This window comes from Chelonia mydas, chromosome 1 (assembly GCF_015237465.2).
Source record: "Chelonia mydas isolate rCheMyd1 chromosome 1, rCheMyd1.pri.v2, whole genome shotgun sequence".
Classification (NCBI taxonomy): domain Eukaryota; kingdom Metazoa; phylum Chordata; order Testudines; family Cheloniidae; genus Chelonia; species Chelonia mydas.
Window position 1 is genome coordinate 132,308,336 of NC_057849.1, and position 288,358 is coordinate 132,596,693.

Here is a 288,358-nt window from a genome sequence, read left to right on the forward strand (position 1 = left end):
AGAGCAGGTCCAGCCTGTGCAATGAATGAGACAGAAAAAAAACAGTATATGAACATGTAATTAAAGAATCTATCGTCATACCTCTTATCATCCTTAGGTTTACATGATTCAGTGTGAAGTAGCCAGAGGCCTCAACTGATGAGAGCACTGTTGGTCTTGGTTTGGGAGATGACTGATCTCCTTCGTACAGAGAAAACACATTGCTTAGAACAAAGTAATGCTTCATCCAAGGAGGTGCCTTTAATCACCCACATGGCATGCAGAGGTACGAAAGAAGTTGATGCCAGAGAACATTAATGGAGGATCATAGAATCATAGAATATCAGGGTTGGAAGGGACCTCAGGAGGTCATCTAGTCCAACCCCCTGCTCAAAGCAGGACCAATCCCCAACTAACTCATCCCAGCCAGGGCTTTGTCAAGCCAGACCTTAAAAACTTCTAAGGAAGGAGATTCCACCACCTCCCTAGGTAACGCATTCTAGTGTTTTACCAACCTCCTAGTGAAAAAGTTTTTCCTAATATCCAACCTAAACCTCCCCCACTGCAACTTGAGACCATTACTCTTTGTTCTGTCATCAACTACCACTGAGAACAGTCTAGATCCATCCTCTTTGGAACCCCCTTTCAGGTAGTTGAAAGCAGCTATCAAATCCCCCCTCATTCTTCTCTTCTGCAGACTAAACAATCCCAGTTCCCTCAGCCTCTCCTCATAAGTCATGTGTTCCAGTCCCCTAATCATTTTTGTTGCCCTCCACTGGATGTTTTACAATTTTTCCACATTCTTCCTGTAGTGTGGGGCCCAAAACTGGACACAGTACTCCAGATGAGGCCTCACCAATGTCGAATAAAGGGGAACGATCACGTCCCTCAATCTGCTGGCAGTGCCCCTGCTTATACAGCCCAAAATGCCATTGGCCTTCTTGGCAACAAGGGCACACTGTTGACTCATATCCAGCTTCTCATCCACTGTAACCCCTAGGTCCTTTTCTGCAGAACTGCTGCCGAGCCATTCGGTCCCTAGTCTGTAGCGGTGCATGGGATTCTTCCGTCCTAAGTGCAGGACTCTGCACTTGTACTTGTTGAACCTCAGCAGATTTCTTTTGGCCCAATCCTCTAATTTGTCTAGGTCCCTCTGGATCCTATCCCTACCCTCCAGCGTATCTACCTCTCCTCCCAGTTTAGTATCATCTGCAAACTTGCTGAGGGTGCAATCCACACTATCCTCCAGATCATTAATGAAGATATTGGACAAAACCGGCCCAAGGACCGACCCCTGGGGCACTCCACTTGATACCGGCTAGACATGGAGCCATTGATCACTACCCATTGAGCCTGACAATCTAGCCAACTTTCTATCCACCTTATAGTCCATTCATCCAGCCCATACTTCTTTAACTTGCTGGTAAGAATACTGTGGGAGACCATGTCAAAAGCTTTGCTAAAGTCAAGGAACAACACATCCACTGCTTTCCCCTCATCCACAGAGCCAGTTATCTCATCATAGAAGGCAATTAGATTAGTCAGGCATGACTTGCCCTTGGTGAATCCATGCTGACTGTTCCTGATCACTTTCCTCTCCTCTAAGTGCTTCAGAATTGATTCCTTGAGGACCTGCGCCATGATTTTTCCAGGGACTGAGGTGAGGCTGACTGGCCTGTAGTTCCCAGGATCCTCCTCCTTCCCTTTTTTAAAGATGGGCACTACATTAGCCTTTTTCCAGTCGTCAGGGACTTCCCCCAATTGCTATGAGTTTTCAAAGATAATGGCCAATGGCTCTGCAATCACCTCTGCCAACTCCTTTCGCACTCTCGGATGCAGCGCATCCGGCCCCATGGACTTGTGCTCGTCCAGCTTTTCTAAATAGTCCCGAACCACTTCTTTCTCCACAGAGGGCTGGTCACCTCCTCCCCATGCTGTGCTGCCCAGTGCAGTAGTCTGGGAGCTGACCTTGTTCGTGAAGACAGAGGCAAAAAAAGCATAGAGTACATTAGCTTTTTCCACATCCTCTGTCACTAGGTTGCCTCCCTCATTCAGTAAGGGGCCCACACTTTCCTTGACTTTCTCTTGACTTTTCTTGTTGCTAACATACCTGAAGAAATCCTTCTTGTTACTCTTAACATCTCTTGCTAGCTGCAACTCCAGGTGTGATTTGGCCTTCCTGATTTCACTCCTGCATGCCCAAGCAATATTTTTATACTCTTCCCTGGTTATTTGTCCAATCTTCCACTTCTTGTAAGCTTCTTTTTTGTATTTAAGATCAGCAAGGATTTCACTGTTAAGTCAAGCTGGTCACCTGCCATATTTACTATTCTTTCTACACATCGGGATGGTTTGTCCCTGTAACCTCAATAAGGATTCTTTAAAATACAGCCAGCTCTCCTGGACTTCTTTCCCCCTCATGTTATTCTCCCAGGGGATCCCGCCCATCAGTTCCCTGAGGGAGTCAAAGTTTGCTTTTCTCAAGTCCCAGGTCTGTATTCTGCTGCTCTCCTTTCTTCCCTGCGTCAGGATCCTGAACTCGACCATCTCATGGTCACTGCCTCCCAGGTTCCCATCCACTTTTGCTTCCCCTAATTCTTCCCGGTTTGTGAACAGCAGGTCAAGAAGAGCTCTGCCCCAGTTGGTTCCTCCAGCACTTGCACCAGGAAATTGTCCCCTACACTTTCCAAAAACTTCCTGGATTGTCTGTGCACTCCTGTATTGCTCTCCCAGCAGATATCAGGGTGATTGAAGTCTCCCATGAGAACCAGGGCCTGCGATCTAGTAACTTCCGTGAGTTCCCGGAAGAAAGCCTCGTCCACCTCATCCCCCTGGTCCGGTGGTCTATAGCAGACTCCCACCACGACATCACCCTTGTTCCTCACAATTCTAAACTTAATCCAGAGACTCTCAGGTTTTTCTGCAGTTTCATACTTGAGCTCTGAGCAGTCATACTGCTCCCTTACATACAATGCAACTCCCCCACCTTTTCTGCCCTGCCTGTCCTTCCTGAACAGTTTATATCCATCCATGACAGTACTCCAGTCATGTGAGTTATCCCACAAGTCTCTGTTGTTCCAGTCACATCATAATTCCTTGACTGTGCCAAGACTTCCAGTTCTCCCTGCTTGTTTCCCAGGCTTCTTGCATTTGTGTATAGGCACTTGAGATAACTCGCTGATTGTCCCTCTTTCTCAGTATGAGGCAGGAGCCCTCCCCTCTCGCGCGCTCCTGCTCGTGCTTCCTCCCAGTATCCCACGTCCCCACTTACCTCAGGGCTTTGGTCTCCTTCCCCCGGTGAACCTAATTTAAAGCCCTCCTCACTAGGTTAGCCAGCCTGCTTGCAAAGATGCTCTTCCCTCTCTTCGTTAGGTGGAGCTCGTCTCTGACTAGCACTCCTCCTTCTTGGAACACCATCCCATGGTCAAAGAATTCAAAGCCTTCTCTCCGACACCACCTGCATAGCCATTCGTTGACTTCCACGATTCTACGGTCTCTACCCAGGCCTTTTCCTTCCACGGGGAGGATGGATGAGAAGACCACTTGCACCTCAAACTCCTTTATCCTTCTTCCAAGAGCCACGTAGTCTGCAGTGATCCGCTCCAGGTCATTCTTGGCAGCATCATTGGTGCCCATGTGAAGAAGCAGGAAGGGGTAGCAATCCGAGGGCTTGATGAGTCTCGGCAGTCTCTCCATCACATCGTGAATCCTAGTTGCTGGCAAGCAGCAGACTTCTCGGTTTTCCCAGTCGGGGCAGCAGATAGATGACTCAGTCCCCCTGAGGAGAGAGTCCCCGACCACCACCACCCGCCTCCTTCTCTTGGGAGCGGTGGTCGTGGAACCGCCAACCCTAGGACAGTGCATCTCATGCCTTCCAATTGGCGGAGTCTCCGTCTGTTCCCTTCCCTCAGATGTATCATCTAGTCCACATGCGTCTGTATTGTCGATGTGAAAATATGGGGCCTATCCTTCTGTCGGATCCATTCCAGATCTGCAGTCCATGTGTCCAATATAGGATCTTGACTCTGATTTTTTCTTTGAAGTGCTCCAAGTTAACTGTGTTTCAGACTTGCTTAGTTTGCAGGAGATGTAAAGTGAGTCTTCCGGTGTTCAATCTGAGATCTTGCTGGTGTAAAGTGGAATCTTGGAACTAATGTTGCCCCCCAGCTAGCTATGATCCATGCTAAGACAAACGAAAAAGTAATGTGATTGTCAATCAAACACAGCATGCAATTACATTCCTGTGCTAATCACCCTTGAATAGCATCTAGTGCAGACAGAGCTAAGGCAAGAGTATGGCATGAATCCTGAAATGTCAAATGATGAGGCTTCAAGTTAAAAAATGGGTGCAGAGCTTGGCAGGGTTTAAGCAAGCCCTGAAGAAGTCATAATGAACTCTGTCTATGATCAAAACAAGTCAGTTGCCTTAATGAGCTGTCAAACAAGGAAAGACAAAGCCTGGGAATTGCTAGCAGGTACCTGAAGCCTCCGTAATGTACCTGGGCACCCAGCTGAAGAGGGGAAAAAAGGATTGTTTGCACCAGCAAAAGCACATGACCACCAACTTCCTCTTTCCCAAACTACCACAGGCTACATGGCCAAAGCCATGTTAAGAACTTGGTCAGTGTGCCAGCCCAAGTGAAGAGGCTGGATCAAACAAAGAGGTTATTTTTTCCCAAAACCAACATGTCAGAATGACTGACCTCTAAAAAGTGGGGGGAGGGGTCAAACAAGGCAATACAGCTGAAGTATTTGGTTGGGCAGGATAACCATGAGATGTCCTATGGTAACTCATTCCCCAACCACAGTCAGAAAAGATGTGACTAGAGTGCATCAAAAATTCAGGAAATCTCATTAAAAAATTGTTGTGAAAAATTCTTAGTATTTGTTACGAGTTCCATAATTCACCATTAAATCAAAGTGGGCTGGAGTGGAGGGACAACATAGGTACCAGTAGTTGGTGTCTTTAAGGTACACCTGCCCTAGCGACTCAGGGGTTCAAAAAACCATCAAGACATGGCTATTTCTCAACAAGGGAGCATAGAGTGGGAATCCTCCAAGCTTTGGAGAAAGGCATTCTTTTTGCACATTGTAAGGATTCTGATTCTACTAGTGAAAAGTCCATTTGTTTTATAGTCATAAGAATGGCCATACCAGGTCAGACCAAAGGTCCATGTAGCCCAATATCCTGTCTTCCAACAGTGGCCAATGCCAGGTGCCCTGGAGGGAATGAACAGAACAGGTAACCATCAAGTGATCCATCTCCTGTCACCCATTCCCAGCAAACAGAGGCTAAGGACACAATCCCTGCCCATCCTGGCTAATAGCCATGATGGACCTATCTTCCATGAATTTATCTAGTTATTTTTTGAATCCTGTTATAGTCAATATAGTCCTATTAAATCTTGTATTCTGTTTCCATGACCAAATTATAATGTGATTTAGACCCTTTATACAATAAACATCTGACCAGTAGAAAAGAAATATGGGAAGAGCAAATTTGTGCTTCAAAGACATTAAACATACTACTCAAACATTTTATAGAGAAACACTTATTTTAATTGCCTGTAATGGGCTTATTACATATTTTAATGCAAATTGAGATGTCATTTCCTATGTAAAGGTTAACCATCCCACTGAAAGAACATTCAATTATGTTACATCCATACATTTGTGCAAGTTAAATCACAGAGCAGTACAGCACACAAGGGCACAGTTCCTATTTGTGTCCAGGCTAGGTAAAGTAAAAGATAGCTAGATCCCTCTTGCAGCGTCTCTGCTATCATGAGCTATCAGTTGGCAAAACCATACTTGATGAAGATAAGAAACAATGCTTTTTAAAATGTATAAAGTAATTTCTAGTGAAACTAACTGCATGGAAATATTTTTAATATGACCTCCAGTTCTCTAGTGGCTAAATCGGCATTCTAAGTGAATTCAAGTTCAGAGGGTATGAGCCTGGCATTTTCTCTCTTCTACACTTCTATTTGGAATAAGAGAAACATAAAATGAAGAGAGGAATGATAGATGAAAGAAGTAAAAGTTAATATGAAGCATAAAATGATCAATAAAAAAAGTACACACTAAATTAACTTCAGTTCCAGCTGTTAGAATGTTCTGTGCACTTTAAGAGAAAAGTGAAAAGATTTTTTTTCAGAATTTTTTTTCATGAATATCTCCTTCGTCTTCTCCTAATCCCATCATCTGGGGTCAGGTTTTCATGCAAATATCTACCATCTTTTTCTGTCTGAGTCAGCAATAAGGTCCACATTCTTACCATCTTCTTTGATATAATCCATCCACTGCTTTTTTGGCTGTAATGTGTATATGAATACAAATAAAACAGAATTTAATTAATTAATTCAGGTGTCACAACCAATGGCCCCCTCCCTCAGGGGTTTCCCTAGGGAGGCAGATCAGCATTGTATGTTGCTAACGCTGTTGCAGGCATCAACCCTTTTGGGAAGAGTTAAAGGTGTGAGCATGGAGTGAAAGGTTCTTTTGCAGGTTACAAGAGGCCATAGAGGGAGGAAGGGAGAAGAGAATGGGTTAACCCGATGCCTCAGCTCAGTCCAAATATAAGACGCTGGGTCCAGTCCAAGGTCACTGCGCTTGAACCGACTTTATGCAGCCAAGAAGCCTGCTGCTGTATTCAGTGTTCCCTCTAATTTTTGACAGGCCATGTGTGCAAAAAATTTCTTCTGTGCAAATTGTTGTGCTTCTGTGCACGCAGTGTTTCGTCATGTGCGTGGGGTTTAGGATCTGTGTGCACACCCAGATGCACACAGCTTAGAGGGAACAGTGGCCATATCTGTATCTTACCCAGCCCCAGCCAACCGTGAGAAAAGAGAAGTAAGCTGAACAAGACTGCAGGGGAATGCAGAAAACTAGTGAGACGCCGAAGGTCAACAAGGGGGAAAACAACTGTGTCGCGTCCCTAAAGCCAATGTGTTTTGGGAAAGCTGAGAAAGCCATGGGAAGCCGGTTTGGACTGGTACAAAGAGCATGAGGGACAGAGGTCCCTGAATGAGATGCCCCCCAAAACCCCTAGGATTTAAAACCTTCCTGAGAGCTAAAGCAAATCAGAGATCAACAGTGGACCCTGGACAGCCTGTGCACAGGACAGAACTCTCGTCTACCCTTTCCCCTCTTCTTCTTACATTACACCTGGCTTGGCCAGCCTGGGGCTGTGCGTGTGTGAGTATGAAAGTGGGTTAGGGCACGGGCACTAACGCTTTCTTCTTTCCTTTGAGTGACATGGGGAATACCCCGCACTCACCACTGTTATTTTATAAATAAAGCTTTAAAACTTAGTCACTTGGTGTGCTCCTTCATCTCCTCCCCTAAAGATCCTGTGGCCTCAGCCTGATCACCTGATGCCCCAGGCAGATTGGTAACATAAATCTGTCACACAGGCTAATGAATTAATTAATTCAGGCTATAATTTAATTTCAACTTTGTGCCTTCTTCTCTCCTGCCAAAAACTGTACAGTGTTCCATCTAGCAAGATCTTGTAGGACTGATAGGCCGATGTCCAAAGAAAAGTACGAACAGGAAAAAAAAAAAAACCCAACCTTGTGCTATGAGTAACAAAGGGGAAATTAGTTTCCTTATCTGTAGCTTTTGTTTCTTAGAATGCAAACATCATCTGATCTGAACAGCTCTGCTGAATAGATTGCTAAGTTAATAAACTTCCCCATTTCACAGTAAGAGAGGCAGCTGAGGCAATGTTTTTGTTTGTTTTCCTTAAATTTACTCTCATGGTGCTGGACTGTTCTCAGCATTGTTCACAGACCTGCAAAGAACACTTCCAAACCACATACACTTGGTACTTGGTAGAAGCATTTCTAATTATGTTGTAGATGACAGGAACAATAGAGTTACAGGTGTAAAATGCACAAATTTAATGTGATAAAGAATATTTTGTTATATAAGGAAGATCAATACAGCCCAGTGAGTGTCCCCTTTATAGCTAAGTATTTCAGATCTCCTGCTTACACCACTAAGCAGTTCTTCCAACCAAAAGTATGCATAAGTGGTAAAAGGTTACATTTAAAAAAATCATTTTTAATAATCTAAAATATTAACAGTAACAGAGGGAATAGTTTTTTTAATGATTTACTCAACATTCTGATAGCTTACCGTTAAATGTCCCTTGATATGTCAATTCTCTGAAACCATTTTCCTTACTATTTTAATACATTTCATATTCTTCTTAACCTAGAAGCCCTTTTGTATTAGTGGGAGACAGAATTACGTCTCCAGAGTCCACAGCTAACCATCACGCTGGCTGCAGGACATAGTACACTGAATTCTAATTCCATATCTTTCTATTGCACTTTATTTCAAATACATTCAGTGTATAATTTGATAAAGATAAAATAGAATTCCTGGGGGAAAAAAACAACCTCAAAAACCTAAAATCATATTGATGCACAATTTTTAATCTGTCTTTCTCAACCCAAAATTATACAAGATATCTGATCAGCCTTAGTGACACCCAGGATGGAAGGGGTGTTAATGGGGAGGACACAACATTGATTCTTCTGGAATGGAAAATAATTCGTTTTTGGAAACAAATCTTAGTTTCTTCTGCCTAAGGTTATGGCTACACTAGAGAGCTTACAGCAGTGCAGCACCGATGCAGCTATAAGCTCTCTAGTGTAACCCCACTCTAAGCCAATGGAAGAGATCTCTCCTGTCAACTTAATTAATCCATCCCCCAATGAGTGGCAGCAGCTAGGTCATCAGAAGAAGTTCCTCCAGCGACATAGCACAGTCTACACTGCTGCTTATGTCAGTGTAACTTATGTCACTCAGGGGAGTAGCTTATTCACACCCCTGAGCTACATAAATTACACCGACATAAGTGGTAGTGTAGACACAGCTTCAGTGTCTATAGGAAAGCCTCACAGTCTGACATTCCTTAATCTGTGGTTGTGTTCCAGGTCATCAATCGGATTTCTTAATAGTTTGCAGTGTTATGTATTTTAAAGGAGAATACCCCTGTGTCAGTCAGTCAGCCCTCGCTTTTCCATTATCATCACAGCCTCAAGCAGTCTTGAATAAAAGATTTCAAACTTCTTGCCTATGCAACTATTAAAGACTGAATCACCATTATTTATTAAGATCTGTTGCGCGGGAATTCAAAGCTGTATCTTTTAATGGTGTTAACCAAAACCAAGTTGGGAATGTGCCCTGTTTATGAAAACCATGAAATGAAAATGCTGAATCTTTAGTAGACTCTTTTTAAGTTAAACAACAACAACAAAGCCCCGGTGGGGGTTCTCCATCTTCCTAATAACAAAAAACAAACCAATTGCTAAAGGCTCTAGGCACTAAAGCCTCTATAGAAAAAAACTAGATGCAATCAATTGGACCCAAGTCACTAAATTCAGATGTGGATCTAAATTTGCTCAAACTTCAGGACTGTCCAGATCCACCTTGTTGTTTCTGACTCATATCAGTGTGAAAAAAGCAAATTATTAAATCACCATCTCAACTATATATCACCATCTCAAAATGGAATAAAAACTTTATATAGTTTTGCCATATTTGTCCTTGAACAGGTGGTGAAGGCAGAGGCCATTCTACCTTTTACTGGTAATAAAAAAGATACTTTTGAGCCAAAGAACTTAATTCTTAAGGTATATATAATATATCTGTTGGCACAAAAAAGGGAACATTACAGTAGAATTGTGTGAAAATAAACACACACAACAAAAAAACAAAAGCAAGCTGCATATTCACCTCTGTTAATTTTTTGCATTGCCATGTGGCCCTCTGCTGGGGACTGCTTGCTACTTGTTTGTTGCTGAGCAGTGACAGTGGAAGAAGTGGCTGGCATAGTGGCTGGCATAGTGGAAGAACTGGCTGGCATCTGCCTATCTAAAAATATTTTCTGTGATCTGATTTTTAAAGAGTTCAAATCCATGAATACAGAAAAAAATTAAATTAGAGTTGAATTTTCCAGTGCTAGTCAATCATATGCACTTGAAGAAAGATGCTTCTCTGGGTCAAAGTCTTAGTATGATAATATACATGTTAGTCATACAACAGATATCACACTATACCTTCTACTTTATCCATTTATATTAAAATTGACCAAAGTAACTAATTGTTGATGCTGACAATGATTTTAAAATGGGGGAAATTACCAGTGCTAAACTCTGGTTGCTTGAGTAAAATTTTCCAGGTTGCTACAGACCAGGGCCATTATTAACAATAACATGAGTGTTACTTCATATTTTCAGATTACAGTAAAAGCTGTTTTATCTGGCATGTTACCAGCCGGAAAGCTCTATAAACCGGCATTTCTGATCTTCATAGAAAGTCCAGTAAATACTCTGGTTGGCACGGGGCTGGCAGGCTCCCTACCTGGGTCCGTGTGGCTCCCCAGAAGTGGCGACATGTCCCTGCTGCTCCTAGGCGATGGAATGGCCATGAGGGGTCTGGCATGCGGGAGGGGGGGTGGGGCATGGGAGCGGGTGCATGGTGCGTGCTCTGGGAGGGAGTTTGGGTGCGGGAGGGGGCTTGGGGCAGAGGGTTGGGGTGCAGGAGGGGTTTCAGGGTGCCAGATCCAGGCAGCACTCACCTTGGGCAGCTCCCCACAAGTGGTGACATGTCCCTGGTGCTCCTAGGCGGAGGCACAGCAAGCGGCTCAGCACGCAGCCCCCACCCCACCCCAAGCGCTGGCTCCGCAGCTCCCACTGGCCAGTAACTGCGGCCAATGGGAACTGTGGTGGCAGCGCCTACGGGTGGAGGCGGCGCACAGTAACATCAACCCACAATATATTCAGCACAGTAACTGTATTAAACAACATATTCAGCACAGTAACTGAACAGGAAGTAAATGGGGGTTACCTTGAACAGGGAAAGGCACAAGCTTAGGTGTCATGGTCCTATATCAGATATGGACTGGCTACAGAGCTTGCTTATATACACCAGATGTATTCATCATTTGATCCTTTAATGCTCCGCCAGCTATGACTGAGGTTCGTTTAAATAAGGTATTGTACACACAATGCCACCTAATAGCTGAACAGTATAATACAGTTTATCATTCCATTACATCTCACCCTTTAAATTCTACATTCCTACCATTTACAATATTATGCTGTCTTTGAAGTTCAGTATGTATCAGTCTGTTAAGTCTCTGAATCATTCTGGTTTTCTAATTACATGACCCGAATGCGTAACAACGTGGTCATCTGGCTGTCCATTAGTTGCAACAATTGACTGAGGCTGGTTTGAAATCCCTGAGTTATCCTTTTCTTGTTCGGCAACTGCCATCTCTACAGTTTGTTCGTGGATTGTTCTTTCTGGGGAACAAACTGTAGATGTCGACAGTTTCTGTTGAACTCTTCACTGTCGGTCTTGATCACATATGATCTGGTTGCTGAATTATTTTTCTTCATGACAGCTGGAGTTGTCTATCCTTTTTCTCCATCTAATTTGACATGAACGTGGTCACCAGTTTTTAGACCTGGTTGTTCTCTAACTGAGAGATGTCTGTTGAACAAGAGTTCATAAGCTCTTACAACCTTTTTTATCTGATTTGGTTACTCTCTTCAGGTCTCGCCACTTTGAAAATAGGTTATTTTCCAAAGTTGAAACAGTAGTCCTGCATTGTCTTTCTATCAGGGGTTAGGCTGGACTATATCCAATAGCTTCTGTTGGTGTTGATCTGTAACACATAAGAGCAATTAATGGATCTTCCTGCTGTAGGATTTTCTTGGCTGTCTGTACAGCTCTCTCGGCCTCTCTATTCACTTGTGAGTAATGTGGGCTGCTAGTAATATGATCAAAATCATATTTCGTTAGGAATTATTTAAATTCTGCTGCAGTGAATTGCAGTCCATTGTCCATCACTAGTTGTTCTGGAATACCAAAGTGAACACAAGCGCACTTCAGTTTCTCAATAAAACTGTAACATTATTTTTATATTCCTGGAAAAGCAGTCCATGGTGATCAGGTAATGATGTCCTCTGAATTTGCATAAATCTGCAGCTAGTCTCTGCCAAAGTCTGTCTGGTAGATGTCGTGTTAGTAAAGGTTCTTTGTGTTGTGTTGGTCTGTTAGTTCTGCAGTGTTCACATGCAGATACTTTGGTCTTTACGTCCTTGCTGATGCCTGGCCACCACACTGACTAGTTGGCTCGTTCATGGCCTTTAGTTAATTCTTGATCTCCTTCATGGATGTGGTTTAGTATTTTTTCCTCTCATTTTGTTTGCAATTATGATGCCATTAAGAACATTTAATCATTTGACTCAGTTAATTGTCCATTTGACTCACTTAATTGTCCATACACTGCAAAGTAGTTTCTTGTCACTTCCACAGTGTCCTTTGGATACTTGGGCCAGCCACCCCAAATGTAACTTAGAACTTTCTGAAGTTGTGTGTCTGTCAAGATTACTTTTTGTAGATGGAGTAGTCTTTCCTGACACAGGTCTGTATGTGTCCACAGCATCCACGTACACATTTATGCAGGGAGTGGAACCATTAAAAGTTTTGGTTCAGGTCTGGTTTGGGTTCATCAATATTTCCTAACTCTCTGATTTAGACACTAACTTAGAATGATGGTTTGGTAACCAGTTCAATCACTTTGAACCTATTTAAAATGGTTCATATACATTTCCTGAAGACTAATGTCACACACTCTTATGCTTGCATTATAACTCCTACCAAAAAATGTAGAAAAATATATTTTAAACAAGTTATTTGCACATACTAGTACAATATCTTCCAAAACTCTGTCAGTCATATTTGACCACTGAGGTGACAAAATGAATTTCAGCACAGAAAATGCCCTTTATACACTGAGGGCTTGTCTACAGTACCCCGCAGAGTCGATCTAAGATACTCAACTTCAGCTACATGAATAGTGTCGCTGAAGTCGACGTACTTAGATCTACTTACCATGGTGTCTTCACTGTGGTAAGTCGACAGCAGACACTCTCCTGTCAACTCCGCTTGCGCTTCTCATTCTGATGCAGTACCGGAGTCAACAGGAAAGCGCTTAGCAGTCAATTTATCACATCTATACTAGACGCGATAAATAGATCCCCGCTGGATCGATCGCTGCCTGCCAATCCAGCACGTAATGTAGACAAGCCCTGACTTACATAGCAGGAACAAGCACTCAGCAGGACATGGGGAGAGGGAGCAGATAGAGAGGGGAGGGAGGTGTTCTGGGAGTTGTAATTCCCTTCCATGGGCAGACCACTACCTGGACATAACAGACAGGAGACCTACCAATCCCAGAACTCCTCTCTCCCCCTCCTCCCTCTCTTCGCATCTCCTGCAAGAGCATCCTGAGAAGTATAGTCTCTGCCCCTCTCTCTCTAGGGTTGGAGCAGAGAGAGACCCTTCCTCAGCACCCTCTAAAGACCCTTCCTCAGGACCTGATTATTGAGCCGCGTTATTTTGAACCAGATACCAGGTTTTTCGGGGGCTTGGGGAGGAGTGTTGGCTCCAGCTTGGGTTCAATGTGACTGAGAAATTTTCAGTTCAGTTTCAGTTCTAGTTCACTCAAAAAACCTATCTGAACTGTTTTTTGGGTTCAGGTTCGAGTTCAGTTCAATTCCCTGCCTTTACGGCAGCTTTGAGCTCATGGGTAGTTGAGTACAATGCTGGGCTCCTTGACAGAGTGTCTGCTACTACCAGATTTTCCCCAGGAACATATTCAGCAATTGGGTTAAATCACATTAACCTTAGGAATGAGATGTTGGCATCTCATTAGTGCTTGATCCAGGTCTTTTCTGTTGATGAGGGTTACAAGCAATTTATGTTCCATTATCAGTGTAAATGAATCCAGTCCACACACATATCTATAAAAGTTCTTATATGCTCATACACTTGCCAGGCACTCCTTTTCAATTTGTGCATATCATTTTTCAGGCTCTGTAAGTGTGTGAGAACAAATTGCAACTGGCTTCCACTCAGAGCCATATTGTTGCAACAACATATGACATAGGCTATAGCTTGTGTTGTGAGATTGTGCACATCATAGTTCTTGAAAACTGGAGCTGTGGAGCTCATTTCTTTTACCTTTTAGAGGCCGTTTCTTGATTTGGCCCCAAAGTCAAATGAATCTTCACTATGAACAATTCGTTCAGTGTTTTTTTTCATTGTAGAAAGGGCTTGTAGGTATCGGCCAAAATAATTTACTATCTCTAGTATACCTCTCAGTTCTGGTACATTAATTGATGCATTCAGTTCTCAAATTGCTTTTACTTTCTCAGGGCTGGGGCTGATTCCATCTTTGTTTATTGTCTGTCCAAAAAACTTGATTTTGGGTAGACAGAAAATACATTTTTCCATGTTTAGCTTCGGTCCAGACTGAGTGATTTGGCTTAGGAATTCGTTTTGTGTTCTTCCATCAAAGATGCATATATCAGAATATCGCCCATGAAAACTATAACTCCATTGTGGTTTACAGTTCTGCCATCTTTCTTTAGAAAATTTCAATTCCACTGGTTGTCTCAAAAGGTCACATTTGAAAGCAAAATCTCCCAAAGTGTGTGATATATGTAGTCAGTTTAGCACTTTCTTTGGCTAAAAGAATGCCAGAATCCGCTTGAGGCACCCTCTTTGCAGAATACTGTAATTCCTTTCACTTTGGGGAGAAAGTCATCCCAGTGTTGGGAGGATATATTTTTCTCCCATAGCTGCTTCATTAAGTCTTTGAAGATCCACACAGATTAATATTTTTCCCTTTTGCTTTATAACTCGTACTCTTAGGCCACACCACGCTGTTGTCTGTGATTTTCTCGATTGTCAGTGCGCTCCATCCTATTTAATTTAGTGTCCACTTTATGAAGTAATGGGATAGGAATCTTGCAAGGTGTATGTACACTATATGGTTTAGCATTGTTTCTTAATGTCATTTGTACTGGATCTTGCTTCAAAAGTGCAATATCACCAAATATTCCATGAGTTCTTCTACCTTTCTCACTAGGTCCAGCATGGGCTGCAGCTGAGAAGGGTGTTGGTCTGTGGCCCTTTGATCACATATAATCTGAATGCATAGTATTTGTAAGTTGTTTCTGTGGTGAACTGGCCCATGCAGTTCAGAATGTCTTCAGGGCTACTAAGAGCTGTGTTAGGTGACTTCAGCTCTGAGATGGGCTGAAGGTGATTGTAAATCCCTTCTGAGATGACTATGACATCAGCCCCTGAGTAAATTTTAAAGTCAATAGGCTTGCCTTGAATATCAGTTTCAGTCTCCAGGCTAGCCCTATGTCATTATAAGTGATAGACTGTAGAAACAATGGCTCTTGATTGTCTGTAATATGAGTCAACTCCTTGACTGCTTTGGTGCAGCAACAGCTACAAAATGTCCATACTTCATACATTTATTACACTGTGTGCCCCTGGCTGGACATGCATCATTTCTTGGGATATGATTTTTTCCACACCTTGTGCAGGTAACCTGAAATTTGTCCCTCTTAGCCTGGGTGTTATCTCTTCTTGCCTCTGGGGTTTTATGATGATGACTTTTGACATTCAAGTGTCTGTTTATAGCTTCTAGGTTAGTTTCAGGTTTTTCAAATCGCTCTGGCCTTTTGTTCTGTTGTTTGACTAATTCTGACTGCTTTCCTCTGTGTATAGGTATAGCTAGGCCTAAATCTCTTTTCAGTTGAAGTTACTGTTGTGATGCTTTATAATTGAAAATGACCATTTGTACCATTACTGCTACAATTATAACAACTCTTATGTAAAATATATCATGTAAGGTGTCAATGGGAAAATGCAGTCTACCAAATATGATTATCCTAGTTAAATCCATGTATCATCTTTGTATCTAAAGTTATGAATATTGATTATGTATGTGTATCTTATACATGTGCTGTATTCCTGGGTAACAACCACCAGATAGATTTCTAGCCTTGATGTAAATCCTATGTGTTGATGGCCCATTAAGGACACTTCACTCTAACAATGGGCCACAGAAGAAACTCATTCCTCCCAGTAGGTCTTCCTGTTGATGCCTCAAACTCTGAGGGGCTCATGGCCACCCCCTGTGAGTCAGTAAACTATGTAAGAACATGTGATATGTTCATGTGACCCTGAACTCCATCGTGGGCCAGTAACTTTTCACAAACAGGGGCTGTGGACTTTGTTTGGGACAATAAATTTCTATGCAGATGGCAAAGGATGTAAAAAGCGCACCTGGGACACTTCCATTTTGTCTTCATTCCCCAATTCATTTCTCTGAACTAGATTTCTATCAAGGAAGCTCTGAAAAAGGACTGATGACTCCCAATTTGTTTGGGTAATTCCAGAGAGACTTTTGCAAGCTAGCAGTTTATTTAATCACTGCTACAAACCTGATATAAGAACTTTGCAATCACTTATATGTATATGACACATTAAACATTTATAACTCTTCTTTTTTATATTATTAAATCTTTAATTTTTAGTTATTAAAAGATTGGCATCAGCGTGATTATTGGGTAAAATCTGAATTATATGTTGACCTGGCTAAGTGGCTGATCCCTTAGGATTAGAAGGACCCTATATGTGATTAAATTGGTTTTCAGTAACTACTCATCATAATGTCCAGTGTCTGAGTGATAAGCCAAGGGCTGGAATGCCTAAGGAGACTACATTTTTGACTTCTTGTTAACCAGAAGTTCACTTTTGTTACTGGTGTGGTATAATCTAATGATAGAATAACCACCAGTTTGAGGTGAGTCTGCTCTGTTTCTCAGCAGTCTGTCCTGAATTTGGCATTCTCAGCTGGGACCCACTGAGGCATGGTGACAAGGTTTTTATCTGATATTTTCACGTTTTGCATTCCCAAAATCACATTTCTCAGCCAATGTATGCGGAGCTCTTATAAAACATTCAACATTTCCCCCTGGTTCTTGAATTCTCTTGTGAAAACATGCTCTCTCTCAAACCACATTTCTCTGAGATATAAAGCATGCATCAAATATAACCAGAGTCCTTACATGTCATCTTTGCGACTGTCTTCAGTAAATTCAAAGAATTAAAAGATATGCTCTGCTTGCTTCCCCATAGCATAAATTAAAGACGATACCTGTATATCATTAGTTTCTTTGTGGAGTTTGTTTGCAATTCAAAGTCTTGCAAAATACTGCTTCCTGTCTGTCTACCGTGAAGGTTTGTCAAAGCTGAAATTCTCTGGGACATTGAAGTATGGGATGTTCATGAAATCCTTCAACCTTTGTTGCTTTGTTCTTCTGTTTCTGTTCTTAGATTACTCCTGACATCATGTCATGTTTTCTGTACCAGACATGGACTGGCTGTAGAGCTTGCTTATACACACGAGATGTGTTCGTCATAAGATCCTTTAATGCTCTGCCAGGTATGGCTGAGGTTCACTTAAATAAGGTATTTTACAAACAATGCCACCTAGGGGCTGAACGGTATAATACAGTTTAGCATTAGAGATATTGCTTCCAGGTACCCAGAGGCCTGTACTCAGGGAGCCCTGCATGCAGGCCTGGGACTCCTGAGCTCACCGAACAGCAAGTCCTACCCTTTCAGTGGCTGGCTCCCGACCCTCTCTGAGTGGCTTCTCCCCTCTCATACTGTTCTCAAGGATGGGCATTTTACTGAAGACTTTCCTTATTGGTCAAGCTACCTCTACTTTCCTGGGCTTTTTTCTTGTCAATCATTTGAACTGTAACCTCCCAGCCCTTTTCTCTCAGGGTATGTCTGGCTTTCAGGAAAAATCCCATGGTACCAAGTCTCAGAGCCCAAGTCATCTGACTCAGACTAGGGCTAGGGGGCTAAACATTGCTGTGTAGCCATTCAGGCTCTGGCTGGAGCCTGGGCTCTGAGATCCTCCCCCTTGCTGGGTCTCAGAGCCCTGGGCTCCAACCCAAGCCAGAACATCTACACAGCAATTTTATAGCCCCACAGCCCAAGCCCTAGGAGCCTGAATCAACTGACTTGGGCCAGCTGTGGCCGTGCCATGAGTCTTTTATTGCAGTGTAGACATACTTTCAAATGCTGCTCCTCCTCTGAACAGGTGTGCTGGTGGCCATCCAGGCGCAGTGGCTATAACTCCCCTGAACCATCAGGGGCCCATATCGCTCAAAATAGTGTCTCTCCTCTCTCCATATTGGTTGCCTAGCAGACTCTGAGTCTACCCTGGCTCCCCCTACCATCCAGGGTCAGCACCTCCCCCTGAGTTACTAGCATAGAGACCTAGGAACCAAGGTAAGTGCCTCAGGGGTTACATTTGTATAAAGCACTCAAACCTGTTGGAGTGGCCTCCCAAATCCTCTACTGAGATATAACACTGGCATGCTATTCAGGAGTGGTCACATTAGTCCCATCCTTCCAAAATGTAATGTTTCCTATAAACAGCAGTCATAAGAAAAGGGCGCTTAGAAGACAAATGTATTCTTATTCTTTCCCCACTTAAACAACAACAAAAAACTGCAAAATTGTGAACAGGAACAGGGGTTCTGAAACTAGTGGCGCTATTATGAATACATAGTCTAAGGAATGAAAACTACTACTGATATATAAGAAATGCCATTCAAAATCATTCCTTTATAGTGACATTTATAGTACTAGTCCCTGTCTAAACCTTTGAACCAGTGCATTCAACTGCACTGACCCAAGAGGAACTCCAAAGGGGAAATTTGCCATCTTGGACCTACAAGACACACCTAAAGTGTGAACCCTGTGCTATATTGCTTCAGGAGCTGCAGGACAAACTCCCACCCCCAGAATGCTGTGCTGCGTAGGGTGACAGGGCCATGCCTTACCTTTCTGGAAGTGTCTTGTTATGCCCTAGCGAACACAGGAACTGAAGTTGTAATCTGCTGCTGCTCAAGAGTTCAGTGAGATGGGTGGTCCTTATTCCCTGCTTCCTCCTTCGAGGAACAACCAGACACAACCAATAATATTAGGGACGAGATGCCTTTTAAGGCTTAACTTTTTTCAACATATATTTACATAGTCTCAATTTGTCATAAACCAACCTTCTCCCATGTACAGAATTTTAATATGTCTTCTCCCAAATACAGAGGGCAACTGCACATCTTGGTGCCCACAATGAACTCTCAACTGACTTCCTGAGTCTTAGTTACACAGAAAAGAAAAAATATATTTGAATTTCAGTCTCTGACTCCCTAAGGTGGGCCTCTCAGGTTCTGCAGCAGCTCTTGAGTACCCATAGAGCACCAGTCACTACAGTATCAAGGTAGTGCCTACCACAGGCACAGGCTTCCTTTGGGTACTGGGGGTGCTCAACCCCCCGCTCCGTCCCAAGCCTTGCCCCACCCCCATCCCTTCTCCCAAGCGCCCGCCTTTTTTCACCCCACCCTGCCACTTCCCACCTAGTTCCGCCCCCACCCCCAAGTGCACCCTGTCCCCGCTCCTCCTCATTCACCCCCCCCCCCCCAGCACCTCCTGCATGTAGCTGAACAGCTGATCGCAATGGGCAGAAGGCTCTGTGGGGAGCCGGTTTCCAGTGGGTGCTAAGCATCCACTTATTCTTTTCCATGGTTGCGCCAGCCCTGGAGCACCCATGGAGTCAGCACCACATGACATGACAATGTGAACATTTTAGGTCCAAACATTACAATAAAGCTGTTACAATGCAATCAGAAAAAATCTTCAAGTTTGATTGTAATCTACAACTTCATGACAAAGAGATGCTAAAATATAAGTGTATGGCCACTAGTCTGGCAGAACTTCCTGCACATAAACAAAATGGGGCAAACTCTGGTTTTGGAAACAGGGATATAACTTATGCTGACTTCAGTGAGAGATGTAAGCAGAGGAAGGTAGAATTTGGCTCAATGTGCTGTACTTGTGCGCCCCCTTCTGGCTCTGTAACTGTTGTGCTGGCCTGAGTCGATGATGCTGATGCACAAACAAAAGTGCAGTGGCAAGATAAGGTAGGTTATGGACGTAGAAACTGTTTTGTTTTTTTTAACAAGAGCAATAATGTTATATTTCATCAATAAAGCTATATTTTAGTCACGGGTATTTTTAGTAAAAGTCATGAACAGGTCACGGGCACTAAACAAAAATTCACGGCCTGTGACCTGTCCGTGACTTGTACAATATACCCTTAACTAAATCTTGGGTGGGGACTGCTCGTGAGTGGGTGGTGCCTGAGAAGCATCGCAGGTGCTCGTGGGCAGGGGGGTCTGAGGGGCACCACGGGTGCTCAGGGCGGCGGGCCAGGACCTCTGCTGGTGCCCGGGGTGGGGGATTTGGCAGAGCTAGCAGGCTCCCCACCTGGCTCCTCACAGCTCCCCGGAAGTAGTGACATGTCCCTCCCTCAGCTCCTAGCTCCACGCTCTGCCCCCATCCCGAGCGCCGGCTCCGTAGCTCCCATTGACCAGGAACTGTGGCCAATAGGAGCTGCAGGGGTGGTGTCTACAGGCGGAGGCAGCGTGTGGAGCTAGGAGCTGAGGGAGGGACATGTTGCTGCTTCCAGGGAGCCCCCCCCCAGGGTAAGCACTGCCCAGAGCCCTCACCTCCTCCTGCGGCCCAACCCCCAGCCCTGAGCCCCCTCCCACACACACCCAAACTTCTGCTGCTGCTGGGGCGGGCATGGTGGCCTGAGACTGTCCCAGCAGCGGCTGCTGCGGTTGGCCCAGGGACTGCCCGAGCTGCTCAGGTGGCCCCCGGGCCAGCCGCACTGGCCACTGCAGAAGTCACGGAGGTCCCAGAAAGTCACAGAATCCATGACTTCCATGACAAACTCACAGCCTTACTCATCAACGATGGCAGGCATAGAATTCATTCTATACTAATATTTTACTTTTTGAAAATATATATCCAACACTGAAAAATCTCTCAGCCCCTCCAATCAAAGGGCTGCAATACTATTCAGAATCTAGCCCCTTGGGGTGACCAATCACCTCATCCAATACTCTACACTCTTTTTTTTTTTTTTTTTACATATGTTGAAGCATTCATGGAAACAATAACTTATTCTCATCTCCAGAGAAATAAAATAACCAACCAAAAATAAATTTGAAGGCCAAACAGTATCCCACCTACCTACAAATAATGGCCAACATCATGTTCCTCCTTCCCTGGAGACCCCAGGAAAAACAGATGGTATTTGTAACGTGACCTTAAAAAAACAAAACCAAAAAACAAAGACAGATTTTGGAACAACTGAAGTTGGGAGTGAATTCTGCAACAGAGGCCTCCTCTCTTTGGAATCCCCTCAGTTAAAGCTTGAAGCCCTCTGCTAATTGCAAAAGTGGCTGTGTGGAAAAATGACAGGGGTGGCTCTCATGTAGATTCATCCCAAGCTATAAATGGATACACAAGTCAAAAATCAAACATTTTAAATTTCATCTGGAAACAAATAGGCAGCCAGCGCAGATCATGGATCCTGCTAGTGGCATTTTCCCTAATTAATGCCAGGTGACTTCCCACCTTTCATTAAAAGGTTTTTTTTCTACACTCAGACTCTGTGCTTGCGAGACGGGAAGTATTGCCTCTTAGACGCAGCCAGGGATGGTGTGTAATTTTCCCATGTTATTGGATGGAGGCTCAAGCCAGTTCTGTGTTGTACTGTTGAAAAGAAATAACTAGATATTGAACCTGACCTTGGTTGCTGCCAACTCCACCTGGCAGAAGAGTTACATATAAAAGAAAAGTTGCAACTTCCCGGCCATGAAAGCAAATTGTCCTGGTCACTGCTGCTCACATGCTCATCTCACAGCAGCTAAGGTCACAAATTGAGAAATTAAGAAACAAACTAAAGAAATAACTTCCCATTGGCCCCATGTGACAGACCTATGGCATCACCTTTGGGGATAATGAGCAGAAATACTCAGCAAAAAACGGAGAGATCCAAAGTGCAGCCTCCCACCTCGCTACCCCCACTATGGGCCACAGGCAAGTCAGCAACATCTCATGACCAATGGTATCAAATGCAGATGATGGATCTTAGAATATCAACAGATGAAATCCTGGCCCCATTGAAGTCAATAGGAGCTTTGCCATTGACTTCAGTTGTGCCAGGATTTCACCCTTGATCTTTATCGGATCTTCAGATAAGATCATCTAACAACGCAGAAAATGCCATCTTTATGCCATTCCATCTCTGAAAAACTCTATGAATTCTCAATACATGATTTTCAAGTGTTCATTTCTTTTTAAAATAATTATTTTTTTCTAGACCGGCTATTCTGCAATACATTGTTCTGCTATGAGGATTTCAATTTACAAACTACAGCTGCTTTTGCTGCAGACCCAAAAAGAGTCAATATCTGATAATAGAACACATTCATTTTTTTCCACCACTATCTAACTCAGAAGTGTCAGGAGGGCTTTTGCTTAAAACTTTTTTTTAAAGGGGACGGAGTTGAGGGAGAGGGGGAGTCACATTTGAGCACAGAACAAACTTGGAAAATTTCAACCTCAGATTGCATGTTTCAGATAGTTATGGATTATATAGGACCAGGTTCTAACAAAACTGTTTTGCAACTTTAACAATAACATTCACTAGCTAGATCAAATGCTAATTATATTTATTCAGATACCTCGGGGAGAGAGTAAGCATCATCTAAAGTTATAGCAGGGGACTGGAAGTCAGAAGACCTGTATCTCTAATTTTGTCATTGACTGGTTGTATAATCTACCACCAGTCACACAACCAAATCAAATCCAGGGACCTAAAGTTAGTCTCCTATTGGTACTTAGACACCTAAATGAAAGTAGGCTAATCAAGGACTTCTGAAAATATATGCGTTTATCAGCAATGCTAGGTAAGGACTTTTGTGACATCAACATCTTTAGTGGTTTCGATTACTTCATGATTTTAAATAATAGCATTTATAAAGAGTTTGGGGATCTTTCATGACAAAAAGTACTGTAACTAATGTAACATTTTTATTTATTATAAAATTGATTTAAAATCTGAGATAAAGAAAATAATATCTACCAAATAGAAAGGAACATGGGAAACATATTTCTTGGACTCTACATTTCAAACAAAGGAAAGGGGACAAAAAAAAGTGGGGGGGACACCATGCACAAAAAATATTTATTTTCTTCTAGTCAAATTTCATTTTCCACTAAATATTGTTAGAAGAATGACTGAGCTCAGAAACCCTAATTGTTCAAAATTGATAAGCAAATTAATCTGTGAATTTATTTATAAGCACATGAGGTTCTCTCTTGGCACTACAGGCTTTCGAAACTGCACAATGGAGTTCACATGAGAGGCATAAGACTCAGTGCTGGCACTGAGTCTAGTTATCAGGGGGAAGAAAGGAACCAGAGGAGCACAGCAGCCATCTATACTGTGTAACCTAATTTAATCATATCCTTCAAGTCTGGGAGACAGAGTCAAATCACAGAGCCTTTTAATGTCAATGAGCTACTAGCTATTTGCCCTGAAGAATTACAAGGAAACATTAATGACGATAACACTTTATTAATGCCATTAGCTTAACACCTTTTTTTAAAAAAATCTTTAAGGTCAATAAGAATTACTGCCTGAATTGCCTGGAGGCAAATTAGATTGAAATTGTTTTCTGTGATTTATGTGTTTTTCATTAAAGATTTCAATCTTCTGTAAAATCTGTACAGAAGTAAAAGCTGTCCATGGTCATTTATTACAGTGACAAAGTGTGGGAGACTAAGAAGTAAAGCCATCGTCCTCTGCATTCATTCAGATATAGTGTCACTGAACCTAGGGAGTGCAAGCAGTTTCAGTACTCACACCACAATTTGCCTAATCATGGCAGAGGTAGCGGAGAAGGAAGCACAGCTAGGTCCCTTGTACTACGTTATTTCCTAGAATGTGATGTTAGTTTAATTCAAGCTAATTTTCTGCTGTCACTTCCAGAAGTACCATCTTCTGGAAGCCACTTTATTCTAAGGTTGGGAAATGACTCCCTCCCCCTGAGGTTCTGAGGTATTTTCCTGTATGGACTTTCTGTATTACTGCCAACCAGGCAAACGTACAAATCAGGAGACAGACATTAACAAAACACGAGGCTGGTATAAAACTCATGAGCTTTATTTTAAATCCCATGACTTTGGGAGGGAAGGTCTGTTTTCTAATTTTATAATTCAGGGAAATGTGCACCCTTTCTGTCTGCCTCTGGTACGTATATTTTCCAAGCTAAAGCACACACACATACTTATATCTCGGTCCCTCTCACTTCCTCATAGCTTAGTGAAGTAGAACTCTTCATGTATTTCTCCTCAAACTGTTTTTCCTGTCACTGAGAGAGCTGACAAAGCTGAAGAACTCATAAATCTTTGAGCTTAATGAATTTCAGATTCTTAGCCATCAAGCAGTGAAACTTGATTTAAACTACCCAGAACTTTAAAAGCTGCCACAGGCTTTAAAACCCTGTAAAGTGCAAAGCCCAGTGATATTTGTCACTGGTGTTATCAAAAATTTACCAGTTTGGGTTCAGAAGGGTTTAGATCAAAATATGTTATTCTGGTTTGTGTGTGTGTTTGTGCACCATTTAAGTTTCACTTTAAATGAAGTTCTACCTTAAAAAGTGAATAATGACACTGTAGGGTTCTATAGGCATTTATTTCCATTTCAAATTTGCTCACTTTGCAAGTTAAAATATTTTTTCCGCAGAAGTATGGCCCCCCACAAACTCACCTTGGGATTTGGCGGTCATCCTGGCCTCTTTCTGACTTCTGGATCTGCACACATAATAAAAGTTCTACAGGACAAATTAAAACTTTAGGACAGCTGTACACTGGCTTTAAGACAGGTTGCACAGGTGTCACTAATGATATACACCTGTACAGTTGTCAGATTATCTGAGTGTATAATTTGGCCTGCACAAATTGTGTTATAGGAGATGGAAAGAAACCAGTTTGACTGTCAGAGCCCAGGGGGAGTTTGTTGGACTAGAAATTAGAAATAAATCAAAATATCGAAATGAGTGAGACACTATCAATATGGAACCTCAAAATGCTCTTATTACTTAGAAATACATATCTGAATGGTGACTCTAAAAACAGCATTGTGGATTCCATGTTTGTGTCTCATTGGTTATGTATCAACTTGGAACAATTTTCAAGTAAAATTGTCTTTTCTTCACCCCTCCCCCACCCCACAGTTGGCCCTGCAAATTCAACATGGGAAGTAAAAATCAAAATGGGTTTTTTGTGTTTGTGCTTCATCTCAGTAATAAATCAGCCTGCAGATAAAATTTTGCCCTCAGTGATATCTCTCTCTGTAACCCCATAGAAAGCAGCAAGAAAAGGAGTACTTGTGGCACCTTAGAGACTAACCAATTTATTTGAGCATAAGCTTTCGCGAGCTACAGCTCACTTCATCGGATGCATACTGTGGAAAATACAGAAGATGTTTCTTTTTATACACACAAATCATGAAAAAATGGGTGTTTATCACTACAAAAGGTTTTCTCTCCCCCTACCCCACTCTCCTGCTGGTAATAGCTTATGTAAAGTGAGGGTGGCGGGAGAGAGAAAACCTTTTGTAGTGATAAACACCCATTTTTTCATTATTTGTGTGTATAAAAACAAACATCTTCTGTATTTTCCACAGTATGCATCCGATGAAGTGAGCTGTAGCTCGCGAAAGCTTATGCTCAGATAAATTGGTTAGTCTCTAAGGTGCCACAAGTACTTCTTTTCTTTTTGCGAATACAGACTAACACGGCTGTTACTCTGAAACCATAGAAAGCAGCATAATTTGACTTGCAAAATCTGTCACTGGGGATGGCACATGAGAAAGACTCTTCATTCAGTGGGTTGAGTTTTCAGGGCTTGAAGATAGAATTGTAATCTGAGTATGTAATCTGCAAGTCATTGCTGTGAATTAGAGATAAAAATTTTCCCTGAAAACTAAGGGTGGGAGGGTGGCTGGGTAGCCTATGGCAAATGTTTCAGTACAGTTTTTCTTTCCCTCTTTGCTTCACTCTGTCTCTCTCTCTCTCTTTAATACAATCTCTTTCTATCTGTTTTCCACCCTTTCCCACTGTCTGCTTTATTTTTCACTGTTTTAAATTGAATTTTTTTTCTTTTTGGTCTCTTTTGTCTAAACAGATTGTGAACCCCTAGTACTGCTTAAGTCTGAGCTGAACTTTCAAACCCATGATGTTCAAGAAAGTTTAGATTACATGGGTGTGACCTTCCCATCTGGTGTTATCTGAACTGGTGATCTGCTAGGTCACTCCAATTCTTGACTCTGGGAGCCAGCTAGAACAGCTGTGCTATGAGAACCCCCACTCCTAGGCTGTTCACACACAGCCTCTGGCATGTAAGCTGCTCTTTGGATTGTGCAACCAAATGACACTAGCCAATACCTGTGATCCCAGACACAACCCTAGGAACCTCCATCTTGCAGTGTCCAGTTATGCCCGCTGGACGCTGCAAGCTTACATGAGTTTGTCAATTTAACAAAGAAATTTATATGTACCAGGCTTGTTATTCCAAGGAGAGTCTCTGGCTTGCTTCAAACCAAATACACTGCTTCAGGTAGAATAAACAAACAAGTTTATTAACTATAAAGATAGATTTTAAGTGATTATAAGTCAAAGCATATCAAGTCAGATTTGGTCAAATGAAATAAAAGCAAAAAACTGATCTTACCACTTTCAAGGCCCTTACAAACTTAGATGCTTCTTACCACAGGCTGGCTGGTTGCTTTTCAGGCAGGCTCTCCCCTTTGATCGGCACTTCAGTCGCTTGGTGTGGTATCTATAGATGTAGGTGGAAGAGAGAGGAAGAGCATGGCAATCATCTCTTCCTTTTATCATGTCCTTTCCTCCCTCTTGGCTTCCTCCTCCTCCCCTTCAGAGTCAGGTGAGCATTACTGAGTCTCTCCAAGCAAGGTTGAGCAATTCCCCTGGAGTGGCCTCATGCAGGTGAGTCATTGCATTGTAGCTCCCCTACTGGACAAAGGCTGTTGATGGGTTGTTTGACACCCCGCCCAGGCATTGGTTACTTTCCTTGCTGTTGCCTCTGGGGAGCTAATTCCCCCAACTTATAGCATGGCTGATTCCCCCAATTTATAGCATGTTTTAGTGACAACCATACTACACAATTCTCATAACTTCATATGCATTAATGATATACATATATGGATAGAGAAATGACTTTCAGCAGATCATACCCTTTCCTCTGATACCTTACAAGGCATGCTTTAGATGTAAAATCACAATTATACGAAAATGAGGAATATGGGGGGTACAGCTCGCTCCCTCAAGGTATAGAATGTCACAATGGGCTCTCCCTTTATTAGAGATAGCCCAGGATTTTATCTTCCAGAGTCCCAAATCCACAGTTGTTTTAGACTACAGGGAGTTACAATGCCAGACCATAATATGACAGTGTGACACAAAGGAAATAATTGGACCACTTCATCTTGCTTGGAGATTAATTTTACAAATACTATATTGTATATAGATATTTTTTGCACAAAATAAAATAAAAAATAGTTGAGATAGAGACTGAATATAGTAACTCACACTATCATTAGTAAGTATGACAAGAAGCTTCTCTGGGCTTCCCAACAAACTAAATTAAGTTACTCCCAACATTAATGCTGCATTAAAATTTTGTATGTCTTAAATTAAACTGTGTTCTGTGCACAGACCAGAGGCCTGCCTAACACTAATATCAACAACAAATACTTTGTATATATAAAATGCCTTTCTTCAGAGGCTCTCAGGGGCTATATAAACCTTTATGCCAAGGGCAAAAGAGAAACAAAAGGTTCCCCTCCTTTTCCTGCTAGATTCTTTATCTACATAAAGATGGAGAGGAGATTGTATCCCCAGTTCATGCATGTGCCTCCATGCGTGGATCTCTCCCCTCATCTATATAACAGGCTGCTCAACCATCTCCCCAGCAGCATCCCCCACCTCCCTGGCAACCCTCAGTGGCCTCCCTGCTGGTCTAGGATCTGTGGACTGGTAAAAAAAGTAGACAGGCTTGCTGGAGGAATGTGGGGAGAAAAAGAGAAGGGAAGGGACACATCATCCCCTGCAGTGCCATGGAGATTGGACAAGCAAGGTAACACAGTCTGGGGTGCATTATCTGTTGTGCATTGTCCCAGGGCAGCCATGCCCAGGGGAGGCCAGGGAAGGTCAGAGATTGGGGCAGAGCTGCCAGGCACACAAAGCTGTAGAGAGGCCTTGGCCTCCCTATCCTCTCTCACAAAGTTTGGACATAGGTCCCACAGTCTATGCTATGTAGGGCTGGCAGGGGGGAGGGGGCTGTCAAATTCCACCCCCAACTAAACTATTAGGGAGGAGATGAGGAGATCCTCATGGAATTTTCTTCCCTGGAACCACTTGGCAAGAGATTTACTGCAGGGGAGCAAGATCTGGCCTATAATAATTCTGTGTGCTTCAGTTTCCAAAAATAGTACATTTGATATTATTTTGGGGAGGTTTTGGAATTATAGAGATCAGTTAAACAAAGCTGCTCACTGAGAGAGCAAATCATATGGCTGACCCTTGGGATTATGTGAGGTAGGCCCAGTCTCTCTCTCGCTCATGAATGTAGTAAGTCACGTAATATGCCACATGACATTTAGCAGGAAGTTTTACATGTACTCCAAAACAAAAGCATGAAATTGAGTTTTGAAATATGTGTCCAACTGTCCAGATATCACAAAGTGCTTTGCTTCCAGTTTCTGTGAAGGATTTATGGGCGTCAAAAGGTTTTGCATGAAGCCTAGCTAGTTTTTCTTTCCTTGTTCATATCAGAATCCAAGCAAATTAGTGTGGTTTTGTAATGAAATGTACACATAACTTTATTTAAGTAGTCCCTTTCAGTTTAAGAAATTAGTATTGATATTCTGGTAGTGCCCACAATGTGCAATTTATGGTCCAGGCATACAGGAAGACACTGTCCCTGTGCTGAAGGGCTCACAACCCAGAATTTAGCCATGACACAATGAGTGAGGGAGAGACAAATAAAGGGAGAGGCTTGGGGGTTGAACAGGATTACAAAAAATAAGATTGTGTGATGACTGGGTGAGTTCCAACCATTGCAGTTTTAATGTGATATTCACATAGCTGAGAGCAGGCCCTGACTAGGCTACTGAGCAACTGTGCTATTATACCATCAGAAACAGGCATTGCAACAATGGAGGAAAAGAGAAACGAGAAATACAAAATACGGAAAAGAGAAATACAATGGAGGTGAAGAATAACTGGAAAAGAAGATCTACACAGAGGCACAGATCTTCAAAGGTATGTAAGTGCCCAACTCCCATTGAAATCAATGGGAGTTAGGAACTTAAGTACTTTTGAGGGTCTTGGCCAAAACCTTTTGAGTGGCCTGTACATTTTTTCTATAACTCTTTTCAATTTACCAGAGTCATCGAGGGCCAGATTCTGATACCCTTACACATACCAAATAGTAACTTATTTCACAAGCAACCTTGTTGATTTCAACAGAACTCTTCATAGAGTAAGTACTATACAAGGTGAGTAGGGAGCTCACAACCTGGCCCTTAATGTATAATTTATTTCTGCATGTTTTTGTGCATATAGGTCTAGTAAATTGAGGGGACTTAGGCAAAGTTTTGTGAGCTGCACAAAATATACCACCTGGAATCCTACAACCACCCATTTGGCCTTGGAAGGAAGGGTACTAAAGGAGAAGGGGGTGAGTGGGGCTTGGAAGGGGGAATGGAGTGCCATGTTCAGGCACAATGAAGAGTCAGGACTACAAGCTGGAAGGAAACATCAATATGCTATGGACTGGTCAAAATATATTGCCCTGGTCATGCCACTGTGCACCCAGTATTCTGTTCCTTCTGTGAACCAATTTTATGAATAAGAAGAGTATATATATTATAGGACTGTAAAATGTGTTTGTTTCTTGAGCAACATTGCCATCTAGTTATCTAAAAGCATTCAGTGTAGTATCTAATTGATTATATTAAATCACAAAGGTATTGTGATGGGTTCAGTCACAGAGATTCCCTTGGGACTGTCACCTGAGGTGTTAGAATTACCTCTAAACCCATTTTCCTTGGCAGCTTGGGACTTCCAGAACCCTGCCTTGTTGAGCCAGACATGCTAGCCTGCTGCAACACAGACCCAGGTCTGGTCCATGCCCCCAAAGCTGCAGACTTCAACCAAAAACTGCTCAGCAGGTCACCTATCTCCAACACCCATAAACCCAGCTCTCAATGGGATCCAAACCCCCAATAAATCCATTTTACTCTGTATAAAGCTTTTACAGGGTAAACTCATAAATTGTCCACCCTCTGTAACACTGATAGAGATATGCACAGCTGTTTGCTCCCCCAGGTATTAATCACTTACTCTGTGTATTAAGTATAAAAAGTAGGATTTAAGGTTTCAAGTAATAAAAGACAGAAAAGTAAGTCACAAGCAAAATAAAGCAAAAACACGCAAGTCTAAGCATTAAGAAACTGATTACAGGTAAAATCTCACCCTCAAAGATGTTCCAATAAGCTTCTTTCACAGACTAGACTCCTTCCTAGTGTGGGCCCAATCCTTTCCCCTGGTACAGTCCTTGTTAGTTTCAGCAGACATCCTAGGTGGAAACTAGGGGTTTTCTCATGACTGGAGACTTTTCTCATGACTTTTATAGCTTTGGCACAAGGCGGGAATCTTTTGTCTCTCTGGGTCCCCACCCCTCCTTCTAAATGGAAAAATACCAGATTTAAGATGGATTCCAGTGTCATGTGACATGGTCACATGTCACTGTAAGACCTCATTCTTCATTATCCATGGGCTGGCCCACACATCCACAGGAAGGTTTGCAAGTAAACAGACCCATTTACAACCAATTGTCCTAGTCAATGGGAGCCATCAAGATTCTAAACCACCATTAATAGCCCACACTTTGCATAATTACAATAGGACCTCAGAGTTATACTTCATATTTCTAGCTTCAGATACAAGAATGATACATGCACACAAATAGGATGAACACACTCAGTAGATTATAAGATTTGTAATGATACCTTAGAAGAGACCTTTTGCATAAAGCATATTCCAGATACATCATATTCATATTAATAAGCATATGGAGTGCAACGTCACAAGTATAAAATTGTCTTGAATTAAGCTGTTTAAAGTTTTTTTAAGGCTAGAACATAAGATAAACACAATTGCTGAAAATAAAACAGGGATCTAATAAAAGATCACCTTGTTGGCCAGCAGCAAAGTCCTGCAGTACGACAACAACAAGCTGCAGGTCTATATAAGATGGAGTAATATTTGATATCTTTCTCTATGGAATTACTGTACACTTCCTCACTGGAAAGTTCAACGGCTTCATATCAGCAGAAAACAGATTGGACACAGCAACAGCATTTTTGTACCCTCACTAATACCAGTCAGTTTTACTGGAGCGTGTGAGGAGAGTCTTCTGATTTGGTACACTGTGAATATTTGTACAGAATAGATAAACATCTATGCATTTTTCTCAAATGTAGTTTATACAATACACATTCATCAGTTAGTTAAATACTTTTTATATTGCCTGTCACTCAAAAAGTACTTAGGTGTTGAACATAAATTAATTCAATAATGAGTCCTAAATTTGGATTAATAGACCAGTTCTAACTCTTCAGAGAAAAGACAGACAGACAGACACACCCACCCTCTCTCCACAGGGCAAATATTCAAAATTAATGGTAAAAACAGTGACAGAGAAACTCCAATGGACATTCTTAGGCCCAGAATCATCCCTTGTCTAGGGACGCAAGGACCAATGGGAGGCAGCTTGGGTCTGCCATATCTTGAACTTACTGAAGAGGTCTGTTTGGCCGCAGGTGGAGTTTAGGGCTGCCCTAAATTGCACCTTGGCTGCCATGACCCCTCTGTGGGGAATAGCCAGGATATTAAAATGCCCTAGCCATGCCATGATGCTTCTTGCCCCAGCACACCTTCCTCCCACCAGTTATCCTTCACCTCAGCTATGCCTCCAGCACCAGGAGCTCTTGTGAGGGTGAGGGCAAGGATGTAAAGCCAGCAGTGTCCTGTCAATACACCCTCTCTCTCCTACTTCAGCCACACCTGTGCTTCAGACAATGCCATATGCTTAGTAGTGAGCTGCTGCGCCATGTGCTTGCTTCCTGTTTAGTTGTTTGTAAGATGCAGTGGTGTCACAAGGGGGGCCTCAGCATACTTGCTAACACTGACAGACCAAAACAAATAGAATTTTTATTTGCATAAGTGTGCATAATTTAGAAATGCAGACCATTTAATTCTAAACACCACAATAATTCTGTCTCCCTGTAACAGGCTTCACGACCCACCCCTCTTCCAGGGGCCTGCTTGCTCTCCCCAATAAGGCTCAGAGAGGCTTCAGCGTTGTGCAACATCCACGTCTTTATTTACTTAAGGTTGTGCCACCACCAGTGCCCATCTATATACAAACTTTACAGAAAGAGTCAGCCTTTAGCTAAGAGGCCTCCGGTACTCTCCCTGACTGACTGACAGACTTCTCCCTTGCTGCCCCCCTACCTTCTGGCTCCCTCCCAGCCTTTACAGCCCTTGACTTGTCAGGCCAGCAGCATCCTCAGACCGGCATCAGGCCTTTTCCATCATCCCCAATCTGCTTCCCTTGATTGGAGCTGACCAGGCAGTGGCTAATTAGGTGCTTTTGTACCAGCACTCTGCTACACTCCCCAACACCAATTTATTCTGCCCCCTTCAAGAACACCCTCTATCTTCCACCACATCTCATTTTGCCTCTTCTCCCCAACATGTACAAACACCCCAGACATACACACACATTTAATTCTGCTTCTGTTTTTGTGTTGATTGTCTCACTGCAGCTTTTGCCCTGAGCTCAGTCACAGCTCTGCCTCTCCTACTGGGATCTGGTCTTTCCTCCCCCTCCTGTCCCATGAAAAGAGCAGTGCCTTCAGCTGCTGTGATGTAGGACTAAGGGTCTACTAACCTGGTTCTTCAGCTCCCCCTTCTGGCTTTCGGGAGGGACCCCAGCAGCAGCACCCCAGTCACAATTGCAAGTCTGTCCTCTCCCTATCGCCGCTGGCTGGTTGGCAGAACAGCAGAAAGCTGTTGTTCCCCAGTGTTTTCAGGGAAAGGGGAACAAAGCACTGGCTACTTCATATACCAGGGAACTAGGCTCTGTCCTCAGCAGCTTGTAGCAGCTGTGTTTGGCTGCTTTGCCCTAGAATGTACGTGGATAGGGAATAGGGTTGCCAACCCACCAGGATTTTCTGGGAGTTTCCACGAATTAAAGATTACTCTTTAATTAAAGATGATGGCATGTGATGAAATCTCCAGGAATTCGTCCAACCACAGTTGGCAACCCTAATAGGGAAAGGCAGCCAACCAGATGGGGTTTTCTCTAGAGACTAACGATTTTCTTTGTAGATCCACAGGAGAATTGGAAAGTCCATTTAGTTACAAGTCTGGACTCAGAGAGGTCACAAGCTTCAGCAAGTGAGCAACAAATTTCCCCAACTTCCAGCTCCCCAGCCTCAGCTCCATCCTGACTGCTTCCTGTAGTGGTTGTCTCATTGTCACCAGAGGCTGATATCTCCATGTCTGCAGTAGCAGGGATTCTTCTCGCCAGAAGGCTGCCTGCCTAGGCCGTGGCTATAGTTCTGTCCCTGATGCAGAGTAGAGCGAGTGGCTGGGCCAGGAGGACATTCAACGGCTAGACTCGTGAGCACAGAAAACTGAGTCCAATGCCTACCGCTCCCAACTGTGAGTCAGATCTACTGGGATGAGGAGAGGCAGGATGATAATTGAGGAAGGAATAAAAATATGTCTTCTGTTTGTTCTGAGAATTAGGTTGAGTTTTTCCCTCCAAGGTTGCATTCACACTGCTGCTCATTTTTGGGAATGTTCATACAGTCATGCATCTTAAACAGAAAATGTACTTTTTGCAATGCTAACCAGACTAGATAGTATTATGATTTACAAATAGGTTATAGCGGGAACTGATGGTGCAGAATATTGGATTATGGGAACAACTGCAACTCTCCTTTTCAAGGTGCTTGTATGCAAATGTACACATGGGTGATAGAGGCTAACATCATGGGCTGATCAGAGGTTGGAGTCAACATTTTGACAGTAATTGGGAGATGACAGGTAGGATGTGGATAGGCCATAAAGGGCCCTGAAAGTGAAGCCAAGCATCTTATGTTTGGTGCAATAGAACAGGGGAGCTAGTGGAGGGATTCAAAGAAAGGGGGGTTGTACACATACAATAGTCTGCAAAAATCTCATGGTAAAACAGTTCTCCCAATTCCCACAATGAAACATAAACAGGTACAGCGATTTTCCTTTCTCCTCCTCAGGGACATCACTGTCATGTCACCCAGCTATAAGTCCACTAGCACTCAGTTCCCAGTTCCTTTCTGTCCTTGTTCTCAGGCCCCTACCCCCACCCCGCCATCCACCTGAGAGTGACCAGCAGTCTCATGACTCTTTGGCCCAAAATATAGTCCAACAACTCGGCCCTTTTCAGCATCCTGGCGCTGGCTCTCCAGCTCAAGAAGGTCAGCAAACTATCCCCTCCACTGGGCTTGTAGACCTTCTTCCCCATTCCCAGAGAGGGACTGCATAGTTTTCATCTCCCCCAGGTTCCCTGTTTCTCCCAGGTAGCACTCTCCTTTCTTTGCTCTCAATCTATGCTTTCAGGCAGCTCTCTCCTGTCTTCCCTATATGTTGCCCAACTGACTTCTTTTCACCCCAACTGGGAGGCAGCTAATCAGTTATAGGTGCAATGGACCCTATTCCCTCTCAAAGGGGCCAGTCACCCTGTGACAGGGGTGACATGGTCAAAGTGACAGGATGCTCTTTGCAGCTGCATTGTGAATGGATATAAGCTTGCATCTGTCAAGACTAGAAAGGATGTCGCAGTAATTAAAATGTGAGGATGTAGGAGCAGGATTTTATATTTGTACTATAAGAAAAAACATATGATTTGATTTCATCCTGCCAGCCACCCTTTTTGAATAGCAGAAAAGAATGACCCTCTGGGACATTGGAAGAAATGCATCTGACAGACTGTCAGTGTTTGTACTGATGTTAAGGCAGGGAAAGACCAGAACAATCCTTATGACAGATTATGGTCACCCTTTTGTTTTAGGTTTCAGAGCAGCAGCCGTGTTAGTCTGTATCCACAAAAAGAAAAGGAGTACTTGTGGCACCTTAGAGAGTGACAAATTTATTTGAGCATAAGCTCACAAAAGCTTATGCTCAAATAAATTTGTTAGTTTCTAAGGTGCCACAAGTACTCCTTTTCCTTTTGTTTTAGGAAAAGTTATAATGTCTACTATGGTTTCATATATGTGTTACAAATTAGGCACTCCAGTTAAATATACATTTCTTTGTTTTAAAGTTTAGTAAGTAAGAGACAGGATCTTGTATTGTGTCTATGTTAAGGAGATTAGAGGAACGTTGATGGCCTGGGCCCCAGTGTGAATTGTTTTGATTATAAGATTTTAGGAAGGCTTAATTTACAATGTCTTTTGCTCAATATAAACTGACACTGTTCGTATTCTCAAAGGTCTCTGTAAAAGACTTTTTGTGTGAATGAGGAATGTATGCATCAGGAAAAGATAATGTGTGAAGGCCATTGTTATAGCCAGATGGTCAAGGAAGAAGGAGTGAAGACACTTAACGACACCAGAGAACCATCAACAAACATCCATAATGAAGGAAGGGCAGATTGACGACCCTGAGGTGGAGGCTGGCACCCCTAAAGACAGGACAATTGATTAAATCGAAACGAGGTCAGGATGACCCTCTCAGAGGTATATTGGACTGTTAACATCAAAAGATACATCAATTAAGAAGTAACCGGTCACAAACTGACACAGCAAAATCCATAGACTTCAACAGAGAAAAAAGACTATAAGAACAGGGTGCTTGGCCATTGGACTTTGGGTTCATCTTGCCACACTCCAGGAGCATCGGATCGCGACTGGCAGAGCCCTGGTCCCCTCTGTGACCAATCTGGCTGGCCACTAGATTGATCCAGACTCTGAACTGGTAACTATAAACATCAACTGGTGGGACTGTGTGCGTGTGTGTGTGTGTGTGATTGAAAAGCATATACTAACAGTTGTATTCTCAATAAATGTGACGTGCTGTCTTCTCCCCATGTGCTTCTTATAAGTACAACAAGGAGATGATGAAAGCCTGGATGAGATCTTTAGCTCTGGAGATGGATAGGAAAGACTGTATCTTAGAGAGATTATGTAGAAAGGATCCAGAAGCCTTAGACATGGCCTGGATGTGGGGCTCTACAGAGATAGAAGATAACACTCAGCTTATGGGCCTGCGTGACTGGCAGGATGGTAGTATGGTCCACAGTGATCGAGAAAGGAGGTCAGGGAAAGGGCTTAGGGGGAAAGAGTGAGAGCTTTGTTGTAGCCATGTTGTGCTTGAGTTAATAGCTAGATATCCATGAGGAGATGTCACAGTGACAGGCTGAGATTTTAGTTTGGACAAAAGGAGACAGCTCTGGAGTAGAGAGGTAGATTTATGAATCATCAGCATGGGGATAGTAGTTGCATTTGGTTTCCAGAGGGGATTACTCAGAGATAAACTGTAGAGGAAGAAGAAAAGGCAACCAAGGACAGAGTCCTGTGGAACCCCCGTAGAAAGTTGGAGGGGGAATGAAGAGCAGTTAGAGAGGTATGAGGAGAACTAGGAGAGGACAGAATCACAGAAAACAAGGGAGGACAAGATTTCAAGAAGATGAGCATGGTTGACTGTGTTGAAGGCAGCTGACAGATCAAGGAGGGAGTTCTTTGCCTAGGAAGATTTCATTAGAGACTTTAGCATGAATATATTCAGTGGAGTCCAAGAGCATAAACTCGAATGGAGACAGCCAGTGATTGCAGACAGTGCATTCAACAACCTTAGAGATGAAAGAGAGAATGGAGCTGGGACAGTAGTTGGAGAGGCCAGTGCGACTAAGGGTTGGGTTTTTTAAGATGGAAGAGCCTAAACCATGCTTGAATTGTGATGGGAAAGAGCCAGAGGAAAGTGACAGGTTAAAGAGAAGAGTAAAAGGGGATGAGAATGGGTGCCAGAGAGATCAAGAGATTCAACGGTTAGACTCATGAGCACAGAAAACTGAGTCCAAGTGAGGACTGAAGGAGCGAGGGCATGGCAGGCTCAGAGGAGAGGATGGGAAGGGGTGGAGTAGGAGCAGGGCCTGTGGCAGAGCCAGGGGTTGAGCAGTGAGAACCCCCCTGGTGCATTGGAAAGTTGACGCCTGTAGCTCCAGCCCCGGAGTCTGTGCCTATACTAGGAGCTGCATATTAACTTCTGAAGAGCTGCATGTGGCTCCAGAGCCACAGGTTGACCACCCCTCCTCTACTTGAATTGCTCAGAGAATTTCCCCTTATGTAGTCACTTTTTGTATGGAGTATTTTTTTTCAAATGAGCTTTTCTTTCACCACAGTGAATGTTTTATGTATTGCTTTTCCTTTGGGTACTGTACATCTGTGTGGTGGATGATTAGGAAATGATTCCACAGGGATGAATGAACAAGAAAAAAGAAAAGATGTTGATAAATCACAAACCAGATTACATTTTGAGGAAAGAGTGATGAAAAATATGTCTCTTTTCTGTATAAATAATAAATGAATCCTGGAGAGCATGTCTAGAGATTTCTATGAAGTGGGAATACAAGGCAATAACTTTATATATAAAAATTTTGAAGTCTTTATGAAAATAATAAAGCTCCTCACCTGATTTATTACTGTGTGTCTTATTTACAAGTTATTTTATATGCTAATATTCTTGACAGAGTATCTGTAGGTGTATTAGAGCAGTGTCTCATGAGTAATTTGGGATCAGACTACAATACCAGAAAGCAAACTTAGGTAGGTCTTTTCAAAGGGTCTGCAATGTGACAACCCATAGTAAAAACAAAGACCACTGAGTATGCTATAAAGTTCTTAACTAATTATGTAAAAGAGTACATGCTTTCTTATTCAACTTTTAAAAGGCTTCTTCCCTGAGCCTGCCATGCATCACACTAAAAGTGTGCATCACACTAAAAGTGAACATTATAGGCAACTGCTCAGCTTGTGCTGATGTAAAACAGGGGAAATTTTTTTCATTCATTTCTGAAAAATTCAACAAAATCACCACACTTTTTGGTAATCTGAAAAAAGAAAAGGAGTACTTGTGGCACCTTAGAGACTAACCAATTTATTTGAGCATGAGCTTTCGTGAGCTACAGCTCACTTCATCGGATGAAGTGATTGCATCCAATGAAGTGAGCTGTAGCTCACGAAAGCTCATGCTCAAATAAATTGGTTAGTCTCTAAGGTGCCACAAGTACTCCTTTTCTTTTTGCGAATACAGACTAACACGGCTGTTACTCTGAAACCTTTGGTAATCTGAGATGCATAAAAGAGCCTTGCAGAATTCCATTCATCCACTCACCTGAGCTAAATAGGACTCTTTCTTTGGTGATTATGACAAATGTATCAACTTTACTATCAACAAACCAAGCTTGTTTTAATTTATTTAAAAGTTTCTTGCCCTTCTGGTCATGGAGAATATCTTGATAGTGTAAAATGAGTATAACCAATGTTGCAGTTGGCTAACTTTCTCCAGTTTTTTCTTCCATTCCTTGTTGTAATAAATTGTATCAGAATGTAAACTGACTTGGAAACTTTACCTTTAGCAATATCAATTATTAACATCCCCTGATTTAATTCTGGTATCATTTCTGCATTTGTTCAAGCTTCGACTTGTTTTGTACTCACGTTGCATTCATTTATTTTTTATGTTTTTGTTTAGTGTTGTACTTATATGAGAATTGTTTCCCCATTACCTAAATCACTGGCAACATTTATAATAATTATACCAAAAATTTAACATACTGCTAACCAGAGGCACCGACTTTGTGATTTGCTGGGGGATGCTCGATCCCCCACTCTGCCCCAGGCTCTGCCCCCACTCCATCCCTTTCCCCAAGTCCCTACCCCCGTCCCCACTCCACCCCTGCCCCGTCTTTTCCCACACCGTTCTGCCCCCTCCCTCGAGCGCCCCACCCCTGTTCCTCCCCCTTCCCTCCAGCGCTTCCTGCACGCCGCTGAACAGCTGATCTATGGCGGAGGCAGACGCTGGAGGGGAGGGGGAAGAGCTGATCAGCAGGGCTGCCAGTGGGTGCTAAGCACCCACTATTTTTTTCCATGGGTGTTCCAGTGTTGGATCATATTAAAGAAATTCTGTACTAAAATCACAAATGAGTTTGATTCCCCATAGTTTAAATTCCAGACTATTACTAATTAAGAGGTCTCTTGGTTTTTGGTACTGTTTCGCTCCCTTTATGTGTGAAACTTGCAAGCTGCTAATTGTGTTAGTAAATCCTAAGACAGAGTCTGTTCTCAAAGCAATACTTTGTAACAACAGAAACAGCACACAGAGACTTCCCGCCCTTTTGTTGTATTTATCTCGCTTTGTTGACAATTGTGATTAAAATAGAGATAGAGGATGTATGTGGATGGATGCTTGGTGTGCATAATAACTGAATGATCAGGGAGGTGCCAGCCTAAGAATCTAGTGTCCATGGGCCGAAGAAGGCGTCAAGTGGAAACAACCAGAGGACCCCTGGAGAGCAGACTGGAATCCACCCAACAGCCTCAAGGATGGGAGAACCGAAGAACAACACGGAGCCGTCAGGAATGTGCCATCTGCTGATTGATTCAGCAACAGCATGATGAAGCAATTCCCATAGAGTGGCCTAGGAATAAATCCCTATAAAAATGGACTCTAGAAAGTGAGAACTTTGGGGTCTGATTCTGCAAACCAACTTCCAGGAGCGTCTGATGTGCATCTGACAACGCCCTGCTCCCTCCTCATGTCCAGGCCAGCTGGCCAGTGGCTTGGCATGAGCAACTCTAAGGCTGGTAACTATGATAATAACTTTGCAGAACCTCTATGTGTGTGTGTGTGTGTGTGTGTGTGTGTGTGTGTGTATGAATGAATGTGTGAATAAATATGAAATTGAATGGAATGTTAAAGCTATAACTAACTGCTTGCTATGATTCTTTCTGTATTCACAATAAATGTGGCATTTTGCCTTTTCCCCTTTAATAAGATCCTGCTGGTTTTTATTTTATTGGTATAACACCAGCCCCGGAGCACCCATGGACTTGGCGCCTATGCTGCTAACAACTATTTTCATCCAAGTTTTGCAACTGCTCCAGTAAAACAAAATTCAGAGTAAACATCTCCAACCAATAGCCAAAACCTGTAAAACATATAATACTCTTTCCCACCAACCTTCTTCAGAGAAGAGAATGAAGGCTTGATCACCTCCCGCCCAGGATAAAAATCAGACCCTTAGGGTATGTCTACACTTCAGTAAAAAACCTGCAACTAGCCCAGGTCAGCTAACTTGGGCTTATGGGGCTAAAAATTGCAGTGTAGACATTTGGGCACAGGCTGCAGCCTGGACTCTGAAAAGCCTGCAGAGATACTAATGGAAGGAAGAAAACCCTGTGGGTGGTTAGATTCTCTTCCTCAACTCCTGTGTTGGATCATATTAAAGAAGTTCTGTATTAAAATGAGTTTGATTCCCCATAGTTTAAATTCCAGGGTATTACTAATTAAGAGGTCTCTTGGTTTTTGGTACTGTTTCTCTCCCCCTGTGTGTGAAACTTGCAAACTGCTAATTGTGTTAGTACATTCTAAGACAGAGTCTGTTCTCAAAGCAATTCACAGAGAGAGAGACTCAAAGCAATACTCTAACAACAGAAATAGCACCCAGAGACTCCCCGCTCTTTTGTTGTATTAACAATTGTGATTAAAATAGAGATAGAGGATGTATGTGGATGGATGCTTGGTGTGGATAATAACTGAATGATCAGGGAGGTGCCAGCCTAAGAATCCAGTGTCCATCAGCTGAAGAAGGCGTCAAGTGGAAATAACCAGAGGACCCCCGGAGGGCAGACTGGAATCCACCCAACAGCCTCAAGAATGGGAGAACCAAAGAACAAGATAACATCTAGCAGCACGGAACCGTCAGGAATGTGCCATCTGCTGATTGATTCAGCAACAGCATGATGAAGCAATTCCCATAGACTGGCATAGGAAGAAATTCCTATAAAAATAGACTCTAAAAAGTGAGAACTTTGGGGTTTGATTCTGCAAACCAACTTCCAGGAGCATCAGATGAGTATCTGACAAGGCCCTGCTCCCTCCTCATGTCCAGGCCACCTGGCCAGTGGCTTGGCATGAGCAACTCTAAGGCTGTATGATAACAACCTTGCAGAACCTGTGTGTGTGTGTTTGTATGAATGAATGTGTGAATAAATATGAGATTGAATGGAATGTTATAGCTATAACTAACTGCTTACTATGATTCTTTCTGTATTCACAATGAATGTGGTATTTTGCCTTTTTCCCTTTAATAAGATCCTGCTGGTTTTTATTTTATTGGTATAACACCTGCACAATGGGTAGTATTTTACCAACACAGAGATCCTGAGATCCACAGGCAGCAGGGCCATCTACAATGAGACTTAATGCCTTCAGACAAGCTGTGGCCTTCTGCCTCTGCACATGCTTCCTGGCAACACTGAAAAGACTTTTCAACCATATAAAGCAAGATGTAGAAAAGTGAGTGCAGTCTCAGATTATTTTAACATGTTGGTGTCTTTCCTAGAGCTGGTCACAAATTTTCTGATGAAAGTTTTCCACTGGAAAATGGTGACTTGACAGAATCCTGTGGAATGTGTCAATTCTGTCAAAATTTCAACAGAAACCAGGCAGGCTGGTTTTCTGCCAGCCTGGGATCTCTGCGCAGCGGGGTCCTGGACTTCCCGAATCCAAAGGTACTTGCCTCCACGGCTACCCGACTCCCCAGGCAGCTGCCTCTCCAAGCTGCCCATTTGCCAGACTCCCAGAGCAGTCCAATTTCCTGGCTTCCAAGGCTCCTTACTCCCGAGGCAACTGCCTTCCTGGGTTCTGTGACTCCCCAGGTAGTCAAACAGCCCAGAGAGGTGGTTGCCTGGGGAGTTAGACTCTATGGGAATTTGGGGAAAAAGCTGAAAACTCCATTTTGGTTCCCCGAAATGAAATTTTTCATAATGATTTTGTTCCAATTAAGCCTATATCCAATTCAAGCAGGGTAAACTCCACCTGTGTAAATCCCTGTTCTCCTTGTCTACACTAAGAGTTTGCAGCCTGCAGCTATGCCAAAGGCCAAAATTGGGGCTAACTCCCAATGTAGTCAAGTCCTTAATGTATATCTGTGTGGTGGGGAAGAAGCAGCATTGCTGGACCTTGTTGTCCTCTGATCCAATGGAAAAGGGAAGGTTTTTTTAAAAAATATTTCCAATTTCCTTCTGCTGGTATTTGCAACCAAAACAATGCAGGATTGTGCCAGCATGTGGCAAACTGAAATGGACTAGAAACTGACTAAAAACAGAAGATGGCGCAATAAAATATATTATCTCACGCACCTCTTCTCTCTAAAAACAAGTGAAACGGGCTAGTTTATTTTCATTCTCCAGACCAAAAGAACTAAGCAATGTCACAAATGGTGGAAAGTAAATGAGATTTTTTTTCAGTTTTAATAATGTTATTTGCAAAAATAATGTTTTGAATGTTTTAAATATAACTTCTAAATTACTAATCACTTATAAAGCACCACAAATGGAGGCAGCAATTTACAAAACAAAAAATTCAAAAATCCTCAAAAGTCATCTTATTGCCAACTCTGAAGATTTTATTGCAAATCTGGTGATAACTGATGTGTTTTTTAAAGCCCAACTCTTAGAATCAAGAGATTGCATGAGAATATCATCTTCCATGAAAAAAGAAAAAAAAAGTAAGTTTACAGCCCTCCTAATTGCTGAGAAAGTTTTGAAAACATGAAAAGAAAAGGAGTACTAGCGGCACCTTAGAGAATGCAGCCGATGAAGTGAGCTGTAGCTCACGAAAGCTTATGCTCAAATAAATTGGTTAGTCTCTAAGGTGCCACTAGTACTCCTTTTCTTTTTGCGAATACAGACTAACACGGCTGCTACTCTGAAACTTGAAAACATGAAGTGAGTGTACCCTAAAGGCTCAGAAAGCTGAAGGCAAATAAAAAGAACCTAAAATGTATTATTTTTGTGTCATGAGACTGGAGGAGCCTGACATGTTTTTGAACATTTGCAGTTGGAAATATTGCTAAAATAACTCACAAGACAACATCTCCATTAAGGCAAGAAATTGAGAACAAGGTACTGAGAATTTGGTGAAACCTCCCTGAGGCTCTTATTCCTTTTAAAATTATTTTATTTTTATTATTTATTATTTTTAATTTGTACTTAAAAACCAGTACAGCTCTGGAACAATTGGATCATCATTTGAAAACAATGAAATTGCCATGCCAGAATATGAAGACAGTAGGGTTACACAGTTATAATTGTAGTGTTGCCAGTTCTTGATATTTTTCTCCACAAATCTCACAATATTTGATGTTTACCTTTAAAAGCCTCAGTTTCAAGAGAAAAGTGATTAGGTGAAAATCTCTGCTTTCATTAAAAAAAAAGAAGAAGAAGTAGTTTCTAGCTTCAAGGTTGGAGAGAAAAGACTGAAAATGTGACCCAAGTGTACCCTGGAAACTCAATGCAAATAAAAATGATCCTAATTGTTTTTTTATTTTAAATCTCACAAATTTTAAATCAATTTCATAACTCTGTCTGTGGCATGACTCATGATTTATGAACATTTGGGGCTGGCAATACTGTAAATGAGGACAGAATTTGGCCCACAGAATCTTTTACCAGAGATGATTGTGAAAGGCAGGAAAGAACCAGCTTGACATTTAGTTCCCAGGCCTTACTGAAAAGGCTGATATTGTAAATAACAATTTTTAATTTTTTTAAACTAAGAGCAAATTTTGACCAGAATTCATTGTAAGACAATAAATGTGGAAACCCACAGTAACATTTTGAGTCATTTCTCAGAGTATAACAGTTTTATTTTGAGGAAATTTGAAAGAGTGTCACTGCTGACTTACCAGGAAAGGTTTGCAAAATGTTGGTTTAAAACAAGTGGAGGTAAAACGGGTGAAAGGGGAAAAAAGCAATAATAGAAAAACAAAAATAGTTTACAGTTTCCTAGAAAAAAGATTACATCACGATTATGAGTTCAGCTCTTGAGTTCTTAGGAAAAACTTATCTTCACTATGCTAAATTACTAAAACACTGTCTTGAAGACAGTAACAGATTTCTCCAGCAATACCCTTCTGCAGCAGAATTACCTATATTGCCCCAGTTCTGCTAGTTGGTAATTGCTAGAACTGTGGTGCCTTAAATTAGCCACAACTGAACTGACTGGGGTCTACTACCAGCTAATGATCAGGAAATAGGAATCTCTCTTGATCAAGGAAAGAGAAAAATTCTTTTGTCCCACATCACGTAAGAATCTCTCTGCTTTCAGGGGTTGGGAGAAAGGAGGAACTAGCTAAAATAAAACTTTTTTCATTGAAAGATAGTTTTTTGTCCTATATCCATCTGATGGCTTCTCTACACTACAAAATTAAGTCGACTTAAGTTGACATAAAGCCATCACAGTAATTAAAGCAGTGGTTCACATCCACACTACACTCCTTCTGTTGGCGGTGTGTGTCCTCAACAGGAGTGCTTCCACTGACTGAAGTGGAGCATGTGAGGCACTGAAAGCTGGAGCCCCTCAGCCCTTGTGTTGATAGCCTGAGCTCTCAACCGGGCACAAGGCTCACAGCTGGCCCCTATCTGCTCCAAGGGCTAACCGCCTGAGCTGTGAGCCCAGCACTTAGCTCACACCTTGGGCTGTCAGCATGGGGACGAGGAGGGACAACAGCTGTCAGTGCAGGGATCCGGCGCCAGCTGTCAGCCCCTCATGGGTCCGACAGCCAACAGGCAATGTAAGTAATGCAGTGTCTACACAGACACTGCATTGCCCTCACTACATAGATCTAAGCACTATGTCTCTCACGGAGGTGGAGTTATTAAGTCAATGTAGTGAGCAATTTACATTGGTGGGCGCACCACCTTAGTATAGACACTTACATAGTTAGGTCAACGTAAGATGCCTTACATTGATCTAATTCTGTAGTGTCAACCAGGCCTGAGTGTACTTCTCATTTACATAATTAACCCTTTGAATAGGGAAAAGCAAAAAAGGCTCAATTTTGCTCTGAGGCAATGCAAAGCAAATGGTTAAATTAAAGCAGCCCTGACAATACCCTTAGAGTTCTGGTAGTTTTGTGTGGGTCTGTATAGGTGTGCAGTTAGTACATCCAGGGAACAGGATAGCCATAATTTGAGTGCAGGGCCAGGAACAGGCCCTTCAGTACTGCTCCTTGTGCATATCATCACCAACAGTAAGTTCCTTAGGCCAGTGGTTCTCAAACTAGGGCTACTGTTTGTTCAGGGAAAGCCCCTGGTGGGCCGGGCCGATCACAGCTCCCACTGGCAGCAATTTGCCGCTCCAGGCCAATGGGGGCTGCGAGAAGCGGTGCAGGCCGAGGGATGTGCTGGCCGTGCCTCCTGCAGCCCACATTGGCCTGGAGCGGTGAACTGCGGACAGTGGGAGCCGCGATCGGCCGAACCTGCAGACGCGGCAGGTAAACAAACCAGCCTGGCCCGCCAGGGGCTTTCCCTGAACAAACCGGGGCCCTAGTTTGAGAACCACTGCATTAGATAACAGACTATTATGTTTTTAAAACTACCCTTTTTAAACTACCAAAATAGATTTATAATTGAATAAAATTGTAGGTCATTCAAACTCGCAGATACCTGACACTACCAGGTTAAATTATACTATATCTGGAATTTTTTTTACATATTTTTGTTACAAGTAATGCTGTAACCAAAAGATAAGCAAACATACTTTTTTCTCTTGTTTACTTCCTGCATTTGAAAGCAATTTGTGTGTATAATCCCTCTGGCCGTTTGGGCATTTCACACAGCAGAAGGGGAAAGAGAAATAATTTTTAAAAAACAGGAAATCTGATTATAAACCTAGAAAAACTGGCAGAGTGGTCAGGGGCAGGTGCAGCACCTCAGACTACTTCAAACTTTTGTTATTTGTAATGACTAGCTTTTGAGTTGATGGCATCACCCAAAACACAAAGCTACAAGTGTGGGAGATGTCATTGCACAAGTGGATCCCTCTCATCTGAGTGGGAAGGAGATGCAGGTGGGTAAGGGAATGGTGGCCCTGTCCCCTTGTGTCACCAATGCAGATAAATAATAGCTCCTATGTTCAGGGATGGCAAGAAAGGGAACGATTGTACCATGGCCCCCAAACTGTCTGTGATTATAATGACCCCTAGGGCCCCAAATGCCTCTTGCCAGGCCTGTACATTGCTGGCATGAGGCTGCTACTCCCTAGAGCTCCTCATCTCATGGCCCAACCTTTGCATGGGATAATGGTGCACTTCACTGCCAGGGCAAAGGCTGGGCCATGTGGTGAGATGACCTGGGCTGGTGCTGAGATCCTGGGTTCACATCCTCCCAGCCCCCCTCTGCTGCCCCCAGGGGCCGCTCCTGGGCCCCAAATCTCCCTGACTGTCAGCCAACCTGGCCAGCCCCCCTCCCCAACCCGTCACTCTCATTCATAGAGAAGCCCTCTACACCTACATTCCACACAAAGATGGACTACAAGCCGTCAGGAACAGTATCCCCGGTAATGTCATGGCAAACCTGGTGGCTGACTTTGTGACTTTGTCCTCACCCATAACTATTTCACATTTGGGGAGAATGTATACCTTCAAATCAGCAGCACTGCCATGGGTACCCGCATGGCCCCACAGTATGCCAACATTTTTATGGCTGACTTAGAACAACGCTTCCTCAGCTCTCGTCCCCTGATGCCCCTACTCTACTTGCACTACACTGATGCCATCTTCATCGTTTGGACCCATGGAAAAGAAGCCCTTGAGGAATTCCACCATGATTTCAACAATTTCCATCCCACCATCAACCTCAGCCTAGACCAATCCACACAAGCGGTCCATTTCCTGGACACTACTGTGCTAATAAGCGATGGTCACATAAACACCACCCTATACCGGAAACTTACTGACCGCTATGCCTACCTACAAGCCTCCAGCTTTCATCCAGACTACACCACACAATCCATTGTCTACAGCCAAGCTCTACGATACAACCGCATTTGCTCCAACCCCTCAGACAGAGACAAACACCTACAGGATCTCTATCAAGCATTCTTACAACTACAATACCCACCTGCTGAAGTGAAAAAACAGATTGACAGAGCGAGAAGAGTACCCAGAAGTCACCTACTACAGTACAGGCCCAACAAAGAAAACAACAGAACGCCACTAGCCATCACCTTCAGCCCCCAACTAAAACCTCTCCAACGCATCATCAAGGATCTACGACCTATCCTGAAAAATGATCCCTCACTCTCACAGACCTTAAAAAGAAAAGGAATACTTGTGGCACCTTAGAGACTAACAAATTTATTTGAGCATAAGGTTTCGTGAGCTCACAGACCTTGGGAGACAGGCCAGTCCTTGCTTACAGACAGCCCCCCAACCTGAAACAAATACTCACCAGCAACCACACACTACACAACAGAACCACTAACCCAGGAACCTATTCTTGCAACAAAGCCCGATGCCAACTCTGTCTACATATTTATTCAAGTGACACCATCATAGGGCCCAATCACATCAGCCACACCATCGGAGGCTCATTCACCTGCATATCTACCAATGTGATATATGCCAGTGGTCTCCAAACTTTTCTGATAGCGCACCCCTAGGGAAAAAAAAATTTTGACGCAGGCGTGCCGCCGAAGAAAAGAAAAGGGAGGGGCCGCTGCAGGCGTGCCGCTGAAGACCGGAACAGTGGAAGGAGCTCCACCTGCCGCTGCAGAATCAAAGGTTGAAGAGCTGCCGCAGGCCAGCGGTGCTCCTCCTGGTGTGCACCCACAGGGATCGTCTTGCTCACCCCCTGGGGAGCGTGCACCCCACTTTGGAGACCACTGATATATGCCATCATGTGCCAGCAATGCCCCTCTGCCATGTACATTGGCCAAACTGGACAGTCTCTAGGTAAATAAATGGAATCATCAGGAATCATAACGTTCAAAAACCGGTAGGAGAACACTTCAACCTCTCTGGCCACTCAGTAACAGATTTAAAGGAGGACTTGTGGCAACTTGGAGACTAACACATTTATTTGAGCATAAGCTTTCGCGAGCTACAGCTCACTTCATTGAGCTATAGCTCACGAAAGCTTATGCTCAAATAAATTTGTTAGTCTCTAAGGTGCCACAAGTCCTCCTTTTCTTTTTGCGAATACAGACTAAGAGGGCTGCTACTCTGAAACCACCCCTCAACCCAACCGCCCCCATACCCAGCCTCCCCCTCACGTGCCCCCCACCCCGTTGCCCCGCTGGCCTCTCCCGCCCCGCCCCCTCCTCCTGCGGGCGCGCAGGCGAGGGCGGGCCGGGGCCGCCCTGTTATTTGACCCGCGCGCGCGCTCGCCGGCTCTCTCCACCGGGAGCCTCAGCCCGCGCTCTGCTCCCGCCGCTGCCTCCCTCCCTCCCTGCGGCGCGGCCATGCCCAACATCGTGCTCTTCAGCGGCAGCTCGCACCAGGACCTGTCCCAGCGGGTGGCCGAGCGGCTGGGGCTGGAGCTGGGCAAGGTGGTGACCAAGAAATTCAGCAACCAGGAAACCAGGTGACGCGGGCATCGGGGGGCTGGGGGGCTGTTAATGAAGCGGGGGGGGGGGCAGGGCCCGCGTTACCTGCTCTCCCCGCCTGCGTGCGTCCCTGGTCCCGCCCCCGCCTTCGGGTTCCGGGCCAGCGCCGTGTCCGGCCTGGTCCCGCCGCTCCCCCGTGCCGCCAGCCCGCAAACTGCCCCCCCCCCGCCCCGCTGAGCCTGCGCCCTGCCCTGGCGCCGCCACCTGAGCCGTGACAGTTGGCTGCCCCCCCGCCCCCCTTGCCGGGCTGCCCCTCCCCCACATAACGCGCGGAGCGGCCGCGGGGTGGGGGGGGGGGGGTCACCACCTGTGGGATTGAGGGTCCCTGTGTTTCTGTACCAACCCCACACGCTCCCTCCGTGGTGGGAAGCGCGTTATCCAGCCGCGCCCCCCCCCGTGTTAGGGGCACTTAAAATTGCCGGCAGGAAGGATGAACGGAAGCCTTATGGCACCGATGAGGCGGCTAAAAATCACCCCCTTGCTTAGATCTGTTACAGCGTCTTGATATTTGGGGGAGGGGAGGCAGGGAGGAGAAGAAATTGTATTTAAGAGTTGTGTGTCTTAAGCATTTAAGCTTAAGAGTTGTGTGTTACGCAGTGTTGAGGACCCCCTCCCCCTGTTGCTGCGGTGTGTAGGTGTCCCCTAAATGAACATCTGCTCCTCCCAAAAAGAGCCTAGTATTTTTCGTTATTGGCTGCTGCTTTCTTTTGCTCCGTTCCTTACTTTGTCTCTTGGAAGGATGCTGCTGGCCTTTCTCTAACCTCCCTTTTAGAGGGAAGGCATATGAATGATTCTGCTGTCAACTAGTAGGTAAATTATCTACAGCTGTTAAATTAACAGTTGAGAGTATGTGGCAGAGAATGCTCTCACTGGAGAACATCATCTTAGGCCTTGTCTACACTGCCACTTTACAGCTCTGCAACTTTCTCGCTCGGGGTGTGAAAAAACACCCCCCTGAGGGCTGCAAGTTTGAGTGCTGTAAAGTGGCAGTGTAGACAGTGAACTAGCACTGGTAGCTGAGCTCTCGGCGCTGGTAGCTACTCCGCTCATGGGGGTGGGTTTTTTATAGGGCTGGGAGAGCTGTCCCCCAGTGCTGGTGCCGTGACTACACTGCCACTTTAACGTTGCTCGTGAAGACATACCCTTAGACTCCTGCTGTAAAGTCCTGTTTGATTGTATCTATTATAGTGGATTGTGTGACTAAATAGCTATGAGTTTGCATAGTCTAGTATTCTCTGAGGTAGAGCCTGAAGGGACCTGGAAAGATCATTTAGTCTAGTCCCCTTCTCTGAGGCAGGACCAAGTAAACCTAGACAATCCCTGACAGATACTTGTCCAATCTGGTCTTAAAACCTTCAATTATGGGGATTCCACAACCTCCCTTGGAAGCCTATTCCAGATCTTAACTACCCATGTCGTTAGGTGGTTTTTTGGGTTGTTTTTTTGTTCTTTTATACCTAACCCAAACCTTCCTTGTGGCACATTAAGCATGTTTCTTTTTGTCCTATCTTCAGTGGGCACGGAGAACGATTGATCACTGTCCTTTGTACAAGAGCCCTTAATGTATTTGAAGACTGTGATCAGGTCCCCCCTCGTTGTCTTTTCTCAAGACTAAAAGTGGCCAGGTTTTTAACCTTTCGTCATAGATCAGGTTTTCTAAACCTTTAATCATTTTTGTTGCTCTCCTTTGGACTCTCCAATTTGTCCACATCTTTCCTAAAGTGTGGTGCCTGCAGTTGGACCTAGTACTCCAGCTGTGGCCTGACCAGTGCCAACTAGAGTGGGACAGTTCTCTCCCACCTCTTACATAACTATTCTGGGGTGTAATAAGTGTTCTGTCTCCTCTTCTCCCCCCCCCCCCGCCACAGTTGCATCATATTGTTGACTTTGTGATCCACCATAACCCCTAGATCCTTTTCATCCGTACATCTGCCTAGCCCAGTGGTCCCCAAAATGTGGGGCATGCTGTCCTAGGGGGGGCATGGAGGAACATTTGGGGGTGTAGTGAGGCCTGGGTCAGCCCCACTGGGGCGCAAGGAAAGACCACTACTGAGACCCGCTCTGCCCCCAGCCGCAAGTCCAGCCCCGGTCTCGGCCACCAGATCCTGGTCGTGATCCTAGCCGTGGCTCTGCTCTCGGCCACAGCTCCCAGTTTGTGGCCCCCGCTCCTGATCAGGAAAGGTGGGGGGGGGGAGGGGGGGGGAGCAGACAAAAAAAGTTAGCCGGTTCTTCCCCAGTTTATATTTGTGCGTTTGATTTTTTCCTTAAGTGTAGTACTTTACACTTGTTTCTATTGAATTTTTCATTTTGTTGATTTTGGACTAATTCTCCAATTTCTGAAGGTCACTTTGAATTCTAAACCCATCCTTGAAAGTGCTTGCAACCCCACCTATCTTAGTGTCATTCACAGATTTTATGAATATATTCTCCACTCCAGTATCCTAGTCAGTAATGAAAATATTGAATAGTACTGGACTCGGGGCTGACCCCTGTGGGGACCCCACTTGATACATCCTCCCAGTTTGACAGTGGACCATTGATAACTACTCTTTGAGTATGGTCTTTCAACCAGTTGTGAACCCGCTTTATAGTACAGTAGAACCTCCGTTACAAACACCGGAGTTAAAACTAGGGACTGATCAACCTCACAGCTCATTTGGAACCAGAAATACACAATCAGGTTGCAGCAGAGATGGGGGGTAGCAAATACAGTAGGTACTGTTTTAAATGTAAACTGCTAAAACAATAAAGGGAAAGGTTTTATTGTTTTAAAAAAAAAGATTTGACATGGTAAGGAAACTGTTTCTGTGCTTGTTTAATTTAAATTAAGATGTTTAAAAGCAGCATTTTTCTTCTGCATATTAAAGTTTCAAAGTCAATGTTCAGTTGTAAACTTTTGAAAAACCACCATAACGTCTTGTTCAGAGTTACGAACAACCTCCATTCCCGAGGTTCTACTAATTTAATCTAGACCATACTTCCCTACTTTGCTGATAATGTTGTGTGGGGCTGTGTCAAAAGCCTTACTAAAATCACATCTACTTCCACTGTGTGAGTAACCCTGTCAAAGAAGGAAATTAGGTTGGTTTGGCATGTTTAGTTCCTGACAAACCCAATCTGGCTGTTTCTTCTAAGTGCATCCCCATCATCATATCCGCTCATTATACTCCACACCTGAACATAGCCATTATATGGACAACATACCCCCATATCTCAACGTCTGTACTTTGACCGGTTAAACTTTCACCCCCAATCGGGGAGATTGCAGATTATGTATTCCTTACGCCACCCATTCCTAAACCAGATTTCGCACCCCTTGATAATCTGTACCTTATTCCCCGATAACCAGAAACTCCTATGCTTAATCTCTGTACTGTTTTCTTTTTACTTCAACATTATCTTAATAAAATTATTAAATCTTCTCGGTGCTTACAAGCTGATTGTTTGATTCCTTGTTCCAGTATCTTTTCCAGTGTTGAAGTTTGGCTAACTGGTCTATAATTCCCTTGGTCCTCTTTGTTCCCCTTTTTAAAGATAGGTAGTGTTTGCCCTTTTTCAGTGCTCTAGTACCTCACCTGTCTTCTGAGTTCTGGGAGATAATGGGTAACAGTTCCAAGATTGTTTTGTTAGGTACTCTAGGATGAATGTCATCAGGCCCTGCTGACTTGAATACATCTAACTTACCTAAATGTTCTTTAACCTGTTTAACTATTTTGGCTTGCATTCCTTCCCCTCTTATTGTTATAGTGTTGCGTATCTGGCCACTATTAACCTTTTCTAGTAAAGTTTGAAGCAAAATAGGCATTAAACTCGTCAGTTTTCTTGTTGTCATAAGTTAACTCTCCTCGTCTGCTAATTAGGGGGCCTACACTTTCCTTCATCTTTCTCTTGCTCCTAACTTATTAAATAACCTCTTCTTATTGCCCTTTGTGTCCCTTGCAGAGAGTAACTCATTTTGTGCCTTAGCCTTTCTGATTTTGCCCATACATGCTTGTGCTATTCTTTTGTACTCCTTGGCAGTTTGTCCATGTTTTCACTTTTTGTAGGATTCCTTTTTTGATTTTTCAGATCGTTAAAGAGCTCCTGTTGTAACAATATTGGCCTCTTACTATTATTCCTCTTTCCTTTGCAACAGGATAGTTTTCAATTGTGCCTTTAATATTGTCATCCTGAGAAACTGCCTGCTCTCTTGATCTCCTTCTTCGCTTAGATTTTCTTCCCATGAGACCTTACCTACCAGTTCTGAGTCTGCTTTGTAGGGAATCTTTGGGTTTATTTTCTAAAATGATCATGAGGAAAAGGGAACACTGCTTTCTCATTTTGTATAAACAAAACCTAAATTGTACCAGAAGCATATCTTCCTGAAACTTATTGCATATAACAGTAATCCTCTTTCTGTATTAATTTTTTTTAAGTTTTGCTAAAATGTGTAAGTAAGTAAATGTGCGTTATTACAGAACACATTACACAGAAGTCAATAATTAACCAATTGACTCAATATTAAAATACTCAATCTTATCCCATAAAAGAACCTCAGACTCTTTTCACACAACACTAAGGCAAAAACCTGTGTAAATAGATAAGCCTTGCCCTCAGGGTCAACTAACTCATGTTCAGCTATGGCAGGAAGTCTCACGGACGAAAGACCTTAACTATAAATTCATTGCTGCTGTTCAGTTAACAGTCTTTTCAAAAATATGTGCATACATGCTTTTGTGTGCAGGTCAGCTGATATGCTTATGTAACCCCTGACTTGCAAATGAAGCATATGAAAATCATATTGCCTATACAATCTGGAGGAAAAAAAATGTCCCCAAATCTTCCGTCTTCCTGAGAACCACAGTTAGAGCTCTGCTTGCAGGATAGAATATGGGTAAATGGGCACACTAAAGTTTTTTTGTTCTGTTTTTAACTATCTTAATAGAAAATACACATAGGGTAGCCAAAACCCAATCTTTAGTGTTTTGAATGTCAGTGCTAACAATTTGGATTGTATCCAGAAATTAATATTATCTGAGCCCTGAAAGGGACATTGTGTGGCAGTGACATTTTGTACGCCATGAAATTTCTGAAAGGTCTGAATGTGTAGCTCCCAAGTAGAGTACATTTGCAATATTTCAATACAGAGGTGACTAGAAAGAGGACCATTCAAGAGGTGGGTAGTAGGGAAGATGTATGGTAAAAATACTGTTTATAGTTGAAACATACACTTTCAACTTCTGTGGAGAACATCAGTGTGTTAAACTGAAATTTAATCTAAAACCAAAGGAAGCATTTTCATATACTAGAAAAAAGTGGGCACTCTTTCACAAGAAACTGCTGTGAATGTGAAAAGGGATCTTCAGCCTAATTTCTATGAAACAGTCAATTAAGGTTCAGAAGTGAATATAATTTAGAAGATAAATAACCTGAACTTGGTTAATATCTATGCTGTAGAAATAGGTGACACAAGCGCCTTTGAGGTTACCTATTCTGTTTAGGTGTAAGGATCAAACCTCTTTGAAGGTGAATGCTCTGTGGTTCTTGATCAGCTTGTTGTTAAATCTGAATTTCAGGTCAACAAGAAGTGTAAGAACAGTTCAGCAATTGTTGGTCAGCTCCTGATCTAAACAGAGCTTTGAGATTTTTGTAATGTTAAACTTTTACTTTCTACATGCACCTCTTACCCCCACATATGAAGAGACCGGATATTGATTTCTAATATTAAATGAAAGGGTTATTGAATGAGATCTGGATGAAAGACCTCTATGATGATGATCCTGTGTACTTAATTTGGGATTTTAGTGTTCGTTCTCCATTGCCAGGGTCATTATGAATTAACAACTTCATCTTCAAAAAATAACCATTCCCAGTATAGAAAATAACACACTGTAAAATGTATTATAATTGTTTCATCACACCACCTACCCTCTCAAAGACCAGTAAGGACTATATTAAAAATCACCACTGGAAAAAACCAGTACATCAATAATTGAATTTGATCAGGTGGTGATTGTGTCTGGGAGTTGAGTTGTGGGCCCTGTAAGAGTGGCAAGTGTGCTGTGGGCAGCCAAAATTTTAATATTGCATTCATAAAACTATTTAAAATGTAGACAATCATATTCCATATTAAAATAGTCTTATCAGCCATATCTAGTTTTGCAGGGCATATAGATACACACAGAATTATTTAAGAAGATTAAGATTTCAGAGTTAAGCATTCAGCAGTTAGTAAATGCCATAATTAAGGTTGCTTGGGTCATGCGATCATGTAATTAATGACTATCATAATGCACAAGGGGACAGATTTTTAAGGCTGTACAATCATGAAAGCAGGAGGAGGGCAACCCTGCCACTAAGTGTGGGGCTAGGCCACAGGAAGGTCCTGTGTCATAATGTGCTTAAAATCCTGATTGCCTTAATTTGGGCTGTAAATATATAAGAATACTTGGAGTGGTGGTGGAACAGAAGCCTTACATATGGAAAAGAGGAGTGTAGTGAAATATGAACGCCCCATTTTTGAAGGCTTTCTTTGCAGTCTTAATGGTTAGCGACTTTATTTATTTTTTTAAAAAGTAAAGAAGAGATGAGAGGTGTCTCTACTTTCCCCTTCCCCAAGCCAACTAATCTCCCATGAAGACATGTCCCATACTCTGGGACACACTGGATAGGAGCACAAGTCAAAAGGTTCTATTTCTGGATCTGCACCAAATCTCTGAACATTTGTGCCTGAAATTACTCAGCTGTAAAATTGAACTAAAATCTACTGTGCTTCTCATGGGTATGTCAAAATATTATCATTTGTAAAATGAGTAAGATTCTCAGAAGGGTACAAAAGGCCAGATTTTAAAGGTATTAGGTGCCTTTGAGATTTTTTTCAAAGGCACCTAAAGGGCCTAACTCCCATTAATTTAAATGGGAGTAAGGCACCTAGGTGCCTTAAGTGACTTTGGACTGAGCCATTTTCGAACGTGAACAAGGCACTTAAGAGCCGGAGTCTCATTGGGGATTTAGACTCCAAATTGCCTAAGTCACTCTTGAAATAGAACCTAAACACTCCTGAAAATGTTACCTTAGTTTTGTTTTTAATTGTGTGACTTAAGGTGGATCCTACAATCCTGTACTTTAATCCGTTTTCAAATACGTGCATCTCCTCCTCCTCCCTCCCCCCCGTTCTGCCACAGGATTTTTACACATTTTAACATTTTGATTAAATCCCCATCAATGCTAATTCTGCTTGGAACATACAATGTATCAAAATATTTCAATATCTCCCTGATTTTGAGTTCCCTTGAGTAATGATTGCATGCTTGAGCCCTTCGACTAATGCAAAAGGTATGTGTGTAAGGATGGTTCACAAGCCTTCGCTTGTAGTTCCATTGAAGTTATGGTGAAGTTTGCAGTGCGTAAAGTTAAACATGGCATAAGTCTTTGCAGTATTGTGGTCCAGGAGAACAGTGAAAATTTGTTCTTGTACCTTGTGCCTACTTGTTACAAGTAGTTGTAGAAAACTGCATACTCTGCTCCTGGGAGAATTCTGTGCAATGCATGCGCACAGAATTCATGTCCCCCAGAGATTTCTTTGCTTCCCCACAGAAAAATGGGGCACCTGGCGGAGATGTAAATCAGTGCGGGGGAGACATCAGATGTCCCTCTTGCTGTCTGTTGTGGCATGCTGGCTGTGGAGGGGTAGGGCTTCAGGTTGTTTGGAGGTAAGTGGATGCAGGCTTTGTCCCCTCATAGCAGAAAATATAGCAGCCTGCCTGCATAGTTGTTAATGTTTCTATTGTTAGTGAATTGTTCCCATTCTTAGTCAGTTCCTCCAGGAGCATAAAATACATGTAAAAATTTGTAAGGCTCCTTTACATTGCCAGAGCGGCGTAAAGGAGCCTTATTGTAAATGACAGTCCTCAGCTAAGAAGATCTGTGCTTTCTCACTTTTGACCTGTGCCACAGCGGGGCAATGGTGTTCGATTACAGCTCAGGATCTTTTACTTACCCATTTTTTAAAAAAAACAAAAAAAAACAGCTTTTTGAGGGCAAATAAAGTATTTATCAAGCAGTCAATAAAATGACAGGACAGTCCAAACCAAGCACTTCTCAAAGTAATCAGCCAGGTCCAGATGAAGTTACAAAAAGGGATATTCATTCTTTTGCACAACGTGAACAGCCATCACAACGTGCATCAAAAAATGGCTTTATCAGCTTCTCGTGCTCAAGAATTCCCCACAAAACTGCATGTGGATGGGGACAAATTATTTTGCACATCCTGCAATGTTCTCAGTTTGAATCTGGCATTTTGAGAGCAGTAAGCCTTGTACTATTCAAGCATTTAACCTTCAGGAAGAACTGCAGATACCTTTTTAGTTCTTATCTAGAGCTCCTTTCAGAAAGCACCTTCTAGTTCTTCAAATTTAGGGAGGCAGAAAACTTACCTCCTGTTGAAAGACTTGCCTGTCTAGATCTCTTTTTAAAGAGGTATTCCACAAAGCTTCTGAAAAGCTTAACAAATATTTGTCATTTGGACAACCAGGTCTGAATTATCTGAAGGCTTGTAAGTTATTTGATCCTCCTTATGTTTATATCCTGCCGGAATACTGAGTATTTTCAAGCAATATCTGGTTGTTTTTTTTTCTTCCTGAACAAGAGCGAGAAAAAAGATTGCCCCTGAAGCTATGTCAACCTGAAGCTATGTCTACCTATTTCCGTAGACCTCCAAGTGTTTTGGCTTTCAGTGAAGGAGAGAATTCTAAATATTGCCAAGCTGGCCTTGAATTGTGTAAATGCTGTCTCAAACTTTGCAGATGCAGGGAGAGGTTTTTCACTGTAGAACCTGATCCTTTCTGCCAGAAGGAAATTACTAAGTGAGAGAAACTTGAAAGCTTTGTTTTCTGTACTATAAATGAAAATACTGGATTGTACTGAAATGGAGGATAATGATTAGCAAAGACGTATGACTTTCATGTGCAAAAGCCTGAGCAATTTAAAAGGACATTCTACTTTATTTTAGGTATTGCTGTTTGGTGTTTTATAATGTAATTTAAATGAAAATACAGGATTATCACTGGAATGCAGGCTATTTGGTTACCAAGTATTTGTAACTTAACTTTCATGTATTTAGGAAATGGTGAATAGTTATTGTAACTTTTTTCTGTATTGTAGTCTAAATTACCAGAATAATTGAATCTGATTTGATTATATTGCATTATTTTGTCAAAGTACGCAGAATTTTTAATATTTTGGTGCAGAATTCGACCAGGGTAATGCCACAAGTGCTACAAATTCTAAGCAGATGGGTGAAGCATAAAGCTGCATCTAGGACTTTGGTTGGTTTGTTTGTTTGTAATCTACTGTGAAAGATATCACTAAGGTAAAATTACTCTGTGAGAGTCAACAATCTCTGTGTGAGAAGTTTAGGTAAACAGAGTGTTACCAAATGGTTGAATTTGATTAAACTACCCAAAACTAACATAGTTGTAATGTTAGTGCAAAGGCATGGATCTTGCCCCTTCTGTAATCCTCACTAAATTACATTGTGTAAACATAAACAATACAAAATGGATTAATTAGTAATTAGGCCCTGATACATCTACAAAAGTCACTTTATTCCAGTAATATATCTAGGCTTTTCAGAATTTAGCTATTTTTCATTTTGACTGGGTATCTATTTTTAAGCATTTTTTCTATTTTAATTTTAACAGTTGTGGGATGTTATGGGAGGCGATCAGACAATTTAATGTCAAATATTGATTCAAAGTTTTTAGAACTGCTAAAACAAACTGTCAGCGTCACATGTCAAAATACACACGGTGAATATCCCTAAGCTCTTGTTTTCAAGCAGCATTTCTCTTTGCTTGTCTATACATTTTGATTATTTATGGAAATATGTTTTTGTTTTGCGCATGTACAATGAAGTAGGTATTTGTTGATGATGTTTTACCAACTAAAAAGCTAATACTTTCAAGCCCAAGTATATCTAGGGTATCTGTTACAAAATCTCACTTGTGTTAGCTTAGTATTTTAAGGAAAAAAGTGTCTACTGATTTCATTCATGCTCTCCTATTTCTGTGCTTTTGTACTTCTCATTTGTCTTCACAATAGATGGTTTTATTGAATCTTTCTAGGAACTTTGTATACGCTTGCGTGTAAACTGAAGACTCCAAGAATTAAACAAACAACTGACAGAAGATCATACTTCTCTGAAGGAAAATTCTGACTAATTTATCCTTTTATTAAATTGCTGTATAGTGGCTAAGGAATGAGCTGCATATCCAATCTGATTAGTTGTTGCTGTCTCACACTTCAATACTGAACTTTGAGAAGGTAAACATTGAGGGTGCTAACATGTTGCATGACTGTCTTCAGCTAGCTGTGAGAAAACCCTCTTGTAGGCAATCATACTTTTTCACCTATAATTCTGTGGTACCTATAATTAGATCAGGGTGGCCAAACTTAATGGCCCTCCGAGCCACATATTTCAATCTTCAAAGTTCGAGGACTGGGGCACACCTGCTGGGGCTTCAGCCCCACTCCTGCTGAAGACCTGGGCCCTGGTAGGTGTGCCTCGCAGGGCAGAAGCTTCTATTGCACTACCCCACTCAAAGGCGGAGGTCCTGAGCGCTCCCCCTCCCCGTAGTCTGGTAGGTGGAGAATGGAGGGTCTTTAATGGTAAAAGAGCCGCATGTGGCTTGTGAGCCACAGTTTGGCCACCCCTGAATTAGATGATCACGAAGTGCTATGAAAACATTAATTTCAGCCTGATTTCAGTCCTTAAATCTTTGTGTGCACGTTGCTGCAGAGATTTGCGTACACATGGCCTAACAGCTCACACTTACGCCTACAAAATAAGTGTGTATTTCTGAGGTGAAAAACATGGCCTCAAATCTCTATACACTTTGAGTGAAGGGAAAGTTATTCTCATTTCCAAATGGGTCAGTAGGTTTAAAGGTTGTGGCTAGCTGAAGGACATTGGTAAGCAACAGTCATTAGCATACTGAGAGAGAGAACGGAGGCAACGTGGCTCCCAGTGCTATGTTCTTTTCAGGTGTTCTCAAACTTCATTGCACCACAACCACCGTCTGACCACAAAATTACTATATGACCCCCAGGCAGAGGGCCTGTAACCTTGGGCTTTGGCCCTGCATCGAGGGGCTCAGGCTTCAGCCCCAGCAAGTCTAAGCTAGCCCTGGTGACCCCATTAAAATGGGGTCGTGACCCACTTTGGGGTCCCAACCCACAGTTTGAGAACCGCTGCTCTAATCACTGGAATATACTTCTCCCAAAGATATATACGTACAGAATGCATGAGCTATGTTGTTGGACTCATATGAGCTGTTCTATCTTAATGAAGTATTTTAGTAATGGCCATAAAGAAAGTTAAAATGTTATAATACACTGTCTTCTACATGTAGTAAAAATGAATACACTTCATTTAAAAAATTTTCCCCAACTACATAACTATTTACAAATTATTGATTACTTGTAAGTGCTACAATCTTTCTTCCACTAAACCTTCTCTCTGTCATTCTGAGAATATTTCTCAAGTTTGGGAATATCTCGTTTTTACATTTCACTTATTCCTTCTCTTTCCCTTGTGTAATAGTTCTCCTGATAGGCATAAAAATAAGTCTTTAACTTTAAAGATGTTGTTCAGAAGAAATGTTACAGGGTTCTTGCACATGGTGATATTAGGAACCATTTTCCTAATCTCCTTCAGACCTATCCGAAAGTTCTCACATGCTAGGGCAACACGTGTTTGTTTTGCTTAAGCTGTTTTCAACAAGAGCACTGAGTCAAAGCTGTGGTGATTTCTTTATTCATCATTTACCATGTTCTTGGGGGGCGGGGAATATCCTTATTCAGCACTTACGAGTGGACCTTAGGTGGCCATTGCTGAAATTTGTTCATACATTTTTATTATATTTGTTTTGTCTTTTATTATTTTCTCAAGAGTATGAGAGAAGTCTACTTTAGAGCTAGATTAGTAGGGTGAGCACAAACACAATGTGGTTTTTTTAATGGCGCTTGGATATTTGGATACTTGATGTACATGTGTCACTGTTGTCCCTGCCTAAACTGATGCTCCCATCTGCTAACATGAAATTAATATTTATTATAGGTGTGGCCTTGTCATAAACATAAAGGGAAGGGTAAACCCCTTTAAAATCCCTCCTGGCTAGAGGAAAAACTCCTCTCACCTGTAAAGGGTTAAGAAGCTAAAGGTAACCTCGCTGGCACCTGACCAAAATGACCAATGAGGAGACAAGATACTTTCAAAAGCTGGGAGGAGGGAGAGAAACAAAGGGTCTGTGTGTCTTTCTTTATGCTGTCTTTGCCGGGGATAGACCAGGAATGGAGTCTTAGAACTTTTAGTAAGTAAGCTAGCTAGGTACGTGTTAGATTATGATTTCTTTAAATGGCTGAGAAAAGAATTGTGCTGAATAGAATAACTATTTCTGTCTGTTTCAGAGTAACAGCCGTGTTAGTCTGTATTCGCAAAAAGAAAAGGAGGACTTGTGGCACCTTAGAGACTAACCAATTTATTTGAGCATGAGCTTTCGTGAACTACAGCTCACTTCTTCTGTCTGTGTATCTTTTTTGTAACTTTAGGTTTTGCCTAGAGTGGTTCTCTATGTTTTGAATCTAATTACCCTGTAAGGTATCTACCATCCTGATTTTACAGGGGGGATTTCTTTATTTTTATTTACTTCTATTTCTATTAAAAGTCGTCTTGTAAGAAAACTGAATGCTTTTTTTCATTGTTCTCAGATCCAAGGGTTTGGGTCTGTGGTCACCTATGCAAATTGGTGAGGCTTTTTATCCAACATTTCCCTGGAAAGGGGGGGTGCAAGTGTTGGGAGGATTGTTCATTGTTCTTAAGATCCAAGGGTCTGGGTCTGTAGTCACCTAGGCAAATTGGTGAGGCTTTTTACCAAACCTTGTCCAGAAAGTAGGGTGCAAGGTTTTGGGAAGTATTGGGGGGAAAGACGTGTCCAAACAGCTCTTCCCCAGTAACCAGTATTTGTTTGATGGTGGTAGCGGCCAATCCAAGGACAAAGGGTGGAATATTTTGTACCTTGGGGAAGTTTTGACCTAAGCTGGTAAAGAGAAGCTTAGGAGGTTTTTCATGCAGGTCCCCACATCTGTACCCTAGCGTTCAGAGTGGGGGAGGAACCTTGACAGGCCTATATTATCATTCTAGTCTCTTCAGCCTATTTCTCCCCCCCGCTTGATTAGTTCCACCTATCCCTTCCATCTGTCGTCTCTTCTCCACCCCGGCATTATCATCACTATCATTTAAGGTTGCTTGACACTTCTCATTATAAGGCACTGTCTTCAGTTGTTTATAACTTTGTCAGACTTTAACCATTTAGGATGAAATGTTATATGCTGGGTGTCTGCTTTAGGGTGAATTTTTTTTTGTGTGGAAATTTCAGCCAAAATGGTTCTGAGAATGAGGCTAGGAAAAAATATTGTTTTGTCTGTTACAAAATTCTGGCAACCTTTCTTTTAAACAGTTCTAGTTTCCCCCATGCTTTGGAGCAGGGACTTGAAATTTGATAGAAGTGTGGCCTCTTTCAGGGATGTGCCTTTCCAATACCCATGAAAATTCTCCCAAATATTGGCCAAGTTATAAGCCTTTGAAAATTCTCGGTTTGCATATGACCAGTAGAGACTTGGTAGAGCTTACAAGCTAATCACCAAAGATTCCATCCATGCAGAGTGTGCTCAAGCTTCTCACAGCTATTAGTGTTGACCAGAGTTCATGTGCCATGCCTGCAGAGTGAAAATGCATGAACCTTCTTCCTCAGGGTTACGGGGTGAAGCCAGACCTTCCCTGTAATGACTGCTCTGGTTTGGGACTGGGCACTGGAATTGACAGGAGGAAGTGTCTGTCTCCTGTACTGTCATGATCCTCCCACCTTCTGGTGCCCGGATAGCATAGAGGAGGAAGCAGTCCATCAAATGCAGAGGGGAGGGAAAGAAGTAGATTAGGACAAGGAGTCTGGTGAGACTGGGACTGGAGGATGGTGGGGGAAGGTCCTGGGGCATGGGGGATCTTTAGGATTGGGTTGGGAAGCCTGAGGCGTGGAGACTGGGATTGGGTAGGCAAGGAGAATGGGACTGGGATGAGGAGCCGGGGTGGAGAAGAGACAAGAGACAGGGACAGATGGAGGGGATAGGTGGAACTAGTCAAGCTGGGGAAGGTGGGGGGGAAACAGGCTGAAGATGCTAGAATGGAACCCAAGATTCTGCAGTCTCACTGTTCCTCTGCTGTCACCACATATCTGTGAAACCCACTGACCCACCTGCCTCTAATGCTGGGCCGCATAGAAGATGAAACCTACTATTGCTGTCAGTTAGTGTGGTAGCTCAAGTGACTGAGGCCTATAGTGGATCTAAACATCAGTATGATGCCCCCAATGGGATTTCTGTTTTACCATTTTGCCTTTTTTAAAAACCTAGGAAATTGCACACCAAACAGTGATGTTAAAAGAACACTAAATTTGCATAGTCAAGCACACAAAAGTTAGAAAATTCCAGATTTAAGGTTGCCTGTGCATTCTTAATTCAGACCTGACGTGCATATGCATTATGCTGCAGTCTTTAATTACATGTTCGCTTCCTGTTTTTCCACAGGACCCCTGCTTTTAGTGCACAGAATGGGGCCACACATTGAACAGTGAGGAGAAAACAAAATATTGAATAGTGAGCACAGTCCATTCTGTTTGTAATGTTCATGTGTGTGTACATGCAATACAAGGTGTACCTATCCTTGTTGTAGGTGCTTTGACATATTTTAAAAAAACCCAAAAACTACAGTACACCCTCGCTATAATAAACCTGTTGGGATTCAAGCCTTTTGTCTGTTATAGCCAGGGGTTCGTTACAGCGAAAGGACAGTCAAAACACGAATGATAAACTGCTGAAGTAAGTTAATGAAATCACTTTGGATAAAGGTGTTAGCTAAATTAATTAATAACATAACTACTTGCGACATGCATCCTGTACTGTGTTAATTTATTGAGGAACACACAAACACAAATCCCAAATTGAAACGGAACATTCAAAACCAGTCGAACATTTTCAGTTTTGGTTCAATTAAAAAAATAAAAATTCTAAACATTAATTTTTTTTTTTTTTTAGATTTGAGACTTACCAGTTTTGCTTTGCCATGCTGGTTGCATGGAAGCTCTCTGAGCCAATATCCGCATTTGACAGAGTTGTAAGATATTTATTGCCTCAACCTGTATTTCCATCCATGCAATAGCAGTCTCTAACCCCTGTACTACCTCAGATGCAAATGGGGCAGGGGGCACTGATTCGTCTGCCTCCTTAATTTCATTTTTCTGGGTATTTGACATCTCTCTCCCCCCCGCCCCTCTCCCAACACTTCGGCAATGATGTCTTCATCCGTCAGCATGGTGATCACTGTACACTTATCTACATGAAGCCAGTCATTCACTACAGCTTCAGGATCCTCTACTCCGATGGTTCTCAACCAGGGGTATGCGTACCCCTGGGGGTACACAGAGGTCTTTCAGAGGGACAACTCTATATTTGCCTAGTTTTACAACAGGGTACATAAAAAGCACTAGCGAAGTCAGTACAAACTAAAATTTCATACAGTGACTTGTTGATAGTGCTCTGTACACAGAAATGTAAGTGCAATATTTATATTGATTTCTTACAATAAAGTAAGCAATTTTTCAGTTATAGTTAGCGGTGACAATTTTGTACTTTTATGTCTTATTTTGTAAGCAAGAAGTTTTTAAGTGAGGTGGAAACTTTGGGTATGCAAGACAAATCAATCCAGAAAGTCTGGAAAGGTTGAGAGCCACTGCTCTACTCCATCCAGCAAATGAAAGTATCCGGATATCCAGCAGAAGCTAGTCGTTGTCGTTTTCCAGTTGTGCATGCATGTTCAACATCCAGTACTGTACTGTAGATGGGATCTAGGTACAGGTTTGTTAGACTAAGATTTGTAATTATCAAGTATGATATAGTGAGGGTGTATACTTCTACAATCCTCATAATTATAATAAAGCATCTGAAAATATAGTTATGATTTTATGGTCTCCCACCAGAGTCATCCTTGTTTCTTGCAGTTACAGAAAACAAAGTCTGATGGGTGGTGAACTAGGACTAGGGTGAGTTCCCAGGCTATAGGGCCTCATGAAACTGACTTCTCCCTCTAGTCTCTTTTATGAGCAGGGCTTCAGCTCCTTGTGGTTGCATTTGTGGCAGTGTGGCTAGGACATTTGAAGCTTTATAAATCTGACTGGCTCACTGGGTTATGAACCCGAATATAGACATGGATTTAAATGGGCTGATAGAAAAAGTACTTCCTGCATGGTAATACTAAGACAAGAATACTATGTTGTGTATGCTTAAAGAAGAGAGAGACAAGGTGTTGAGGCTATATAGCTATAAACTTTTTTTTTCAATTGGACTGACTTCTGTAAGTGAGAGAGACAAGCCTTCGATCTTACAGAGAACTGCTCTTTAGGTCCAGGAAAATTATTCAGAGTGACACTGAGGAAGAGCTCTGTGTGAGCTCTACAGCTTCTCTCACTAACAGAAGTTGACCCAATAAAAAAATATTACCTCACCCACCTTTTCTCTCACATCCTGGGATTGACATGACTATATCAACACTGTTAAGTTAATGTCTGTGATTAGTACTGTACCATGTAGAAGGTCTCTGGTTCAAGAGTTTGATTTCTTGCCCTTTAGGCTTGTAGGGAGCAAAAGTATTGTAATGTTCCATGCTCAGCCTATCGTATTTTTTAAAAATTTGCTTTCCCCTCTTAAATCAGCTTTAGCTGTGGTAGAGGATGTCATACATTGCATGCTGCAGTTTCTTGGGAAGTATAAGGCATTAATTTTGTGTAAAAACTGAACGTTGTAAATCTGTGGAAGACGGGAGAGTAAAATAAAGAGAACCTCTTGTGTTCCAGTGTAGAGAAACAAAGAAAGCAAACCCAGTTTAAAAAAGAAAAAGCAGGCTGTTTTTAAACATTTTCAATTATGAGCTGAAGTAAAAGCTTCTTTTCACCTGCATTTGAGAACAGTATCCATTTCTTGATTTGAATAGTGTGTTTTAGTGTGGAGGAAAAAATTCATTGTTTTTTATAAAGCTGTCTAGAGGCAAATATTTTCTCTAGCTAAAGAAACAAATGGAGTGGAGTGATTAAAACATCTAACAAGATAGATTAGCATTATTTCGTGGGCATGATCTTTTAGTGCTCCAAACTTCCTTTGGAGACGGCAATGAGACCATGTAAAACAGGTTAAGATTTTCTTTTCACTGTTTACACTACCACTTATGTCAGCATAATTTATGTGACTTAGGTTGGTGTAACTTCTGTTGCTCAGGGGGGTGGCTTATTCATACCCCTAAGTGCCAATGTGAACAGTGCTATGTCAGATGAAGAGCTTCTACTGATATAGCTACTGCCACTCATTGGAGTTGGATTAATTAAGTCAATGGGGGAGCTCTATCCTGTTGTCTTAAAGTGGCCACACTAAAGAGCTTACAGTGGTGCTGCTGTAAACTTTCTACTGTAGCGATAGCCTCAGTGTTAGACTGAATGAGAGTGACTTCTGTTCTTTTTCAACAATAATTATTTTATGCAGCTTGGTATAAACCTTTTAGGTGGTGAATTTAGAGTAAAATAGCAAAGTTGAGATTTTTATTTATTTTTTTTTTTTTGCAGTAGACATAGTAAAATGTACTGTATGTGCTAAATGAACAATTATATAATCTACACATATTGGACTATTAGAACTACCGAGAGCTATTAGTAGTTTTCTTTTTAAAAATCCATTTCATGAACTCAGAATTGTTTGATCTTAGAATTCTTTCTTCTGTTTAAGTACTTTAAATAATTCATTGGCCCAACCTTACTCTTTTTCAGTGTAGAGATTGGTGAAAGTGTGAGAGGGGAAGATGTGTATATTATCCAGAGTGGCTGTGGAGAAATCAATGATAACTTGATGGAACTTCTCATAATGATCAATGCTTGCAAGATTGCATCATCGTCCAGAGTGACTGCAGTAATTCCATGTTTTCCGTATGCCAGGCAAGATAAGAAAGACAAGGTAGGTGAGGTGTGAAATTACTAAGCCAATATCAAACTACACTCTAATTTCTTTCCCATTTGTCCCAATCAAAATTTTTAAAGCTAATCAGGGAGGGGATAGCTCGGTGGTTTGAGCATTGGCCTGCTAAACCCAGGGTTGTGAGTTCAATCCTTGAGGGGGCCATTTAGGGATCTGGGGCAAAAAAAAAAAAATTGAGGATTGTGCCTGCTTTGAGCAGGGGTTGGACTAGATGATCTCCTGAGGTCCCTTCCAACTCTGATATTCTATGAATACTTCTGTAAATGCTTCTAGGAGACTGACCAGACTTCTTTACATTGCCAATATTTGCCTTTCTCAAAAATTATGTAATCCTTAAAGGACTGTTGGTAACCAAAATGAGTAAGACAAGCCATTACATTATTCTTATATTTTGATAGACAGTTTCAGCTAGCATTCTGTTCACAGGTGCAGGTATTGTGTTTTTTCAGTCTTCTAGTTTGGAAAACTCCTACAACAAGTTAACTTCAGTTTTGAGGGCTATATTGTTTTGGAGAGTGTCTGTCTGTAATTCAACACTTCTGTACATTAAAAGAGAAGAGTATATCCTTTCTAAACTAATTCAGTTGTTACATTTTAATAAATAAATACTTAAACGCATGATATATTTTATTAAACATAATAGAGGTCATAGAGATGTAGGAAAAGAGAAGTTAGTAGAAGTGAAGAACAACCACTAGAGTGGGAAAACTGAAATGCTCTAACCATTCTTCAGGTAGCTAGTGAAGGTGGGAATGGGAGCCTTGGATAGATAGCTATCCCTTTTTTCTGTGTAATCTAACAGTAAAACATTCCATTAACATTTCCTTGAAGGGGAAGGAACAGTCATTGTACTAATGAAACTGTTTGCCTGGAAAACTCTTCAGTCATGCTGCTAGATATTTAGTTGTTTGTTTTGAGTAGGACGTGGTATTAATGCTGTAAGATAATTTGTTAATAGAAAACTGATACTTTCAAGTTAAACACTTACTTGGCTGTTCTGGATCTGTGCTCCCTAATATCTAACTTAAGTCTTCCTTGTTGCAAATTAAGCCCATTACTAGTGCCCTACCTTCACTGGGCATGGAGAACAAGTGATCACCAAATTCTGTATAAAAGCCCTTAACTTTTTTGAAGACTGATCAGGTCCCTCCCTTATTCATCTTTTCTCAAGACTAAAAATGCCCAGTTTTTAACTTTTCCTCAGCAGTCAAGGTTTCTAAACCTGTTTTGCTCTCCTGTGGATTTTCTCTCCAGTTCGTCCACATCTTTACTGAAGTTAGCACCCAGAACTGTGCACAGTATTCCAGCTGAGACCTCACCAATGCCAAATAGAAAAGGACAGTTTTATGCCCTGGATCATACATACAGCACATCTTCCACCAGGAAGTAGGTTTGCTACCAGTGCTGAGAACCTGAAGGAACCGCTCAAGGATCATATCCCTTCCACTCCACCTCCTCTCTGGCAACTACCTCTTCTCCTTCTCTCCTCCCCCTCTCCTCTAAGGGCATGACTACACTTGTGAGTTAAAGCGCATTAAAGCAGCTCCGGGCATCCTAACTCATAATGCGTCCACACTGGCAAGGCACGTAGAGGGCCCAGACTCCACGACTAGAGCGCTCCTGGTAATCCACCTCCACTAGAAGCACGATACTTGCTGTGGCCCGGCTGGAGCACCAGAGTGCCAGTGTGGACGCCCTGGTCTATTAATGCGCTCTGATCAGCCTCCAGAAGTGTCCCACAGTGTTCTAGCCACTTGGGTCATCACTTCGAACTCTACTGCCCTGCCCTCAGGAGACCAGCTGTCAGACTCGCCCTTTAAATTCTCTGGGAATTTAGAAAATCCCCTTCCTGTTTGCTCAGCAAGGCATGGAGTGCTCTCAGCAAATCTTGCCAGGTGACCATGCCTCCACACGCCAGGCGATCCCCAGTATGGAGCAATGGCGAGGTGCTGGACCTCATCAGTGTTTGGGGGAAGGAAGCTGTCCAGTCCCAGCTGCACTCCAGCCGTAGGAATTACGATACCTTCGGGCAGATATCCAGGAACATGATGGAAAGAGGCCAAGACTGGGACGCCCTGCAGTGCAGGGTTAAAGTGAAGGAGCTGAGGAATGTGTACTGCAAAGCGCACGAGGCAAACAGCCACTCTGGTGCTGCCCCCACAACCTGCCGATTCTACATAGAGCTGGACGCAATACTTGGGGGCAACCCCACCTCCACTCCAAAGACCACCATGGACACTTCAGAGCCCAGTTCAACAAGGCAGGAGGAGTAAAGCGGGAGCAAGGGTGCTGTGGAGGAGGGAGACAGCCCGGCATCCATAGATGCATGCAGCCAGGAGATGTTTTCAAGCCAGGAGGAAGGTAGCCAGTTGCAGCAAACACCAGAGGAGGTTCCTGGTATGCAGCTTTTATTTTGGAAGGAAGTTGTTCGGTGCAGGCCCTTAGGGCAAGGAGGGTTAGGGCTGCATGCATGCCTATATGCGGAGTAGGGCATTGATGTACTCTCGCACATCGTGGTAATTGGCCTCAGTGATCTCTTCAAAGGTCTCATGCAGAAGCTGGGCAATCTGCTTGCTCAGGTTCCTTGGCAGAGCTACTGTGCTCCTTGTCCCAGTAAGGCTAACATATCCGCACCATTGTGCTGTGAGAGGCGGGAGGACCACTGCTGTACACAGGCAAGCTGCATATGGACCAGGGCGGAAGCCGCATTGTAGAAGAAGACTCTCCCTTGCTTCCCAAGTCACCCTCAGCAGCGACATCTTCCAGGACTAACTCCTGCGGAAAATGTGGGGACAGTGTTCAGTATAGGGGCCCCCTGCAGCTGTTGGCTCTCCCCAAGGCACAGAACCCCAGAGGACAGTACAGCTGTAAAACAATCAGTCCCCCTTGCCCCTGTGCTTACTCACCATTTTGGGGCTCCTGTGGGTTATGTGCAGTCCCTTCGGGATGGGCGATTTCTGCTATTGTGTACACTGTGCTTGTCAAATCATTGCTCTGTCTGGTGTGAACAATGCTGCCTCTGTTAAGTGTTGCACTTTGGCTTTACAGATGCAACCTCAAGATCCCAGCTGTCCTTGTTATCAGGCCAAAAGACTCCAAAGAATCAGGAAGCATACTCGAAAAAGTGAAGAGGACATGCTGCATGAAGTGATGTAGCAGTCCATTAATGAAAATCAAAAGCGCAGGAGTGGTGGGAGAGCGAAAGGAGGGTCCGCCAGCAGAATGCAGATCACCGGCATCAGAGCAAGGAGTGACTGCTAAGCATCATGGAGCACTAAGTGGACTCGATACAAGGAGCTCGTAGCCATGCAGGCAGAGCACTTCTGTGCTGCTCCCCCCACCCACCCCCGCAGCCCTTGTCCCAAAACTCTTTCCCTTGTGACCCCATGTCACCTCGAACCCACTTTCCCCAACATACGGGTAGTTATCACCACCAGGTGCCTCCAACACCTGTGGCTTCACCACCCAGCCACCATTAAGTAAAAGATACCGTAGCCCAGGAAAGCAACAGGCACGGCAACTCAGTGCATCATATGTAGCAAACACCGATTCCTACTAACATTGGAACCATTGTCCTTCACTCCCATGCAGGGCACTAAACATTAGTGGTGGCTTTCAGCCTCAAATTGCTCCCTCAGGGCATCCCTAATCCTTGCAGCCCTGCGCTGGGCTTCTCTAATAGTCCTAATCTCTGGCTGTTCAAATTCAGCCTTCCAGGTGTTGAACCTCCGAGGTCCATGCCTGAGTGAATCTTTCACCCTTTGCTTCACAAATGTTATGGAGGGTACAGCAGGCGGATATAACCGCGGGGATGCTGTCATCGGTCAGGTCCAGCTTCCCATACAGACAGCGCCAGCGGCCCTTTAAATGGCCAAAAACACACTACACAGTTATTCTGCACCAACTCAGCCTGTTTGAACTGCTCCTTGGTGCTGTCAAGGCTCCTTGTGTAGGGTTTCATGAGCCACGGCATTAAAGGGTAAGCGGGGTCTCCAAGGATCACAATGGGCATTTTGACTTCCCCACGGTGATCTTCTGGTCTGGGAAGAAAGTCCCGGCTTGCAGCTTCCTGAACAGGCCAGTGTTCCGAAAGATGCGTGCGTCCTGCACCTTTCCGGACCAGCCTGCATTAATGTCAATGAAAAGCCCACCGTGATCCACAAGCACCTGGAGAACCATAGAGAAATACCCCTTCCTATTAATGTACTCGGAGGCTAGGTGGGCTGGTGCCAGAATTGGAATATGCATCCCATCTGTCGCCCCTCTGCAGTTAGGGAAACCCATTTGTGCAAAGCCATCCGCAATGTCATGCACGTTACCGGGAGTCCTGGTTCTTCTGAGCAGGATCTGATTTAATGGCCCTGCAAACTTGCATCAACACGATTCCAACGGTCGACTTTCCCACTCCAAACTGAGCGACCAATCGGTAGCTGTCTGGAGTTACCAGCTTCCAGATTGCAATAGCCACCCGCTTCTCCACCATTAGGGCAGCTCTCAATCTCGTGTCCTTCCACCACAGGATGGGGGTGAGCTCAGCACACAGTCCCATGAAAGTGGCATTTCTCATCCAAAAGTTCTGCAGCCACTGCTCGTCATCCCAGACTTGCACGATGATGTGATTCCCACCCCTCAGTGCTTGTTTCCCAAGCCCAAAAGCCACATTCCACGGTGGTGAACGTCTGTGAATGCCACAAGCAATCTCGTGTTGTATGCGTTATGCAAGTCGACATCATTGACTCCTCACTGTCAGTTTGTAGTTTAAGGAGTAACTCGACTGCAATTCGTGACATGCTGGCAAGACTCGTCAGCATATTCTTCAGCAGTTCGGGCTCCATTCCTGCAGACCGAAAGGGAAGACAGAGTACGCAGTACAAAAACCATTGAAAGATGGCGCCAAATGTGGACGGAAGCACAGGGATTGCTGGCATGCAAACCAGTGCATCGCTGGCATTGGGACAGGACCCAGAATGCCCTGCACTCCCCTGCCCCCTCCCACAAGGCACAGCGCCAGAATGGGAAGAGGTGCTCTGTGGGATAGCTGCCCATAATGCACTGCTCCCAATGCCGCTACAAGTGCCGCAAATGTGGCCACACCAGCATGCTTGCTGCTGACAGTGTGAAGACACTGCAGCACTTTCCCAACTGCCGTCTCCGAGGGCTGGCTTAACTCAGTGCTCTACATCTGCAAGTGTAGCCATGCCCTAAGAATCAAATCCCACAAGGTATGAAATCATTGGTGTTGCAGGTGTTTACCAATCCTCAGAATTTAGTGCAATGTCACTTAAAAAAATCAAACCTGTATGACAGTGGTACTAGTATATACAAGAGAGAATAATCAGAGCTGATTAAAATTTAAAAAATTTAACAAACTTTGTAATTAAAACAGTTGGGAATTCTTGCTGTTTTGTCTCCTTTTCCTCTACTTGCTATAGAGCTAGACAAAGTTTTGAGGGTGGGAAGTTGTGGCTAAATTTTTTTTGGTGGGGGGGTGAATTTTTCTTTTCTAATATCACCTCTAAGTAGATATTCTTCTATATAGGTATGTAAAATAAATAATTGTATGTGTTGTGTTCATGTAACTAAAGAGTGTATTTAGGTTTGATTTAAGACTGTGTACCATCTTGAGTGCTTATTAATATTAGTGCAATGTTTCTGAAATTATTAAATGCCATGCTTAACATTTAAAAAAAAATAGCTTCTAAATTTTGCCAATAGTAATGTATGTGTAAACTTTTAAAATTTGAAATATTTTGACTATGTAAGGAGGAAATTGGGAAGTTAGGTAATGGCAAATGTATTAAATATTCAGCTGCTTAAAATAAAATTAGCGTTGTTTAGTGGTAATATTGGAAGGAAAGCCAACAATGACTTAAGATGCATTGAAACTTGAAATAGTGAGCAAGAAGTAGATTTCTCTTCAGATTAAAATAATGAATGCCTTACCTTGCTGATTTAGAGTTCTTTCCCCCATCCCCTTCCCTTTCCCTGATTTACCCAGGAAATAAGTAGAATGAGCAAACTAATTTAAACAACATTCAGAAGTAATAAGGTCTATCAGGGTCTCATGGCATTAATAGCAAGACTTGCCACTAAATGTCTAACTCGGATACATTTCTTGGACATGAGGAATTCTTCTTCTGTACCCATTTTGTCATTTGTCCCATTTCTTGATTCCATGTATCTACTTTATTGACTTTCCATAGCATCATTATGTTGATATTTTTGTTTTGTTCTATCTGAGATTAAGAAACAATATCAGGTTGGGATATTACAGAAGATGTAAAGCGAAATCTCTAAATGTGTAACTAATATAAGTCTCTTAAATTTAATTTGACTATCTTTTTACAATTTTGTGAAACATGGCTTGTTCCTCCAGAGTCGTGCTCCAATCTCTGCAAAACTTGTTGCCAATATGCTGTCTGTTGCTGGGGCTGACCACATCATCACCATGGATTTGCATGCTTCTCAGATACAGGTAATTACAAGCTCTTGTTGACTGCAGCTAGGAGTTAATCTATCACATTAACTCAATAGGGAAACTTGTTACCAGACCACATTCCTTTCTGCTTTTCTCACAGCTGTGAGAGAGAGGCTATTCTGATGCTCCAGGGAGAAGGGAAACTGTACCAAAGATTATTTAAATATACATAATTTTAAGGGAAAATTTAAGAGAAACAAACCTTGCTTCTGGATAGAGACCAGACCTGACCTAAGTAGCTGACTTGCTAATATTAACCTCATTCATATTTTTAATCTGAGTGTTTGATAGAATTGGGTAAAACTTCAAAGTGTACTAGAACCCCCAGCACATACCGTGCACAGGCAGGCTTCTATTTATTGTATTTTGTAAGTATTTAGTACAACTAAAGTATTTTGGTAATATAGTGGGGGTTTCTAATCTTGCATACTAATTGATTGTTAATTGAATGTAACAGTAAGCTATGACTCTTTCTTCACTTCTATTTTGTCAATTATGTGTTAATGAAAGTGAAGAGTTTATAGCTTTAGGTAGAACCATACATGCATGGTAGTCATTGTTCAGTGTCCCTGTACACAGCACTATCAAGCTTTCTTATTTCTTACTAGCGAACACCCGCTTTTTCCAGTCTTGAGGTTCTAGTTAACCAGAACTACCAGTCACAGTAGATGTTAGTGTGGACCAAAGTCCTTTTTACTTGTACTCTAACCTGTTTCTCAGAAGTGGGAGACTATTGCATTGCAATCTTGTACAAGAATTATAGGGGGGAAAAAAATATTTGTATCTTCTCAGTCTTGAAATATCAGTGTTCATTTCTAGCACTTATTATTTTAATATTAAGACTATTAATAGTAATTTAATATTAAAATAATAAGAAATTAATTTATAATAGACATTACTTTTAGCTTATGTTCCTTTTTAGATAAAATTTTTCATGAGAATAAATTTACTCAGCCATGTGCTTAAGGCTTCTTTCCCCCCAACAAAAAATTACCTTCTGGCTTTACAGTGTAAAGTCATTAGTGATGCTTTCCCCTCCCTTTATTGCTAATGAGTGGGATTTTACAAAGTGCTTGTGTTGGCCTAACTGTACTGACACTGAAGTAAGTGAGAATTTTACTATTGACTTCAGTGAGAGCAGAATTAGGCCAGTGTAGAACACAGTTTTGAAAATCCTACCCTACATGTTTAAGTTGACCAAGTGGTTGTTTTTTGTTTTCTAATTTTATTCTAAACAAAGCATAGCAGAAAGCTAATATATGTTAAGAACTGTGTTTCTGTTTGTTCTCAGGGTTTCTTTGATATTCCAGTGGACAATCTGTATGCAGAACCTGCAGTGTTGCAATGGATTAAAGAGAATATTTTGGAATGGAGAAACTGTATCATAGTCTCACCTGATGCAGGTGGAGCAAAAAGGTAGTGTGCAAACTACAAATTGTCCATCGAGTTCAACTATTTCTGTTTCACAGAAAGGAATACTTTGCTCATACTTCTTGGTTGATTTATTCGTTTTATTGCTGAAAATCGTATAAGGCAGTGGCTGTAAATGCTGATGGCTCCAGTTCCATTGTAATGAAACAATAGTCCTTCCAATGTAGATCATGCTTAGTTATATGTAGGAATTTTCTGTGCTCTAAAGGAAATATTTTCTCTCTCCCTGAATATGGCCTCATTAGCTGAGACCCTGTGTAGGAGGAAAGAGGCTTTTCCTGCTGCATGCTCCTTTAGCAGTTACTGCACCTCTTCCCGCTTCTCTCTGGAGCTACATACATTTCCCTTCTCTAGTCAAGCATGTGGCCTACTCTCACTGTACCTGCTGGAGTATAGGTAAGAGCGTACTTGAGTCATGTTTCTTTTTTAAAAAAAAAAAAAAAAAAGGAGTTGTTTTATTCCTGGCTGAAAATCTATTGACTCAAGTTTAGTAATGTGTAATCAAAAAAATAATCTGGTGGAAATATTAAACAAGCTTGGGGAGGCGGGGAGGAAATGTGGAGGTGTTAATTAATGGAATATTACGTCAATCATGGCATCCATTATTACTCATTTAGCAGATCATCTTTTGTTTGGTTCTGGTCAAGTACGAATTGATGTCAGAATTCTGAATCATACTATCTGTGAAGTGGCAAAGTACTCCATATAGATGGGACACTTCTCAAGCAGAGATTGTTGGTCATCCTGCTGATAAAAATCCCTGCCCATCAGCTGGAAACTTAGAGATTGTGGCAGGGAGGGGGAGAACAGTTAGGTCATCTAATCCCTCTCATTGCCAGTGAAGGACTGCCATAAAGTGGATTTGACCAAAGCCTCATGTTTGTCACAAGTTTTAGATGATTAACAGCCAAAAAAGAGAAGGGAAGGGGCTCACTTTGCTACTTAATGTACATAATCTATTTTGAAGAATGAAGTTATAGATTTGGAGGGAGACTGTAAGAAGCATTCCAGAGATAATCTAGTAAATTAGGCAGACTTCCTTTTTCAGTCCAATATGATGTATTTGTTCCTTCTCTCTTCTCCTCCCTCCCCCCCCCCCCCCCTCCACCGCTCCCCCCACCGCCTGAAACAATTCAGTCTTGTGGTAGAATTCACGGAGTGGCAGAGAGAAGCTGTCTGGCAAACTTCTTTATATATTTTATCAGATTAATTGCTTTTTTACAAGAAACATTTGTTTGTATTTAGCATATCTTCATGTTGTAAAGTAACCAGACACTGCCTCTTGAAGTGGGGGGAAATTATTCTTTAAGATGGAAAGACAGACATTTATGTGTGTTTCCCAGCTAATTACTATATTCTGTGTGAGAGAGAGGACTACCTATACAAGCTCCACAGTTAACTGTGGATTTCTAAAAATAACTAGCAGTAACACAAGTTTATTGGAAGAGCAGCATGCTGGGTTTTTTGTTGGGTTTTTTTTTTAAATGAATGATCTTGACCTAGATCTGGAAATATTGACGGGATAGAAGGACTTGCATACAGTGGAACCCCAATTATCAGACCCTCCCTTAACTGGCTCCTCACGTTTACTGAACAACCAGGACTCCAGGGCCAGACTCAGGTGATCTCTCCTGTGGCTGCTAGATGGCGCTGCAGTGTCTCATTTTTCACATTCTCTGGTTTATCCGCAATTCTGATTATCCAAGCTGGCCACAGTCCCAATTAGTCTGGATAAATGGGGTTTTGCTGTGTAGATATTAGATACAAGCTGGGTGAGGTAATATCAGTTATTGGACCAACTTTTGGTGCGATCTGAAAAAGAGCTCTGTGTAAGCTTGGAAGTTTGAGTCCCTCACCAACAAAAGTTGGTCCAATAACCGATATTACCTCACCCAGCTTGTGTCTCTCATATCCAGGGAAGGACCAACTCTTCTACAGCACTGCTTAAGTGTATATGATTGCCAAGGTTTAGAATATCTGGATTCTGTCACTTCCTCTTACAACTCCATCAATTGTCCTGTTAGCCAGCCTATTAAAGAGTGAAGTTAGGCATAAAACTACTGTTGATTATTTGTGCTCCTGCATTGTCAGGACCTGTTGTGAAAATATGTGCTCGAGTGTATGAAAATGTGAAAATACTTTGACTTATCCCATTGTAGTCAAAAGGAGGTCATTTTGAGATTTATTTAAAAGATGACACCCCTCTGGAAACTAAATTCTAATACTGGTTCAGCTGTGGTTTTGAGTGGTATTTAAGAATAATTCCTATTTCAGAAAGATTGAGATTGCCCTCTATATGCTCGCTGTCTTTATTAATACATGAGAGACCTGATTTTTTTATTTATTTTATTTAAGATTGATTGAATATTGGTGTAACTTTTAAAGGAAAGTACAGTTTAGTTTTTTACAATCTTAATATGAAAAGGTATCAATCTTGTCAAAAATTTGTTATGCAGTGGCTAGAATTTAATATTTTAGAAGAGACTAGTATGTCCACAAGAGGTCACTCTTAGCATCTTATGAAATCTTTAGTAATTAAAAGTAGCGTATAGATGAATCTTGTGAATTACTAACCAAGTGCTGAACATCAGAAAAGAGACATGGAGAATGAAATTAGTCAGATCCTCCTCATTTACTCCAATATACAAGTGACTATAAGGTTGTTAATTTAAAAAACCCACCTATGGTACTGTGCATTTCAGTTGAAATGTGACTTTTAAATATGAAGATCTTTTATATATTAAGGATTTTCTAATGTTATCAATAGAAAGCCTCAATTCTGAATTTACTTAACTCATCTAGTTGTGCTTAAATATTGCCACAATCTATTCGAACAGGGGTTCTCAACTTTTTCTTTCTGAGCCTCCCGCTGCCCCCCCCTCCCCCAAACATACTATAAAAACTCCATAGCCCACCTGTGCCACAACAACTGTTTTTCTGCATATCCAATAGATTAAAAGCCAGGACCAGCATTAGCAAGCAGGGCAGTTGCCTGGGGTACCACACCACAGGGGCTCACATGAAGCTAAGTTGCTCAGGCTTCAGCTTCAGCCCCAGCGAGTCTACTAGCCCTGTTCTCTGGTTTATTTTGGCAGACCCCCTGAAACCTGCTCACAGCCCCCCAGGGTGGCCCCAGACCTGTGGTTGAGAACCACTGTACTAGAAGCTTCTGAATAGTTGGCATGTATTGTGTATGCATAGCACTTGCCAACAAGATACTAACAAACCTAAACTTTTACTTGCGTGTATTTGTCTGATGTGCAATATTTGTTTCAAACTTAAATATTTTAGTTTTAAAAATCTCCTTTTTCTTGAAGTCAGCAGCCTATATAAATTTAGCCTTTAATATTAAGTTGGTGTTCAGCTGATGAGGTGGGTTTCTTAACTACATGTAGCTTTTCTAGTTTACTTCCTAATTAAAAAATAACCTGTTCTTTCCATCTTCTTGCAATAGGACAAGCCCAGATGTCCCCTAGAGAGTAGCCTTTCTTTTGGAAAGGCCGTCTAAATCTGTTTTCACTACCCCACAATGTCTTTGCTCTTTTTCAGCACTACAAGAAGAAATGCCTGTTGCCTTCATATTAGGGGGACATCAGGGCTTGATGTATTGCAAAGTCTGCTTGTAGCACTAGGCTTTAAACAGCTAGTTGCTTGGATTGTGCTCAAGGCCAGTTCTCTGATTTTACAATGCTTTGTAGTAAACCCTTAAACATATATCTTTATAATACAAATATGAGTAGACCATGTTAAATCGTAAACTTAATATATTATAACTGAACTACTGACTTAAATTCTGTTTGGGGTGTCTGAGTGGGGAGGAGGATGGGTAGTGAGAAGTAATAACTGATCTGTATTTTTTCCAGATCAAAATGTGTTTTGACATTGACTCTTTACACTGGGGAAGTGATGAATACTCTTCTCCATCCATATAAAAGCACTAGTGGATTATTAATTCTATGTGCCCCAAATGGCTAAACATTCTTGTTCTCATTAAATATATTTGAATAGTGACCTTCTGTAAGGAAGGAGTTCAGTGCCTGAAAATTAGTCAGTCCAAAAAAAAAAACAAAAAAAAAAACAAAAAAAACAAAACCCCTCATACGTCTGGAAGAATGATTTTTGGATGTCTTATGCTACTGTGGCTGTAAGCCCCATTGCTTAACAGAAGAGCAGCATTGGTGCTACTACCCACGTCAATATTTTGTGATATTTTAAAATGTTGTTTATGGTGTGTTTTTAACTTTTTTCTTAAAATATAAAGACCGTTATTTCTACAGCAGGCACATGCAATTTCTTTCCCTCTTGTTTCTGAAAAGTGTATTTTAAAACATGTTTGAATCTTTCTTACAACTTAGGGTTACTTCAATCGCAGATCGACTGAATGTTGAATTTGCTCTGATTCACAAGGAAAGAAAGAAAGCTAATGAAGTGGACAGAATGGTCTTGGTTGGTGATGTGAAAGATAGGATAGCTATTCTTGTCGATGACATGGCTGACACATGTGGCACAGTATGTCATGCAGCAGACAAGTAAGTATTGTTCCAAATTGACCCCATACCCCAGTGTACAGTCACCAGTCTGTTGCAAGCTGGCCAAATTGCTTGGTCCCCTCCCCCCATGCTTCCATTTCTGCTGGGTCTGGATAGTGTCTAGTTTTTTTTTTTTTTTTCTAGGTCTGTAGGGCACACTTTTAGCCTCAAACCTTCCTTGGGACCTGGAGTGCCATCACCCTCGAAATCAGTGTCTGAGACCTACCAAGCTCCCTAGTTGCTTCTACATGCTCTCTTAGAGCTCTACCTAGGCTGTGGTTTGAGTTTCTAGTTTGACCCCTTCAGGGACAAAGCAAGGAACATAGGCTTAGCAAAGAAATTTCTTAATCACAGTGGCTTTACATTTAAAGTACATGAGAATTATAAATCTTTGAAAATAGAAGTTCTGGCATACACTTTGCCTGAGTCTGATCTGACCCCTTCTGGGAATCTAAGGTCTGTCTGCATTTCAGATCACAGAGTCCCTCTGGCAAGTCCTTTTCAGATTGGTGAAGGTCAAACCCCTGTGCACAGACCACAACCTCACTCTCTCTCTTAAATAGAGCCTCATGGTGCTATCTGCTCCCACCACACAAGGAGTTCTTGCCCCTTCTTGTGGGCTCCTGTATAGAGGAACTGTTGTTCCATGGTGGTAGGCCAGTACATGGGGGAGAGTCAGTGGCCCTAGATTGCTTTGTCGTGGCTTTTAATGCTCTTCAGTGAGGTGTCAAACGCTCTCCCTGAGCAATATTTCCATGCATAGCATAAGTCAGTGAAACTACTCACATGCATAAAGTTACTCATGCTTAAACATTTGCAGGATTGGGACCTCAGGCTATAAATTCATCAGAGCAGGGCAGCTTTTTTCCTGTGTGTTTATAGGTCACCTAGCAGAACAGACCCCTCTAGGAGCCTTTGCTATTACTATATATAAAGCGATGGGGTCTAAATTAGCTTTTACCACTCAGAGATTTTGGGGTCATTGTGGATAGATCTCTGAAAACATCAACTCAATATGCAGAGGCAGTCAAAAAAGCTAACCATGTTGGGAATCATTAAGAAAGGGATAGATAATCAGACAAAAATATCATATTGCCTCCATATAAATCAGTGGTTCTTAAACTTTTGCATTGGTGACCCTTTCACACGGTAAACCTCTGAGTGTGCGCCCCTCTCGCCCCCCCAAATTAAAAATACATTTTTTTTATATTTGATACTTATAAATGCTGGAGGAGAAGCACGGTTTTGAGGGCTGATGGCTCACGACCTCCCACGTAATTACCTCACAACCCCCAGTGTGAGAACCCCTGATATACCCACATCTTGAATACCATGTACAGATCTGGTCACCCCATCTCAAAGATATATTGGAATTGGAAAAGGTACAGAAAAGGGCAAGAAAAAGGATTAGGGGTATGGAACGCTTCTATGTGAGTAGAGATTAAGACTGCTGGGACTTTTCAGCTTGGAAAAGAGACAACTAAGGGGATATGATAGAGGTCTATAAAATCATGACTGGTGTGGAGAAAGTAAATAAGGAAATGTTGTTGTTTATTCCTTCTCATAACACAAGAACTAAGGGTCAAATGAAATTAATAGGCAGCAGGTTTAAAACTCACACAAGGAAGTATTTCTTCACACAATGTACAGTCAACCTGTGGAACTCTTTGCCAGAGGATGTTGTGAAGGCAAGTCTATAACCGGGTTCAAAAAAGAACTAGCTAAGTTGACGGAGGATAGGTCTGTCAATGACTATTAGCCAGGATGGGCAGTGATGCAAAACCATGCTCTGAAGTGTCCCTAGCCTCTGTTTGCCAGATGCTAGGAATGGGCAGCAGGGTGATTGCCTGTTCTGGTCATTCACTCTGAAGCATTGGCCACTGTCCGAAGACAGGTTACTGGACTAGATGGACTGTTGGTCTGACCCAGTATGGCCGTTCTTATGTTCTTAGAATACAAATAATAAATGATGGTGTGGTGTGGAAAAACACTTAGAAGAATTCTCAAGGAAAAATAATTTGGTTTTGTTTTGACTATTAGAAATCCTGCTTCATCTAATGCAACAATTCTGGGAAAGGATCTCTGCTCTAGTTTAGAGTTACAGCTCAAAGAGGTGCTCTCCTTATATACCTAGCCACCATTCTTTTTAGGCTGAGTAAATCAGATGGAGCTTTTAGAGTTTACAGATATTTATTCACAATGGTCTTCAGAAAAATCTTGTGAATTTGGAAGAAGTAATGTGCAAAACCATAATTCTTTTCAATATGATATGTAATGCAAAGGTTTATTTTGCATTTTCTAGCTCACTTCGGATACTTGGTAATACAAACGTCTAAAAACAAAGCTAATTAACTTACTTTTCCACCCCTTATTCGAAAGGGGTCAGTACTGACTGAAAAATGGTTCTTATCCTGACAAAGCAGATGGAAAGGGCTTTGTCTGGACGAACCAGGTTTTCAGCTAGCTTTGTTTTTAATCTGTTGTCAGTGTATTTAAATAGACAGAACTGTAGTGTCTGTCTTGCCTTCTCCAGAAAGAGTGTGATGAATCAAGTTGTTACTCCTGTAACAAAGCAGCCTTTGGCGGGATGCTACTGACTGTCAATTCAGGACAAATTGCTTAGAGCAGAACAGTCACAGCCCAAGGCTGGGGGGTCCTTCACTAAGGCACACCAAACCAGCCAAACAGATGGGACTTCGGTTTTACCACACTGGCTAACCAGAAGTCATACAGGCAAATCCTTCAGATGCTCCATTTTCCCAGTATCACCACCAGCACCACTCCTTATGGGGATGAATGCTTATGAAAACCAACACCCCAGAAAAGAGAAATGGTTCTCCTGATCCCAAAGGACGAAGCCCCAGACCCAGGTCAATACAGAAGTCAGATCTTACCCACAAATCATGCTGTTGCCAATCATTCAGAATCTAAAATCTAAAGGTTTATTCATAAAAAAGAAATATAGATGAGAGTTAAAATTGGTTACATGGAATCAAATACACACAACAATTGCAAAGTTCTTAGTTCATAGAATATCAGGGTTGGCAGGGACCTCAGGAGGTCATCTAGTCCAACCCCCTGCTGAAAGCAGGACAAATCCCAATTTTTGCCCCAGATCCCTAAATGGCCCCCTCAAGGATTGAACTCTCAACCCTGGGTTTAGCAGGCTGATGCTCAAACCACTGAGCTATCTCTCCTTCCCAGTTCTGGTTTGTTTCGGGCTTGATGGGATTACTGCTGATTTAAACCAGTTAAGTCTCTGAAGTACAAACATCCCAGCTTGGATGTGTCGTTCAGTCCTTTGTTCAGAGCTTCAGTTTCAAGCACAGTTCCTCCAGAGGTCAGAAGCAGGACTGAAGACTTAAATGGAGGGGTTTTCAGAGCCTCTTATATCCTCTGCCATGTGGAAGGAAACCCCTTAGTTCTTACTGTGGAAAATCACAGCAGCAAGATGGAGTTTGGAGTCACATGGGCAAGTCACATGTTTATGCATGACTCAGTTCGCAGGTGGCAGCCATTGCTACCTTGAACATTCCCACAAAGGTTACTCAGATGTAGATTGGAGTCTCCCAAGGTCCACTGTCAGTGTTTCTTGATAGGACTATTCTGAGTAACTAAGTGCCCATTCTCAGAAGCTGACCAAATGCCTCTCTGATACTACTTAAAATCAAACACATTGAGATATAAGTACATAGCCAATATTTATAACTTCAAATACAAAAATGGTACACACATACAGACAGCATAATCATAACCAGCAAATTACGACCTTTTCTTAGACACCTTACTTGACCTCCTTTGTACAAGATTTGATGCAACTATAGGACCTTGGTTGCAACAATGATCTATACGGTCACACTTCATGTCAATAATGTCACAACTCCATAAGGAGTAGTTGGGAGGGGCCAGGCCCGTGGACTGCACCTCAGTATATATTAGACAAGTACCTGTCAAAGATGATCCAGGTAATACTTAGTCTTGCCATGAGTGCAGGGGACTGGATTAGATGGCCTCTTGAGGTCCCTTACAGTCCTATGATTCTGTTCTAATTAATTGACTGAAGCAAGAATCACTTAGCAAGATTATGGCTCCTAATCTCAGATGTGGTGTTTGCCTCTGACAGTGTAGAGGAATTGGTAGAGTCCTCTTCCTATCTCCCACCCATCAAACTTACAAAAATACCATCTGCAATTCTAAAACTTGAATCCGGTAGCTAAATGATTCTGTCTGATCCAGTTCTTCTTTGAGTGGCATCCCTAGAGTGTTCCACTCTGGTGCACAAATGCCCCCTGTGCCTTTGATCAGAGACTTCTAGCAGTGTCCGTTTGGTCTGTGCATGCTTTTAGTCAGTCTTGTGCCCTGTGCCATTCTGTTATAGCATTTTATGGGTGAGCCACCCTCAATTCCTTCTCAACCACCTCGGGCTGAGACAGAGGTCTGGCAGTTGTCCCGTTGAGATTTCCTCAACTTTAGCCTTTTTTTTTTTTTTTCCTTATTAATAGTTTGAGTTTCATTAGTTACTAAGTAGTAATAGTATAGCTTCTTATTAAAAAGAAAAATATACCTTAAAAAAATTTCTTTCATTGTATTTAGTTCTGCTTTACTGGGAGGTTAAATGTTTGGCTGGCTTCAAATGTTTGTCATGCCTGGAGGAGATCCTGGTTGGTGACAGGCACTCCCACTGCATCGTTACCTCAGGGAATCACATGTTGCACAGAAGTGCAAGTTTTGTCTGGCACTAAAATCAAGAGCCAGAAAAAACAGAAGGCTTCATCTCCTGATGGACAGCTCTCTCTGCCTGGCTTCTGACCCAGTCAAAGGCACCTCCCGTTTCTGAGTAAGTCTGCTGCCTCTATGAGGCCCACACCTCCAGGGCTCTCAAGAGGAAGACCCAAGACTCCTGTCAAAGGAATATGCCCCTAGCACACTAGGTAGATAATCTACCTATAAAAGCCAAGGTCATCTGTATTTTCAGCTACTGTGGTGCCATTGGCTCGCCAGTCATGTACCAGTGAGATTACTGGTTCCTCTGTTACCCAGAGCATAGCTAGACTGAAAGATGGGAAAGCCTCGTGCCAGGAGAGATCATTGGTACCCTTAATGGATCGAGGCGCCAAGAAGAGCTTTCTCAGTACCAAAGAAACATGGAGTTCTGACTGTGCTTCCCTCTGAGCATCCTGAGACTTGCGGTACCATCAGTGCCCTCGGCCCCAATCACCTTGGTGCAGACTGCAGGCTCTTTACTGATCACACTCTTGGTACCACAGGAGTTTTTTTTCCCCAGGACCTGGCTATATCTGAGATGTCTGATTCTCTGCTCCTCAGCATCAATGTGCTGTCGACGCAGAGGACATTGAGATCGCCTAAAGTTCACTTGGTACTAATGGTTTCATCTCAGATCTCTCCTGGCACTCCACCATTCCATACTGAGCTTGAGGAAGAGGATTCTGGTAAAGACCTTGCCTTGGAGTCTCAAGTGTCAATTCAGGATTCTCCCTTCACTTCTATAGAGGCCCCTTCCAGAAGCCTCTGGTAAAGCTGCAACTACTCGTGGCCCACAATTACCACCAACACCTTGCTGGTACCAGCACCCCTGGATAACGCCTCCTATGCCTTATTCACCTCCTCGTTGGCCATATTGGGACCCTGGGAAGACCTGTTACCCATTCACCTGCCTGTCTTCCATCCCAGACTGCATCTAGATAACCAGGAGGCACTGCTTTATCCCTTTATGGATACTAAAAACTGTTGTACGTCTTGTTTCCTGGTTCCTCTCCTGTAGAGAGATGAGATGGGGCCTAATTGTCAAAAGTTCAATAGAGTGAAAACTGTAATGCATTAACAGGAGGAAGATCCTGACCTGCACAAATAGATGTCACTTTTAGCTGATTTGAGGAGTTCAGTAAAGCAATACTCTTATCCTGTGACTTCTGTTGTTTTTTTATTTTTTTCCCTTTTCCATCCCCAAATCTGAAGCTTAGAAAGAAGGATTATGTCCTTTCTTCATTGTTTCCAAACTTAATTGAGTCAGAGGGGACAATAAAGATGTAGCCTATATCTCAAGTAATCATCACAGATGTTTGAAAATATCCATTTCTAAATAGTTTATACATCAGTTCAAGTAAGTTGGATCTTCAGCAATCTACTTGGTTTGAACTTAAAAAATAGGTACTGAAATTCAGACTGTAGACTAACCTGGGTTTAAAGTGTAACTATTTTAGATCATCACAATAGCTGCTGACACCCATTGACTTAGTTCACAATTATTCACCAGCAAGTGTAGTGTAGCAAGCTCACTGGGATGTATTTTTGGTCAGCCTTTCCCAATATTCATACTGACACAGTTCAGGGCAACTGCACCTGTGTTTTCCCCTCAGTGGTCCAGTAGGGGCACCCACTCTAGGGTTCTGGCTCCCCAGCCGTCACCTGTTGGGTGGAGACCCACATCTCTCCCTCCCTCCTGACCATGGAATTTCCAAGTTGAGAGTCAGTTTACCACTAGATTATTTATTCCAATGTTCTCTTTTGGTCTGCTGGTCTCCAGTACCCAGTTTGAACCACTGAAGAGACCATGAATAAACAAACAGCCAGACAATGGATCTGTTCCCCAGGGTCAAGCTTCAAAGGGCTGATGACTGGAGGAATTATATTAGCATTCCCCATCCTCCTAAAGAAGTCACATGTAATTTTTATGTGTTATGAGATTAACACCTTTGACGTCCAGTGTATTAAAAATATAAAGTTAAGCTTTATCGAGGGTATTGTGTTATTTGTCATGCATACAAGCTAGCACATGCTCAAAACTGTACTACATGATTTTACAAGGGTTATTACCTTTTTGTAGTCTATTGAAGAATCCATATGTAAACTGGATCTTAAATCAAGAGAGTATTTTGGTTTTGCTGTTTCCTAAATAATACTAGAATTTTGTGCTTGAACACACATTGCAAACTTTTCTGTTTTTTGACCCATGTTTTTTAGGTTAGTGTCTGCTGGAGCCACTAAAGTTTATGCTATTCTGACTCATGGAATCTTCTCTGGCCCTGCTATTTCTCGGATCAATAATGCTGCATTTGAGGCTGTTGTAGTAACTAACACAATCCCACAGGATGAGAAAATGAAAAATTGTCCCAAGATTCAGGTACTGTGTGTGTTTGGTGTAGCTTTTCATCTGCTTGATAAAATGCAAATCTAGAATTCAGTTTTTGATGCTAGGATCCCATGCCACTGACCTAGAAGATACTGTTCACAAATTTACTGGACAGTTGTCTTGTTTGTAGAACTTATTCCTAAATGACATTGAAGAATTTGCTATCCCTTTAAAATACCATTGTGAAATCTAGTCAGTTTTTAAAAAAAGACTTCATATACTGCAGCTTCTCCTGAATACCTCTGATTGCAGGGGAGGGTGGTTTAACTGGTGTGTCAAACTAAAGTCCTCTTTTTTTTTTTTTTTTTCTGCCAATGTACATCATGTTATGTTTGCATGTTAGAAATTAACATAATTCTGTTGAAGCCTTTGATTTGTTCCTTGTATTGATTGAGGTTATAGTTTAAAAATAACTTATGAAATACCAGACTGCAGAAGTTACATTGTACCAAAAAATTTGAATGCATCTCAGGACAACCTCGCAAAAAGCCTGGTGTTCCCTTGGAAGCTTCTTCTGGGGAAAGCACAGTTTTGGGTGGGGTGGGGTTGGTTTGTTTTTTTAAGCTACTTAGTTTGAGAGCACCAAAAGACACCTTAAGTTCTGATATAATACAGTAGTCAATTGAATAAACTAAAGCCAATTTGGTATTAACAGAAACAAGACTTGCAGTGAAGATCTGTAGTTCTGTTAGAATTAAACTTCTTTCAAGGAGACATTGCCATCTAGTGGCTAAAATGGTCAGGAAACTTGGATTGTATTCCTTGCTGTGTAGTTTTGGATTAATCTTAGTGCACAGTTCATCAATTTTTAAAATAGATATAGTAAGCAGTCCTCACAAGTGAGGTTTATCTAGTTAATGTTTGTAAAGCACTTTGAGTTCCTTAGAAGAAAGATGCTGTAAATTCTAATGGTCACTAGTGTTAGTGGTATAGTAAATTGTATTTTCTTGATTGCTTTTAGGTTATTGACATTTCCATGATTCTGGCTGAGGCAATCCGAAGAACACACAATGGTGAATCTGTGTCCTATCTGTTCAGCCATGTTCCACTATAACTGCAAGAGATTAGTGGTTTCCTATTGGCTGTGTTCACTGTCACTGTTTTTTTAAATAATGCGACTCAACAATGAGATGACTCTCTTGGTAAAAAGCTTCAGCTCTTACATACTTAAAGATGTTTTTGTTTTCTAATTAATCTTTGTTCATTGTAAATGGGCAATACAGCTCCATTTTGCAAAATCTCTTATGAATACACTTGAGGATTTTGAAGGGGAGGCTTCAATACTTACCTGTGACTTATTCCTACAGGTAACTTTTTGATTCTGTATTTGCCTACAGCAAGAGGGTCAATACCATTTCAAAACTTTATATTTGTGGGGCTGCCAAAGGTAGCCCAATTTTAAAATATTTCATATTTAGTTTATATTTAAGTTGGATGGGCAATGATGTAGTTCTCCTGCTGTGTAATACTGAACCTTTGTCTAGGCTGTTAACTGAACATTGGAAAAAGGGTCAAATGTGTATTCCCTTAACAGTAAAATATTTTCTTTCTTTTAACTTGACAGAAATTCTGTGGTAGCTTGATGCCCACCTACTTCATATACCTCATGATTAAAAATTGCTGGGCAAGTTCACTTTTTGTGGGGTCAGCATAACTGTAGCTTAGAGATTAGTTGCTTGTGCTCTCTTCCTACTAAACTACTGCTTCAGATGTCTAATCTCTGAAGCTGGGACCACAGCCACCATTTCTCTGCATATGGTAGTTTCAAAATGTTACGCTTCATTTGGAATGAAATGTGTCAATTATAGGCAACTTGTATGTATACGTTGGCCTTTCAAGTAAATTACTAAAGTTTGACCTTTATTTAAATCTTCAGTTTTAACCATGAGTCTGTCACTTTGTAGGTCTTTTCAATAAAATTTGAGACTTCCATAACACAATTAAAGTGAACTATTGACACAGTATATTCAGTGTGCAACATTTTGGAGCGTATGAAATTCCAAAGTTCAAACAGTGATTGTGTATGTGTGTAAAATGGGTTCTCTTTTTTCCCCTCTGGAAAGTTCATTGCACTATATCATTCTGTTCTGCTCTATGTTGCTCAGCTGCAGTTTTCAGTTTTCCTGTTCATAGTTCAGTATTTGACATGTCAGCCAAACCTGTTATGTTAATACATCTGTTAACGTGTAAATTTTAATGGTCACTAGTATTAGTGGTATAGTAAAACATTTCTTAAAGCTTTCCCACCTCCTTGCAGACAGTGGATCTTGACCATTCTGTTAGGTGAGATCTTCATTGTTGTGCAGCTAACTGAGTGGTCTGGTTGCTCAACAGTCTTAGTTACTCAGTAACAAAGGAGCAAAAACCATTGTGAAAATAACAGTTTGCAACTAAAATGTTGAGAGCCTTATCCTTAAGTACTGATGGTAAATTCCTTTAGAAATTTTACAGATTTATGACTAAATCAAAATTCTTACTCTTGGAGATTACAACTCCAAGTTCTAAAGGGACTTGACAACCTAAAAGCATAGAGAGCTTCAGCTGAGCTAAGATAACATTCACACACCTAGTTCATGGGAGGATATCCAGTTTTCTACCTGATGTAGTTAATTACAATTTCATTTTCCATATCTTAGAAATGAGTCTCTTAATTGTTTTATTGTGGGGATTCCCCCCCAAAAAACTGATTTCTGCCAATCTTACCATATTATGGTATAACTTTAAATATGCTTGCTTTTTCTGTTGCATCTGAGGCAGTCTAATGTTCTAGTCCAGTGTTTACCTAATTCTAAGGCTGATTTTAGTTTGGGTATGCCAGCTCTTTTAGGGATTTAAAAAAATCCACTTGACTGCTTTTATCAGTAAGGAGAAGAATAGTGGTGGAGAGCACATCCATGTCAGTAATCCAAAGAAAATGCAATTCAGGTGTCTGTGTCTACTGAGAACTTCTAGCCCTGGTTTAATTTTCAAATCTTGTATTGTGGCCGGATGAATTTGTGGCCTACCTGCTGCAAAAAAGGTTTTATAGAGAATTATTTAACCTCTTGTAGTCTTAATTTTTAGAGATTTCTAGCTTTATCACATTGCAGTTAAGTCTACCCCAAAACTATGGCTGATTAGCCATGATCATACCAAACTTTCTTTTAACTTACCTCTTCTTTTGCTAGTATATGTAGTACCATAGACAATAACTGTTATCTTGCTCTGCAAATCAGGGCTCTGTTACAAATGAAATGTTGAACTGTTTTGCCACTACTATGCTCAAGTATTCTTAATAAATCTTAAAACTGCTTGTGTTTACAGGTTGTTTTCTTATTTTCTTTTGTTGCATTGGTTTATGGAGACCACTTATTACAAGTATTGAGTTGGGGATGGAGGATGGGTGGAAAATATAGGCAGTGGTATTCTTCCAAGACCTGCTTACAAACTGTGCCCAGCCATCCTAGACACCAAAACAAGCCACCCCTCAGTTTGTGCAGATCTTCATAATAGGTTCATCCTTCTCCCTCTTCAAATGCTCTGACAAGCACGGAAATAGTTACAGTAACATTTAAATTATCATTATTGGGCATCTGATTAAACCTATGTGAACAGGGGCCGTTTTTGCTTCTCAGGTTATGCATTTTAAAGTTTTTCAGCAAAAATGGTTCATTTGTTTCTGATGTTAGTTGGGGGGCGGGGGAATAGTTTTACTCACTAACATTTTCTTACTGGGTGGGTCAATGACAAGAGTGATGAAGAACAGTCTTTGACCACTCATTGCGCCAAGCTGATTCCACTGTCATGTCCTTTGGTGGTGTAAATTACCCTAAAATGCATCTAGAAGACAGGCCAGCTGGTGGGTGGTTGAAGAGGTCTGCATACAAATACAGGTCGCTGTTCTTATGGATATTGGCCAGCAGCATGAGAGGCCTTCTCACAACAAATATGGGGCAGCGCTATGTTACTAAGTATCAGCAGCCTTGGCACTGTAGTTGCCTGTAAAGTCCCAGTAACAATATTCATATCTTTAAGCTCTACATCAGAGGTGGGCAAACTATGGCCCGTGGGACTGTCCTGCCCAGCCCCTGAGCTCCCAGCTGGGGAGGCTAGTCCCCAGCCCCTCCCCTGCTGTCCCCACCACAGCCTCAGCTTGCTGCACTGCAAGCGCTCTGGGCAGCACGGCGGTGTGGCTGGCTCCAGCTGGGCAGTCCTGCCGCTGTGAGCGGTATGATAAAGGTGCGGGGAGCGGGATGGTTGGATAAGGGGCAGGGAGTTCTGGGGGTGCAGTCAGGGGACAGGGAGCAGGGGGCGGTTGGATGGTCAGGAGTTCTGAGGGAGGCAGTCGGGGGTGGGAAGTGGGAGGGGGTGGATGGGTGCGAGGGGCAGGCTGTTTGGGGAGGCACAGCTTTCCCTACCCAGCCCTCCATACAACCCCAGTGTGGCCCTCAGGCCAAAAAGTTTGCCCACCCCTATTCTACATCAACCAGCCTTGTGTGAGACAAGCAACACCAGACAGGAGCACAGTACTCTGTTGAATAGCAGAGGGCAAGGGCTGGTGTTCTAAGTATCCAGGTGCTTGCAAAAAAGGTCAAGTATCAGCCTACCTCTTTTTTTTTTTTTTTTTTTTTTTTTTTTTTTTAAACCAGGAATAACAGTAAGTGTACAATAAATGTTTCTGGCAGAGTTGGGAACAGAGCTCAGGTCTCTAATATAGGAGATCCAAGTCTTATCCACTTAGCCACATTATGTGGGTAGAAACCCTGGCAAGTCTCTGCACTTTAAAACTGAGATTACTCCTGCGGCTGTAACCTTTGTCTGTTCCATAGCTAGTCAGCCACAGAGAACAGCCTTCTACTGTTGCAAGCTAATGTAATTATGTGGTAGTGGTAGAGGTCTGTGGTACAGTTTTGAGGTCCTGGTTTCAAACTCCGCTCATGACCCATGTGTAAGATAACCTTATTTACCAATGTGTGGCTGGCCCGAGTCCTTCCTGCCTACGCAGGACCAGCTTGACATCCCCCTCCCTGCCCCCCCATGGTCCTGGTCTGAGCCCCCCGCTGTCCCCCTTCCACCTGCGGTCCAAGTCTGAGCCCCCCTGCTGCCTACTTGTGCATGGTGAAAATGATACTTGCAGCCTGCTTTCCTCACCAGTGGGTCAGTGTAGCCCCACTGCCTGGGGGAGCAGAGATCCTCCCACACAGGCTGAGCAGGGGCCACAGCAGGTATGTGGAGCGGCGGTAGTGTGCTGTGCTCCGGCTACTCACCTGTGCAAGGTAGGGGCACTGGCTGGAGGGTGCAGCAGAGCAGGAGCAGCAATGGGAGGGGGGAGGGCAGGAGCACTCTCACTGCCTATCCCTGGTGCTGCTGTTGCCACGCTCATGCTGCTGACATTGGAGGAGGTGGCAAGAGAGATTCCAGCATGGCTGGCAACCGGACTTTGAGTATCTGGTCAATGTTTCTGATCAGACACTGTCAGGTGCCCTTTTGACCAGACGTTTTGGTCGACATGGGCACCTGGCAACCTTACACCCATCCCTACCCCTCTCTCACACATGGGGAGTGACCAACCGAACCCTCCCTGCCTGGTGCTCTTAGCCCTGCTGGGTCCCTGGAACAGGCCCCTATCTGCTACCCTGTGTAGCATCTTCCCAGCCTGAGGTCACCACCTGCTCCCACTAACTAGCCGCCGCAGCGCACAGCCAGCAGGAAACAGGCTGGGGAGTGGGGGCCCTGCTGGCCAACAGCTAGCACACAGCAGGGGCTGTGCTGGCAGACCAGCAGGAGCAGTCCCCATGCTGCATCTTCCTGCCACCAGCCTTGCACACCCCTGTTAGGATATAGATATTCAGGCCTGTCTGCAAAGGCCTGTACTTCAAGAATTTAGGGGTATTCTTATCACTTGGCTAGTTCTAGAGGTATAAAAGAGAATCAAAATCACTGTCTGCTGGTATAAGGGCCTTCTCTTACTGTGACAGTTTGAGGCCCTGTTCTTAGGCTAAGGCCTTTGGCTAAGCGGCAGGGGCAGCCATAAGCTAGGAAGCGAACAGTCACATCCTCACATTCCAAACTAGTCACACTGAAATAAGGTGCTATTGGGCTGTTAGGCACTATCAGGACAGGATTGTATTCCTATCACCTCCAGAGAAAGGGAAGTGCCTAGAAAATGTAAAAGGAAACTTAGTTTGATAGCATCCTGTCTGGCAAGAACTCACTTATCAGTAGCTGGGATGTGAAATCCTCACTTCTGTATTGTCTTGTCGTCATAGTTCCCACTTTGCTATTGTTTGTCTATATAATCTCTGTCTGGTTCTGTGATTGTTCCTGTCTGCTGTATAATTAATTTTGCTGGGTGTAAACTAATTAAGGTGGTGGGATATAATTGGTTACATAATCATGTTACAATATGTTAGGATTGGTTAGTTAAATTTCAGGAAAATGATTGGTTAAGGTTATAGCTAAGCAGAACTCAAGTTTTACTATATAATCTAGTCAATGAGGAAGTGAGTGGGCATGGGAGGGAGGGGGTGAGTGTGTGGGTGGGGGAGATGGGAACAGGGAATGGGGGTAAGGAAACTGGAATAATGTTTGGCTAAGGGCAGGAATGGGAACAGGGACACAGGTGTAAGGCTCTGTGGTGTCAGAGCTGGGAAGGAGGATACTAAGGAAGGAAACTGGAATCATGCTTGCTGGAAGTTCACCCCAATAAACATCGAATTGTTTGCACCTTTGGACTTCGGGTATTGTTGCTCTCTGTTCATGTGAGAAGGACCAGGGAAGTAAGCGGGTGAAGGAATAAGCCCCCTAACAACCCATCCCCATTGTTGACCCCCCCCATTCCCTCCCACCATTGCTGGGCGAGCGGCTGGCAAGCAGGGATCTGGCCACCAGCAGGATCTGTTGGTACTGAAATCGGGGGGATGCAGAAAATACAAGACAATTTGCCTCTATTTAGCAAAAAATTAGGCACCTGGCAGAGGACTTAAATACATTGACTGTCCTGTTAAAAACGGGCCGTCTAGTCCCTACCTATGTGGTGTGGTGTTGTAGCCAGACAGCCAGCCCCACCCCTCAGACCAGCATTGCTGGAAACACACGGGAGCCAAAACACCAGGGCACTCCAGCACAGCCTTTGAAGCTGTGAGAAGCACAGGTGTGCTGTGACAATGTGCCTCTGGGAACATATACAACGATTAGGCTCACAGCAGGCAGAGGCCTTGTGACAGACATGGCTCTTAGCCCTTACTAAAACAGCATGATGCACACACACCAACATCCTAGGTGGGAAAATATTTACCCTGATAAAAGAAGTGTCCAGTAGTCGAAACTTATTGTTTCTCCCTTGCAAGTGTGAACTACTCTTGCGAGAGCTGGCGTCACCCCGACAGACCAGCCCCAATTTAGCATAGAAAGGAGAAAGAGAATAAAGGAGTACAGAGGTATAAGTAGGGGACCTACAGCACCATGATTTTTGAGTGCTTTTCACTATCTATCTGCTGGTCAGATAAGTGACAGCCTCCCAAGGCTTCTGCAGCTAAGAGGGTCCCTAAGCCTTGTCCCTTATTCGTCTTTCCGCGGAATTGAGTGACCGATCCTGGCTTGGCACCGCTGGAATCGAGAGATGCAAGGAGGGTAAGAAGCACCCACACCTGATCTCCTATCTTTAGTGTACACATATTTTGAAATAGAGCTCTATACTTTGTTTTCTTTCTTTGGGATTGTGGCTTCAGTTTTGTAACTTGTTTGTGTGTGTAACATCTCTACATTTAAATAAGTAGGCACTAGCAATTTTTGTAACCACATGATTAGAATCTAGTTTAATAAATTTTGGTAACCATTGTGCATAAGCCTGACTTGTTTCTCTGGTTTACTGTAAAGCAGCCAACACAATTAAAGAACCTCAGCCGTTTTGGCTAGAAAGCCTGGCCATTAGGTGAGAGTACTAAGAGCCTAGCGTTGAGTTGTGCCGCCTCCACGGGGCAAACTCTTGGGGCACCTGTCAGTCAATCCTGGCTGCCCGCTGCGAAGGAGCTCAGAGCTCTAGCAGTTAAAGTCACGGGTGTGGAGAGGCTCTTAGTGCTGCCATTGGGGCACCTGTCAGTCAGTGTTGACTGCCCGCTGCGAAGGAGCTCTGAGCTCTAGCAGTTAAAGTCACGGGTGGTTAGGACCTTGGGGCATCCGTCAGCCTAGCCCGGGCTGCCCGCCGCGAAGGGACAGTGCGTCCTAGCGGTTAAAGTCACGGATGGTATAAAACGGGCATAGCTGGCACCTCACCAAACATCCCTGGCCATCGGCTAACAGGTGTTACAGTTGTACATGACAGAACTTGGATTTCTTAAAACAAACAACCCTCTGGTAGGAACTTACTATACAAAACCGCTCTGTGTTTTAAAGTGTTTTATTGAAAATTAGACAGCACGCAAGTTTGAAAACACCAAAATTAAGATCTGCGTGGAATGTTAAGCTGTTTTGTGTATGCTTTCTGGCAGTGTCTTCAATTACATGATCATGTACTATTTTTTTTTCCCCTCCCCAAGGGCCCATGCCTTTCAGCGCTTAAGTTGCGGACATGAAAAAATGTATTTCTGCATTCTTGCGGTAAAGACTCCTTGGGTATTTTCCTACTATGAATATGTACATGAATTTACAGTAAAAACAATAATTACCTAAGCTAGTACAACAAACAACATCATATTCAAAGGCCAGAAGGGACCATTGTGATCATCTAGTCTGACCTTCTCTATAGCACAAGCCATAGAACTTCTCCAAAATATTTCCAGAGCATATCGTTTTTAAAAAAACACCCATTCTTGATTTTAAAAATGGTCAGCGGTGAATTTACCACCCCACCTTGTACAACTTCTCTCTTGTGTGGGGGAAAATGTTGTGTAAACAGAGTCATTTGGGAAGACCAACAAACTGTAGCTCTGTTGAGTGCCCCCACTGTCTGGGCAATGCACAAGTGGTCTTTAAGACAGGACTCATAAAAGGCTTTATAGAGCAAAACCAACACTTTTTTTGTATTATGTCTAGAAACCAGTGCCATTGTTGAACATACATAATATGGTCACCTTAAGGTGTACTAAATAAATAAGATGCACTCACTAATGTTTGAGTAGTCTTCAAGTACAGCCAAACTCTCCTGCAGATTGGATTTTTGCAGTAGCATGGATAAGAGGGGGCTGATGGAGCATTCTTGGTGACTGGTGCAAAAGGACTTGCCTCTGCAATTCATGTTCTTTCTTGGCTCAACAGCTCATATGTGATGACCTCTGTAGACTTATTACAAGGACCACCTATATCCCCAGGCTTTTCCTTGTAGAGGAGATGTGGGTTGACTGAGGAGGAGATTGAGAGAAGGATAACTGAGACAGGCTTGGAAAGATGTAGGAAATTTTGATTCATCTGTTTCACTATGGACCTGATTTGGGACACTTACATAAAAACAATCTCAATAAAATATGTGCAATATGCTTAGCAGCTGGGATAGATGCTATAAATAAAATGTAGTAATATCCACATCTGAAACAAGATGTTGCACCCTCCTTACACACATGGTGCAGGGGAATTTTTGCTCTTAGGCTCCCCAGATACCAACTAACAGTAACAGCAGATGGGAATGCCTTTTCAGCCAAGGAAGGAATGCTCCTTTGCTATTCCTTCAGCTTTCCTTCCCCTCCAGACAACCAGTAATACCTGTCTCCTACCCATGTTGCACTTAAGTAGACCTCATTCAAACCCCAGTCAAGTCTAGACAATAGGAAAGTCAATTAGCCACACCATCCAGCTCTAGTAAATAGACAAAAGAGCTGCCATTGTCTAAATCTGTATTCTGAGAGTGCCTCTCTGCATTTTAATGGGACAGTGGAACAGTGATTCTGTAAGTGACTTTTTAATGAAGTGTTTGTCATCTTCCAGTGCAAACAGATTATTTGGGCATGTACTTGGACAAATTTATGTATTGGGAAACGTATCAATTGTACAACACAAAACCAAGTGGGTTAAATTCTTATTGCCATGGCCCTCAAACAGCTGAATTTGGACCATCAATCCTTTTTATTTATAGTGCAATATTATTTAATTCTGGGTTGCAGAAGCAAGCACTGAATTAATTATGTAGCTAAGTTTGTGTTTCTTCACAGCTGGAGGTGAGGCTTCTGTAGTCTGATCTGGCCTGTTTCCTCTTTTGTGTATTGTCTTGAGTATTTTTAGTTCTTATCACCACAATTTCTGTAACTGTTATCTGCTGCGACCATTTGTTGTTGTTTTTCTCCATTTTCCTATCCATTTCTCTTTGGCGTTCACTTGGTGCATGTCTATTTTGGTGTAAAGCTTTATTGTACTGTATATTCATCAAAAAACTAGCAAGATTTTTTTCTAAGAATTTGGTGACTACCTGTTAAATCACCTGGTAAGTATCATACTTTGAAGATTTTACCCAATGTGACATTAGTACTGTAAATGGCTAAGTAAGAGCACGATGAAATCCAGGGGAAGGGGAACCTCTGGTCTCCACTCCAACAGATGCAGGTGGCTTTGTAGATGGGCACCCCTGAAAAACTGACGGTTGCTCATATCCATCAGCTACTCTGTGACTAGTGTCACAGCAGTTAATGCTGCATAAACCTTTTAGGTCTCGGGCCTCTTGTGGATTGGTCAGCAGTTTTGTTTTGTTTTTGTTTGTTTGGTTTTTTTTTGGTGGAAATATGTTTTCTGTGTCTTTCTTGGTTGTGCCCACTTCCATGGATGGAAAAGATATCCTCATAGAACAATGAGGGCACTTTTCTGCTGAATAGGGAGAATTGGCCAGACATGGGGCAAATGCTTACTTTTATGAGCAGTGCTATGGATTCTTTGTCAACACAGAGCAGTCAGGGCCTTATCTCCTCTCTCCACATGACACATTGCATGGGATTTAATTTGTCTACCTCAGATGGCTGAAAGGTTGTGTTGTCCTAGTGTGATTAAAACTGTGATTCCTAGAAGTGCTAGCAGCCTTACTTTCAGAAGTTCTGCACATTCCCAATTCCCATTGAATATAATGATTCAGTGCCTCTGAGTAGCATGCCTTAGGTCTGAAGTTCCAGACCACTGAGATAGCTTGTACGCTCTCTCTGTTTCTAAAGCAGTATTATTCTCTATGTTGTGTGATTTTTGAAACATGTCTCACCCGGGGGGGACTTTTCGTTTCACTAATGTGCCTTTCCAGTCACCAGGCAGTTTCAGTTGACGGTGAATTGAAACTTAAATGCTACATGGTGGGTCACTGCCAAATTCAGTTTAGAAAAAAAAAATTAGAGAAATGAAATCAGCATAACTATGGTTTCCAAAAGGAAACTTGTTTATACAGTAGTTAGCCACCATTTTAACTTGTTTTATGTACTAAAGGGGATATTTTTAAAGGGAGCATCTTTGAAAGTCAGTGAGCGTTGGGTGCTCAGCCAACATTTGAAAATGCCTTTGAAAATCTCCCCTAAATCAATAGGTTGCACAAAGCTTTTTTTTAAACAAGCATGTAACTCTGCAGAGGTGGTTAACACTGTGATACTGACAGACCAGATGCCAGCTGTTGCCAAAGCTTTAGGACTCAACTGAGCACTGACAAATTCATTGCTGGAAACTAGTCTGGTTCACCTATGTGATAATATGGTTAAAATGGGTATTGGACTTATAATAATGTGTTTAGACTTTATGAAATGCTTGTAAGATGCTGCCTGCATTAATCTCACTTATAATATCTTTAGCACATGCTATAAGGTAATATTTAAGGTTTTGTTTTGTTTTGTTTTGTAACTGTAAAAACGTTTTCTCTGAAACTGTGAACCCAGTCCGGAGGATTATCTCCTGCCCACCAAGAAGGCCTGTCAAAACTAGATGGGCATTTGTGAGACATCACAATACAAAGACTGTTATTTTCCCCCTTACGCCCATGAAGAGGTTATGTGCAAAAGGGCTCATCCATTGAATTCTGGAAGAAGGAACTAAAAATAGCTGGTGAAAAATTTTCACTTCTTTTGCTGTTTGGATTCTCACAGGGCCAGAGCTACAAAACAGAAGCAGACCTCCAGAATCAACCTGGGTTAGCCCTAAGAGATATTCAGAGCAGACAGATTACTACAACTGTCACCTTTTGAAACCATAGACTGTAACTCATTTGTGTCTATATGCTTGCCTGCTTTACCCTTGTAATAACTCTCTCATTTCTTTCCTTAGTTAATAAATCCTTAGTTTGCTATAGGATTGACTACAAGTATTCTCTTTGGTGTGAGATATAAGGTACAGATTGACCTGGGGTAAATGACTGGTCCTTTGGGACTGGGAGTAACCTGAATGTTTTGTGATCTTTGGTGTATAGCGACCATCTATCACTAAGTCCAGCTTGCCTGGGTGGCAAGATTGAGTCACTTGGGCATTGCACTCTATGTTAAGGCTGTTATAGTGCTTTAGGAGTTCACACTTATTACTAGATTGGTGAAATTTAATTATAGAACAATGAAATCAAGACCTGTGGGGGGCTGTGTCACCCTTGCCCTTCAACTTGGGGTGCCATGCAACGCCTTACTGTTGTAGCTCCAAAGCTGCACCACTCACAAACAGTTTACCAGCGTGCAGGTCACTACCATATTGTGTGTGTGTGTGTAACTGCAGCCTGCTAGTCACACCCTGGCTCTCACCAGCCTGCGTTATACTGCAGGGTGACCCAACAAACTCCTGTCCTTGATTTTCTCCCAGAAATGTATATCCTATACTGCCCAGCCCTCTCCTGGACAGTCCAAATATATTAAATCTGTTATTCCTTTAAGGGAATAATATACACACAGCTTGCCACCCTAAAAGGAATTACCCAGACACTTGAATTTAAATAAGTTTATTAACTACAACGAGAGAGATTTTAAGTGAGATGAGGCATGAGAGTAAGAAATGGTTACCAAATAAAGATAAAATGTTTTCTAGTGCCCAGTTTAACAAAGTATATTTGATTTCAAGCAAAGTTTCTCACTGTATGCTTCCAACAGCATTACTGATCAAACTCTTCAGGTCAGGACGCCTCCCCCAGTGTCCAATGGCTGTTTCCTTTGTCTTCTCAAATGTGGAGAATGAGATGGGCCAGGGAGAGAGAGAAGGGTGTCTTGGGGTGTTTCACCCTCCTTTGTATAGTTTCAGTCCCTCTTTGAAAAGCATTTCCAGCTGGGAACGTAGAGACCGGGGATCTGACGGAGGAAGCAGACATGCTGTTTTTTTGCTAAAATGCAGATCTTTGTCCCTGCCCCCTTTTTTTGCCACAGAATAGCCACTTGCCACAGATGAGGGCCCATTAATTTTGTTGACACCTGGCTGGGGCATAAGCTTTCCCTTTATCTTTGAGAAATTGGTTTAGCCACTCCCCAGACTTATTTGGGAAACAGTTCTGTCATGCTTTCAGTTTATGTTCGTAATGTTCATAAGTTCATTGATTTTATACATAATGTTGCTACATGGATTTTACCATGATATGACTGATTAGCAAGTTATGAGTTTTCAAATGGTACCTCAGAAGGCATACTTAGTACAAAGATTATTACAATCATGTGTAGGGTGTGACTATGGGATGCATTCTGTCACAAGAACATACAACCAGTTTGGGGTCTCTGCTCTGCTTCTTGGCAGTCTGCCCTGAAGTTGGCACTCACAGTTGGGCCACTGCAGACACACACCTTGCAGGTTTAATGGACAGTCTCCCATTAAACTTCCATTGGTGTTGGACCAGTCCCTTAATGAACATCCATTTTGTAGTAATAAATGCATCAAACAGATTATTTCCACAGCACTAAAGGCATGCAATGAGCTTTAAAGATGAGTTAGACATATGCAGGCGCTCAGGACTGATAGTCTATTAAGTATTCTAACTGGACTGCCTACATAAATTAAGTGGAACCACTTACAAAGTATTTTTCCTTCTATAAAAATGTTGTTTACAGGTCTCACAGAACTAAGTAGAGTTTTAGCAAAGCTGATGCATTATTTATAAAACCTGAAAGTGAAAGACTAAATGCACCATCTATGAAAAGAAATGTCTAGCTGCCTGGGTCTATCAGCAAAACCAAATGTTATTGTATTGATAACATATCTTTAGGAATCAAGTACAGAATGTAGGCAACTATAGGCCTGATTGTGGTCACTTAATGCTCAGAACAAAATACCATTACACCTCTTCCTGTCTTGGGAGGGGGAAAAGGACTTCAGAGGTAGGATGATCCAGTAGTTAGGGTGCTAGCCTTGGACTTGGAAGACCCAGGTTTAATTCCCTGCTCTGCCACAGACTTCCTGTGTGACCATGGGCAAGTCACTTAGGCCCAGATCCTCCGAAGTATTTGGGTTCCTAACTCCTATTGATGTCTCCCTTTGATGATCTGGGCCTTAGTCTCTCTATGGCTCAGATCTCAATCTGTAAAACCGTGAGTTTAAATGCATTAAACAACTGTGAAGCTCTCAGATACTATGGTAATGGGAGCCATGTTAGTACCCTAGATTGATCTATGTTAGGTGCTTGCACCAGTGTAATTACATCAGCTACTACAGTGTCCCACATCTTAGTTACCTTCCTTCAATGCCCCCATCCTTAAAAGACATTTCTTCCCCAAAGTCTTTCACTGTTAATCCACCAGGGCAAGAAATTAAAAATCCAAAATAATCCACAGCGGTGAGCTAGTCTGTTTTGCGTCTGATTCCTGTTACCTTTTTTATTTAAACTGTAAGCCTTTTAGGCTTGGGAATAAGTCTGTTTATTACACAACTTCAGCTATACTGGTGGTGGTCAAAAAGGGGCCTGATCGTTGATTTTGCTAGGAGCAGGATTGAACCCTAACTAATCATAGTTAAATTTCCAGTTCTAAACTATCTTAATGTCAGGATCCTCTCTATTCACGCTGCTTCTAACAACATTGCCAGCTTAGAAAGAGGAAGTTGAACTTGTGCAAATCTGGGTCATCTGAGTGGATGTTGTTCCTTTCTAGCAAACCTCTTCTCCCTACCCAGTAAATACTCCTTAAGTATTTTGGCACTGCACACCCATTGTGGTCACCCATGTTGCCTCAGCTGAGCTTCTTAGGAAATTCTTGGAGAAGGAGTCATCATAGCCAATCCAGCCGCTGAAGGTATGATTGAGAGAGAAAGAGAGATTGTATTTGGATAAAATAGACCATTTGAAAAGGAAGCTATACAAAAACATGGCAAACTTGACAATGAATTGCTATACAGAATCTGTGACAGTGCACCTCTTCTTCATGAGCAAATGTGGACTCTGGGGAAAGGGGGAAATAAGTACAGGTAAAACCCTGAGCTATTTTTATCAGGGGGTAGAGGGTGGGCTGGAATAAATGAGGTCCCAAAGGTTTAATTTAAATATAACTTTGAAGAAGTGAGTAGCAGCAGCTGTTTCACATGTAATTGATTTCTCAAGTTTCATCTTGACTGAAGAAACGATAGCATCCGAACGTTATTCTGGTGTCTCAGTGAGTTATGCCATTTTGTGCTTGCTTCTGTACCTGAGCTGAAACAGTGGGCACTCCTTTCAAGCTGTTGTGTCTCCCTTTGATTTGCAGTTTTCGCCAGGGAAAAGTCATCTCTAAGTCTTGGAAGAACACAGGAAATGGTAGGTTCAGCTTCCACTTTAAGCATATTCTTAGAACTCTGTGGAATGGGAACTGTAACGTGGGTGAGAGAGGGGTTTTTCAGACTGTCCCTTTCCTTCCCAACACCAATTTCATAATTTGTCATAATGATTATAGTTGGCATTACACAATAACACGGATCAGGGGACAGATAACGTTTGCTCCTATTATTTTATGGCAAGTTTTTAGTATGATAGCATGTTAATAACAATATCCTCTTCCAGAATGTTCATATCCCTTGGGATGCTATTTTCTCTCTCTGCTCCAATTATATTTTCCCTTTAAAATCTGTATGAACAACTTCAAAGAAGGATGATAAAAGTCCATTTAGAAAATATCCCCAGTGCATTGTTTCTGAATATTTGATGAATACTGTAAGTCAGATGTGGATTTGATCGGGTTTATACAAGTCATAATTGGTCCTTCCATTGTCATGGACAGCCACATAGTCAGATTATAAAAATATGTTTATTTACGTGTAACAGTGAAATGCCTGCATTTGCCTAGAGAATAGATCACTTGATCAAATGTTAATCAGGCAGAAAGAGGACCTTTTTGCGCTTCCTACAATAGCAACAAACTGGCTATGCAGAAAACAACGGCAACGGTTGCGGCTACTGGTTTTAACTTCAGTTTCTTTTACTCTGAAGACTTTGACACAAATTATTATTGCTAATGCCATCTCCTTTCTACAGCGATCTGGGAAAGACACTGTTCTTGTTTGTATTATCGTAGTCTGTGGTGTGGACAAATAATTCGAGAGACCGTTTCTTAACCAAAGAGTTTACAATCAAAATAGATAAGACAGATGAATGGTGAGGAAAGAGAGGACGTGGCACTTCCCCCATTTCATGGATGGGAAACTGAGCACAGACACATTAAGGGCCAGATTTTTAAAGGTATTTAGGCACCTGAAGATGCAGAAATCAATAGGAGATAGGTGCCTAGTGAGATTTTCAAAAGTACCTAGCTGCATTTTAAGCACTTAATACACCTTTAGAAATCTGGCCCTAAGTAGCTTGCCCAGGATCACACAGGAAGCCTGTGAAATAGGCGCTGACTCTGTGGGTGCACCAGGCCTCAAGCACCCACTGAAAAAAAATAGGGGGAGGGGGGGTGCTCAGCTCACGATCTGCCCTGAGGACCCGCCCCCACTTGGCCTCTTGTCACCAGGGCTCCTGCCGCCGCTCACATAGGGTGGAGGGGGTGGAGAGGAATGAGCGGTGGGCGGGACCTCACGGGGAAGAGGCTGAGTGGGGATGGGGCCTCAGGGCAGAATGCAGGTGGAGCTGGGCCCCTCCTACATGTGGGCATAGAGCCATTGTAAACCCAGTACTGCCCTCACGAGCCACAGTGTTGCTGACCGTTTCATCTAGAAAGTTACGGTGAGATGTAATGTGTTTAAACTGGGTTATTACTGAAGACAGCTTGTAGGTGAGTGCAATGATTTTAATATATTGTCATTTATAATATAATGTAGTTCATTACTATCTTAATAATGATTAAATTATTAAGATACCAATGATAGACACACATTCAATAACTAGAATATAAAAGAAGTGTATAAATATGCTGAAAATAGCCTCCCCCAAAGCTGGCAGAACTCCCCTCTTCTCCCCCACCCCCCCACACCCCTCTTCAAAATCACCTACCAGCAAAACCAAAAGTCTGTGCCTGTGACAGCGCTAAGAATTGAGCCCAGGTTTCCCAAGTACCAGTCCAATACCTTAATCACAGCACCATCCTTCTTCTCTAAGGAATGTATCTAAAAAGTGTCAAAGATCAGGTTTGAATAAAATGTCTAAATTGTCCATAGTGAACCATCATAGCGAAGAATCCAACAGCATTTCTGTTACAGCAAGACCTGTACAAACCTGAACTTGAAAGCTGGAGTTCCAACACACATACATTGGTCTTTGTTGGGGAATGGGAGAAGGACTGGCATCCTTATGCCCTGTTCTTCTCTTCATCCTGACATGTGATGGTGCCTCTCTGGTCTTCTGCCAGGTAAGCCCCTTGAAACACACTGCTCCCACTCCCAGCAGGCTCTTTGAGCTACCCACAATGGGTTGTAATTAGACATGTCTTCCCCTATAATAGTGCTTGTGGAGAAACTCCCACTCACTGAGTGACCTCCATGGCAGACACACCCCATAATTCTGGAGAGGAGCTAGGGAACCTGAGGCTTCTTTAGTAACCTTGTGCTAGAGATTGTGAACATCTCTTCCAGCTCTCATGATTGGTGTATAGCCACAGGTATCCTGCTCATGGTTCTGGAGAAGGACCCTGCTGTCAGTAGAGGAGCAGCTTTTTATAGCTTACCCTTTTGGTAGCAATTTTCATTATTTTAATAATCATTTTATGTATTTTCTCATCCCTTATAAAAGTTACCAATTGCTTATGTGCTGTTATTGAGTTTACTAAATGTGCTCCTTAAAATGAAGTGATGCATAATATTATTGAAATTTTTCTCTTGCAACTTTTTTAACAAAAATAATTCCTTTTCCAACCAAATGAAGATTTTAATGGGTAATTTTTCATCTTGTTCAAAGTTCTCAGTTAATTTTTTCAGGGTTTTTTTTTCCAGTTAATTTGGTTTTCAGTTAATTTTTTTTTTTTTAAAATGTGTCCCCCACCCCCCTTATCTCCCTTTTTTCCTCCTCCATCACCACCTCCGTTGTTTATTAATGAAAAATATTGAATTGGGAGAGTGATTTTTTTTCCTCTACAGATTACCTCATTACCTCAGCCTGGAGGCTGCAACCAATTTCTCTTACTCTAAGGCTATATGGAAATGTGGGAGGGTTCTGGCACCTTTTGGTGTTGTCAGATGGAGTCACCCATTTGAGTGAAAGGTTGAGGTTCCTCAGGAATGTAGAGAACTGATCTGAACCTCATGTGAAAATAAATGAAATTTGTCTCATTGACATAAAACATCTCCTAGGACACAATCCAGCTGCTATTGAAGTCAATGGCAAAACTCCTATTGACTTCAATTGGATGCAGATGAGGTAAATGACTTCTTATGTTCCTACTTTAGTACTGAAGCTTTATATTGGAAAGTTGACAGAATAAATCTCCTGAAGTTCTTAAACTAAGTGTTAATTTTAGAGAACAGAAATGCAGTGTCACATGAGAGCCGTTCCATCTATTTCTTATGGTTGGTCTCCTTTCAGTTCTTGTTAACTCCTTTGTAGACATCTGGGGCTGGCTATTTTAGGTAACAATGAAATACAATATGGCCAGGGTGGAGGAGCAGCAGGGGAGCAACTTAAGTGAGCACAACATATATAACATGAAAACCTAAATATTCAAAATGCCTATGTTACCTACCAAGTGGGTCTGAATTAGTGCTCAACAGCATTTTCCCAGACATTCAGTTTAACAGGTGGCTTGTAATAACAAAAAGATGTTCACATGATCAAACAGGAGTGAAGAAACACTTGGGCATACCTAGTGGCATCTGTTTAAGCATCTGATTCTCAATGTAATTAGCTGCTTAATTGAACTTCCACATTCAGTCAATACATTCCCTCATGTAATTACTTGATTCATTAAAAAGCACTGGATGTAATGTTTTGTTCTCCATTCCTTACACATCAAATTACTGAGAGAGAAATTTTAATTATGAATTTTTTTAAAGTTTTCAAAAAAAAATCCAGACAAAAGACAGTCCCAAAATAACACAATAAATAAGGATAGTTAAAATTGTATTGAAATTCAGGTGATTGAAAACTTCAATGAATAATATTACTTGAACAAAAAAATAGTGACTGCACATGAAAGAAGGAAATATCCACTAGAATACTGAGAAATGTTACTTCCCCATTCCAGTCCCCCTCCCTCCCCAATACAAATAAAAAGAGTAGCCAAAATCACAAATATAGGTGTGAAAAGAGAGCTCATTTGGGGAGATTCTGTGAACTTTGAAATGTCTGGGTTTTGGCTCTCTTATTTAGCTATTATTATTTGTTAAAGGGACACAGCCAATTTAAAAGTACACCTCTGCTTGATTCTTTTTAACCTATCATTGTTACATCAGCACCTTAGTTTACTGGCCTGAATTTTCAAAAGTATATAGTGATAGTATATTTTGTTTTGATTTTAAAGGGTGCTGATCACATACCTGCTGAAAATCAGGCCCCTTTAATGTGTGTCAAGTTGGGCACCCAAGTCACTAGTCACTTTTTGAAAATTTACAGTTTGACCACTTGGAGATCAACCCAGGACGTGAATGTGCACACTAGCCTAGCCTGCTGCACATGAAGTTGTTGAGTGGATCCGCTACCGCACACTGAAAGTTCTATAGTGCAAAGCTGCAGATCAAAGTGTGCTAGGGAACTTTTAGTGTGTGACAAGGGGTCCATATGGCCAGTTAGCGCACAGCAGGCTTGTGTGCAGTAGACATACACCCCAGCTTGCCACCTACTAAGTCTCCGTATAGACAAGCCCTTACTCCACTGTAAACTGAACCCGAGTATCTTAAAAACAAAACCAGCCTATTTTTTCCATTTGTTTATTTTGTGCATTTGACAACAATTTGTGCATTAGTCATTTCACTGCTTCCTTTTGTACAGCTACAACTTACCATGCATTGAAAATGAACTCTGAAACATTTCTCCTATACCTTTAAATGTAATATTACTACATTCTCAAACGATATACAGAAGTACAATATAGGGGAAAATCATGAGTATGAAAAGAAACAAATGTCAGATCTCTCCTTGCTGAGTTAACATATGCAGCTGGACTGTTTTGATAGCTTTCTATGTGGGGTTTATTTAACCCTTTTAAATTGAGCTACCTAATTCCACACAATGTCAAGTATCAGGGGGTAGCCGTGTTAGTCTGTATCCACAAAACAAATTTAAAAGTAGCCATACTTGAACAAAAAAACTTCAGAAACAGACTTCAAAGAGAAACAGCAGAACTAAAATTCATTTGCAAATTTAACACCGTTAATTTGGGCTTGAATAGGGACTGGGAGTGGCTGGCTCATTACAAAAGCAGCTTTGACTCTCCTGGAATTGACACCTCCTCATCTATTGTTGGGAGTGGACTACATCCACCCTGATCGAATTGGCCCTGTCAACACTGGTTCTCCACTTGTGAGGTAACTCCCTTCCCTTCATGTGTCAGTATATTTATGTCTGCATCTGTAATTTTCACTCCATGCGTCTGAAGAAGTGGGGTTTTTACCCATGAAAGCTTATGCTCAAATAAATCTGTTAGCCTTTAAGGTGCCACCGGACTCCTTGTTCTAATTCCGCACAAGTTTTCAGATGGATTTCTCTGGGCCTACATGAGTATAACGTAGCTGTGCACGGAAATGGAGATTAACCAAAGAGAATTCCCAGTCACATGAATTTCATTTGTCTTTCACAACACTTTTGAGTAAGTTCTTTAATGTTCTTTAGTGCTTTGTTGAATAGAGAATTTTGGGATCTAATATTTAATAGTTAAAAGGGAAAAATAATTGCAGATGTATATTGCAGCTGTACTAAATCATTGTGCGTTTCTTTCCTTCTTTTCAGGCCTTTCACACATGGCCCTCAAACAGATTGCGCTTCCTCTTGCTCTTCCTGTTTTCCAAGCTGCTGTCAGCCAGATGGTTTCCTAAAAGCTTACCCTGTGATGTGAAAGTAGAAGCTTCAACAGCCAATGTGATAGTGGACTGCAGTGATCGTCGCCTCACTGAAATCCCACACGGGATTCCTCTGAACACCACCAACCTGACTCTCACCATTAATCATATTCCAAACATTTACCCAACATCCTTTGTCCATCTTGATAATCTTTTGGAGATTGATTTCAGGTGCAACTGTGTGCCTGTTCGACTGGGGCCAAAGGATCATGTGTGCACCAGGAGACTGCAAATCCAGAACAGCAGCTTTGCCACTCTTACAAAGTTAGAGTCATTGTACTTGGATGGAAATCAACTATCAGAAATACCTCGGGGGCTTCCTTCTAATTTACGCCTGCTGAGCCTCGAAGCAAACAGCATTTTTTCCATCACAAAAGAGAATCTGTCAGAACTTGGAAACATAGAAATGTTGTATCTGGGACAGAACTGCTATTACCGTAATCCGTGCAATGTTTCATTTGAAATTGAAGAAGCAGCCTTCCGGGGCTTGAGAAATTTAACAGTATTGTCCCTGAAAGCCAATAATTTAACCTACATTCCACACAATTTATCATCCACTTTAAAGGAACTGTACCTTTACAATAACATGATTCAAAAAGTTCAGGAGCATGATTTAAATGACCTTTACAATTTGGAAATTCTTGATTTAAGTGGCAACTGCCCTCGCTGTTACAATGCCCCATTTCCATGTACTCCGTGCCCTAATAATGCCCCAATTTGGATCCATCACAAGGCCTTTGATGCCTTAAAAGAATTAAAAATTCTGCGCCTTCACAGTAACTCCCTTCACAATGTACCCAGTAGTTGGTTTAAGAACACCAAGAATCTCAAAGTGCTTGACCTTTCCCAAAATTTCCTGGCCAAAGAAATTGGAGAAGCTTGTTTTTTGAACTTTATCCCCAACCTCGTAGAGCTGGATCTGTCCTTTAATTTCGAACTTCAGGTTTATTCTTCATTTTTGAACCTGTCTAAGACATTTTCCTCTCTCACACACCTGGAAATTTTGAGGGTTAAGGGTTATGTCTTCAGAGAATTGAGTCAAGAAAACCTACATCCATTGCTTCATCTTAGAAACTTGACAGTTTTGGACCTGGGAACTAATTTTATCAAACTTGCTAACCTGAGTATGTTTAAAAAATTCCCATCTCTTAAAATGATAGACCTCTCAGTAAATAAAATATCTCCTTCTTCAGGTGAATTCAATAATCATGGTTTTTGTTCTATCCCCATGGCTTCAGTAGACCAATACAAAAGCCAAATGCTGCAGGAAATGCATTATTTCCGGTATGATGAGCATGGGCGAAGTTGTAAATCCAAAGACAAAGAGGCTGCTTCCTTCCAACCTTTTGTTAATGAGGACTGCCTCAGTTATGGGGAAACTCTGGATCTAAGCAGAAACAACATATTTTTTATCAACCCCTCTGACTTCCAGCATCTCACTTTCCTCAAATGCCTCAACTTGTCAGGTAATGCTATCAGCCAGACTTTGAAAGGAAGTGAGTTCTACCCTCTGTCTGGACTGAAATATCTGGATTTTTCTAACAATCGGATTGATCTGTTGTACTCAACTGCCTTCCAGGAACTGAAAGATCTGGAAATTCTAGACCTGAGCGGTAACAAACATTATTTTCTGGCAGAAGGTATTACTCACATGCTTGATTTTACAAAGAATTTGACCTTTCTGAAGAAGCTGATGATGAATGGGAATGAAATTTCCACTTCTACTAATATGGGGATGGAAAGTCATTCTCTTCAGACTTTGGAATTCAAAGGAAATCACTTAGATGTTTTATGGAGGGATGGGGATACTAGATACTTGTCATTTTTCAAGAATCTGACCAGCCTAGAGCAACTGGACATTTCCTACAACTCTCTGAGTTTTGTGCCTCCTGGTGCTTTTGAAGGGATGCCTCCACGGCTCAAGGTACTCATCTTAACCAATAACATGCTGAAGACTTTCAACTGGGGGAAACTCCACTTTTTGGAGAAACTGGAAACCTTGGATCTTAGCAACAATCTGTTGAGTACTGTCCCCCGGGAGCTGTCCAGTTGCTCTGCAACCCTCCACAAACTGATCCTACAGAACAATAGGATCCGACGGCTGACTAAGCACTTTCTCAGAGATGCCTTCCAGTTAAAACACTTGGATCTCAGCTCAAACAAAATCCAAATAATTAAGAAATCTAGCTTCCCAGAGAATGTTATCAGCAATCTGGAGATGTTGCTTTTACATGGCAACCCTTTCAAGTGCATTTGTGATGCTGTGTGGTTTGTTTGGTGGATCAACCAGACTGAGGTTACAATTCCTCTGCTGGCCACAGATGTGACCTGTGCAGGCCCAGGAGCACATAAAGGTAAGAGTGTGATTTTCTTGGATCTGTATACCTGCGAACTGGACTCCTCTCATGTGATCCTGTACTCTCTGACAGCATCAGCTATCCTGTGTCTGATGGTGTTTACAGTTACAAGTCACCTCTATTTCTGGGATATGTGGTATAGTTACCATTTCTGCACTGCCAAGATAAAGGGCTATCGGCGTTTACATTCACCAGAAACTTGCTATGATGCTTTTGTCTCCTACGATAACGAAGATCCAGCTGTAGCTGAATGGATCTTGAAAGAATTAGTTGAAAACCTGGAAGATCAAAAAGATAAACAGTTCAATTTATGTTTGGAAGAAAGAGATTGGCTGCCGGGGCAACCAGTTTTGGACAACCTTTCCCAGAGCATACAACTGAGCCGAAAAACTGTATTTGTGCTGACTAACAAGTACACAACAAGTGGCAACTTTAAGACAGCATTTTACATGGCACACCAGAGACTTATGGATGAAAAAGTAGATGTGATTATCTTGATATTTCTTGAGAGAGCTCTGAAGAAGTCCAGGTACCTCCGGCTGAGGAAAAGGCTGTGTAGTAGCTCTGTCCTAGAGTGGCCAACCAATCCTCAGTCCCAGTGTTATTTCTGGCAGTGTCTGAAAAATGCATTGGCGACAAACAATGACATGACCTACAACAAACTGTTCCAAGAGACTGTGTAGCTCTCTCACGCCCTGTACAATCTTAGTATGATACTGAGTAGACTGGAAAAAGAAAAGGAGGACTTGTGGCACCTTAGAGACTAACCAATTTATTTGAGCATAAGCTTTCATGAGCTACAGCTCGCTTCATCGGATGCACCAAATACAGACTAACACGGCTGAGTAGACTGGGTGATACTGAAACTCAAATTTTACTTGAAGAAGGTTTCAAAGCATGGGAGATAACTTAAGCCTGACATTATATCAAAAGTTAAATGCACATAATATTGGAAAGACAGTATTTTACTTGTCTCCCTGCAACATGACGGCCTTACATTTAATCATCACCAGTTGCCAACCAGACTGCACCTTACCAGGCACTTACTGCTATACATAGAGATAAAACGCACTACCAGCTGAAAGACTCAGGTTTGGAACAGAATCATAGCTTCCAGTTTTCAGTTCAGTGGAGGCTGAGAGCTTCTCCTCTAGGTTGGCTCAAATATCTCTGAGACCACTTACTTGTGTTACTGTATTACATGGACTACAAGGAGAAGTTTAGCTGTGTCTGAAACTGGTGCACTCTGGATCATTGTTAGATTAAATAGTATTCTCATATAAAACTGTAGCTCACCAACCTAAGGCAGCACCAAACCCTGCTAGAACAAAAGATGCAAAACCTGTAGACATACTTCCACTGCTACAATGATCAATACCCCCCACAACACACCTTTCAAGGTCCATGAGTTCTACACATGCCTATCACAAGATGTACCTCATCCAGTGCACTAGATGCTTCAATAACAACTGTGTGGGTGAAACCAGACAATCGCTATGCTCTCAGATGAACTCATACTGAAAAATGACAAAAACACCATATCGCCTGTGGGTGAACACTTTTCACAGAACAATCATTCTACATCTGACCTCTCAGTCCCCATTCTCGAAGGAAACCTGCCCAATATCTTCAAAAGATGAGCCTGGGAGCTTAAATCCATAACTTCACTAGACACTAAAAATCATGGACTGAATAAAACACTGTATTTATGGCTTATTACAGCAATCTATAAGCCACTACCAACCCCCTTCTCTTGCCCCCATGTGCCTTTTTTCCCCTCCCTGCCTTCTCACCTCCCTTCTCTGCAATGACTGTAGGAGTGTTAATGGGGCACTTCACCTTGAATGGTCCCTTGAAATATGTGTTAACTACTTATGCAAACAATCTGTTCCACCTTGTATTTAACTGTGACACTGAGTATGTTTCCCAGACCTGAAGAAGAGCTCTGTGTAAGCTTATAAGAACATAAGAACGGCCATAATGGGTCAGACCAAAGGTCCATCTAGCCCAGTATCCTGTCTTCTGACAGTGGCCAATGCCAGGTGCTCCAGAGGGAATGAACAGAACAGGTAATCATCAAGTGATCCATCCCCTGTCGCCCATTCCCAGCTTCTGGCAAACAGAGGTTAGGAACACCATCCCTGCCCATCCTGGCTAATAGCTATTGATGGAGCTATCCTCCATTAATTTATCTAGTTCTTTTTTGAACTCTGTTATAGTCTTGGCCTTCACAACATCCTCTGGCAAGGAGTTCCATAGGTTGACTGTGCGTTGGGTGAAAAAATACTTCCTTTTGTTTGTTTTAAACCTGCTGCCTATTAATTTCATTTGGTGGTCCCTAGTTCTTTTGTTATGAGAAGGGAATAAATAACATTTCCTTATTTATTTTCTCCACACCAGTCATGATTTTTATAGACCTCTATCATGTCCCCTCTTAGTTGTCTCTTTTCCAAGCTGAAAAGTCCCAGTCTTATTAACCTCTCCTCATACAGCAGCTGTTCCATATCCCTAATCATTTTTGTTGCCCTTTTCTGAACGCTTTCCAAGGCCAATAGATCTTTTTTAAGATGGGGCGACCACATCTACACACGTGGGCGTACCATGGATTTATATAGAGGCAATATGATCTTTTCTGGCCTATTATCTATCCCTTTCTTAATGATTCCCAACATTCCGTTCACCTTTTTTACTGCCGCTGCACATTGAGTGGATGTTTGCAAGCTTGTCTCTCTTGTCAACAGAAGCTGGGCAAATAAACAATAATTACCTCACCCACCTTGTCTCTAATATCCTGGAACCGACATGGCTACAACACTGCATACAGTACATGCATACATGAAGTGTAATATGTAACATGAAGTGCAGGAGGTTGTTCTGCCAAAGGACGCTGTGTTCACTGGCTTCCCCCACAGCCATCTCCATGCCCTTTTGCATAATATGCCATATATGTGGAATGGCCTCCCATTGCTGGGCACAGGGGAAGGGGGCAGGAACAGAAGAGTCTCTTTGCTCCAGCCTCCTATTTTCACTTGCCAAGGGTGAGGGTGAGAGAAAATGCTTTGTTTCCACCTGATTTGGGCTAGTGGCACCTAGGCCCCGTCTTCAGCCCTGTCACACATCAGGGAGAGAATGAGAAGACATCCCTGTGCTTCTCCCCCTATTTCACTGAGCTGGAGGCCACATGAAGGGTGTGGAGTCTGTATGTCGATGAGCGTAAAGAAGGGTGATGTTCCATAAGTGTTGATTCGGGTTGTATAGATGATTCCCAGACACAACTCAGGAGCAGCGATAAGCAAAACTTAGGAGTGACTGGGTGTGGAGATGTTCAGGCACAGCAGGATCCGCCCTGAGAAGTGATCAGTGCGCCTCTCCCAGGCAGCGCATTAACCACAGACTGGGCCAGCGCTCATTGTCTACACGTGAATCATTGCAGGAGTAGCAAATAACAGCATTCACATGTCACCACCCTCTCATGCTCGCCCTCCGCCCCCTGCGCCAAATACGCAGACGTGGGGGTTGAGAGAAGACTGAAATGCCAAAACCTTTACATTCCCTTCCTGCTCCTTATTGGATGTCCTATAATATTTGTGTATGTAACTGAACCTGTGTAGTTTACTGTATTCAACTGTTGTTCCATTCTCCCGTCAATCTGCACATGTGGAATGTTCTGCATTCTCAATAGTACAGCATTTCACCCGTGGGATAACAAGCATTTTACTACAAGTTAAAAGAAAAGGAGTACTTGTGGCACCTTAGAGACTAACCAATTTATTTGAGCATGAGCTTTCATCAGCTACAGCTCACTTCATCGGATGCATACTGTGGAAACTGCAGAAGACATTATATACACACAGAGACCATGAAACAATACCTCCTCCCACCCCACTCTCCTGCTGGTAATAGCTGATCTAAAGTGATCATCAAGTTGGGCCATTTCCAGCACAAATCCAGGTTTTCTCACCCTCCGCCCCCCCCCGACACACAAACTCACTCTCCTGCTGGTAAAAAGAAAAGGAGTACTTGTGGCACCTTAGAGACTAACCAATTTATTTGAGCATGAGCTTTTGTGATGCATCCGATGAAGTGAGCTGTAGCTCACGAAAGCTCATGCTCAAATAAATTGGTTAGTCTCTAAGGTGCCACAAGTCCTCCTTTTCTTTTTGCGAATACAGACTAACACGGCTGTTACTCTGAAACCTCTCCTGCTGGTAATAGCCCATCCAAAGTGACCACTCTCTTCACAATGTGTATGATAATCAAGGTGGGGCATTTCCTACACAAATCCAGGTTCTCTCACCCCCTCACCCCCCTCCAAAAACCACACACACAAACTCTCTCCTGCTGGTAATAGCCTATCCAAAGTGACCACTCTCTTCACAATGTGTATGATAATCAAGGTGGGGCATTTCCTGCACAAATCCAGGTTCTCTCACCCCCTCACCCCCCTCCAAAAACTACACACACAAACTCTCTCCTGCTGGTAATAGCCTATCCAAAGTGACCACTCTCCCTACAATGTGCATGACAATCAAGGTGGGCCATTTCCAGCATAAATCCAAGTTTAACCAGAACGTCTTGGGGGAGGGGGGTTGGAAAAAACAAGAGGAAATAGGCTACCTTGCATAATGACTTAGCCACTCCCAGTCTCTATTTAAGCCTAAATTAATAGTATCCAATTTGCAAATGAATTCCAATTCAGCAGTTTCTCGCTGGAGTCTGGATTTGAAGTTTTTTTTGTTGTAAGATAGCGACCTTCATGTCTGTGATTGCGTGACCAGAGAGATTGAAGTGTTCTCTGACTGGTTTATGAATGTTATAATTCTTGACATCTGATTTGTGTGTCCATTTATTCTTTTACGTAGAGACTGTCCAGTTTGACCAATGTACATGGCAGAGGGGCATTGCTGGCACATGATGGCATATATCACATTGGTGGATGTGCAGGTGAACGAGCCTCTGATAGTGTGGCTGATGTTATTAGGCCCTGTGATGGTATCCCCTGAATAGATATGTGGGCACAGTTGGCAACGGGCTTTGTTGCAAGGATAGGTTCCTGGGTTAGTGGTTCATTGCATGCATCAGATCTAAAGACTTTAAAAAAAATGTTTAGTTAAAGTACAAGATAGCAACTCCCAGAAAAAAGTACCTGGGCCCAGATGCTGCAAGGTATTTAGGAGTCTAACACCCACTGATTTCAATGGGAGTTAAGCACCTAAGTAACTTTGAAGGTCTGGGCCCTGGTCACTGTCCTGGGGGATCTCAGCCCCACCTACCCCCTGCTTGTAAGAAAAAAAAAGGAAATGAACATAATTATATGCAACAGATTGTTAGTAAATGCCCTAAATTGTTTAGATCTTGGATACCTCAGAGAAGAGAATGACAGTGAAGATCAGTTGAGGGGCTTGAGCCCTCTGCCTTAACTGTGAGAGGGCCTCAGCATGGAACTTGTTTACCCTGTTGGTCTACCAGAGCCAGATTCACAAATAGACTTAGGCACCTAACTGCCTCTTTAGGCCCCTAAATCAACATTTAGGTGCCACTGGCATTCACAAAACACCTGCTTGGCTGCTGCCTAACCTTGTAAGCGTGTAAACTAACTCCATGACTAAATTTTCACTGTAAAAGTTCCCTAGGCCCCTATGTGTCTGCCTCTGGGCATGCGCACTGCTGCCTCACATTGGTTGTCCGTATGCCAAAGGTGTAGTGCAACAATCCATGGGAAGCTAGGCATTCCTCCACCTCACCCACCTGCAGTGCCTGAGCTGGTAGGTGTGCTCAGGGCAAGACTACTGGATCGGGGCCCATTCAGAATCCATGAGAAGAAAGTGCCCGTTTTATAACTTTTATCCCAGTGGTTAGAGAACTTACCCAAGCTGTGGGAGATCCAGATTCAATCCTTCTCCCATGCTGTGACACACATTGCAATTGTACGCAATAGCTGTGGAAACCATTTGATGGTAAATATATGAATGGTTTACGTAACACTGTGGGCCAGGGATTGCATGTAACTTCAGGGGGAAGGGTTGCTACAGCTCCACTAGAAACAGTATGGGTGGTTAAGATGAATCATCTCCACAGAGGTACCACTCCCTGGGGAGGTTGGCCTATACAAGTTCAAGCTGGGTTTTCCAGAGACCTACAGACAAAGAATAAACAGTCTGGGTTTAAACTAACTCTGAGCCTTTTTTGTGACCCAGGAAACGGACAGGAACTTCTATCCAGGTTGGAATGGAGGGCGGGGGTGAGGTGTGAACCTTGCAGAAGAGTTGGAAAGACTTTGGCCTACTAGGACTCTATAAGATGGCTGGGTCACCACTGGTAAGCTTTCAGCATGTATACCTGAACTTTTATTGTTTTTAATGTACGTTTTCTTTGCAATGCTTTTAACCTGAAGAATAAATGTGCTTGTGTAGAAAGAGCTGTCTGGTTACTGGTAACTGCTGGCAATACACTGCTCATAGCCCTTGGAGAGGAAGCAAAGCACAGGCATTGGCTGTTTAGCAGACTCACTTGCTGGGGATGTCACAGTGTAAGGCCTGGTCTGCACTACACAGTTAGGTCCATGTAAGGAAGCTCAGCGTGTACATTACAGCCTTGTCCCTCCGATGTAAGCGCTCTACTACACCGACATCATAACTCCACTTCCATGAGAGGCGCAGCATTTGTGTCAGTGTAGTTAGGACGAGGCGACGCAGTGTCTGTGTAGACGCTGCCTTACTTACATGGGCTGTTGGCTGCCTCGTCCATTTCAGAACTCCATGCTGAAGCCGTGAAATTGACAAGAAAGCTGAGCAGCCAGAGTCCGGCTGCCCCCGGCTCCCCACTCCCAGGGGGCCTGCTGCCCGGAGGCTCCCCGCTCAGTGAGCCAAGAAGCCTGGGCAGCTGACACCCACTCCCAGCAGGGAACGGGGAGGTGAGAAGCCCAAGGGGCTGGCCCCTGCTGGCAAGACCTGAGAGCCCAGGGGGCAGCTGGGCTCCCTGTGAGGGCTGCATGGGGCTGAGAGCCCTGGGTCTCAGTCCCCCACACTTCACCTCTTCAGTCAGTGGAAGCACTTCTAGCCCACCACCAACAGAAGGAGGGTAGTGTGGACATCAGCTACCGCGGTCCTGTCAGCGCTCATCATCTAGTCATCAGCCACCTAACACAGATGGACTTAAGCCTGTAGTATAGACAGAGATGAAAGGAAGCTGGTACACCCCGGTACGGCATACTGGTAAGAGCCGGTGCACCATACCAGGACCAGCTTTCCGAGAGGACAATTTAAAGCCCTGGGGTAGCGGCGAAGGGGCTATAGCCGCTGCTACTGCCCCAGGGCCCTTTAAATCCCCACCTGAGCCCTGCTGCCCGAGCCCTGGGGTAGGCGTGGGGGGGCTCTGGCAGGGATTTAAAGTGCCCCAGAGCACCAGCCACCGCTACTGCCCCGGCCCTTTAAATCCTCACCGGAGTCCTGCTGCCGAAGCCCTGGGGTAGCGGCGATGGGGCTCCAGCGGGCATTTAAAGTGCCGGGGCGGTAGCGGCGGCTGGAGCCCCAGGGCTATTTAAATCCCCGATGGAGCCCGGCTGCCGCTACCCCAGGGCTCGGGCAGCAGGGCTCAGGCAGGGATTTAAAGGGCTTGGGGCTCCGGCAGCTGCTACCACAGCGGAGCCCCAGGCCCTTTAAAGCTCTGCCAGAGCCCAGAGCCCCAGGGTAGTGGTGGCAGCCAGGAGCTCCCAGGGCTCCTCAGTGATTTAAAGGGCCCGGGACTCCGCTGCAGTGGTGGCAGCTGGAGCCCTGGGCCCTTTAAATCACCCCCAAGCCCTGGGGCTCCCAGCTGCCTCTGCAGCTGGTAGCTCGGGGGTGATTTAAAGGGCCCCAGGCCCCCAGCCGCCACTACTGCAGCTGGAGCCCTGGCCCTTTAAATCAAGATTTAAAGGGCCCCGGGGATTTAAGGCCCTGCCTCTTCCAGTTGAGGCCACGGCCCCTGCTCAGGACTCCGGCGTACCGGTAAGTCTTCTAACTTACTTTCACCCCTGAGTATAGACATGCTCTAAGGCAGGGGGTGGTGCAGCCTTAAAAACTCATGGATAGAAGGCAGAGCGAAGTGGCTCTGCCCAACGCTGACCCATACCTGCCGATACTGGGGGGCAGAATGAGGGCAGCAGCTTCAGCAGGTGTTCCTGAACATGCTCGGTTTGTGCGAGCATGCTCAGTAGAAGCCAAGCAGAAAATCTGGGGGGTGGGGCGGCACATGACCCCTTTCGGCCCCCCCCATGCGTCACCTCTAGCTCCACCCCTCTCTGCCCCCACCTCTCCGCCAGAGCGGTAATGGCTGGGAACAGGAAACTTTAAGTGGAGGGGGAATACATGTGCAGTTACACTGAAACTCTGACACCCACCTTATAACTTTCAGCCAAGGGTTAGAGCACTTAGCCAGACTGTAGGAAACTCAGGTTCACTTCCTTCTTCTGCCCAAGGGGGTGAACAGAGGTCTCCCCCATCTCAGGAGAGTGCTCTAACCACTGACCTATGGGGTATTCTGGTGGGAAATTCCCGCAGTCTCTTGTGTTGAAGCCTTTGCACTATAGATAACTAACTCACTGGAGCAAGGGCAGTGTACCTCATCTCCTCATTATCAGTGCCATCCTCACCAAGCGATCAAGTCATTTTCTTTGTCTCTCTGCTCCAGTGACTATTCCAGTACTTAGCCTGAGTGGCATAGCGTGGAAGGAGCTGCATACCAAACTATCCCAGCGCTCAGTCGAATGGGCACACTTGTGGCCTGTGGGTGACCCCTATTTGTGGGGGCCAGGGGTATTGAACCTCAGTCTCTTGCAGGGTGGATGAGTGCTCTAATTACTGGGCATCTCCTCTGGCATTTCTTGCACAAAACGGTTTAGGCACCTGCCTCTCGGAGAGGGGTTCACAGTTGTGAGCTGAAGCGCTGAATTCCCTGAGGGGGTGTGGGTTAGGACCCACCCTCTTGTCAACATCTTCATTTGGCTCGTTAGGCCAGGAGTCGCCTTGCATACTGACTTTTGTGGGGCCCCCTCTGAGCTGCCCGTCTCTCTCCATTCACTGCATCAGGCAGGGACAGGCAACCTATGGCATGTGTGCCAAAGGCGGCATGTGAGCTGATTTTCACACGGCCCGGGTCCTGGCCACCGGTCCGGGGGGGCTCTGCATTTTAGTTTAATTTTAAATGACGCGTCTTAAACATTTAAAAAACCTTATTTACTTTACATACAATAGTTTAGTTATATATTGTAGACTGATAGAGAGAGACCTTCTAAAAATGTATTACTGGCACGTGAAACCTTAAATGAGAGTGAAAAAATGAAGACTCGGCCCACCACTTTGGAAAGGCTGCCGACCCCTGGGCTAGGGCCTAGCTCAGGCTTTGTGGATCCCAGTGATTTTCTATGAGCCTAAAAACGAGGTGTTGCAACACAATGCCTCAGCCCCTTTCTGAATCTGGCTCCCAGTGTCTGACTTTATTTACTTTCAGGTCACACTGCAAAGCTTGTGTCAAGGTTCCTCCCCCACTCTGAACTCTAGGGTACAGATGTGGGGACCTGCATGAAAAAAACCTCCTAAGCTTATCTTTACCAGCTTAGGTCAAAACTTCCCCAAGGTACAAAATATTCCAACCTGTGTCCTTGGATTGGCCGCTACCACCACCAAACAAATACTGGTTACTGGGGAAGAGCTGTTTGGACACGTCTTTCCCCCCAAAATACTTCCCAAAACCTTGCACCCCACTTCCTGGACAAGGTTTGGTAAAAAGCCTCACCAATTTGCCTAGGTGACTACAGACCCAGACCCTTGGATCTTAAGAACAATGAACAATCCTCCCAACACTTGCACCCCCCCTTTCCAGGGAAATGTTGGATAAAAAGCCTCACCAATTTGCATAGGTGACCACAGACCCAAACCCTTGGATCTGAGAACAATGAAAAAGCATTCAGTTTTCTTACAAGGAGACTTTTAATAGAAATAGAAGTAAATAGAAATAAAAAAAAATCCCCCCTGTAAAATCAGGATGGTAAATACTTTACAGGGTAATTAGATTCAAAACATAGAGAACCCCTCTAGGCAAAACCTTAAGTTACAAAAAAGATACACAGACAGAAATAGTTATTCTATTCAGCACAATTCTTTTCTCAGCCATTTAAAGAAATCATAATCTAACACGTACCTAGCTAGATTACTTACTAAAAGTTCTAAGGCTTCATTCCTGGTCTATCCCCGGCAAAGACAAAATATAGACAGACCCACATACCCTTTGTTTCTCTCCCTCCTCCCAGCTTTTGAAATTATCTTGTCTCCTCATTGGTCATTTTGGTCAGGTGCCAGCGAGGTTACCTTTAGCTTCTTAACCCTTTACAGGTGAGAGGAGATTTCCTCTGGCCAGGAGGGATTTTACAGGGGTTTACCCTTCCCTTTATATTTATGACACGCCCCCCAAATCTCAGCTAGGGTGAAACACTGGCTGGGATTTCTTCCTGGAGCTCTAGGAAAAACAGAGTTAATAAGACACATGCATCTCTAAATATACTACCAAGTACATAAAGACTAACAATATTTTCTACATCTCAAGGACGATTTTAACCAGTTGATTCTGGGAAACTTTCACGGGAGAGTGCATCAGCCACTTTGTTAGAAGCTCCTGAGATGTGTTGGATGTCAAAATCAAAATCTTGGAGAGCTAAACTCCACCGAAGAAGTTTTTTTCTATTTTCTTTGACCGTGTGAAGCCACTTCAGTGCAGCATGGTCGGTTTGCAGGTGGAAACGCCGTCCCCAAACATATGGGCGTAGCTTTTCCAGAGCGTAGACAATGGCGTAACATTCTTTTTCAGTGACTGACCAGTGGCTTTCCCTCTCAGACAGTTTTTTGCTGAGAAACACTACAGGGTGGAATTCTTGATCAGGTCCTTTCTGCATTAAAACTGCTCCCACACCACGCTCGGACGCATCTGTGGTTACTAGGAACGGTTTGTCAAAGTCTGGGGCCCTTAGTACAGGGTCAGACATGAGTGTCGCTTTAAGCTTGTTAAAGGCCTTCTGACACTTTTCGGTCCACTGAACCGCATTTGGCTGTTTCTTTTTGGTTAGGTCTGTCAGTGGGGCGGCGATTTGGCTGTAGTGCGGTACAAATCGTCTGTAATAACTGGCCAAGCCTAAGAAGGATTGAACCTGTTTCTTTGACTTTGGGACAGGCCACTTTTGGATAGCATCCACTTTGGCCTGTAGGGGGCTGATAGTTCCTTGACCCACCTGGTGTCCAAGGTAAGTCACTCTGTTTAGGCCTATTTGACACTTCTTAGCCTTAACAGTTAGTCCTGCCTCCCTTATGCGCTCAAGGACTTTTTGTAGATGTTCCAGGTGGTCTGCCCAGGAATCCGAAAATATGGCCACATCGTCAAGGTAGGCGACTGCATATTCTCCTAATCCTGCTAGGAGACCATCTACAAGTCTTTGGAAGGTGGCGGGTGCATTTCGCAGCCCGAAAGGGAGTACATTAAATTCATACAGCCCGAGATGTGTGGTGAAGGCTGACCTTTCCTTGGCAGATTCATCTAGCGGTACCTGCCAGTACCCCTTGGTTAAGTCCAAGGTAGAGATGAACTGGGCCCGTCCCAGTTTCTCTAATAGTTCATCTGTGCGTGGCATTGGATAGTTGTCTGGGCGAGTTACAGCATTTAGCTTACGGTAGTCCACGCAAAAACGTATTTCCCCATCTGGTTTGGGAACTAGAACCACTGGAGATGCCCATGCACTTTCAGAGGGGCGGATTACACCCATCTGTAACATATCCCGGATCTCCCGTTCTATAGCAGTTTTAGCTTGAGGAGACACCCGGTAAGGTTGGACTCTAATTGGGCGAGCATTACCTGTGTCAATGGAGTGGTATGCCCGTTCAGTCAGTCCTGGGGTGGCTGAGAACGTTGGCGCGTAGCTAGTGCACAGCTCCTGGATCTGCTGTCGCTGCATACGCCCAAGGGTCATGGAGAGGTTCACCTCTTCCACACCACCAGCACATTTCCCTTCGTAGTAGACACCTTCAGGCCACTCAGCGTCGTCTCCTCCCTGGGCTGTAAACTGACAAACCTTTAATTCTCTGGAATAAAAGGGCTTTAGAGAATTAATATGGTACACCTTAGGCTTTCGGTTGGAGGTGGGGAATGCTATGAGATAATTAACAGCTCCCAGGCGCTCCTGGACCGTGAATGGCCCTTCCCACGATGCTTCCATTTTATGGGCCTGGAGCGCCTTTAAGACCATGACCTGGTCCCCTACTTTGAAGGAACGCTCTCTGGCATGTTTATCATACCAGGCTTTTTGTTCTTTTTGAGTATCCTGTAAGTTTTCTTTAGCAAGGGCTAAAGAGGTTCGGAGGGTGTTCTGTAGGTTGGTTACAAAGTCCAGAATGTTAGTTCCTGGAGAAGGTGTAAATCCCTCCCATTGCTGCTTCACCAACTGCAATGGCCCCTTAACCTCACGGCCATATACAAGTTCAAATGGGGAAAACCCTAAACTGGGGTGTGGTACAGCTCTGTAGGCAAAGAGCAACTGCTGCAACACTAGGTCCCAATCATTGGAGTGCTCATTTACGAATTTACGTATCATGGCCCCCAAAGTTCCATTAAACTTCTCCACCATGCCATTTGTTTGATGGTGGTAAGGAGTGGCAACCAAGTGATTTACCCCATGAGCTTCCCAAAGGTTTTTCATAGTTCCTGCCAGGAAATTAGTCCCTGCATCTGTGAGGATGTCGGAGGGCCAACCTACCCTGGCAAAAATGTCTGCTAGTGCCTGGCACACACTTTTAGCCCTGGTGTTGCTTAGAGCTACTGCTTCCGGCCATCGGGTGGCAAAATCCATGAAAGTCAGTATGTACTGCTTTCCTCTGGGTGTCTTTTTCGGAAAAGGACCCAGAATATCCACAGCTACTCGCTGAAATGGAACTTCAATGATGGGGAGTGGCTGGAGAGGGGCTTTGACCTGGTCTTGGGGCTTTCCCACTCTTTGGCACACCTCACAAGACTGGACATAGGTAGAAACATCCTTGCCCATTCCCTCCCAGTGGAATGACCCCCCCAAACGGTCTTTGGTCCTGTTCACCCCAGCATGGCCACTAGGGTGATCATGGGCTAAGCTCAAGAGCTTGGCCCGGTATTTAGTTGGAACTACCAACTGTCTCTGAGGATGCCAGTCTTCCTGGTGTCCACCAGAAAGAGTTTCCTTGTATAAAAGTCCTCTTTCTACAACAAACCTGGATCGATTAGAAGAGCTGAGAGGCGGTGGGTGGCTCCGTGCCGCCGTCCAAGCTCTCTGGAGGCTTTCATCTGCTTCCTGTTCGGTCTGGAACTGTTCCCTTGATGCTGGAGACATCAGTTCCTTATTGGATTGTGGACCTAGGCTTGGTCCCTCTGGAAGCGATATAGGGGATGGGGCTGTTTCTGTTGACTGTGAACCGCTCTCCGCTGGTGAACTATGTTGGGATTCAGGCTCCGGCTGAGCCTCTTGTGTCGGGTTATCGGCTGCTGTCGGTTCAGGGTCGGTGGGGCCCTCTGGTGTTGAGGTTGCAAGTACTGGATTCAGTGCTGGCAATGGGTCTGGTGTTGGTTGTTCGGCTGGTTCCGGTTCTGGGACTGGTTCCGTCTGGGTCTCTGGGACTGGATCCACTACTGCTGTTGCAGACATTGGTCTGGGGTCCGGATCCATCACCTCTGACCGGGTCCTGATAGAAGTTTCCGGAACAGAGCTAGGCCTCACGGCTTGGTTAGCCTGGCTGCGGGTGACCGTTCCCACCCTCTTGGCCTGCTTCACATGATTGGCCAAGTCTTCCCCCAACAGCATGGGGATGGGATAATCATCATAGACTGCAAAAGTCCACGTTCCGGACCAGCCCTTGTACTGGACAGGCAACTTGGCTGTAGGCAAATCGAAAGAGTTGGACTTGAAGGGTTGAATCGTCACTTGGATCTCTGGGTTGATTAAATTGGGGTCCACTAAGGAAGCATGGATAGCTGACACTTGTGCTCCGGTGTCCCTCCACGCGGTGACCTTCTTCCCGCCCACACTCACAGTTTCCCTCCGCTCCAAGGGTATCTGGGAGGTATCTGGGCCTGTGGACCTCTGGTGCGATTCCGGTGCAATGAACTGTAATCTGTTGGGGTTCTTGGGGCAGTTGGCCTTTACATGCCCCAGCTCGTTACATTTAAAACATCGTCCAGCTGACTGGTCACTGGGGCGAGGAGGGTTGCTGGAGAACGGGGTGGAGGGACGATAAGGGGTCTGGAGGGTTCTTTGGGAGGTAGGTGGGGCTTTGGGCGGCCCCCGGTAATAGGGTGTGGTCTGGGATTGTCCCTTCTGGTCTCCGCTCCAACTGCGACCAGTTTTCTTCTTCTCTGCCACCTCCACCCATCTGGCTCCAATCTCTCCTGCCTCGATTACAGTTTTGGGCTTCCCATCTAGGATGTATCTTTCTATTTCCTCAGGAACACCCTCTAAGAATTGTTCCATTTGCATTAGGAAGGGCAAATTTACTGGAGATTTAACACTTGCTCCGGATATCCAGGCCTCCCAATGCTTCACAATGTGGTAGGCATGTCGGGTAAATGACACATCTGGTTTCCACCTTAGGGCTCTGAACCTCCGACGAGACTGCTCGGGTGTTATCCCCATTCTGACTCTCGCCTTGGATTTAAACAGTGCATACTTGTTCATGTGTTCTTTAGGCATTTCAGCTGCCACCTCAGCTAAGGGTCCACTGAGCTGCGGCCTCAGCTCTACCATGTATTGGTCAGTAGAGATGTTGTACCCAAGGCAGGCCCTTTCGAAGTTTTCTAGGAAGGCCTCAGTATCATCGCCTGCTTTGTAGGTGGGGAACTTTCTGGGATGGGAAGTGGTACTTGGAGAAGGATAGCTAGGGTTTGTTGGGATATTCTCCTGAGCCTTTATCTTCTCTATCTCCTCCACATACTTCCTCTCTTTTTCCTTCTCCTCCAGTTCTTTGTCCCTTGCTTCCATAGCTCTCCTGTGAGCAGCCGCTTGGTGTTGTTCTGCCTCTTTCGCTGCCTCTTTCGCTGCCTCCCTTTCTTGTTCCTTCTCCTCCTTCTTCAGCCGCATGAGTTCTATCTGTCTTTCATGTTCCCTTTGTCTTTCCTCAGCCTGAAATCTGGCTAATTCCAGCCGTAGTCGAGCCGCAGATTTTGTCATTCTAACCTCTCTGTTTTTAACTAACTTTACACCCGAGGTTTAGAAATAAACAAAAAAAAAAAAAACTTGGCTGTAAAATTTTGCTGTGCTGGAATAGAATACCTATTCTCTGATAGCGATTGTCAGCCTACAAAAAAAAAAAAAGACAATTCCCTTGTCTCTGCTCTGGGCCCAAATCAAAGCAAAACTTCCAGCTACTTTGAAACCTGTTTACCCAGCCCAAAGAAAAACCAAGTTTCCTTTTTAAACTTGTGCTCCTTGTAAAAAATCAAAATCCAAAAAAAAAACCCTTGCCACTTTTGTCTCCAGGCAAATGGGTAGAACACCCCCCCTTCTATTTACTTTTAGGGAAAAAAAAACTCTGGGTTGGAAGACTGTGAATTTCCCTGCAGGAGTTAAGTACCCTGCCTCCAGGCAAAGAAAACCTGCAATTCACAAAGATAATCCCCTTTTGTCTCTGCTTGGCCACAAAGCAGAGAAAAAAACAAGCTGCTTTCAGTTTCAGCTGCTTCTGGACTTCCTTTTTAAAAATCTGTATTTCTAGTTCAACAAAATCTCAACTGGATCTCAAAATGATTTCAGGTTAATCCCACCACTCTGCCACCATGTCAAGGTTCCTCCCCCACTCTGAACTCTAGGGTACAGATGTGGGGACCTGCATGAAAAAAACCTCCTAAGCTTATCTTTACCAGCTTAGGTCAAAACTTCCCCAAGGTACAAAATATTCCAACCTGTGTCCTTGGATTGGCCGCTACCACCACCAAACAAATACTGGTTACTGGGGAAGAGCTGTTTGGACACGTCTTTCCCCCCAAAATACTTCCCAAAACCTTGCACCCCACTTCCTGGACAAGGTTTGGTAAAAAGCCTCACCAATTTGCCTAGGTGACTACAGACCCAGACCCTTGGATCTTAAGAACAATGAACAATCCTCCCAACACTTGCACCCCCCCTTTCCAGGGAAATGTTGGATAAAAAGCCTCACCAATTTGCATAGGTGACCACAGACCCAAACCCTTGGATCTGAGAACAATGAAAAAGCATTCAGTTTTCTTACAAGGAGACTTTTAATAGAAATAGAAGTAAATAGAAATAAAAAAAATCCCCCCTGTAAAATCAGGATGGTAAATACTTTACAGGGTAATTAGATTCAAAACATAGAGAACCCCTCTAGGCAAAACCTTAAGTTACAAAAAAGATACACAGACAGAAATAGTTATTCTATTCAGCACAATTCTTTTCTCAGCCATTTAAAGAAATCATAATCTAACACGTACCTAGCTAGATTACTTACTAAAAGTTCTAAGGCTTCATTCCTGGTCTATCCCCGGCAAAGACAAAATATAGACAGACCCACATACCCTTTGTTTCTCTCCCTCCTCCCAGCTTTTGAAATTATCTTGTCTCCTCATTGGTCATTTTGGTCAGGTGCCAGCGAGGTTACCTTTAGCTTCTTAACCCTTTACAGGTGAGAGGAGATTTCCTCTGGCCAGGAGGGATTTTACAGGGGTTTACCCTTCCCTTTATATTTATGACAGCTTGTTTTAGTCCCTAGATAGTTAGACTTTGATCCTTTGAAGTCAGTGGGCCTCCATGTGGGAGTAATGACAACTTGGTCCTAATTTAGCACATAGAGAGTGGCATAAATCTGGAAGCCTGTTTGTTCATTTTGGTGAACAAAGCCCCCACATGTTTCATAAATATGTTATTTCTGTGGAAAGAGCCCAGCCAAATACTGACTACACTCAACACTTCTTAGCCATCTAATGGGATGGCTTTGACAGAATTATCAATATTTTACTAGCAGTCACATGTGCTGTAGGGCTGTGCCCTTCTGTACCTTAGTTATAGTGTGACCATCTTAATACTATGAGCATCTTGATTGGAAATACATCTTTGGTTACAGCTGATTAATTGCAGGACCCATCCTGCCTTAGCTGGTGCCATGCTAACATGAGTGGGACTAAGGGGCAGGTTGTAGACTACATAAGACATCTTGTTGTGCAGCTGGTGCTATGCTTAGAAACCCCAGATCATCTTGCTTTTTGTTCTACAGCAATAACATGTGGGAATCCCTCAGGCGATAGATCCACTGTAAATATAAAGCAGGCATATTATGTTGCATAAAGGGTGTTCTATGAGGAAATATAACAGTAATATTTGAGAGCTAAAAACAAAAGGAGGGCGGGAGGCTGGCTGTGTGTGGGCTGCCAACGGAACCAGCTATTAAGCAACATTGCACACCAAAAATAGAAAATGCACTTCTTGCCTTGTCCTCATCATTTCCTGCCTCAATGCTTGTTGAACCTTGCTTTGCAAAGGCCTCTCAAAACAAGATCTGTAGTAGAGCACTCATCTGAAAAACCAGAGACCCAAGTCTAATTTGCCCATTGATTCATGATAATAAGAAGTCATAATAGCACTTATATAGCACTTTTCATCCAGGGATCTCAAATTCCTTTTACTAGTTGTATTATCCCCATTTTTACAGATGGAGAAATTGACATCCAGCTCAGTCAAAAAGAAAAGGAGTACTTGTGGCACCTTAGAGACGAACAAATTTATTTGAGCATAAACTTTCATGAGCTACAGCTAACTCCATCGGATGCACCGATCCGGTGAAGTGAGCTATAGCTCACGAAAGCTTATGCTCAAATAAATTGGTTAGTCTCTAAGGTGCCACAAGTACTCCTTTTCTTTTTGCGAATACAGACTAACACGGCTGCTACTCTGAAACAGCTCAGTCAAGTGATTCCCACACGATCACGCAGCAAACCAGTGGCAGACCTAAGAGCAGAAGCCAGGGCTTCTGGCTGTTAGTTTAGTAATCTAGCCACTAACCTGTGCTACCACCTCATTAGTACATACTTACTGATGTCTAAACATTGTTGTGTATTTATGAAGTTATCTGATTTTTTTTTGTGTCAAATTTGGGAGCTGGGGGCATGAGGTTCTGAATTTGGGACAGGAGAGTATTGAACCCATATGAGAGGCTTAAAGAAGGCACGTCTGAATCCTCTCTTGTCTTTTCTGGGCTCATCAATAGAAACACCCTTAGAATCCAAAATGAATTTTTTGTTTTAATGTAGGGTTTCCCTAACCCCACAAGATAACAATTTCTGATATGAAGGAGTGGTGGCAGAGCAGCGGCTAATCCTAAATTAGTGATTTTCTCTCTCCACCGGTTCTTTCTTTCTTTCGTTCTTTCGTTCTCTCTCTTACTAAGGTATGTTGCAGGCAGCAAAACATCTCAGTGGAAGCAAACCTGGTAGATTTAGCCTTTTGAAGAGATGACAGAAACAAACAAAAATATGTTTTTTTGCTAGTGCAGTTTCAGAAAAAATTGAGACAATGAAGGGTTTGGTTTTTTTAAATCTCTATATTGCAGATGGCTGGGATTTTTTAAAAACAATTGCAACCAATTCATATACTGTCTGCAAAGTTCTGAATTTGCAAAACTGAAGACACTGGGTCTAACTTCAGTCTCAAACATTTTTTCCTGACTGTTCCATCCCCTTTATCACCACCATTCTCAGCTCAGTAATAGCTGCACACCTGACACATTATATCAGTTACACTAAGGGTTTTTTTTCCCCCCTCTCTTACTGGTAATAGCTCACCTTACCTGATCACTCTCGTTACAGTGTGTATGGTAACAACCATTGTTTCATGTTCTCTGTGTATATAAATCTCCCCACTGTATTTTCCACTGCATGCATCTGATGAAGTGAGCTGTAGCTCACAAAAGCTTATGCTCAAATAAATTTGTTAGTCTCTAAGGTGCCACAAGTCTTTCTTCTCTTTTTACTAGGCTTCTACTAAGCTAGCTCAGTGGTGAGAATGCATCTGAAAGTACCTGCTGTTTACATAGCAAAAAATATAATCCATGGTCTGCTCTTTCCTTACATATATTATACTCCACATTAAAGAGAGTGATTATCTTTTGTAAGCGCTCTATCAAGCATAGGTCTTTTTTCCTTAAAACTCTTTTTCACTTTTGCTTTCCTAATTGGAAAGCTGCTTTTTCACTGAAATGACTCAATGGAAACAGTTATTTAAACATACGAGACTGAAAAAAAAAGTTCCTGAAGCAGAGTGTGTATGAATTTTAAGTATTTTGTTTTCTGGTTGTCACATGAGACTGCCACAAAATCACTCCTTTCCAGTGTTTCAGGCCCAAATGTGTATTTGAAAGCCCATAATTCCTTTAGCAGTAATGCTCTTGGATGCTCTGCATATGAGGAAGCAAAGTTCATAATAAAATGTGTGACTATAATTATCTCCATAATGTCATTGTTGGCTAAGAGAAGCTTGGGGGGGTAGAGTGACAAAAAGGAATTAGCTGCCACTTTAGGCACCTAAATCCCAGAATAGGCCTCACGGGATTCACAAGACTCCTGCTCAGCTGCTGCCTAATCCTGCAGGTGCCTAAACTCACTTGACATCTAAGTTTTTGCAGTAAAGTTCCCCCTGGTGAGATGGGATTTGAACAAGGGTCTGTTACTTCTCAAGGGCATGCCCTAACCTCTGGGGTATAGAATATTTTGGTGCAAGGGAGTCTCATTCTCGCCTACTGAAGCTGTTCCACTATGAAATAATGAAAGAGTCACTGGGCCGGAGCAAGAACAAGAAAGAGAGCACAAGTTGAAGAATGACTCTGTAGCCCATGGTTAGAGCATTCATCTGGGAGGCGAGCGAGCCAGGCTTCAGTCCCCTTGCACCAATAACGCTTTCATTAGTCACTCACTGCGGAACATCTTCAGCAGAAGAGGCTGAGAGAGCCCTCCATGAGCGTCTGGCATAGCCCCAGTGGTTTGGGCACTCACGTGAGATGTGGCAGAGCCTTCAAACCCTTTCTCCCCTTGAGCAAAGCTGGTATTTGAACTGGGAGAGAGAGGAGAGTCTCCTACATCCCACGTGAATACTCCAACCATGGGGCTAAAAGTTGCAAGGACAGTCCTCCTCTCCCCTCTCGTCTTGCTAACAGTATAGGTGCCTACTACCAAGAGAGGAGTCAAAGCTCAGAATCTCAAGCAGGGTAGATGGCACCAGTATTTGCGCTAACACGGACAGGGGCACTGTGCAGAAGTGATATATACAGTGTTATGTAGGCTTTTGATTGTTATCTATGCCCTCCTGTAACTGGCATGGAAACCCATAAGTATGGCAATGCCATCCAGGCAGACAGGCCTCTATATATAACGATGAGCCAAATTCTATAGCTTTCCTAAGCTTTGTGCTGGCAACAGTCTACTTGCAATCAGTCATTCCACGCACCCACCCCCTCAAGCCAGGTATGCTGGGGAGGAATAGCTTCTCTCAGGGCTGGGGCCTGCCACCACTGGGACTGAGAAACTAGACCAGCTGCAACCAAAGCTATTCTTCTAGGTAGGGTGGGGAGGAGGAGAGGCGAAAACAGTGGCTTAGGTGGCCCCTCCAGGACCTCCGAGCCAGACACCAGTAGGCGGAAGCACCCCCCCCCAATCACACAAGGTTTCCAGTAGTCTCCTATGCCAGTCATGCAGGCTGACTGAAGAACTTCCAGGGGCAGAGCTAACCATCCTTGGTATTGAATCAGCAGTTAGAGCTCCTGCAAGAGCAGGCAGAGGCAGTTTGGCCCAAACTATCCCTAGCCCATAGGTGTGGGGAATGTGTCCTAGCTAGGGCCTGTCAGTCACTGGCCCATGACATTCCTGAACACCTGCAGCAGACCTCTTGACAGGGGCCCTTCTCCCTCAGACAGAAAAGGAAACAGGCAAAGCTCCTCTCCTGGATGACTGACTGCCAGCTTTCTAGTTGTGGGAGAGGAGGAATGGTCACAAAATGGCATGTGTACAGTTGCCATGTGGAATAAGGATAGAAGATGTTAGGAGGGTGGCTGAGGCAGGAGCATTGGACCCTGGAAGGGAATTTTAGCGGGCTGGGACCACACACCCTCAATTTTTGTAAATATTGTGGAATAAGACATGCATAACAAGTAAGTAACCTTGCAACCTTATTTTTGTAATCCTCATCAGCTCATCCCCCTATTTCGCCAGACATGGCTTGTAAAATGTCTTGTTAGGTAATACCATCCAAGCAAAGGAGTAAGAGGAGAGGCATGGGTTATGTTTACTGTAAGATTGCATGCTCTTTAGAGGGACCGGGGGTGGGGAGGAAATGTGTCAGTCTGTAAGGCAACTGACACACTGTAGTTGCTACAAATAAATAAATATGTCAAAGACACTGAGTAAAGCCTCAACTTCTGCTTTAAAGGAGATGTTCGAGCATGGAAAAAAGCCTGCACAAAAGTTAATGATGCAGGCTGCATTAATTTTTTCCCATTGCTTTGCCTTGGGACTGGTGTGTATGTCATGGTGGTGGTAAGACACTGTACTTCCCTCTAATCCAGGGGTGGGCAAACTATGGCCTGGGGGCCTCATCCTGCCCTCCAGACATTTTAACCCGGCCCTTGAGCTCCCGCCGGGGAGAGAGAACTGGGGCTTGCCCTGCTCGGCTCCTGGAAGCTGCGGCATGTCCTCCCTCTGGCTTTATATGTAGAGGCAGCTAGTGGGCTTCGCACACTGCCCCCACCCCAAGTGCTGCCCCTGCAGCTTTCATGGGCCAGGAACCGCGGCCAATGGGAGCTGCAGGGGCTTCCTGGCTGCGCTGCCGCATAGGAACTGGAGGGGGGACATTCTGCTTCTTTTGGGAGATGCTTGAGGTAAGCACCGTGTGGAGCCTGCACCCCTGACCCCCTCCCGCGCCCCAACCCCCTGTTCCAGCCCTGATCTCCCTCCCACAGAACCCCTCCATCCCAGCCTGGAGCAACCTCCTGCACCCTCAACCCCTCATCCCCAGCCCCACCCCAGAGCCCACCCCCCTCCACCCAGAGCCCTTACCCCCTCATGCTTCAACCCCCTACCCCAGCATGGAGCCCCATCCTGCACCCCAAGCCCCAATTTCACGAGCATTCATGGCCTGCCACACAATTTCCATATTCAGATGTGGCCTTCGGGCCAAAAAGTTTGCCCACTCCTGCTCTAGTTCCATCCCCAGCCATGGAACACTGCAGGAGGCTAATGGGGGCAGTGATGGCCCAGGCCACAGAAGTACCTGACCAGGGAGGGATAGCTCAGTGATTTGAGCATTGGCCTGCTAAACCCAGGGTTGTGAGTTCAATCCTTGAGGGGCCATTTGCGGATCCGGGCCAAAAATTGGGGATTGGTCCTGCTTTGAGCAGAGGATTGGACTAGATGACCTCCTGAGGTCCTTTCCAACCCTGATATTCTATGATCTGCCCCTGTAGAGGTTACCCTCCACACAGGAAATATGAGGGGACAATCAGGTGCATTGTTGTTAATTTCAGATCAACATATACAGACACTTTTGTTGTTGCTTTCAGTACCCCAAAGACCAAATAGTGTGGAAATAATATTTCTTATGTGTTGCAGGGACCACAGCTGGCAGCAGATAACCAATACATATCACACCATTCTTGTTTTAACCTTTACAAAGAAATATATTCATTTTCTTCTATGTGGAAATTTCGTGATTTTAGTAAACAAACCTACTAGAATGACACAAATTCCTTAATGCAAACACTGAGCTGCAAGAAAAGTGTGATTCAACAAGGGTAACATTTTCAAAAGCACCGAAGGGACTTAATAAGCAAAGTCCTTTTTCAAAAGTGACTTAGGAAACTAAGGGTATGTCTATACTACGAAATTAGGTAGAATTTATAGAAGTCGGTTTTGTAGAAAGCGCTTTTATACAGTCGATTGTGTGTGTCTCCACACAAATGCTCTAAGTGCATGTAGTCGGCAGAGTGTGTCCACAGTACTGAGGCAACCATCGACTTCCGGAGCGTTGCACTGTGGGTAGCTATCCCACAGTTCCCTCAGTCTCCACCACCCATTTGAATTCTGGGTAGAAATCCCACTGCCTAATGGGGCTAAAACATTGTCGCGGGTGGTTCTGGGTACATATCGTCAGGCCCCCCCCTTCCCTCCCTCCTTCCATGAAAGCAAGGGCAGACAATCGTTTCGCGCCTTTTTTCTTGAGTTACCTGCGCAGACACCATACCACGGCAAGCATGGAGCCCGCTCAGCTCACTGTCACCGTATGTCTCCTGGGTGCTGGCAGACACGGTACTGCATTGCTACACGCAGCAGTTTATTGCCTTTTGGCAGCAGACAGTGCAGTATGACTGGTAGCCGTCGTCGACGTAGTCCTGGGTGCTCTTTTAACCAACCTCGACGAGGTCAGGGGCGCCTGGGCAAACATGGGAGTGACTCAACCAGGTCATTTCCCTTTTAAGTTTTGGCTCATGGCGATTGAGTCCTACCGGCAGTGCACTGTCTTTTAATCAGCAGCCAGCAGAAGACAATGGCCAGCAGTCATATTGCACCGTCTTCTGCCGAGCACCCAGGAGATGACGATGGCTAGCGGTCGAACTGCACAGTTTGCTGTCAGCGAGATGTATAAAAATAGATAAAGTGGCTCAAAACAAGAAATAGACCAGATTTGTTTTGTATTCATTTTCTCCTCCCTCCCTCCATGAAATCAACGGCCTGCTAAACCCAGTTTTGAGTTCTATCCTTGAGGGGGGCCATTCAGTTTCTCACAAAGCCACCCCTTTGTTGATTTCAATTCCCTGTAAGCCAACCCTGTAAGCCGTGTCGTCAGTCGCCCCTCCCTCCGTCAGGGCAACGGCAGACAATCGTTCCGCGCCTTTTTTCTGTGCAGATGCCATACCACGGCAAGCATGGAGCCCGCTCAGCTCACTTTGGCAATTAGGAGCACATTAAACACCACACGCATTATCCAGCAGTATATGCAGCACCAGAACCTGGCAAAGCGATACCGGGAGAGTAGGCGATGTCAGAGCGGTGACGAGAGTGATGAGGACATGGACACAGATTTCTTTCAAATCACGGGCCCTGGCAATGTGGGCATCATGGTGCTAATGGGGCAGGTTCATGCGGTGGAACGCCAATTCTGGGCTCGGGAAACAAGCACAGACTGGTGGGACCGCATGGTGTTGCAGGTCTGGGACGATTCGCTGGAGCATATTACTTTGATCCTCCAGCAGCCTCAGCATTGAGTCCTGCCTTCTCTCATCATGCTGCCGCCACCTTTCAGCTTCAGCCCTCTCTTCAGCCCGCCACCTCTCTTCCCAGTCATTTTGTGCTTTCATGCACTCTGACATTGTCTGCCTCCACGCATTCGTCTGTGCTCTGTCAGTGTGGGAGGACAGCATGAGCTCAGAGAACTTTTCATCGCGAGTGCGTTTTTTTCACCTTCTGATCTTTGCTAGCCTCTGGGAAGGAGAAGATCCTGTGATCCTTGAAACACATGCAGCTGGTGGAGAAAAAAAAAGGGAGAGTGGTATTTAAAAAGACACATTTTATAGAACAATGGGTACACTCTTTCACGGTAAACCTTGCTGTTAACATTACATACATAGCACATGTGCTTTCATTCCAAGGTCGCATTTTGCCTCCCCCCCAGCGCGTGGCTAGCACCTCCCCCGTCCCCCCTCCCTGTGGCTAACAGCAGGGAACATTTCTGTTCAGCCACAGGCAAACAGCCCAGCAGGAATGGGCACCTCTGAATGTCCCCTTAAGAAAAGCACCCTATTTCAACCAGGTGACCATGAATGATATCTCACTCTCCTGAGGATAACACAGAGAGATAAAGAACGGATGTTGTTTGAACGCCAGCAAACATACACTGCAATGCTTTGTTCTACAATGATTCCTGAGTACATGCTACTGGCCTGGAGTGGTAAAGTGTCCTATCATGGTGGATGGAATAAGGCTGCCCTCCCCAGCAAAGGCTTTGGGAGTACATCCAGGAGAGCCGCAAATGCCAGAGCAAATTAATCATTAAACATGCTTGCTTTTAAACCATGTATAGTATTTTAAAAGGTATACTCACCAGAGGTCCCTTCTCCACCTGGCGGGTCCGGGAGGCAGCCTTGGGTGGGTTCGGGGGGTACTGGCTCCAGGTCCAAGGTGAGAAACAGTTCCTGGCCGTTGGGAAAACCGGTTTCCCTGCTTGCTTGCTGTGAGCTATCTACAAACTCATCATCATCTTCCTCGTCCCCAAAACCTGCTTCCATGTTGCCTCCATCTCCATTGAAGGAGTCAAACAACATGGCTGGGGTAGTGGTGTCTGAACCCCCTAAAATGGCATGCAGCTCATCACAGAAGTGGCATGTTTTGGGCTCTGACCCGGAGTGGCCATTCGCCTCTCTGGTTTTCTGGTAGGCTTGCCTCAGCTCCTTAAGTTTCATGCAGCACTGCTAAGGGTCCCTGTTATGGCCTCTGTCCTTCATGCCCTGGGAGATTTTGACAAATATTTTGGCATTTCAAAAACTGGAACGGAGTTCTGATAGCACGGCTTCCTCTCCCCATACAGCGATCAGATCCCGTACCTCCCGTTCAGTCCATGCTGGAGCTCTTTTGCAATTCTGGGACTCCATCATGGTCACCTCTGCTGATGAGCTCTGCATGGTCACCTGCAGCTTGCCACGCTGACCAAACAGGAAATTGAAATTCAAAAGTTCGCAGGCCTTTTCCTGTCTACCTGGCCAGTGCATCTGAGTTGAGAGTGCTGTCCAGAGCGGTCACAATGGCGCACTCTGGGATAGCTCACGGAGGCCAATACCATCTAATTGTGTCCACAGTACCCCAAATTCGACCCAGCAAGGCCGATTTCAGCACTAATCCCCTTGTCGGGGGTGGAGTAAGGAAATCAATTTTAAGAGCCCTTTAAGTCGAAAAAAAGGGCTTCGTCGTGTGGACGGGTGCAGGGTTAAATCGATTTAACGCTGCTAAATTCAACCTCAACTCCTAGTGTAGACCAGGGCTATGTCTCATTGAAAGTCAATGGGACTTAGACACCTAAGTCACTGAGGCACTTTGAATGTGTTACAATGTTACCCCAAATTGTTCTCTACTTATACAATAAACAAAAGAATTATTTCTTGTACACAAAACAATGCTTGAACTCATCACAAGAACTTTTAAAACAGAAGAGCGAAAAAAAATAGCCAATAAATGTTATTTTTATAATCACAAGATTAGAAAGAGTGACATGCTGGATAGCTTTTTTTAAAATAAGACCTTTAAAGACAAACTAAAGGTATTTAAATGGTTCAAAAGAAACACGAAATGTAAGATTACATAACAAAAATGTGAGAGCAAAGAAATATAGTCATTTCTTGGACTACAATGGTTGCACAAACTAGTTTTTGTTCCTTTAAGTTCCCTACATTATTTCTGATATTAGTAATTTGACAAATGAATAATTTTATTAATGAACATTGAAAATGAAATCTGTAGCTTTTGTTATACATTTCATATGCATGTATTTTAAATAATTCAACATATTTTGGGATTCTGTGTTTAAATTATCATTATATAATGAATTTTATGTCAAGAGAACTACTGCAAAATTCAACAAAGTGTTCCCAATACTCAGCAATAGATATGCAACAATCCAAATGGATATTAATTGGCTTTATCTCTTCCCAGATTGGAGACAGCAAAACCAAATATTACACAAAAGTATCTATAATTAAAGTATGTACTGATTGAATTTGAAAATTCCTTGAAAAAATATGGACTGCAAAATGTGCAACAAAATTAACAATATGTGCAAAACGCAAACAAATGTGTGAAACTTCACATAAATGGCTGTTATCTTTGATGCACAAAATTGATGACTGTATCCTTTGCTGATAATATTTTAATAAATATTATTTAATAAAATAAATGTTATTAACAACACTTTACATATTCACAGCATTCTTCAGTCATTAATTATTTACACTGGGAACACATTCAATTACTACACTGTTACTATGATCTACAGTGATTGTAGTGAAAAGAAGAGCTGAAAAATGGAGAACAGTAAATTCAACCATGCACTTGGCAAATATATGAAATAATGTTGTATACAATCTAGTCTGGAATGGATAATTGACACTTGATATTACATGAAAGGGAGTACTTGTGGCACCTTAGAGACTAACAAATTGACAACTGCTGGAAATTGCCCACCTTGATTATCACTACAAAAGGTTCTCTTCCCGCCCCTCGCCTTCCCCCCGGCTCTCCTGCTGGTAATAGCTCACCTTACCTGATCACTGTCATTACAGTGTGTATGGTAATACCCATTGTTTCATGTTCTCTGTGTATATAAATCTCCCCACTATATTTTCCACTGCATGCATCCGATGAAGTGAGCTGTCGCTCATGAAGACTTATGCTCAAGTAAATTTGTTAGTCTCTAAGGTGCCACAAGTACTCCTTTTCTTTTTGCGGATACAAACTAACACGGCTGCTACTCTGAAACCTGTCATGGTTGCGTTTGTGGGGGCAACTTCATAGAAGCAGTTGGACAGTGTTTCGGGCCAATTGTAGACCAGATATCTACCATAAAGAGAGCTAATACATTGAGACTAACAAAGGTACATGAATATATTGTATATAAGGGGTGTGTGGTTGGTACATGTTAATATGACATATATAAAGATCTGTGGATTCAATCCAAGCACTCTCTCTCTCGTGCAAAAAATTTTAAATATCCTAGGTACAATGTTTTAGTCCTGTTAATCTTTTGGCAGTTCATACTTTCCTCCTCTGGCATAAAAACCTATGAGCAGGGCAATACCAGTCAGGCAGAGGAGCAATAGAAACCATTCATAGATTTTAGTGCCAGAAGGGATCAGTGTGATCATCTAACCTAATCTGACTTCCTCCATAACACAGGCCACTGAATTTCACCCAGTAATTCCTGCATAAAGTCCATAGCTTCTGGTGCTTTGACTTCAAATGAAACAACCACTTAAATCTTCACTTCCTTACTAAATAATTAATTTTAATGCCTCTCTCTTTTAGTATATCTTTTAGGAAGACATCCAAACTCGATTTAAAGACTTCAAATGATGGAGAATTCACCACATCCCTACGTAGGTTGTTCCAATGTTTAAACTCTTTTGCACGAGAGAGAGTGTCCTAACCTTCACTTTAATAAAATACATAGCTTGAGCTTCGTAAGGCTCTCTCACCGTAACGCAGAATTTCCAGACCTCAAATAAGTGCATCAGTGCAGCAACCGAGTCTATGTGCCAGATTCCACACTCCGTCCTACTCCTGACTTCAGCGATGGCCATACTACAGCTTCAATCGATATGTTATGCTGCTCAGGGGTGTGAATTAGGCACTGCTTTTATGTATTAAGCTTTGGTTGCCAATCAGGGAACAGAAACAATGCCATATTAGGGGACTAGTAAAGTTAACTCAAATACCAAATCATCATAATCATAAAGAATCCATAGGTTGAAATCAGTTTGCTTAAACTATTTGGCAAACAATTATGAATAACGTCTACATTTATAGAAGACAACGGAAAAGGGAACTACATTTCCCAACTATATTCTTTATCCTGAATTGTTGTCTTGCTCTACCGAAGAGTTTGGTTAACAGGTCTGGTAGAATTTTTCATTACAGTGCCCAGCATTGTACACAATTTCCATTAAGAATGTCTTCCTATCTGCCTTTAGGGTGTCTAGCACAATGGGTCCTGAGTGGGGCCTCCGGGAACCACCGTGATACAAATAATAAACAATGCTTGGGAGCTGGTCTAGTGCAGCTTTGCAAAAACACCTGATGATGAGAGCTTCCAATCGGACTGGACACCTTTGGATAAATTGAGCTGCTATGGAGGCAGAGTGCTCAGCCTCTTGTTTAAAAGGGAGTACATTACCTCACTGTCGAATGACTCTTGGCCAGATCATGCTGATGGGCCTTGGACATAGCCATATCTGTCTCCCTTGGCTAGAGGAAGGATTGCCATGACATAGGGCCTACAGATAAGTGGAGAAGGCAAATTAAGTAATGCATAGAATGTTGGCACCCCCAAAGAATCTTTTCCAGCAAAAAACAGAACAAAACCCACAGATCATGCTATGACCAACATTTAGCTTTGACTTCAAATGAAACAACCACTTAAATCTTTACTTCCTTACTAAATAATTAATTTTAATGCCGCTCTCTTTTACTTCCAGGTCATTCTCTCTCCTTTGTTGTTAGTTTCAATGTGTTATTCTCATTTTTACATCTAATGTTGTTTTGTCTTTTCTACGATTGCTCTTTAGTCATACTCTTTCGCTTTCATAAGTTCCTGATAACGAATAGCATTTTCTAAATATGGTTAACTGCTACCCTAAAGGATCCCAAAGTGCTTTAAAGAATTTTACAAGTACGGTAGCTATTCTATCTTAGCAGCATTACACAACAGTGTCACAGGAGAGGAATGAACAAAAACTTCTAGTAAAACTAAACGGTGAATTTATGTAAGGAGAATGTAATTATCAAAACTGGAATTCAGCCAGGCCACAGGAATATACCCCTAGTCTTGTAGAATAATTCCATGTGATGTTTAATTGACCATAACTGGTCTGAGCCTTTATTTTCCCCCCTCACCATGTAGACATGTAGTTCATACTTAGGGTGACCATATTTCCCTATGCTGAATATGGGACACCTGGTAAAATTACTCGTATTCAAGCGATCAATCAGAACTATGCAGTACAAACATTCATATTAACATCAAGTTGACTGAGTCCCTGTTAAAAAGAAATACTGGGTAGTTGGATTCTTTTTATTCACCTTCTTCTCTTTAAGGCTTTAGGGTTCACATGGGGAGGGGTGACACACACCCCTATTTCTCTCCACCCCCGCACATGCACACAGGGAGAAGTGACACACACACACTTCCGTATACCTCTTTCACACAGCGAGGGGGGTGGGGGTGGTGAGGGGGGTAACCAACCGACCCGACCCTCCCTGCCCAGTGCTCTCCACCCTCCATGCCTGGCTGGGCTCCTGGGACAGACCCACCTCCCCTAGTACCTGGCACCACGTCTTCCTGAGGCAACACGTGGTGGCAAGGGCACCCAGGGTCACTCCTCCCCCAACCCAGATTTCTGCCAGGGTTCACACTAGAATGTGGCCAGCAGCAGCCTTTTGGCACTGTGCGGGAGGGAAGGGATGACCTGGCCCATGTCTTTGCAGAGTTTCTCTCTTTCCCCTCACCCCCCACCCCATGCCAGTGTGGCTGGAAGCAGCTTGTCCCTTACTGCCTACATAGTGTTGAAAGGCAGCTAACACCTCCAGGCTGCTGCTGGCCATCAACATAAGCCAGCCACCTCTGGCTACAGCATGGGCAGGAAGGGGTTAAGCCCTAAGGATGCATTGTGTACCAGGGCCCAGGGAACCTGACTGCAGGGGCTTCAGCAAACCCCACCAGAGAGGTGGCTCAGCAGGGGAGGAGGGTACCTAGGGGATGGAGCAGACCCACGCTCCCTGGGGGCAGGACCCAGGGCGGGGTGGGAGGATGGGTTTGTTAAGCCCCAGGGACTGTTATGGAACCTGCAGGTTCAGGGCGTGAACAGGCTCGAAATCGCCCCCTCCCGCGCACCCACACCACTCCAGAGCTTAGCTGAGGGGTGGAGAGGCTTCCCCGTGCCAGCACTGTGTGGGGCTTTGGCACATGCAGGGCTCAGTTCTTCCTGGCCAGCGCCCCAGGCCAGAGGTCTTGGGCTTTCCCAGGGTGCTGGGCCAGCCAGAGGCAGTGGGGGAAGGAAGGAGCCTGAAGGAGCCCGGGTGTTGGTGAGCTGAGCGCTCTGACCAGGGGCTGGGTCTATGCACAGCGCTGGGAGCAGCACGCCCTGCCGGGGAGGATATGGAGGAGCAACGGGGCTGAGGTGGTGAAGGGGCAAAGCAGGGAGAGGACAGCGAGAGGGGGGAGCACATAAAGGGCTGCTGGGTGGTCAGCAGAAGTGACACGTAATCGGTTGCCGCCTGGCACTTGCCTGCACTCAGACACCGCAGCTTGCAGCCAGTGCCAGCTGGAAACGGGACAGGGGGCGGGGCCCTGCTGGCTGAGAGCTGACACGCGGCAGGGGCTGCACTGACGGACCAGCAGGGGAAGTGGCTGGCCCCGCGCGCTGCATCTTCTCCCCGCCACCAGCCTTACACACCCACCCCCATCGTCAGCCACTCGACCCCCACACCTCCCTCACTCACCGCTGGTGGGCGGGCGGCTGGCGAGTAGGGATCCGGCCAGCAGCAGGACCCGCCGGTACTGATGGGGGAGGGAGACAGAAGATACGGGACAATTTGCCCGTTTTTAAGAAAAAGTCGGGACAGCTGCAGGAGGGCTTAAATATGGGACTGTCCCTTTAAAAATGGGAAGTCTGGTCACCCTCTTCATATTTCCTAATTTTTGATTCTACTTACTCTTGGTCCTTCCTCTTTACCTCCCCTTCACTTCCTGTTTTGTGGGGGCTGGTGTAAAGAAAATCATGTGCCTCAACCCTAACGCTGGAATAGTCTCTCTAACCATCATCCATACTTCTTTTGCACCTGCTTTCAGATGGAGAAGGTATTTCATGCAAACCACTCAATGAGACGATTTATCTGTATCGCTTAACAAGATGCCCTGAAGGCAGATTTTGTGCCAGTCTACAATGTAGAAGACCACATAGGAAAGTGCACATTCTCTTGACTGCACCACGACACTAGAATCATCTAATTAGCTGCTAGTGTTGATTCTTCATTGCCGCAAGTAAGTGATTCAATCCTTCTACTGAAACTCACAGTTCAACAGTTCTTCTTTCACACAAATGTATTTGACTATTACTTTCTCTCTCTCTCACTCTCTTTGTGAGCTTGTGCCAGTGTGTGTGTGTGTGTGTGTGACAGAGTGATATCTAGACATGTTCATACAGGAGTATTACATATTGTGCCAAACTTCTTGTTATTTCTTAGGATATGCTCTCATCAAGTTTTTAATGCATATGATTTGTAGCATAGTATCTGTCCTTTCTTGACAATACTCAACTGGTATTCAAAATATCTCCTAATCTCCTGTTTAATGTGTGTCCGTGTGTCCATGTGTATATACACACTCACTTACATACACCCATACTGAACCTGAAATCAGGAGATATTTTAATATCAGTTGAGTATTGTATGTATGTGTGTGTGTGTATACACACACACACACGAGGTGGGACAGTACTGAAGGCCTTACACAAAGCAAGATTCTTCTACACACAGGAATTAAACTCTATGAGATCAAGGAATTGCCTCCAAATTCTGCCATCAAAGGAAGGTGACAGAGTTTGGACTCCGAAGACTAGAGAGTGGTTCATCCTCCAAATCTGTGACTGGCAGAAGGGATCTGCTGGAGACGCTGAACCATCTACTTGAAGGACGTGGACAACGTTTTCTGAACCGTGTGCCTAAAGCTAGACTTCTCAATAAATGGCCTGATTTTCAAAAGTGCTGAGCCTTCAGCCCCTCTCATTGAAGGCAGCTGCTAAATGATTAGTGCTTTTGAAAATCAAGCCACTTTTTTATGGGTGTAAATATGGGATTTAGGAGCTTAACTTTAAGACCCTACTTTGGAGATCATTGCCTTGAGCCTCTGTACTCACTTCAGGTCCCAGCTCCCTGTTTGTGTGGCTCCCATAGGAGTTACTAAGAACACTATAAAAACTCAATACATTGAGTTAAAATCTCATGTATGCATTTATTTGTGTGTGTGAGAGTGTACTGTGTGATATGATCTTTTAGTATATTTTTCTCGTTAAAGAAAAAGTTCAGAACCTCAGCCATTGCTGAGGCACCATTTTGTTCCCCTTCTCATTAATTAATGGACCTACTTTCCCCGAAGCATTTCCAAGACAGAGGAAAGCAGTTACTAGGACAGGATTCAGAGGTCACCACAGAGAATTGCCTCAACAGGAGCTCTCAGGACTATGCTGTGGCAACAAGGGGTACTGTGATCCAGGGATGTATAAATAGAGGAAATTCAGGTGGAAGTGATCTTGCCTCTGTATGCAGCGTTGGTCAGATTGCTAATAGATTACATGTGTACTCATGGTGTCTGCCCTTCAAGAAGGATGAAGAAATGCTAGAGAGCGTTCAATGGAGGCCACAGAAATGATCCAGGGGCTGGAAAACAAGGCTTATGATGTGAGGCTTAAAGAGATCAACTTTTTCAGCTTATTGAAGAGACGGCTGAGAAGTGGTATGATCTCATGCTTCAGGCTTCAGCTGGTTGCCTGCGGGGATCAGGAAGAATTTGTTTTCCCAGATGCACAGTTATAATTACAGGTTTCAGAGTAGCAGCCGTGTTAGTCTGTATTCGCAAAAAGAAAAGGAGGACTTGTGGCACCTTAGAGACTAACAAATTTATTTGAGCATAAGCTTTCGTGAGCTACAGCTCACTTCATCGGATGCATTCAGTGGAAAATACAGTGGGGAGATTTATATACACAGAGAACATGAAACAATGGGTGTTACCATAAACACTGTAACCAGAGTGATCACTTAAGGTGAGCTATTACCAGCAGGAGAGCGGAGGGATGGGGAGGACCATTTGTAGTGATAATCAAGGTGGGCCATTTCCAGCAGTTGACAAGAACGTCTGAGGAACAGTGGGGGGTGGGAGTGGGGATAAACATGGGGAGTTAGTTTTACTTTGTGTAATGACCCATCCACTCCCAGTCTCTATTCAAGCCTAAGTTAATTGTATCCAGTTTGCAAATTAATTCCAATTCAGCAGTCTCTTGTTGGAGTCTGTTTTTGAAGTTTTTTTGTTGAAGTATTGCCACTTTTAGGTCTGTAATCGAGTGACCAGAGAGATTGAAGTATTCTCCGACTGGTCTATGAATGTTATAATTCTTGACGTCTGATTTGTGTCCATTTATTCTTTTACGTAGAGACTGTCCAGTTTGACCAATGTACATGGCAGAGGGGCATTGCTGGCACATGATGGCATATATCACATTGGTAGATGTGCAGGTGAACGAGCCTCTGATATTGTGGCTCATGTGATTAGGCCCTATGACGGTGTCCCCGAATAGATATAATTTATCACTTTCCTCTGAAGCATTAGAGATCAGCCGTGGCGAGAGATGGAGCACTGGTTAGAGTGGACTGATGCTTTGAGGTGGCACAGAGAATCCTTTCTCATAGATGCCTGGTTAGTGTGTCTTGCTCATGTGCTCAGGGTCAAGCTGATCACCAGATTTTGGATCTGGAAGAAATTTCCCACCAGGTCATATCGCCGGGGACCTGGGTTTGGTTTTTTTGTTTTGCCTTCCTCTGCAGCACCGAGTGTGGGTTGCCTGCCAGGATCACCTTGGCATTTCTCACCTAATTAATTTAAAGACACTCTACAAGTTGATCTCTAGAGTAGGGTTTAACTTTAATTTGACCACTTTATACATGCTAAAGGCACACTGCCATGTCTATACTAGGCTGTTAACACATGCTAGCTAATAGGTGCTAGCTAAGGCCCTCAAAATCCTCATCTAAGCAAGTCTTATGATGACAGGAGAAGTAGTGCAATGGAGACATCACAAGAGCCAAGAGAGTGAAAGCTGAAGGGATTTTTAGTCAGACTGTTTAAAACTCTCCGCTTGTTTTTGTAAACACTTATTTAACATCAACGATTAATTAGCCTTTTGGATAAAGGAAGCATTTATTAAATATTCCACACCCTAACCCTTTTCATTAAAATACTAAAAGTATAGTAGTGATTAAACAAAACCAGGGTAATGATTACAACTGGTCAAAATCTTACAATGTCCTTCTTGCTCAAAGAACTTAACAGAAATTTCCCTCAGAAATAGTACTTTCTGTTAAAAATTTATTTATTCCATTTTGGGCAGCATATAGTGCATGTAACAACAGTAATAAAATAACTGAAATTATGTTGCTGGTCAATTTTGATAATAACCACAAACTACCTGTACACTATACTAGCAGTATGTTTTGTTTGTATTTTTGTGGTTTGGACACACACATTTAAAAATTATTAAGATTACAATGTGAAATATTATATGTGCATGAACAGCACTTGTCATCAACAATATACCAAAACCACTAATCTTTGTTTCTTTTTAATTAGGTAAATATGGCTACCATGCCCCACAACCTGTTCTTCTTACTCCTCCTGATTCAACCTGAGTTTGGTCTCTCCACTCATCATCAATGGGTTTCTAAGGTTCTACCTTGTAAAATAAAAGCAAAACAGAATAGCTCCTCCATTCTCCTTGATTGCAGTAAACAAAAGCTGAGAGCAGTCCCTCAGGAAATATATACAAATGTTACTGGCTTGATATTGTCTTTCAACTGGATTGAAGTGATTTCTAAGAAGGATTTTCACAACTTTAAGGACCTTACATTTTTTAAATTAAACTGGAATTGGCATGTTAAGCCAGAAGAATCTAATTTTGATTTGTCTCCAAAACCTTTACAAATACTAGATGCAACTTTTTCAAACTTAAGACACTTACAGGAATTACATCTTAATGGCAATCAGCTAACCAGAGTGCCTGCAGGGATTTCACCGAGCATTACTTCGCTAAGTCTAAAGTCCAATAACATTGTTACTATTAGCAAGAACACTTTCAAAGAACTCACAAAATTGAAGGAACTCTATATGGACCAGAACTGTTACTATGGTAATGATTGTGAAAAACCTTTCAACATGGAAGAAGGGGCTCTTTCAGCCCTCACCAGTTTGACTGTGCTGTCACTTTCCTACAACAACTTGACCCGGGTGCCACCCAAACTGCCTGTGTCACTACAAGAACTTTATTTGAGCCATAACAAGATAAAGAACATCAGTCAAAATGATTTTAAGAAACTAGTTCATCTAAAAGTTCTTGATTTAAGTGGGAACTGTCCAAAATGCTTCAATACACCTTTTCCTTGTGAACCCTGCACTGGAAACTCTGCCATTCAAATACATCCTCTGGCTTTCCAGAATCTTAAAAAATTAAAGACTTTGGTTCTATCCAGCATGTCACTCACTAGTGTACCCGCTATTTGGTTTGAAAACATGCCAGAGCTAGAGGTGCTGCACCTTGCATCTAACTTCTTAATGAGCGAAATAGCTACTGGAAAATTCTTGCAGAATTTATCTTCTTTAGAGGAACTTGACCTATCTTTCAACTACCAGAAACAAATATACTCACGATATCTAAACCTCTCAACATACTTTTCTTCTCTAGTATCTCTAAAACAATTATATATTAAAGGTTATGTCTTCAAAGAATTAGATAAACTGCACTTGGAACCTTTGTTTGCTTTGAGAAAGCTAAATGTCCTTGACCTTGGAATAAATTTTATTAAAAGAGTTGATATGTCTGTCTTCCAGGCTTTTAGAAACCTCACGGAAATATACTTGAAAGAAAACAAAATATTCCCACAAACAGAAAAGCATGTTTTTTTAAAATCATTTGAGAAAGAGGACTATTTGATCAATTATCATCGTACCTTGGTGTGGAAATACAAGTTGAACCCTCCTGTCATATATTCTGATAAAAAAAAGCAATCATGTGACTTCCTTCACCAGCTTTGTACCTCATATGGCACAGCCTTGGATTTGAGTTTAAACAATATCTTCTTCATTAACCCAAATCAGTTTAAAGGCTTTGGGGATATAGCTTGTTTGAATTTGTCTTCAAATGCCCTTGGCCAGGCTTTCAATGGCACTGAATTAATCTATTTATCTAATCTCAAATATTTAGATCTCTCATTTAATAAACTGGATTTGACCAGTTCCTCTGCATTTAAAGAACTACCTAACCTAGAGGTATTAGATCTTAGCTATAACAAGCACTATTTTCTAGTGACAGGTTTTGCACATCAGCTCCTATTTACTGAAAACCTTCCTAACTTAAAAATTTTAAATTTAAGCTGGAATGACATTTCTGCCCTAACAAAATTTGAACTAAGGAGTGACTCCCTTCAAAAACTAGACTTCAAAGGAAACCGTCTTGATATCTTATGGAAAAATGGAGAAATGAATCACATACAATTGTTTAAGCATCTAAAAAAGCTGACACATCTAGATATCTCATACAACAGACTTCGAAATATCCCCACTAGGGCTTTCCAAAATCTGCCTCAGAGCTTAACTAAATTGTATATAAATAACAACAAAATACATACCCTCAGCTGGGAAAATCTTAGATACTTTAAGTCTCTGAAGTTGCTTGACTTAAGTCAGAACAAACTGAAGGCTGTTGATATCCAGTACAACTACACACAGTCCCTCCAGACTCTGCTGCTGAGGGAGAACAAGATTTCCAGGATTGTTGTTGGGTTGCCTGAGAGAGTCAGCAGCCTCCTGTACCTGGATTTGAGTTATAACGAACTGCAAGTCTTAAATCAGTCAACTTTCTTATCAGGACTTATACAACATTTGAAGGTTTTAAAATTAAAAGGGAATCCATTTGACTGCACTTGCAAAAACAGCAACTTCATAAGATGGATACAGAAAACCAAAACTCCGATCTCACAAGTAGCCAGAAATGTCATTTGCATGAACCCTGAGGACCAAAGGCAGCATAGCGTTCTCTTAATTGACCTGCATGCTTGCATTCTGGATAGCGTTGCAAAAATATTATTTTATATTTCTTTCTCCACTATTATTAGCATTATGATGGTAGCAGTTACTAAACATTTATTTTATTGGGATGTCTGGTATACTTATCATTCTTGTATGGCAAAAATAAAAGGATACAAATCTATAACCACAGACAAAGCTCTCTATGATGCTTACATCGCCTATGATACTCAGGATGCAACAGTAACTGACTGGGTAATAAATGAACTACGATTTCGTCTAGAGGAAAACGGAGACAAGCACGTTCTACTTTGTTTGGAGGAAAGGGACTGGGAGCCGGGAAAGGCTGTCATTGACAACCTTGCACAGAGCATCCATCACAGCAGAAAGACCGTCTTTGTTCTAACCGAAAGATATGTGAAAAATGGGAACTTCAAAACCGCTTTTTATATCGCTCTGCAGAGGCTAATGGATGAGAATACAGATGTGATTGTGTTCATTCTACTGGAGCCGGTGCTACAGCATTCCCAGTACCTGAGGCTGAGGAGGAGGATCTGCAAGAGCTCTGTTCTTGACTGGCCTAAGAATCCACATGCTGAAGGCCTTTTCTGGCAAAGACTAAAAAGTGCAGTGCTAACGGATAACAGCATGCGAGATGATGGGGTGTACAGTATATAGAAAGGGGTTACAACAGTTAGCTTCAGTTCTCAAAAAGTAACTTGTGCTTTTCAGTGCCTCAGTATTTGGGTGCCAAATTTTAAATGCATTAAAAAGAGTCCTAATTTGAGGGGAAGGGGGGTTGTTCAGCATTTTCTGAAAATCAGGCTGCTCTAGGTTCTCCCTTGCTAGACAACCAACATCACTGGTCACCTTAGAAAACTTTGGGAGGTTTTCTTAAAGTTTTATGGGGTGTACTCTATGGTAAGTACTTACAGTTGAATGTACCGGTTACACTGCTATATTGTACTGAAGAAAGTGTGCTTTACGAGGTTAAAGTAAAAGAGCGGATATAAAATCATAGAGATAGAATTAATAACATGCACAAACTTGCTGCATATAAACAGTATTTTTTTCTTTCTATTCCTGTGCTACATTTTTCAGTAGTGGAAGAAAGTTTATTCTCTAACAAGGCAATGTTTGATCAGACAGTCACTTTTTTCTGTATCTTTATAGGCAATGCATTTATTACAACTTTATTCATTTATTTATTGAAATTTATATAAATTTGTATTAATAATGAAATACAACATTCTATTATAAAATTTATGTTTACATAATAATTGCCTTCAGAATGTCAACTACTTGGGGGCCAGGCCCTGCTGCATGTATGGCAGGTTTAATCCTTTCTCAGGCATGGTGCACATTTATGATGCTATCTTAATAATGACACTAGAAAGTTTTTTGTGGAGTTGATGCCTTCTTTGTGTCGTTATGTCATTCAGACATCTGCCATTGCTTCATATTTTTTCTGTTACACTGTTAGTAAAATGTCTTTTTATATATGTATGAGACATTAATTTTTATATGTTACACCACCTCATGTAAAGGAACAGATAGACTGATTCTGGCCACTGGCCTATGGTTCCTAATAACCAATCTTCCTTTTTCTGTGTTGTCAACTATATTTTCTTTAGAAACTGTTCACTAGTGATTGTAAGAGTAAATTCAAAATTGGGCATAAAGGTTAATGTGCATATACTGAGGTAAGAATAAATATCTAGGTAAATGTATAATTAGGAACGTGCAAGTGTTATTGATACAGCATTATAGCTATCATTTGGTTCACAAACAACTGGTGCAGTATTTCTATACCAAGGGAGGAAAGTAGGATTTGGCGAAGCATAGATTTATACAGGTGTTTGTTGTAGCAATGTTATACATGGAGATACATGTTTATTTAAAAATACATGTTTATTTCCAACCCCGGACATAGTTGGAGATGGAGAATTTCACATTTAATTTCTTGCTAGCAGTGATTTTTGATATGCTAGAGAAAAGGATTTTTTGAAGGCAGACTTTCTGCTACTCTCCAATGATGTACAAGTCAGGCTTCTGCAACTGATTTCCATGGACATGCTCTTTACCGCAAGAACGCATTATTATCCATGTATCTCTTTCTACTAGTGAGAATTCTTCATTTCTGTAAGTAAATGGTATAGTTATAAGACTGTCTATTTCTATTTGAACAAGTTGAGAACTTTCCATTTTCACATATATATATATAAAATATATATATTTTAAAGTTAGTAAATATCTAGCAATTCTTAGGGTTTTTAGAAAAAACTCCATTGTATCCATTGTATTAAAATTAACATTTGGTTCTAATTTTATCACTGCTAATCATTTTTGCTGCTTATCTTTTATTCTTTATTGAACAGACATTGTCAAGGCTGTCAGCTCCAACATTTGATTTCCTACTCCACCCTGCTACAATTTCTATCCTTTATTCTTTAATTGGCAACAAAAAGAGAGGGCATATATGCTGCTGATTTCAGGTTACAGGAATGGAGCTCACAACGAAAGCTAAGGAACAGTGCAATATTGATCTGATCCAAAGCTCACTGAGGTCAGTGGGAACCTCTCCATTGACTTCAATGGATTTTGAATCAGACTCTAAGAGCTAGCTTTTTAAAGTAGACAGACACCTAATGGGATTTTCAAAAGCACTCAGGCACCGAATTGGAAGTTAGGCACCTTGGTGCTTTTGAAAATCACACTAGGCAGCTATCTGTATCTTTAGATGTCTAAATTCATTTAAAAATCAGGTCCTAACTCTTTCTTATCAGAGTCCTGGGTTGGTGATTGCTGAATCGCCTGATCAAGGAGTTAGAGATGCAACATTGTTTAAATTTTAACTTTTGCAGGCAGATTGGGAAAATGTTAGGGGCAAACATTTTATGATGGAGTTGTTGATTGCAACTCCTTTGTTAAGATTGAGTGTTCAGTATAACAGGAGCATTAAAACTATTTGATTACATTCTCAATAAAATAGCAACACACAAAATATAGAAAGTAAACTTTCGGAACTATCTGTATTTTTCCTGGGGATTTGATGAAAACTGGTTTGATACAGAAAGAATAATAAGAGCTCCAAAATGACCCCTCTTTTTTGAAGTTTTTCACCTTATTGTTTCACCTTTTTTCTGGATGCTCTTTAAAAGAAAACAAAAACAGTCTGGGATCTGCATTTCATTCTTCTGTTCATTTAGTGATTAATACAATGGCAGTTATACATAAGGGAGTTTAACCTGTGTCATGATTTGTAATTTCCTACATAACCGAAAAGAAATGTGCTAATCTGTGCTTGTTGTGTGATTAATTCAGTGATGCCAGAGACTGACACACACACACACTCACATATGCAACCCTGCTCCCCCACAATATTCCTGTAGTCTAGTTGAATGCCCCCTGAATTAGGAAAGAGACAATGAGTTCAAATTTCATCTCTACTGACTGTAATTTATATTCCCATGCATCTCACAGCCTTATTATTCATCAAGGCTACCAGGCAATCTGGTATGAGTTGCCTTCTCATTTTACAAATATATAAAAGGTAGGAAAGAAACACACAAAAACTTCACATAATGATAGCTAAAGTTGCTTCAGGACACTCCCAGCCAACTGAAATGTATGGAAAGAAGTTAGGGGAAAAGTCTCCTACGTTCCTTGGCACTTTTGTGTTGCCCACAAAAGCACTGTTGGTAACACACTACCACTCTCCATAAGGCTTTCACATCCACCCCAGCAGATAGATACTGAAAAGCAATGCATACACCAACTTATCAAACTCACACTCAAAACATTAACAGTGACCATTCAAGGTGCAGTGGGGGAGGTTTATGTTGGATATTAGGAAAAACTTTTTCACTAGAAGGGTGGTGAAACACTGGAATGCGTTACCTAGGGAGGTGGTGGAATCTCCTTCCTTAGAAGTTTTTAAGGTCAGGCTTGACAAAGCCCTGGCTAGGATGATTTAGTTGGGATTGGTCCTGCTCTGGGCAGGGGGTTGGACTAGATGGCCTCCAGAGGTCCCTTCCAACTATGTTATTCTATGATTCTATGATTCTATGACCTCAGTGTTGTTAAAGCAGAATAATTTTCTGAATGTGTGAATGAGACCAGTTGATCTGTTGACACAGGGGCACCCAATTACCAGGAAGACTTTGTACTAGAATGCTAATTTGATGACGTTGAGCTGCACATTGCTTTTTGGTATCTATTGGAGGTGAATGTGAAGTTTTCGAGTGTTTATAACCAAAGGTGTAATTTGGGGGTGTTAGTCAGCAATACGCAAATAAAAGAGCTCAGTCGTAAAGTCGGCTAATACAGCAGCTTTAGTTTGTGGGCCTGATCCCCTGCTCATTGATTCAACTTTACTGGATGTGAGATCAGGCCCTATGTTTACTGGTCTTAATCTAGCTCCTATTTCTGAACAAGGCATAGCCACCAAATAATTCAGTCTACTTGCTATGACTAACAGTCTTTGCTCAAGAGAGACAGGGGCAGTATAGCAGAAGTTTGGGTGAACAGTGGCTGAGCTGAATGGAGAAATTTCCCCACCATCTGCACTAGACATGGCCCACGCCAGAGCTATTAATGCAATGATCCTCAGGGCCTAAATTCACTCACAACTTTAATAAATACCCAGCTAGAACTGACAATGTTTGCAAAGGCTAAGATAGTTGTACATATACAGGATCATGTGCTCCACATGCACATTGGACTAGGCCCTAAGTTCACTGAAATAACTAGGGCCCAGATCCTCCAAGTCAGGCCCAAACTCCCATGTAAAAATACTAAATAAAGACACCAAAGGAACCAGAGTGGTGGCTCCAGACCTGTGGGGCTGTCTGGGCTCAGCTCCCCGCTCTAGGCATTGTGACCTGCAGGGTTTCCATGCTGCTCAGGTTTGGCCTGGGTCCCCTATGATCAGGATGGAAGGGTGTCCAGGTCAAACCTGAGCAGCACTGCAGCCCTGTGCAGCAGGTCACAACACCCGGAGTGGGGAGCTGAACCCAGCCAGCCCCACAGGACCAAAGCCACAAAGAGCTGCCTTTCAACGCCGTCCCAGGACTCCCACACAACCCTTTGACACATTCTGGTGACCCAATGCTGGGTAGAGACTCATGGGTTGGGAAACCCTGGTTTAGAGCGGGGCTGCTGTAAACTATATTGAAAGCAAACTGGTCCCTAGCCACTTCCAGGATTGGGGAGCTGCAACTATACCCGCCTCCCTCAGCTGTAGCCAGTGGACACCGGGTATAGCTGAGGACTGTGGTCATTTAATTTCCAGTCATTGTAATTTGTATAACATCATTTGGTTCTGCTTCTTATGTAACCTTATGACTGCTTTTGAAGTATGAAACAGTACCTGAGACGCTTTCATAATAACATAGGATACTTGATATAGACAGTGTTTATCACTGCACACCAAAATCATCCAAAATAACATTCATCCCCCTCTGGACACTTTTTAACTGTGGATGGCAAGTTTATAAAATAACAAACAGCTTGAATCCATGATGTTCAGGTCATGATATTTTATGAAATACTTGGTCCTTTTTTAATTACGTTATTATTGTAGGTTTGTGCACTAATTAGCATATGGTAAAATAGAGCATAAATGCTCCATCAGATGCCACTATTGTTATTAATGAGTCATTCATCTAAGAGCATAAGAACAGCCATACTGGGTCAGACCAAAGGTCCATCTAGCCCAGTATCCTGTCTTCTGACAGTGGCCAATGCCAGGTGCCTCAGAGGGAATGAACAGAACAGGTAATCATCAAGTGATCCATCCCCTGTTGCCCATTCCCAGCTTCTGGCAAACAGAGGCTAAGGACACCTTCCCTGCCCATCCTGCCTAATAGCCATTGATGGACCTATCCTCCATGAATTTCTCTAGTTCTTTTTTAAACCCTTCTATAGTCTAGGCCTTCACCAAATCCTCTGGTAAGGAGTTCCACAGGTTGACTTGTGCTGTGTGAAGAAATACTTCCTTTTGTTTCTTTTAAACCTGCTGCCTATTAATTTCATTTGGCGGTCCCTAGTTCTTTTGTTATGAGAAGGAGTAAATAACATTTCCTTATTTACTTTCTCCACACCAGTCATGATTTTATAGACCTCTAACATGTCCACTCTTAGTTGTCTCTTTTCCAAGCTGAAAAGTCCCATTCTTATTAACCTCTCCTCATACAGCAGCCATTCCATATCCCTAATCATTTTTGTTGCCCTTTTCTGAACCCTTTCCAAGGCCAACAGATCTTTTTTAAGACGAGGCGACCACATCTGCACACAGTATTCAAGATGTGGGAGTACCATGGATTTATATAGAGGCAATATGATATTTTCTGTCTTATTATCTATCCCTTTCTTAATGATTCCCAACATTCTGTTAGCATTATAGACTGCTGCTGCACATTGAGTGGATGTTTTCAGAGAACTATCCACAATGACTCCAAGATCTCTTTCTTGAGTGGTAACAGCTAATTTAGAGCCCCATCATTTCATATGTATAGTTGGGATTACATTTTCCAATGTGCATTACTTTGAATTTCATCTGCCATTTTGTTGCCCAGTCACCCAGGTTTGTGGGATCCCTTTGTAACTCTTCGCAGTCAGCTTTGGATTTAACTATTTTGAATAGTTTTGTATCATCTGCAAATTTTGTCACCTCATTGTTTACCCCTTTTTCCAGATCATTTATGAATATGTTGAATAGGACTGGCCCCAGTACAGACCCCTGGGGGCAGGGCCGCATTTACCCATACGCAAACTACGCAGCTGTGTAGGGCACCAGGAAATTTGGGGCACCAAATTGCCCCAAATTTCCTGGTGCCCTACGCAGCTGTGTGCTGCTCCAGCAGCCAGCCCAATCCCCCAGCCGGCTGAGCTGGCCAGGAAAGCTGCCCCAAGCCCTGCTCCACCCCCGTCCCACCGCCACTCTACCCTTTCCCCAAAGACTCCACCCCTTCTTTGCCCCAGCCCCGCCCCCCCTCCACCCCTTCCCCGAGCTACGTCCCAGGGGACTGCAGCAGAGGTCTGGCGTGCCCTGCACTCACTGGGCGGCGGGAAGTGGAGTGATCCGGTCCCAGCCCACTCCTCTCTTCCGGCTCCCAGCCACGCCGCCGGTGAGTGCTGGGGGGTGGTTCCCTCCTGACCCCAAGTCCCAAGGCTGGGAGGCAAGGAGCAGAGTGGAGCAGGCTGGGGCCGGGTCGCTCCACTTCCCGCCGCCCCGTGAGTGCAGGGTCGGGCCCACCCGGCACTCACCGGGCTGTGGAAAGTAGAGCTACCCAGTCCCAGCCCACTCCACTCCGCCGGCTCCCAGCCACACCGCCGGTGAGTATTGGGGAGCGGTTTCCCCTCTGCCCCCCCAAGCCTGCTCCTGCCCAGCCCTGGGGAGGCCTGGGGCTGTGTAGGGCACCACACTGTCTAGGGATGGCCCTGCCTGGGGGTCACCACTATTTTCCTCTCTCCATTCTGAAAACTGACCATTTATTTCTACCCTTTGTTTCCTATCTTTTAACCAGTCACTGATCCATGAGAGGACCTTCCCTTTTATCCCATGACAGCTTACTTTGATTAAGAGCCTTTGGTGAGGGACCTTGTCAAAGGCTTTCTGAAAATTTAGGTACACTGTATCCACTGGATCCCCCTTGTCCACATGCTTGTTGAACCCCCACAAAGAACTCTGGTAGATTGGTGAGGCATGATTTCCCTTTACAAAAACTATGTTCACTCTTCCCCAACAAATCATATTCATCTATATGTCTGACAATTTTGTTTTTTACTATAGTTTCAACCTTAACTATAATGCAATAAATCAGTCAATGGTACAGCCTCTTGGCTTGTTTAGAAACTTAACAAAATTAGAGAAATTAGCTCACAGTCACAATCACCTGCAAGAAGTACCCAAAGGTCTCTCACCTAGTATAACCTCATTAGAGCTGAATGCCAACAAAATAGTTTCTATTAAGAACAACACCTTCTCAGAACTCAAAAAGTTGAAGGAACTCTACATGGATCGGAACTGGTACTATAGCAATCCCTGTGGAAAAACTTTTGAAATACAGGATCAGGCTTTTGTGGCCCTCACCAATTTGACTGTGCTGTCACTTTCCTACAACAACCTGACCCGAGTGCCCCTCAATTTGCCCTCATCTCTAAGGGAACTTTATCTTGGCTTTAACAAGATAACAAGAATCAGCCAGGGTGATTTTAATGAACTGGTTAATTTGCACCTTCTTGACCTAAGCAGGAACTGTCCAAGATGTTATAATGCCCCCTTTCCATGTGAACCCTGCACTATATACTCTTCCATTCAAATACACCAATTTGCTTTCCAAAATCTTAACAAATTAAAGACTTTGGTTCTCACCAGCACCTCACTTACAAGTGTACCAGCCATCTGGTTTCAGAACATGACACAGCGAAAGGTGCTACACCTGGCATTTAACTATTTACAAAATGAAATAGCTTCTGGCAAATTCTTACGGGAGTTGACTTCTTTAGAGGAACGTGACTTATCTTTCAACTTTGAGGAAAAAGTATACTTACGGTATCTAAACCTCTCACAACATTTTTCTTCTCTAGTCTCTTTAAAACGATTATATCTTAAAGGTTATGTTTTCCAAGACCTTTGTGAAAAGCACTTAAAACCTCTCATTGCTCTAAAAAAGCTAAATATCCTTGATCTTGGGATAAATTTTATTAAACGAATTGAGCTTGCTGTATTCCAGAATTTTAGTAACCTCACAGAAATCTACTTAACAGATAACAGACTATCACCTTTTGTAGAGGACAATAATTGTCTTTTAGAACTGGTTGGAAAAAAGGCATTCCCAACATATTGCCATCTAATTCTGGAACGAGAAGGCCAGTCGAGCCATTCAGTAACACAAAAGTACAAAAAAATAGACCATTTCTTGTATTATATTCTTAGACCCCAGTGTTCTTCATATGGCGAAGCATTGGATCTGAGCTCAAACAGCCTCATCTTCATTAATCCAAATCAATTTAAAAGTTTTAATGATATAGCCTGCTTGAATTTGTCTTCAAATGATATTAACCAAGCTTTCAATGGCACTGAATTCAATCTAACCAAACTCAAATATTTAGATCTATCAAATAATAAATTGATTTGGCTTATGGTTTTGCATTTAATGAAATGAAACTTCTCGAAGTGTTAGACCTGACCCATAACAAGCATTATTTTCGCCTGGCAGGAGTCACACTTAGACTGGCATTTATTGAAAGACTTCCTCAGCTAAAGGTTTTAAACTTAAGTTGGAATGCTGTTTCCACACTGACAGACAGACAGTTAAGCAGCAATTCCCTTCAGGAATTAGTGTTTAAAGGAAACTGCCTTGATATTTTATGGGGTGACAAACATGAAAGATACATACATTTTTTAAAGAATCTCAGTAGTCTAACATACCTTGATATATCCCACAATAGACTTTTAAAAATCCCTAGTGAAGCATTCCTGAGCCTGCCACTGAACCTAACACAGCTATTCCTAAACAACAACAGACTGCAAGTGTTTATCTTTGCAAACCTCACCAGACTGAAATATTTGAAGCTGCTTGACCTGAGTCAAAATAATTTCAGAACTGTTCATATTTCATTCAAACAGTCCCTGCAGTCTCTGCTGTTGAGGGGTAACAGGATTTCAGAGATTGCTGTGGACTTTTCAGATACAAATGGCAGCCTTCTGTTCTCTGATCTGAGTCACAACAAGCTAAAATATATGAACCAGTCAACACTGGTTCAAATACAAGGTGTAAAATATTTAAAGTTAAAAGGCAACCCTTTTGCCTGCACTTGCCAAAATAGTGACTTCATAAAACGGATACAGTCAAGTAATATTTATATACCACAGCTAGCAACAAAAGTCAACTGTGCAATCCCTGATAAGCACAGAAAAAAGAGCGTTGTCTCTGCTGGTCTGCATGCCTGTACTTCGGAGGAAGATGCTGCAACATTATTTTATATTTCATTCTTTGTTGTTATTAACATTATGTTGATAGCTGTTACAAAACATTTTTTTTACTGGGATGTCTGGTATACTTACTATATTTGTGCAGCAAAATTAAAAGGATACAAATCTACAGCCAAAGACAAAGCTCTCTATGATGCTTACATCGCCTATGATACTCAGGATGCGACAGTAACTGACTGGGTAATAAATGAACTACGATTTCGTCTAGAGGAAAACGGAGACAAGCACGTTCTGCTTTGTTTGGAGGAAAGAGACTGGGAGCCGGGAAAGGCTGTCATTGACAACCTTGCACAGAGCATCCATCACAGCAGAAAGACCATCTTTGTTCTAACCAAAAGATATGTGAAAAATGGGAACTTTAAAACTGCTTTTTATATCGCTCTGCAGAGGCTAATGGATGAGAATACGGATGTGATTGTGTTTACTCTGCTGGAGCTGGTGCTACAGCATTCCCAGTACCTGAGGCTGAGGAGGAAGATCTGCAAGAGCTCTGTTCTTGACTGGCCTAAGAATCCACACGCTGAAGGCCTTTTCTGGCAAAGACTAAAAAGTGCAGTGCTAACTGATAACAGCATGCGAGATGATGGGGTGTACAGTATATAGAAAGAGGTTAGCCCAGGGGTCGGCAGCCTTTCCAAAGGGGTGTACTGAGTCTTCATTTATTCACTTAATTTAAGGTTTCGCGTGCCAGTAATACATTTTAATGTTTTTTAGAAGGTCTCTCTCTCTATAAAAGTCTATATATTATATAACTAAACTATTGTCGTATGTAAAGTAAACAAGGTTTTCAAAATGTTTAAGAAGCTTCATTTAAAATTAAATTAAAATGCTGATCTTACGCCGCCGGCCCGCTCAGCCCGCTGCCAGCCTGGGGTTCCGTTCCCCTAGGCCGGCTGAGGGGGCCTGCGGCCTGCGGCTGGCAAGGGGCCGGCAGCCAGAACCCCAGACGGGCAGCAGGCTGAGCGGGGCCGGCGGCCGGGACCCCAGACCGGCAGTGGGCTGAGCGGCTCAGCCCGCTACCACTCAGCCCGCTGCCGGTCTGGGGTTCCGTCCACCGGCTCCTGCCAGCCAGGGGCCCGGCTGCTGGCCCCGCTCAGCCCGCTGCCGGCCTGGGATCCCGGCCCTGCCCACACAGAGTGGGTATCTACCTTCTCCCTGGTTCTAGCCCATTCTCTTCCTCTCTCTCTGCACTGAGCTGAGGGTGGGAGTGTACTGAGCACAGGGCTGGGGGTGAAGGGGCAGATTGGGGGTTGGAGTGTTCAGTCTGGCCAGGAGCTGGAATGAGGGAGGGGACTCAGGGTTGGGGCAGGAGGTTTGGGTGTGGAGTGCTTACCTGGGCAGCTCCCATTCCATCAGGAATGTGGGGGGGAGGAGTGAGAAAATGTGGGGGGTGCAAGACTCAGGGCATGGGGTGTGGGGGGGCTGGGTATGTGTGGGGAGTGCAGGAGTCAGGGCATGGGGCTGGGGGTGTGCGAGGAGGGTGCAGGAGTCAGGGCATAGGGTGTGGGGGTGCTGGAGTAAAGTTTGGGGTCGTGGGGGGTGCAGGGGTCAGGGCAGAAGGCTGGGGTGTGTGGGGGGTGCAGGGGTCAGGGCAGAGGGCTGGGGGGGGGTGAGGGGTGCCAGCATCAGGGCAGAGAGCTGGGGGTGTGTGAGGAGGGTGCAGGAGTCAGGGCAAAGGGCTGGGGGCATGTGAGGGGGGTGCAGGAGTCAGGGCATGGGGTGTGGGGGGTGCTGGAGTCAAGGCTGGGATTGTGGGGGGTGCAGGGTCAGGTAGAGGGCTGGGGGGTGTATGAGGGGGGTGCAGGAGTCAGGGCATGGGGAGGCTGGGGGGTGTGAGGAGGGTGCAGGAGCCAGGGCAGAGGGCTGGGGTTGTGGGGAGGTACAGGGGTCAGAGCAGAGGGCTGGGGGTATGTGTGGGGGGTGCTGGAGCAAAGTCTGGGGTCGGGGGGGTGCAGGGATCAGGGCAGGGGGCTGGGGGTGTGTGAGGAGGGTGCAGAGGTCAGGGCAGAGGGCTGGGGTCATGGGGAGGTGCAGGAGTCAGGGCAGAGGGCTGGGTGTGTGTGAGGGGGGTGCAGGGGTCAGGGCAGAGGGCTGGGGTCATGGGGGGGTGCAGGAGTCAGGGCAGAGGGCTGGGTGTGTGTGAGGGGGGTGCAGGGGTCAGGGCAGAGGGCTGGGGGTGTGGGGGGTGGCCAGGGCAGAGGGCATGGGGGTGCTCCCAGACCCTGCCCAGAGCAGCTCATGGCAGGGGGCTGGAGGGGATATGCCCTGATTCCCCCCGCCCTTCCCCAAGGCCCCATCCCCACCTCTTCTCCGCCTGCTCCCCCAAGCAGTGAGTGGGCTGCGGCTCCGCTTCTCCCCCTCCCTCCCAAGGACCATCAGCTGATCGGCGGCCGGGAGGGAGAGGAGGAGGGGCAGGAACCCAGCATGGTGGGGGACGGGGGGAACCTTGCCTGCCCTGCAGCAGTAGACGGCAGGACCAAGCTTCTTCACCCTGTGCCCATAAGGGGGGGGGGGCGGCGCAGAGAAGAGTGGGCCGGGGCCGGTAGGATTTTTAATGGCATGCTGCTGCGTGCCGGGGTCCTGGCCTGGGTTCGGCAGCGGACTGAGCGGGGCCGGCGGCCGGGACCCGGCAGGCAGCAGCATGCCATTAAAAATCGGCTCGTGTACCGGCTTTGGCATGCGTGCCATAGGTTGCCAACCCCTGGGTTACCCCATCATTTTCCTTGCTGATTGAATGGGGCTGTTTTATGGGAAGTGCCTTTCATCTAATGTAACTGTGACAGAGCTTTATGTCCCAAAGATTCTGCCTTGCATATTTAAAGCACTCTAGCTAAAAACGCATAATATGAAGTTATTCAGTGAAATGCATAACCTCAGTGCTCACATAATTTTCTGCTTTTAGTAATATTTACTGTTCATCTATAGGAAGTTTATTCTTTAATACTGTGTGATCCTGGGCAACTAATATCTGTGTAAAGGATACACTGAGACTCACTTCTAAATTCATGTTTGTAAAGTGCCTTGTGGTCCCCTGATCCAAGGCACTAGGAGCCTGGACTTGCTAATGGGAATTTTGCCATAGATTTTAATAGGCTCAATATTGGGCCTTGTGTCTATTCATGGTATTACTATTATTACTAAGGTAATGTTGATAATCAGTTCAAATGATTCCTCTCTTTCTGTACTGGATTGTGATGGGGCGTCTGCCCCACACTGGCCCACTAGGTGTTAATAGAGCCCTAGGGAGGCTGCACAGGTGGCAGTCAATAAGAGAGGGGCTCCATTTAATTAGGCCTGCAGAGCAGAGCAGCTTCAGTTGCTCCCTGGAGCTCAAGGCCGGAGAAGAAGCTGCCCTGCATTAGGAAGAATGCTAGCATCTTGGACAGAACAGTGCTGGGCAGGGTCAGGGGAGCAAGAGTGAGCTCCTGGCTGACTGCTAAGACTAGCATGCTGAGGCCCTGAGACAAGGGTGGAGAAGGTGATGGGGCTGCGTGGAAGTGGCCCACAGAAGTAGACTGAAGGGTTGGAGGGGACGCAGCACATGGCTGCCCTCTACAGGGTCTCTGGGCCAGGACCCAGAGTAGTGAGCGGGCCTGGGTACCTCCTGCCCCCACTCACCACTGAGGAAGTGGCTGGACAGAGGACTACCGTTCCCCCGGAAGGGAGGAAGCACAAAGTGTGGCTCAGCCAGAGGGATATGTCATGAAGAGGATGCCGTGGTCCTGGGAGTGACTTGGGTCCAAGAGCAGAAGAAGTGGCAGTGGCAAGACATCACCAGAAGAAGGTGCACTGGTGAAAAGAGCTAATCCCCAGGACAGCCAGCAGAAGGTGCCACAATGGTGAGTTGCATCCCGTCATATGGATGCATGTGATTATTGTGAGGATTTGACCAGATTTGTTCCTCTGAAAGGCCGTGGTATTGTATTCATTTCATAACTAGTTACTGAAGTTCACCTCTAGCCTTATCCTGCAGCTACTCCACATGTGAGACTCCCATACTAGTCAGTGAGCCAAAGTGCCAGCCCCAGTAAAACTGGGTATTTGGCCCACCTTGGCCTATGGGAATCTCCAAGTGGCATAGTGCTGGAAGAGCCATTTCTATGCCATCTCACCCAGAGCCTCTGCCCTCTCACTTCTTCTGGTCCTACCCAAAGTGCAGCTTGGATGCATCTGAGGGTTAGGGCAATGGGTACCAATGCACAAAAATGTCTGCAAGATCTGATCTCTACTTTGTATTTATCATATTATCTCCTTCTTTTGTTAATACAGGGCCCAGTCATGCTCCAGTTGACTAGCAAAACTCCCATTAAGTTCAATGAGAGTGCGATCGACTTGCAGTGGTATGTTTTGTACAATAAAGTGGATCCAGCACAAGGTGAAGCTGTATTTAAGGAGGCAAGTCGTAACACTGAGCTGAAGAGAAGGTGCTTAAGCTGACTCAACAGGTGCAGGAAGGAAGCTTAAGAAACTGCTCAATATTCTGAAGAACTCATCTTGTCAAGCTTTTGCTGAAGCTGTGTCAGTGGCCATAAATGAAGGTATTGTTTCTCTCACAACCACAGCATGGGAATGTAAAAGTTCTGTGGGCTGCAGTTGGTCTGGTTTGGAGCATTAGGTCTCAAGACTGTTTCCAAAACCCTTAATCAGTGACAAGTCATCTGTGAACCTTGGAGACCTGGCAAGATGATGTGACAGAGTGGGAGGGGGGCATGCGGATCTATGTGTCAGTCTGTCAATGTTCGTTCATAGCAAGTTGCCTTAAAATTCCACTATGCCTGTAACAGTGCGTCGGAGCAGTATAATGTCTCAGAATCGGCATCCCAACTAATAATTAAAACTGGTCTTTCACCATGATAGGTCCTGACTTCAGTGTGGAGGACGAGATGACATGATAGTGAAAAACATATCTTCACCTCTCCAAAATCCAGTCCAGCCCCCAAGATAACATGCCATGTGTGTCTCTGACTAGGAGCTGAGACTGAAACCAGGCAGTCCCTTGCTTATTACATGATCCTGAGCTCACAGGTGCTCAGCCAAAAAACCTAGTCACTTTGAAGTCTCTGGGCTCTCTTCCTTCCCTTGATAGATTGGGGTGGGGGTGGAGGGCAGTAAGGGAGAGGGAAGAGAAGGACCTGCTGGGGTCCTCAATCATGTGAAGTTGGTGGGAACACAAATCATACCTCTTCCAGCCATGAAGACAGTAACATATGAATATATGTACACTGTTCTATGCATGTTACAACTACCTTGCAAAGCGATCTTACTTAGCACTCACATACCACCTTGCTATCTGAAAGCTATGCTTTTCAGCTGAGCATGTATTTCACTGTAAATTTTCAAAGCTGCCCCTGAAGAGGACAATATCCCTTTAAGTAGTTTGGGAGCCATCTAGTAGCCTCACTGTATTTGACATTTACAAACCAGCCAAAGCAGCAATCTGTATAGGTTAATTAGGTCTTGCATGTTGCGTATCATTAGTAAACACGGTAAACTGGATCCCATTGTGCCCATGTGGTTTCTTTCTTCCCATAATTATCATTGTTTAAAGGACAAAAGACACAACAAAGAATAATTCTCATGTTGTGCTGCCTAAGCAAATCTCAGCTTTTGTGAATTTTAGCTCTGATTTATGTTTTATCTTCCCAATAGTTTGCCAGCTTTCTGTTCTCTGATATGGACTTTCCCTGGCTTACAAAGTTATTGTTCAACCATGCTTCAATTGGCCATGTTTTGTCATTTCAACTTATCAGCATATTCTTGTGCCAAATGAGTCAATGAATTATACTATCAAAATAGGCGTGGCTTCTGTTCTTCCCACTTGGGCTATAGCAAACCACAAGCCAGCTTCTGTTGTCACTGTTGACAGTGACAGTTTGGGGAAGTTGATCAGTGTACTTCAGTTACCATCTGTGCTTTCAGCCTCTGGTGCTCACCCCTTCTGCTCTGTTTTAAAAACTCTTCACTGGACTGACATCTTGTATAGCAGAAAAATAAAGAAAGTAAGTATTTTTATTTTGCAAAAGTGCATACATACAGCCATGAATTTTAAAGAAACATTGGGTTTTTTCCTGATTTATGTGAGAGTAAACGAGATCAGAATCAGCACCACAGCATCTAGTTAGAAAATCTCGAACTAGCAGGAAGTTTGGAATAAATGTGTGCTTTTAACTATTGTGCAAGCTGCAGCTGTATGTTAGGAAGTGGCACTGGTAACTCTATCATGTCGAAAGGAATAAAAACATTTCAATCTTTTTAAAAAAATGTTTGATTAGACAATTTTATATTTTGTTTAAATATTAAGTCTTACTTTTTCTGTGGCTTATCAATCTGCTACAGATCATTCTAAAACTTGGATGCTTTTATTCATCATTTTCTAAGTTAAATGTAATTTTGTTAAATTGTAAAGTGTTTTGATTATACAGTGCCTAGTTTTATCTGATATATAACTTGAACACAATTTTTACAAAATAATAATAAAAAAATTGTATGACTATGGTCTCCTTGGCTTCTTTGCCTTTCTTCTTTCCACTTCTTTTACCCCTTCATTCTTCCTGTTTATATGTTTATCTGTTATGAATCTTGCCTTCACCATGTTAAGAGTTTCCTTCCTATCAATTTTCCTCTCTCTTTAGCATTTGTCTAAAAAATTAAAGACATCTGAAGGATAAAACTATGTGTCTGATCCTACAGACACACAAGTGAATAAATTCATGGTGCTGAGTATTTCCACTGAGCTCAATAAGACTACTTCTGTGTACAACTGTTACTCATTTGCCTAAATGTTTGCAGGATCAGAACCAGATGTACACTCCAATCTGAGGTCTCACTTCAAAAGCTGGCCCAATTAAAGATATGACCTCACCCACCTTGTCTCTAATATTCTGGGGCCAGCCTGGCTGCAACAACATTACAAATGGCTCAAACTGACGTGCACACAGCAGCTTTACATGCCTGTGCTAACATGGCTACAGACAGCAGGATAGATGCGTGGGCTGTAGCAACCCATGTTGGTACCCAGGGTTCCAGGCAGACTTGTACAGCTCACAATGTTGCATCTATTTTTAGCCAGGCTACTGCAGCTCTGTCTATCCGAGCTGCAATCACACCTTTACTTGCAGTGTGAACATACCCTTAAGATTGTAATGAGAACCTAAATTGACTTGTTACCTAAAGTTCAATTCTCTGTTTCCCAAACAGAGTTCAAATATTTAGGGTTTTTGCGGGCATCTCATTTGTAAACCACAGTTGCTGACAAGGAGGCTGCTCCTGCTTCCAATTCAGCCAATAGAAGTTCTACCACTGACTTCATTGGGAGTAGGATCAGGGCGTCAAAATGATCCTCAGAATTTCAGGTATTTCTGAACATGACACAAGCAGCTATCATGGAGTGATTTCAAACCAACATGGCTATTGAGACAGTTAATGCAGAGTAAATAAAGCATGAGTCTTTTTGTGACCATAATAGTCACATAAAATCCTTCATGGCCAAAGCCCAGTGAAGTCAATAGGTGTCTTTCTATTGACTTCAATGGGCTTTGGATCATTCCCTAATAATTTTTATCCAATAAGGCCGAGAAAGGGAAATAAAGCAGTGAAAAAGTAGTATAGTGAATTCCAAGGAAAATGCTGCCTAATAAGCAATTCTGATCAGCTTTTTCTAAGTCTAAGAAGCTATTTCAAACTGTTTGTTTTCTGCTAGCAATAAATCATATTTCCTATTTCACAACTGGAATTGCTGATGGTGTTTGTACATATTCAGGGAGGCACGTGATGCCTGTACAGTAGCTGTGAAAGCCCAGTGAAGTCCTGCACTCATTGCTCAGGCAAAACCTCCACTGAATTGAAACTGAATTGCATGACTTGTGTATCTTCAAGTTTTTTCTAACAAATGATGCCATTGTAGTAATTATTTTAATACATTTATTTCAGCATCTGTAATTAAGCTCTAGAAAAGTATCAAACAACAAATAATAAATGCACGTAACATGCTGTTGGAAAGGGGGCCCTGAATTATTGCTTCTAAACATGGACGTGTAGCATTACTGTCTTCATTTCAGGGTCCTGTTAACATAAACTGCATGTGAGCTCAGCTAGCTAGTTTGTTGCATAGGGAAATCACAAAGCATACTTCTCCCACCTAGCTTTTTATACATGAAATTAGCACTAATCAATACTGGGTTCTTGGCAAAACATGGACACTCATGGGGTCTACTGCAGCTTTGGCATAAGTGGGTGCAACTCTACTGAAATCAAGGAAGTTGTACTCATCTCCACTGTGTATGAGCATGGCCCCAAATATTTTACAATATTTTAAAACTAGAAAATGGGAGAAGGCATTGGAGGGTTCAAGGAAACTGGTAGAATGATAAGGAACCCTGGTCTGAATCCGATCCATAGGCCTAACTGGTAGCCTGGCTGAGGCAGGTGAGCATTTTCGAACTAGTTGCCAGTGCCTTCCTATTCATACTCCCCCCAGGCTCTTCCCGCCACTTTCTCTCCCGTATTACTGTTGTTTTGACAAATACTTGCCCTATTTATTCTGTTATGCAGATTTTAGGTAGAGCTTTTTAAAAATGGCTTCAGGTTTAGCTGTCCATTTTTTTTAAATCATTTTTTTTAAAAAGAAACCTAGCTGGCAAAAAAGATGGCATGGAGAGACTTCCACTGAGCAGAGACTGAGAAGACTGGGGCTGTTCATTTCTGAATGTGGTCCAGCTCCAGGGCTGGATCAAGGCTTTCCCTGTAATTGTGGGAGCCATTTTGGTACTGAGCACAGGAACTGAGAGCAGGAGATTGCCTCTCCTGTGTTCTCAGTGCTCCCCCATCCCCACCCCCCATGATATCCAGGCAGCATGGAAGAGAAGGGAGAAGCATCCTGACATGAATGCAGAGGAGTGAGGGCAGAGTTGGAGGGGCAGGGTTAGGAGCAGGTTGTATGGGGAGTAGAGGGAAAGAGGAGCACCCTGGATAGGACAGAAGGAGAGAGGACAGGCTGAGGATACATGCTAGGGTACAGAGGCAAAAGTGTGTGTCGGGGGGCTGATGGTGGGGAAAAAAGCAAAAAGGTCTGTAACCACTGGAGAATACTCCCCTCCAGAACCAGCAACTGGAGTCTAGATTCCTGTATACCAATATTCTTCTGCTGTCTAGAAAATAGCTGAGAAATGCACGGACAAAATATGTCTCTCATCTGCCTGCAGTGGTTGGTGCAGCAGAGAGGAGAACAGCCTACTAACACTGCTAGTTACTCCAGTAGCTCAAGCAGTAGAGGACTGTGTGGTGGATCTAAAGGTCTCGCCCTTCTGATGACCGTTGTGGGTATCAATATGGTTCTATGAGTTGCAAGATTTTGGGGGAGAGGTTCAGTTTGCTTTTTAGATAGTGACAGAAAAAAAACTTACATTAAAAAGAACATGAAGGTTCCAAAGGCAATCACTGAAAATTAGGAAATGCCAGAATTAATTAACCTTAATTCAGTTCCCTTGTGCATATGCATTCTGATACAATCTTTAATTACATGAGCACATGCTGTTTTATGGACAAGACACCTGCCTCATTCTGTGCACAGGTTGGATGATGCTGAGATGGCATTATAATTAATTTCTATACTATGTATAATTTCCTATCAACCTTGTAACTAAACTTTTTGGTTGCACTTGTAATGGGAGGGATAAAGAAGACAAACTAAAATGTCTTAAAAACCACAGCTACAATGTACAAAAAAAGACGAATGATTTTGGGTGCCTATATTTTTGGGTATTCAAGCTGAGATAACCTTGACAAGATCTGCTTTTCAGAAACTGCTCAGCTCCATCTCTTAAAAATCAGGCCCTTTAAATTTGTTTTACATTAAGCACCAGAAATTCAGGCACCCAATTTTGCAAACCTTGGACTATGAATTGATGAACTGATGATGCTAGTTTCAAAACTGCTATACTAATGCTACCTATTTATTATTATAAAAAGCACACTCTCTTTTTTAAGGGAAACATGAATCCCACAATCCCAAATCTAATATGGCTACTTCTTCTGGCTTATGGTACTTCAGAAATTCTCGCTGAGACCAAGTATCCTAGAACCCTGCCATGTGATGTCAGCGTGAATAACTCCTCCGTCATTTTTGACTGCAGTGCCCGTCAACTGAGAAGTGTGCCTCCTGCAATGCATGGTAATGTAACAGAATTAAAGCTCTCAGACAACCTTATAAAGGAGGTATTTAAAGAATCTTTTCAGGGCCTGAATAATCTTATGAAAATAGATCTAAACAGAAATCACTACTCTAAGGTAGAGGAAGAGGCTCGTGATTTGTGTAAAAAAGGAATGGTAATTGAAGATGGAGCTTTTGCTAACTTAACAAAGCTAAGGGAATTACTAGCTGATGAAAATCACCTATGTAAAATACCAGTTGGGATGCCATTGTCCTTAACCTCACTGAGTTTGAGATATAACAACATACGTTCTGTCTGTCGGCAAAATTTTTCAGAACTCACACAACTGAAAGAACTCTATATGGATGGGAATTGTTATTATGGCAATCCCTGTGAAAAAGCTTTCCTTGCAGACAATGGGGCTTTCTCGGACCTCACTATTTTGACAGTCCTGTCACTTGCCTTCAACAACCTGACCCGAGTTCCAAGCAAACTGCCTTCATCTCTAAGGAAACTTTACCTCAGCAGCAACAAGATCAAAACCATCAACCAAGATGATTTTAATGAACTGTCTAATATAGAAGTCCTTGACTTAAGTGGGAACTGTCCAAGGTGCTACAATGCCCCCTACCCATGTGAACCTTGCATTGGGGACTCCGCCATTCAAATACATCCTCTTGCTTTCCAGCATCTGAAAAATTTACAGAATTTAAACCTCTCCAGCACCTCTCTCATTAACTTACCGGCCAGCTGGTTTTATAACACAACACAGTTAAAGGTGCTGCATCTTGAATTTAACTACTTAATAAAGGAAATAGCCTCTGGAGAGTTTTTACTCCAGCTGCCTTATTTGGAGGTGCTTGATTTATCTTTTAACTATGCAAGGAAATCATACCCGAGGTATATAAATATTTCAGACAAGTTCTCCAACCTGGTCTCTCTCCAGCAACTGCACTTAAGAGGTTACGTGTTCAAGGAACTTAAGAGCAAACACCTTCGGCCCCTCATAAATCTTACCAAACTACACATCCTCAATTTAGGAGTCAACTTTATCAAGCAAATTGATCTCAGTGTGTTTCAGCTCTTTGCTAATCTGACTACAATTTCTTTGTCTGACAACAGGATATCACCTATACTAGAGAGCAGCAATAACAGTGTTACTAGAGGAGAATCAGTCCAAAATCATGTAATTCAAAGTCGTTCAACAGATACTGATCTTGAGCCATCAGTAAATAGTATGGTACCAGCAGAACGCAAAGACAGTAGCAGTGTGTATAATCCCATTTTTCCTTTAATCAAACCCCAATGCAGCATGTATGGTAAATCATTAGATCTAAGCTTAAACAGTATTTTCTTCATTGACCAACAGCAATTTAAAGGTTTCCATGATATAGCATGTTTGAATTTGTCCTCAAATGGCATTGGACAAGCTTTGAATGGCACTGAATTTATCTTTCTACCTAATCTCAAATATTTAGATCTGTCTTTTAATAAACTTGATTTGGCTTATCAATATGCATTTTATGAACTGCCTAGGCTAGAGGTACTGGACCTCAGCTACAACGTACACTATTTTATTGTGTCAGGGATAACACACAGATTGGGATTTACTGAAAATCTTCCGTATCTAAAAGTTTTAAACTTAAGTTACAATGAAATTTTTACACTCACAGAGCCTAATCTAACTAGCAGCTCCCTGAAAGAGTTAGTGTTCAAAGGAAACCGCCTTGATATTTTATGGAAAAATGGAGATAACAGATACATAAATATTTTTAAAAGACTCTGCAATCTGACTCATCTTGACATATCCTACAACAGACTTCATAAAATTCCTACCAACGCATTCCGTGGCCTGCCACAAAGTCTAATTGAGCTACACCTAACCAACAATGAATTAACGTACTTTGAATGGACTGCCTTGCAACAATTTCAGAACCTCACATTACTGGACCTGAGCTCAAATGCTCTGTCTTTTGTAACTGATAACCTTGCCAACTGCACAGCTTCCCTTCAGAGACTAGTGCTTCGACAAAACAAGATTTCTCAGCTTGCTGATGGATTTTTTAATAAAGCCAGCAGCCTCCTGCACCTTGATTTAAGTTACAATGAGCTGCCTTCCATAAACCAGTCAATACCTCAGTATGATAACTTAATTTATTTAGAGCTTTTGGACTTAAAAGGAAACCCTTTCGAATGCACCTGTGCAACTGTTGATTTCAAAAACTGGATAAATCATTATGTTAATATTAGTATCCCACGACTGGCAACAGATGTCATTTGTGCAACACCTGGAGATCAAAAAGGGAAGAGCATCATAAGTTTAGACATATATGCCTGTACTTTGGATAAGGTTGCAGCAATATGCTTTTGTTTGTCATTCTTCATTATTCTGACCATTATGACAACAGCTATCACAAAACATTTATTTTATTGGGATGCCTGGTATATTTACTATTTTTGTACGGCAAAACTAAAAGGATATAAATCTCTTGGCATGACCAAAGCTCTCTATGATGCTTACATAGCCTATGATACTCAGGATGCAACAGTAACTGACTGGGTAATAAATGAGCTACGATTTCATCTAGAGGAAAGTGAAGACAAGCAAGTTCTGCTTTGTTTGGAGGAAAGGGACTGGGAGCCGGGAAAGGCTGTCATTGACAACCTTGCACAGAGCATCCATCACAGCAGAAAGACCATCTTTGTTCTAACCGAAAGATATGTGAAAAATGGGAACTTTAAAACTGCTTTTTATATCGCTCTGCAGAGACTAATGGATGAGAATACGGATGTGATTGTGTTCATTCTACTGGAGCCGGTGCTACAGCATTCCCAGTACCTGAGGCTGAGGAGGAGGATCTGCAAGAGCTCTGTTCTTGACTGGCCTAAGAATCCACACGCTGAAGGCCTTTTCTGGCAAAATCTAAAAAGTGTAGTGCTAACAGAAAATTATAAAAGATATAATACATTATACACAGATTCCATTAAATGACGGTAAAGAGAGAAGACTCTCTTCTTCCTTGTAGCACATATCTTTGTATTGAGACATTATCAGTTTTGAGTACATAATTAGAATCTAGTTAAAACAGCCTCATTGGAAGTGTTGATTCTCTACTAAAGTGTTTGAGGAAGTATGAAGGAAGCGAACAGTACAGTACTTTGGCCTGAATTAATGTCAGTTATGCTACTACAGGCAAGTGGAAGATGATATACACAGATACTGTGCTGTACTGATGATTTGTGTAAACTGTTTCTCAATACTTGTCAGTTATCACCACTAATTACACACGTAATTAGCCATTATGAATTGTATGTTTAACATCATGGAACTTCCAAAACTATCTAACTTGCTAGTGAGAATTAAGAACAGTCTTACCTTTGGCTACCTTTTAATGAAACCGTTTTTATACTTCAGTCCAATGATACTTACTAACAATAGTTGCGGCTTAACAGGGACACTTGCAAGTGGTCTAATGGTGCTTCGTTGTGTGTTTTAGTCTTGTGTTGATCTGGAATGTTTGCTTCTTTAAAATCAGCTTTTGGTTTCTTCACACCTGTTATACACATAGAAAGTGTACACACTGTGACCTCACTGCCTGACTCTGGTTGTTGACCATCAATTACCCATGCTTGGATCCAATGTCAGATGTCTTATAGCTGCCCTTGCTACTGGCATGGGGCAGTAAATTCCAAACTACACTGGTCTGTCTAATAATGGGGTCGGCTCTGTAGCTTTGTGGACTGCATGATCACTCTTAGAATTGGGTCTTCTCTTACATCAGCATTCCTCTTAATGGGTGCAAATGGCTATCTACCATAGGGAATAAAAATAAAAATTTCTACTCTATTAGTGGAAATCATGCTAATAAACTGATTCACTGATAGACCTATTAATATAGGCTGATATTTTCAAGTATGCCCAAAGGTGTTTCTTGCCCAAATCCCATTAGAACAGGGGTTCTCAAACTGGGGGTCAGGACCCCTCGGGGGGTCGTGAGCTGTCAACCTTCACCCCAAGCCCCGCTTTGCCTCCAGCATTTATAATGGTGTTAAATATATTTAAAAGTGTTTTTAATTTGTAAGGGAGGTCACACTCAGAGGCTTGACATGTGAAAGAGGTCACCAGTGAAAAAGTTTGAGAGCCACTGCATTACAACTCAATAAGACTGGGGTGCCTAACTCCCAGAGGCCCCAATGAAGATCTAAACCAAACTGTCTTATCAGGAGGAATGACATGAAGGTTAGATGACAACAAAATCAACAAAGTTTGTACAAGTCATCAGCTAGTGATACTTAAATGGGAGAATCCAACTTACTGAATGTAAAACAGAACACAATGGAACAATACTTTTCTCAGTTATACCTGAGCAGCTCCACTCTAGTCAGTGATTTTGGACGTGGTAATTTGATCCTTTAACAGAAATGAATAAATGGACCAATAAAGCTTATAAGGGCTTTTCTATTATCTTCTTCCTTATGTTGGATCATATTAAGGAAGTTCTGTATTAAAATCACAAATGAGTTTGATTCCCCATAGTTTAAATTCCAGGGTATTACTAATTAAGAGGTCTCTTGGTTTTTGGTACTGTTTCTCTCCCTCTCTGTGTGAAACTTGCAAGCTGCTAATTGTGTTAGTACATCCTAAGACAGAGTCTGTTCTCAAAGCAATACTTTGTAACAACAGAAGCAGCACCCAGAGACTCCCCGCCCTTTTGTTGTATTTATCTCGCTTTGTTAACAATTGTGATTAAAATAGAGATAGAGGATGTATGTGGATGGATGCTTGGTGTGGATAATAACTGAATGATCAGGGAGGTGCCAGCCTAAGAATCCAGTGTCCATGGGTCGAAGAAGGTGTCAAATGGAAACAACCAGAGGACCCCTGGAGGGTAGACTGGAATCCACCCAATAGCCTCAAGGATGGGAGAACCGAAGAACAACACGGAGCCGTCAGGAATGTGCCATCTGCTGATTGATTCAGCAACAGCATGATGAAGCAATTCCCATAGACTGGCATAGGAAGAAATTCCTATAAAAATGGACTCTAGAAAGTGAGAACTTTGGGGTCTGATTCTGCAAACCAACTTCCAGGAGCATTAGATGTGCATCTGACAAGGCCCTGCTCCCTCCCATGTCCAGGCCACCTGGCCAGTGGCTTGGCATGAGCAACTCTAAGGCTGGTAACGATGATAACAACCTTGCAGAACTTGTGTATGTATGAATGAATGTGTGAATAAATATGAAATTGAATGGAATGTTAAAGCTATAACTAACTGCTTGCTATGATTCTTTCTGTATTCACAATAAATGTGGCATTTTGCCTTTCCCCCTTTAATAAGATCCTGATGGTTTTTATTTTATTGGTATAACACTTATAACTAGAGCTGGGCAGGAAATGATTTTTCCATCCTGCAAAAATTAGAGATAGCAAATACATTTTCCCATCCTGAGTTGGAATAAGACTAAATCTCAAATATTTTCGCAAACTGAAAATCTGAAAAAATATCGGTTCAGGTCAATCATGTTCAATTTCAATTCTGACCTTTTCAAAATCCTTTTTTTTGGGGGGGTGGGGGGTTGGGGGGGAAGGAGGGGTGTCTAAATTTACTAAAATTTTTAAACAAAAAGTTTTTGAGACTTAAACCTCCCCAAACTTTTCATTTGGTAACTGTCAAAATGGGACACTATTGAAACATTTGTTCCCAGTCATTTTCTGAGTCAGGAGATCTGTCAAAACTGGCCCTGTTTTGCAACCAGTTTTTATTGTGACAAATCAATATTTTGGGGGGGAAAGATGGTTCATTGAAAAATTCCTGACAAGCTCTACTTTTAATTTTCTCTCTCTCTCTCTCTCTTCATGCATCTGACGTAGTGGATATTCACCCACGAAAGCTTATGCTCCAATACATCTGTTAGTCTATAAGGTGCCACAGGACTCTTTGCCTCTCTCTCTCTCTTGACATTTACAGAGTGACCTTGTCACTGCTCGGTTCATACTGTGCTGATGCAAACTGGGAGCACACATGTCTGTGGTCACATCAGGTGATGCCAGGTCATGGGAAGTCTAGTTTTCTATGTTTAACAAAAAGCAACTTTGACACAACACATGAACTGACTAGTCTGAGCTTGGGATATTTCTACAGATAGTTTCACATTTTCACTTTCATTTCTGTGCTACTGCAAAGCTGGAAAAAATACCCAAAGTTTCGTTTCCTAGTCATGCCCCTTTTCTTTTATCTCAATTACATTGCATGACAGCATGAGAAATCAGAGGCCTTGTCTACTAATAATTGCTGCTAGCAATAATTAGTAGAGCTAGAGCTCTTTGTAAAGTCTATCTTTGTGGGTGTTTGCATAGTGCATTGGGATTGGATTTAAAGTCCTTATTTTTTCTTTCAGAATGCAATTCTACTTCTGAATAGGTTGAAAAAGATAACACTATCCCCTACATTTGTGTAGCTATTCGCTAGCATTCAAAACAAATCTTTGAAAAAATTTAAGGTCACCTGTTAAAAAGCTGCCATAAAAATATTCTGTAACAGTTTTTTGAAATGACTGTTAAAGACCTCTTCTTGCTGCTATAGAAATCAATAGCAAAATATCAATTGACCTCAGTAGTAGCAGGGTGGGGCCTTTATTATTCACAAGTTTATTGTGAGGACATACATCGGCTGAGTTTAGCAAGTCTAGATATTGGCCCAGATCCTGCTTACTTATTCATACAAGTTGGTTTCAGTGGGAATATTTTTGTAAGTCAGCAGGATTTGTCCAGGGATGCCATTCAGGGCTTCTCTTCATGGCAAGTTGCTGTGTGGCAAGCCACGGTGTGAATCTACCGTAATATCCCATGTGGTCACCGCTACAGTGCTGTGAAAGTCCTGGAGCGCGGCTTGGTATACTATGACTTGAAAGCTTAGTATGTCAAGCTCCACTCTGGGACTTTCAGTGCACTGTGGCTGGGCCCACATGGGATGTCACTGTGTGACAAGCTCATGCAATGCAGAGCCACACCCTGGCTTGCCATGTAGTAACTTGCCCTCTAGACAAGCCCTTAATCACAGAATCCTCGAAATTAGGCTTGGAAATGTCTTATTATATCATTTAATCCATACCCCTGCCTATACAGGCTGCTTCCCTACAGTAGATTTCCTAGCTTTATCCAATCTTTTAACTGTCACAAGCAATGAAGTTTCCGCTATATTCCTTAGGAGACTGTTCTAGGATCCATTATATGTTGTCAAGGCTGATTCCCCACTCTGGCACTTCGAGTGCAGAAGGTGGGGGCCCGCATGGACTCTAAAAATTAATACTGGCCACTCCAGGCTTGTATTAAACTCCCAAGGTCACAGCTTTTTTCTGACCTTGGATTGGTAGATGCTGCCACAACCCAAGTGCAAAAACCCCTTTGAGAACCCAGGAAGGCGCACTTGGGAATTCCTTCCTGTGGAGTACCCTTAAGCTCTTTCACACACCCTGCCCCCGGGAAGAGCTGAGAAAGAAAGACAAAGGAAATCAGCTGTTGCCACCAGCTTATTAAACAACATGTGCACAAACCTCTTAGGGACACAAAAATTAATTCTGTTCTTTAAAAAGGTAAATTTTATTAAAAAACAAAAGAAAAAATATATCTTGGAGTTTAGGCTATTGCTAGATTTAAAAAGAGCAACTACAAAGATTAAGCATCAAGGATAGTTTCTTGAGGTCCAGCTTAAAGGTTACAAGCAAAACAAAAGCATTTGGGGTTAGCACAGAGGAGTCCACAAGCCCTAAAGAAATAAAAGGGATAAACCTAATTGTGTGACTAGACATTTCCTGATCTACTTACATATCTGGGGTTTTAAATGAGTAGCTTCTACGTATGATCCTGATGATTTTTTCATATCTGGCCCCAAGCTTCTTAAGGAATAGTTTTTTCTGTGCCCTCGCTCCTGGAGAACAACCACAGACTGACAAAAGAGGAGTCTTGTTTCAATTTTTAAAAAGTTCTAAAGCTTTCCCATTGGCTCTCCTGGCCAGGTGCCCATTCACTTCTTTTAACTCTTTACAGGTAAAGCAAGTAGAGAATAGCTACTAAGAGGGATTTTATAGCTAATTGGCTGGCTGAGTCCATAAAAGGGAGCTCCCCCACCCGCCCTTTCATTTATCACATATGTGATTAGCAGGTAGTTCTTCCTGACATTCAGACTATATTTGCCTTTCTCAGTTTCATCTCAGTATTCCTAGTTATACCCATTTCCGCCGCATGCCACTTTAAGCACATAAGCAGTCCCTGTTCTTTGCTGGACCGGGACTTTAAAAAGTAGCTGCCTGTCTTTAAAAGCCCTGCTTATTGTTAAGCGCTGATGTAAAGAGATGCTCAGAGGAAGCCATTTACAGTTCACAACAACACATTTTTGTTAGTCCTAAAAATCCTTCAAGAACTGTGCTACATATTTTTCAGCACACTCTCCTGTCACCTAAACTGCTGTTTACATACACACAGATAGAACAATCCCATAACTTTTATATGGAGATTTCAGCAGCAAAAACCAGCCCTACTTAAAATAACACCCTGGGTAAATTCCAGATTTTTAGCATGTGGCAAGTGGATTCATGTTCAAAAAATAACAATGTGCACTCACAGACAAATATTCCTGCTACAATGTGTAGAAGCCAACACTTCATCATGCATTTTAAAAAGTGAAATGTCCAAGGAAATGATTCTGAGACCAGATATTTTTTACAACTAATATCTACCTCAGCGGAAAAAATAAAAAATAAAAAGGAATTAAAAGGGAAGTATTGCCCCATCTGATCCTCCTTCCTTTTATTTTATTTGCCGCATAACCACAGCTTCTCTGTTTGAAAATGAAGATTAATGATTAGCTTTGGTAATTTCATGTTAGTTCCTCGGCAGCTCAAGAGAAAAATAGATATGATAATAAAATCTACCAAAAAACAGAAATATACTATAATAAATCCTTCAGAATTAGATGATGTTTCCTGTGTTGCTTTGGTTACATAAAGACTTTCTCATCAGTACTTTAAAGGTACACCTACACTGCACACTCCTTCGGGTGCTGGGTACATACACAGCTCTCCCTGCATTTCCCAGCATGGCTATAAATAGTAGTGTAGATGGTGAGGCAGGGCTTAGGTGAGGAAAGACATTTCTGAAACCTGTGGTAATGTACCCTGCATAGCTCTCTACTCGCCCAAGCAGTGCCTCCCATGCATAGGCACCGACTTCCTCTCTGCTGGGGGGTGCTTGACCCCCCCCTCTGCCCTTGGCCCACCCCCAGTCCACCCCTTCCTCCAAGTCCCCACCTCTGCCCTGCCTCTTCCCACCCCTGCTCTACACCCAGACCCACTCCATCACTTTCCCCAAGCCCCCACCCCTGCCCTGTCTCTTCCTGCCCCCACTCCGCCCCTCCTGCCCCCAGCTCCACCCCTAGCCCACCTCTTCCCCGCCTCTTTCTGTGCAACCCCCATGCTGCAGCTGGAGCAGGGTCTGCGCACCCCCCCACGCCTGCAGTTGGGGCCAGGACTGTGTTGGGGCCGGGACTGTGGCCGGGACGGGGCCAAGGCTTCTGCCAGAGTGAGGAGTGTTGCCACCACCAGGGCTGTGTCCCCCCCGATGTTGGTGGGGCTCGGGCTGTCAGCCCCCCTGCCTCCCGTAGCATGGCTCAGGCTGGTAATCCCACCTCCCACCCCGACCATGGGGTTCCAGCTGTCATTTCTCCTCCCCATCCCTCAGCCCTCCTTCCTGGTTGTTTTTAGTAAAAGTCACAAATAGGTCACAGGCTCCCTTGAATTTTTGTTTATTGCCCGTTGTTGGATCATATTAAAGAAGTTCTGAATTAAAATCACAAATGAGTTTGATTCCCCATAGTTTAAATTCCAGGGTTTTACTAATTAAGAGGTCTCTTGGTTTTTGGTACTGTTTCTCTCCCTCTCTGTGAAACTTGCAAGCTGCTAATTGTGTTAGTACATCCTAAGACAGAGTCTGTTCTCAGAGCAATTCTTTGTAACAACAACTACTCATACAGAGAGAGACTCAAAGCAATACTCTGTAACAACAGAAACAGCACCCAGAGACTCCCTGCCCTTTTGTTGTATTCATCTTGCTTTGTTAACAATTGTGATTAAAATAGAGATAGAGGATGTATGTGGATGGATGCTTGGTGTGCATAATAACTGAATGATCAGGGAGGTGTCAGCCAAAGAATCCAGTGTCCATCGGCTGAAGAAGGCGTCAAGTGGAAATAACCAGAGGACCCCCCAGGGCAGACTGGAATCCACCCAACAGCCTCAAGGATGGGAGAACCAAAGAACAAGATAACATCTAGCAGCACGGAGCCGTCAGGAATGTGCGATCTGCTGATTGATTCAGCAACAGCATGATGAAGCAATTCCCATAGACTGGCATAGGAAGAAATTCCTATAAAAATGGACTCTAGAAAGTGAGAACTTTGGGGTCTGATTCTGCAAACCAACTTCCAGAAGCATCAGATGAGCATCTGAGAAGGCCCTGCTCCCTCCTCATGTCCAGGATACCTGGCCAGTGGCTTGGCATGAGCAACTCTAAGGCTGGTAACTATGATAACAACCTTGCAGAACCTCTGTGTGTGTGTGTGTGTGTGTATGAATGAATGTGTGAATAAATATGAAATTGAATGGAATGTTATAGCTATAACTAACTGCTTGCTATGATTCTTTCTGTATTCACAATAAATGTGGCATTTTGCCTTTCCCCCTTTAATAAGATCCTGCTGGTTTTTATTTTATTGGTATAACACTGTGACCTGTCAGTGACTTTTACTAAAAATAACTGTGACAAAATCTTAACCTTATGGATGATGCATGTACAGCCTGGTCGTAGGAGTGGTGAGGGAATGGAGCATGCCCAGGGCAGGTGAAATCTTTGGAGAATTTAGATGCCCCTCAATAAGTCTCTTCTGAGCATGTGCACATGGGGATTCTTCAAAGGTAACTTGGCCAGGTTTTCACAAGGGTAGTAATGGACATGAGGCTGACCCCTTCCCCCGCCCCCCTGTAAATTTCAAGTCGCTGCTACAAAGCATGGAAGCATAGATTGTCTCATCAAAACTGCTGGGGGAAAAATTTAACATGGGCAAAACAATGTATTTTCCCTTATACTCATTCTTGTGTGAGCCTTCTGCCAGGTGTTGTCAGCAGCCACAAGGGCCAGGAAACCACGTTCAATATCATAGAGATTTTCTTAACATTGGAAAACAGAACCAGCTTGAGCCCCCACCCAAAAATCTTGGAACACTAAACACCTCCCCTACGTGCCTCTAAGAAGCAATACTTCCCCACTCATAAATAAATTTTAATCCAAAACAGCCAAAATTGATCACTGTAGCAAAGCAAACCTGTCTGCTGATCACCTACACCAGTAGTCCCCAACTTTTCTGTGGGAATAGCACATTCGTATTCCCAACAGACTGTGGTGGGCGCCAAACACCCCGCCGCCGAAACGCCACCGAGAAGTGGCAGTGGAAAGAAGCCTCACTGCCAAAATGCCACCGAGAAGCGGCAACGGCGGGCGGTTCTCAGGTGGCTTTGCTCGGCGGCGGCATTTCAGCGGCGCAGTGTCCTGTGGGCGCCCACAACTTCCCTGGTGGGCACCATTGCACCAGCGGGCACTGCGTTGGGGACCCCTGATCTAGACAGAGTAGGTGTGTATGTAAATACAGCCTGCTCTTGTTATCTTTTCCCCCCAGTGCATCCAGGAGCACCATTTCAGTTTTTTTTGGGGGGGGGGTAACTTTAGCCACGAGGGGCTACTTTATACTGCATCAATACTTCGAAATCACTTAAAAACTAGTCCAAAAGTAGCCGAATCTATTTATTTGAACAATTTTTTTATTAACACATTGGTCTATACCTTTAAAAGGAATCGGTATCTACAGTATAATTAAATGATGGATGTTAGCAGCATAGATCTATAACAAATTTTGGCAGCCATACTTTACAAGTTGTTCAGATTGGCTTGGGTTTATGTTTACTGAAGGGTTTATAAAATAGTTATGATAAATACAAAGGATTAAGTTGGAAGGAGGTTTCTAGTGTGTTGTGTCCATTTATTCTTTTACGTAGAGACTGTCCAGTTTGGCCAATGTACATAGCACATGATGGCATATATCACATTGGTAGATGTGCTGTAAGATGATGGCATATATCACATTGGTAGATGTGCTGTAAGAATTGGGGAGAGTAAACATCACTTAAATGAAATTCACATATGCAACTCAAGTTTGTGAGATTCTGCCACCCTCAGAAATGTTAAACAGCAAGTATGACAGCAGATAAGAATATTTACCAGCTGGAAGAGAAGGAGATACAGCAGAAAGCTGCAAAATGGCTGATGGAAGGAGCAGTTGACGGGCAGCAGCTCCTCAGAAGGTATCTGGGGAAAAGGTCCTAGAAAAGTGCAACCCCAGTGTGGGGAGATTTGGTAAAATCCAGGCATTCGCAGAGGAAATCAGTGTTTCTGTGTCACAGCTTATGGACCTGGCCCAAAGCCCACTGCTGGCAAAGGAAAGACTCCCACAGACAAGTGGGACTAAATGGCAGAATAATTTGATGTTTATTGGGGTGACCTTCCAGCAAGCTTAAATCCAAGTTCCTTTTTCCTTATTTTCGAATCCCAATTTATTTCCTTTTTGCCCCTAATTTATATAGTAATATTCTCAGCTATACCTTAACCAATCATTTTACTGAAATTTACCTAACCAGTCCTAACATATTGTAACATGATTAGCTAACCAATTATACCCAACCACCTTAATTAGTTTACACCCAGCAAAATTAATTATACAGCAGACAGAAACAATCACAGAACCAGACAGAGACCATGCAAATAAACAATAGCAAAGTGGGAACTATAATGACAAAACAATACAGAAGTGAGTTTTTCACAACTACATCTATAAAGACATAAGGGTTTCCCAACTATGTCTATGGATAAGTGAATTCTTACCAAACGGAAAACTATCAAACTAAATTTCCTTTTACGTCTTCTAGGCTCTTCCCTTTATCTGGAGGTGATAGATTGGATCACCTTTCTAACAGCTCCTGATTGCCTTATTTCAATATAACTGGTTTGAAATGTGTGAGGACATGACCATACGCTTTCCAGCTTATGGCTGCTCCCACTGCTTAGCCAAAGGCCTTAGCTTAAGAACAGGCCTCAGACTGTCACAGTGAGAGAAGGCCCTTACACAGGCAGACAGTGACTTTGATTCTTTCTTTTATACCTCTATAACTAGCTAAATGATAAACATATACCTAAATTCTTGAAGTATAGGCCTTTACAGACAGGCCTGAATATCTATATCCTAACAATATACAGGGCCAGCACAGTGGCTGAATGATCTCTAAATTATTTTTAGGCATGATATTTTTGGAGATCTTTCTAATTCATCATGAAAGAAATGTTCAGATTATGTGTTGTAACCATTAACATAAATGAGCTGATGCTAAACTACAGGGGTTAAGATGAACATTTAAAAGTTTGCCAAGGGTAGGATTACCATAGCTGAACATTCAAAAAAGAGGACACTTCACAGGGGGGGTTATTTGCTCACACCCCCCACCCCCAGCCCCGCCCCAGCTCCACCCCTTTCCTGCCCCCGTTCCAGCCCCTTCCCCAAAGTCCCCGCCCCCAACTCCGCCCCCTCCCTGCCCCATTGGACCCCTTCCCCAAATCTCCGCCCCGACCCCGCCTCCTCCCCTTAGCATGCTGCATTCCCCCTCCTCCGCCTCCCTCCCAGCCGCGCGAAAGAGCTGTTTTGAGGCAGAAGCGCTGGGAGCTAGGGGGAAAAAGCGGGCACTCTCTCGAGTGATCAACATTCACTTTCTTTCTTGAATGATCAACATTCACTCTCTTTCTTGAATGATCAACTCTAATTTTGGGAAAAATAATAATGGCAAAATCCAGGACGTTTTTAGATATTTAAAAATTCCTCCCAGATGGCGATTTAAGAACCAAAAAGTCAGACATGTCCACGGGGAAAGTAGAATTAGAGAGAAAGTATGTGTATTAATTAACAAATGACGGGAAGGATGAAATTAATGATTGCTTGAAAGTAGCCGAGGTACCTAACTTTTTTTAAAAAAAATCTCTTAAAAATCACTATCTAGAGTGTAATTAAATGATGGATGTTAGCAACATGGATCTATAATAAACCAATTTTAGGAGCTAAATCTTACAAATTGTTCAGATTGGCTTCGGTTTATGTGCACTGAAGGGTTTATACAAACAGTTATGATAAATTGGATTAAGTTGGAAGGATTTGAGAGAGTAAATATAGCTTCAATTAAATTCATGGATGGTACTCAAGTTAGTGAGACTCTGCCACCCTCAGAAATATGAAAGAGTAAGTAAACAGTAGCTAAGATTTCTTACCAGTTAGAAGAGCAGGACATACAGCACAGCAGATACACAGCTATAAAATGGCTGCGTAAAGGCAGCAGTTGCTTGGGCGGAGGGAGTTGCACATTGGGGGGAGGGAGAGCTCAGTGGTTTGAGCATTGGCTTGCTAAACCCAGGGTTGTGAGTTCAATCCTTGCAGGGGCCATTTTGGGATCTGGGGCAAAATGAGCAGGGGGTTGGACTAGATGACCTCCTGAGGTCCCTTCTGATTCTATGATGTAAAGGACCAGCAGCAACTCAAAGGGTGTGCTGGAGAAAAGGTCCTAGAAAAGCACAACCCTGGGGAGATTTGGTAAGATAGGGCATTTGCAGAGGAATCAGCATTTGTGTGTAACAGCCTATATGAACCTTCCTGACCCAAAGCCCATTGTAGGCAAAGGAAAGAGTCTCACAGACAAGTTTCAGAGTAGCAGCCATGTTAGTCTGAATCTGCAAAAAGAACAGGAGTACTTGTGGCACCTTAGAGACTAACAAATTTATTAGAGCATAAGCTTTCATGGGCTGTAGCCCACTTCATCGACTGCATAGAATGGAACATATAATAAGATATATATATACATACAGATAAGATGGAAGTTACCATACAAACTGTGAGAGGCTAATTAGTTAAGTAATTAGCCTCTCACAGTTTGTATGGTAACTTCCAACTTATCTGTATGTATATATATATATATATCTTACTACATGTTCCATTCTATGCATCCGATGAAGTGGGCTGTAGCCCACGAAAGCTTATGCTCTAATAGATTTGTTAGTCTCTAAGATGTCACAAGTACTCCAGTCTCACAGACAAGTGGGACTAAATGGCAGAATAAATGGCCACACTGGGGTACTGCCATTCCCCCAAAAATTAGAGAGTTGGAAATAATGGGAAAGTTTTCAGTGTAATTAAACAATATTTGTGATGTGACAGCATGTTTGTTTCTTGACAGCAGGGAATGATTCCAGGTGGTCATTCTTCAGCTGCTCTTGCAGCCTGAAACTTCCAAAGCTGGGCTGTCTGTGGGGATAATAATTATCCCCTGAATGTGCCTGGGGCAGCAGCCCCCTCCTCTGCCTGTGTCTACTGGTGTCACAAGGGGCCTGCTCCTGCCTTTGTAACATGTCAACATGTGAAGGTGAATGGCAGATCCTGATGAAATTTGCAGCAAGCATCTTCTGACCTAAACACAGAGCTTGAGAGCATCCTCCTCGCCCCCACCCCCTCCCTATGCATATTTGTTTCAGGAATGAATTTGAAAAAGTGCTGCAGAAGCTTCCAGCCCTGCTACTGGCTCTGCCAGATACACCTCTGCATTCCTATTGGCCAAGCAAAGAATAGGCCGGGGGGGCGGGGGTGAAGGTGGAGAGGAGCGAGCAACAATTGCTCCTGGCTGTTGAGGGGAGGGGAGAGGAGTAAGCGACATGGCTCCTGGATGGTGAGGGCAGGAGGGAGAGGAATAAAGAGTGACTATTTCTGAGTTATCTTGTGAATCGAGCTAAATCAGGGAAAGGCACTCTTATTCCAGAATCAGACGGGAGAGCTCATTCAGACCCTGCTTACACTTGGAAATGGCTGAATTGTTTTAGCTAAATCTTACAAAAATTCATCATGAGGCAGGCAACTGACATGGGAAATTTCAGGCTGAGTGGTTAGAGTTTGGCAAAATTACAAGCAGCTGAAAACAAGTCTTATAATGGAAAGTGTTGGGCAATCTTAACTAAATGCATTGCTACACGTGCCACCTACAATGCAAGTACATATTACTTATATATTAAATACATGTAATTTTGTGTAAGTATGAGGTAAAAACATGGGTACCAATACCTAATTGTACCAAGAATTTTTCAAGCTTCTAGGTACAAACTAATATTTTCTTTAAAATCTTTCTCTTAGGAGGTCCACCAATAGATCTAGAGATTAACTGTAGATCAGACTCTGTGAGTGAGTTGGAAAGGCAGGTAGAGGGAAGGTTTTCTTAGGACAGTAGATACAAGAACATGCTTGTAATCAGCTGGTGAGGAGATAAGATGAGAACAAGTGAAAGAATATGGTAGAGTGGGCCATCTAGTGTCTCGTCGCGAAGTTACAAGCAGATAGTGGGAAAGAGTCCTTTGAGCTGGGAGACAGTGAAGGAGGAGGAAGGACAGATGGAACAGAAAAGAAGAGTGTCGGGGCTGATTTAAAGGTGCAGGATCAGACCCTAGGTTTGTTGAATACTCCCAGTCCTAACCTGGAAGTTCATTTTATTGGTGCACCATTTGGAAAATCCTAATGGACACATATAGATTTTTCACTGAATTTTCTGCTTCATTCCATAAATTATGCAAATGCACAAAGACTATTTACTGTACTACTACAGTAGATCAGACAGGTTAGCTATACACAATTATATCTTAACAGTCATCAGCTCCTTTAGTGCTGTTTAATACTTGGCACAAAGTGAGAAGGAGAGAAAGAAAGAACAATCACACTAGCTTATAAAAGCAAAGTACACGCTGGGGAGTGTACTATTTACGGGATACTCACCAGTCTTCTCTACATGGGGAATCTGCCCTTCCATTCCTATGATCTTTTTTAAGCTGCTACTTGGTGGGGGGACAGATATCATCTCTAAAGTGCAGTTTCCCTTAAAATGTAATAACATAAATGAACATCAGTAATAATGTAAATAGTACAGGCCCATTCTGTTCCATAGCCCTCCTCTATTTAAAATACCATTTTTAAAACTATTACATTTCTCTGAAATTTGGTGCCCTTTAAACTGTGCTTGCTAATCAGTGGAATTCATGTCTAAAGCACATGCATGCATTACTTTAACAATATCTGCATGTAGCATTATTCTTTCTGGCAGTCTAACCTAGGCCCTGATCCAACAATGTATTTTAAGCACATGCTCAACTTTAATCACACACATTGCCTCACACATGGCAATAGGACTACTCACATGCTTAAAATTGAGCACATGCTTACGTGCTTTCCTGGACGATAGCCTTACTTAGCGTTTCAAATACTATCAAGACAATTTTCCTAATTTTTAAATTATTTTTTTTTCAATCTCTAGATTTTTAATAACCCCTTGAAATTTTAAAACAGAAATATGTTTCCTGGCAGGATTTTCTTTTCTTCTGTACTTGGAATGCTAGTAGTTTATCACTGTAGGCTTTAGGGTTTCTCACAAGTGCTATGTTGATAGCATTGATTTTTTTTAATAGAAAAAAGCATTGAAAAATTTGTTTTGGAAAAATGTCACATATAAATAATGGTATGTACTTTGCAAACAGAGAAATACAAAAAATGTAGGTCAAATTTTCGCTTTACTAATCTTATAGTGTTCCTTCAGGTGATTATTGCCAATATCTTTTGCACTATATGTTATAAAAATGGAATTCAGTGAGTAAGTTCAAACACCAAATGGTATAAATTAATAACATTAATTCAGTGCCAAATTAACTGGTCATTATGTAATTTGGGAAAAATCCTGCCTGTACTAGATCTGTATTGTATAGGCACAATGTAGACAATATTACTTCTGGAAACCTTCCAACCAAAATGTACTTGTGGGCTCCATTTATCCCAGGTATATCACCATTGATATAAGTGACCTGGGATGATTTGGCTCAGTAGGTTTGACATTTCTGATTGGAACCCTTCTGTGCTCTACCCAGAAGCTGATCTCAAAACTGGCTGAGGCAGCCAGCTGTTGAACAGCAGCTGAATCACTCCTCAGTCAGAATGTAGGGTTGAGCCCTAGCAAGACAAAAAGTGCTAGGACTTATGATAAGAAGGGCAGATGGAAGTGGTAGATAAATGCAGGTCAAGCTTGGGGGCAGTGTTATGAAGAGGTAGCATAGGCAAGGGAAGTGAACAAAGGTCACACTAAAAAACAAGAAGAAAGAAAAATATTTGAATATGGTATTTCCAAGGTGTGCTTCAACATGGTGTTTAAGCACCTTTGTATCATCAACTCCAGTGTGGTATTATTGTTAATAATAATGGCAGTGGCTAGGGACCAACTGAAAATGGGGTCCTATTACAGACACAGAGTAGTAGATATGACGAAGCATAGGCAGTGCAGAGAGAAAAAGAATCTTGCAGCTAAGTGATGCGATCAAAAGAGAATGGGACAGATGGAAGTGTATGAGAAAGACTGGAGAAGAAAGAGGAAAGGGACCAGCAGCAGTAACTACAGGAAAAAATATGGTTGCCAGCTATTTGTTTTTGTCCTACATAAATGAAACAATAAATAACATTATTATTAATAATAATCACATCCCAGCACTGTGATTCAGCATGATGTTGCAACTTTTGTCTCTTAATGATCTGATATATGCTGTGACATCCAAAATAAATTCAGGACTTTCATTTTCCCCATAGAGCCATAAGAGGTAAAGTAACCAATTTCAGAAAAGATACCTTTCTGTAGATTCCACGGTACATTTTAAAAACCCACAAAAATATGTTTTAAAAAGGTCTAAAGATGCAACATTTTTACAAGGCATCTGAAACTTTGCATAAGTTCCATAAGTCCAGCATGGTTTGACTAAAATTGTGTGTTCATGTGTGTGCACAGGAGGGGGCAAAAATATGCACTCCTCTGTTTTCTGCTCTGAAAAATCAATTGGTGCAGTAGGAAATACATTGCATTGGTACAGAATGAAATGGATTTTTACAGCAGGAAATTCCTAGAGAGCACTGCAGCATGGATGTACTTATTTTTAAATAGGCAGCAATGTCAATTAGAATTTAGGTTTCAGAGTAGCAGCCGTGTTAGTCTGTATTCGCAAAAAGAAAAGGAGTACTTATGGAACCTTAGAGACTAACCAATTTATTTGAGCATAAGCTTTCGTGAGCTACAGCTCACTTCATCGGACGCATTCAGTGGAAAATACAGTGAGGAGATTTATATACACATAGAACATGAAAAAATGGGTGTTATCATACACACTGTAAGGAGAGTGATCACTTAAGATGAGCTATTACCAGCAGGAGAGCGGGGTTGGGGGGGGAGGAGAAGAAAACCTTTTATAGTGATAATCAAGGTGGGCCATTTCCAGCAGTTAACAAGAACATCTGAGCAACAGTGTGTGTGTGTGTGTGGGGGATAAACATAGGGAAATAGTTTTACTTTGTGTAATGACTCATCCACTCCCAGTCTCTATTCAAGCCTAAGTTAATTGTATCCAGTTTGCAAATTAATTCCAATTCAGCAGTCTCTCGTTGGAGTCTGTTTTTGAAGTCTTTTTGTTGTAATATAGCGACTTTTAGGTCAGAGATCGAGTGACGAGAGAGACTGAAGTGTTCTCCAACTGGTTTATGAATGTTATAATTCTTGACATCTGATTTGTGTCCATTTACTCTTTTACGTAGAGACTGTCCAGTTTGACCAATGTACATGGCAGAGGGGCATTGCTGGCACCTGATGGCATATATCACATTGGTAGATGTGTAGGTGAACGAGCCTCTGATAGTGTAGCTGATGTGATTAGGCCCTATGATGGTGTCCCCTGAATAGATATGTGGACACAGTTGGCAACGGGCTTTGTTGCAAGGATAGGTCCATGGGTTAGTGGTTCTGTGGTGTGGTGTGTGGTTGCTGGTGAGTATTTGCTTCAGGTTGTGGGGCTGTCTGTAGGCAAGGACTGGCCTGTCTCCCAAGATTTGTGAGAGTGATGCGTCGTCCTTCAGGATAGGTTGTAGATCCTTGATGATGCGTTGGAGAGGTTTTAGTTGGGGGCTGAAGGTGACGGCTAGTGGCGTTCTGTTATTTTCTTTGTTGGGCCTGTCCTGTAGTAGGTGACTTCTGGGAACTCTTCTGGCTCTGTCAATCTGTTTCTTCACTTCAGCAGGTGGGTATTGTAGTTGTAAGAATGCTTGATAGAGATCTTGTAGGTGTTTGTCTCTGTCTGAGGGGTTGGAGCAAATGCGGCTGTATCGTAGAGCTTGGCTGTAGACAATGGATCGTGTGGTGTGGTCTGGGTGAAAGCTGGAGGCATGTAGGTAGGAATAGCGGTCAGTAGGTTTCCGGTATAGGGTGGTGTTTATGTGACCATCACTTATTAGCACCGTAGTGTCCAGGAAGTGGATCTCTTGTGTGGACTGGTCCAGGCTGAGGTTGATGGTGGGATGGAAATTGTTGAAATCATGGTGGAATTCCTCAAGGGCTTCTTTTCCATGGGTCCAGATGATGAAGATGTCATCAATATAGCGCAAGTAGAGTAGGGACATTAGGGGATGAGAGCTGAGGAAGCGTTGTTCTAAGTCAGCCATAAAAATGTTGGCATACTGTGGGGCCATGCAGGTACCCATGGCAGTGCCGCTGATTTGAAGGTATACATTCTCCCCAAATGTGAAATAGTTATGGGTGAGGACAAAGTCACAAAGTTCAGCCACCAGGTTTGCCGTGACATTACTGGGGATACTGTTCCTGACGGCTTGTAGTCCATCCTTGTGTGGCATGTTGGTGTAGAGGGCTTCTACATCCATAGTGGCTAGGATGGTATTTTCAGGAAGATCACTGATGGATTGTAGTTTCCTCAGGAAGTCAGTGGTGTCTCGAAGATAGCTGGGAGTGCTGGTAGCGTAGGGCCTGAGGAGGGAGTCTACATAGCCAGACAATCCTGCTGTCAGGGTGCCAATGCCTGAGATGATGGGTCGTCCAGGATTTCCAGGTTTATGGATCTTGGGTAGCAGATAGAATACCCCAGGTCGGGGTTCCAGGGGTGTGTTTGTGCGGATTTGTTCTTGTGCTTTTTCAGGGAGTTTCTTGAGCAAATGCTGTAGTTTCTTTTGGTAACCCTCAGTGGGATTAGAGGGTAATGGCTTGTAGAAAGTGGTGTTGGAGAGCTGCCGAGCAGCCTCTTGTTCATATTCCGACCTATTCATGATGATGACAGCACCTCCTTTATCAGCCTTTTTGATTATGATGTCAGAGCTGTTTCTGAGGCTGTGGATGGCATTGTGTTCTGCACGGCTGAGGTTATGGGGCAAGTGATGCTGCTTTTCCACAATTTCAGCCCATGCACGTCAGCGGAAGCACTCTATGTAGAAGTCCAATCTGTTGTTTCGACCTTCAGGAGGAGTCCACCTAGAATCCTTCTTTTTGTAGTGTTTGTAGGAAGGTCTCTGTGGATTAGTATGTTGTTCAGAGGTGTGTTGGAAGTATTCCTTGAGTCGGAGACGTCGAAAATAGGATTCTAGGTCACCACAGAACTGTATCATGTTCGTGGGGGTGGAGGGGCAGAAGGAGAAGCCCCGAGATAGGACAGATTCTTCTGCTGGGCTAAGAGTATAGTTGGACAGATTAACAATATTGCTGGGTGGGTTAAGGGAACAATTGCTGTGGCCTCTTGTGGCATGCAGTAATTTAGATAGTTTAGTGTCCTTTTTCTTTTGTAGAGAAGCAAAGTGTGTGTTGTAAGTGGCTTGTCTAGTTTTAGTAAAGTCCAGCCACGAGGAAGTTTGTGTGGAAGGTTGTTTTTTTATGAGAGTATCCATTTTTGAGAGCTCATTCTTTATCTTTCCCTGTTTGCTGTAGAGGATGTTGATCAGGTGGTTCCGCAGTTTCTTTGAGAGCGTGTGGCACAAGCTGTCAGCATAGTTTGTGTGGTATGTAGATTGCAATGGATTTTTTACCTTCAGTCCTTTTGGTATGATGTCCATCTGTTTGCATTTGGAAAGGAAGATGATGTCTGTCTGTATCTGTATGAGTTTTTTCATGAAGTTGATAGATTTCTACTCCATATGGCTAAATGCAGTGCCTTGCATAATGACAGGTTTCAGAGTAGCAGCCGTGTTAGTCTGTATTCGCGACAGCTCCTCCCTTATCAGCCTTTTTGATTATGATGTCAGAGTTGTTTCTGAGGCTGTGGACGGCATTGTGTTCTGCACGGCTGAGGTTATGGGGCAAGTGATGCTGCTTTTCCACAATTTCAGGCCGTGCACGTCGGCGGAAGCACTCTATGTAGAAGTCCAGTCTGTGTTCCTCAGACATTCTTGTTAACTGCTGGAAATGGCCAACCTTGATTATAACTACAAAAGGTTTTCTTCTCCTCCCCCCCGAACCCCGCTCTCCTGCTGGTAATAGCTCATCTTAAGTGATCACTCTCCTTACAGTGTGTATGATAACACCCATTTTTTCATGTTCTGTGTGTATATAAATCTCCTCACTGTATTTTCCACTGAATGCATCCGATGAAATGAGCTGTAGCTCACGAAAGCTTATGCTCAAATAAACTGGTTAGTCTCTAAGGTGCCACAAGTACTCCTTTTCTTTTTAATTAGAATTTAGATCCTTTTAAAATTCTAACAGTCAGGATCTATGACTCTGTGCTGATTCTTTTGCATTTATTTATGCTTATGTAACCCTTCTGCCCATCAGAGTTGGCAGCAACAAGGGCTAGGTTCAGTATCTAGGGGTTCCATTCCAATAACACAATGCAAAACCAGCTTGAGCCCCCACCCAGTGACCTGGGACAAATATATACCACCCCCCGCTGGATGCCTCTAAGAGGCAATACTTCCTCTCTCCCAAGCACAGAGTCTGAGTGTAGCAAAAGACTTTTAATAACAGAGAGAAACAATGTGGCATTATGTTGGGGAAACACCACCAACAGGATTCATAACACAACCCATGAGCAAAACCCATCCCAAGCAAATTGGGCTGTGTCCTTTCCTTTTGGTTCTTGAGTCCAGCAACCCAAAAGTCACCCAAAGTCCCAAAAGTCCAACAACCCAAAAGTCTCTGTCCCTGGTCAGTGCAGCTCCAGAGTTTGAAAGTTTATCTGCAGAGTTTTACCTCCCAACCTGGGTGGAAATGGAAGGGTTAAGGGGCACCTTACGTGGTCCGAAGCTGATTGACCCACCTCTCCATGGGGCTCCGCAATGCTCTACCAGCCATCCCACAAATCGCTCTGCTCTTCTCTGCTCTGCTCTGCCAGCCCCCCACACCGTGAGCTGCTCCAGCTGTCCCACAAACTACTCTGTTCCACCATCCACTCCGCTCTGCCAGCTGTCCCATGAGCTGCTCCAGCAAACTGCTCCACAACATATCTTCAGGCCCCACTACTTAACACAACACTCAGTGATTTCAGCTCCTAGTAATTTTAAGCTCTTTCATGATTTCAGCTTGTAGTAGGGGAGTCTCAGTGCTAGTGCACCATTGGCCCAAAGTGAATTCAGCTCAGCAGCCTGTAACTAGATTCCTAACGGAATCAAAATTAGCTCTGACGTTCCACAGTGGAGGAAGAAGGAAGTGCAATTAGCATATAAAGGCCCTCACCACTGGCCCATAACACCAGGTATTGGTATTGAGCCCAAGCCCAGCCTCTCTCTCCATTCACTGAGTTTTGGAACCCATGTCCCTTGCCTAGCTAGTGCTACTTAGTTGATGGCGAGTCCCTCCATCATAACAAAAGGCCAAGTACAGTTCCACTGTCCTTGATTCACATAATCAGGATAATAACAATTTATTCTTCCTGCCCCAATAACAGAGAAACTGGGGATCCCATAGCAGCCAAAGTGACCATTTGGGCAGCTATGGGCTCATGCTAGGTGGGGTGGGTGTGCCTAAGCAAATGAGATCAGCCCCTGAAGTTCTTTTCCACAACTTGCCACAACTCACCACCAGATGTCAGGGTGCAGCTCATCCTGACTCTGCTTACACTTATAGATGGCTAGAGAAATACACAATGTACACAAATGCCTTTGCTTTCTTATTCTATAAGACCAGATGGCATAACCCTTTCAAAATGGAGCAGTAAATTGTTTCGTATTCATTCTTTGTGTCAGCAAAATCCCTGCCAACATACAAATAAATATGCATGTTATTTGAAGATGTTGTGAATAAGCATTAAAATGTGGATTAGGTGAGAAAAAGGTTAAGTAAGTATCTGTTGATTCATCTGTCTTATTTTTAAGGCTCCTGTCACATTGGTATCTGAGAGGGAATTCCTATAGAGACTGTGTATATTTCTGATCATGGTCTGATGCATATTCTAATTTTTGAATTGTGCTAACTGGATCATTTAAAGCCAGATCTTCTCAACAACAGTAGCTAGGATGGACAAGTATTCACTCTTCCTTGGTTATTTCACGATAGCAGAGACCTCTGTAAGTGCCACTGGAGATAGGGGAGGGTTGCTGCAGGGTTAGGAAGCCCGAATAGGTGAGTAGAGCAATAGGTAGAAGCTGTAAGCAGGAGTCTTTCAGCAGGAAGGGAAGCCTGAAGTGGATACAAACAACTCTGGAGAAACTGTTACAGGGTTTCAACAGAGGGAAGCCTCCCATCTAAACCAGGGGGGCTTCATGGTGACAAGACAAAATGGCTGTCATTCACCAGTGGAAAAATCAATCCCTTAATTCCTGACTTGATCAGAGAGCTGCTTATATCTAAGATCTCAATCCAGTTACATCAAACTCAAGAATCTGCCTTTGTCTCTGTAGTGTTTATGCTGTGCTGAGTTGGAGTAATGTCTCAGAAGAATACATGTCCTCTAGTTATTGCCCACTCCAGTAAGGAGGGTGCATGAAAGTGAAAGCTTCTTAGATTTGTTTGGGGTGGAGAGGTTCGTCTCCATTGTTGAGTTTTAGTTGATGTTTTAAATTTCTTCATTATCACTATATGCCAAATTCTATTGTACCAGGCTTTACTAAGAAGGTAGCTAGCTGATAAGAGCCTGAGAAAATGTATGTGAAGTACGTCCCCATGTATTATGGTTGAAAGAGTTAGGGTTAGCCAGGAAGTCTGGATAATATGCAGCAGAAAAGTTTAAAAACCTTTAAATATAGCCAGTCTGTGCACCGAGGAGCTTCACTGGTAACCCTCCCCATGAGCCCATGAAGAAACAGAAGAGCTCTTCCACAGCTGCTAATGCAGACCCCCCTGCAGCTTCTACTTTCCCTCCCACTAGTGGAAGAATAAGTCAATGGATCTGTGTAATCACCGTCCCATCCTGAACATCCTCTGTCATCCTCATACGTCCTGATCTAGCCCACTGAAGTTGAGGGAAGTCTTCCTATTGATTTCAATGCATTTTGGATCAAGGCCTAATTCACAGCAAGCCCTCACATAACACAGCTCAAGCTCATGGAAACTTGCCTTCACTTTATCCATTGCACTGGTTTTAACAAAAGGCTCTCGCTATAGCTTTCATATTTGTGCTACTCATCGCTGATACGGAAAGGGCCTGCTCCTGCACAAAACCCCTAGTTAATCCAGTGGTTGTTTTCTCTACATACAGAATGCAGGAGTAGGCACTGCCCTTAAGATTGCCTGTTTCTAGCTGGAATCCTCATCAGTCAGCCAAATGATCACAGGCAAGATTTTCAAAAGCATCTAAGTGCCTTAGCAGCTTAAATGCCATTTCTAAAGTGATTTAGGCAATCAGGAGTTTCAATGAAACTCAATGGATCTTGGCTCCTAAGTGCTAAAAATGGGACTCAGGCTTCAAATCATTTATGTGCCTTTGAAAATTATATCCCACGTCTTTAGCGGAAGATATGAGTACTTCACTGATAAGTGGTTTTTAAAAACAAAACCAGAAATTGTTTCACCCTTAAGTGAAACAGTGAGTTGCAGGATGAAAACAGCCCTGTTCTCACTTCCTAACTATATAGTTTTCATCATGCTTTATGGTTGATGCATTTGTGCTTTGACCTGAGAGAAAGGAGAGTCTTTCATATTTCTAAGAAAACTAGCCCTTCCTGACTCCCAGCCTCAGAGGACTAAGCGTGTCAGACTGCTAATTTATTTGTAAACTCTCACAGGAATACTGAGATTAGGCAGGAATGACAAAGATGGAATGTGAGAGACAAGGTGGGTGAGGTAATATCTTTTATTGGACCATCTTGTTAACAAAGATATTACTTCACCCACTTTGTCTCTCATAGCCTGGGACCAACATGACTACAACACCAATGCAAACAACAATGGTGCAATGTACCAAGTGACAGGAGGCAGATTTACTTAAACTCATGAATATGCTTGTGGGAAAGTTACCCTAAATTCACATTTACACAAAAGACATTTTACAGCATCTCTGGGGTCTACACCAAAAAAATGCTTTGGCCAAAAGAAGTGATCCATTCTCTAGAGCAGGCTGATCAGTCTCACTTGAGACCTCATTCCTTCTTCATTACCAAAAGCTCCTTCACCTTTCATCCTTTCTGTTATACATTAATTGAAAACACACAGTATCTTTCTTTCTCAAATACAATTTTGAGGGCAAGAGCCAAGAGCTATCTTTGAGGCACCAATCTATATAACCATCTCATTTCAGTCTCCTTCACCTCTCTGACTAATACAAGGTAGGAGTGAGTTGGTCAGTGCCCCAGGCCCACTTTGGCACAGTACTACAGGACAAAGGCTAAGACTAATGGAACACTATTTTAGATACTATCAAGTGACATGCTTTTTGCTTGCCCACATAAAAAGTAATGGATGCTATTAAAGTTTTTAATTCAAGGACAATTACTGTAGAAGCAAGGCACAGATCTAACATGTTTTTTAAAATTTTAAAGGGCAACTACCTGGATTATATTAATAATCACAAGTGGCTTTCTGTGCATAGTGACTTTTCACGTCAGCTTTCACTGACGTCTTAACGACTTCAAAAAATCGGAGATCTGCCTAGTATAATTCATTAGTACAGTTTATGCACAGCTACATACAGCCTTACCTCACCAAAACACTCTACTCCACAACTATCCACTTGCCCAGTATATATTTTATGATGTTATTTCTTCCCTCTCTATTCTCTCCCCCCTCCCCCGTCATAGTGATTAATGTTAAAAGCATCACTATAGCAGATGAAATTCAGTATTGATAAATTCAAGATGGGAGGAATAATTCGAACTACTCATATACATTATTGGGTTCTCAGTTACTTGTAACCACTCAGGAAAAAGATCTGGGCATCCAATGGTCACTGGACTTAGTGGATACCGACTATTAGTATGTAATAGGGATATTAACCGCAAGTCAGATAACAGGAATCAGGCCAAGTCAGGAGACCAGGATCAGGAGACAAGCCAGAGATCAGGAGCCACGAGTCAGATACCAGGAATCAGACTAAGTCAAGAAAAAAGGAGACCAGGATCAGGCATGGGTAGCACTGAGTGAGTAGTCCAAAGCAGGGTGGAGCCCAGCTACATGGACAACTTTCTCTTCCTCCTTTCAGCTTAAGTAGGGGGAGCAGGCCAATCAGGAACTCCCGTTTTCCAGCAATTGGAATTCAGGGGTGGAGCTGTCTCTCTGAGCTGGGCTTCAAGGAGTCCTGGTCCAAGCTGATGCTAGAAAGCCATCAGGTGGAGGATTGAAGCACGATGACTCCCAGGGACTCGATGGACTTGGGTTTGAGATCAGTGGCACATGACACCACCTGTCCCTTAGAGGTGCCCTCTGAGTGACATCAGTCCAGGGTGACTCTCATGGAAGGCTTATATGAGGGCTGGGGCATGAAAATTTTATGCTGACTCCCAGGTGTGCTCCTCAGGGCTGTAGCCCTCCCAGTCAATTAGATACCAGAGTCTCCCTTGTTTAAGTTTGGAGGCTAAGACTTTGTGAATGATATATTCCTTTTGGCCTTGTATGTGCACTGGTGAGGGTGGGGTGGCTGGTTGGGTCCTGTGGGAAAACGAGCTCTCTGAGTATCATTTTAGGAGTGATACAGAGAACACTGGGTGGATTTGAAGGTGATAGGATAGGTGGAGCTCAAAGGTAATGGGATTAATTTGTTGCCAGATTCAATGGGGGTTGAAGAATTGGTAATCTAGTTTACGAGAGTGTCCATGCAAAGGTGCTCTGTTGAGAGCCATATATTTGTCCCACTGAATAGGTGGGACCCTGCTCCTTACTATTTGTAGTTTGTTTTATCCTTTTCCAAGTGTTCCCTCACTACCTCCTGGATTTGATGGATCCATTGTACCAGTCTGAGGTGGCTGGGTTACAGGAGGTTGTGGGTAGTTTTGGATGAAATTGGGTGGTCACGCCAGAACCGGGAACTGAATTGTGGCCCTCTATCAGAGGTAACGTGATCTGGGTGGCTACTGAGTTTGACTATGTGGTGTATCCATAGCTGGGTGACTTCCTCAGCAGAGGGTAGACTGGCGCCAGGAATAAAGTAGGTCATCTTGGTGAAGCGGTCTACCACAGTCAAAATTATCATAAATCTGTTGGATTCCAGTAGTTCCATGACAAATCCGAGGCAACTGCCGACCAGGGTCAGGATGGGGTTTCCAGAGGTTGGAGAAGACCACAAGGTTTGTAGAGTGGTGTCTTGAGGCAAGCACACACACTGCAGGAAGCAACAGATGCCTGCACTGTGGGTCACATTTGGAGCCACCAGAAGAAATGGGTCACTAGCCATTGGGTCTTAGAGTGTCCACTAGGAGACTGTATGTTTTTGTTAGCAGCTCAGCTCCTTCTAAGCTTTTGTGAGTGAGTAAGACAGAGTGACTTATTGTAATTTAAATTATCAGTTTGTTCCAATGCCTCCTCTTTTGACAAATTAATTTCTGACAGATGAACACAGATAGACAGATGGGAGAGTACAAGGAAACAATGAAACACTATTGGTCAGCATGACAGGCTGTGGTCTCTGTTCATCAGCAACCTAACTGTTCCCAAGTACTAAGAACTTGTCTATTCTTGGAAATTGACCAGACTACTATTGTGGAATAAACTATACTGCAACAACTATCTAGATACCTTCCTGGGAGGATGTTCTTATTCTGGAATAAGAGTGCCTTTCCCTGATTTAGCTCGATTCATAAAATAACTCAGAAATAGTCACTCTTTATTCCAGAATAAGAGTATCTTCATGGGGAGATATTCCAGAAGAACTGTTGTAGAATAATTTATCCATGTGATTCATATGAAGTTCATGAGCAGTGATTACGTAAATTCTAAAGTATTAAGCTGTGTAAAGTGGGAGCTTTTTCATGTGGAGTTTTGAGTTCAGATCTACTTTCTACTTCTTGGCTGGATACACATAGCAAAGAATCTCTAGTATCCAAAAGTTCTCAAACTATATACATTCAGCATACCAAAATTTAACTGCCTCTGGAGTGAAGGGCAGCAGTCGTGTGGATAGCCAATCTCAGTGGACTGAAGGAAGGCTTTTGATCAGAACACTAAGGCAATCTTCTGTCTCATATGCAGTTTTCCATGGGATTATTAATATTCACAGAAATGGACAGAACATTCGAATCTTGCTGGTAACACAATTTAGTTCCTGGACTGATTAAAACCTCACTTGATCAGCTGCATTCTGGAAAGAGCTATACGATATTTTTAGTTGTCCCATTTTTGGGAATGAAGGGAAGAGCATTTTAGATTCCCTTATTTATCTCTACCACTTACACAGTCCCCAAAAGGTAGCAATCCTCCTGCCACAGGAATGCTGTATTAATGCTCATTAATGCGACTCCACACATCAGCCAGAGGGAGGCTGTCAAGGCATTTCCCCCCACCTCCCCAGACCACCAAGGGGAAGTACATGCTGCTTCCACAGTGTCCTAGTCCCTTGTGGCCTGGATAAACTTGGGACAAAATTCAGGGCTTCATTACACAGTGCGGCAATACGTATCAGAGGGGGGTAAATTGTAGAGTGCTTTAAAGTATTGCACTCTAACTGCCCTTTGCAGACCCTTCTGACACACTCTAAATGGTTCCTAGTGCATGTTAATGTAGGACTGTTTCAAACGGGACTACATCAATGCGCACTAGGTACCTTTTCAAGTGCATCAGCAGGATCTACACAGGGAAGTTACAGTGCAACATATTCAGAGTGCTCTACAGTTTACACCCCTCTGGTGTGCATTGCCACATCACATAGATAAGCCCCTAGTTTTGCCACTTTTCAGCGATAATATTTACGTATGTGAAGCCAGTTTAAATATTGAATTGGTGTTTGGGCCCATTTTAGCAGCATATGACTCCGTTCATACTGGTACTTTTTTGACAGAAGAAATAGCTCTAATAAATCTTGTCACAATTAAAAAGGACTAGGAAGCTACATACATTTGATCAAAAATTTGATTTTTCCCCTTATGGAGATAAACTACTTAACAAATTAAACAAAACAAATAGCGATTAATTGTTTTTAGAGTAGCTGTCCACAACTAATGAGCTCCAGGATGAGAGAAACCAACCCTGCCCTATTCCAACAATTCCGAAAAGCAAGGGATAGCCAGTCAGATTCAAAGGCAGATTTATTTTCCAAAAGTATCTTGATGACTGGATTTTGGTGAACTTGACAAAAGTAGGTTGACAGTAGCCCTTAAATAAACATTCAATATTAGCCAAGTGTGTGAAATGCTGTTGTAGGCTGGCCAAGAGCATGGATTTGTTTTCATCAACACTAGTCAGAAACATCAGGGCTAATTTTCCTTTCACTCAGTCCTGTTTTCAACAATAACTCCAAATGGGCATGGTTCTTCATTGCCCTGCACCGTGTGTACTCATTGATATTAGTGCACAGAGACAGTGAAGTATGTGTTATATACTTACAGATTAGGATGGTAACATTTTATACTGACTTTGCACTCGTGTAAATAACTACAGGTTACAGAGTAATTGAGAATCAAGCCCCGTGGACTAACACCAGTGTAAACAAGAGGTGAATAGAGCCTGTTATGCTCAGAAGAGAATGGCTCCAAAAGGACTAGTGGTGTCCATTGAAACTATCCATTTAACTACTATAGTATGTGTCAATAAATGCCACACAATAACAACAGATAACTATTCAAATTAGTAATCACTGGCCAACATTTTCAAACATTGATGTCTAAAGTTAGTTTTCCAGATCCATATTTAGGCGCCTGAATAAGACTTACTTAGATTCCTAAATATGGATTTAAGTGTCTAACTTTAGACACATTTTTAAAGTTATGGTCACTATTACTGTACAAGTATTTTGGATGTTTTAACAGTGTTAACGTTTGTGCCAATACAAATCCCAGCCTATTGGTGGCAGCAGTTCGCTGCTCGTGCACAGAACTTTGAACAATACCATGGGCTTCAAGTATCCAGATTCAGGGGCAAAGAAACACTGAACTTTCCCTTATAATTCAATCTAGCCTTTTACTCCTGTTTCTCAACCCAGAATTCTGATGTTACCAGAATTATTGTGTGAGACTAATCAGCCAAAGATTTAGATGGTGTAAATCCAAGTCAAGAAATGTTCCATTCAGAAAGTGTGTTTCACATACATTCCGTACGTTAAGGCACATTACATAAATAAAACAAATACAAGGTATGGGCTCCACCCTGTTCTTATTGATATCACCAGCAAAATTCCCCTTGACTTAAAGATTGGAGCCTGCATATTTTTCTCTCTGCTACTACGTTTTATAGTAAATTCAGTTACAAAGGGTATTTGACCCATAAACACAAATGGAGCTTTCTAAGTGGCTGGCTGTGATGACACATTGCTGGCAAGAGCCCTCTGTATGTTAATGATTTTTCGAGTGTATATATGATAATTTCCTGAGAACCACAGCACACCCTAGAAAACATTCTGAGAGCTTATTGCATTCCTGAGGTGTTTGAAGTCACTCAGCCTTTAGCCCTCATCACCCTGTGCTTCAGAACACCAGGGTGACCAGAGACACGAGACACGAGATAATCACAAGGAAATGAGCTATCTGTTGCCTCCTTTTGCTTCATTCAGATATAAATGAATCTGTATCTACCAACAATATGAATAACAGAGAAGGCAGGAGGTGATACCACAAAAAAGCAGACATACCAGATTGAGTTAATGCCTGAAAATAGAGATATTCTCCCTTCAGTGCATGTAACCCTGAGAATATGTGCCCAGGGAAGGATGCCCCCACAGAAATGCTGAGGGAGAAATAAAACAAAAGCCCTCTCCCTCCCTCCCACCCCCCAGCTCCCATCAACTTTTTGTCCTGAACAACAAGTTCCCTTCCTGGTATTTTCGTGTGTAGGTTTACTTCTCTAAACGGGAAGTTTTAAAAATAAAAGTCACAAGCATTCACAATCATGAACCTCCGGCATTGGCTTTTATTGTGCTGCATGAATAAGTTGAAACGATCGCCCTATTTAAAAAATTGTGCTTTCTGCAGAACAATGTCATTCTCCCCTTCTCCCCCCAGTGACAAATAATTTTCAGTGCTGCTTGAAAACACAAGACGTACAATTGCAGGGCCAGCCCCAGGCGCAGGCCAACCTTGTACCTCAAAGAAAACAACCCCCCTCCAAACTCCTTCCCCAAAGAAACAAACTTGTGACTTTGCTCAACAGTTCCCCTTCCCAGCAGGCATCTATGACTGCACTCTTGCTGTAACATCATGAAAAAGCCCTCTCCCTTGAAAGATAAACATGGGAACCCAACACTTGCCAGTTCCAAGAAAGAACTGTACTGATCCTATCCCGAATGATACACTTTTCTGACTCCTGACTGCGGTGACAAAGCATTCAGACTCCCCTCCCTGCCTCCACCCCTCCTCAAGAAGTCCCTTAAAAAAAACCTATGCTGCTTGTGGCATTCTCCTGAGGCACCCTAGAGCCCCTTGGACTCTATCCATATAACCTCCCCCTCTAACTGACCCTGTACATTTGACAGGTTTCAGAGTAACAGCCGTGTTAGTCTGTATTCGCAAAAAGAAAAGGAGGACTTGTGGCACCTTAGAGACTAACCAATTTATCTGAGCATGAGCTTTCGTGTATGCGTATGCATCCGATGAAGTGAGCTGTAGCTCACGAAAGCTCATGCTCAGATAAATTGGTTAGTCTCTAAGGTGCCACAAGTCCTCCTTTTCTTTTTGCCTGTACATTTGGTTATTATGTTTGCAACTTGCTACAAAAGGAAGAATCTTAGTAATATCTGAAGAATCAGGACTATACCACCGGGTGAGTAGAGCTAGATAGGAAATGTATGAGGCTTGGGGTGCCTATAGCATAAAAGCTGGTGCTACTTTAAAAATATAAAAATCTCATTGTACTAGTTAGGACCACTTATGTATGTAGGCCCCTATCCTCAAAGGTATTTAGACACCTAACTCCCATTGAAATCAATCTCAAGCCACTGGCTATTGTTTCTTCCCTTGTGTTAATTTTGGCCATCCCCTTTCCAAGCGAGTTGTGATAGGAATTGCTTTCCTGTCATTTATATATTTTACATATATTGATTTGTTTATATGTTCAACAAAGAGGCCATGGTATTTTGGAGGCAAAGCCAGCTTTATCTTTACATAGATAGGGAGCCATATTCAATGGTCACAGGTCCAATCTCCCTCTCTTCCCCACCCTTGCTCTATATGTTTTATGGAGTCACATTTCATTTGCCTCAGATTTCTAATTGTATTCTATGTTGACACATACACAGGATATGACTAGCAGCCACTACATAGGAGAGGCCTGGCACTGGAATTGCAGGGGTATTGTTAGTTAGGACTGAGGTGCATTAGCAGAGCTATATGGTAAAGACCGCACAATACCTTCATGCACTATACCAATGCTTTCAAAAGCATTATATTCACACACATAAATTGAAAGAGAAGAATGACTTGACAGGAGATTTCCTGGCAGTGTTTTGTTTACTGTTCTTTCAGATGCTTTGAATAACAAAAATACACCGTTTTTAGATAAATTTTAAGCTCAGTATTTAGAAACACTTCAGGCAATAATGACAGGTTTCAGAGTAACAGCCGTGTTAGTCTGTATTCACAAAAAGAAAAGGAGTACTTGTGGCTCTAAATTGGTTAGTCTCTAAGGTGCCACAAGTACTCCTTTTCTTTTTTCAGGCAATAAAATACTCCCGCCAAAATGTAGCACCCACCTTTCCTTCCCTCTGCTGTGTGCGTAACAGACAGCAGAATGTGAGAAGAAAACAACTTCCATCAGAAGTTGAAAACTAGAGTTCAGTGCCTCCTTATCCTCTGCCCTTTGTTTTAGACTGTATGGAGAGAACGTCCTAATCAGTGTGTCAAAATGGCTTATTTTCTAAACAACTTGTTTGTATTGTTATTTGTGTATATTAAAATATGGGCTCATCTATGCAGGCAAAAGGGAAGGAAGCAAATCCAGACACAGATGTAGAAGGGAGCCTCAGCAGCCTCTTCCGTCCATGAGAGCCTGTGGAAGCCCTTGAACTCCAAGAGATGAACCTTAGTTTCCTAAGCTCTCTGTTGCTACCCCATGAGTTTTACCTTATTAATATCATGGCCTGTTGCAAACTTCCCATCATCTGGCCCAACAAAAAGGAGACTTAATTATTTGTAAAGCCAATTAGTACTGGGAGGAGGCATTTTGTAAGTGCTCTTTTGGAATTAAACCTGTGAAAAAAATAGTATGCCCCTTTAAAGAGCCTGTTAAATGAATACTTTTATATCTACCTAAAAAAATCCAAAAAACGATTTGGACACATTTTTGAGTGTCTCAATACCCTGCTGGAATTAGTACCAAGTAGAGTGGAATATAATGCAAAAAGAATGTATTGGGTGTTGTATTTAAGAGCTTTATTCAATTATATCATAATAGCAAAATAATGGTGTCAGCAAATACTCAGCCTACAACAAGGAGCATTGTTAGTCTACCAGAGCCTTAAAAAATTGCAACATGTGAGCATCTTCTCATTTACATTTCCAATTCTCATTGCCAACTCCTGGTTCTATGTAACCTTTTTTGCAAACTGCAGAGAAAGAAAGTTCTGACAGACAATGAAAGTCATCCGACAGTAAGATTTCCTCAAATCCTGGACAACCAATCACTTGGTTGCTTTTCTCTAAGTCTACTTGCCAGATGATGAAGAAATTTATATGCAGATTTCTTTTTTATTCATTCATTTATTTATTGTGCCAGTGAGCACTCTTTCCATTATAACGGACTAAATGATATGGGAATTAATCTCTGCCACTGTGTCACATAGATATTTCTCATCCCTCATTTTTACTATAATTACTTCCATGTATGTGTGCTTTAATTAACTCAGACAAAGTCTGGAGGAATTAATACCAGGTTGGAAGTCTTGAATTTTAATCACATCTCCGACTGCCACTGACTGGGACCTGATCTAGCACCCACTGAAGTCAATGACATACTCCCAAGTGGAGATACTTTCATTGATTTCAGTGGATTTCAGACTGGGTTCTTGCTGCTTTGCCCTGGGCAAGTCATTTAGCATCTCTGCTTCCCAGCCTGCTTAAAGAGGGTGTTAATATTTGTGTGATGTTGTATTTGTACAATGGTTTGGACATGTGAAATGATACATAAGGGCTCTGAATTATTGTTACCATTCACTATTTGTCCTGTTACAACTAGCAAAAACACGAGACAGGATTTGCAACCTCTCTGTGTTTTTGTTCCTTCACTGAGTTACAGAACACTAAATTAGCATGAGGCTGACTCTTGTCTAACATGCTGAAAAGTGCGTGCCTTTAACATGCAAACAGCTACCAGAATGCATGTCCAATGAGGCATTACGTCACTGAAGATATATTGATTTAAATGAAAAAAAAAACAAAACAGGAGAAGAAATTCATGACAAAACCGCATGAAGTAATGAAAAATTTAACAGATCATCAATATCCAAAATGAGCATTTCTAAGCCAGTTATCCAATACATACTATGCGCTGGTTGGTTTATTTATGAGCTCTGCATTGGTACCTTCAAGTTCATTTTGAAGTTTTCTATCCCCTAGGCCTAGGGTATTGTGCAATGGATTAGTATTGGATGATCAAGCACCTTTCTCACAGTCACAATATAACTAAAAAGTATGGCACTAAGGTATGCAGATTCTGTAGCTCCCATCACTAATAAAATATGCCCTACAGATAGGTATTTACAGTCAGAAATTACTTTCAGTTTATTTCCTGCCATTATTCAATAAGTACATTCATTTCAATGGGAGAAAAATGTCAGCATCAGGTCATAAGTGTATTACAATAAACATGCTTTCTATATTTAACATAGGAGTAGATTCTAAATATCCCAGCCTGAGTGCATGGGAGCAGGCGGGACTAGGGAGGGCGGCAAGTTGAAGCTGAAAGATTAGAGCCCTAGCATGGCTCTGGCATTCGGAACCATAACTGAATCTAAATTTGGGCTAGATACTCCAGGGGTGTAAATCGCCGTGGAAATCAATGGAGCTCCTCTGATTTATGCCAGCTGGGCATCTGTCCCAAACTAAGAAACTAAAGATGAGGTACCTGCCATTGGGCCAACTGCTTTCAGAAATACAGACCCAAATCCTGTAAACACTCACACCCATGCCTAGCTCTAAGCATATGAGTATTCCCGTTGAAGTCAATGAGAGTACAATGAGATCACTCACATACTTACAGATAAGCACATGCATAAGTGTTTGCTGGAGCCATAGAAGTGAAGAAATAGGCAGTCTGCTCAGGGAATTTTTAAGAAAAATTTGCACTCAACTCTTCCGCAACATTCATTACAAAGATCCTTTTGAAGCCCAAAGATCTGAGATTGTAGAGCCATAATGGACTTCATACACTGTAGAAAAAGATAGGCCAATAATTGGAATATTTTAACTATTCAGATTTACAAGATTCAACGTTCACAAAATTTGGAAGTAGTGAAACAGTCATAATGTTATCCTACAAATCTTGCTCACATATTAGCAAAGTTGCTTTGTGTTTAATAAAAAAAATATTCCAGGATCCTTTTAACACTTTTATTATGAAAAGCTGTAATAAACATCTATGTCCCAACCATTTCTCTAGAGACTTTAGTAATGTATGTTTTTTTCCATTTCTTTTCTAAACAGTTCCTTTGGCCTTCAGTCTTGTGTGTTTCCCAGATCATGGAAACAATTTCTTGACCCTTTTTGCCTTCATACATGGGATTGTCTCTTGTGTGAACCATATGAGTAAAAACTTGGCCCCAGGGAAGTCAATGAGACTTTTGCTGGGACTCCAATGGGGCCAGGATTTCTCCCAATGAAATTAAGACTCTGTGGATTTTATGGAGACTGCCTGGTAATAGGTGAAGGCAAAGCCATTTAGCAGCCACTCTGTGTGGCATGCTCCCCTCAGGAACTGGCATAGATTTATTCATAATTACCAGTGTAACTTAATGCTGCTTAGGAGTTGTGGCTTCAAATGCCCTCCAACACATACACTCACACACGTTGCCAGGGCATGGGACCACGGAGCAACACAACGGGCAGCATGGGTCTCCATACAGATGTCCCAGGATCAGCGAAGATTAAATTAATTTCCACATACACAATCTGGGACTCCACAAACCTTGCCCCTTTGGTGTGACCTGTAAAACTCCCTTTCCCCCATTCTCCAGGAGATAATGAATCAGGATAGTTAAAATTCAGAGTTTTAACTGAACTTTTTCGCTTCTATGTATTTTTGCATGGATAGTTTGGTGCATTGTTCAATCCTGTATACACAGAAACCATACTCCAGCCGTCCTCTCCTCCCCCATATCCAAAAATTACCCCAAACATCTAGACCCTCGTGTTCTCACAAATGGATCATTTTACTCCTTTAGATGTGCTGCTTGTGTTCCCTGCAATGCTCTGTGTGCAAGGAAGCTTGAAATATACAGCATGGAGAGTTCCCAGGCCTTGCTTAGCTAAGGCCTAGTGTGGTGGAAATCCTGTTTGTACCATGTCTCTGTCTGCCCTCCAACCACAATGAATCAGAACTTGAAGCACACAAGGAGATGCATGGTTTGTGATAACCCAGCTGTAGTGAATGGAGCTAGGGGTGGAGAGGGGCAAGTCAGGGTCTCCTTAGAGCTATTGTCTGCTGAAGCTGCAAGAAAGCCTGCCTACATGATTTCTTTCTTTCACTTGCAGCACAATCACAAGGATGGCAGGGGGGCAGTTCCTGGAGTCTTCTGTCTGATAGAGATGATGTTTTGTAAGTGAGGAAATTTGAGTAACATGAGCAGTAAGAAACTATTGCTCAACAAAAAGAGATCCACAAAAAGTTTGTGCAAAAATATACCAGGGTTTTGGAAATGCAGCACAACATGGTCACCACAACATGGCTGCAATTTCTCTGCAAAATGTAAAAAAACAGCTATCACTGGACCCTCCCGCCTCCATACACACTAAGAGGAAGTAAAAAAGAACAAAGAAAAGCAGCAATTACGAACAATAAGCACTTTGTTATGCTATTTTCTGGAGCCAGCATATTGTTGCCATTGATTTTTTAAGCAAAACGTCCCATTAATTTCAACTGAGATTTCTGCTTAATAATGGTTGGCATGATATGGCCCAGAGTTATTATCTGTTCAAAAGGTATTGTTCTAACTAGAGTGATTTTAAAATGGGATTTTTTTCCTGGTGGTTGGGATTTTGGGACTAAATACAGTAACCCACCTGATGTCAGACAGTGTTCAAGGGCCAGAAGACATTGAGAAGGCAATAATAACTGCAAACAAAAATACAAGGGGGAAAATCCTTTCACATCGACATGAAGGGGAACCAGGGAGTGACATACACGTTCTTTTCACTCCCCCCTCCTCCCCTCCCCGCCCTTCCATCATTGCATTAGGTCCACAAAGATAGCATCCCCCTGTGTTGTATTGGTTTGCTGCGTATTTACCCTGCCCGTTTTCTAGTACGGGGGCGCGTGTAATGTCCTAGCTGCTACAACAGGCCTTTCCTTGTGATAATTTGGCAGTAGTACAAATCTCACACACACAAATTCCCTCACATTCTTTTCAGGGACAGCTGTCTACAAAAATAATGCTTTCCGTAGGGGATCTGGCTGCTGGCTTTTGCTTTTTTAGCGCGGTGTAATAAATAAATAAATAAATAAATAAATAAATAAATATTAAGATAAAAAGGAAGCAAGGAACGGGGCGCGTAGCGAAAGGGTTAAAGCCGTCTACATGACATCATTCTCATTTGCATGGAAGTGAGGATATAACTGCTCGGGCAGGGAAAGCGCTTATGCTACAGTCCAGAGCAGCAGCGGCAAAGGCTACAGTTACTTCTGTGCAGAGCATCAGTGGTGAGGATACAATTTATATTTCAACTCTGGTTTTCTTTTCCCCCTTTCTCCCCTTTTATTAGCATGCATTTCTCCATCTCTACGCTGATGAGTGTGGATTTTTAGCTCGAGTTCTTCTTCAACACCCTTTGCTTTGTTACTAAATTTCAGGATGGGATATTCCTGTTGCTTTCAAAGGCACCCAAGAGATTTTAATTGTAAGCCCGTGTTTAAGACTAGTGGCGTCGTTAAAGGTGGACAGATTGGGAGAAAATGTTAAATGCGAGCCCAAGGAAAGAATGGGGGAAGCCCTCTCCATTTCCTTTGTTCTGGCTTGACAAAAAAAGCTGGCATCTTTGTCGACACTCATTGAATCTTTTCGTATCTGTGACCCAACAACGGGAGCTTTTGTTGATCTACGCATTACTACGTCCTTCCTTGCTATTTAGAAGGGAATTTACTGCAAGCAGATGTGTGCAAAAATCTCAAGCTCCCAATGCAGGGAGGGAGGGAGAGCAAGGGGAGGTTGTATTGTTTAAAATTCCAGCTGCTGAAAGAGGGGCTCTGTCTCTGTGTGTATGTATCGATACAAGAAAATCTTTTGTTTAAATCCAGGCAGCGTTGTGTCTGTGGCTGCATTGCTGAGAAGGAGAAAGGCAGCAAACGGAGAAGGGCGGTGGTTTGAGCTTCCTCAGACTGCAGCTGCAGTTCTTTGTGAGGAGAAAAGAATGCAGGACTTCAGCCAAATGTGCTAAGGGAAGGGAGAGCAGACAGACCCCAAGATGGAGAATGTGATTAGCATAGGCTAGTTCCTTGGCATTGGCATTATTTCACATTTTTGAGTGTGTGTGTGCATTAAATCTTTTTAAAAAAAGATAATAGCCTCTTCCAGGCACCATCCTCCCTATTGTTCTCTTCGTGGAAACATTGAAGAGATTTTAATGAGAAGAAAACAGTCTCAACAATAGGCAATTGTTTTGACAATGGATTAAATTTCCACTTAAAAAAATAAAACAACGTATTTCCTGCATTGATTTTGTTTTAAACTCCTTAATCAGCCTTGGCTAGATCTGTACATATCATTTCATCCCACTGTATGTTAACACGACGAATTTTATTTCACTGAATATATATCTTATTACCAAAAAAAGAAGAGGCTATTACGTACCTCTCAGCTAGGGAGGCGGGGTTGCTGGCTGGAGATCAAGGAGTAACGCTAAAAGGTGGAGGAGTCTAACTGTCTCTCCTTTCCACGCACAGATTAATCTGCAGAAATGTCCGACAAACCAAATATGGCTGAAATTGAGAAATTTGACAAGACTAAATTGAAGAAAATAGAAACGCAAGAGAAAAATCCACTGCCTTCAAAAGAAAGTAAGTATGTATAATTTAACAGGGAGAGGGAGAAGGCAAGGAAAAGATAAAGACCAGGGTAGAGACAGTTTTTATACATATATAAATTATGTGAAATATATGTATGATTACTGAGTAGATATAAAATATCCTAACCACTGTAAAGTTAACATAGTACATTTTATAATTTTTTTTACCAATTTTATAAATCTACATTTAATTTCTATACCATAAAATTTATTAAAGTTAATATTTAAAAAAGGTCAAGTACTTCATCTTTATTTTTAAAATTCTTATTTTTTCCTCTTTTTTTTTTTTTTTTTTTAGCAATTGAACAGGAGAAGCAAGCGGGTGAATCGTAATGAAATCTGCCCTTCCAAATTATGCACTGTACATTCCACAAGCATTGCCTTCTTATTTTACTTCTTTTAGCTGTTTAACTTTGTAAGATGCAAAGAGGTTGGATAAAGTTTAAATGACTGTACTGCCCCTTTCACATCAAAAAATAGAACTACTGACACTGAATGAAGGCGCTGCCTTTCCATCTGCCTGTCTGGGTTTGGTCCTGGTGGCATGAAAGAGCTTGCATGTTGATGAAAGAAGAACTTGGGTGGGACTACAGTAAACTAGTAACACATGAATAAATGCAAAGCTGTACCAAGGTCCTGCGAGCTGTAAAATGCAGTTAATCGAGTGCCATTTTTTTTTGTTCAAATGATTTTAATTATTGGAATGCACAATTTTTTTAATATGCAAATAAAATGTTTTAAAACCTGGATGGTATTGATGTGCTATCTTTTGGACAGTGATCTCACAGGATGAAGCGTAAGTGCCTGTGTTAACATGTGGGATGCTAGGAGACCTTTGGAGATTATTTAAAAAAAAAAAGTTTTTGGCTCTTGATATATGCTCTTGCCAATTTCAGTCCTACAACACTTAAAATAGATTTCTTTTCATTCATATTTATATGCATCACAGCTAACTTTGTTTGCTTTCCTGTAAATATGTTTAGTTCTAATACATATTTTTCAAATTTGAGGTAAATCAGCAGTTTTGTATTTTTTTAAAACATTTCCTTTTGTAGAAACCATTCTGTATCTTCACCCTTGAACTGCACTTTCTTCATGCAAATATGTAATTAATCTGCATTTCAGTTTAGTAGGCGGTACAATAATAGACTGAACCTAAAAATTTTAGAATAAATACATTAAGACAGCAACCAGGGTAGCCAGTCTTTTGCGTATTGTTGACCGCTCATTCTTTGTGCTGTGCTAAAAGTAAAACTATTAATGATCGTTTAATAAAGGGTATTCTGTGCAAATGAAGTTCTGCAGAATTAAATATGGTTTGGATCTGTTCAGAGATTCATTGGGTAATGTCTTTCTTATTAGTCACTGTATGATGATCTGACCTAGAATCTTGTTCGTAAAATTTAAAATTAATACTTTGGGGATAAAATCCATGTTAGTTTAAAAAATAAAAATCATGATGGGACAAAACTATCTTGTAAACCATCAGACAGTAGCATGCCATTTCACATAACCTGCTTTGTTATGTACACATTCATCTCCCATCCCTGTCACATGACACTGGGTGAAATTCTGGACCCATTTTAAAGGCAGGGGGCATCAGGATTTCATCGCTAAGCATATAGCAGCCTGAAATGACACTTCTTCATATGGGTGTTGTGGGGATGGTCTGTGAAGGTCACTAGTATCTTAGCTTATTCAGTGGCTAAGACTTGGTCCTGCACCTTCTTCCTGATTCAGGATCAATTGTACCCATGGGTGCTATGTGAATTAACTGCAACAGAGACAAATTTATCCCTGGGGGTAACTCCATTGATTTCATTGCGCCTTTTCCCTGAGTAAGGAGTATAGATCAGGGGCCTAATCCTGCAAGATGCTGAGTGCACCTAGTCTGTACTCAAAAGATACTGGGAGCACTCACCACCTCGCAGGATGAATTCTGTCCTTGACTGAATTCTCACCAGCATGAGCGCACAACTTGATTCCTCTAGCTTAATACTTACAACAGAATAAAGGCTCGATCCTGTAAGATGCTCTGTGGCCTTGAACTCCCACTGAAGTCAATGAAAATTGAAGGCATTCAACATCTTGTATGATCAAGCGTTGAATAAGGAAGTCTACATATTCTAAGAACTGGGATTCAGTGAAATGCTGATGTAATCCACTGAAAATCTGTTGGCAAAAATGCTTCAGGATAATTCCATTATGTTTAGGGTGGTCCATTAGAAAATAAAGTCAGTTATCTTTGCTTGTAGTGTTAGATTTTTAGGCTTTCATTTTCTTCCTCCTGAATTGTAGAAAAGGTACAGGAAACCAGTTAGAGTCTGAAAAATAGTTTAGACAATCACCTCCTAGCTTCTGATCTTAATCAGCTAGCACAGGAAGTAGCATATGACTAAACTCAAGAGTGTTACAGTCTACATTGTATGTGAGGTGGTCAATTAGAATGGCAGTGAGCATCTGCTTGCAGTGGTTCATCTCTGCAAAGAAAATCGGAGCAATATATTTAAAAAGAATTAGAGCATTGGACACAGAGGACCAGATCCTCGGTGTAAATTGGCATAGCTCCATTTAAGTCAATGAGCTATGCTGATTTAAACCACTTGAGGAGCTGGCCCAATATCATGTATTTGTGGTACTGTGGCCAGTAGCTTCACATTCCCTTTTATGGCATGCATTTAGATTGATGCCTCATGAACTTAACCTGTAGCTATCTGATTGCAGCTTTGATAAATTGTAATTCAATGTGTGTGTGTGTGTGTAGGTGAATATAGGATGGCTCAGGCAAATGGTAATTGGATATAGAACCTTTCCCTTCTAGGTCACTGGTCCAAATGCACCAGAAGTCAGTAATGTTCAAAGAGTGTTACCATCTGCTAGCTGTTTGATGGCCTACAGTATATGATGAGTTTCCAGCCCAGTCTCCAGTAGGGAGGTGATTTTGTCACAACTGATGTGAATTAGTCCTATTGTCAGGATCCTCAATAGAGAGGCAAAGCATCTGATGAAGTGAGCTGTGGCTCACGAAAGCTTATGCTCAAATAAATTCGTTAGTCTCTAAGGTGCCGCAAGTTCTCCTTTTCTTTTTGCGAATACAGACTAACACGGCTGCTACTATGAAACCTGTCAGTATTTGATGGTGATCCCTCCAGGTCAGATTTGAAGAATACCGGACCCCATTCTCCATTGCTTTACACCATGTGAAGCTATTTATATCAGTGCAAAGTGAGTGCACAGTGGCTGCAAAACATTCCCCACAGTGTGAAAAAAGAGTTCTAAATATGGTAGCATCGTACATTCACGTAGCACAAGTGTAAGTGAGCACACAAGGTGCAAGGCAGGGGAGAATCAGACCTACTGTGATGCTCCTTACTCTTCTAGAGTTGTACCGTGAATAATAGACAGGTTTAGGTTTAGGCTGTAGCGCTGTCAATCTAGCAACTTTCACCAGTATTAAATTCACTAAAAAAATTACAGGCAAGAAACCTGGTTATGAAAAAAAGGTCATTTGAAACAGAGCAGCACATATGGTTTTTGATCTCACATGCTGTGCAGCCACATCAGCCCAGCCCCCCTCAGGGACAAAGTCTTCATGATGTCTGATGTGCTGTCTCCCCCTCCCCCACCTCCACCCCCACCAGAAATGCAGCTCAGCTTCAGAGAACTGCCTAGGTTATGAAATGTTTAGTGGTGCCTTCAAGCTCTGAAGCAAATTGTTCATTTTAGGGTTTTAAATAAGATTTTTCACTGTCATACAAGCTGCAAGATCTATATATTGAACAGAAAACATACGCTCCCAATATCCAAAATAGCTCCTTTTGGCACTAAATTTACAGAAAAAAATTGTTGAGCCTTTCCGTAATGCAAACATTTAGGCTATTTTTGTGCAATGCTGAATGTGTGATAAAACACCACTTCCCTTGGTAACCTTTACTTCCCTAGTAACCGGGTAGAAATGAACACCAAAGACCAGTTTCTAGCTTTTAGTTTAATCATATGTGGCGAACACATGTAGCTATTGAAGAAAATTATTTTTAAAAAGAAGGAATGAATAAGTACTACTCCAAATGGTACATTAAAGTAATTCATGTGTTTGACTGTGGAAAATGATAAGCCAAGCCATAAGGATGGTGCAAAAAATAACATAGGACAGAGAAAGTGGGCATTTTAATCCCACATATGGTAGAATTTTCTTTAATGCAATTAAAATATAGCTGAAGCTTACTGATTCATACACATTAGTACAAATATGCAAATCAACCTTAGAAATCTGTAAGAGAAGGCTGGGGAAGGCAGTTTCCTCTGATAGCATTTGATGTGCTTATTTTATACACTTTGCAATACAACAGAATGGGAAATGGAATTGCAAAGAAAACTGGCTATTTTGTTAATTTGTATAAAGGCAATTTTATATATCATCTCTGTGTTATTTGTACACTGTTTGACATATTAATTTGTCACCGTCCCTGTGATATGATTATTTTTAGAAAGCATTGTTGTTAACCATGTACCTACTTTAAAGCTGTATAACTTGTGACAAGGAAGAATCCATTTTCCCTCCTGCTCTGAGTGAAGGATTTCCAAATTAAAGGCTGGATTTCAATACTGCTGCCTTCAAGCTTTCAAAAATCATGAGGCAGACCACCAAAAATCATGAGTTTTTTTTAGAAATTATAAATTTGGGGGTTTTTTTATTTGCCTTCTGTTTTGCTGTGCACTAGGGTCACATTTTCAAGCTTTCCTCCTTAGCCACAAGCACTAAAACAATGTGGGGGGGGGGGGGGGGGGGGGTAGAAAACGCAAAACCTGAGATTCTCACAAAATCTCAGGTCTCCCAGAGCTGGGGCTTTAAGAAAAATGTCAAATAGTGTGAGACTCAAAATAAAATTGTGAGAGTTGGCTACACTGAATTGGTTCTGCCACCCTTACTCATGTTAAGGTAGTATTTTTTGGCCCAAATCAATAGGACTACTCATTACTTACTACTCAGTATGAGAAGAGTGATCAAAGAAGGCTATAAGCAAAAATTTCTTAAAAGATATGGAACCTGTTGTTCTGGTTTTTCTGATACCTTTGGATTTATTTTCTGATACTTTTTAAATTTATTTACCTAGTATATACTGTTTCTTGTGTTGAATAATGAAAAAATGATTAGCAAATATCATGCAAATACAAGCACTGCAACGTATTTGCCGTTAATCCTCTGGGATAGTATTATTTGGATGGTCACCCACTCATGATAGCTCATCCAAAAAAATTATGTGTTATTCATCATTCTGCTGTTCAGAATGTTTAATTCCTGAAATCAGGGAGCAGAAACAGTATCATGTGACCTCGTTGACCAATCACACACCATGAACAGCAAATAGTAAATGTGAACCGTTCAAGAACAACCCATACCTTGAAATTTGTTTGCATAATCCTTGTGAATACTGAATACCCTTGCAGAAATTAGAATCATCTTAGGAGGCATTTGACAACGGGAGGGTGCGGGTGGGGGTTGTAAATTAGCATGTACTATTATTTGCAATAAATAATTCAGCCAACCCAAATTTCCTGTGATGGTCCAAACCTGCAGTAGTGCCAAAATTAGAAAGATGAGACAGTTGCAGATGTGATAGCTAGTTTTATAAGGTGATATCCCCATTGAAATCAATGCCAACATTCCCATTACTTTCAATGAGGACAAGATTTCACCCATAATGGTAGTATAGTTTACAAGGTGTTTTTAATAAATCTGAACACAAATTTCTTTGGTGGATATGTCTTTACCCCCACTGAGCTTACACTGTTACTGGACATTTTGCAGCTAGGGCAGAATGCCAGAGCTGTAAATCTTGCCAGATTGTAATTGCCTGTCAGCACCTTACTGCTGCGGGTGGCATTTTCACTTAGGAGAGCTCAACAATTGTCTTCCCTCTACAATCTCATTCAAAGGGCAGTTTGTGTAGTTATTGGCCACCAAGCAGTAGGAAGTGCATAGATGTGTGTCTTTCTCTGAGACGACTTAGCCAGAAAGTGAGAGATTGCAGAGGAGATGATGGAAATGGCCGTAAATTGGGAAATTAAGAAAAAGTCCATAACTAGAATCTGGAACATAAATAATACTTTAAAAATCAAATGTTCTTTAGATTAGTTTTCACTTGATTTCTTATACTGGTGCTTATTTACCCTATGTTTTGGCTTTTTAAAACATTTTGAAATGGCAAAATATTGCTGCAAAACGATTATTAGCACTGTAATTCATTTTCAAGTCACTCTAGTTATGTGTGGAAAACAATCAGCAGTACATTAATGATAGGGTTATTGCCTCTAGAAGTTTGTAATTTGAATGATAAGCTACCCCACAATCCAGGGGCTTGTCCACACCTGATCATTCCCTGGCATAAGTTAGAACAGGCTGAGGGCTGTTCTAACTTGTATCAATTGCCCAGAATAGTAAGATGTTCTGACAAGAGTTTTGTATGACCATATAATTAACAAGCGGTAAATGCATCATATTGCTCTGCCCTTTATCACCTTGATTATTTTCACTTATGTAGTTATGAATAAGCATGCACTATACTCTTCACTGACTGAGCACCCCAGGTGGCCAAAAAGGTTATGACTAAAAATGTAGCATTTAACTTTATGGCTGGTTGGGACAGAGCAATGTGCTACTGAGAAAGGGAAGATCCCAGGTGTAGGTACTGAGAGGATTAACACAGAAAGGTAAACTAAGAACATAAGAACAGCCATTCTGGGTGAAACCAAAGTATCCTAATGATATCAAACCCATTTTCCGAAGCCTGACATGGTCAGTCAATGGAGAGATTAAGAAGAGTGACCCAGCTGTAGAGCACCCTTCCCAAATGGAAATGTGGCAAAGGTCTTACCTTAGGGATTCATTCCCTGAAGAAGGCATAAGCTCCACAGTGTCCTTGATCTCCTCTGCATTCAGGGGCACAGGAGAAACCAGCAAGGCCTGAAACATTGCTGATGCCATCTTATGTTTGTTCTGTTTTTACTTTTTTCTTCTGCTTTCTTTTCATTTCTCCTCATGGTGCACTGCAATCTGCCTCTCCAAAATCGGCAACGTTATGCCTGTCTTCCAGATGGCTCTTGGTGCAGACAATTTGTTGCTCCATGTTGTATGTGTTGCAGGCTGCCAAGTTCCTGTGTGCTTGTCAAGCTCCAGTTTGTTTTACTCTGGCCTGTGGACCATTCAAGGGTGCCTCGACCTGAAGTGATCCTGATCTTTTGCTCATCTGCCTATAGAACAACAGATAGTATTGGTATCTCCTTGCTTCCTGGTGGCAAGAAGAGACTAAGAGGGCAAGTTGTTCACATGGTTTCTTTAAAACCACAACCATAATGGAAAAAAGCTTTTTTTTGTGGGAGGGAGGGAAGCACTCAAGAGGGAAGGGGACTTTGGCTGAAGCTAAAGGGAGGGAAGCAAGCAAGATAGCTTTTTCCTTGTTTTTTGTATTTGTCATTTTCAGTCTTTTCCTAGAACTACTTTGGAAAATGTCTTGGAAAATACGCACTTTCTCTTTCTTGAAAAATATCCATTACATTTTGTTACATTCATTGGCAATGCAGCTGTTTCAAGGATGATGCTAGGTAACAAATTGTTGAGGTGGGGAATTTAAGATACATTTGTAAAATGGTTGGTTCATACCAATACGTTCTGGTTGCTTTGCACCATTCCACTAAAGGAGAGCAGTCATAAAGCTGGTTTAACCAGCCATTTAAGTTGGATTTATTGCTGCTTTCCATCATAGGAGTGGTGCGAAGTAGCCTGAATGTGCAGCTGGACCTTCATTTTATGTAATTATAGAGACATTGCTATTTTAGGGAAATATCACTGTTCAGCCAAAGGCCTTGCTTCATAGTGGCATAGCCAGGTCTACCAACAAATCTCAGCCTAAGAATACATCTGAAGCCATGAGGAAGTCTGAGGTTCTCCTGAAGTTGTGTCTAGGTGGGTATTAATATAATGACTCTAAACGGAATTCAAATTTGTGATGATTTTTATAAGGGCAATCATTTCCCAGAGATAGCTAGGGAAATGTAAAAAGTGAGTGAGTGTTATAGGCTTCAGTGATATTATTCATTCCTTGTAATTCCAACAGCATTAGGGATAAGAAGTCTCTGATGTGAAAAGCTGAATTGTTCACCCTCTGGTTTGACACATGGAAGAGAGCAAGGTGGATCCTAGACAGCCTTATCCACACAACTCATGACTGTAAAAGCAGCTGATGCTTGTTTGGACCACGCAGAGAATTAAGCTCCCATGAAGAGGTTCACATTTTTCGGGAACAACTTTAATGACCACTCTGTGAAATGTACAAAAATCAGCTGCTTGCCTTGGGCGCGGCAGTTTGCTTTGCAGTATCAAATGGGAGAACAGGCCAAAGGCTGCTGGTGAATAAACCTTTAAAGAAAAAGGCTGCAAGTTGCACAGTTCTAAACATGTACGTGTGTGGCTTCGCTGGTGCTTCGCTTGTTAAAAATCATCTCTGCAGCATGTGGGAGGTGTTAGTTCCATTGAGAAATGTCAGTGTAGCTCTCAGTGTCCTTGCTGCCTTTTTAAAAGTTAAAGCTGGGAACAGTAAACTTCTGCCTGGCATTCAATACAGCGGTGCATAGACAATCCAGGAAGTTTTTGGAAAGCGTAGGGGACAATTTCCTGGTGCAAGTGCTAGGGGAGCCAACTAGGGGGGGCGCTTTTCTTGACCTGCTGCTCACAAACCAGGTAGAATTAGTGGGGGAAGCAAAAGTGGATGGGAATCTGGGAGGCAGTGACCATGAGTTGGTTGAGTTCAGGATCCTGACGCAGGGAAGGAAGGTAAGCAGCAGGATACGGACCCTGGACTTCAGGAAAGCAGACTTCGACTCCCTCAGGGAACAGATGGCCAGGATCCCCTGGGGGACTAACATGAAGGGGAAGGGAGTCCAGGAGAGCTGGCTGTATTTCAAGGAATCCCTGTTGAGGTTACAGGGACAAACCATCCCGATGAGTCGAAAGAATAGTAAATATGGCAGGCGACCAGCTTGGCTTAATGGTGAAATCCTAGCGGATCTTAAACATAAAAAAGAAGCTTACAAGAAGTGGAAGGTTGGACATATGACCAGGGAAGAGTATAAAAATATTGCTCGGGCATGTAGGAAAGATATCAGGAGGGCCAAATCGCACCTGGAGCTGCAGCTAGCAAGAGATGTCAAGAGTAACAAGAAGGGTTTCTTCAGGTATGTTGGCAACAAGAAGAAAGCCAAGGAAAGTGTGGGCCCCTTACTGAATGAGGGAGGCAACCTAGTGACAGAGGATGTGGAAAAAGCTAATGTACTCAATGCTTTTTTTGCCTCTGTTTTCACTAACAAGGTCAGCTCCCAGACTGCTGCGCTGGGCATCACAAAATGGGGAAGAGATGGCCAGCCCTCTGTAGAGATAGAGGTGGTTAGGGACTATTTAGAAAAGCTGGACGTGCACAAGTCCATGGGGCCGGACGAATTGCATCCGAGAGTGCTGAAGGAATTGGCGGCTGTGATTGCAGAGCCCTTGGCCATTATCTTTGAAAACTCGTGGCGAACGGGGGAAGTCCCGGATGACTGGAAAAAGGCTAATGTAGTGCCCATCTTTAAAAAAGGGAAGAAGGAGGATCCTGGGAACTACAGGCCAGTCAGCCTCACCTCAGTCCCTGGAAAAATCATGGAGCAGGTCCTCAAAGAATCAATCCTGAAGCACTTAGAGGAGAGGAAAGTGATCAGGAACAGTCAGCATGGATTCACCAAGGGAAGGTCATGCCTGACTAATCTAATCGCCTTTTATGATGAGATTACTGGTTCTGTGGATGAAGGGAAAGCAGTGGATGTATTGTTTCTTGACTTTAGCAAAGCTTTTGACACGGTCTCCCACAGCATTCTTGTCAGCAAGTTAAGGAAGTATGGGCTGGATGAATGCACTATAAGGTGGGTAGAAAGCTGGCTAGATTGTCGGGCTCAACGGGTAGTGATCAATGGCTCCATGTCTAGTTGGCAGCCAGTGTCAAGTGGAGTGCCCCAGGGGTCGGTCCTGGGGCCGGTTTTGTTCAATATCTTCATAAATGATCTGGAGGATGGTGTGGATTGCACTCTCAGCAAATTTGCGGATGATACTAAACTGGGAGGAGTGGTAGATACGCTGGAGGGGAGGGATAGGATACAGAAGGACCTAGACAAATTGGAGGATTGGGCCAAAAGAAATCTGATGAGGTTCAATAAGGATAAGTGCAGGGTCCTGCACTTAGGACGGAAGAACCCAATGCACCGCTACAGACTAGGGACCGAATGGCTAGGCAGCAGTTCTGCGGAAAAGGACCTAGGGGTGACAGTGGACGAGAAGCTGGATATGAGTCAGCAGTGTGCCCTTGTTGCCAAGAAGGCCAATGGCATTTTGGGATGTATAAGTAGGGGCATAGCGAGCAGATCGAGGGACGTGATCGTTCCCCTCTATTCGACACTGGTGAGGCCTCATCTGGAGTACTGTGTCCAGTTTTGGGCCCCACACTACAAGAAGGATGTGGATAAATTGGAAAGAGTCCAGCGAAGGGCAACAAAAATGATTAGGGGTCTAGAGCACATGACTTATGAGGAGAGGCTGAGGGAGCTGGGATTGTTTAGTCTGCAGAAGAGAAGAATGAGGGGGGATTTGATAGCTGCTTTCAACTACCTGAAAGGGGGTTCCAAAGAGGATGGCTCTAGACTGTTCTCAATGGTAGCAGATGACAGAACGAGGAGTAATGGTCTCAAGTTGCAATGGGGGAGGTTTAGATTGGATATTAGGAAAAACTTTTTCACTAAGAGGGTGGTGAAACACTGGAATGCGTTACCTAGGGAGGTGGTAGAATCTCCTTCCTTACAGGTTTTTAAGGTCAGGCTTGACAAAGCCCTGGCTGGGATGATTTAACTGGGACTTGGTCCTGCTTTGAGCAGGGGGTTGGACTAGATGACCTTCTGGGGTCCCTTCCAACCCTGATATTCTATGATTCTATGATTCTATGATTCTCTGAAAGGTCTGTAAATGATGGCATGTTTATGTCCTTGCGGAAAGCTGTATAATCATGTATACAGTAATATTCTAATGTTATATTATTACATACAATATTCTAATGTAATAATAAATGTCGCTTCACATATTTTGGGGGGCCAATTTGGTGATTTGGTGAGCCAATGATACCTACACAACTTTGTTTTCAATACAGGATATAGGGCATGCTGTGGATACCAACGTATATTTTGCCTGTGGTATGTAAAATAGGAAAATGCAGGCACTGTATTTAGATTTGGAATAACTTTGGCTCACTTTTTAAAACCTGCAAAAAGAAAAGGCGTACTTGTGGCACCTTAGAGACTAACAAATTTATTGCGAAAGCTTATGCTCAGATAAATTTGTTAGTCTCTAAGGTGCCACAAGTCCTCCTTTTCTTTTTGCGGATACAGACTAACATGGCTGCTACTCTGAAACCTTTTTAAAACCTGGGTGCCTAAAGTTAGGCTCCCAAATCCATACCTAGGATGGGGGGGGAGAGGGGAAGACAAAGGTCCCAAAGATGCCGAACTCACATTTCTCCCTTTGCAAATGCTGTGCCACAAATAAGTGCCCTGATTTTCAAAGGTGCTGAGCACTCACAGCTTCCCCTCGCCCCTTGGGGAGATTTGTGGCCGCTCAGTGCATTTGAAAATCAGGCCACTCTTATGTAAGTGCCTAAATATGAATTTAGGCACCTAACTCTTGGCACCCCCATTTGTAAATTTTGGCTGAAGCTTCTAAGACTTTGTCTACACTGCCAATTGAACGTCACAACTTTTGTCATTCATGGCAAGTGCCTGTGTGAACGCCTGCGTTGTCGGCAGGATCGCTCTTCTGGCGACAACGCGAACCCTGCTCGTAGGGGGTGGAAGTATTTTGTCAGCAAAAGTGCTGACAAACAGCATTTAAACTGCCAGACATTTAGCGACATGGCCGTGTCACTAAAAGCTGTGTAGTGTAGACAAAACCTAAATTAGCTTCTATTGTACCTCTCAGGCAGGTGTCAACTGTAATGAGTGCTCATCAGAAGGCCTGGAGGTTTGGATAGATCTCCCATCTTTGAATGCTTATGTAAAATTGAATTAAATCTTCCGAGTTCTTCTTTCTCCTTCCCTACCCACTGCCTTCTTTATTTGACATTTTTCTCTTTTTTTCCCCAAACCTAGTCATCTCCCCTCCCCTCCCAACTCCTTGTCTTCCTCTGTGTTCCTATTCCCCCACTCTCTGAATACAATTTTCTCTTTGGCTGATCCCCCAATAATTCCAGTTCTGCATTCGCATGATCCTTGTCTTTTCCTTAGCCCTCACACTGCCCTGATCCAAAATCTGTTTGTGTGCCTGTGACCCAAGAAACTCTTAATGCTAGCTGGCAAGGGTGTTACAGGAAGATCCTGATTCTGGTATGCACATTCTGGTTCACCAAATAATGTAATGCAAGGTTGCAGATGAAAGCTGGTGTCACATTAGTTATTAATATCACTGTGAACAGTATGTAAGGTGTTATGTATATACACTAAAAATATAATCTTAGTATCTGTATCAAGGTATTGGTCGCCAGCAAAGGTGAAAAACAGTTTTGTCAGACAAAAGATGTTAATTTACATCCTGACAGAGAGATAGGTGAATTAAAGCATTGTAAGACGACACAATGGTTGCCCATTTCCATACAAAGTCAAATGTTAACCAAGAGATGTGAAGCCAACTGTAAAGGACATGCAGGAAAAAACATGGTTATCCTGTTTATGAGCAAAGATAATGAACTTTGGAGCTATTTCTAGAAAGCAAAGATGACACTTCTTCATCCTGCACTTTGGACGTAAACAGGCAGTGCATTTAGATTAATGAAAACGGGATCTTGGTTGAAAACGTGAAGAAGTCCTTGGGTAACATAATCTTGTTTAGACAGGACACTAAACTGTTAGTTAAATTTAGTCTCTAGAAAGCATGCTGTGATTTTGTTTTATATGTAACCATTTGTTTCCAATATCCTTACTATCTCCTGAATCTCTAAGTCTTGGATAATAAATTGATTAGTGTTTGTACTATAAATATATCTCAGTACTGTGGAGTAAAGCCAAGTGATGACTCTGACAAGCTGGTGTGTACTGTTCCTTTGGGAACAGCAAGCCTGGTAATTCTCTGAGTGTCCCATGGATAAGGGGAAGGACACTACAGGGAATGCTCTGAGGACTTAGGGATTGGTGTGTGGCTGTCGCTACCTGTACAGAAATGGTAAGGCCTGAAAGGTGGTGCTTATGCTATCAGTGGCCATTGATTTCAGCGAGCTGGTCCACAGCAGGCACAACCCAGACTAGACTCCTTCATATTAAGGGCAAGTAGTGGTGAGGTGCCTCACAACTCTGCATACCCCTGGGGAATGTCACAGTGCCACCTCTCTCCCCAAGCACTCTCACTATCTGTGGTAATATCTTGAATCCCTTATACAGTGTCAGAGCAAGTCTGCTGGGCTGTCTGGTGTCTCTAAATCCCTCAAACTCAGCAGTGATATCCTGCAAAACTTTTAACAAGAGGCTCCTTTCAAAACTCTTCTGCCTCAGGCGGCTAGACCTGTGATATACCTGTGTAATACTCCATTTGCCCCCTCCTACTCTTCCTCAGATAAGCAAGACAGAAAGACAAAAGCTGACCCAGTAGAGTAGGCCAGTGGAATATCAGCATATGGGGCAGAATTAGGAACAGTATAGACTGTTCATCAGGAAGAAGAAGAAGAAATTTATCTAAATATTCATATAATCTTGGCTTACTCTTTACCTCAGCTTCAGGGCAGTGTTTTGTTTTTGTTTTTTTTCTTGAAGGAGTTGACTTATTCCTGGTGGTTACTAGCTAGTGATAAGAGGGTCAATAATGCAGACAGTAATCACGGGCAACATCCTGCCCACACATTTCACATCTACTGAGATCTGAAATATTTAGGCCTTTTCTATTAGACATATCCATAAATTTGAGTCTCTGTGTAGCTTCTTTTCTCACATTGCATTCCCCAGGGGTGCTTATACAGATGTAGCTCTATAAGGAGGTTAAAGTTACATAGAAAAAAGGGAATTTATTACAAATTATGGACTTGAGGACCTGAAACCCATTAATATGTAATATTGCTCTACTTGCTAATAGAAGATTGATTCCTTGTAGATTATTTTAGTATTGTGCCTTGGCGTTGCAGGCCAGGTTCTAACACAGAAATCAGTTAGATTGTTATCAGTACAGCTAGATTGTATGTGGAGACACTAAAAATATTTGGCTTAAATTGAGATTAGGAGCTAACAAAATAGAAATGGCACACGTGTGTATACTAAGGAAAATGCACATTGAAATCAATAAGCCAAATCCAGAAAGAAGGCAGGTGCTTGCAATTCTCATTAGAGTCAGTGGGAGTTGCAGATATTCAGCCCTTCTCAGGATTTGAGTCAGTGCAAAACTGGCCGAAGTAAAAACTGCAGAATTTGACCCAATTTTAAAAAACCCTGTAATTTCCAATGCAGTGTAGGCTGAAAATTTCCCAGGGTGATCACAGGCTCAGACTCTATTCACCCTGAATACTGCCTTACCCACACTAGTATCCCCTTTATTTTCAGTGCGGCTTTTCATGTGAGACAAACATAAGTAAAGGTGAAAAACTGAGCCTCAAAAGATTAAGGGCTTGGTTGTAAGTTGGACTACATACACAAGGGGAAAGAATAGGCTCTGGTTAGGATCTTGGGTTCAGATGCTTACTCCCCTGCTGCTTATCCTTCCCTCTCCCCCTTTATCCCCCTCCCCTCAGAGCAGGTAGGCTGGGATAAATGGGACCCCAATAAAACACCAGCCATTATAACCAAGCTGGTGGATGGGTAGGGTGCTGTTGTAATTTGCTGCTGGTGTAGGGAAAGCAAGAAGGGAATTGTGCCTTGTAGGATGTCCCTGTGTCACCATTCTTCCCGCAGTGAGGCATTTTATGCATCACGCCAGGGCCATGCCTTAAGACACAATCTACATTAAAAAGAAGGGCAGGTGGAAAAATAAATCGATGGTTTTCTGAATACTCCAGTACTTGACATCTTTTTTTAAATTCATTTTTATTGATTTTCTTACAGAAGTAATACAGTTTGCAGTGGTATTGTAGGATTGTTGTCTGTACAACGCCTGTCCTCTGCCATGGTGCTGTCTCATGAGCAAACAGCATTAAAAGGGGAAAGAAAGAAAAGAGGCAATAGAAAGAACAAATTAATAAAAGCTTGTAATTATCTGTAAGTCACTAATGGTCAAGTCTGTAAACCCTTATTCACATGAGCCATCCCATCAGAATTATTTGTGTGAAAGGTGCTATTCAATCTGAATTTCGATGGCAGCTACTTCTGTGAGTAGCTGTTCAGATGGATAAGTGTTTGCAGGTGCAGGTTCTGTTCTTCTTCTTTGTGGGACTATATCATTTGATTACATGACCAAGTCCCATTCTTTGTTCTTCAGAAAGCTAAATTATTTATAATCCATTGTGGCACTTCAGTTATAAGCATTGACTTCCTCCATCAAATTATCCCATACTTGTGAAATTTCTCCATGTTAGTTTATTCCTTATAGCTTGTTTCTTTTTCACAGGCAGAATATATATATTATCTTTAATCCAATAATAGACTATCAACCATGTGTCCTTCACACAGTTCTTTCCGTTTCACAAGTAACAAGCCCATCTTCACAAATTCAGTGTGCTTAATACACATTTAATCAGTTACAGACAAGAGGCATAACACAAGCCCAGTTCACTCTACATATGCAAACAGTATTTCTGGTGGTGAGGCCAGACACCCAATACTCTTTGATCAAGCAGACATTTCAATAGTTGATGGATGGCTAATGGTCTCCAGCATAATTTTAAAATATTTAGAATTATTAGGGTGCATATGGTACAGATTTATAACGGTTATATAAATGCAGGGTGAAAATGGGTAATGTGGTAATTTGCATCTAGTTAATGGCAATATATTTGTAATTCACGTATATGACCATTCTGACAAATCAGTGTTAGGTCTTAAATCATGCTCCAATTTTAGCTTAACAGGTTGCAAGTGTCTGTTTTCTACATTTGTCATTACCATCTGTAATTTGGAGATTATGGGTCATATTCTCAGATGGTATGAACTGGAGTAGCACCACTGATATAGCTCAGTGGAACTATGGTAGTTTATATCAGCTGTGAATCTGCCTTTGTATCTTTCCTGGTGAGTATGCTTAGGCTGAGATAACAAAAAAATAATGCAAATTCCTGGGTGAACTGTTCACAGTTCTGGGTGAGCTGCCCCTCTGACTCCTCCTGGTCTCTCTGAGCACACACCCCTCTAGGTCTCAGGCCTCAAGCTGTCACCTTTCTCTTGGGGTGGAATCGCATGATTCACCTACTCAGACTCATTGGACCCTGAGTAGCAGTCCTCTGTGGATGAACTATGATTACCTCGGAAGGTCTGACTTCGGCTCAGACCTTGAGGTTCTGTTCTCGCCAGGGCAATGGCAGTGGAAATCAGTAAACAAATAGCCTCCTTGAAGCAAGGTATCATTTACTTAGAACAAAAACATTTCAGATAAAACATCTTTAAAACAATAAAATGGACTGTACACACATTAAGCTCTTCCCTGGATCTGGGAAGGCCCTACTGCTTAGACTCCCTCCACAGAGTCTCTCTTTCAGTGTCAGCCTGTCTCCTTAGACAGCTACTGACAGGTGACTCCCTTCTGCCACTGACAAAAGCTTTTAATTCTTCAGTGTTCTTTTGATCTCTAACCTCACAGCTTTGGCAAAATTAGACTGCTACTTCTTAGAGGCCAGAGACAGGATTAGTGAAGCTAACGACTTGCCACAGTATGTGTTGGGATGTCCTTATCTAGATTTATTATGTGACTTTCCTGTTTTTGCTCTTCCCACAGTCCCCAATTAGTTAGATCAATATGGTCATGCAGGAAATTCCAATAATCCCAATATACCATAACTTTCTCTCACTTACCAGGTCACATGAAGTGTTCATAAAATGGTTAGAGCTCAGTATTCATAACGTTATGACATATTGGCTCCACATCCACCCACAGATCTCCTTTGTACACATGAAAGGGGAGGGTGAGCACCTCGGTGATAATCATCCCATCCTCACTGGACCTCATAGTAACCACATCCTTGGGAATATGGTGGTCCAAGGTAGACATGAATTATTACCTTTCCCACCCCGCAGCATCTGGCACTGAATTCACCAAACTATTGGTGTAGCCTGCGGCTGCACTAACATTTGTTCAAAACTCCTTCTATGTTGCATTATTCCCCTGTATGTGGGACTTCCATGGGCAGTAGGTTGTAGGAGACGTCCTGCCAGGAGAAGATTGTGATGCAGTTATGCAGTCTGAAATTCCAGGGTTGCACTCTCTATGAATTTGGTGGCTAAGTCTCCTTCCCGCTTCCCGGTTTAAACCAAAACACTTTCAAAACATGACTGCATTGGAGCAATGTATAGATAGTGTATGTTGGTCCACCTCTGAAAATTGTTTATATTGATATACATGGGAAGTAAACTAAGCTCAGAATAGTTTTGTTGTTCTCATTGTTTCAACAGTATTTCAGTTGTTTCCATTTGTTTTGCTACATACTTACAAATGGCTTCTGTGCCCTGAATAATAGGGTTGGAAATAAATAACTGCTAATTCTTCCTCTTTGTGTGGTAGCTTAAAGGCTTCCAATTGCACCTGCCTTTTACCCCCCACCTCATGTTTTCTGCTCAATCTGCTTCAGACCTGCAAGCATATTTCCCTCTAAATAAAGAAGGTGCTAAATGATGTTTTTAAATGCCTAAACATTTCATCACCTATGCTCACCAAATGAATGGCAAGTTAGTTGTATACGTTGTCAGGGCATGCACTCCAGCTGTTGATCAATTAATATTAAAATATAATTTAGATCATTTACCATAATGCTGTATGGTTGGTAGCATCTGGGAGCAGCATTAGGGTCAGTAATAGACAATAAATATATCTCCCCATTTACTATAGTGGTATGACTTAGATTTCTTGGTGTAAGTAGTCTATGGATACCATATTAGCTAAAGGTTCCATTCTCAAGGCAAATAAAAATTGGGAACATCTCTACTATCTTCCCCTATGCAAACTGAAATATGTTGACTTTATTTGGTTGATTCTAATTTTGTCTACAGGGCTGGAGTATTACAGTTTAGTCCATTTTATAATGTATTTACCCAAATTATTTTGCCTAGAGTGAGAAACAAATTCCCAGTGAACTGAGTCAAACATCAAAGAGTTGTTATAGTCATTGACTCATTGTCTTTATTTTCTCGACATTATGTTAAAAGGACACTGTTCATGGCTCATGTCTCCTATCTCCCACATCCCTCCTCCTTGGAGGAGAATTAAACTAGTATGAACTAAGGCCACTTGACTTCTGAAACAGAGTGTCCACATAGGACTAAAATGTGCTTTAATGTATGTACATCAATTTCACACCTTTAGTTAATTTGGCTTAATTTTCCTTAGTGTCCCCTAGACAAGCCCTCAGAATTGTTGTAACTTACATGCTAAAGGGCAAGAAGAGGTGTGAGTTAAAGAAGGTGAAATTCAAAACTATAGTGGTCATGACTGTTAGATAGCAAGCAGCACCTGCTATAAGGCAAGCAGATGGACTAGATGCACCTTTGGTTCTCTCCATCTATAAATTTATTTTTTCTGTTGAGTCCTATCAGTGGTAAAATTATTTTTGAACAACCACCAAATAGTCTATGATGAAACTCCTGCATCTATACTGAAAACTGTTCTTAACTGCAAAATGTAACAGCATATTTAGCATCATTATTGTTTTAGATATTTTCAGTTTAACGTAAAGGACTAATTTTTTTAAGCAACTCGTGATTTTGATGTCTCAATTTTTGGGTGCCCAACTTAGGATGCCTTAAATGGGCATGAATGTTAATAAATGCTAAGCATCCTCCCTCTGGAAATCAGGTCCCCAAATCAGTCAAGCTGGGCATCCCAAAATCAGAAAACTTAATATTTGTCCACTTACCTAGATACCTATCTTGTAAATTGCTGCCATTGTTGCTCAATAATACATATTGCAAATTTGTACTTACATAGGTACAACATTCATAGATAAAGTCAAACAATATAAAGTCTAACAGCATTACTAAGACACCCCTACAGTAGCAATATTAGAAAGGGACCATTAGAAATGTGCCTTAGAGATCTACCAAGAGAGTGTAGGTGACTTTTTCTTTTTTAATAACTGAATTAGTCTCTCCCTTCTTGCAAAGACTGAAAGCAATACAAAGGCTAGAAACATCAGTCTGCAGACCACGCTAAGAAATGTTTTGACAAATATTCAACATGAAAAACCCCCACCTTATTTAATAATTTAGCATCTAGAATTAAGGCATGAAATCGGGAGCTTCATGAAATCAAGGTTAGCATAAAAATCAAACAGCAGAAGTTATTATCAGATAGAGCTACTATCACAGGATCATCATGGTATGACATATAACTCCCCCTTCCCCTGCACCCTCCCCCCCGCCCCCACCTATTACAGAGATACAGAAAGTAACTACTCAGGGAGATAATGCTGCTACCATTCTTGTAATGTATTGCTTTGATAGAATTTGTAAATGTTAGTTTTCCTATACTTAAAAAGGAGACAGATAAACACTGAAATGCGGTTACCCTTCCAGATTATTTACACTGCAGCCAACATACAATCTGCGACTACTGCAGTTCCAGCCTCATAAAATGGCACAGAAGGAAACCATCCTGAAAGATGTTTCCATTTCCCTATTTAGAAGATGGTAAACGTGTCAAGTAGCACAAACTTACCACCTGGTCCTGAAAGCCTGCCATTCATCATTTATTATTTGTACTGTAGTAGCATCTAGGAGCCCCAGTCATGGACCAGGACCTCATTGTGCTAGGCACTGTACAAACGCAGAACAAAAAGACAGTCTCTGACCCGAAGAGCTTAGACATGGAACTTCCATTGGAGTCAATAGTACCATCTGCTGCTTGAAGCTTGCAAGGCTGAAGCCTTATTTGTCTTTAGTGGTTACTGTCATCAAATTGTATTTCTTCTAAAGGGTTACTTGCCTTAGAATATGGTAAGAGTGCAGAACCTGTTAAATTAACAAAAATTATGTTACAAGGGTGCCATCTTGGCAAACAACAAAATTCTTAGCCCACCAGGACTGGTGCTTAAGGGACATTCTCACCATACCATCCATTAGTATCATGGTATGATGGGAGCAGATAGATACTGCGGTGATGGGAACTTTAGCTATCATCATCATCACTCCCATAACTGCATTGGCCATTGAGGCACCATTGATGAGCAATCAACCAATTGTCTCCACCCCGATGATTGTGTGTCAGTGCTTGAGTCTGCGCAAAGTCCATTCCTGTCCACTCTTTTATGTTGTCAGTCCATCTCTTCTTCTGTCTACCTTTTCTTCTCTTCCTCTGTACTGTCCCTTGGAGGATGGTCTTGGATAGGCCAGATGATCGTGTTACATGGCCATACCACTTCAGCCTGCACTTCTTCACGGTCTTCAGATGACTCAGTGCATTGGGTGATGATGTTCTGGACCTCTTCATTAGTGACATGGTCAAAGTAGGAGATGCCCAGAATTTTACGGAAGTATCTCATCTCTACTACCTGTATTTTCCGTTCAAGTTCTGCCATAAGGGTCCATATCTTGCACACATTCAGAAAAATGGAGATGACCAGTGCGTGCAGCAGTTTCAGTTTGGATTCCAGGGAGATGTTCTTATCCCTCCAAATTGGCTTTAGCTTTGCCACTGCTGCTGTTTGCGCAGTTCTTGCCAGAATTTCTGCCTTGGATCCTCATCAGTGATGACTGCCCCCAAATAATTGAACTGTTTCACTGTCTCCAGCTCTTGTCCACTGACAGTGATATGTGACCTGATCCCGTCACATTTGTTTGTCATCAGCTTGGTTTTCTCTGCATGATTTCCATGCCATATTTTGCGGAGGTTTCATCCAATCGTTTCACAAGATTGGCAAATTCATCTTCACTGCCTGCCAGGCCATCAATGTTATCAGCGAACCGAAGATTTGAGATTGTTCACCCCCCGATGCTGACTGTGCATATGTGAATTCTAGGGCATCAGTCATTATGCGCTTCAAGTAGATGTTGAACAGTGTGGGTGAAAGAAGGCAGACTTGCCAGACTCCAGCAGCGGTGCAAACCCCCCCTCCTATTGTGCCATTGATGAGAACTGCACTATTAGTGACTGTGTCCATGTCGAGGACCACTCACTGGTCTGCCAGATCTTGTTGCAGATCTTGGTGAGTACATCTATTAGTACTTCTCCATATTTCATCAGTTCGGCTGGGATGTTGTTAATACTTGTAGCCTTTCCGTTCTTGAGTAATTTCACAGCTGTCTCCACTTCTTCACACAGTATTGGAAAGTCATCCTCCTCTGTTGAATCTGGGCTGTCTAAGACACTAGGATTTCCATTTGTCTGGTGGCTGTATAGATCAGAGCAGTAGTTTGTCCACCTATTGATGATGTCCCTTTCTTCTGTAAGACTGTTCCCTTCTTTGTCTTGAATTGCATTAGCTTTGATCCATCTTTCCTTCGTCAGATCTTTTACAACCTCGAAGGCTCATTTGCTATTTTTATTATTGATACACTCTTCAATTTTAGAGCATTGTTTTTCAATCCATCTCTCCTTGGCCACTTTCATTCCTTTCTTGATCTTTCTGCCAATCGTTCTGTATTTATCAGCTCCCTCAGTGCTGTTCTTGTCTCTCTTGAGTTCTCTTCTAAGGTCACACATTTGTAGTATTACATTTGTGACTCATGTTTTTTTCTTCTTATGGTATTTCCCAAGGATGTCCATTGCTGCCTCATTCATTACAGCATTGAAATTGTTGGTCATTGTTTCTATGTCTTCCTCTAGAACAAGCAGAAGGGCAAATTTTTTGCCGATCATTGCTTGGAATGACTCTGCAATGTTTTGGTCTCTGAGTCTTTCTAAATCAAACTTGGTTCTGGTGAATTTTGGGGCCTGATGATTTTCCTTAGCCGCAGCCAAAAGTTTAGCATCACAAGGTCATGATCACTTCCAATATCAGCACTAGCGAAGCTCCTTGTTTTAGCTCTGTTAATCCCAGAACTAATCGGTTTTGACCATGTAGTCGTCGATCTGGCTGTGATGTAGAACATCAGGTGCATGCCACGTTGATTGTCTGGATGCTTTATGTGCTCCTAATGTGTGTGCAAGAAACAGATTGTTATAGCTGGCAAACTCCAAAAGTCTCAATCCTCTCTCATTGGTTATCGCATTACAGAAAGGGCCTCAATAATCTCGCCAATCTGCCTGTGCATCGGTATTCACTTTAGCATTCCAATCTCCCTGTACAATCAGGATATCTTTCTTGTGTACCTTATCGATGATGTCTTGGAGCTGATTGTAAAAATCTTCAATTTACTCATTGTCATACTCTGTTGTAGGGGTACACAGATTTGTACCACTGTGATATTAAATGGTACTGCCTTTAGACTGATTGAAATAAGCCTGCTGGATATTGAGCGGCATCCTAATACTGAATTCTTGATATCTTTATGCACAAGAAATCCTACACCGTTGACATGTTTGTCCTCTCCACTGTAATAGAGTACACGGTCTTCTTCCGTTAGAGCCTCTCCAAAGTTCTTCCATCTGACCTCAGAGATTCCTAGGAGGTGCCAGGTATTGTTCCATTTTGTATGTGAGTTCTTTCTACCTCCCTATTTGTCTCAATGTCCTTACATTCCATGTGGCTATGGTGATGTTAGCTCTTCCACAGATCCTCTTTGTTGGAGTTACACCAGTAGTATACTTGTCACATCTTCCCTGGTGGGAGACGGATGGCGCGGTCATTATTAACCTGGGCTGTGACCAATCCAGTATGGACATGGTTGACTTGCTCATTATATGGTGTGTCTTGGGCAAATTTCTAACCTGCTGGAGCCCATCCCTCTCCAGGCAACCCCATTTTAGTCACCTCTTATGACATGCAGGAGGAGCAGTGGGCCTATTCCATCCCCGGACCTACAGGGGGAACTTTAGCTATGCATGGAATAATAATTAAAAATAATAAAATGTGCTTCTCACAAAGACAGAAAATCAGTGTTTTTATCCTTGTAGTGTCTCAATATGCATACAAATTCCTGGGAGTTCATCTGTAGGGTAGCATGAGTTGAAGTCTTCATTTAGACTTTTGACTTCAATGGGCTTTGGATCAGGTCCCTAATTACCAAAGTTAAACATGGTTTTCATTCCTATGCACTCATTACTGTAGTGTCAAGTTGGTATATGTATTTATATTGTGCAGTAGGGAGACAATGCCAAACAAGTACAAAGCCATTGACGTGGAGGCTTTAATGGCAATCTAAATACATGAAGTGATATAGTAATGAACAAACAACACACTCAACAATAGGTAAACATGGAATGGGGTGTGTTTTCATAGATGGAATGAAACATGGATCGTTACCAAGTATTATGAGCTCCTAAATTACACTGTTTAACAGGAATGCAGTGTGGTTGAAGGAGCACTGTATTTATTCCTTCCAAATCCACCAGGAAAGGTACTTCCACAACTTCCTAAATTCAACAACCTCTTCTAGCGATTAGGTTCAAAGCCCCATTATGCTAGGCAACCTACAAATATATAGTAAATGATAACCCCATCTGCAGTATTTAGTGACATAAACTAAAGCAATGAGGGCCACTCTTGAAATGATTCCCAGCACTCGACAATGGCAAGTGTATGGGTGTGCTGTGACTGCTGGTTGTTATGCCAAACATAATTGTCCCTCAGTTACTTTTTTCCTCCTTCCTTCCCCCCACGTATTTGTTCTGTCCACCTGTTGTCTCTCATTGTATGCTTAGATTGTAAAGCTTTTTGCTGGGTACAAGATCTAGCACAATCTCTCACTGGAGCCTCTACTACACTAGAAATAATTTAAGTAAATAATAACATATCTCAAAGTAAATATGTTTTGGATCATTATGTAATAAACTGGGCAATGCATTTTATATATTATAAACTAAAGACATAATTTAATAAAAATGAAACCTAGTTGTAATAATATCACTAAGGTCCTAATACTGTTTCCATTGAAGTCTACGGGAAAACTCCCATTGACAGTAGTGGTCAGAATCAGGTTTTTAGCTAACACCTTTGTAGGATGCTCTAAAGACTGGCTTATTAATCTGTGGCACTATAGTTAGGATGGAATGTGCTAAATTTGTTATTGAAAAGGTTTGTTTTGTCCATTAACATTTTGCATGTGTTTTCGGTGCTTATGGGATGCATAAGGGATTGACCGTTAAACTCAATAGTCTTTTATATCCCTTAAGGCAATGAGCAGTGAATCATAAACATATCAGCCACAAGCACACACACGGGAGTCTCATAAGAGACTAGAAGGAACATCTCATGCAAAAACAGGAAAAGGGAAGGGAAATTCAGTCTGTGCATAAGAGGAAGGAGCTGCTTTATCAGTGATAAAGGATCTGATTGTGTAGTTAGTACAAAGTCTGAATTGGTTGTGGCATGTGGCCACATCATCCAAGGTAACTCAGGGAGCACATACAGCAGGTGTGCAGGCTGTACTGTCCTTTTGAATTGTGCAGCATCTTCCCTATGGTGGGTCTGCCACACAGGGACATGAGCTACTGTGGAAGGGGGGTCTGGCTGTGGCCCCACCTCTTCTCCATACACAGTGGGGGCATGAAAAGAGTATTCCTCATTCTTCTGCATTCTCCCCAGCACACAGTGTTCATCTAAGGCTGGCCCTCGTGCATGGTGAGAACGTTGCTTGTGTCCTGCCTTTCTGTGAGCACCCACATAAGGGCCAGTCACAACCTAGCCCTAACATTCAGCTGGTACCGCAAAGAGCCTGATTCCTCTCTTTCTTGGACCAGTGTAAATCAGGATTAACTCTACTGAAGTAAATGCTTATACACTGATGTCAAACTACTACTAGAGGGGAATCATCATTATAGATTTTTTTTAATGTAGTGAGGCTCAAACTAAATAATTTCTTCTCTTGGAACAAGTTTTTTTCCCCCTCTTGATCAAATTACCATTGACATATTTCCCATTAGGAGTTGGATCACCAGCTTTTCTGAAGAGGGGGATTTTAATCTCCTATGTAGCGGAACATCATGTCAATAAAATATATGGAATCTCCTCACTCCAGACCAGCAGTCTGTGGGGAAAAAAAATGTCCAGACATCCTGGGCTTCAGGGATTCTCTCACCAATAGAGCACAACTTTTCAAGTCAGCAGGGGAAAACACAAACATCAGTTTTGGCAGATGACAGGATGTAGCCTGTCCTATAGAATGGGATTTATTTAGTTCAGGACTGAGAAGTGAGTAATACAGCAGCGAGAACCTGACAAACCTCTCTCCTAGGAGAAACAAACAAACCCCAAACTCTAACACATGTTCCATTGTCCTTGGGAAAAAGATAAATTTCCTCTTGTTACAGACTTCCTGATACAGGACTCAGGGAATGCACAGAGTTACCTCATTGCCCAACACAATAGAGCAAAACCAAAACAATAAAGCAGTTTACGTACTTACTTAAATGTGCATATTCTAATTTTTTCCTCCAGATTATTTTAGCAGAGGGAACAGGTGCACTGGCCAGGCTTATTCAGAACAAAATAGAACCTCTGCAAAATGTAACAATAAAGCACCGTGCTTTGTCAGGTAGTAGTATGCCAGACAGTAATACGTGGGGCACAAGTGCAGGACAATGGGCCTTGGAAGGCCTGGGATCTGAAACTGAGGGGGTGAAACCTCCCTAGTACTTTCAACATTAGATCCTGATAGGCACTGCCTTGCACCTTGCATACTTATGATCACTGGTGCAAAGTGAGTTTTAAACATTACCAAGGCCCAGATTCTAAACTGCATCCAAGTTGCACTTCCCACAGTTTAGGAGGCTGAATGGCTCTAAGTTACCTTTTCATTCAAACAATACTAGGGCTGGTTAGAGACTGGGTCTCAGGCCTGCTACAATTGATGCCAGCTACCCCTGGTCCCAACATCACTGGGATCACCAGGGAGTAAGCCCTGGTTACACCCCCTTCCTCTCAGCTATACCCTATGCACGAGAGGTTGAGAAGCTGGGTGGTGTATGCTTCCTGATAATTTCCTGGCATAGAGAAGAAATCTCAAGAGGCAGGATCCACTAGTTTTACAGCTACTTCATGCTACTAGCATAGTGCAAAGTAGCCAGTGCCAGGCCAGGATCTGGTCCCTCATGTTTCACATCCACTTCACACAGGTATGAATAATTATGCAAAATGCCTGGTAGTGGGTCATCTGGCCCCATGATCTGTTTTTACCTTCAGTTCATCCAGGTGCTCCTCATGGAATAAGAGAAAAGACATTTTATAAGAACCAGGTAAAGTACCTAGCATTCCAAAAATGAAGCTCAGCTAATAATGTGCTAATTCTCAGATTCCATCTGGGCTAATCTTGCAAAGAAAAGCGCTGGGTTCTTGGTAACACATTCATTTGTATCGAGATTTACATAGTGGCAAAACTACTTTTATTTTTTAAGCCACCCTTTAGTTCGTGGCTGAAGGGCTGGGGGGTTCCTAATTGCTTTTATATACTCTACACTGTAAATTCACTTACTCAAATATTCATTAGACCTTTTTGGTTCTTAGCCACCTTTACAGGAAGTCTTCACTGAGTAAGTTTGCTTTACGCTTGCCCTGTGTTTCAGTTTGAACTCAACTGTAGCATTCTAACTTCTCAAATAAAGTTGTTACCCATGAAACAAGTCAATTTTTTGGTGATATTTAAAATATATCTTCCTTTAGGATAGAACACAGCAGAAAGATGTGTAAAATATTTTCATGAAGAGCACAAAGACCAGAGCTTCCTGCCTCAGTATAAAAAAGTATCATGCATTACAGCCTCCTTCTCTTGCCAAATACAGTCAGGAAGTGACTCTGTTCCCCAGAGACTGCACTTTCAAATAGCTCTTTTCAACAAGAAGGGCAGAAAAGGAAGCAAAAACCTGCTTCTCCTCTTTATTACTGTTAGTTTTATTTAAAACAAGGCCAAAAAGCTGCAGATACACATTGTTTGTACAGGTTAAAAAAGAAAGTGCTTAAATATAGTCTGTGAAAAATATATCACCAAATCACTGAAACATTAATGGTTTACCCAAGGTAAATAAAATACTTTGAAACATGAGGGCTGGATTTCCTTAAACAGAGCAGAGGTTTGTTAATCCACACTTCACTAACCTGCATACCTGGGTGACATCCTGACCTTGCTGAAGTCAATGCAAAGCTCCTTTGTCTTCAGTGGGTATGTGTACAGTGAAAAGTAAGCCCAGGGTTAGTCGAACTTGAGTTAGCAGACCCTATGTTTGCTAACCTAGGGCTTAAGTGTCTACACTCATTTATAACCCCAGATTACAACCTGGAGTTCCAACATCTACACTGCATTATCTGGGCCCAAGTCCAACCACCCATATCCCAGACTTCCTAGAGCCCTCCCAAAATGTGGCTGCTCTAGCCATTTGTTCATGGTGCAATGTGGGATAACTTGACTGTCCACCAAACTTGACTGTCCAGAGGACAAAGAAAGGACAAAGAAATACCACAATGTGGTATTGTGGAATACTCTTGGCAGACTCCCAGAGCACTAGTCCAGTGGGGCTGTGTCTATACTGCAAAGCAATAGGGCTTGAACCCTGGGTCCTGGCTTGACTTAGGCTGGACCACTCCCCACCTGCATGGGGTTCTGGGACCCTGGGTCCAAGCTCTGGGTAAGTGATAGTTGTGCATAGATGGAAGAGTGGTTAGGCTTGAGCTTGAGTTCAAATCCTGGTTTATTTGCAGCCACACTCAGTGGGGCTAGGATTTCACTCTTTGAGTCTGTTCCTACAGTCCTTGCTCAGGAGAGGACTGTAAAACCAGGGCACTTATAATTTGCACAGAAGAATGGCAGTCCCTCTCAATGCCTCATCTAAACCTTAGCAGCACATGCTGTAGTAAGGAATTATATTAAGACTACATTATTTTAACAAAACCTACTACCATGCGTTTACCACAAGAAATGAGTCAAAGATACTTATGTATATTGAGGCTAAGATAGTTATACAAAGTTTGTGGGATTGACTACACCACATATTCTGTACAAGCCTTGGCTAAGTATTGCTGCTGTTCTCTCCCAGTGCCCCCATCCACCCCTTCATATTGATTTATTACCTGATCCCATCCCTTTGTTGCATCGTGCCTGAAATTAGAATGTAAAGCATCCTCAGTCAGGGTTACGCTGGGACAGATCCCCAGCTGAAGTCAATGGAACTAGAGTACTCCATGCCAACTGAGCATCTGTCCCCGTCACTTCTTACTTGTACTGTATGAGCTCATCACACATTTGGGTGCTGTAAAATAATATATACACAATAATTAATGGCACTTTTAATTATGAAATATAAGAAATAATTACACAAATTACCACTGGCAAAATAAATTAACAAAATATATTTTGTGACATGGGATCATTGTTTTGTTTCTTATTTCACATACTTGCTTTAGGGCCTATCACTGCACCAATAGAAGTCAATGGTAAAGCCTCTTATAACTTCACTGATGCACGATCAAGTCATTCAGGACCAGTCCTGCTTCCATTGAATTCTATGGCAAAATTCTGACTGACCGCATTGGGAGCAGGATCAGATCTTTACTCACTAGTTTACAAAATTCTGTCATTCACAATGGGCGCCCAGTCATGAGGAGCATGAATGAACAAGGTCCTAATGAACTAGCAAAAGCCAAAGGCTTTTGTTCTTATTTTAATAATTACAGAGCTGTCCAGTACGTATTAAAGGATAAGCGGGGCTGCGGCAATGCAAGTGTTTTGCATGTAAAGGCATTCTGAGGCAGACACTAGTCATTGTTACACTACATCACTGATACCATAGACACTAGCTATCTATGCCCACCAGCCATATCAAACTATACTAAGCAATTCTAGCCCAGATCTTCTAAGGCTGCAGTTCTCAAACTTGGGTTGGGACCCCAAAGTGAGTCGTGACCCCATTTTCATGGGGTTGCCAGAGATGGCTTCTACTTGCTGGGGCCCAGGGCCAAAGCCCAAGCCTGAGAGCTTCAGCCCTGGGTAGTGGGGCTAAGGTTACAGGCCCCTGCCTGGGGCTGACGCCCTTGCGCTTCGGCTTTGCAGTAGGGCTTTGGCTTTGCCCCCCCCCGCTCCCCAGGTGGTGGGGCTTGGGTGGGCTCAGACTTTGATCCCCCGTCCTGGTGTCCTGTAGTAATTTTTGTTTTCAGAAGGGGGTCACGGTGCAATGAAGGTTGAGAACCCCAGCGCTAAGGTATTTAGTCTCCTAACTTCCATTGATTACGACAGAAGTTAAGAGCGTACTGCCCACTGTCACTATGCTCTTCCAACAGCACTGGCTGTAAGTTTTCATTGCTTTGCTTATTTATTTTTTCAATTTTCCACTGAAGCTGGTGAATGTTAATTCTACTGTGGGGCATGACAATACTGGTGAGAGACAGGCATTGTGCTCATAGTGTGGCCATTGTGCTAACTGAGAGGCCTACAGCCTTGGGGAGAGCCTGAAGAGACACTCATGTTGAACTGGCTCCAGTCAACTGTGCTCTGAGAAGTGGACAAATATCATTGTAATTGTTTAAGTTCACACCACTAAATAGACGATAGCTGCTCTGGTCTGCAGGTGAAAAGCCAATGCATTAACCCTGCACTAGAATGCTGGTTTATAATATTTCTTTGGCTATGGAATTGCTCATTGACCAGAGAATGTATTTAAATCCTCTAGCTCACTGATGGAATAGTATTTTAGGAATACTACTATTACATATTAGAGGATACATCAGTAAAAGAGGATAGTAAATGCACAAAGGCAATAAGCTTTTTTACTTGACAAAGTACCACTTGAGTTACTATAATTTACAAGTCATAATGCATTTATAGGGTAAAGAGAAGGAATGACAGAAAAAAAAATGTACAGGCAGATGACAAGAGGAAGGCTGAGGACTGCAGATTTAGACTGTTTAAAATTCAGTTTATTTCATCTAGCTTCCACTTTGAGCCTTCCTGAATGTCAGGAAAGAACATGAGGCAGTGTTTCTGTAAGATATGCCATCCTGTATTGATACCATTTGAAGACACTGAAGGAAAAACCATTAAAATGAAGTCCATGTTTTATCCCATGTAACCAGAGTTCTAAATGCACATAGATAACCTTAACCATGACCAAAAAAAGGAAATATTCTATATTATTTTAATAAGGAACGCGCTGAGAATTGCACTGGCAGGTAGGGTGGCAATCTTGCTACATACATTCCTTTCTACATAGTAGCCAGCACAATTCTACTACACTACCAAATTTTTTTTCTTCTGAAGGTACAGCACAGAAAAGTGGTGGCTCTTCTATTGATCTTGCAGTCAGAAAACCTGACTAATGTTCTACAAAATTATTCCCATTATGGCTTCTGGGAGTTGGGGCTGGGGGGGAGGGTAGTACCTCATAACTGAATAATCTATTCATTTGGTTAGTGGATTCCTGTCCAAGTTTTCAAAAGGTAATTTACAGCTGTAATATTCTGCAAAGATTAGCTATTTCAGGACCCACAAAAGTTCCCAACAGTTACAATACCGATGTATTACTAAGTCTTCTAAATGGAGTGAGAACTAGATGAGAATGAAATTAGTTTAAAGATATGTTTTATTGTACATTTTGCAAGAAGACAGACTAAAAATGTGACTTTTCATTTTTTTCTCGTCGTATCCAGAATATCTACCAAGCAGCGATATATACAAAATGTCTACATAAGTGCATACACATTTACAGAACAATTCCTTTTAACATTAGAGTTTTCATGGAATTCATTTCATGGACTTTTATTTATTTATAGCTGGGTTTGCTTAGTTCTTCTTCCCCTCCCCGTTGTTGCTCATTAGTGTAATTAATGTGTATTGTTGGCATAGCTTCCATCATTGCATTTTCCACTGGGGGGGGAAGGGGAGGGAATAAAACCACCTCTATTTTCATTTACAGCCCATAGTTTCCATGTTGCCTTTTCTCACTTGTCACATTAAAAATCTAAAATAATAATCCTCTTCAAATAATTCTTGCCCTAATTTTAGAACTGTTAATGGGATCATAAAAAACCCCTTTCAAAATCCCCTTGCTAAACACTATTATTTTACATGCTCTCTAGGAGCAAGCAGCTCACAAGCACTCTGCTTTGGCAAAATACACACAACAAAGCATACAGCCAACTCCCCTGCTGTGCCAAAATTCACACAGGAACATGTAGTTAGCTATTCTACAAGTCAAGGATCTTGTGCAGTTTACCTGTGCTGTGGATTGCCTAGCACAGTGGTTCTCAAACTGTGGGTCGGGACCCCAAAGTGGGTCGCGACTCCTTTTTAATGGGGTCGCCAGGGCTGGCATTAGACTTGCTGGGGCCTGGGGCCAAAGCCAAAGCCCCGCCACCTGCGGCCAAAGCTGAAGCCTGAGAGCTTCTGCTCCGGATGGCGGGGCTCAGGTTACAGGCCCTGTGCATGGGGCTGAAGCCCTTGAGCTTTGGCCCCCCCTAACCACGCGGTGGGGCTTGGGTTTTGGCTTTGCCCCCCCACCCCACCCCACCCCCCACGCCTGGGCCACAGAGCTCAGGGCTTCCTTTCCCCCCTCCTGGTGTTGTGTAGTAATTTTTGTTGTCAGAAGGGGGTCATGGTGCAATGAAGTTTGAGAACCCCTGGCTAGCATAAACTTGGCTGCAGCAAAATAATATACAATTACCATGACCAGTAATAGTCAGTACATCTCCTTCTCCTTGGTGTTCCCTAACTTCAGGGCAGGTTAATTAAGTACAGGCTGGGTCCAATGGAGGATAATAAATAGCCAGTTCCACTTCTTGCAGCACCTGGCATTTTCTCAAGGCTATACCACTCTTCAAGAACTGACTTGGCCCACTCCTGCATAGCTTGTGAAGTTAGATGAAATCATAGGTGAAAGTTGCAGATGCATATGCTGTATTGCTCACTGTAAAGTGAAGCTCTTATTGGGATGTCAGTGAGAAAATTACCACTCCTGCCCTGAAGGGAGTTCCACTCTTTGGACACAGAAAGCCGGTAATGGGAAGATGTGTAGATGATTAATCAAGTGAGCATCTGTATTTTACAGATCATAAAAGAGTAAGAGGAAACAAGAGTGTTTTTCTGAGGAGACAGAGTAAGAATGTGAGGCCTAGTAAACACAATAGAAAGACTGAGCATTCTAGGAGTTATAGATATGAACTGGGAATCTGTGTAGATTATGAAGCCACTATTGGGGACTGTTTTTGTTGTCGTTGTTTGTTTGCTTCATAAATTAACTCATTCACCTGATTTGGTAGTGGGTAGTAAAGACCTGTTGGTCTCCTGTATCCCCTTTTCTCTCTCTCCATCTCCCAAGAGTTCAAAACCAGTTCAGTATGTCATTAGACAGAATAGCAATCCCATGGAGAAAAGTGACCTTAAACAGTGCTTCAGCCTCCTGTGTGTTGTGTGCTACCTTTAAACATGTCTGGAAGTCAAATAGTTATTCAGCAAAATGATCCTATTAAAACCAATTGCTGGGGATGAGTAATTGTAGATTCTACTTTAGAACATGTCCATGTACCAAAGGCAACCTCAGCCACAAAAATGATATGGAAAAGATTTATTGCACCATAAATATTATTAGTGAAAGCCCTTGGCATTGCACAGTACATGCCTATGTAAAAAGAATAAGGAGACAGAAATTTTTGCAACAGAAATTCAGTCTTTACTGAAGCTCCAAAACATCACGAGTTTGCATATAGTGTTTAAAATAGCAACACATTGACTGTGAGTGCCAATTATTTACATGCTAATTCAATTTATCTGGGTAGATTTAATCGATTTATTTTTTGTTCAGCCATACAAGCAGACTAAATGTTGAAACTGCTGACGGATACTAGTCAGTGCAGAGGAAAAAAAATAATAGCCAGGAAGGAAAGAATATTTTGCAGTTATTTGTTGAAAGCAGTATCTGAATTTCAACAAATAAGTTCACACATCAGCGACATGGCTGTTATTGCTAAAGGTTCTGTTGGTATTTCCTGTCGAGGCATCTTTCCATTAAAAAAAAATATTAACGCAGTCATAGAGATGATTTTTCAGCTGAAATTTTGGAGGCAAGAGTTTATCTTGGGAAAGAGCTGTTATTTCTTTTAATACGATTGCATTATAGAGTTCAACCATTTTCTGTGTGGTTTGCTCTCTCTTTTTTCATGTTGCTGCATAAGTGGAGGCTGAATGTTAAAAAAAAATGTGGGCATCTCATTCAACGGATATTTTTTCAATATGGTACAAAAAAATAAGTGTTTGAGTTGTCTATGTTTGGGGCCAATTTTTTAAAGGGCTTTAAATTTGTTCATGCAGACAGATATTATACCAGCAGGTCATCAGGTCTGCACATGCAAATACAGATTCTGTGAACAACTGGAATTCAGTCTGAGGTTCCTTTGACACATACTTGTCCATGCATAGCCTTTTGTTTTATGAATTTTATCTTTTGAGACAGTCGTACTTAATACTAGTACATAGAGAACTTTTCATGCATACATCCCAAAGGCCAAGGTTTTCAAAAGTGATGGGATTTTGTATGCCTAACTTGAGATGCCTTAAAGCAGCCTGATTTCCAGAGTGTGGACAGGATTCAGAGTAGCAGCCGTGTTAGTCCGTATTCGCAAAAAGAAAAGGAGGACTTGTGGCACCTTAGACACTAACATATTTATTTGAGCATAAGCTTTTGTGAGCTACAGCTCACTTCATCGGATGCATATGTGGACAGTTGGTGCTTTATGTATATAAGGAGTCTCAAACCGGTTGAGGCCAAATAGTTGAGGCCCCTAAAATCATTAGACACTTTTGAAAAACTTAGCCGAAGTGCTTTAACAAGATATGGAAGCATTTTTATACCCATTTTACCAATGGGAAAACTAAGGCCTGGTCTACACTTAAAAATTGGATCAAGTTAGCTATGTTGCTCACAGCTCTGAAAAGTTTTGTGTTAGTGCAAGATAGTTAGGTCAACCTAGCCCCCCAGATAGACGTGGCTAGATCAATGGAGGAATTCTGCCATCAACCTAGCTACCGCCTCTTGGAGCGGTGGACTAACTACATTGACCAAAAAAGCCCTTCAGTCTGCGTAGGAGGTTTCTACACCAAGACTGCTACAAGTGGCACAAATGCAGAGCTGTAGGTGCGCCACTGCAGCAGCTGTAGAATAGACATACCCTAGGGACAAAAATGTTATACGGGTTGCCAAAGATGGGACTAGAGCCCAGGACTCTTTAATGCCATGCCCTATCCACTACATTTTACCTCCCAGTTTAGACTTTATGACCCTTTGTAGTAGGGCATCTCTTACATGCATTGTCTACCCTTTAAAAACAATAAATAAAATAGAGAGGGATCTGCTAATCTAGTTTTCTAAGGTGTTTTCTTATTAATGTAGCCAAGCAGGGCCTTTTCTGCACTGCCACTTTACAGCACTGCAACTTTCTTGCTCAGGGATGTGAAAAGACACCCCCCTGAGGGCTGCAAGTTTCAGCGCTGTAAAGTGGCAGTGTAGACAGTGCCCCAGCGCTGGTAGCTACGCCGCTCGTGGAAGTGGTTTTTTTTATAGCGCTGGGAGAGCTCTCCCAGTGCTGGTGCCACACCTACACAGCCACGTTAAAGCACGGCCGCAGCAGCGCTTTAACGTTGCTAGTGAAGACATGCCCAAGCATGTATGGTTTTGTGCCACATGTACTCTAAGGGCTACTCAGAGGCAGCGTGAGGACTTAAGAAGAGAGTGTCTACAATGCTCTGAATTTTTTTGTCTTTTCCAGGTTAAGCCTCAGTCCCCTCACATTATTATAACTCTATTCTAATTCCCTTTAGAGAGTTAATCTAAAATTTTCACTAACTTCATTTAGTGGAGTCCTTCTGTGGGGGCTAAGGCTATTTCCCACCAATCCCCTATATAAAGCATCTGATGAAGGCTGATCCTTCCTAGCTGCTACACATCCCTATTTTTAGTTGTCCATTTAGGGAAAGTGATTGAGTGGTGGGGGATGGGGTATGTGTTGTTCCTTTGTCATTTATCTGGAAGCTTTTCTGCAGCCTTGACAGTCCCATCTAACAGAAACAAAGAAATAGTCATTGGATCAACAGCTCAGACCTTAGACCAGCCCCTCAGTAACCTTGGAAGATTGTGGTGCACGCTTACATTATATCCCTCTCCCATCCCCTTACCTCATTTTGCTTGATGAAGTGATAATCAACAGGCCTTGGGCAGTGACAAACAGATAATCCAGGAGATACAGAGGTTGCTTTGCAATGTAAGGCCTGAGGGCTACTCCAGCTGAAGTGACTACAGAATTCTAAAACAAAAGCTGGAGACTAAGCACTGTGCATGGGGAGACAGTCTGCAATCACCAGCTGTTGGAGTGAGATTAATTATTAATTTCTTCTGAGCAGCCTTTCCAAGAAAGAAGAAGACAAAAACAGCATTTGCTGCAGGCCTGCTCAGCTGTATTTCTTCTTCTTTTTTATAATCATACACATACATGTTATATGTATTGTGCACACACTATAGAGATGTGGATGTATATATTATACACACCACGTATATGGAGGTAGCTATCCCAAGGGGTGAACAAATTTATCAGGTACTTTAATAACCATACCTGCCCTCTCCCCACTAACGCTAACCGCTGCACATCCCTAGAGCTTCAAACAGCCACTATTAAAAATTTTAAAAATCAAGTAGCAGGGACAGTCTTTTTGTTCTGTGTTTGTATAGCATCTGAAGTTTCCACACGCATTAGCAGGCTGAATTAAAGACTATGGGGAAACCTAGGCTGACCTTGATTTGCTAACACCTGTGAAAACCACAAATTGCCTTGTCTTCATTAGGATCTTACCTCATGATAGCCAACTCCTGATCAGAGCACACCTTTCTCCCTAGAGAATACAAAGCCTCAGAAGATGTGAATTCTTTAACAGAATTCTATTCAGTAAGGTATTTAAGCCCAGGCCCAATTTAAAGCACCTGAATAGTGCCATTGAAGCATGCTTCATTCGCTGCTTACGTTTAAACATGCTTAAAGGTGTATAAGAACATTTGTTGAATCAGGGGCTGGAATATGAAATGAGTTGGAAATAATGTGCCAAACCCTAATTGCCTTACTCAGATGAGTAATCACAGTCATTTTAATGGGACTATGCATGTAAGTAAGGTGAACAGGATCTGACCAATTTTTGCAACTAGTCAGTATCTGCAAATAATGTAAATCTGTAAATAATTACTCTTGCCTTGGCTTCTGCTGTTGATGTGGCATGGGCACAAGTAATCTATCTTCTGAGTTTTGAAAATAGTTTATCAGGATTTATTTGTTCTGCTTATAAACAAACAGATTGATAGGATTTTGAGGCAAATTCTGATTAAATTGCTATGCTAGAGTCAACAGGTACAGGCTATAGGATTATTGCTTGTTACAAGCCACCGCATCAGGTCTGATTTGCTAGTGAAAGATTTAAATAGAAGAAATCATTCCACTAATATTTAGTGGGGATGAGGATGCAAATCAGTTCCTGCAAAGCTGGGGGAGGAGAGTATCTAATGCGGTCTGCAGATCTTTGACCAATGGCTTCCCAGTCTTCCCTGGAGACCGATTAAGCTGTGACTTATTTTCCTGCATGCAAAAAGAGAATGCCAGTAAGAGGGAGCAGGTGGTGGTCCCATTAAAGCAGCCCATGGAAAAAGCAGAAAAAACCCAAAACCCATAAATAAATAAGAGCAACAGCTGTAAGAGGATTGGGAACTGGAGGATAAGGAAGTTCTGAAATCTGTAGAATAGGAAGGGGTGGCTTTATTTACTCACTATTGATGGTACTTCCTGTTGTGATCGCTGTACAATGTTTCATAACAGTTTGGGGGCTGCAAAATTTTGTGCAATAATGAGGAACAAAGATTCTTAGTTCCGCCATGGTATCTAGAAGAATTAATGCCTGTTTTATCTAGTGCTGCCAGAAAACTGCAGTAGATCCAGAAAAGAAAAGACAGCAACAAGCAATTTTTCCCCCCACAAGCTTGTAGAAAATAATAATCTCAGTATTCAAAGTGCCAGACTCTAAACTCAATTACCCTGGAATAAATCCTGGTAACTGTGTGTTACCTCACAGTGTAAGTGGCCATATTGTTTATAAAGCACTTGAAAAATGAATCATCACATCACATCAACAGTTAGCCTTACCAGGAGGCACTGTGTGTTGCATGCCTGTTTGTCCATCCTCAGAACAGGAAAGCAAGGGCAGGGGAGTGAGATAGGGAAGGTAGCCTGGAGCTACCTTTGTGCCTGTGTCATGGTTACTCTATTGCACCAACTTGTAACAGATCTCTATGGGGCCATTATGCTGCTACAAAACAATCTGAAAATAATGCCAGTCTCCTCCTTCCTCATCACTTGCCTGCTAATCCCTACATTCCCCCTATGCGGGCTAGGAGGGTGCTAGTGTGGAAGGCATATTGGCTCTATGCCATCAAGAGAAAACCTTCCTCCATGATCTATTCTGCAGGGACTATTTAAGATCCATTTATAGACATTTTGTGCCAATAGAGCAGCATACCTGGGCCACAGCATGAAACACAACTGTGGCCTATACCTTTAGACATGCAGCTCAGTAAGAGGTGTGAGAGAACAAGCAAATACACCTCACAATATTTGCACATTGTTAAGTAATAATAACTGCAGATGAGCTGAATCTATGACTCATGGCATTTACTAAGTAAATCCAAGTGGATTATTTGCTAGAAATACACCCACACTTCAAATACTGTGATAACTGGCAATAAAATGGAGCCTGGAAATGCAACCAAGAAGTTGAAATAAAGTACCTGAGGGGGACAGGCAGCACATAAGTCATACAAATCATTCTGATTCACCATACTGTTGGGAAGCGATCCTGGATGGCTGCAGTTCATCTTATAATACATGTGGTACAAAAGGCATATATTGCACGTTTTTAAGCTAATGCGCATTAAAGAGATAATACGAGATGAACAAGGAAAGGAGGGGATTTGGAAGTATTAAAACATAGCTTGTGATGTTTATTAAAACACTTAGTCCCATGGAAAAGTTGTGTTTGAAAGGAGCAAGACTGAACTGTTTGTCTTAAGAACCAAAATTCCTAAGCAGAATAGAACAGGACTTTATTTTCACAGCAAAATTGTGTAATTTATAATAGTGTATTGTTTCTGACATTTACACGTGATTTGTCAAGTATGACAGTCCACCTCAAAAGATCACACAACAAGGGCTACAACTGTGGAGGGGAAGAATGAATATATCCTGGGCTTTTTTCTGTTTGTATTAGATAGTCAAATTGTTCTCCCATACCCCTGTACCAAGAGAGACTGCTGCATCCCAGGGAGATTCACTCCTGGAAGAAGGCAGCTGCAGAGGTTTCACTAGAGAAGGACATCTTTAACTTGTGGATCAAGCTCGATAAGATAATTGCAGTTAGAAGTTACCTGGGAACTTGTATAGTACCTCTTCAGGGTAAAATGATATCACCCCATCCCTGACTAGCACTGAGTAATTTTGGGGCTAAGCTGGCCCCTACGTGAAGTATAGGATGTGGGTGCCTTGAATCACTGTACCTTCACTCAGAACAGACATTCTGGGAAGGCATAAACTTTGTGCCCTGATTCATGCTGATGGCATCCTTGCATCCCTGGGCTGAATCTGGCCCCATATGTGTAAAATCTTTTCCTGTGGCATGAACTCAGGGAGTTCATTGATAGTCTAAATAAAGTCACTTTAAAAGTTCCAAAGGGATTTTGTTTCTCCCATTGGAACAAGAACAATAACCAAACCAAATCACATATGGCCTACTGGTAGAGAGAGCAAACCAGTTGGAAATGGAGACTCTGCTAGTCCAGCTAATTCTTTAGAATGAGTTATATATAGTCTTTGGTGGATACTTTAGCTGTGCCATTTGTATCCTTTAAACACAAAAAGAGTAGGGCAATTACTTTTCATTTTCTTTGTAAAATAGTTTATAGTGACTGTCATGTTTGGGAATGTGGCTTAACTGACAGCCTTGAAGATGGAAGCCATCTGTTTATTGGGAACATCATGAGCAACAGTAGGACAGGCTCACCAATATTGTCTCATCAACTTGCCTCTCACCCGACCTAGAAGGACAACTTCTACAATCTCTCAATTCCTCCCTCTCCTGACACTACTAACGAATATACAATTCATGCCAGCTATGGTGAAGGATTTGAGTCTACCAGGAAGTTGGAATTGGATTGAGACCATCAACACATTTCACAAAGGCCAATGACCAGCCAGCCCATCAGATGGCTTTCCATTGTGAGACCTAGTGAATAGCAAAGCAGGAACTCAGAAGAGAACAAAAATGTGACCCATTTTGTTCTTATTTTTACTGCCTCTGTGGTGCACATTTTGGGAGAAGTGGAACAGCTGTGCTCTGCCTCCTTGTCTCAGTCACATGCGAGATACATAGGCTCAGGGACTTACTTCTCACCTTCAGAATGTACACAAATTTCAGCTTAGCATGTACCGAAAAGTAGAAATACCAGCTAAGTATAACAGAGTAATAAAAGTACAAAACAGGTCTTAATAGAGGTGCAGTCTTGAGGTAACAAACATAATGAGTGAAGTTTGCAGCTCTCTCTGTAACTTCAATACACCACAATTTTTGGTTTTACATCAAGATAGTACAGTAATATTGTAGAGAAGGGGAATGGCAATTATACTCCTGTCAGGTTTCCTCCTGCAGCCAGTATATGCTGTTTTCTTCACTTAGAGTTAGACTGGAACTCCTCCAATCTCCATTCTCCTGTATGGATCTGGCTGGACATAAGGATGGGGAAGTACGCTGGGGCCTGTAAAAATATATATACCAAATTACCCCTCTCTCTACACAAGAGGGGAAGCGCTGAAGAAGCTGTACCTAAGACAGATCTCTCTGAGGCATAATGTCTCTCAAGGTTACTCCTGGGGCTGAGTGCCTTATATAGTATTCTGTGCTCAGGGCAGTATCTTAAGGCACGATACAGTCATTAGTAATGTTGGTGGGAAAACTCCCTTCCTTATCTCTGCTGTTCATGATGACCAATATTTATCTTAAATGCACAGTTCTGAAGCCTAATAAATGGTGCTAGTGTATGAGGATGCCACTGTGCCTTCCTATGGGTTCTGCTCTTGTACCTCTATTGTACCATCATACATGCAATGGGCCTTGTGTGCCCAAAGAAAAACAAAACTCTGTGCATTGGAGAGCACAGAATTTGGCAAAAACTACATTTCTTGCAGTCCTTTCACTAAGCTGGTATTTTGTCTCTTCTGAACATATTCTGGATGAGTTACAATTACTCAGAAGCACATAGCAACAGTACACAACAAAAAGCCATACATGCTTATACTGGCAAGCACAGGACTAGAAAAGAAGATGGAGCCCTTAACTTCACCTGCTGAAAAATTATTGCCAGCTAGGTCACTAGATCTGCTAGACCTGCTAGAAGAAAAGGAGTACTAGTGGCACCTTAGAGACTAACCAATTTCATCGGATGCATCCGATGAAGTGAGCTGTAGCTCACGAAAGCTTATGCTCAAATAAATTGGTTAGTCTCTAAGGTGCCACTAGTACTCCTTTTCTTTTTGTGAATACAGACTAACACGGCTGCTATTCTGAAATACACCTGCTAGGTCACCCCAATCCTTGACTCTTCTTAGCCACTGCACTTAGACTCACTTAAAAATTACAAATATCAGTGCTTAGAGTGTGAACTCCACTTGGGAGTAACAAGCTGCATGTACACCCTGCTCACTGTGCCACTGTGATGTTCCCCTGGTGTTATCTGGACCAGTGATCCGCTAGGTCACTCCAGGCTTTACCCTGCTCTGCTGTGAGAACCCCCACTTCCGGGTTGCTCCCGCATGACCCCTAGCATGTAAGTTGCTCCTTGGATTGTGTAACCGAATGATACTAGACCATATCTCTGGTCCCAGACACAACCCTAGGAACCTCTGTCTTGTAGTGTCCAGTTATGCCTGCTGGATGCTGCAAGCTTATATGAGTTCATCAATTTAACAAAGACATTGATATGTACCAGGCTTGTTATCCCAAGGAGAATCTCGGACATGCTTCAAACTGCTTCACTGCACTGCTTCAGGTAGAATAAACAAACAAATGTATTAACTACAAAAGATAGATTTTAAATGATTATAAGTCAAAGCACAACAAGTCAGATTTGGTCAAATGAAATAAAAGCAAAACACATTCTAAGCTGATCTTAACACTTTCAGTGCCCTTGCAAACTTAGATGCTTCTCACTACAGGCTGGCTAGTTGCCCTTCAGCCAGACTCTCTCCTTTGATCAGCACTTCAGTTGCTTGGTGGTGGATGGAGGAGGAAGAGAGAGCAAGCATGGCAAACATCTCTCCCTTTTATCATGTTCTTTCTTCCCTCTTGGCTTTGCCCCCACCCCCTTCAGGATCAGGTGAACATTACCGCATCATAGTCCCAAACTGACCAAAAGAAGGGGGGGTGACTCACTCGAGAGTCCAACAGATCCTTTGTTGCTGCCTAGGCCAGTGTCCTTTGTTCCTGAGAGGCTGGGTTGGGTTTGTCCCATACCTGCCCTGATTTGGTGTGAACTGCCTCTCTGTTCCTGGGCAGTTTGCCTGGGCTTGTTTTAAGCCATTAGGACGCATTTTCAGCCTCATAACTATATACATGAAATTACAACCTATAACATTACTATAACAACAATGTTCAGTGCATCACGAAGACACCCGACATGACAAACTTTGCATTGGATACCACACAATCATATTATAAGGATGAACATGAGGGTGCAGGATGTTCCCCCAAGGAACAGAGTGTCACATATAGTACTTATCCTGTCTAATTAGAAATAGAAAAGACCAGTTAGCCCATAAAGTCCATTGCCCTGCATGTCCAGGTTACAATACCTTGAAAAAGGCCACGTCAACATTAAACGGGCACTGCTATACACTTAGCCATATCTACGATAGAAAAATATCATGTGAATTAGAAACTAGAGGAAACAATTTAAATGCTGATGAGAAAACGAGATTGAAACTCAGCCTTCAGACCTTTGTTTCAGCTGAAGATTTGAAAGAGAATATATATTGGCATCACAGCTTGATCCATGTCTCAAGATCAGACTTTTACCCTACAAAGACAGAAGTGGCTTGAAAGATGTTCTTTCAAACAAAATTCTGGAAGGAATGAGTGTATCCAGCGTATATCTGAAGATGAAACCTTAGAAGAATGCAAGACTCCAAAGGAGCCCTGCTGGGCAAACACCTACTGGACAGCGGGATCCGATTCTCATTTACCTACCGACCCCTTTTCACAACTGTGGAAGTGCGAAGAGCAGTGTAAATAGCTCTGAGTGTAAATGAGATCGGGTCTAGGGAGCTGCACAGAGAGGAGGGAAGGTTGTTTGAGGGTCTGTTTATGATGAGAAACACTGACCTTGCAGTAGAAAGGAAATATGGGGAAGCCAGGTACGACTGAAACTGAAACCAATCCCTACGTACACACCTGGCCTTGGATATTAAAAGCTCTTTCACTGGGGGAGGAAATCATTGGCCGAGCTCCCAGTTTTTCTTAGCCTCTTTTTGAAACTCACTATGGGATATTTTTACATCTATTTGAACAACTGTCAGACACAGGCAGAAGGGATTTAACATCAAAGCCTAGTTAGAAGGATAGTGCCTATAATGGTGCAGCCCAACCCACCCCCTGCTACTGCAGTGGGGGATCAGCACCTGGGCTTGTTTCAACTCCTGGTTACATCAGCAGAAGGGTTTGCGGTAGTGGAAAGTCTGGCAGGAAGGGGCTGCAACTTTGAACCGCATTCTGCATGGGGGGGCGGGGGCAGTCAGCCAGTGCAAGCCCAAAACAGGATAGTGCTCTGTGTGAAAGGGATGTGGCCAGCCTGCCTGGTGATGCATTGATTCAGCACATCTCTAGGCAGTTTCTGCTGGAAGGATCCCTGGCTGTAATTTAAAACTGTCTTCTCCCAGATGAAGTCCTGGGGGTGGGCAGGGAGGCAGTGCCTTTCCCCAGAGCTAATGCCACCTCCCATGCTGGTGCGAGGCTATGGGCAGGGTCGGATTCCCACAGCACTGGCAAGAGTGAATGTGGCCTGGCATCTTTTCTGCACACCATATGTATTGTTCTTGTCTTTCTAAGAGTCATACATACACCCCCCACCCTGCCATCCACTCTCACTACTTGTTGATGCAATGAGAACCAAAGATACTGTGCATGTTAGCACTAAAGCAACAAGAAAAAATCCTGCACAGGCAGGGAAGTGAACTAGATGGCCTCCGAGGTTTTTTTCCTATCTCTAAGTTCTACTGTTTTACGAAGGAATATATATAAAAATATATATATATAAAAAAATCACCTTAGCACCATGCTTCACTCTCTCTTTTTATGAGTCAAATATAGATCAATATGATTTTGTGTTGAGTAGCATATTCTTGCCATTGTTTCAGAAAGTAAAAGTTTGCCCAGTTCCCCCCCCCCCTTTTTTTTTTTTAGGTGATGACCCGCAGCAGAATAAGGAGAAGCCCTGTGATTTAAATTTGGAGAACAAGGGGCTACTGAAGCTGTTGGCCCCCAAAAACTTCCTGTGATCCATTTCCTTTTCACGTGTTGTTACAGAGAGACACATAGCATAACAGATACTGGTCTGACAACTGGGTTTTTTTCTATGACTCAAATTTTGTGGCAAGTCTAAAAAATATAAGGCAGTCAAAGCAGGAAGAATGCCAGGGGCATGGCCAGGACCTTCCTATGCCCTGACTAATTTTGGCTATTGTGCCAGAGTTGTGCTATCAGGAGGGTATCTCAAAGATATAAATAAGCCACCCCTTATTTGAGCTTACATTTCCTCAGTGTGTAAATTATACCCACTTAAGCATCTCCTTACATTCACTCACACATTAGAAAGTGGGCGTAATTAGTCCTGATGGAGTCTGAGTGCATCTCAGAGTGTAACTTACATCATCTCACAATTCACCTCTGAACTCTGTCTCCAAATACTTCTCACTACGACATTACAACATAAGATAATGTCACTAGATGACATGAACAAGGCTCTACAAGTTTGTAATGTTTAATGGTAGTAGCTTTGGATTTTTTTGCTAGCTCAGGTGGTTTTCTTTGAAGTGATTAAGTTTAATCCCTGCAACATCACATCAGGCTCACCTCCTTTAATAACACATTTAGGAGATTTGAAAAATTTACCTCAAAAGCATCTAACTGATTTAGCAGCCTAAATCTCATTTTTAAAGTGGCATAGGAACTTTGGAAAAGCTTCCATTCCTCTCCTCCTGCCCTCCCCCCCAATCACCTGATTATTTCTAAAATGAGTATGTGGGGCATGTAAAATGTTTTTAATTTTTAGAAAATGTGGGGAGTGTCTCTTTAGATATTTTTTAAAAGCAAACCAGAAAGTATGAAAGATCAGGCATCTTTTAAAGCAAAGAAAACTGACCTCCCAGCTATTTCTACACCTATTGTTAACAGAAGAAAGTAGAAGATGTGTCGTTTTGAGACAAGAACAACAACTAGATGTAGATGCCAAAAGAAGAGACTGCAAATGCCTTTGATTAACCCCGACGTTCAATATGGAATCATGATTCCAGTAACCCATGTCTCACTTAACCAAATGATTAAGGGGACCTTGATGAATGAGTTTGCTTTAAAAGTATTTTAAATGCACCAGTCCCCACATATAATCATGCAAATCGGGTGGACTTGAGTACTGACTACTTCCCCTCTCCCATCCGTAGTTCCCTTATCCAGACAGTTGTCTCAAAGGCAAGGAGTGAGTATGGATTAGGAGACTGATGGGGAAAGGGAGGGCCTCTCTCTTTCTTTGACAGCATTACTTAATAACTGCTGCTAAAAGCGAAAGACACCGTCCTTATTTGTTTCAGAGAAGCAGCCGTTTTAGTCTGTATTCGCAAAAAGAAAAGGAGGACTTGTGGCACCTTAGAGACTAACCAATTTATTTGAGCATAAGCTTTCATGAGCTACAGCTCACTTCATCGGATGCATTATTTGTGATATACCTAGCCATAGTAATGAATGAGCACATATGAGAATGGAAGTGTGAGTGCTCTGTGATGGGATGTGATTTACTGTGCCTGACTGTCAATGTGATTCATTAAGTGCATGTCTAGAAGGAGAGCAGAGTGCCTGGAGAGCCTAGCAGAGCTAGGCAAAGGAAAATATAAAACCTGCCCAGTTTTGAGGGCTCATACTCTCTGCTTACAGAGACATCAATCTTCCTGTTTGGAACCCCTAACACCAATCTAGGATGCTGTCTAAAAATGACATGCAGATTTTTTTCTGCACTGCACTTTTCTCTCTTCCTTTATCACTGTCTTCTTCCCACACTGGCTTTCCCCTTCTCTCATTTTCTCTTCTTCTCTTCCTCCTCTCTCTCCATCAGCTTTTCTCAAAGAAGGGATGAAAATGCCTCTCCACTCTTTCTGTTCCTGTCATTCAGCATCTATGCAGTCCTGGCCAAATGTTTGTGGTTCCGAGAAACGTGGGCTTTCCACTGATTCCAGTTCCAAAGGTGGGCTAGGTATATATTAACAAATACTATTTTTTCATACAACACAGTGATTATACAATTCTTGATTTGCTCCATTGTATCTCCATTTTACTTCAGAAAACGCAAACAGATGATGCAAGCAAATAAAAATCACGCAAAAGAAGGAAAAGTATAAATAATGGTGGTAGGGTGTGAGTTTTATACCAAAATAATAGATAATTTAAATAATATATCATAAATAATTAACCCTATGTTTACTGAAGTTATACCAGCCTTTTCCATCTAGGGATCTTAGAGAATTTTTTAAATATAAGACACTTGCCAAATGTATCATGCCCCTCTGATCCAAATAAAGTAGAATAACCTACTACTGATACCAACTATTGCTAAAGTTGTAGAAGACTATGCTTTGGAGCTGAAGGTCTCAGATTCATTCGTTTCTGACAGCCATTACATAAACAATTAACTGGTCACAAAACATCCCATGAATTCTTAGCGTACCCATTTCACAGGCCACCAAACTGAAGCATAGAGAGACTAGTGACTTATCCAAGGTCACATAATAAGTCAGAGCAGAGCTGGATATAGAAACCAAGAATACTGACTCTTTGTGCCTCTTTTTACCCATTGGCCACAATACTTCTCAGAAGTGCAGTAGTATAATTGTTATGTTGTATTGTTTAGTACTTGTATTTTGCTAGACGTCATAATATGCGAGGCACTGTTCAAAAACAAAGATAGTCTTTACCCCAAAGAGCTTACAATCGAAGTATAAGACAAAAGACAACAGATGGATACAGAAAGACAGATGGAGGAGCGCAAGGCAATAGTATTAGTCAGCATGGTAGACTGTGGTCTAACAATGTCAAGTTTTTTGTAGGCACCCCATGACGAAGGAGGGATTTGCAGGAGGACCATGATGTAGCTTTGCGGACGAGTTTAGGAAGCTCCTCCCAAGCACGAGGGGCAGCCTGGGAGAAAGCACAAAGGTGTTTTTTTGAAAATTTAAGTAGTGGGTGATGGAGTCTGGCATCATGGGCCGATCAGAGGCAGGAGTCAATCTCACGGTTTAAAAAACCTAGCATGTTGTGTTTGAACAATGTGGAACTGAAAACCTAGCACCAGTCAGATCCAAACAGCAAGGGTGTGGGTGGGTGTGTTACAAGCAAGGAAAGATTCACATTAATTGCTGCTGGCCAGATCCAGGATAGAGATCTGCAGACAATGGGGAGATTAGCTCACAGACAGCACTTCTCCCTGAGACTAGAATCCAGCCCTTGGAATGGAACTTTTACTGGAGCATAGACCATTCAGAAATACAAAGGACAGATGCCTCATTTATGTCACAGTTTTTTCTATTTTAACTGCAGCCCTATATGTGCCCCCAAGTATCTATATGCTGGCTTAGTGATGCCATTTGCTTTGCCACCCAAGCTGAGTGTTTAATACATAAAGCTAAGGCAAACGGAAGGATTTCCATTCACACATTTGCAGTTATGTCACAGACCATGTTACACATTTGCTTTGTCTCTCCAAAGCAGTGCTTCATGGCATTCCACACGCAGTATTCGAGGCAGTGAATTTCCATAACTGAATGATGACCTACATTTAAGCCAGAAGCCTTGATGCCCGCTGTCAGAGCTCATACTCTGGAGTGCACCCTGGCTGTCTTCCAAGTCGGAGCTTGAGATTGAGAAATTTCATTTCCTGGCTTGTCCCCACTGGGTAGCAGGTTGGATGTGGACAGTTTGTAAGGGAAGATCACTTCAGAAAGAAGGGTTGGGAACTGTTTACCACAGTCCATGTAAGTATTGATCTGACAGAGTTTGCTGATATACATAGCACAATTAACATGACAGTATATGTAATAAAGTGATAAAGAGATTGAAAAGCCTGTGCTTGTAAGAAGCCAGACAATTATTCATCCATGACAGAGCTGTTTTAGAATCTGGCAAACTCTTGACAGCATGCGAATGATTTTATTCAAAATTTAATAAAAAGAAAAGGAGTACTTGTGGCACCTTAGAGACTAACCAATTTATTTGAGCATGAGCTTTCGTGAGCTACAGCTCACTTCATCGGATGCATACTGTGGAAACTGCAGAAGACATTATAAAGACCATGAAACAATACCTCCTCCCACCCCACTCTCCTGCTGGTAATAGCTTATCTAAAGTGATCATCAAGTTGGGCCATTTCCAGCACAAATCCAGGTTTTCTCACCCTCCGCCCACCCCCCCCCCAAACTCACTCTCTTTACAATGTGCATGATAATCAAGGTGGGCTATTTCCAGCACAAATCCAGGTTTTCTCACCCCCCCCCCCCCACAAACTCACTCTCCTGCTGGCAATAGCTCATCCAAACTGACCACTCTCCCCACAATGTGCATGATAATCAAGGTGGGCCATTTCCAGCATAAATCCAAGTTTAACCAGAATGTCTGGGGGGGGGGGGGGTAGGAAAAAACAAGGGGAAATAGGCTACCTTGCATAATGACTTAGCCACTCCCAGTCTCTATTTAAGCCTAAATTAATAGTATCCAATTTGCAAATGAATTCCAATTCAGCAGTTTCTCGCTGGAGTCTGGATTTGAAGTTTTTTTGCTGTAAGATAGCGACCTTCCTGTCTGTGATTGCGTGACCAGAGAGATTGAAATGTTCTCCGACTGGTTTATGAATGTTATAATTCTTGACATCTGATTTGTGTCCATTTATTCTTTTACGTAGAGGCTGTCCAGTTTGACCAATGTACATGGCAGAGGGGCATTGCTGGCACATGATGGCATATATCACATTGGTGGATGTGCAGGTGAACGAGCCTCTGATAGTGTGGCTGATGTTGTTAGGCCCTGTGATGGTGTCCCCTGAATAGATATATGGGCACAGTTGGCAACGGGCTTTGTTGCAAGGATAGGTTCCTGGGTTAGTGGTTCTGTTGTGTGGTATGTGGTTGTTGGTGAGTATTCGCTTCAGGTTGGGGGGCTGTCTGTAGGCAAGGACTGGCCTGTCTCCCAAGATTTGTGAGAGTGTTGGGTCATCCTTCAGGATAGGTTGTAGATCCTTAATAATGCGTTGGAGGGGTTTTAGTGCTAATAAACAATGGTCACATAAACACCACCCTGTACCGGAAACCTACTGACCGCTATTCCTACCTACATGCCTCAAGCTTTCACCCTGACCACACCACACGATCCATTGTCTACAGCCAAGCTCTGCGATACAACTGCATTTGCTCCAACCCCTCAGACAGAGACAAACACCTACAAGATCTCTATCAAGCATTCTTACAACTACAGTACCCACCTGCGGAAGTGAAGAAACAGATTGATAGAGCCAGAAGAGTTCCCAGAAGTCACCTACTACAGAACAGGCCTAACAAAGAAAATAACAGAACGCCACTAGCCGTCACCTTCAGCCCCCAACTAAAACCCCTCCAACGCATTATTAAGGATCTACAACCTATCCTGAAGGATGACCCAACACTCTCACAAATCTTGGGAGACAGGCCAGTCCTTGCCAACAGACAGCCCCCCAACCTGAAGCGAATACTCACCAACAACCACATACCACACAACAGAACCACTAACCCAGGAACCTATCCTTGCAACAAAGCCCGTTGCCAACTGTGCCCACATATCTATTCAGGGGACACCATCACAGGGCCTAATCACATCAGCCACACTATCAGAGGCTCGTTCACCTGCACATCTACCAATGTGATATATGCCATCATGTGCCAGCAATGCCCCTCTGCCATGTACATTGGTCAAACTGGACAGCCTCTACGTAAAAGAATAAATGGACACAAATCAGATGTCAAGAATTATAACATTCATAAACCAGTCGGAGAACACTTCAATCTCTCTGGTCACGCAATCACAGACAGGAAGGTCGCTATCTTACAGCAAAAAAACTTCAAATCCAGACTCCAGCGAGAAACTGCTGAACTGGAATTCATTTGCAAATTGGATACTATTAATTTAGGCTTAAATAGAGACTGGGAGTGGCTAAGTCATTATGCAAGGTAGCCTATTTCCCCTTGTTTTTTCCTACCCCTCCCCCAGACGTTCTGGTTAAACTTGGATTTATGCTGGCAATGGCCCACCTTGATTATCATGCACATTGTAAGGAGAGTAGTCAGTTTGGATGAGCTATTTCCAGCAGGAGAGTGAGTTTGTGTGTGGTGGGGGGGGTGAGAAAACCTGGATTTGTGCTGGAAATGGCCCACCCTGATTATCATACATATTGTAAAGAGAGTGGTCACTTTGGATGGGCTATTACCAGCAGGAGAGTGAGTTTGTGGGGGGGGGGGGGGCGGAGGGTGAGAAAACCTGGATTTGTGCTGGAAATGGCCCAACTTGATGATCACTTTAGATAAGCTATTACCAGCAGGAGAGTGGGATGGGAGGAGGTATTGTTTCATGGTCTCTGTGTATATAATATCTTCTGCAGTTTCCACAGTATGCATCCGATGAAGTGAGCTGTAGCTCACGAAAGCTCATGCTCAAATAAATTGGTTAGTCTTTAAGGTGCCACAAGTACTCCTTTTCTTTTTGCGAATACAGACTAACACGGCTGTTACTCTGAAACCTGTCAAAATTTAATGTTCGCCATTGCAACTTTACCCTGACCCACTTTCTACCTTAAGATTAAATTACCCACTCATGAAACCGAATGAGAGACTTGAAAATTTAGTTTCTAAAGACCCAATCAGACTCTTTGGCCCATTTTCTGTTACTGTGAAACTGTAACAGAAACAACTGAAGATGGGGGTGCAGAGCCTGATTAATTGATCTTTGCAGCATTAACAACCCTGATGTGAACTTCCTGTTTCTGTTCACTATTTTTCTGCAAGAGAAGTAGCCTGTTGGAATGCTGCATGTAACTGGGTAAGCTGATCTGAGTCATCAACGCTTTCTGAAGTTAAACAAGGCTGTCCAAGCAGAATGGTTAAAGCAGCAGGCCAAATTCTTCTCTGTTACCCCTGTGTGCATCTAGAGTAACTCACTTCAACTCCATTGAGTTACTTTGGATTTACGCTGGTGTAGCTGACAGCACAATCTGACCCATATCTCAAAGGAGGCAGAGTCAATTTCATTAGCAATTTCAATTACTGAGAGGACGTAGCATGCTTGAGAAATGGGAATGGGGCAAAACTTGCTGTTTAAGCTCTGGAAGGTGGAATAAAAGCTTAAATTAAACTATCCTTGTATATTGCAAAGTGTGGATGACACATGGGAAAGACTCCCTGCCCAATAAATAACGAGGATTAAAAAAAGGGAACAAAACAAAAGGGAAAGTCCTAGGCTAAGGAAGCTGCACTTCTGTTTAGCAGTGAGTCAAACCATCAGAAAAAAAAAATCTTGACAGTTCAAAAAGAAGATTCTGTAAATTAGACATGCCTAAAAAAGGTTTGCCTGAATAGCAAATGAGTAAGGAGGCTGTGCTAACTAGTCTTTAGGGTTTTGGTGGGGCTAGATAAGTCTTTAGATCCATCACAGCTTGCTTCAGGCCACTGACTTTGTCTTTAATGTAAGTGTTTTACAACTGCTGAAGTGACAGAACAAAAGAAAAATAAAATGAACATGACTGTATAATGATCCTTTTCTATGGTAAGCTATTTACTACAGCCTCATGATTGCAGAGCAATGTTAGTTTTCTTTTTACCTCACCTCATTGTGGCAGATATATTTGAAAGTATTTCAGCATAAAAACTGCTAAGGAATTATTTGAGTAATTTCAGTGATGGGGAAGTGTTTGCTCTTGACATTTTGCACAGCCTTGTGTGCCAGTCATTTCCTCCTTCCCTCCCGCTGGAGAGAAGATTTCCCACCTTATTTTACACCAGCCTCCTTTCCTGCAAGGCTCATTCCATGACTATTTCTTTGTGTGGCTGACGAGGGCTGGACGGAATTGCTTCGGGAGCCCATCAGCGCACACAGGGGTCATGCAGAGTGGCATGACGTGTTCTCTCCTTCAGGTCCAGGGAGTACAAGACTGTACCTAAAACACGAGCCCAGAGTCTCCGTGGGAAAAGGCAGAACAGCATTAATCACAGTGCCACTTGGCTGCTAAGTGCCATTCTTAAACACCAGCTCCATCATTTTTACCCCATCTTTCTTTCCTTCCATGGACCACTCTTTCTTTTCCCCTCCCTGGATCCATCATCACCTGGTCCTATCCTTTCCTTTCTGCTCAATTCATCCCTTCTCCACTCCTTCCTGTTGTTTTTCCCCTACACATACACTTGTGTATTCTGTCTTCACCTTTGGAGTCTCAGTTTTCCTGAAGGATGAGCATCTTCTGGGCCACAGCAGTAACCTCTATCCCTGACCCTACTTCCCGATAAACTTGGTGGTTACCACGCTATCAGAAGAGGCCATTTGGGGTATAAGCATCCAAGATTTGCCATCCCTGTAAAATCTGGATATCTGCAGGCAAAGACTTCAATAGCAAATACTGTGCCAAGCCAGATTTTATCTGTAAAAACAAACACACACATAGAAATGCATTATCCAGCAAATACTTCAATGCTCTCTCATTTTTCGGAGAAAAGAATGCCAAACTGATGAACAATACTCAGCCACAAAACACAATCTGAGATAAAGACAAATGAACAATGCAGAGCTGCTCTCTGCACAACTGCATTGGAACAACACCTAAACCAATTGTTGACCATAAGAGAAGGCAAGTTGGGAATAAATGGTTCATGTTTAGTGAGAAAATAAAATGCCAATATCCTGAAACTTTTACTATTTATTTCCTCAGTTCTTAGATTTTAAGTGGATTTCACTGGACTCCATAGCTCCTCCTGGTAATGTGGGAATGAGGAGTGTTACTGCAAGGCATAATGCATATGTCCTTTACCATTATTCAAGACAGGAAATGTCTCATCGTCTGAAGCAAGGGAACTGGAAGTACATTTCTCGCCTATTTCTATAAACTGACCAAGCATGTGTTAGTGTAAACATCACACACACTGCTGCATTAACCTTCTTTTTCTTCTATCAGATAAGCTGCTAAGAAACCAAGACATTTTCCCAGTGTAACACAGAAGTAATCCCCAGGAGGATGCTCTGAGGAGCTTGTGAGCCAGCCAGGCTGCTGAAGGAGGCTGTACAAGGGAGGGTTCTGAGGAACCAACCCTTCTCCATGTTAGTTGAATCAAATAAATACTAAAATTATTAAAATGTGTTAAATATTACTAACAATATTGCCCATGGTGCATCTTAAAAACCGAATGCCTCCCTGACAATTCCAAAATGTTAACTGTACCTTCTAACAATTTTGCACTCAAGATACCAAAATAAAGTCCAGCAGCGATCAAATCTATTACTGTTACCATCATCTTTATTCCAAAGGGATATCATATCCCCTCAGAACCACAGATCAGAATGCTAAGTGAGGACAGAAAGCAATGGCTACTGGATTGAGTACTGAGCAAAGAAATTCTAAATTCTAATCACGCTTCTGCCATTGACTCACTGGAGGGAGCTAGCTAGGCCACTCATCCTTTGTCTCACAGCTTGTTTACACACTGAGTTGCGCCGGTTTAACTCTAGGTGGGATTTTAAACCCATTTGGTTAAAACAGTACAAAAGGCTGTGTGGACACTCTATGGCAGTTTATACTAGGCTTGTTTCAGTTTAGTTTAGGTTGATCAGAAGCAGCTTAGAGCAAAACCAAAATAAGATCCTCCTTACCAAATAAAAGTGTCCACATAGGAATCCGCACTAAACTGGATTAATTAAAACTGGTGCAACTCTGTGCATTTGAAGTTAGTGCACAGACAAGACTTCAGTTTTCCCATCTGCATGATGGTAATAGTAATACCCCTTGGATTCATGGGGGCTGTGATGCCTCATTAGTTAGGGCCTGGTTCCAGGACTACTCATGAAATTACTCAGTGTGGATAAGGGTGGCAAACTCTGGTTTTTAGGCCTTGTCTGCACAGATAAGTATTGGTAGAGTTAAGTGCTACAGCCCCTTTATAAATAATTCCCCTTTCCATATGAGAATAGCTACACTGCCATAAAACACTTTTATACTGGAATAACTGCATCTGCACTAGGGGTTGTACTGATATAAAAATATTAATAAAAAAAAGATCTCTGTCCCCTGTCCCCCCACCAACGGAAATAGTTATACTGGTATAAAAATCTGTATGTAGGCCAGGCCTTAATGTTAGTCCAGCACTTGAGAAAATGAAAAGTGGTATGTAAGTACTAACTATTATCAAGACATTAATAATGTAATATTAGGATAAGCAGGATAATTCCAAGAGGCTAGAATCAAAGGCAAAGGGTAAGTATGGGGAAGGATAGGCTAGGGCCCAGATTTTGAGACATTATTGCAGTGCAACACCCAATGTGCAAAGTCAGGATCCCTAAAGCATGTGCCCACTGAAAACAGCCATAAAGTCAGACTCACGCCCTGTATAGAAATGGAATCACTGTAATCGTTATTTCACAATAAATCATTTACTGTTACAGCTAATTTGCTTCAGGGCTTGGGGGACTCGAAGGATAAAATAACTTTGCCTATGGCAGTTTTGAGAATTACACAACAGGAAATTCAGTGCTCAGTGACTTGAATAGTACTACTACATTCCAAATACCCCAGAACAAACTGCTGCAATAAGAAGATAAGAACGGCCATACTGGGTCAGACCAATTGACCAGCTAGTCCAGTGTCCTATCTTCTGGCTGTGGCTAATGCCAGGTGCTTCAGAGGGGGTGAACAGAGCAGGCAATCATCAAGTGGTTCATCCCTGTCGTCCACTCCCAGCTTCTGGCAATCAGAGTCTAGGGACATCTAAGTCGATTCTTCACAACTTTTTTCAATCATGAAAAAGTATCTTAGTGGCCAAAAGGTGTACGTGCAATGTCAGAGGCCACTTGTCACACCTCCAGCCCAGTTCCCTCTTATGGCTCTTAGAGGTTGTTTGCTTTCTTGTTCTGTCCATTGCAGTTGGTCTCCTATTCCAACATGTCCTTTCCATCCTCACCCACATCCTCAGGTTCCCACCCCTCCACCCAACTTCCACGTGCCCCACAATCCTACCCTCCCTGCTGTTCAGAGACTTGTAGATGCTCAGAACTTCCCATGGTCAGGCCCTTCACCAATGACACTAGCAGAAACACAGCTGACTGAGCATAGCCTTTCCCTCTAACTCAGTTCAGGCTTATACTGTAAAATCTGGAGAGACTTGGGGAGTAAACATATCACATTTGGCATAGCCAGCTTCTGTTTTCCTGATTAAACAGTTTACATAACACTCTTCAGTCTGAAGTCAGAGAGCTGCATTTGCAACAGATTTTAAATCGGAACTCCCTCTCTTCTGTTTTCCCAGCTACATTGCTGGACTCGGATATATCCAAAGCAAAATAAATCTGAGGGTAAAAAGCACTGAAACTGTTGCTTTAGCTTACAAAAGTATTTTACGGTTCCTGACTGCACAGTTCACGGCCAGCACATGTGCCCTACATATTCAGCCCTCCTCACTTCCTCTAAATAGCTTCCCAGACACTTAGGAAACAAAGCAATTGAAAGAGGGGCTGACGGCTTCAAACTTCCTTTTGACAGCCAGATTCTGTCTGCGTAACTCCTTAGAGATTTATACGAGGTACATATGCACCAGCCTAACTACTCAATGCAGTAACGTCGCATCAGGCTCGCACTGGTGTGATTTACTCTGGTAGCTTCCTCGGGTAGTCACACCAGGGCAGCACATCTACACTGTGGGGTTGCATTGGTGCAGATACAGTGATGCAAACAATAACAAGGCCTCAACGCCTTAAGTAAGTCAATGGAAGTGTTTGAGGAGTAAGATAGGACCAAAGGAATTGCCAGATTGAATCAGACCCGAGGTTCAGCTAGTCCAATATCCAGTCTCTGACAGTGGCCAGCACGAGATGCCTCAGCGGAAGGTAAGAACCCTGTGGTAGGCAGATGGGGGATAATCCGTCTCCACATTATATCTCATCTTGATCTCTAATAGTTAAAGCTAGGCTTAATCCCTGAAATGTGTGGTGTAATATCTCTTCCAAAAATATTGTTAGCAATAAAGTCTAAATATTCTTAAGAATGTCAGACTTGCCATACTGGGTCAGACCAATGGTCCATTGATCCCAGTATCCTGTCTTCTGACACGAGCCAATGCCAGATGCTTCAAAGGCAATGAACAGAACAGGGCAGTTATCAAGTGATCCTTCCCCTGTCATTCAGTCCTAACATCTGGCAGTCACAGGCTTAGGGACACCCAGAGAACGGGGTTGCATCCCTGACCATCTCACTCCAAGTTTGTATTCCAATCCTGTTTTTAAAAGGAATCTATTTCCTCAATTTGTATCATTCTGGGTAATCTAGGTGGTAGCCATAGTAACATCTGACAGCAAAGGTGGAGGGGGAGTTGAAAAACTTCAGGCTTCTCTACAGTCCCCTGTGATCAAAATTAATAAAACTGTTCTGGATTAAAGTACAAATGTTTGTACTCTGATTAAACAAGAAATCATGCAGTGTTTCACCTCCCAGTGTCTCTCCCTTCCCAGCACTGGAAAAGGTGACCCATGCCAACAGAGGTGATCCAGAAACTTGTGGCTGACTAACTCAAGACAATTCAATGCCAAACTCCAGTGGACGTGAAACCAGTCAACTGTATCACCAGCCCATCGTGACATTGTTTTAAACTGGTCAACATATGCTGGGTAAAAGAGCGAAAGCATTTTGCTGCCTCTAAAAGGTATACTTTAAGAAAACAAAATGTACACGATTAGCAAGTTTGTACCTTTAATATAAGTATCCAAGCTGCAGCATGAAACCTGTTTTCTCATTTCAGAAATAAAATGATATTTTTTAGAGTAAGTAGTACAAAGAACCGACAATTTAGAGTATAAGTTGTTCTCTTTGGAGGGGGTGGGGGAAAAGGAGAGGTATTTTGATGCTATATAAAAGATTGCAATAGATCTGTTGCAGGATGTTTTCCCCTAAAAACGTGTGCCTTGTGTTTTAATCATTTTGTATATAAAGGGCCCAATCGAGCAGGGCACTGAGCACCTTAAACTCTTGAGCACACTCAGCATTGCCAAGGACAAGGCCTAAAGTTTGTACAACAGCAAAAGCAGAAAAAAGAGTCCAACACTGCAAACGTTTACTGACCCTGCTGTAGCCGAAACCCAAAAAAGGAAGCCTGATTTCATTTCCAGCATGAATCACTTTTAAGAAAAGCAGAGAGCTGTGCAACTTGCTGGCACTGAGCAATATTCTGGAGAGAGCTCACTCAGTGCTTTCCTAATGGTAGCAAGCATCTATTTGCTTTGAAGCGGCTGCGATCCTTGTTGAAATACATCTTTAAAAACAGGAAGCTGTATAATTATGATTTCCTAGGAACCTCGCCCTTTCTTGTGAACCAGGCTCTGGCTACATGCCATTTGCTTTGATTCAAACTCAACCGTTATCAAACTCAGATATTTCCTATTTTCCCTCAAACATATACAGCAAGCACTTAGAAATAACTTTTCTCAGATTGATTAACTCATCCCTGGGCAGGAGCAGAGCATATTAAAGCCTTAGAAACATGACACTTGAGAGACTTTAGTATTTATAACTTGAGTTTGTTTGTGTTTTGTTTTTATGAGGGGGAGGGGAGATCTTTTGCACTATGCAAATATTATCATAGCTGAAAATACCAGAAAACTGCTGAGAATGTATTTACAGGAATGACAGCAGAGACAGCATTTGTAACTGTGTAAGCAATAAGTAAACTCCTAGTACATTAGTACTTAGAAGAAAGGCCTCTCTGTACAAGAGTGCAACAGACTTGCTGCTGGAGGAGTTACAGGATGTATAATTGGTTTTAAGAAACATTTAATCCCTTATCTAAAGAAGTCTTACCAGTAAGATGAACTGAAATTGTGACGGCTCCGTGTTGTTGCCTGCTACTTTTTTATAATATGAGTCAGGTAAGTAATGGCATGCTCCACACAGTCATCGCACCTACCATCCTCAGAATCCTGAAGCCAGCCCTGTGCACAATGTGAACCAGGGCAGACAGGAGAGGGGGGACATTTAGGGTGGGGCAAGGAGAGTCCTGAAAAAGCTGTTTGGCAGGCCCACCCAGAAATGTGAAGACATTCCTTCTCCAAGTGTGTCACTGCACTGAGAGAAGATGACATCTCTCCAGTGCCAACAGAGGAGTTTTCCATAGAGGGTCAGACACAAGACAAGGTCCAGGATGGGATCACAGTGTCATCACTTTGTTTCCAGCATTTGTGAGGTGATCCTGGGGCAGTGATGGGAGAATGAGAAGACATTGGGGATTAGACCTAAAATAGCACTCATTTGGCTTTATTTGCAAGCTAAGGGACAGATTTTTCCAATATTATTCATGTTGAGTAGTATCCAGGCTAAGTAAAAAAAGGATTGGATATTTATATGGATTGCGAGACCAGAGTGGCTGAACTGGAGGACCTAAGGGAGGCACAGAGGTACATAGATGAGTCTTTCTGGGACACAGTACAGTAGTCACCCCTCCACCCCCCCATCTGACAGCATCTGTGCTGTTGAGGAGGATGAGAGCTTTGGGGAAGGAGAACATCAAAGTGGAGCAGAGGGAAACGATCCCATAGTTGGGACCCTCCTTCCAGATGATGTCTAGGTATCCTCGCAAACTGAGGACACCTCTCTGTGGGAGAGAATCCCAATTATTAGAAAGAGACAGGGAATAGTAATAGGAGATTCAATCATTAGAAATATAGACAGCTGGATTTGTGATGACAAGGAGAATCGCTTGCAGGGTGCAAAAATTGCTGATAGACTTAGGGGCAGTAAAGGGGATGACCAGGTGCACGTAAGTACCAGTGACATAGGGAAAGTTAGGAGACAGGTCCTGGAGGCCAAATTTAGGCTTCTCGGTAAGAGATTAAAGTAGCATTCTCTTAAATGCTTCCAGTTAGACAGGCAGAACTGCAGGGTCTCAATGGTGAATGAGACAATAGCGTAGGAAGGTGAGTTTTAGGTTTATTAGGAACTGGGGAACCTTTTGGGAAAGGATGAGCCTATACAGGAAGGATGAGCTCCACCTAAACCAAAACGGAACCAGATAGGTGGTGCGTAAAATTAAAAAGGCCATAGAGGAGTTTTTAAACTAAGGGCTGGAGAAAAGCTGATAGGTACAGAGGAGTATGTGGTTCAGACAGAGACATCCCACATGGGGGATCTATTAATGGGGATTCTCTCACTTCTAGTAAAGAGGACAGGATAGAAGTTTATAAATTACAGATATGAACTGAAGAGAAAAAGTAAAATGAAAGAGTCCTGTTCAGTTATATCATATGAAGGCAGCCAACTAAAACGTGACAAATTTTATAAGTGCTTGTATACAAATGCTAGAAGTCTAAATAATAAAATGGGTGAACTTGAGTGCCTGGTATTTAAATGAGGCTATTGATATAATAGGCACCACAGAAACTTGGTGGAATGATGACAATCAATGGGCCATGGTAATACCAGGATACAAAATATATAGCAATGACTGAGTAGGTTATGCTGGTGCGGGAGTGGCACTATATGTGAAAGAAAGCATACAGTCAAATATAGCAAAAACCTTAAATGAATCAAACTGTACCATAGAATCTCTATGGACAGAAATTCCATGCTTGAATAATAAGAGAATAGCAGTAGGAATATACTACAAACCACCTGACCAGGATAGTGACGATGATTGTGAACTGCTCAGGGCGATTAGAGAGGCTATAAAAATAAAAAAAATCAATAATAGTGGGAGATTTCAACTATCCCCATATTGACTGGGTACATGTCACTTCAGGATGGGATGCAGAAATAAAAGTTCTAAACACCATTAATGTTGGCTTCTTAGAGCAGCTAGTCCTGGAATCCACAAGGGGAGAGGCAATACTTGATTTAGTCTTAAGTGGAGCACAGGATCTGGTCCAAGAAGTGGATATTGCTGAACTGCTCAGTAATAGCAACCATAATGTAATGAAATGCTACATCCTTGTAGGGGGACTACCAAAGAAGCCCACCACAGTAGCATTTAACTTCAGAAAGGGAACTACACAAAAATTAGGAAGCTAATTAAATGGAAATGAAAAGGTACAGCCCCCAAAGTGAAATACCTGCATGCTGCATGGAAGCTTTTTAAAAACACCATAATAGAGGCTCAAATTAAATGTACATCCCAAATTTAAAAAGAAATAGTAAGAAGATTAAAAAAACCCACCATGGCTAAACTACAGAGTAGAAGAGGCTGTTAGAGGCAAAAAGACATCCTTTAAAAATTGGAAGTCAAATCCTACTGAGGAAAATAGAAGGGAACATAAACACTGGCAAGTCAAGTAGAATTAGGCTTGCCAAAACAAAATTTGAAGAGCAACTAGCAAAAGACTCAAACTAATAGTGGTGGGGAGGGGGGGAAGTACATCAGAAGCAGCAAGCCTGCCACAATCAGTGCAGCCACTGTATGATTGAAAAAAAAAAAAGGGAGTACTTGTGGCACCCATGTTTATTCCACCCCCACCCCCCCGCGCTCCTGCTAGTAATAGCTCACCTTAAGTGATCACTCTGGTTACAGTGTGTATGGTAACACCCATTGTTTCATGTTCTCTGTGTATATAAATCTCCCCACTGTATTTTCCACTGAATGCATCCGATAAAGTGAGCTGTAGCTCACGGAAGCTTATGCTCAAATAAATTGGTTAGTCTCTAAGGTGCCACAAGTACTCCTTTTCTTTTTGCAAATACAGACTAACACGGCTGCTACTCTGAAACCTGTATGATTGAAGTGTTAAAGGAGAACTCAAGGAAGACAAAGCCACTGCAGAGAAGAGAAATAAATTCTTTGCATCCATTTTGACTGCAGAGGATTTGAGGGAGATTCCCATTCTTTTTAGGTGACAAATCAGAAGAACTGTTCCAGACTGAGGTGTCAATTAGAGGCAGTTTTGGAATAAATTGATAAATAAAACGATCAGAAAACGCCAGGACCAGATAGTATTCACCCAACAGTTCTGAAGTAACTCAAATATGATATTGCAGAACTACTAACTGTGGTATGTAACCTATCACTTAAATCTGCTTCTGTACCAGATGACTGGAGGATAGCTAATGTGACACCAATTTTTTAAAAAGGCTCCAGAGGCAATACTGACAATTACAGGTGAGTAAGCCTGACTTCAGGACCAGGCAAATTGGTTGACATTATAGTAAAAAACAGAATCGCCAGACACATAGATGAACATAATTTGTTGGGGAAGAGCCAACATGGCTTTTGTAAAGGGAAATCATGCCTCACCAACCTACTAGCATTCTTTAAGGGGAGTCAACAAACATGGATGGGGTGATCCAGTGGATATAGAGTACTTGGATTTTCAGAAAGCCCTCACCCAAAGCTCTTAAGCAAAGTAAGCAGCTGTGGGATAAGAGGGAAGGTCCTGTCATGGATCAGATCATGGTTAAAAGACAGGAAAGGGTAGGAATAAATGGTCAGTTTTCAGAATAGAGAGAAGTAAATAGTGGTATCTTGCAGGGATCTGTAGTGGGACGATTGTTGTTCAACATATTAATAGAACAGGAAATAGTGAGGTGGCAAAGTTTGCAGATGACACAAAACTACTAAAGATAGTTATGTCCAAAGCAAACTGCAAAGAGTTACAAAGGGATCTCACAAAACTGGGTGACTGGACAACAAAATGGCAGATGAAATTCAATGTTGATAAGTACAAAGTAATGCACAATGGAAAAATAATCCCAACCAAAATACAAAATGATGGGGTCTAAATTAGCTGTTACTATTCAAGAAAGAGATCTTGGAGTCATTGTGGATAGTTCATTGACGTGTAGTGGCAGTCAAAAAAAGCTAACAGTATATGAGGAAGCATTAGGAAAGGGACAGACAATAAGACAGTAAATATCACAATGCCGTTATCTAAATCCTAAATTATCTAAAAGGTAGGCTCACACCTTGAATAGTGCATGCAGTTCTGACTGCCCCATCTCAAAAAAGATATATTTATAGGCAGCTGGTGACCCGGCTGTTGGGGGAGGCTAACTTCCGGGCCCCTCCGCCCCCGAGGCCCTTCCCCTTCCTTTCCAGTCCCCCCACCTCCACAGGAGCCCAGAGACCTCCACCTCGGCCCGAACGCTGGGTGGTCAGGTGATGTGGCCAAGGGCAGCACGGCCCCAGCTGCCTGAGTCCCTGTGGCAGGCCGGCCGGCCAGCCCCAGCCCCGGCCCCAGGCAGCCAGGGCCAGGGCAGAACTCAGGGAACTGCAGGAGGGGTCTGGGGATGGGCTCATGCCAGTCTGTTCGGGGAGGCACAGGCTCCCCCAGCCTATGATATCCGCTGCCCATGGATATATTAGAAAAGGAAAACATACAGAGAAGGCAACAAAAATGATAAAGGCTATGGAAAAGCTTCCATATGAGGAGAGATTAAAAAGATTGGGACTATTCTGTTTGGAGGAGAGACTAAGGGGGAATATGGTAGACTAAGGGTCTATAAAATCATGAATGGTGTGGTAAAAGTGAATAAGGAAGTGTTATTTAGCCTTTTCCGTAACAAAAGAACCAGGGGCCACCTGATGAATTCCATAGGCAGTAGGTTTAAAACAAACAAAAGGAAATACTTCTTCACACAAGGCACAGTAAACCTGTGGAATTTGTTGCCAGGGGATGTTGTGAATGGCTAATAGCTATTGATGGACCTATCCTCCATGAATTTATCTAATTCTTTGGATGTTGTGAAAGCCAAAAATATAATGGATTAGTAAAGCTACTCTCATTGTGAACAAAAGTGGCCTGAATTCAGTTTAGCTTAATTCACTTCCAAGAAGAAGTAATTATTCGGGATGAAATCACTTTTATTCTGAAATAGTGGCCACACAGAGAGCTAGTATGGAATAGCAAAAAGAAAAGGAGTACTTGTGGCACCTTAGAGACTAACCAATTTATTTGAGCATAAGCTTTCGTGAGCTACAGCTCACATAGTTTATTCTACAATAGCTATTCTGGTTAATTTCCACACATAGGCAAGCCCCTGCATGCATTCTGTATCACAAAGGGCCTGATCAGAGGACACATTGAGCACCCTCAGCTCCCATTAAGCCCTGGTCTACATTACGGGGTTAGGTCAAATTTAGCCGTGTTAGGTCAATTTTAAAATGAATATGTCTACACAACCAACCCCGTTCCATCAATCTAAAGGACTCTTAAAATCGACTTCTGTACTCCTCCCAGCAAGGGGAGTAGTGCTAAAATTGACCTTGCTGGGTCGAATTTGGGGTAGTGCAGATGCAATTTGACGGTATTGGCCTCCGGGAGCTATCCCAGAGTGCTCCATTGTGACCGCTCTGGACAGCGCTTTGAATTCCGATGCACTAGCCAGGTACACAGTAAAAGCCCCGGGAAATTTTGAATTTCATTTCCTGTTTGGTCAGTGTGGCGAGCTCAGCAGCACAGGTCACCATGCAGGCCCCCCAGAATTGCAAACGAGCTCCAGCATGGAGTTAATGGGAGACACTGGATCTGATTGCTGTATGGGGAGAAGAATCTGTGCAGGCAGAACTCTGATCAAAAAGAAGAAATGCTAATATATATGCCAAAATCACACAGGGCGTGGTGGAGAGAGGCTACAACAGGGACACACAGCAGTGCCACGTGAAAGTTAAGGAGCTCAGGCAAGCCTACCAGAAGACAAAAGAGGCAAACGGTCGCTCTGGGTCAGAGCCCCATACATGCCGCTTCTATGATCAGCTGCATGGCATTCTGGGGGGGGACCCTACCACTACCCCACCACTGTCCATGGGCACCTGCAAGGGGGGGAGTCTCACGCAACAGGGAGGAGGATTTTGTGGATGAGGAAGAGGAGGAGGAGGAGGAGACTATGCAGCAGCCAGGTGGTGAATCCATTTTCCCCGGCAGCCAGAACCTTTTCATCACCCTTGAGCCAATACCCTCCCAAGGCTGGATCCCCGAACCTGAAGCCAGAGAAGGCACCTCTGGTGAGTGCACATTTGTAACTACAGTACAGGGTTCAAAAGCAATAGTGTTTAATGTTTGATTTGCCCTGAAGAATTGGAATGCATTCACGGCCAGTACAGCTACTGGATAAGTCTGTTAATGTGTCTAGGGATGGAATCCTCCAGGGACATCTCCATGAAGCTTTCCTGGAGGTACTCTGAAAGCCTTTGCAGAAGGTTTCTGGGGAGGGCTGCCTTATTTCGTCCTCCACAGTAGGACACTTTACCACGCCAAGCCAGTAGCAAGTAGTTGGAATAATTTCAGCACAAAGCATGGGAGAGAATGGTCCTGGGTTTTGGTCGCATTCAAGCAACATTCGGTCTTTATCTTTAGATCTCCTGTGTTAGCCTCAGGAGAGTGATATCATTCATGGTCACCTGGTTGAAATAGGGGAATTTTTGTAAGGGAACAGTAAAAGGACCCCGTTCATGCTGGGTTGTTTGTGCTTGGCTAAAAGGGATCATCTCGGAGAATAACCATGCAGTGGGGTGGGGGGAAGGTGTGTGCTGCACATCCACCCGAAAACTACAGCCCCTCCTTTTAAATGTGAAACCCAACCGGCATTGTTTGCTATGGAAAAGGAGGGCACTGCAGTTTGAAACCATTCCCACATGTTATGAAGGCGGAATAAGCCAACCCTGCCTACCAAAAGGCTTACCATGGCTGCCTGGAAACCAAATTCTGTTGCCCAGCCGTGTGTGATGTGTCACCATACTGGCAGGTGCTCAATATAAAAGGCAAAATGCGACCTTGAACCTAAAGCACATGTGCTGTGTGCTGTGAATTGCTTTGATGGCTGTGAAAGAGTCTCCCTTTTGTTCTCAGAAATGTATCATCTTAAATTTTACTCTCCCTTTGTATCCCCCCCCCCAGGTGCAAATGTTTCTATGTTCCCCCTATCATCTCAATCCCTGAGGTTATCGCAGATTAGAAGGCAAAAAAAACCGCACTTACGATTACATGTTTTCCGAGCTCATGCAATCCTCCCACACTGACAGGGCACAGCTTAATGCATGGAGGCATTCAGTGGCAGAGGCCCGGAAAGCATTAAGTGAGCGTGAACAGCAGAGGCAGGAGGCGATCCTGAGGCTAATGGGAGAGCAAACGGACATGATGAAGCGTCTTTTGGAGCTGCAGGAAAGTACTGCATCCATTGCCCTCCTCCCCAAGTTCCATATCCTCCTCACCCAGACGCCCAAGAATGTGGTGGGGGTTGGCTCTGGGCACCCAGTCACTCCACTCCAGAGGATGGCCCAAGCAACAGAAGGCTGTCATTCAAACAGTTTTGATTTGTAGTGTGGATACAATAAGCAAGGTGGCCTTGTCCTTCCCTCCTGCTGCACCCCACCCCACCTCAGCTACCTTGTCAGTTATCTCAATTTTTTTTAATTAATAAAGAAAAATGCATGGTTTCAAAACAATAGTTACTTTATTTCCTTTTTAAGCTGTGATCGAAGGGGGGAGGGTGGTTGGCTTACAGGGAATTTGCAGCAAGAAGAAACATACACAGCTGTCACACCATAGCCTGGCCAGTCATGAAACTGGTTTTAAAGCCTCTCTGATGTGCAGTGTGCCTAGCTGTGTTCTTCTAATCACCCTGGTGTCTGGCTGCTCAAAATCGGCCGCCAGGTGATTTGTCTCAATCTCCCACCCCTCCATAAACATTTCTCTCTTACTCTCACAGATATTATGAAGCACACAGCAAGCAGCAATAACAATGGGAATGTTGGTTGTGCTGAGGTCTAACCTAGTCAGCAAACAGCACCAGCAAGCTTTTAAATATCCAAAGGCACATTCTACCACCATTCTGCACTTGCTCAGCCTTTCGTTGAACTGCTCCTTACTACTGTCCAGGCTGCCTGTGCACGGTTTTATGAGCCATGGGAGCAAGGGGTAGGCTGGGTCCCCAAGGATGACTATTGGCATTTCAACATCCCCAACAGTAATTTTCTGGTCTGGGAAGTAAGTCCCTTCTTGCAACTGCTCGAACAGCCCTGAGTTCCTAAAGACGTGAGCGTCATGCACTTTTTCCGGCCATCCCTCGTTGATGTCGGTGAAACATCCCTTGTGATCCACCAGTGCTTGCAGCACCATTGAGAATTACCCCTTGCGGTTTACGTACGGGTTGGCAAGGTGGTCCGGTGCCAAGATTGGGATATGTGTTCCGTCTATCGCTCCACCACAGTTAAGGAACCCCATTGCAGCAAAGCCACCAGTATGACCTGCACATTTCCTAGAGTCACTACCCTTGATAGCAGAACGTCAGTGATTGCATTGGCTACTTGGATCATAGCAGTCCCCACAGTAGACTTGCCCAGTCCAAATTGATTCCTCACTGACCGGTAGCAGTCAGGCATTGCAAGCTTCCACAGGACTATCGCCACTCACTTCTCAACTGTCAGGGAAGCTCTCATCTTGGTACTCCTGTGCTTTAGGGCAGGGGAAAGCAACTCACAAAGTTCAAGGAAAGTGGCTTTACGCATGCGAAAGTTTTGCAGCCACTGGGAATCATCCCAGACCTGCAACACTATGCGGTCCCACCAGTCTGTGCTTGTTTGCCGGGCCCAGAATCGGCACTGCACTGTATCAACCAGCCCCACTGCTGCCATGATGTCCCAATTGCCACAGCCTGTGCTTTCAGGAACGTCTGTGTCCATGTCCTCATCAAAATCGTCCTCATGCTGCAGTCTCTTAGCCCGATTCTGCACAGACTCCAGGATAATGCGTGAGGTGTTTACAATGCCCACAACAGCAGCGGTGAGCTGAGCGGGCTCCATGCTTGCCATGGTATGGCGTCTGCATGGGTAACCCAGGAAAAAAGGTGCGAAACAATTGTCTGCCATTGCTTTCATGAAGGGAGGGAGAGAGAGAGGGGCGACTGAAGACATGTACCCAAAACCACCCTCAACAATGTTTTTTCCCCATCAGGCATTGGGAGCTTAACCGAGAATTCCAATGGGCAGCGGAGACTGCGGAAACTGTGGGATAGCTACCTCAGTGCACCACTCCGTAAGTCGATGCTAGCCACGGTATTGAGGACACACTCTGCTGACTTAATGCGCTTAGTGGGGACATACACAATCGACTGTATAAAATCGATTTCTAAAAATTCACTTCTATAAAATCGACCAAATTCCGTAGTGTAGACATACCCTAAGTGGAGCAGGCTAAGCAGCTTGCAGGAGGCATTTGGCACCTAACAGAATCTGACCCATAGTGCAGATCCCAAACCATATGGCATTTACTTGTTCATGCAAGATACTGTGATAGCATACAGAAATGCCTAACAATCTATTGTAATCTGCTCAGAAATACCATACCATTAAAGGTGAAAGGCCTTTGTGGCAATGAGGGCAAACTAGGCATGTTCTCCTTTCACAATAGACAGCTGCCTGACATATGCATCTCTGATAAATACTAGCTAAGCTTTCTCTTCCATTGCTTTGGATATGAATTAATTAGCATAGATGTAATACACAAATGAAAGTCATCCTGCCAGTCTGCACAGTAGAATTCTCTCTCAGGCTTATCTATACTATGGATGAAATTCTGAAACTTCCACTGAATTCAATGGGGCTAGGGTTTCAGATGCTCGTGTCTCCGTGTACGTCCAAGGCTATGATCTTTGAGGGTGACCCTCCTGGATTTCATTGCAACAATAGGGTTGTGAGTAGAGCTAGGCAGGAACTGGCTTTCCTGTCCCACAAGAATCTGAGATTTCCAGAAATGTTCCCATTCTGAACTATGACAAAAAGTCAAAATCTCAGAAATGTTTGCAAAATTTTGACATGAAAAAAATTTCAATTCAGATCAGAAGTTTTCATATCTAACCTTTTTAAAAACATTTTTAATAATTTTGTTATTAAACCATCAATTTGTAAGCATGATAATAGAGGACAATAGGGTTATAAGGAATAGCGAGGATGGATTTTTCAAGAACAAATCATGCCAAACCAACCTAATTTACATCTTTGTTAGGGCTACTGGTCTAGTAGATGGGGAGAAGCAGTAGACATGATTTAATCTTGATTTTATTAAGGCTTTTCATACAGTCCCACATGACATTCTTGAGAGCAAACTAGGGAAATTTGGTCTTAATGACTTTACTATAAAGGTAGGTGAACAATTGGTTGACAGACCATGCTCAAAGAGTAGTTATCAATGGTTCACTGTCAAACTGAGAGGATGTATCTAATGCATTTCACAGAGGTCAGTACTAGTCAATATTTTCAATAATGACTTGGATAATTGAGTGGAGAATATGTTATGAAATTTGCAGATGACTCCAAGCTGGGAGGGATTGCAAGCACTTTGGAAGATAGGTTTAGAATTCACAGTGGCCTTGACAAATGAGAGAATTGGTCTTTAATTAACAAGATGAAAATTCAGTAAAGACAAGTGCCAAGTACTTTACTTAGGAAGGAAAAAATCAAATGCACAACTATGAAATGGAGAAGAGATGACTAAGTGTTGTACTGCTGAAAAGGATCTGGAGGTTGTAGTGGATCACACGTTGAATGTGAGTCAACAATATGATGCAGTTGCTAAAGAGGCTAATATTATTCTGGGGTGTATTAACAGGAACATCCTACGTAAGAGCTGGGAGGTAATTGTTCTACTCTACTTGGCACTGATAATGTCTCAGCTAGAATACTATGTCCAATTCTGGGTGCTGCACTTCAGGAAAGATGTGAACAAATTGGGTAGAGTCCAAAGGAGAGCAACAAAAGATGTCAGAAAACCTGATATATGAAGAAAGGGGGGAAAAGTGGGCATGTTTAATCTTGAGAAAAGAAGATTGAGCGGGGACCGGATTACAGGCTTTAGGTAGGTTAGGGACTATAATAAAGAGGATAATGATCAATTGTTCTTGGTGTCCACTGAAGGTAGGACAAAAAATAATGGGCTTAATCTGCAGCAAGGGAGTTTTGGATTCGATAGTATGGAATACTTTCCAACTATAAGGTTAGTTAAGCTCTGAAATAGGCTTCCAAAAGAGATTGTGGGGTCCCTATCAGTGGAGGTTTTTAAGAATAGGTTGGACAAACACTTGTCAGAGATAGTCTAGCTTTACTTGGTCCTGCCTCAGCACGGGGGGGGGGGGGTAAGAGGGATGGACTTGTTGACCTCTGAAGATCTCTTCCGGCCCCACTTTTCTAAGATTCTTTGATTTTTAGTATAAATGAAGTTAAATTTCAAAACAAGAAATCATTTCAAACCAACCCAAGAAAAAAAACTTTGAATTTAGAAAATATTGAAAGGAAACTCTTTCTCTTCAATTTTTTTCAAGAAATGTGTCAAATCTGACCCTTTCCCATGACCCAGTTCAGTTCTGATGAATCAATATTTTTTAATGAAAAATGTCTTGTTGAAAAATTCCTGATCAGCTCTAGTTGCTGAGATATAGTACATACAGTTTCACTGAGTTCTGCCCACGTCTGTCCACTGGGGGTGGGGGCTAAATCTATAGAACCCTTGAATGCCATTTTTCAGAGTACATGCCATTCATGCTAAAACTTAAGGGGATTAATTTGTGTAGATTTTTCCATTTCAATGTTAGGCATGTGGATTCTAATTTGAAAGTGATGACTAGAAATAGACCTGAGCCATGAAATTCAAACCCTGATCCAGATTTCAAACCTCCCAAGTTTGGAAGTGTTTGGATAATAAAGAGAGAACAGCTGTGAAATTAAGACCAAGATCCGGGTTCTGATTTCAAGCCCCTCATTCTGTGGTTCAGGGCCAGGGTTTCAGTGCAGGTCCAACAGACGACAAGGTGTGCAAGTACATTAGATAGTAGGGATGTGCAAGCCAGTTTCGTTAAAATAAGAACATAGTTTCCAATTTGTTTGATTGTTTAAAAAAGGTCCAGAGGCCTCTGCAGTTCAGATAAGCTTTTGATAACTGTCTAGATTTTTAGATGCTTAATCATTCCAAGGCTTTGGAGGATTGCCTGTTGCTACTAGATACACCACACACCACTGTTACTTTATGAGACATGTGACTGAAGATCAAGAATCTTCAACCACCTGACTAGTTCAGATCTTCCTTGTAATTGCCCTTCTTAAAGTGTTATCATTTTTATCAAATATTCTGGGTAAACTATTTGTAATAAGTAATGAGTCCTAATCTGTGTGGGTCACCCTGGCTACACACATATAATGAAAACCTTTGTCTGGCAAGTGCGTAACACTGATAACATTTTGTAAAACCAGTTGTGGGACCTGATTTTGTTCTCATGTCTGCCGGCTTTATACCAGTGCAACTCCATTGACTTTAATATAAATCAGGAGTAACTCAACTGGATTAATGAATCAGGATCAGGTCTGAAATTCTGGACTATTAATGCTTCGTACCACATAAAAATGAGCAGAACTGGCCAGTGGATGATCCCCCCTACACAGGGGAATATGCTGATGGTGTAGGTCCCCCTCAGCATCTAGCACTGCGGGCATGTTTGGGGGAAAAGGAAGTGGCCAGAACATATCTAAAACTCAGTCATCTCCAATTGCTGGAACAGTCCCTTGGGAACCATAGGCAACTTCATGCTGGCGATCAGATTTGTGACTAGACATCCCAAGAATTGGGAGTGGTGCGGAAGAGCAGGACAGACACCATAAAAGTAGTATAAAGCTACTTTTGTCTGTTCCTGTGCCATGCCCAGGCCAGCTTGCCCAAAGAATCCAGCCTAGAATGTTTAAACTGACTTATATGATTCTCTTGCTTTATTGGTCTCAACACAATATTTGGAACAAATGGCCTTAGTTAGAAGGGGGTCAGACGAATGGGAAGAAAAGGAAAGGGCAAAGGGCCATTAAAGAGAAGGAGCATGAGGGGGATAGGACAGGGGAGAAGAAGATAAAAGGCGGCAGGTATGGAGTGACGCTGAGGTGAAGAGACTGCGAGGGGGAGGTTTGGCACAAACAGCCAATCAGCACAGGGCAGAGAAAGTCTAGGCAAACTCTTGAAAGGTCTCTGAGGATATGTCTACACTGCAGCTGGAAGGTGCAACTCCCAGGACAGGCAGACTTACACACACTAGGTCTGCTTGAGCTGGTGGGCTGAAGCCGGCAGTATGGCTACAGCAGCTTGGGTTAGCTGCCTGAATGTGCCCAGGGCGTCGGGTGGGATTATACACAGGTGGTTAGTCCAAGTGGCTGCTGCTACACAGCTAGTTTTAGCATGCAAGCTTGCTCAAAGCTAATATGGGTCCTGGACATTACACCGCTGGCTTCAATGTAGACATGCCCTGAATGTCCAGAAGCTCCTGCTTTGGCAGCTTCTATTCCTACTAGCTGGAGTCTCTCCAGTTTTTCCCCAAGGCAAATTGGGAGAGAAGGCACCACCTGGGTCCTCATGCCCTCATAATAGAGGTATATAAAATTTTAGGACAAAAATTCTTCTGATTCATGACCATTAAATTGTGCCGTCAGTAAAGAGACCTCGAGGTTGAGTCTTAATGGGCAACACAGAAGCAGCACTGATGAGGATCCGATTAATAATGCATAATTACCAGCGTGTCTGAGCTTTTTATAGACAGAGACCCTGACTAAAAAACCCCTCGTTGAAGCTAATCACATCTCTGAATGTGTACCTGGAGCCTGAGAGTTTTGCTGAGGAGCCAAGGATTTTTCTTTCACGAAGAAGTCTGGAGGAGGTGTAAGGAGGAAGATGGATTGCGATCACATTTTTAATACGGTCTGCTTCAGGGAGATGCTTTTGGCTTTTTATTAAAAAAAAAAAATCCCACAAAAACCAAACCCAAATGCTAGATTAGTCAGGATGACTGGGAGTTGTATGTGCTATTTTAACACTGGATTTTTATTTTCTCCTACTCTATGTTGATTCAGCTGCAAATCCTGATCATGTAAGAACAGGTCCAGAGCTTCCACTGTGAAGAATAGTGTGAGCTTGTAAGATGTATGCAGCAGACTAGCATATGATCTTGGAGGCTTGGAGACTAGCTAGGTAGGACGAAAAGGAGTAATTGTGGCACCTTAGAGACTAACAGATTTATTTGAGCATAAGCTTTCGTGAGCTACAGCTCACTTCTTCTGATGAAGTGAGCTGTAGCTCACAAAAGCTTATGCTCAAATAAATCTGTTAGTCTCTAAGGTGCCACAAGTCCTCCTTTTCTTTTTGTGGATACAGACTAACACGGCTGCTACTCTGAAACCTAGCTAGGTAGGGTGATGGTGTGATTGTGTCTTCAGTTTGTGACCTGCAATAACATATTAAAGACTAGTATTGCTTCTCTCTTTGGATTAACGGAGGTACAGACTTCAGGGAATGGGTGTGGAAAGGTGACATGCACCCTGAGAAGATATTGGAAGGCAAGAAAATTTATATATGTGTATGCATACACACACACACATGGGATTTTGTACAATATCAATTTTATATTTTTAAGAGTGTTTTCAGAAATTACACCATGTAAATACATGACACGGTATATTGATGGAATTGATGGAATAGCTTATACCATCATTAACTTCAGTTCCTTCCTTAGTATTTTTGGTTTCTCAAAGTGAATACAGGTTCATGAAAGATGCCCATTGGACATCTCTGGAGTCTGATGTCCTCTGTCAGCCCACAGCATGTCAGTACAGCACAAAGCAGCACAAGCATCTCTGGGCCATCCTGAAGTGCTGCAGCACAAGGAAAGAGGTTAGATCCATTTCCAGGCAGTTTATCTGCTGAAACTGCCAGCAAAAATGCCAGTTAGTGTCTATTTTAAAAATAGACACTGTTTCACCATAAACTGGACTGGATCAAATCCATTCATATTATAGACCAGCCACCAGCTGGAAATAACTTTGGCACTACTGGCCTATGCTGAATACAAACCAGTGACTGAGGCCCTGTCTACACGGGGATTTTAACCACCTAGCACTGAACGGGTGTAAATCAATCCTGCACTAGGGGTTTGCATGGCTGAGCTCACAGGTGGCTAAAATCCTAGTGCAGAAAAGGCCTGAAGTATGAGAAAACTTAATTATTCCCATTACTAACTACCTGAGCTATATAGACCTGTTACTGGCTATTTTAACATGAAATCCTTCTTTATATATATACATATATATAATGTGTGTGTGTGAAGTTTTAAAAGTTTTTTCTTAGCTATATTTAATTGTAAAAAAACCCCAAAACTCAATATTTATCTTTTATAAAATAACCTGGTTTGACAACTTTAGTCATCAAATCTCTCCATTTAGGCTGACTTAATTCAGTTAATATCTTGGCGGATTGCCAGCATGTTACTTTAGTGAAATGTATTATGGCTGGAGTAGAGGCGATTTAGATGGAAGCACAGCCATTAGAAGTAATGTACTATGTATAAGGTACAGTCCCTATTTAACGTACCACAATTTTCCTTGCAGGAAAACAAAACAAAACGGATTGCTTACAATTAAAAAAAAAAAAAGCAAAGACTGGCATTGTTTCTTAAAATACTTGTAATTTGAGCTGGACACTGTCAGGGACAATAGTTCAAACCTCAGTGCCTTGTGTGTAAACCTCTAAGAAATGGGAGTCAAATGGACACCAGGCCTCTAAGCCTTAGCTATTTTTGCTAATCTAGGCTCAACAAAAAGACTTGCTTTTCGTTGTAGGTCAGGGTGAGCAATAAAGGAAGAGAAAGAGCGTTAGGGTATGTCTAGAGTGACGACAGGCGCTACAATGCTGCAACTCTGCTGCTGTAATGCCATCGTGTTAGATGTCTACTACTTTGACAGAAGGGGTTTTTCCACCGATGTGGTTAACCAGCTTCCAGAAACAGTGGTAGCCCTCGGTTGATGGAAGAATTCTTCCGTTGACGTAATCATGCCTACACCAGGGGTTGGGGTGACTGAACTACTGCACCCCGAAGTGTGAACTTTTCAAACGTCTGAGCAACACAGGTAGGTCGATCTAAATTTTAAGTGTAGATTGTGCCTAAAAGGAGGACTCCACAGATATTGTTGCTGCATTCCCTTTCTTTGTTTACAAGAAGGAACCATGGAACATAACTAGGCCAATTAAAATGTTTCTAGACCAAGTGACAGGTGAGCACTGGGCTCCATATCAGGGGAAGACTGAAATCCAATATGGGATTTGGCTGTGGCTGTCACAGATGACAAGGATAGCTAAGCATGTTTGCCTGGGAGTCAGGTAAGTGGAAGACTCCTCCAATTCATTCACTAGTTTGGATTTGAGAGGGTAATAGACTGAATTGTTGTCATGGACTCTGGCTGTGAACCCCTACCTGTTAGAATCCAGTAACACAGATATATTCTTTCATGAAGAGGCATCCCCTCTGAAAATCTTCCTGAATGGATCCTATGCATTGGCCTTCGCCTCAGAGTTAACAGATTCAGTATTTTAGATTAATATTGACTTGCGGCCAGCTGCACATCATTTAAAACTATTACTTTAAAACTGATCAGCAGTGTGCTTTCATTCCCTGTGTGTTTAAACTAAATCCCAAGGCTGCTAGAGCTGTGTAATTACTTATTCCACAAGGAATTAGTGCCAATTTAAGGTCAGTTTCTAGCCAAATGAGAATTTCAGATCTCTGCTCATCTCTCATTTTATGATGTATATTTATCTTTTTTTTAAATATCGCACATGCAAATTATTTTGCAGCAAACACAAAAAGCTCAAGAAGGCAGCAGCAGCAGCCATAATCAGATTCTGAACAGACAGTGCAAGGAGGAGTTAGATTTCTCTTCTGCTTTTCGCAACCACTGGGATTACCTTTTCTTCCAAAAAGAAAAGGAGTACTTGTGGCACCTTAGAGACTAACCAATTTATTTGAGCATGAGCTTTAAATTGGTTAGTCTCTAAGGTGCCACAAGTACTCCTTTTCTTTTTGCGAATACAGACTAACACGGCTGTTACTCTGAAACCTTTTCTTCCAGTGAGAGGCAAAGCTATTCAATTGTTGCAGGATAATTTTTTCCCAGCAAGTAGACAGTTTTAAAAATTCAGGCACACGTGGTTCTTCCCCAGCGTCTATGAATTCCAGACTTCCAGCGGGGTGCCATTTGATAATGAAAAGGACCTGACAAGCACTTCCCAGCTGTCCCATAGCAGAACTAGTGCCTGTTTTATAAAGCAAAAGGCAATTTTGTCTGATCCTTGCTGTTATCCCAAGAGGGAATGGAGTGAACAAGCTTCACGAATGATTTCCAGCTTGGTGGAGATTCAGGAACAGACTGGAATTAGAGAAGGAATTGGGGAGAGTAAAAAGAAAACCAAGAGGCCTCACACTTGCACTCATTTTGCATAGCTAAAAAAAAGCAACCCACTTACTTAATTTGGACTCCAGAGTTAAGCAATCAGCCCATTCCATTTGCAATACGTTTGCTATAAATCAACGTTCTTGCCCAAGAGCACTCTTATGAGCAAAACTGAGCATTCAAACAATGTGCATGATGGAGGAGGGGAGCTCGGTTTGAGGATTATTGCTACATACTTACTGAGGTAACTACAAGTTTCATTAGCAAATGTGTGTTCATTTATATCAATCTGGGCATGTACAAATATGGTTTCTTTCCTCCAGCTGTTGTGTGCCTGAGAGGGGGTGCTGAGGGAGCAGGGGTTCCTTCTTTGCTGCTTGTGGAGGTTAAATGAACTTAGTGGAATAGAGTTGCATCAAAAATTCAACCTTTCAGCCATGAAGTGTTAATGTGCGCATGGCCTTTTAAAAAGAGCTGTCAGTTTTATGACAACATTCTAATCTCCTCCCCGCCTGAGTACCTGCCAGCCCTAATGGGTCACATTTGCAATTGTATGGAAACAGCAGAATTTGCTATGCATGCTTTGCCTGTTTTTTTTTTTCCTATCATCTTATTTCCGTTAACATATACAGTGGTAACCTGTTAAAAATCAGAACCTTTATTGCACACAGAACTAAATATGTGAAGTAGGTTACAATTCCATATTTCTCAGCATCACTGTTGTGTTGACTCATTTTCTTTCTAAATTAAATTACTGTAATTTCTTTTGTGAACTCATGAAAAAGTGCTATTCTACCATCTACCCTCTCCAATCTAGGCTCTTGCTGGAGGAATATTTGCAGAGCCTAGTGAAACAGTCCACATTTGCTAATAATAATAATAATCACAGCAGTCTGGAACAACACTTTCCATAGAGAGATCTAAGGTAACTGTGTGATAACAACTGGCACTTATAAACTTTCGAACAGCTTCTATGGCATATCAGTGAATTGCAGATATGAACTTTTGAAGCCAGTGGAAAAGTTTTGCAGGTGTTTTTAAATGAGCATTTTAACAAATATTATTGGAAAAAAAGTCTTGCACAAATATAGCAACTGTTCCGTCCCTTGGAATGTCCGTTCCATTGTGTGAATGATGTTCTTTGTTCTTTTTCAACAAAGAAAGTGCCATGATTCCAAATGTAGTCTCCTACATGAACATTACTGAAAGGGCTCCTGGGCTGCCCAATCATGAGCATATGGAGGGAAGCTAAACTGGACACACAAAATGTCATGGAGGGACCATGTGGCAGTGAAGGACAATTAAGCGAGATATTTCCCTGCCTCTGCAGAATATATGGGCCACTGACAGCCTACAGGGGAGGGGAGGAGCTGGCAAGGAGCCAGATAACAGCAAATCTACATGATCTGTTCCCCCTCCTTTGCATATTGATGCCCACATAATAACCTGGGATTAGTTAATGTTGCTCAGAGCAGCATCAGCTACTCCTCCAGGATTTATTTCCTCCATCGGCAGGGTCACACAGTGCAGCCCCACAGCAAACTGGCAAAATGCCTGGCCAGGAGCTGCCTCTTTTGCAGTGTGCAGTGTCCTCGTAGCCATGTTGGTCCCAGGATATTAGACAGACATGGTGGTCCAATAAAAGCGATTACCTCACCACCTTGACTGTCTTTTGCAGTGCTCAGGGAGGGAGAGAGGTGGCCCAGCAGGCACTAGGAGGGGATGAGCCACCATTGCTTCCCTCCGGGTGGGTCTGTGAAAAACCCTTTCTTAACTCCATAGATCATTAGCCTCTGCCTGTTTTAACATTCCCTTCCCAGACGCTCTGTACACATGGTACAGATCGGAGAAATGTAACCTTGTAGCTGCACTTGAAGGATACATCTGCACTGCAGCTGGGAGCCTGCTTCCTGCTTGAGCAAGCGTGCTAAAAAGAGCAGTGTAGCCAGGGGTAGCACAGGCGACCGCTCAGGATAATTGCCTGAGTACAAACCAACTGGGACGCCTGGTGCGTACACAGGTGGCTAACCCGAGCTGCTGCCCATCTCGCTGCCCCAGCTACACTGCTACTATTAGTGCACTAGCTCAAGCAGAGCTAGCTTGTGCCTGTCTACCTGTCCTGGGAAATATGCTCCCAGATGCAGTGTAGACGTACCCTAAAAGGATGCGTGACTTTTGGAATATTCCCCCCCTCCCCCATGACTTTTAATGCCAGTAGGCACCATACCTTTATGGCCCAAGACACCCAAGTTAGGTTCTAGTATTTGTAGCGACCCTAGAAATGTGCGCACCACCAGCGTTTAGGGCAAGATCTCGGTCATCTTATTTTTTTCTCACCTCAGTAACCGTTCTAAGTACCATGGTCAGCTTGTACAGTTTCAACCGTAAAAACGGTGAAAACATTACAGGCAGGCGTCACACAGTAGCATTTACCACTGCTGCGTCCCTTCCCCCACCCCCCGGGCTGGGCCATGGTGTATATATAAAGGAAGACAAAACCATGGAAACAGTAATGCGGAGGCCTCAGGTGTCAGTGGACTGAAAATTGGATACGAGTTTGCTGTTCAAAATGGCAGGGGAAAAACAAAAGCATAGTGCAGTTTTGGGTCGCATTTATTGAGGCATAATAAGATTGAGCCAGGAAGTGGCAGAATTTTCTCTGACTTTTCTACATCGTCCCAGTGTTAAGGTGCCCAGAACTGATTACAGATTTGCAGAAAAGGATTGAAAACTATATCTGTCTTAATTATAATGGATAATTCAATGGATAATTCTGATTAATATGTTCTTTTTCTGTATGCAGGTGATCTCGGAACAAATTGATTCTGATAACCCAGGGACTTCCAATAGTCACTGTTCATGCTGCATGACTGATCAGCTAAATTATATGACATCATTTCCGTTCCCTGATTAGATGACCTAATTAGCCACATATATTCATATCTGTTAGACAAATCTACTATGCAAATAATAAGACCACTTTTCCATAATTGCCATTATAGCATTTTCAGTGTGATTGTTCTCAAGGATATTTATGTACACCAGAATTCACCAAGTTTTTGCTTTCTATGAACACTCTTGTGAGCAAAACCTTGCTTACTCAACTGTTAACATATATGCAAGTGAAAGTGATCTTGGATACTGGTGCAGTGAATCAGTGTGTTTTATTCACAGGAATATTAACAAAATGCTTTTTTGCTGCATTCATGGCATGTATTGAGGAGGGTAATTAACAGTGATTAATGAACAAGAGGGAGTGACTTATTAGAAGAGATTGGAGGAACTAAATAGGTGCTTCTTGGCTAAGCAATGACTAAAAAAGGGCATCTGCAACTATCTGAAGGATGGAAATATTCAGGGCCAGATACCGATATATTATTCAACATGGGTAAGGTCTTGTTCCACAAATGGCCCCATTGAAGCCAATGGGATTGGTCCTGAAGTAAGATGATTCTAAATGTGAATAAAGGATCAGCATCTGGCCCTGAAAGGGGGAAGAGAAATTACTTAGTGTGGTACAAGTCAGGGGAGACACTGGGATGAAAGTTAACAAAAGAAAATTTAAGGTTTAATGTCAAGAAGTTCTTCCCAATGGGGCATTCTATAATACTGGGAACAGTTTCCCAGTAGTGGTGGTGGAAGTCTCCCTATCTTTGGGGCATTTAAACTAGGCAAAAACAATAGGAAATATATTGCAAGGAAGAGTTGTGCTGGGGGAGAGGGTCTAGATCATACTGCTAGATAAGGGCAGAAGGGACCATTATGGTCATCTAGTCTGACCTCTTGCACATCGCAGGCACAGCGCCTCACCCACCCACTCCTGCAATAGGCTCATAACCTCTGGCTGAGTTACTGAAGTCCTCAAATCTTGATTAAAAGACTTCCAAGTGCCAGAGAATCCACCAGTTGCCTAATGGGTCTTTTCAAACACAAATTATTATGATTTTAAGAATCAAGGTTATCCCAGGTAGGCCTATGAAGCTGTTCAGCTCCAATGCAATGCACAAATTCTTAGCAGAGACCATAAATTTCTTTGTGACTCCTCTCTTTTCTTTACAGTTTCCTCGACTGTCAAGAGCATGGGGAGTGAAGGCTGAGCTAAACCTCTGAAAAACATTTAGGTCACCTCCCAGCAAATGGATGAAGGAGCTGCCAAAGAAAAGCATAACAACCTTTCAGCTTCAATCATTTCAGCTGAAATTATAATGCAGAGGAATGTCGACATGATTGGTAGGTTTTAGCGGAAAGAGTTCATCCCCCCCTCCCCCCGCGCCGTCCCCTGTGCTCAAAATGTTGTATTTTTTGGCACTACCAAGTTTCCAAAGGCACAAAAGATCCCTCCAAGTGGTAAGTTATCCCATTGCCTAGCCCAGAGCTGCAAATCGTGATGATTTCTTCCCTGTTCTTTTTCAAATGAAAGAGTCTATGCACCAGGCAGCAATCTGAGGCTCGTACAGATGAGATAGAAGAAAATCTTTTTATATTGTGCCCATTGCTTTTAATTAAGGCTCCAACAGGGCTGTTGGCTGCCTTTGCACATGGGCTGAGATTACCTAGTTCAGAAATAGGGGAAATAATGAATCCAAAACCAAATAGAAAAGCACTCATCAAAACAATTTGAGGTGCTCAGGAGCAGGAGAATGTTATGTAAATGAGGTGACACAGTAGGGAATGGCTAAAGACAGGAAGAGAACAATACATAGTACTTTCAGACTCTTGATTGGAGGAAAAGCGTGCAGTGGTAGGTCGGTAAATAAATATTAATCCCATATCTCCCCGTGTTGGCACAGCAGCGTTATCTGCTCAACAGAAGATCACACTTTAGAGTAG

At 42.6% G+C, this 288,358-nt stretch overlaps 6 protein-coding genes and 4 long non-coding RNA genes across 19 annotated transcripts in view; 9 read left to right on the forward strand and 1 right to left on the reverse strand.

Moving 5' to 3' along the window:
* Positions 1–26,751: 26,751 nt before the first annotated feature.
* Positions 26,752–34,903, forward strand: LOC119566421. The gene is made up of 3 exons (XR_005225476.1): positions 26,752–26,813; positions 29,027–29,150; positions 33,288–34,903. It is a non-coding gene; the product is annotated as an uncharacterized LOC119566421 (long non-coding RNA).
* A 13,423-nt stretch (positions 34,904–48,326) lies between these two features.
* PRPS2 (phosphoribosyl pyrophosphate synthetase 2) lies at positions 48,327–89,607 on the forward strand. Of its 3 annotated transcripts, none has more exons than XM_037900157.2 (7): positions 48,327–48,592; positions 66,515–66,698; positions 73,096–73,194; positions 74,489–74,613; positions 78,984–79,157; positions 86,139–86,298; positions 87,269–89,607. In XM_037900157.2, exons 1-7 carry the CDS (start codon positions 48,471–48,473, stop codon positions 87,359–87,361), a joined length of 957 nt encoding a protein of 318 aa, XP_037756085.1. In that variant the 5' UTR covers positions 48,327–48,470; the 3' UTR covers positions 87,362–89,607. The 3 variants fall into 3 exon arrangements, with proteins under 3 accessions (XP_037756085.1, XP_037756096.1, XP_037756105.1); XM_037900168.1 differs by having other exon boundaries at positions 48,454–48,592; positions 66,520–66,698; XM_037900177.1 differs by lacking the exons at positions 48,327–48,592; positions 66,515–66,698 and adding an exon at positions 74,874–75,024.
* A 6,021-nt stretch (positions 89,608–95,628) lies between these two features.
* TLR7 (toll like receptor 7) lies at positions 95,629–112,708 on the forward strand. 3 transcript variants are annotated; one of them, XM_043537818.1, is made up of 3 exons: positions 95,629–96,697; positions 101,868–101,917; positions 107,471–112,708. In XM_043537818.1, the coding sequence occupies exons 2-3, from the start codon at positions 101,915–101,917 to the stop codon at positions 110,618–110,620; spliced, it is 3,153 nt and encodes a 1,050-aa protein (XP_043393753.1). In that variant the 5' UTR covers positions 95,629–96,697; positions 101,868–101,914; the 3' UTR covers positions 110,621–112,708. The 3 variants fall into 3 exon arrangements, with proteins under 3 accessions (XP_043393753.1, XP_027678403.2, XP_043393752.1); XM_027822602.3 differs by lacking the exon at positions 95,629–96,697 and adding an exon at positions 101,394–101,420; XM_043537817.1 differs by lacking the exon at positions 95,629–96,697 and adding an exon at positions 101,749–101,777.
* Positions 101,388–150,900, forward strand: LOC102929320 (toll-like receptor 8). Of its 4 annotated transcripts, none has more exons than XM_043537819.1 (4): positions 101,388–101,420; positions 101,868–101,917; positions 141,574–141,765; positions 145,123–150,899. In XM_043537819.1, exon 4 carries the CDS (start codon positions 145,129–145,131, stop codon positions 148,246–148,248), a length of 3,120 nt encoding a protein of 1,039 aa, XP_043393754.1. In that variant the 5' UTR covers positions 101,388–101,420; positions 101,868–101,917; positions 141,574–141,765; positions 145,123–145,128; the 3' UTR covers positions 148,249–150,899. The 4 variants fall into 4 exon arrangements, with proteins under 4 accessions (XP_043393754.1, XP_043393755.1, XP_007060318.2 ...); XM_043537820.1 differs by lacking the exon at positions 101,388–101,420 and adding an exon at positions 101,741–101,777; XM_007060256.4 differs by lacking the exons at positions 101,388–101,420; positions 101,868–101,917 and adding exons at positions 114,825–114,881; positions 116,135–116,255.
* A 4,499-nt stretch (positions 150,901–155,399) lies between these two features.
* Positions 155,400–158,216, forward strand: LOC102929541 (toll-like receptor 8). Its single transcript, XM_037889702.2, is given in 2 exon segments — positions 155,400–156,702; positions 156,705–158,216. Coding segments are annotated over 2 exon segments (2,772 nt in total). The 3' UTR covers positions 158,174–158,216.
* Positions 158,217–163,344: 5,128 nt separating this feature from the next.
* TLR8 (toll like receptor 8) lies at positions 163,345–178,451 on the forward strand. 2 transcript variants are annotated; one of them, XM_007060202.4, is made up of 2 exons: positions 163,345–163,569; positions 167,555–178,451. In XM_007060202.4, the coding sequence occupies exons 1-2, from the start codon at positions 163,345–163,347 to the stop codon at positions 170,708–170,710; spliced, it is 3,381 nt and encodes a 1,126-aa protein (XP_007060264.3). In that variant the 3' UTR covers positions 170,711–178,451. The 2 variants fall into 2 exon arrangements, with proteins under 2 accessions (XP_007060264.3, XP_037756226.1); XM_037900298.2 differs by having other exon boundaries at positions 163,446–163,569; positions 167,619–178,451.
* A 28,560-nt stretch (positions 178,452–207,011) lies between these two features.
* Positions 207,012–209,210, forward strand: TMSB4X (thymosin beta 4 X-linked). Its single transcript, XM_007060203.4, has 3 exons — positions 207,012–207,102; positions 208,342–208,455; positions 208,762–209,210. The coding sequence occupies exons 2-3, from the start codon at positions 208,356–208,358 to the stop codon at positions 208,794–208,796; spliced, it is 135 nt and encodes a 44-aa protein (XP_007060265.1). The 5' UTR covers positions 207,012–207,102; positions 208,342–208,355; the 3' UTR covers positions 208,797–209,210.
* On the reverse strand, positions 209,190–244,303 carry LOC119566429. The gene is made up of 3 exons (XR_005225490.2): positions 243,885–244,303; positions 236,798–236,976; positions 209,190–215,714 (listed from the first exon to the last, which is right to left on the reverse strand). It is a non-coding gene; the product is annotated as an uncharacterized LOC119566429 (long non-coding RNA).
* Positions 244,304–263,864: 19,561 nt separating this feature from the next.
* On the forward strand, positions 263,865–271,961 carry LOC119565218. 2 transcript variants are annotated; one of them, XR_005223862.1, is made up of 3 exons: positions 263,865–264,203; positions 264,825–264,980; positions 271,902–271,961. It is a non-coding gene; the product is annotated as an uncharacterized LOC119565218 (long non-coding RNA). The 2 variants fall into 2 exon arrangements; XR_005223861.2 differs by lacking the exon at positions 271,902–271,961 and having other exon boundaries at positions 264,825–265,133.
* An 11,227-nt stretch (positions 271,962–283,188) lies between these two features.
* LOC119565219 overlaps positions 283,189–288,358 on the forward strand; it is a 5,744-nt gene continuing 574 nt past the window's right edge. Inside the window, exons 1-2 of the long non-coding RNA XR_005223863.2 lie at positions 283,189–283,772; positions 287,588–287,758. This is a non-coding gene — a long non-coding RNA (uncharacterized LOC119565219). The remainder of the gene's footprint in view (positions 283,773–287,587; positions 287,759–288,358) is intronic.

Coding starts and splice junctions, on each gene's coding strand:
- PRPS2 (XM_037900157.2), top strand. CDS start 48,471: ATGCCCAACATCGTGCTCTTCAGCGGCAGCTCGCACCAGGACCTGTCC. Junction 74,614..78,983: donor GATGCAGGTGGAGCAAAAAG/GTAGTGTGCAAA, acceptor CTTACAACTTAG/GGTTACTTCAATCGCAGATC. Junction 86,299..87,268: donor AAAATTGTCCCAAGATTCAG/GTACTGTGTGTG, acceptor GATTGCTTTTAG/GTTATTGACATTTCCATGAT.
- LOC102929320 (XM_043537821.1), top strand. CDS start 129,974: ATGTGGCAGAGCCTTCAAACCCTTTCTCCCCTTGAGCAAAGCTGGTAT.
- TLR8 (XM_007060202.4), top strand. CDS start 163,345: ATGAATTATACTATCAAAATAGGCGTGGCTTCTGTTCTTCCCACTTGG. Junction 163,570..167,554: donor ATAGCAGAAAAATAAAGAAA/GTAAGTATTTTT, acceptor CTCTTTTTTAAG/GGAAACATGAATCCCACAAT.
- TMSB4X (XM_007060203.4), top strand. CDS start 208,356: ATGTCCGACAAACCAAATATGGCTGAAATTGAGAAATTTGACAAGACT. Junction 208,456..208,761: donor TCCACTGCCTTCAAAAGAAA/GTAAGTATGTAT, acceptor TTTTTTTTTTAG/CAATTGAACAGGAGAAGCAA.